We start from the raw sequence: 253,022 nt of genomic DNA, 5'->3' as shown, positions 1-253,022 counted from the left end.
TCATTCTTAACTCCAGATCATTCATGAGTTTGTTGCATGGCAAAAGGACACACCACACATGCCCATATCCATCCCTTGGGGGGGGGGGGAGATGTGGTGGTATGCTTTCCATTCCTATTTCAAATCTAAACATCTCCAAATGACAAATTGTCATTTCTCAACTTCACACCAGGTGGTGGTGTTCAACCTTTCTCCACTTGAAACTAAGAGAAGGGTTGGAGAATGTTTTGCCTGCTGTCTCCCTTCCTGCTTGTGACACCACAGACAAGAAAAGGGAAATAAGGTTTTTTTGGGTTTGGTTTTGGTTTTTGGAAAAAAGATGCATTTTGTGCAGTTGTGCTACATTTGCAAAGGAGGGGAGGGTGACTTCTCCCTGAGAAAATGCTGTGATAGGTCTCAGTTCCTTTGGGAGCTCCTCTTTGTGTAAGACGCTAGTGTGTTTGGACCAAAAAATCTGATAGTGGGACCCACACACCTCAATCTATGTGCTTCCAGTCCAGCCCACAGGTTCCTGTTCACAGGATCCCAAGCATTGCTACTCTGCAGTGCTACCCTGATGAAAGAAGACTAGCTAGGTTAATATAACAGCCGTCCTCCAGGTTGGCTTGCCAGTCTGAGCAATTTGGCAGTCAGAAGAGCTGACTAATGATGCATGAAGCTCTGCCCTTATTCTCTGCATTTAGATGATTTGCCATATTTTTTTGCTCTATAAGACGCACCTAGTTTTTAGGGAAGGAAAACAAGAAATAAGAAGCCTCCTGAGCGAAGAGGGAGCGCTCCTCCCTCTTTGCTCAGGAGGCTTTGTGGGGCTATCCCTGAAGCCAGGAGAGCAAGCGGGATTGGTGCACACCAATCCCGCTTGCTCTCCTGGCTTCAGCGAAAGCAAGCCTCCTGGCTTTTCCCCGACCTCCCACAAGAGCCACACGCTCTTTAAAGGGAGCGCGGCTCTTGGGGACTTTTGTGGGAGGTGGGAGAAGGGACAGAGCCACGCGCTCTGTCCCTTCCCCCACCTCCCACAAAAGCCAGGGATAGCTGCGTGAAGCCTCTGCAGAACAGCGGGATGAAGGCTCCCTGCTGCCCTGCAGAGACTTCACGCGGCTAAGCCAGAAGCTAGAACAGCGAGAGGGAGCGCTGCGCAGTGCTTCCTCTCGCTGTTCTGGCTTCTGGGATAGCCCGTGAAGCCTGCATTTGCTCCATAAGATGCACACACATGTCCCCTTACTTTTTAGGAGGGGAAAAGTGCGTCTTGTAGAGCAAAAAATACAGTATATACCATTCTTTGCGCAACCCACAGCGTGGTTTACAACAGATTAAAAAAGAAAAACCCCACCATCCTTTAAAACACAGAACACCATCCTTTAAAACACAGAACTAAAGGACAATTACTAAATAGCAGCAGCAGCTTTTATTTCCCAGCATTGCTGCCTTTCCAAACCTTGCTGCCTACCTGTAAAATTTTATGTCACCTGCCTCTGGGCCTTTGCTTGCTTCCTTTGGAGCTTCACTTCATGCTTGTCCCGGGGCCCCTTTTATGCCCTAAGTCTTCTCTTCAACTTGGACTCACACCCAGCACCCCTAGACACACCTTGAAAATGGACCACTTGGGACCTGGCCCTGCTGGGCCTTCACAATTTGGTTGTAGTTCATACTCTGATTATGTCAGCAGCCCAGACCATTAAAGTGTAGCTAAAGCCCTTCCCTCAGCTACCGTACTGAGGTGCCCAGGGAGGCATGTTCTTCTTCTGCTGCTGCTGCACCCCCATAATGCCTGATCTACTTGTACAATTTTAAATAAACAGATTCATACAAAGAAACCTTTATCAGTGTCATCCTATACATGTCTATTCAGAAGTAAGCTTCCTGGAATCTTCTCCCATGAACGTATGCCCAGGGCTGCAGCCTAAGCCTACAGACCTCTTTTCAAAGGTCTTCCCAACAGTATTATATGATGTGAATTTCAGTAGCTTTACTATATGCTTTGGGACCTGCCTCTAATATCTTTGTGTGTACACTAATCTCTGAGCAGTGAGAGACTCCAGGAGTGCCAGCACTTGCCCAGGGTTCACTTTCTTTGGAATGAAGGTCATTGGGGGCTGCAGTGTCTTTAGGATATATGGTTTTACTTAGACATCTATACAACCTGAGCAAAAGATAGAAAGGCTCACAGTATTAACACTCCAACAGATCTCACTTCCCCATTAGGTTTCTAGGAGGGTCCCAAACTCATAGCTTTTGATTCAGCACAGAGAACAAGTCAAATCTCTGTCTCTTTTCAGCTCCCAGCTTCAAACCAGACTAACGCAAAACAAAAACCTAGCTCCTTAATGTTTCTCCACCCATAAGATGATATGACATCCAGCCAGGTGAGGAGCTTACCCACTCCTGAAAGAGCATCAAAGGAAGCTTTGATTTTGCTTCCGATTCAGTGACAACTCTAGAGATGATTTGCTGTATGCTGTTGGTAATGTTACAGGGAGCTAGCAATTGCTGTGTTTTACTCACATGCCTTGAGTCTCACCTTCCTGGAACCCAAGAGGAAATTCCATTCTGGAATCCTGCAGGACGATAACAACCTATTTCCAAAAACCCTTTCTGCCAACAGCAGCCCCATCATGTTCCATCTTGTTCTCCATGTCAGACAAAATGAAATAATGCATATTGACCTTGTGACACAATTATGGGAACAACAAGTATGTAAGACAGATTGCCCATTTGCAGCACAACCAGACTCTCTAGGTCTGGTGAAGAAAAATACAATTTCTAGCTTTCTGAAAGCCTTGCAGGACAGCATTTTTGAGCCATACATCATCTTATTTGCAGTGTTGGTGAAAATAAAATGATATACTATGAGCTCAGTCACTCGAAACCTCACATGACCCTTGTGGTCCCTTCCAACTCTACAATTCTATGATTCTATGAAACTATTAACTATTGCATTGTATTTTTCCACATTAGGAAAAAATACAATGCAACAAATGCTTATGGGTTAGCAGAACCTAGATCAAATGCCTAGAACATATGCATAGGAAAATTAGATAGCTGACATTTTACAGCCCTGCATGCTAGCATACCCTACTTTTATAGAATTCAATTATCCAAATCAGTGAATATAAAATTATTTATTGCATGTTAATGCCCCTTCTACTGATAAGCAGAAATTGCTATGAGTCTACACATACTACACATACCTACACATACCTTGGGTGTTGCCCGTCTTTCGAGGAAAATATGATTGCTGACTTTCAAAACTCCACATGCCACTGTCACTTGTCCACACTGGAGAAAAAGGCGAATAAACCTGATTTAACTAGCTTTCCTCAAGCTTCCTGTGGCATCAAGTACAGTATTGTGGGCAGGCTTCTAAATAAATGGTGAAGCAGGTGTTTGTCAGTTGCGAACATTAAAGATCCTTAGCAACACTCTTTAAATCTAAAGAGAAACAGATGTCAACAGACTGCTTTAGATGTGGAATAAATTGAGTCAGAAGTAAAATGCACCACTTATAGTTACCGTACTTTGCCAGTCACTATGTTCCAAGCATGTAAAGAAGGATCTTTGCTTAGGTATGTAGCTTTCTGGATGGCATTAAAAGAGTGTGGCACATGTAAATCGCCAACCAAAATGAACAGCCAAAAAAGAAAGCTGGAATTCTTGGAGTCAGTAATATTAGAGAGGGAGGCTGGCTCTGGTTTCCCTAGACTGCAGGCAGCTTCCATTAAAGGACAATGTGTGAGCAGTTGTTATTTTTATATTTGCACACATCTGGACTGAGGCCAGTGATTTCAGCCACATGTTCTGCAGCTGAAGAGCTGATCCTAGTCACCTTTTAAACATTAAAGCTGCATGAATAGATCTACATTTTGCTGGTAGGTGGAGCTGAAAGAATTGAGCTTACATGCATATAAGTCTGTATTAGATCGGGGTGTTATTTAGAATCACAGAATTGTATTGCCAACAAAAGTTGGAACGGACCCCAGGGGTCATCTAGTCCAACCCCCTGCAATGCAGGAATCTTGACTCACACATTCATGGCAGATGGCCATCCAATCTCCAACGAAAGAAAGTCCATCATTTTTGGGATAGCAAGTCACCTTAGCAGCAGTGAAACTTATTACAGAATAAACCTGGTTAGGAATATGCTGCCAGCCTAAGAATATTTATTGCATGTTAATGTGTCTGAAATCAATAGGATGAACTACTAAGAAAATTTACATAAGGCCATACAGCTAAAGTTTGAAACGTGCTTTCAAAGTTCCAAAGCAATAAATGGAACTGAAGCCAGAACTACTTGCTATCTGTCAATCTTGTGTACTAAACAAAGGACATAATTGTAGACTGGCTTGGTTAGACTGGAGGTGTCAGTCCTCACCTTCCATATACCGTAAGCAGTAGCAACCAATTCCTTTTTGCTATGCTGAAAAAACCCACCAAGTTTCCCCTCCCAATCTGAGTGATGACTGAGACCTTTTTAGTTCCATATAGTAGTTCCCTAGGAGAAGGTGGAAAGGCCTTTGATCAGTGCAGCCTTGGGGCAGATCAGTTCCTCCTCACTGGGCTCACACTCAAGAGATGATCTTGTAAATATAAATATGCAAGAGTACCAGGGTGGGACTGCTGAACTTGTTTTGCAAGATCTAAGAGTGCTTTCTTGTAGCATTGATGGATCCGTGCTCACTCCACAGTGAAAATGAGCAACCAGAACCTTTGCCAAACTCACCAAGAAATCATCACATCATTGAATTGTAGAGTTGGAAGCGACCCCAACTGTCACCTAGCCCAACTCCCTGCAATGCAGAAATGTCAAGCTGATGTTACTTTCAGAAAGTATAGTCAGGATGGTACCCTCTAGATGTAGACTACAACTCCCATAATTCCCAACCATCATCAATGTTGGATGGGGCTGATGGATTTGTATTCTAGCAACACCTGGAGGGAACGACTGTATATTGGCTATTCCTGACCTACAATATTTAGAGGATGCAGGTGGCTAAAGTTAGCACAGTACATTGAATACCATATTTTTCCGTCTATAAGACGCCCCCATGTATAAGATGCCCCCTATTTTGGGGAACTCAGATTTAAGAAAATGGGGAGAGATGTATCCGTGTATAAGCCCCCCCCCCCTAATTTTTGACATTATTTTTTAGGAAAAAACCCTAGTTTTATACACAGGAAAATATGGTAATTCTCGTGCAGAAGTCACAATTTTGGAATGAATACCTGGGCAGGTGTGTGTGTGTGTGTGTGTGTGTGTGTGTGTGTATAGATATATATATATTCGTGTTTGGCATTCATGTGCATTACGTTTTGTCTGCAGCTGCTTGTATCTCCTCAAATAACAATGTAATCATTCTGCCATTTCTGGTTTTACAGTTTCATTCTCTTTTGCTAGTTTGGTCCTCTTTAAAGACACATTGTATGAACTGAAAGAGCTTTTAATGTTTCTGTTGCTTTTATTTCAACAGCTTCCTTTAAGGAAACCTCTAATTTATGTTGCCAAACTGACAAGAGTGAGCCAACTCTCTTTCTGTTGTAACTTGTACTACGGAGATGTGGGAGTCTTTCTGCAAAGCAATACTCACCTCTGCCTCACTGGGCAGGGCCTCTAAGCACACCATTGGCTCTCGGTGTGACTGATTAAGAAAACCAACTTGCAGCCAACAGTAGGAAGCACTTGGGAGTTGAGTACAATACTTGAGCCTGTTTGCTGCTCAGAGTGCTCCGTTGAAGGACTTTGCAGGTTACATTTTCATCAAATCGAAGGACAATACAAAGTCAAGAGCCTGCTAATCCACGAAGGAGCAGAGGATTCCAGCCAGAATCCCAATATACAAAAAAGCCATGGGGATATTATACTCACAGGTATGTAAGGCGTTTCCTAGTCTGCTAGAATACAACAGAAGTCTAGCAGGTCTGTTTCAAAGGATTTATAAAATCTTATTTAAGTGCTTCCTCAAGTGTAACTTTAAAAGTGACCTGAGGGTCTAAGGCATAATCATAGTAAATGTAATAACCAGTTTTTCGTACAGTGAATTAGATTACAGATATCAAGGGTAGGTATTTGAAGGAATATTGAGGTTTATGGCAGCTAAACAGCATGAACTGGGCATTCTTTCCCAGAGTCCTCAACATGGATATTTCTGTAGATGTTTGTTAATGAGAGGGGCAAAAAATGGTGAAAAGCAATGCTTTATCCTCATGTGCACCTCACATTAGACCCATCCTGTAGCTTAGTTCAAGTCCTGGCCTGTGAACCTTAATGAAACAAGCCACACACAAAAAAAATATTTGCCCTTATTTAAAAAGAGAAGAAAAAACTGTAATAAATTATAGTTATTTTATTTTATAAAATGTATAGAATGCTTGATTAGGAGGGGGGAATTCGGTGTGTGGTGTTTTTTTTAAAAAAAACCCCAAACTATATATTTGAACAATTGTGTAATTTTGCATCAACTATCTGTATACATTTGTAAAAATGTTTCCCCCTATTAATGAACTTAGACAGTTGAGTGCTGATAGACAGGGTGTCATTAAGAAACAGCAGATGGTGTATTAGCATTCTTTGGAGAACCCCAAAATATGCAGAGACATTAAATGTTTAAAACAAAAATCAGAGGAGGGAAACCCTCCCAAACAGTAAACTCAGTGACAGGGATTGAGTAAGCTCAGTGACGTCCAGGAGCCCTGGAATGTTGAGTATCATTTGGAAAAGAAAACCAGAAAACTGTGGAGCAGCAGCAATGAATGGGCTTGCTTGAACCTCTTTCGGCTTGTAATATCCTGGAGGAGAGCATGCCTGTCTGCCTGGGACCCTGAACCGAAGCATTCCTGTTAGAGGGTGTGAGATTTAGAGGAAAACTTTTTGGTGTTTGTGATTTTGGGGTGTAGCACTACTGCACTGCTCAAGAAAAACCTGTTTCTATGTTTTAAAGGATCATTATCTAAATGTACAGCATGTGGAGAAAATGTGAATACTTGTTAAATGGGAATGGGAAGAAGACATTTCTGATGTACACACAGATGAGCCAGTTGTCATGTCTGGTTGGATAGCATTCCATTTCAGGGAATGATCTGGGTCTTTTTAATCTAGCCTCTGTGTTCTTTGTCTTACTCACACATTTTATTGCAATGCAAAAGGCAGAGGGCCAGGTTTGTTTGCTTTTGCTGGAGGTGCATAACGCATGCATTCCTGTATAAGGCATTACTGCCTTATTTCCTTGTGGGTCACAACTGCCTTCAGAACCCCAGCGTGTGCCTCTTATGTTCAGGACCACCTGGTGAGGTTAGAGCTCTTCTGATCAGTAGATCCACTCTTATTGTTTGTTTAGACTCCTGCTCCCAACTTTACAAACCTCCTTCTTCCCATATCTGTTTCCTCCCGCTTTGATAATGCTTGCCAGTGGCGTAGCGTGGGGGGGTGCAGGGGGGGCCGGCCGCACCGGGTGCAACATCTGGGGGTTAGGGCAAATCCACCGGTTAGGGGGCGCAAATCCATGGGTTAGGGGGCGCAAATTACTTGCCTTGCCCCGGGTGCTGACAACCCACGCTTCGCCACTGATGCTTGCCCTTCACTTTTATTCAGCTACAATCTTGCCCCTCTTAACATTGCAGCTGATGGTATTTCTTCTTCTTCATGCTTTTAGTCAATGCCTTGGGCCTGTCTCTTGTTAATTTTGTAGGGTTGTTGTTGTTGTTGTTGCTGCTGCTGCTGCTGCTGCTGTTGTTTTGCCTCTGCTTGTCACCCCACCTTCTCCATTTCACACTCATTCATACATACACATTCCCTTTCTTTCCTCCATTCCCCCACTTTTGCACTCTTGTATTCATTCTCTCCTTCATGTCAGACTCCCATTCTACCCAGAGACATACCTAGGGATTGGTAAAATTGGTCCCTGCTAGGGACACAGGCCCAGCAAGGGTGCAAAAATCACCCCAGAAATCTGTCTCCAGTTGTCTGTGCAAGGTTGTGAGTTTAGACAAGAGCTGGGAGCTAAGCAGTAAGTGAAATGGCAAGGTAGACCACTGGAGACTATGGAGTGTTTGACATTTCGGAGTTTGGTGATGTGCTGCCACTGTTGCAGTGAGATCAAACACAATAGAAGCTTCCCATCCTTCTTGCACCATGGCCCAAAGGCATGTGAATGTTTTCACTCTTCCTCTTTGCCTGTCTCTCACTCTGGATGCCTTGAGTACTTGGACCATGTAAAATGTAGGAATTTCTAATGTGACTATCGTGGTGAAGTGATTTTTTGCCCCTGGGGGACTGTGCCAATACAGTTGCTTGCCAAGGGTGCAAGGGACCCTATATATGCCTCTGACCCTACCTTTGCACTAGGGATGTGAGAAGGCCGCAGTTTCCATTCTGACCTGTATTTGTCACAATCAGCACTGTCTCCTTTCTACTGCAGTTCAGCTTCCACAAAATACTACATTATTCATCTCACAGTGTGCATGGAGTGTTAGGGGAGGGGTAGTACCTCTGATGGGGGGCATGTCCTGCTCCTTCTTAGGTATTTTGTCCACCTTTGGTTCCCACTCTGAACTCAGCTCTCACCTGTGACTCCTAGACATCTGAAGGCAACCCTATCAGGAAGTTTTAAATGTTTGATGCTTTAGTATGTTTTATATATTCTGTACGCCACCCAGAGTGGCTGGGGAAACCCAGTCAGATGGGCAGGGTATAAATAATAAAATTATTTGTTGTTGTTGTTGTTGTTGTTGTTGTTGTTGTTGTTGTTGTTGTTGTTATTGAAGCTGTCAGCATGCGACAGCATCTACTCCCTAGGAAACTGCTTTGACTGCCCAGCTAAACCAGGTGAGGGTAGCCAATGGGTCTCAAACACTCAGTGAGTTAGAGACTTCCCCTGCATGCGAAGATAAGCTCTGGCAGATTGAGTGGCCAAGACTAACAACTAAGAAGGCAGTTTCTGCATGTGCTGGAGAGGGAAGTGATGGGCAGATGGGGCTCCTGAACCTGGGAAGGTAGCCCATCTAGGAGAAGGAAAGTTCTGATTCTAAATCTCTGCTGCCTTGCCAGATATCTTTGGGAGAAGAAAAAGCTGAGGAATAAAGCCTATACAAATGTTACGTACTGAGTTGACTAGGATCCAAATTGCAGCAGTCTGATTGGTCCTAGAACAAAAGGATTCAGAATGCAGGAGTTTGATTGGTCCGCAGGAGCCACCCAATCCAACTCCAGGTGGAAGTGAATCCGCAACCTGATTGGCCTACAGGAGAATCCCAGAATTAGCCAATCACATGGGGCCCATTGTGTAAATAATGTATATAAAGCAGACAGTTCAGGGGAAATCCCATTCCTCACTACTATGAGCTGAATAAAGAGCATGAAATCCACACTCGACTCCGAGTATATTTCAACAAATCTGGAGTAGAGTCCTAACAGAGTTGGATGGCACCTTCTACACTTCCATCTGGCGACTCCTGCAGCCAAACTGGTGCCTAATGTATTGCTCTGCTTTCCTTTGGACCACATCAGCAAGCCTGAGGGGGGGGGGTCTTGTCGTTTGGGAAGCCCAGGATCTCTACACATACTGCCCAGGCTTGTGTCACAGGGAGGCCACTTTGGTGCTGCTACATAACACAGTGGTTTGACTTCACCCCTGGAGGTACACTCCATTGTCTCTCGAGACAGACGGATGCCAGCAACAACATCTTGCCATCCGCTATTCAATGTAAGTTACATAACCTCTTACGTAACTTACCTTGATTTCAATGTAAAGGAAATGTCAAAACAGTGTGTAAAAGAATTACATCTCCTAAAAATAATTTGTTTGGCTGATTTCCATTCATGACCACAGATGAACATGCGAACTGCAGCAATTTCAGCTCCGTTTTCCATTTTCACCAGAATGGTCTGACTTCCCTACTTCATTCACATGCTGCCTTTTGCTTTTCTTCTCTCTCATGAGCTTCCATTCATCCTCATTCTTTCTGCTGCCGACTCTTTTGCTGACTCATCCTTGCCTGTATTTTGGTTCACCAGTTTCCCCTTTTCTTCCTTGGTAGTTGGGACCTACACCCATTGTGTTTTTCACCCCACTTTTCTTTTAATAAATAATTTTTATTTGATTTTACAAATTCATTCACACTCAAAATCAAAAATAATAAAAATTACACAAGATTCTTTCAAATCTCTAGACTTCCCTCTGCCCCTTTGTGGGTTCTTTAGTTAACTTTTTTCAACTGCATACTATAAGCCCTCCTAATTTTCCAGTCCTCCATTATGTCCAAAGTCTATGTAACATTACAAGAGTTATTTAAGACCTGCCAAAGAGTTCAAGTGTTTACAGTGGTCTGTCAAATATAATATAAATTTCTCCCATTCTTTGCTGAAGTTCTGGTCCTGGTTTCTGATTTTCCCAGTCATTCTTGCCATCTTGCATAATCCACCCCACCTTTATCCTTTATCAGGCTGAGTAGTGGCCCATCCCCAGTGCCCCACAATGTCACATTCAAATGGACTGCCAGCGCCACACTGCCATTTAGGGAAACCTCTGTAGGGGCATCCCCACATAAAGTGTTTAAATCATTACTATAGCATATAAAATAGTGACCATGACAAATGTTCATAAGAATGCCTTTTTGTATTTTAATCTTAAACCTATGCAAGAGCAGAATATTGAAGCTTGCTGGCAGCTAAATGATTCCAAGTGAGCTACACATCAGCTCTCATATCCTCCAACATTTTTTTCCAATGAAAATAGGTACATCCCATTCCATAGTAATAATAATTGTAATAATAATAATTTTATTATTTATACCCCATCTATCTGACTAGGTAGTCCCAGCCATTCTGGGTGGCTTCCAACATATATAAAAACATTTTATATATATAGTATACACACACACACACACACACACACACACACTTCCCCCAAACAGGACTGCCTTCAGATGTCTTCTAAAGGTTGTACAGTTACTTATCTCCTTGGCTCAGGGTTCGCATAGCCATATACCCTCCAACAATTCTCCAATGAAAATAGGGATGTCCCAAGAAAAAGTGGGACATTCCAGGATCAGTAAGAAACTGGGACGGTTTCTGTAAATCTGGGACTGTCCCTGGAAAAAGGGACACTTTGAGGGTCTGAGCTCTGACTAGTGTAATAAATATCCTTTAAAAATGCTCTTTTAGTAAATTCCCTTCAACTAAGATTGAAGACAGATGACTCCATAGTTTGTCAGTGACCAGCAGTGAAGCCTGTTGAGTTGCCTAAGGTCTTGTACTACTTTTGGTTCACTGGCCTTACTGCTTCTCTGATGCAACCCTGCTGCCCTTCCAGATTTGGACATGAGTGTAATATGTATTACACATGTGAGGAAAGAGGGTGTCCTGCTGCTGTTGCTGTTACTGAACAGCATGAACAGCACTGAACAGAGATGAGGGGTGATCGGGGAATCTGATCTTTGCAAATTCTGAAAGGAAGCCTCAGTCTCAGCTCCCAGCCCATTTGGAACATCTGGGATCTGCGAAAGCCAGTGTATAAATGACTTTCAGTTGATTCCAGTCTGGGACAGTGTAGTGCTCTGCTGCTGTCTTGGAACTTCAGCTCCCATCAACCCCAGCCGGAAGCCCCAATGATAAGACATGATGGGAGTTATAGTTCACTACATTTGGAGGGGCAGTACATTGGCTACCCTTGTCCCAGACTAATGTGCCAGGAGGTTCTGGACCCCACGAGGTTCTGGAATTCCCAAATGTCTCCCAAAGAGTTTTCATCTCAAAATTTCTTTTGAAATGCGTGTTTCAAAACTATCCTACAGCTATCCTATCTTTAAAAGACATCTGAAGGCAGCCTTGTTTAGGGACGTTTTTAATACTTAATGCTGTACTGTTTTTAACATTTGATTGGGAGCCACCCAGAGTGGCTGGGGAAACTCAGCCAGATGGACGGGGTATAAATAATATATTATTATTATTATTATTATTATTATTATTATTATTATTATTATTATTATTTATTATTATTTATTATTAAAAAAGACATTTGCAAATGGACAATGATTTAAATAAACACTTTAATGTATTTTTAAAAATATGTCACAGCTTAATACAGGGCATGGCAGAGGATAGATGTGAAAGCGAGAGAGACAAAAAATAGACTGATGGTACTTCAGCCCCCGTTCCCTGAGCTACTCTCAATTCTTCTTTCTCCAGACTTCCATATGTATGGTTCTTGTGCTTGCACGGTGAGCTCAGGTGGCTTTTGAATCCAGTCCATCTGAATACGTAGTATGCATTCTCTCACTACTTTCTCAGTCTTCTTACTGCTTGTGAAAGTTAATGATAAACTAGTTTGTCTGTAAGATGCCACAGCACTCCTCCTCTTCCTGCTGCTACATACAAAGGTCTGTTTCAGGTGCCACATGGGTGCCAGAATTCTTGTATGTGAGATGAACAAGGAAGCACGCGGGATGTTTTAGCGTCAGGTGTTTCAGCTGTGACTCTTGCACGTTTCCTTTGGATTGAGCCAATGGTGACTAATCTGCTAGCACCACTCGGTGGATTTAAGCTGTGACTGCAGTTTTGAATGCCATGTGACTCTTTCTTTAGCTTCTCCTCACTTAGAAACATTAGGCAGGGTGGGAGGCTTTTGCTTTATATTTTGCTTTATAGGAGTTGAGTATACAGTATCATCTGATTTCATGGCACTCAGAATATTCTGCACTCCCTCCATCAAAACTCAGGTGTAAATACATGTAAATGTGGAGTCTTTACGAAGTAAGCCATATTTCACAAAGACACCACAGATTCCTTCATGATAAGCAACAAGAACAAGGGGTTGGGGCTCCATATAAATATAACTGTGTACCTCATGTGGAATGCCCTCCCACCAGATGTCAAGGAGATAAAGAACTACATGACTTTTAGAAGACATCCGAAGGCACTCCTGTATTGGGACGTTTTTGATGCTTGGCGTTTTATTATGTTTTTATATATGAGGGAAGCTGCCCAGAGTGGCTGGGAAAAACCCAGCCAGATGGAGGGGGTATAAATAACAAAATAGTTGTTGTTGTTTATTACTATTAACTGTTGAGGATTATGCCTAAAGACCAGAGAATGTACAAAATCTGCTGATATATGCACATTCACTAGCACATGTGCTTTAAATGTACAGTGTACAGCCTTGGCAGACACAAAAAACAACAACAGAACTCTATTTGTTTTTGGGGTAGGCATTGCTGTTGAAACAGGAATTCAGAAGGAAGCAAGTCTGACACATATCCCCCAAATGAGACTATGTCAGTTTTCCTTTGAACGGAGGCTATAAAGAGTAATCTGCTAGCCCCATTCTGTGGATTTCAATTGCAACTGCAAGTTAAACTGTGTGGGCAGATCTAGCCCAAACATTTCTATCAAGAAGTGGTGGTAGTGGGGTTGCATTTGTGTTTTTGCTTTACTTGCATTGATTATGCAATCTAAGGTAGCAGTTTCTCATCTGGTTTTGCTCTCTACTCTGCTATATTTAAGTTTTCTTGCATTCCCAAAACTTGTGTGGTGGTAAGGGTGTATGCTCTGTAACAATTTTCTTTCATGTGGGGCAGTTCACACTGTGGCGCTGTGGTCTAAGCCACTGAGCATAGGGCTTGCCGATCAGAAGGTCGGCGGTTGGAATCCCCGTGACAAGGTGCGCTCCCGTTGCTCGGTCCCAGTTCCTGCTAACCTAGCAGTTCTAAAGTATGCCAGTGCAAGTAGACAAATAGGTATCACTGCAGCGGGAACGTAAACGGCATTTCCGTGCGCTCTGGCTTCCGTCAAGGTGTTCCATTGCACCAGAAGTCGTTAAGCTAGGCTGGCCACATGACCCAGAAAACTGTCTCCGGACAAACGCTGGCTCCCTTGGCTGAAAGCGAGCTGAGTGCTGCACCCTACAGTCACCTTTGACTGAACTTAACCACCCAGGGGTCTTTTACCTTTACCTTTTTTTATCACACTGTAGTGAAGGTGAGTTTCAGCTGCCAGTGAAGTGTTCATTTGTCTACTCTGCTGCACACCCAGACTCCTCTTAAGCTTGGCCATGTTGGAAATCTTACACAGCTACATTCATGGTGATGAACTCTCCTTCCTTGGATGTTTTTAAGAAGAGGTTGGATGATCATTTGTCATGTGTGATCTAGTTGAGATTCCTGCATTGCAGGGAGTTGGACTAGTTGACCCTCAGGGTTCCTTCCAACACTTCAATTCTATGAAGGATCTAGATGTGCGGTTTTGTAGTAATCTGGTTAGGGTAGATGGAAAGCTCTCTGCATGCTCATGTCTAGTCAGCAAAACACCACAAGTCTAAGTCTAAGTTTGTTAACCTAAGACACTTTGTTGAACTGTCTTCATTTCCCACCTCTTATTCTTCTGCAGCCCATTTGTCAGGCAGCTTATAATAATGACTTCAATCAACTGCAGCTCCTTCTGGAAGAAGACAGTAATTATTTGAATGTCCAGGACAGCTTTGGAGGAGACACACCATTGATTTGTGCCTGCAAAAAGGGGCACAACAGAATTGTCAGTTATCTTCTGAAAATGAATGCTGATGTAAACATAAAAAATAAGGCAAGTCTCAGCAAACGTATACCCAATGAGGTCTTCCTTTATGTTACTAAAGTCATAATGTGATCTATACTTTGAAGTGGAGGGGGTAAGTTTCTCACTCATTATTTGATTAGCTTAAAATCCTCAGATATACAAAAAAAGATAGATGCTGTTATTCACTTTTCCCATACATAAAAATTTTATGCTCAGACACAGCTTAGACATTTAGAAGGTATGTCTCAGCAAAATCTTTCCCACGTGCACAGTTCTTATTCACAGAATAAAATCAAACTATAAAACCACAAAATATAATCAAAATAATAACAACAACCCAATAACAACCCCCCCAAAGAGCCACATTTTAAAAGGGCATAGGATGTCAATCAAATCAACCAAAGGCCTGGCGCCTAAAGGTGTATAATGAAGGCGCCAGGCAAACTTCCCTGGGGAGAGCATTCCACAGATAAGGAGCCACTGCAGAGAAGGCCCATTCTTGTGTTGCCATCCTCTGGACCTCTCAAGTAGGAGGCACATGAAGAAGGGTCTCAGAAGACGACCTCAGAGTCCAGGTAGGTTCATATGGAAAGAGGCAGTCCTTGAAGTATTGCAGTCCTGAACCCTTTAAGGCTTTATAGGTCAAAACCAGCACATTGAATTGGGCCCGGAAACTAATTGGTAGCCAGTGCAGTCAGACCAGGATCCGTGTAATATGTTCAAACCATCTTGCTCTGCTGAGCAACCTGGCCTCTGAATTCTGCACTAGCTGAAGCTTCTGAACTGTCTTCAGAGGCAGTCCCACGTATAATGCATTGCAGTAATCTAACCTTGAGGTTACCAGAGCATAGACAACAGTATTTAGGCTATCCCAGGCCAGATAGGGGCGTAGCTGGGCTACCAGCTGAAGCTGATGGAAGGCACTCCAGGCCACTGAGGCCACCTGAGCCTCAAGTGACAGCAAAAGATCCAGGAGTAGCCCCAAGCTATGAACCTGCTCCTTCAGAGGAAGTGTAATCCCTTCAAGAGCAGGTGACCTCCCACCCAGCTTGTCTAGGAGACCACCCACTAACAGTGTCTCAGTCTTATCTGGATTGAGTTTCAGTTTGTTGGCTTTCATTCAGTCCATTACCGAGGCATATTTCTCATAGGCAATTTCTAATAGAGAAAAAGAAGGAAAATGTGCCCCAAATATGTCTAACATACTCTGTCTATTAAATGGAAGGGAATTGGAGCTATTTGCCTAATATAATGCGAGTTCTTCTGCTTCTCTCTAGAAAGAACGAACATGTTTACATTATGCTGTCAAAAAACGGTTCAGCTTCCTTGACTACCTGCTCATTATCATCTTAATGCCTGTTATGCTTCTTGGGTATCTGCTCATGGTAAGTTCCGCAATAGAATGAAAATAGCATCTTTATATACCAGCCTTCACAAAGCTTTACCAACCTGGTGACATTCAAACAGCATGGCCATCTTGTCTGGGATTGATGAGAGTTGTAGTCCAAAATATCTAGAGGACACCAGGTTGGTGAAAGCTGTAAGATATCAGCAGATCTAGGGGAGCATGACGGGTTTGGTCGCACCAGGCACCAGAAGCAGGATGCTGGATTTTGGCATTGCACATGGTGCCACTGAAACTTGAGGTGCCAAGGTTCCTCACTGGCCCCACACCCCATTTTCTGGACATATTTTCTCTCACAACATACTTTATGGGCCCAACTATTACTTGTGCTCCCTTGCTCTAAAAGGTAAATCAACTCAACTGGGTAATCCCATTGTCTCACTCTCAGAACAGAAAGAAAGTATACATATATTGATTTGTAGCCATTAGATATCAACCTTGGCTTGTGTGCCAAAGATATCAACCTTGACCTAAGTGACCCTCATCCTTGGCATACCAGGGCCCCTTCAAATATTTCCAAAAGCCAGTGTGCACCCATAGGCCTTGAGTGATTGTCACATGTGACAATATAACTTGTTTTCTATGGTTGACTATGCATACTAGAAAGCCACAAAGCCAATTACAGCATCCTAGCAAATAGGCATGCAGATGACTTTTAAAAAAAGAAAGAAATGTACATGCTTCACACAGAATTTCTGTGACATGATGTAGTGCATTCTTGTAACTGCAAGTACAATGCACAGAAATGAATGGAGCCCACTTCACAGTATACCTGCATTGATGGTGAGTTGTAGTCACCTGATGGTGACATGTGAATTTAGCGAATTTAGACTAATTTACATTGCATATTAAACTTGGATTGCTACAGATTGCATTCACTAAGTAACTGTTTATTTCAGTGGTGAAGGCTAGGGGAAAACAAACATTTTGATACAATCTTGCCGATAAAATGTTTGAAAAGTTCCACATCATGACTAGAAGTAAGTTTTCTTTGTTGTACAACCCAGTATGAGAGTTTTCTCATTGTGAATATAAACTGTCATTCTAACAATGCCCCATTGCCCATCTGTGGAACAGGTATCCAGAAGTAAGCAGAATGAAAATCTTATCAAGATGCTACTTAGAGCTGGTGTCGATGTTAATGTTACAGATGATGTAAGTGGACATATATATCCTTGGAGGGTTCTAGGACAATGATATAGTGGGATCCCCAGCTCTTTGCATTGGGAGTGATCAAAAAGTCATCTTCTTTTTTGGCAATCACTTGTAGCCGAGTAAGATTGTCTTCCATGGATATGGTCTTAACGGTGTGTCTGTAAGCAACTGTGGAGGCCAAAAGTATAACCATACCCAAAGAAGAGAGGGGTGTGTGTGGAAATATCCAGAGCAGGAAAAAACACATGTGGGGCATCCTCTGCAAATGTGTAGTTTGGACTCACAGAGGCCGTTAATTTAAATCATTTGTTTTCTATAGCACTTGTGGCACCCTACTCTGTTTCAGCAGCCCTCACTTACTAGTTGTGACATGCATTCCTAATCATCACCACTGTTCCATCAAGGTGCAAGTTGTTTTACCAAGTGTAAGAGGACAGGTCCACGTCCTAAGAAAGCTGAAGGTTAAACTTTGATACAGGGAAAACTGCAGAGGTTGGAGTAAACCATTAGGGGTTTATTGGTTTTTTTGGGGGGGAGACCAAATCATAGAATCATAGAATCATAGAGTTGGAAGAGACCACAAGGGCCATTGAGTCCAACCCCCTGCCAAGCAGGAAACAAATCATTAGAAGCATAACACAGCTACAAAGTTACAAGGCTCACAGCTCTCCTTTCCTCTAGAAATAAAGGATGCATTAACAGAGAAGCATTAGGACATGACTGAAACGTCTGCTTCTATAATTCCAGTTACAGATAGGTAGCCGTGTTGGTCTGCCATAGTAAAAAAAAAAAAATTTCCTTCCAGTAGCACCTTAAAGACCAACTAAGTTAGTTCTTGGTATGAGCTTTCGTGTGCATGCACACTTCTTCAGTGCTCATACCAAGAACTAACTTAGTTGGTCTTTAAGGTGCTACTGGAAGGAAAAAAATTTTTTGCTTCTATAATAATGCATATCTTTCCAAGGGTAATTGTTTGGTTCTTTTCAGTCAGGAAGGACAGCTCTCCACTATGCCTGTGAAATGAAGAACCCATCCATCGTTCCTCTACTTGTAGGAGCAGGTTCTGATCTCTCTATAAAGGACAAGGTAAGAAAGTCAGAGCTTAATACAGCTATAGTTTTTACTGACTTTGAATAGGCTTCTGGTTCATCCTCTCTTCTGGATGGTACCAACTATCGTTGAGGGAGAACCTGCTGTCCCAAGTAGTTGTCCATTTCTAGAATGAAGGCCAGCACTGCTTTGTCCCTCTGGAAGACCCAGGCTGTTCATCATTTGTTTCTCATGTAATTGATTGAGGGAGGCCTTGATGTTTGTATAGTTCCCCATATATCAGGTATGGGGAACTACGGCCTGTCACTAGTTGTTGGACTCCCAACACCTCTGAGTCCTATCTATTGGCTATGCAGCTTGAAGTCTAACAATATCTGGAGAGCTTTATGTTTCTCATCCCTGATTTACATCTTGCAAACAATCTCAACCCTTGGGCATTCTAATTTAATTTTTACCATCTAAAAACATTCCACTGTAAACTGAAATGTGCAGCTGATTATGGGAGAGATGTAAGAGCTGGACCATGCAGGATTATACTATTCATTTTGAATGGATTTCTTTTCACACACTGTATCTGCTCTCAAGAGCACCTGCACCAGCTGAATTGGAGCCCTCAGAAATCCTTTTGTAAATTCACATAAAAATGACCATTCTCTCTTGGCCATGAATAATCTCAAATCCTCTGCAAGGTGAGCAACATTGCATTGCAGAATGAAGACACCAAATATTCTTTTTCCATGTTCAGAGACCCACAATACTAAGCTGTGCCTTTGTTGAGGAAAAGCATTTGACTTATTTCCTTTTTGTGTGTGTTGTTTCTGTCATTAGCTTTTGTAAAATCAGAAGTATTTTATTCCTTTGCACAAAGAATTAAGTGTTCATATTAGCAAGACTGGGAATATTTTGATCAAAATTGCTTCCTCCAGTGGCAATTCTTTTGTACTGATCTCAAAATGGATAAACAATTGGGAGTTATTAAGAGAAATCCCACTAATTTCAGTGGAGAAATTCTCCCTCACTCTAGAAACCACAGGTGGCGACAGCTGGCACAATCTGAAGTAGGAATAGGGAAGAAGATTGATTCTGTTCATTATTAAAGGTTAATCTATCCAATCTGCACTTTCTGAAAAAATGTGAGAGCTGAAATACAGCCACCCTTCAAAATTCTCACTAATCCATCTTTCATTATTTCATTCTCCATTATTTACAGAGATGCATATATTAGTGGAAAGTGTATCTAAAAGTGTACCTAAAAGTTAATACAAGTGAAAGTAACATACAAAAATGAATTATATTAGGAGAAATTGCTGGCAAAAATATGCATATTAAGTCAAAGCTGCATACAAACAAGAAGAAGAAGAAGAAGAGTTTGGATTTGATATCCTGCCTTTCACTCCCCTTCAGGAGTCTCAAAGCGGCTAACAATCTCCTTTCCCTTCCTCCTCCACAACAAACACTCTGTGAGGTGAGTGGGGCTGAGAGACTTAAGAGAAGTGAGACTGGCCCAAGGTCACCCAGCAGCTGCATGTGGAAGAGCGGAGAGGCGAACCCGGTTCCCCAGATTTCGAATCTACCGCTCTTAACCACTACACCACACTGGCTTATGAGGAGAGATTCGTACTGAAATGCTGGTGGATTTCCATGAAGATTTTCCAAATAAATGTACAAATTGCCAAGCAATGTGGAGAACTGAATACAAGACTCAAAAACTTGAGGGAACTGAAATGGGGAAATCTTTCCATCCCTAATCTGAAGGAATTGCATTTCACACAAGAAGCCATATTCAAAGATTAGCCCTGTTGCCCAGCAATATCTATTAATACACACACACACACACACACACACAGAGAGAGAGAGAGAGAGAGAGAGAGAGAGGTACTAGGGTCTTGAATTATTTTTATCATTGCTTATTTTATCTCTTTTTTTTTCAGGAAGGAGAGACTCCGCTTGACATAGCAAGAAGATTAATGTTCACCAACATAGAAAACATGTTAAGGAAGGATACTTAGGCCATAATATGATGTTGTCAAGCCTGAGTCAGGGGAGGAATCTATGAGGGCAATAATAAGTCCCACAGCACGGACATGTTATAGTAACCTCATGTTTACAGCAGCTACCAAGTTTATACAGCATAGATGGACTGTGTTAAAATCTGCCGCTCCGTATGAATAGCTGATGTGGCTTAACCAGAAGCACACGGTTAACATTCTGAACATTAAGAGCTATTCATTATTTTCATTCCCCCTGTACCAAAGTATGTTTGTAAAGAGTATGAGCAATACTATTTATTTGATGTATACTATCTGTAACAGTTGCAACTGGAAACAGATTAATCAGTAAAGATCTATTTTGTATTATTATTTTTTTACACAAGGTGTACATTCTCAACTACATAGAATTAGAAAGAGCTGCCAATTTATGACATGGGCATCATAAATGGCAGAACAAAGGGCTGTGTGGGCATGCCTTGGCAGGAGCAGAAAGCTTGGGAAGCTGAATATCTCTGTCTCTTATACATTGTGCTGTTCCCACTCCCAGTAGAAGCAAAACCGCACTAAGTACCTGGGAAGTAGGGTGATAAAGGAAGAGGGAATTCAGACAGGGTGGTTGACAGGTTGAAAGTAGACAGAAGACTGAACAGCAGAGATCTACAAAATGATAATAGGAGCTACCATTTTCTTTTCAATATTTATTAAAAGATAATCTGGGAAGTATTTGCTGCTAGCTGTGTTGACAGGCCATTCTTTTCTTCGGAAGACTGAAGGAGCCAATAAGCGAGCAATTTTAGATGCCCAGAAATTATTTAGATTGTGCTGTTTGGATTTTTCTCTCTCTCCCTGTGCATTTCAAATGTCAAACAGATACATTTTCCCATCTAGAGCTGTACTACAACTCCCATTATCCCTAGCTAGCAGAACCAGTAGTCAGGGATGAGGGGAACTGTAGTCCAAAAAACAGCAGGCAACCCAAGTGTTTGAGAAGAAACCCAGGTAACATCTAATTAAGTTTGTTTTCTTCTCTGACCAACAATACAATAGTAAAGTAGAAAGCAGTGGGTTCCCCTCTTGGGGGTACTCAAGGGTATGTAGTACCAGAACCTTTTTTCTAGAAGAAAAGCACTAATAAAAAGAAATCCCAAGATTATTTATGTCAGTGTTTCCCAAACTTGGGTCTCCAGCTGTTTTGGACTACAACTCCCATCATCCCTAGCTAGCAGAACCCAGTGGTCAGGGATGAGGGGAACTGTAGTCCAAAAAACAGCAGGCAACCGAAGTTTGGGAAGCACTGTGCTGTTTTGCCATATATGTAACTTGTTACAACAACATAGTTGCATCAAGGGAAAACTAACTAAATATCTCTCAGCTCACACCTTATTAAACGCTTGCAAATTACAAAGGTATTGCAAAGAAAAGAGGTTGCGAAAGAGGGATTAATATCTTCATCTCCAAAGCGGCATTGAGTGTAGTATATAGATTTTTCTTCATCATCATCATCTCAGTTATTTCTATGTACAGTTGCATCAAAGATTATGGATATCCTCTGAACAAGAATATGAATATTCTCAGTGGTCAACTCAATTACAGCAGTTCTAATTGCTTTATCCATGATCTCTGTGTACATGTCCCCCTTCCCTAAGACTTCCAAACATCAGTGATCAGCACTATGGATACTTCTTCATTATCTCTATGATCTCCCTATACATGCGCTCAGTTGCATCAATTCCCCAGATAAAATCTAGGTGGTTCCATTCGGGAATATGCTTTTCATAAATGAGGTTAGTAATCCGTGGGCGTAATAGTTTTACATCACTTGGGTGTGCAAACAAGTCTTGCCCTCCAGTCCATATTGCGATCGGTATTTGAATATCTTCTATCCTGTATACAGGAGGCGTTGTCTGAGGATAAAACAACAACAGTAATGACCACTAAAAACTTCCTTCCAAGCAGATGATGTAAAAAACAAGGCAACCTATAAAACAAAATAGGACTATACACAGGTTGCTCGTAACTTCCCTCTGGCCAGGAATCTTGAAGCAATATAGCAGAGGTCAGCAAACTTTTGCAACAGGGGGCCCGGTCTACTGTCCCTCAGACCTTTTTTGGGGGGTGGACTATATTTTGGGGGGGAAATAATGAACGAATTCCTATGCCCCACAAATAACCAAGAGATGCATTTTAAATAAAAGGACATATTCTACTCATGTAAAAACACGCTGATTCCCGGACTGTCCGTGGGTCAGATTGATAAGGTGATTGGGCCTGATCTGGCCCCTGGGCCTTAGTTTGCCTACCCATGCAATATAGTAAAATATATCCAGAGGCAAGATTATTGGGGTATTATATATGTAACTGAACCATTTTCACAACCAAAATCCATTTGTCAGTAGCATATAAACTGTATCTCAGCACACTGTATTTCTGAAAACATATATAGTTTTTCATAATCTACCTCTCAATTATTACACTTGTAAATTACAATTCCAGCCAGACGTTATTCCACATTATGTATAGTAATGTAAAAACTAGGAAAATGAAACCTATTTTAAACTACATTTAAAAACATTCATAGAATCATAGAATCATAGAGTTGGAAGAGACCACAAGGGCCATCGAGTCCAACCCCCTGCCAAGCAGGAAACACCATCAGAGCACTCCTGACATATGGTTGTCAAGCCTCTGCTTAAAGACCTTCAAAGAAGGAGACTCCACCACACTCCTTGGCAGCAAATTCCACTGTCGAACAGCTCTTACTGTCAGGAAGTTCTTCCTAATGTTTAGGTGGAATCTTCTTTCTTGTAGTTTGGAACCATTGCTTCGTGTCCGCTTCTCTGGAGCAGCAGAAAACAACCTTTCTCCCTCCTCTATGTGACATCCTTTTATATATTTGAACATGGCTATCATATCACCCCTTAACCTCCTCTTCTCCAGGCTAAACATGCCCAGCTCCCTTAGCCGTTCCTCATAAGGCATTGTTTCCAGGCCTTTGACCACTTTGGTTGCCCTCCTCTGGACACGTTCCAGTTTGTCAGTGTCCTTCTTGAACTGTGGTGCCCAGAACAGGACACAGTACTCCAGGTGAGGTCTGACCAGAGCAGAATACTGTGGCACTATTACTTCCCTTGATCTAGATGCTATACTCCTATTGATGCAGCCCAGAATTGCATTGGCTTTTTTAGCTGCCACGTCACACTGTTGGCTCATGTCAAGTTTGTGGTCAACCAAGACTCCTAGATCCTTTTCACATGTACTGCTCTCAAGCCAGGTGTCACTCATCTTGTATTTGTGCCTCTCATTTTTTTTTGCCCAAGTGCAATACTTTACATTTCTCCCTGTTAAAATTCATCTTGTTTGTTTTGGCCCAGTTCTCTAATCTGTCAAGGTCGTTTTGAAGTGTGATCCTGTCCTCTGGGGTGCTAGCCACCCCTCCCAGTTTGGTGTCATCTGCAAATTTGATCAGGATGCCCTTGAGTCCATCATCCAAGTCGTTGATAAAGATGTTGAATAAGACCGGGCCCAAGACAGAACCCTGTGGCACCCCACTAGTCACTCTTCTCCAGGATGAAGAGGAACCATTGAACACCCTTTGGGTTCGGTCAGTCAGCCAGTTACAAATCCACTGAGTGGTAGCATAGTCAAGACCGCATTTTACCAGATTCTTTACAAGAATATCATGGGGCACCTTGTCAAATGCCTTGCTGAAATCAAGGTAGGCTACATCCACTGCTTCCCTTCATCTACCAGGCTTGTAATTCTGTCAAAAAACGAGATCAGGTTAGTCTGACATGACTTATTTTTCAGAAATCCATGCTGACTATTGGTGATCACAGCATTCCTTTCTAGGTGCTCACAGACTGTTTGCTTAATGATCTGCTCCAGAATCTTCCCTGGTATTGATGTCAGACTGACTGGGCGGTAATTATTTGGGTCCTCTCTTTCCCCCTTTTTGAAAATAGGGACAACATTTGCCCTCCTCCGGTCTGCCGGGACTTCGCCTGTTCTCCAGGAATTCTCAAAGATGACTGCCAGTGGTTCTGAGATCACATCTGCCAGTTCTTTTAATACTCTTGGGTGCAGTTCATCTGGCCCTGGAGACTTGAATACATCTAAACTAGCCAAGTATTCTTGTACTATCTCCTTAGTTATTCTGGGCTGTGTTTCCTCTGCTGAATCATTTGCTCCAAATTCTTCAGGTCGGGCATTGTTTTCTTTATCGGAGAAGACTGAGGCAAAGAAGGCATTGAGGAGTTCAGCCCTTTCTGTGTCCCCTGTTTGCATTTCACCATCTTCTCCTCTGAGTGACCCCACTGTTTCTTTGTTCTTCCTTTTGCTACGAACATACCCATAAAAGCCTTTTTTGTTGCTTTTAACCTCTCTAGCAAGCCTGAGTTCATTCTGTGCTTTAGCTTTTCTGACTTTGTGTCTACACGTGCTGGCTATTTGTTTGAATTCGTCTTTGGTGGTTTCCCCCCTTTTCCATTTTTTGTACACATCCTTTTTTAATCTTAACTCAGTTAAAAGTTCTTTAGATAGCCACCCTGGCTTCTTTAGGCACCTTCCATGTTTCCGTCTCATTGGTATTGCCTGAAGTTGTGCTTTTACTATCTCCCTCTTAACAAACTCCCAGCCATCATGAACTCCCTTTCCTTTTAGTATTACTGTCCATGGGATCTCACCCAGCACTTCCCTAAGTTTTATGAAGCCGGCTTTCTTAAAGACAAGAAATTGAGTCCTAGTATGCTTGGCCGCTCCTTTCCGCTGTATAGTAAACTTCAGAAGAGCATGATCACTCGCGCCTAATGATTCTTCCACTTCTACCCCACTAACCAGGTCATCAACATTGATTAGGACCAGATCTAAAATGGCTGTTCCTCTTGTTGCTTCTCCCACTTTCTGGACAATGAAGTTGTCTGCAAGGCCAGTGAGGAATCTGTTTGACCTTATGCTCTTGGCTGAGTTTGACATCCAACAAATATCCGGGTAATTGAAGTCCCCCATTACTACTATCTCCCTTCCTTTTGCATGCTTGGTCATCTGTTCCAGGAAGGCATCATCTATGTCCTCCGTTTGGCTTGGGGATCTATAGTAAACTCCCACAATGAGGTCACTGTTATTCTTCTCTCCCTTAATTTTGACCCAAATGCTCTCACTTTGGCTTTGAGGTTCTAAATCTTGGATCTCTTCACAGGTATACACATCCCTGACATATAACGCCACTCCTCCTCCTTTCTTGTCTGGTCTGTTTCTCTGAAATAGATTGTATCCCTCCATTATTACATTCCAATCGTGGGACTTATCCCACCAGGTTTCAGTGATGCCTATTATGTCATATTTAGTTTGCTGTACCAAGAGCTCAAGCTCATCTTGCTTATTTCCCATGCTTTGCGCATTAGTGTACAGACATTGAAGTCCATTAATCATTCCCCCGTGTCTCTTATTTAAGGATTTTTTCCTCCCACCACTAGGTCTGCGTGCTGTTTGCTCCATTTGGTCTATGACATTTGGATGATCATTTCATCAATTGATAGACTCCTACCTTCAGGAGCACTGTCTCCCTCCCCCACATTAGTCAGTTTAAAGCCCTCCTGATGAGGTTTCTGAGATTTTTGGCAAAAACATTCCTCCCAACCGTTGTGAGGTGCAGCCCATCGCTTGCCAGAAGTCCATCTTCAAGAAACTGCAGTCCGTGATCTAAGAATCCAAACCGTTCCTGTTTACACCATTTGCGAAGCCAGCTGTTCACTTCCACTATTTTTCCCTCTCTCCCTGGGCCACGTCGTTCAACTGGGAGGACAGATGAGATGACAATTTGTGCATTTAATTGCTTCAATTTCCTGCCCAGAGCCTCGTAGTCTCTTTTGATCTTCTGGAGGCTATTGCTTGCAGTGTCATTGGTTCCCACATGAACCAAGAGGAAGGGGTATTTGTCAGTGGGTTTTATGATTCCTTGCAGTCGTTCAGTTACATCTTGGATCTTAGCCCCGGGGAGACAGCACACTTCCCGAGACATCTTGTCAGGCCCACAGATCACTGCTTCTGTTCCCCTCAGTAGGGAATCCCCTATCGCCACTACACGCCTCCTCTTATGTTTGGTCAGGGTTCTTCCGTGAGCTGTCCGTTCCAAGGTCGCCTGCACATTCCCTGAGGACTGACTTTGCTGCTCGTCTTCATATACCTGATCGACTGTAATGAGGGAGAGATCCTCAAATGGAGTCTGCTCTTCATCTTCCATGCTAGGGGAGAGGACCTCAAAGTGATTGTGTATTTCTAAACAATCAGAGCAAACCCTGGGCCTCCTACTTCTTTGAGTCACGTTTCTCCATATATCTGGCTCCTGTGTTGGTGAACTAGCCTCCTTCTCAGGGGAGTCCCCGTCTCCTCCTTGGTGGAGACGGTGTGCTCTGTTGCTTCCAAGAAGAGCTCCAGCTCTCTAATTCTTTGGAGCGTAGCTACACGTTCCTCCAGTTGCTGGACTTTGTCTTCTAAGAGGGCAATCAACATGCAATTGCTGCAGGTAAAGCTGCCTGCAACCTTTGGCAAGATGGCAAACATTGCGCAGGAACCGCAGGCGACTGCAGCTGTTCCCTCACCCTCCATCTTGAGAACGTGTCGTTGGGGGTGGCTACAGCGGTCCTCCATCATAAGAAGCGTGAAGACAGGACAAATAACTCCCCCCCAAAAAAACCTAGGTCTCCCCCAACAAACGTTTGAGACTAGCTCCCCTAAATCTAAAAGATGGATCAAAAGATGGATCAAACTGGCGCGCGCCGCTGCCCTGCAAGCTCTGATAAGCTCCTCCCACAGCTAATCACCTGCCTCTGACCTTTGCACAGGGAGAGCAGCTAATCAGCCACAAAGAAACACACACACGAGAAAACCCTTTTTGCTCCTTCTTCAGCTGCTGGCCTGCAGTCAACTAGCAAGCAAACTACAAAAAACCCTGTAAAATACCTCCAAATTGCACACAACAGAATGTTTACTAAAATAGTGTGTAAATTTGAACACACCCAAGATAATAAAATGGACTTTAGATAACAGCAAAAAATATGTGAGGATGGGGGCTGAGCTTAGCTCCCTGACATAGGCATGCCTTTGAACATAAATCTAATGTGGTCCCCCTCTAATCTGTATTAAGTGGGAAATAGTATCAAAAAAGTTTCCATGTGCAATATATCTATCAGAGATGTTATTCTGATTTCAAACACTGCCCTACCTGATTGTACTTCTCCATATTCTTTTCCTCTGAACCATGGTCATATCCTTCAAATTGTTTTCTCAGATGCATCTAGAAATAAATTGTGCATTTTTGTAAAATGTATAATTTCCAAAGATGCAAAAAGTGTCATATGTAGGATTTCAGCAATCTTGACAACACCCCTGTAAGATAGGCTGCTGTTATTTATCCCTGTTCTTTGGATAGATTGCTATAATGGTCTCATTATGAATATCCGTCTATAATCATTTAATAGTTCCAGAAAACATTTTTTAAATCAACTACAGTGGTACCTCGGGTTACGTACACCTCAGGTTACATACGCTTCAGGTTACAGACTCCGCTAACCCAGAAATATTACCTTGGGTTAAGAACTTTGCTTCAGGATGAGTACAGAAATCGTGCAGCAGCGGTGCAGCGGCAGCAGGAGGCCCCATTAGCTAAAGTGGTGCTTCAGGTTAAGAACAGTTTCAGGTTAAGAACAAACGTCCAGAATGAACTAAGTTCTTAACCCGAGGTACCACTGTATGGATTAATACACTGCTTCTTTAAAATGTTGCTTTATTTCCACATGAGTACATGGATGGAATCCCATTGCATTCTTTTCTGGGAAGTACTAGATAGAGTCAGATTTCATGTGCCACATGATCCTTTCCCTGATTCCAAACATCGGAGGAAGCTGCTTCCAGCCATTCTGTAGATAGCTACAAAATCTGCAGACACAAATAATAAACATCCTGCTGTGACAGAAGAGCTAGAATGATTGGCAGCAGGGAAGTGGAATAGGATGTTCGGCACAGTTTAAAGCAAGTAGAAAGCATGGGTTGAAAAATGACAGAGATAAGAGACTCTAGTTTTGTGTGGGAAAGTCAGAGCCCAAGGGAAAGTGAGATGGGAGAAATACAGAAAGTGAATGGGGAAGAGTTGGGTTAACTGTTTCAAAACATAGAATAGAAAAGTTAGATAAGAAAACCAGACTTCAAAGAACTGACCTGCCAAATTAGCTACCAGGCTAAGTTCAAGGTGCTGGTTTGGTGCATAAGACCCTACACAGCCTTCTCCAAAATGTTACAAAAGACAATCAGATAAAGAAAATGCCATGGTGGGAGGAGGGGATCTGGACTTGGCTGATTCAGAGCTGCAGGGCTAGAATCTCAGCAACACTCTCCAGTTGCAGGGCTCACACTGTTTCTTAGAAAAAGTTGGTCTAGCCTCTGTTTTGTCCAGCCTTTGATTTCTCTCTCTCCTCCCCCATTCCCAATTAATCCCAGATTCCTGTGTCTGTGTGTATGTGAAGTTTGATGTGTGTGTCTTATGGTTACATAGGTGGTGTCACACTTCCCTTACGACTATCCCTCATTTTGGTCCTACATTTTAAGGTAAGGCTTATTTATAGCTGCATTCTGCTTCATGTACCGTACTTCTCCTTATTAGTACTTCTATCTTGTATGCATGCATGTGCAGCAGTGTAGCTAGCCGCTTGGGTGCCTGGTGAGGGGTGTGTGTCCTGCAGCTGGGGGTGGGGCGATCCACCCATAAGGGCAGGGCGAGCCTCTCCGCCGCATGGAGCCTCTCCGCCGCCTCCCCCTCAGCTGTAGGGCAGCTGAGGGAGAGGCGGTAGGCAAAAGCAAGTCCCACGCTGCCATTTCAGGCAGCGTGGAACCTGCAGGCACCTAAGCCACTATGTCACTCCTAAAAAGTTTTGTGAGGCCATTTTTAAAAACAAAAAAGTGCTCATTTTGACAACCCCCCCCTCAGTAATGACACCCGGGGTGGTGTGCACACATCCCACACCCCCTTCCTCCACCACTGTGCATGTGTGAGTAAGTCTTGTGAGCAAACTGCACACAGTCCAATACATATACAGAACAGAACAGGGGTGCAGGTGGCACTGTGATCTAAACCACTGTGCCTCCTTGGGCTTGCCAATCAGAAGGTTGGTGGTTCAAATCTCCGCAACGGAGTGAGCTCCTGTTGCTCTGTCCCAGCTCCTGCCAACCTAGCAGTTTGAAAGCACATCAAAGTGCAAGTAGATAAATGGGTACTGCTGCAGCGGGAAGCTAAACGGCCTTTCCGTGCCCTCTGGCTTCCATCACGGTGTCCTGTTGTGCTAGAAGCAGTTTAGTCATGCTGACCACATGACTCGGAAAACTGTCTGTGGATAAATGCCGGCTCCCTTGGCCTGGAAGCAAGATGAGTGCTGCAACCCCATAGTTGTGTGTGTGTGTGTGTGCGCACGCTTCAGTCATTAAAAATATATATAATCTTTTTTTGGGGGGGAAAGGGAATTGTAAAGCTGGCTAGCACGAAAGTCCTTGCATGGAGCTACCTTTCTGAAATTTCAATTACACATGGGGAGGAAACCCCCAAACAGGGGTATTTCCCCCCTGCATGCCTCCCCCTTCCTCTCAAGTTGGCTCAGGGTGTGTGTGTGTGTGTGTGTGTGTGTCAAGAGGACCCATGGAAGAGCTTGGGGGGGGGAGGAGAGTGGGGATCATTTTGTCTGGTAAACCAAAATGCTTGTCTTGCCAGATCAATTGACATAGCACTATGATGAATTTCTTCCATGGCATTTTAATAAATATTGAATAAACATAATATTTGAAAATGCAATATACCTGTTTCCAATGAAACACATTTTGCACAGATGTTCCAGCAGGAGAATGGCTTGCATACACGTCCATTCGGCTCTGAAATAGAACAGTCTACATGGCTTACGCTGCTATGATGCTCTGTTCTGGAAGCCTCACCTGATATTTACACTTTTCCCTTTTCAACAGCATGCAAAGACCTTTCTTTTTCCCAGAGAAATGAATATACAACAGTCATGATGTCTGAAGATGAGGTACAGATAGAGTCCAACAACAACTAGAGGACCACAGGTTTGCCAGCCCAGTCTGACTGTAGGACTAGAATTCAAAGGGAATCTGTGGTTCAGACATGCTTCAGGAAGCTCACAGTCCATTAGGGCTTCCTGCCTATCCATTTCAGCTTCTCATCCATAGTGCAAGAGTGCATGTGTACCTACAGGAAGCCTTTTGGATTGACAGGGGTCAACAAAATTGCCATGCTGGATTAGATGCATTTGCATGACTTCCCCATGAATGCATAGCAATACATAACAATACTTTGTGCACAGAATTAGAGGGAAAGTGATGCAGATCTGTGTTCCTTCCTGAGAACTTGTGTGATGAAACAAATGTTCATCATAAAGGTGGAATGGGAATTCTTTGCTACCCCTAGACAGAGGAGAGAAATGGTAATCCATTTCCACATTTCAATAATTTCAACCTGGAAGCTTTTACATAACAAAGCTTAAGCACTCATTAAGCTTAGATGTAATATATCCTCAACTCCAGCAACCCCAAACAATCTATATGTCATAGATGTTTTTAATTATTTACAATATGCTTTTAATCTATTTTAAATTCTATTGTTCTACCATTGATGTGCTCCCTCTAGGGAGGAAGGATGAGGTAGGAAATTTTTATTTATTTATTCGTTGCTGTTGTTGTTTCTAATCCAACAACAGGAAGTACCTCAAAGTCACATGTGCCCAAGCTTAAGCCTATGCATGTTTGCTCATCATAAACTCACCTGGGATTGCAGGGCTAGTTTTCAAGAGAAAGAATCACCCTTCAGGGGCAGAAGGTCTTGCCCTGCCCTTGCCACTTGGAATGCAACTCACTTCAGGGGATTGGGTGTGTAACATATAAGCAATGACAACAATATAGTGACTGTGCATAAAGCTCCAGAACCAGGTCCATGTTGTCTGTCTGGTATCTACCCAGCTCACTGAGAACCCATTTTAGTGGTTAGTGGGTGGTAGTGCCACGTTTGAATGGGAGCCAAGCTTTGCCCCCACCCCCAGTGGCCACCTGCCATTTTGATTTACCTAAAATTTAATTCCCATAAATCTATGAAATTGCTTTGTGTGTGTTCTGGGGACCATCAATAACACTGAGCCAAGAGCACCCTGAAATCTGGTGCTGTCCCTGCCCGCAACTCTTTTGTTGTTGTTTTTGGTATGTGTCATGGTTCCAGCTTGACTTCCAGGGTCATCAGTCTCTTTCCCTTATACCTAACCTACTTAAACACAAGCTCCCCTAAAATTTCCATTAAGTGTTACAAAGACAAGAATATAACTTACCAGGTTGAAATTGGGGGTGTTATATCCAGCCACAAAGGAAAGAACTTTGGCACAATATTTAGGCTGATAAGTGCAAAACCTAGAGACTGGCGTTTTCCAATGTATAGCGTAATCAAAAATATTTTTCTGGCCAAATATTGCCTGAAAAATAATATATTTGAAATTAGCTACCACTAAACCAAATAAAGATCAACACCCTATTCCCACAGAGTCCCACTGTTGTGGAATGTGTATGGAGGCAGGAGGGAAGGAAGTCTATAGTGGTTTCTCAGGCTGCTACTGGGTTGCCAGTAGATGCCCATTTTGCAACTGGCACTGCCAGGATGTGGAAGAGGAGTCAGCTAAGCCGCATCATTCCATAGCACTTAAGTGCCTTTCCTGCTTCCTATGTCATTATGTAGCATAGCTCATTTCCTATTTTCTATTAGCATCATTTTCAAATAGACAGAGGGCTGCTTAAAGTCCTGATGCCACAAGTCCAGCCCTGCTGCCAATGAGCAGAGGGAGGGAGGGAGGGAGGGAGGCAGCTCCAAAGCTCTCGAAGGAGAGCCCAGATGTGCTTCAAGCACCTCCTGCTCTCCAGCTCAGGTTCCTCTCAGGGCATTTCCGCTGCTTCCAGATGACACCTCAGCTGGAGCTGCTTCACAATTCCCTCAGTGGTACTGTGCTTGGGAGGAAGAGCATTTGCTATGCAAACTTTCCTGCCCACACTGGATAGGGGAGAGCTCCCAACCTGCAACACAAACCAGGCTGCATGCCTTTTCCTTCATTGCAAATGTCAATGAGACTGCAGTAGGACCAGCAAATATGGCAGGTTGGGTTGGACAGGAGAATAACTGCTGTGGCTGGGGATAGTGGCCAGAGTGCTGAAGGGGCCCAAGAGATCCCTCATTCCTGACAGTGCCACTTCCTGCTTTGCCCCCCCCCATAGATCTAATGGGACACTCTTTAGTAAATTATAAGAAACTGTTACAGCACTCTTAGGGCCTTAGGGAAGAATAGCGGGGCACGCTGAGTTTGGCAAACAAATGAGAGGAGGGCGATGGCACTAGCATATACGTGTGTGTGTGTGTGCGCGCGCACACACACACATATGGACTATGAATATAGATCTTTACTCAACTCTGTGCCTAATCTGTGCTCATATAAATAGTGCCCAGAAAGACTTACGCGCATGATCATCTCAGGAATACGCGCTAGGTTTGTGAGTGGGGTTGTGCAAAATGTCACTGTGGCTACAGGTGCCAAAGCAAAGAATACTTTGATTCTTTCAGCCAGTTTTGGCCAAGTAGAGAATCCTATGAAACCTGAGAAAATAAAATTTATCCTAAATCAGCAAGCTGTCAATTTCTTCACCTTTCTAGAATACTTATAGTCCTTGCAGTTGATAAAAATGTAATTGTCTTCCTTCATGTTGAGTGCCTTTAGCTTTATATTCCATTCCTGTTGGGCCTTTTAATGGCTAGTTGGTGTCTTGGGGGGTTGGAATGGTCATGTTAGTTTATGCTGGTTTTCATAATATTTTGTACTGTCTAAAATGAAATTCAATGCCTGTTTTTAATCTGGTTTTTAAAATGTATTATGATTTATTTGTGTTCATTTTTGTAAGTCACTTTGGGAAGCATTTTGATTGAAAAGCAAAATATAAATCTTTTAAATAAAGAAGGGGAGCCTTGCTGAATGCAAGGGGGTGGATAGCTCAGTTCCACTTGCTGCTCTGCCCTTTTTAACTAGGATGATGCACATTGGTCCATGTGAGGGCTGTCTGAGATACCTGTCCAAGAATGTGGAGAGAAGCTCCTATCCAGTGTAGATTGGGGATAGGGAACCTGTTGCCTTCCAGAACATGTTGGACCCCCAGCCTGGATGACTAATGGTCAAGTATAATGGGAGTGACAGTGTAACAACAAACATTATGAGGGCCACAAGTTCTCCATCCCTGGTGTGAACAGTACTGAGCTATGTGCATCCATGGTTTGTATCAGGCAATTTCCTACTGAACCAGGGGTGGGAAAGTGGATTCTGCTGACAAGTTAGAGACTCAACATTCTCACTCCCCGATACAGCACATTTGATGCCAGTGATGTCGAGTTGAAACCTGCAGCTGCAAAGGAAGAATCAGGAGCACAGATTTTCCCTTTCTTCCTCTACAGCCCTGCATTTAAACCAAGCCATGGCTGTAGGGGAAGATTCTCTCTTTGCAGCCACAATTTGAAATCAAGTTGTGGCTCTGGCTTCAAAGAACAAACTGGGAGTTCCTTCCAAGCGCAGTGGTTCTTCCATCGCAGGACTGCGCTTTTTGAATCTGGCACCTTTTTGGCCTCAGAAAAAGGCACCCAATTCAAAAAACAAACAAACACCCAAATCATAGCAGAAGCTGGCTGTATGCTGTGCTTCCCCCTGACAGCTTTGTTTCTTTCTAGACCTGGTTTGTCTCAGTGTGTCATTGGAACAATATCTACACATCCCATTGTGATGCTCATGTGAAAACAGCCTGCATTCTGTAACATACCACTTGTGGAGCCTTCAGAATGGCCTATGTAATATAGTTGTTCCTGCCCGGTTTTATTCAGAATGAAGTGTATAACAGCTGGAAGGTCATAGTATCCCATCTCATGAAAACTAGAGAGAGAAATGCACACAATAATGCATGAGCAAGCATTGGTGATGTATTAGCATTAGTAATGGATAAACAAGAGGCAAGGATTAGCACAAACCAAAGAAAAATATCTACATGGATAATGTGATGACATAATCCATCATCTTTGTTTTCTTACCTAAACTCCCAGAATTTCTTTTCATTTCTTCTCATTGTTTTATGATTTGAAGACCAAAGATTTCCTCTGCTGTTTCCAAGCCAAACATCATACCCAGTGTCTGCCAATATGAAACCCAAACTGTTGCTGGGCAAGTTCGAAATCCAGTGGGTAGCATCTCCAAGCAAAGCATGTTGCAAAAACACACTGGGCCATGGACCTGTAAAATAGTAAGAGATGCTTTGTTAATGGCCTGTTATATTCTATATAAGGGACTCCAATTTTCAGTGTGGGAAGGAAACAATTTGATGTATTCTTCTTATTAACTGATTTATTTATACCCCACCTTTTCCCATGATGGGTCTCAAGGCAACTTACAGATAAAACCAAGAACTGCTTAAAACATAGAAAAATCAACCATTACTATACAATTAAATATTGATAGAATTATAAACTATATACATATATAAAATCTGTTTAAAATATACCAGCAATTACAAGAAAAACGGCATGGCACCAGCCTTTCATTAAAAGCAGCCAATTCCCAATTGCCTGTTGGAACAAGATTAACTTCACCGGCTGGCAGAAGGACAGCAAGGATGGAGCCAGTCTAGCTTCCCTAGGGAGTTCCGAGTCTGGGAGCAGTCACCAAGAAGGCCCTCTCCCAGGTCACCACCAAACATGCCTGTCAGGGTGGTGGGATGGAGAGAAAGTCCTCTCCAAAAAATTTCAAAACCTGGGCATGTTAATATGAGGGAATACCATTTTTTTCAGATAGCTTGGACCTAAGCTGTGTAGGGCTTTATAGGTCATTGCATTGCTGTCCTTCTGCTAGCGTGTGTCACTGAGGCCAAATCAGACATCTCAAGGAATGGGCACACTTGGCACACTAGCTTTAACTGTGCAAATGCACTCCTGGCCACCACAGAGACCTGAGCATCCATGCTTCCAGGAGCATTCCCAAATTGCAAATCTGTGTCTTCACAGGTTGAATCCCTATTCCCTGTTCTGCCTTCTGACTGACTAAAAGTACCCCTGTTTTGTCTGGATTAAGTTTCAGTTTGTTCACCCTCATCTATTACTGATGACAGACACTGGTTTAGAACCAAGATTGCTTCCTTGGATTTAGGTGGAAAGTCAAAACAGAGCTGGGTGTCATCAACACACTGGTAACACTGAGCCCCCAAATGCCGGACACCCTCTCCTGGCAGTTTCATGTAAATGTTTCAATAACATGGGGGACAGAAGAAAACCCTGAGGGACACTGAAGGCCAATGGCCATCGTGTCAAACAGGAGTCCCCAGACCATCTCTTGGGTTTGCCCCTTCAGGAAGGAACAGAGCCATTGTAAAACATTGCCTCCCAATCTCATCCTTGCAAAGCAAACCAGAAGGATATCATGGTCAATGGGACTGAAAGGCACTGAGAGGTCCAGCAGAACCAACAGGGACACACTACCTTTGTCCAGTTCCTGATGTAAGTCATCCACTAAGATGACCAAAGCTGTTTTTGTCCCATAACCAGATTGAAACTGAAACCAGATTGAAATGGAATTGGATCATCCAATTAACTGTCAATGGAAGTTAGTCCAATTCACATCTTTACTTGTTCTGCCCAAGACACTTCATTTGAAATGTGTAGATCACAATGTTCAAGAGGCTTTGCTTCACATATGGCACGACAATGCATTTTTCCTGTGTTGCCCTTGCATACCAATGTCCGTTATTAACTTGTTTGCAAATGTCAACATTACTCTAGCATTGAACTGCAAACCTTCACTTACCAGATAATCAATGAAGGGACTAATTAATGGACTCAACACTTAATTCCTATTTAATTAAACAGTGCTTAATTACACACAGTTGGGATTAGGATTATAGCCAAAATTTGCAAAACTGAGGGCGGTATGGGGTAGGGCTTGTCAGTGTTATGGTGTTACCCTTTCCCACGGCATTATCTTTGTCTGCATCACAGTATCTTCCACAAGGTATTCTGTTGATTGTAAGTATATATCCGTCCTCTGTCTCAACATGGTGTTCCTCACTTGGGTATCCATGATAATGGATAATCTCACTCTGGGGAGAAAACAGAATGGGTTTGCTTGAAGGCATCTCCTTTGTACTTAAGTGCCGTGCATCCTTCCTTCTGCCCACCTGTCTCTGTTAGCAAGTAGGTGCACCATCAGTAGGGAAATTCACCATAGCTGAGTTTCCCGCTTCACCCAAGCAGATAGAAAGCAGCTACAAGGAGCTCTGCCATAAGCTAGAGGGAGCCCTGGCCGGCAAAGCATCAAGGGAAGTTTATATACTAATTGTAGCATCTTGAACTTGGCCCAGTAGCAAATTGGTGACCAGTGCAGATTTCTGAGCACAGGTGTTATATGCTGATATAGCCTCACTCCTGCCAGCAATCGTGTTGCAGCTTCTAGGTCAAGCACAAGGCAAGCCCCACTTAGCATGCATTGCAGTAATCCAGTATTGAAGTAACCATTGCATGAACCACTGTGGCAAGGCTTTCCCAGCCCAGGAATGGCCACAGCTGTTAAACCAGTTGCAGCTGGGAAAAGCAGTTCTAGCCACTGAGGCTACCTGAGCCTCCAGTGACAGAGCTGGATCCAGAAGCATCCCCAAACAGTGAACCCGCTCCTTCAGGGTGAGTGCAGCCTCATTCACAGTAGGCAACTGGTTAAATTTTCAGACATGGGAGCTTCTTACCCATGGTGCCTCCTTCTTGTCAGGATTCAAGTTCAGCTTGTTTTTTTCTCATCCATGTCACCTCTCCCAATGGCTTCATGTAGATAGCCACCAGCGGGCTGAAAGGCCCTCTCCCAATGCTACTGTCTGGACTTGGTCATGAAGGTAGGATTGGAACCACTGTAATGCAGTGCCCCAAATTTGAGTTCCTTGGAGCTGGTCCACGAGTATACCATAATCAATGTTATCAAGTGCCAACAAGAGATCAAAAAGGAGCAAGGTCACATTCCTCCATCCCACTCTCTGCAAAGGTCATCCATCAGGGTGACCAAGGCCAGTCCTGAACTCACCTGTGTCCTCCAAGAATGTCTTCAGTTGCTCCACCACTTTCCCCCAAAAGGGGATATTGACCACTGACTGGTAGCTGTTCTAATCCAAAGCATCTAGACCATTTCTCCTTAGGAGAAGTCACACTACTACCTCTTTCAATGCAGCAAGGACCTCCCTCTCATGCTGTGAAGCATTAACCACACTCTCGACCCAACCAACCAATTAGCCCCCCTCTGCTAGATTTAGGAGGGACAGGGGGCAAGGGGGCATGTGGTTGGATGCAAGTGCCCTGAGATCTAAGAAACTGATCCCACAAAACAGGAGTTGCAACAAGTGCCGAGTCAACATTACTCTGGAGTTGAGAAACCTGATGCTCAAAGTGCACAAGCCAGTTGATCACAGTGGGTCTTTGAGGGCTCCAGAGGTCCCTCCCTCACACTGGGTCTCAGTAAGCCCCAGATCATACAACATAACTCCAATACGAGGGTGCAAAATGAGCATTTTCGCTGCCTGTATTGCCACATAGTAGGCAGGATTATGTGTTCTTTTTGGCAGCAGAGCAAGAATTGTGCTACTTTAGTTTCTGCCTGGCTAGTTTCATATCTTGGAGCTCCTCGGAGTACTAAGGAGCTGCTCGGGCTCTAAACTGCTGGAGAGGACACTCAGGAGCCTAACCTGTCAACTGCCTGTTTTATCTCCTGGTTCCATAGGAAGATCAGGGCTTCAAAGCTGGATCACCAGCTTTTTCCCTGGAAAGTATCCCACAGCATCCAGGAACATTTCAGGTTCCACTCACTCTCTGACAGCAGGTCATCTGAGCTGAAGATTTCTGAGTATGCATGTTAAACATTTTTTTTCATGGGTTTAACTGAAAAGCAAATAAGCAACCAAGCAAATATAACGAAGTGGCTGGGAGCTGAGTAATTTACCAAAGGGTGGTTGACAAATTTACAAAAACAAAAAAACAAGGTTTCCTTTTCATTGGAAAAATATGAGAATAGCAGTTTTGGGGCAGAAGTTCAACTGTAACTTCTAATGATCCATTGCTGTGCTGCTAGAGATTCTGGAAGCTGTGATGGGACTGTGGGGAGTTACTGTACAGAAGCAGGAGGAAAAAGGATTTTGAGATTACTGTAGTAGATTGTGTGCATGTGTGGCAGACCAGCTGAGGATTTGGCAACCAAAAAGGCAACCTGGGCTACTCTCCTCACCCCCATTTTAAAAACTTGGACATAAGTCTATACTGCAGCAATCTAGGCACCGATTGCATAATTTTGGCAGCTCCCTAAGGGGCATTATGTACCCAACAGAGGCATTATCTTAAATCCTTGACAAATTTCCTTGTTGCTTGGCAGAAAATCCTACTGCTTAAGACAGAACTAGTCATTTCCCCCAAAATCTCAGTATGTGTATTCTCCCAGCACAGAATCATCTCCTATCCAAAAACCTCTCCTTTGACATGGATTTGGTGAGAAGAAAGTGTATTTAAGAGCTGAGTTTTAGACAGAAAGATGGTGTTCCAACCAGGTACCTATGCTCCTAATGATTCAAGTCTGGATTTGGACCACAGGCCTGAAGGGGGTTTCTGTTGCTTCAGGGTAAAAGCAGGTATTGCCTTCCTGCTTTTTGGTCAGAGTTCCTTTACAGATGCAGCTGTATTTCTCACACCACTCTTGGAGAGTCTCATGATCTACTGACTGAGCCATCCCTTATTTGATGCCCAATACCCCTGGACCTGTGTCCCCAAAGCCTTTCCTCAGAACCTACCTAGGTTAATCCCCTAATTTCTATGCAATACCTTTGTAGGTCAGTCTGTAAACAAGCCTGTAACAAGTATCTATTACTACCCATAGATACTTACTAGTAGTATCTGAAATAGCCCCTAGTACTTTGGCACAAGCACTGGTGATTCCTTTTTATCTCTCTTAGTTTAATGACAAAGAAATAGCAGTCAAAAGTATGTCTTACTTACAACATTCATAAAACACTCAGGATCCACTGTATCTGCAGTCACAGGTTTTTCTGAAGCTTTGAATTCTTCTGAACTGTAAATTCCTTGGCACAAACATGCTACTATAATAAAGCCCCACATCTTCAACCTGTATGGAACAATGCTGTTGCATAACAATAACAACAACAGTAGTAGTAGTAGTAGTAGTAGTAGTAGTAGTAGTAGTATCATATGTGGTTCCTGCAGATTTAAAGCAGGAATGATGTGCCCAAAACTTTTGGTTAACGTGAAAGAAAATTCTGAAACCAATGTAATTCCCTGGTGGATCCTTTTTGACATAAAAGAGGAGATGTAAGAATGTGTTGGGAATGGGTGCGGGGATGTAAAACAGATAGGAAAACTATGACCTTGGATAACATGTGATCAGAGCATCATTTTAAGCATTTCTCTCTCTCTGAGATTCATGCTGAAATAATTAAAAAAAAAATCAGTTGGACTCTTATGTTGTTTCCCAGCATTTTCTTTCCTTGCTCAAATTTGGGAACAATCGGGAAAACCACACCAGTTCCTGGTAGCTTTATCTGTGGTTAGGGGGATGTGTTGAGGGACTGGTAAAGTTTTGGATCCTTCAGATCCAAGTCTTCCTCTGGTTTGCCCTCAGCATGTTGCAAATCTCTCACCAGGCACCAGCTCCCTCTTCTTTTAAGGTCCTTCTGATACTACAGCTCCAAAATTTGTAGTCCAAGGGCCATGGAAGTTTCTGTGGTGGTGTGTAGGGGAGCTACAGCATCTGATCTCGCTCTTCTAGATCAACTATCTCTATCTCTCTCTGCTCTTGGGGAGGGAGATCCAGTGATTCCTAAGTCCCCTGGGATTTCAGGGATGTAGCACTACAAGTCTCTGTTTTCAAGACCTGTGTGGTTCCACTCACAAAACTTCCCAGTCATCTTCATGCATTGTATGCATACAGTGGTTCTGTAAAATACACCCCCCAATGGGGGAGAATTCTTCTGTTCACCATTCCCAGAGCACTGCCTCATCATCTAAAATATTTCAAAAGCCTGAACTATTATTTTTGTTGATCAGAGAAGCTTCCTTTCTCCAAACCTAGAACTATATTTCCCGGAGTTAACATCCCCCCCCCCCAATGGAAGGAAATCTATATATACAAACAAACTACTCACCTAAAGCAGGATTCTCACACTTCTTTGTTACAGTTGCAATTTTTTATTTTGGGCTAGAGTTCCTAAAGTGCAATTGCTAACGTTATTTGGAGAGCTTAAGTTATTACGCGAGTTTGTCGTCCTCTCTCAAAAGAAGTGCAGAGACCCGACTGAGCTTCACAGAAGCGTTTATGAAACGGGAGTGTGCTAAAAGTTCTGGATGAAGAGCAGTCCTCCAGAAGGTACATCGGAGCGTCGCCGCCCACTCTCCTGTTCCCCGGATTGGGCGTGACTCGGGAGCGGAGCTGCAAGCAGGCACGCTCCTTCTGGCGCGGAGCCCGGCTCAGTTGAAGGAGCCTGCTGTGACGCCACCACAAAATTGCGGCCGGGGCCACGCCACCCCCGCTATCATCGCAGCCTTTTGAAGAGACCAAAAGCAGTTCTTCAAATCCCAGCTAGCGACTCATTATTACCTCCTTCATTACTGTTTGTAAAGAGTTCGGTACAGCCCACAGAGACTGCGTGAGAATGTCGATACATGGCTGAGAGAGCCTTAAGTGGATTTCATGATGTCCGTCTAAAAATACAACATGCGTTTGATCGCAGCCGGCAAGCAGGACAAAGCGAAGCAAATGGAACGGCTGCCTCTCCCCTTTGCACCTCACGAGGCTAATATCACTTGAAACTGTTGAATGACGTAAACTATCTCTTCCGCTTTGTGTTGGCATCCATCTGCCTCCGGGGGTTAAGTCAAGCCACTGCGTTAGCAGCACCGAAGTAAGGCGCAGGCCTGGAGAATGTGTGTGGAAGCCCTGGGCTGCCCAGACCACAAGACCCAACTCTCAGTCTCTCACGGATGTGGCCCAAAGGAAAGCAGAGCAACCCAACCCATTAGACACCAACTTGGCTGCAGGTGTTGCCAGATGGAAGTGTAGAAGGTGCCATCCAACCACCTTAGGGACTGCACTCTTGTGTAGGGTTTGCTCTTTAGCCCTTTCTTCTCCCAAAGAAATCTTGCAAGGCAGCAGAGCTTTAGGACCAGAGTTTTCCTTCTCCTAGATGGGGGGCAGATGGGGCTCTGGCTGGTGAGCCCCATCTGCCCCTCTTTTCCCTCTACAGCACATACAGCAGTCGAGAGGCTTCGGAGATCCCTTTCTGTACTTCCTAGAATTGACCTGTTCTCCCTGCCCCATCCCCACCCCCCACCCCTCACTAGCAGGCTTGAGATCTGTCAGGCTCGACAAGAACCTTCACAGAAGTGACGCAAATCAGTGCGGCCTTTTCAGAATGCTGAGGGAGCTATTCTGTAAAGGATGTGGCTTTAGATTCATGCTCATTATTCAATAATAATTAATTCTGCGGAGGAATTGAGGACACCTGGTAGCAGATTTGTTTGCGATGACTCAAAAATAAATTGAGTCAATGCTGACACATTTGGGCACTGGGTTAAGCATGTTGCTTCATCAGATTAAAGATTTCATTATACATCCATTGACGTGGATCCAAGCCCCAGACGAAATCCAGATGAGACCACCCGGGAATGAATTGGGGAGAAACAAGGTTCTTGGTTTGGCTGTCAGGTCTGAGAGCAGGTTTTTTCCTCCAGACCAAACTGCAGTTGGCACAGACATATCTTCCACTTTATATAAAGGAGGGATAAACTAGAATGTGGAGGAAGGTGAATGAACTGGCTCCCCTCTGTCATCCCATTTCAGTGACAGAAAGTGGTGTCTTGCCTAACAAGAGACCCTAAAAGAATTATGCCTTTCATAGTTCTGTTGTGTGTCAAAATTTTGTTGTTGCCAAAATTGGTGAAGTAGTTCAGAAAACACATTTAGTAGTTCTTTCCTGCATACTTTTAATGGACAAACAAACAAACCCCAGTGTTGCAAAATATGACTCAGCAATATCGAAAGCAACACGATGGCCAGAAACAATTACAGTACAGAAAACTTTATGGAATAATGCAGAACATCAAAACTATCAAACTGAAGTCTCTGAAAGTCCTTGATTAAGTCACGGTGCCAGACTTTACCCGGTGGAGATCAAGCTTGTAAAGATTTGTATAATCAGCAAATGTTCAATTCTGATGTCCAACTCTGAACTCTGCTGAACAGTGTTTCCGGATAGCAACTACTGTTTTATTCAGTTCTTCATCAGTCAATTAGCAGTGACTGCATAATCTCATGAGCACTATTCCAGAGCATTTTTCATTCTCATGTATATTATATCAATTCAAAAAAAGAATGGTTAATGAAGAAATTACACATCTTTCTACTTACGAGTGTTTGTTGAACTAATTGGCTGATGAAGAACTGAATGAAACAGTAGTTGGACTTTCAGAGACTTTCCTGCATTTTCAGGCATACTGTAGATCCACTCCTTCCTGTTTCTGCATTAATCTGTCACTTTTTCCAAAACCCTCACCATAATTTGCATTTAAATCTGAACTCTCCTCTCAAAAATACATATTTCTAATTGCATTTTGTCTCAGAATGCAATTTAATTGCATATACCTTTCAGCCACAAACTGTGTTGAAACATCCTGGAATAGTGAAAAACATTAGTTCTGGGCTGTAGATGAGTCTTGAAGGCACAGATTTGGTTATAATCTATTAAAATTCACAAAAAACAGTTTTGCAGGTGAACAATGAAGCAAGTGGAATGACTGAGTTTTGCCCATGCACATGATCTTTCTTAATTTCTTAAACTTCTTCATATACATGAAAAATGTATATGAAAAAATGGCTATTTTTTTTCCTTTTCATATGAGAAAGAATAATAAAAAGACATGCCAGAACTACAGTCTTAAATCTTATTATCAACTTTTTGGATGGCACTTGCCATATTTATATTTTCTGTACTATATCCACTGAAAAAGAAGAAGACATTTCCACAAACGCTATTAAAGAGTCTCCAGCTACAGAAGGTACTAACTACCCATTCCAGGCAAGAAATTGCCTTTTGTCAAGTATACCCTGTAAAATACACCAAGAATGGTCTGTTGAAATATTTGACTTTTGGCTTATTAATGTCTTCTCCAAGTTCTGTAGCCATACTGATGAAGCAGATCACAGTCCTTTACATAGAGTACTTTCCCCTACATTACCTCAGTAACCTTTAAGTGCCCTGTGTCACAGCCAGTCAGATGTCTACATCTGTACTCTGTACAGCTCACAGAGATTAGCAAGCTTTATTTATGATCCAGGGGATGAGCAGGTACTGGAAAGAAGAGACAAGACATACCATGAGGAGTCTTTCTGGAAGGCGAAGCAATTTTATTGCAGGGCTTTTGGAATACTTAATTCTAGTCACAGGAGCTAAGGCAAAAACCTTTTGATCTTTTGAGCCAACTCTGGCATTGTCAAAAATGCTACAAAGGCTGAGAGAAATCAAAGAAACAAAGTCAATGACAAATAGAGGTTAAAGAAAGTCAGTGGTATAGAACAGAAGTCTCATCTGCCTATAAACTAGGGTGAATCCTAAATCCTGAACCAGGCATAGGCAAACTCAGCCCTCCAGATGTTTTGGGACTACAACTCCCATCATCCTTAGCTAACAGGACCAGTGGTCAGGGATGATGGGAGTTGTAGTCCCAAAACATCTGGAGGGCCGAGGTTGAGGAAGCCTGACCTGATTCAGATTGACCTGGGATTTGGCTGGATTGGGTGGAGTCAGCTGCATATGCCCACAGTTGAGATGGGGTTCACCTCGAGTGAACCCAGACTGGCAAAAGTGAGGCAGTCTGGCCAGGTTTGGCCAAGCCATGAGGTAAGATGAGGTGCTGCCTCAGGTGGTAAGATGAGGTAAGATGACCTGCTGGCTCAGGTGGCAGAACCCACAAAGGCAGCAGATTCAGCTTCCAATGATTTTTTTCCTGCTGTTGGTCTTTTGAGTTCAGCATGACCTGCTCTTAGGTAAGAATGTATAAGATTGCAGCCTAAATATTGGCCACATTCCTTATAACTAGTTCAGCTTGCTGGTAGGCACATTTGCAACACAACACACTTTCTCTAAAATGCCATCTTCCTCCTTGATACTCACTATCAGCTTTCTTTTCTCATTCTGCATCCTGTCGACACCAGATTTGGCTCTCCAATAGTTTCATGAATAAGTGAGCACTGCATAGAATCTTATCATTCTGGAAACTTTTTATTTCTAAAAAAAAAAAACACCAAAAAAACATATCTTATAAAAGTCCTCTTTGCTCCCACTATTAGCTTAAGGTTTTTCAAATTAATAGCCTTTTTTATTACCCCCACCCAAATATCTAAAGCGCCTTTGTTGACTGTCCAACATAATCCTCAAAATTTACTCTTTTTTTGGGGGGGGAGTGGGTTGTCCAGCACACTAATCTGTGTTTATTAGTTCAACACACAGGTCATTTATTTTTTTTTGCATGTAAAACTTATTCAAAGCCCTGCAAAGTGCATATTGATATGGGTCACAAAAATGGCTTTGTTATATATGAGTCCTTAACCCAAGTAACATACCAGCTGCAGCACCCTGCGAATAGCCAACATAATACAACTGCTGTTGTCCAGTTTTATTCAGAATGAAGTTGAGCACAGCTAGAAGATCATATTTGGCCATCTCATCAAAACTAGAATGGGGAAAAAGTCAAGTGCACAGAATGATCACAACATACAAAGTGGCAACATACAATACTGTTCATTGCCACCCAGGGCATGTGTGTGTGCATGTGCACATGCCAGGCATAGATGGAGCATGCTTGCTCAACCATTGCTGCCACAGGGCAGGGTGCAGAGGGTGCTGTTCACTGTCTGCTCTCACCAAGCCCACGCTGCCAGAGCCAGGCAGGGTGTGGGGATCTCTACTGGGGGCGGGGCATTCCTGGTTCATGCCCCCCAAGAGTTTACACCCAGGGCCATGCCTCCCCAGCCCCCTATGCTATGCCACTGCTTTATATCCCAAATAAAACTGAGTAGTGTCTTTTTTATTATTGAATTTATAGTTGTTTAGTGTCTTAAAAAAAATAGCAAAAACTAAGAGTCAGGGTCCAGGAAAGCTTGGGTAAACATATACTTTTAGAGATGTATTTAAAGATCATTCTTGTGTTTGCCTCATAAATGACCCGAGAGAGGGCTTTCTTGATGGTGGGTGCAAAAGTAGATTTAGAAATTTATGGGGTTTATGTAAGCAAGTGAAATTTTTGAGGCACAGTGGCAGCATCTGTTTTTGATCTATCTATCTATCATCTATCTATCTATCACTCACAAATTAAGCAGCTGAGAGCTTGAGTCAGTGGCCAGATGGGGTGCAATGTTCTCCCAGAAAGCCATCTTTAGAGAGACAGGTGTATTGTCACAGATGGGAATATGGTGGTCCCCTCACAGAGAGATTCCTCCTGTTTGCCCCTCCCTCCTCCACATACACAGGCATATACCAGGTGCAACAGCAGTTGTCGTATATGGAGGTGAGTGGCAGAAAGGAGTTCTCCTCTGGCTCAGATTACAATCCAAGCCAGGTGAGAACTATCAGGTCTCACATTCAGAAGTACCAAATTCACATTCTGAATTACGTAATTACCAGGATTTGGTAGCCTTACCGCTTTCCATCAGATGCGAAATCTTTTAACTATCAACTTGGAAGAAGTTCAACGGGTCTTTCTTCCTGGGAAAACATAGTGAACCTCCGTAAGATTATGATGAAGGTTGGTACATAAAACTAATAAATAAAAATAATAAATAATAGTCACCTTCAGCCTATACAGATAAAGGGTGTACCTCTGCCCCCCACAAATTGTGGCGCTGGTGATATTTTGACAGATGTCATAGACTGGCTGGATTATTTTTTAAATTGACCTATAAGCTACTCTGAGAACCTTTCTATCTGAAAAGTTGGGTAAATAGGCTTTAAACACACACACGCACACCTGAAAGACCCCCCTTTTTTTTTTGTCTGACAGTCAGATTTTGGTGCCTTGTGGACCGTGTGCTTCCTCTGCTGTTTCCAATCCAAGCATCATAGCTAGCTTCCACAACGATGAAGCCCAGACTGTTGTGGGCAAAATGAGTGACCCAGTTGCTTCCATCTCCCAACAAAACATGCTGGTGAAACACCACAGGTTTCAAAACTAGAGAAGGAACAGAATGCTTTTCTTAGTCATTAAGCATTAAGCATTAAGCATAACATGTTGTAATAATATGCTACAGCTAGAATTATTTGTAGTCTAGGAGAAGCATAATGAAGGGGTTAAGTAGCACCCGTCCCTTTGAAGCAGTAGCACTGCAGTGGAAATGGAGCGAGCTAAGGAGGCAGCAAGCTTGGGGAAATGTGGGTTAGTGGCAGCCTGTAGGTGCACATGCAGTTGCTGGGATACTGCCATCACCAAGCCAAGTGGATTTCACCATTGCTTTGTCCTGGTTTAACTCAGCAATTACAGCAACACCATTCCTGGGAGGGTGGTTTTAATCTACCCTGTTTCTACACCACTGCTGGTGTACTCTACAGACAGGGGGATCTCAACCAAAATCCTTCAGATTTTGAGAATTTTATTTAAAAATATATGTAATAACTCCACTCCCTCCTACCACAACATGGTTGTGTAACATTATTCAAATTAATGTAATAAAATGTGGGTTTCACCACTAACACATCCTTAAAACAAGCATCAAATGTCATTATGAAATCTGCCTCATATTTCGAGTCTTCCTCCTTGATGAGGCATTGAAATACATTATTCAGTTTGAAGCAGGCAGCAAATCAGTATTTCATTCGGAACTGAAGTAAAACTAAAAATTCTGGGCTATCCAGACTCTTGCACTTAAAGAAATGAAGCTTTATGGTGCGATTCGAACCATGTCTCCTCAGAAGAAAGTCCCACTCAGTTCAGTGTGATTTACTCCCAGATAAGTGGGATTAGGATGCAGCCTGAAACACTTCAATTTGACAGGAGTGTGCCTTTTGATTTTGCATATGGAAAGAGTACTTATTGATATAAAATGTTTTGCAGTTTGAAAGTGCAGTGCATTTTGGATTTATGTGACAAGTCCTCCCACCCAGGATCATGTATTGAACTGGCCAGCTGACCTCCCTTCAGAGAAAAGTTATTATTCCAGCACTCTCAAGAACACGGTGAAGTTAGAATTGCATTTAGGGTTTCATTTCATCTCTGTTATGCAACCCACCATGGTGAAATTCATCTGGGTATTTAAATATGCCCCAATTTGGCAGTTCACGGCATGTTCACAACACCTGGAGCTCATCTTCACAATTCAGCTGACAGATAAGGATGCCAACCAATAAAATCCTGGTTGAAGGCCATCAAGTCTTGCACTTTCCCATCAACTCCCTTCTCTGTTTTCTCCTTGGGAAAGCTTAAAATGCACCACGCAGCTGGATGTCTCAAGCAAATGTCACGCTAGCTTTTCTTAGTGATTGAGAGAGGAGGTGAGAAGGCGGAAATAAGAGTAGGAGAGAGAAGGGAGTGGGTGGAAAGAAAATGGAGTGGGTGGAAAGAAAATGGAGTGGGTGGAAAGAAAATGGAGTGTCCTTTGTTACACACCCTGCTAGATTGGTGGGGTGAGCAGCAGTGGGTGGCTATTTACATTTCCTGGAATGCCTTGCAGCAGAATAGAAGAAGAATCAATTTTAAATAGGCTGGTGTTTCCAACCTGATCAAACCTTGCTTGCATCAAGCACCCACTTATATCAAAGTTGCTAGTATAACTCTTGCTTCTCATCAAGATTAAGGAGGGAGTCAGGAATTTAGTAGGAAGCTTGCTATAGAGATTTGCATCCTTGGCGGTAAAAATATATTTAGATTACTGTGGGAAATTTTAAGGGTGGATCAAATCAATATTGATCAGGTCAGGTGTAAGCATTGGAAGGCCTTGCCTAGTAATTGCCCAAGAGTGTCAAGTGTTGGCATTGCCCTAGAAAGTGCCAAAGGTGTTTGGTTTCAACCAGCATTAGATTTGCTGGCATGCTGGTTTATCAATTCAGTTGTGACTGCAGACTTGCAATGTGGCTGAAGAAGGTGCATTGAATTCACTTTTTACATTACAACTGACGTTTCCCATATTCCACAGCATACAAATTAATCATACCTGAATTCCGCTGACTCTCAATGCCAGATGGTATTCTGTTTATGTTCAGAATATAGCCATCTTCTGTCACCTTCTGTAGCCTTTGTGGATGATAAGTTCATTCTTCAAGGGACAAGATGTGAGTGGGATTTTAGCCCCTCCTTGAAGGATTTATATTGTAACGCATCTTATCTGGATTTCTGAAGTGATATCTTCCTTTTCAAGTTGGACTGGGTAGATAAATAAACTAGACTAGAGCCAGGGATGGGGAGAAGCATGAGTTAAAGAAGACAGGGGAAAGCAGGGTACATCTTTCAGGAATTTATTTAATATCCTTTGATTTTTAAAGGCAGATCCTTGTACACTCTGGCCAGGTTTTCAACTTGCTCATGAGATGGATAGTTGGTAGTTAGTTTGGATGTCCTAGGACATGGGTCGTCAAACTAAGGCCCGTGGGCTGAATCAGGCCTAATTACCTTCTAGATCCGGCCCGCAGATGGTCCGGGAATCTCCGCATGGATCGCCAGCGCATGTGTTCTTTCCCTCTCCCATCGATGGCGGTAGTCGGCTCACCTGCCTGCCCACTTCAGCAAGGTGGTGCTGTGAAGGGGGCGTGTGACACTGGCTGCTGCTGCATTTTTCTCCTGCTCCTCCCCCCTCTGCCTTAGTCTGCCCTTCCTTCCTTCTCGGCACCCCTTTTCCGAGCCGCTTTCTCGTGTGCTTTCTTCACTGCCATCTGCCTGCCTGCCTCCCTCCCTCCTTCATTCCTCCCATAGCATTCAGGCAGGTTGTTGCGGTGGCCACGGCCACTGCTTGCAGGTTGGCGGGCGGCTCTGTCTTCTCCGCAGTGCCTCTCGGGAAGCAGCACCAGCAGCAGGTGGTGGATAAAAACTCCAGCAATGCCCCAGTTCCCCTACCTCCGTCCGTGGCTCCTCTGCCGGGGCTGCTGCTTCTGTCTTCGCTGGCCAACGCAGCCTCCTACCCCACCACAGTGCCTGGCTGGCTGGAGAAGCCCAACTGCGGCTATTGGGAAGACAACTGGGACAGGTAAAGCGAAGCATCTTCAGGCCTCTTTGCAGGCAGGCAAAAATTGTTCATTCCCCCACCTTCAAAATATAGTCTGGCCCCCCACAAGGTCTGAGGGACAGTGGACCGGATGTAGTTTCTGTTTTGCCACTGAGCAGCTGCTTTGAGTCACAAGGCTCTGTTTACATTCCAGAGACAGTCCAGGCTGCTGGAAGTCTCACAGGAGACGGGAGACGGATGTGACATTAGTGGTTTCCTGTTCCTTTGTTCCTTTGTTGTTCAGTTGCTCTCTGCTTTCATAGAGAAAGGATGTATTTTTCTTTGCTGTCTGCGTAGCGAGAAATAAAACTCTTTAGCCATGTAGCCATAAATCTCATCACTTCCGCATGCTGCTTTGATTCTCTGCTGGATGGGAATGTGCCTGAGGCCTCATCAAAGGCTCAGGTTGTTAATTATCGTCAGGGGCGATTCCGGAGGAAAATGAGCTTTATCAGCTTGGCCGAGCGGAGATCTCGACACCGGCTCCCTGCTGAAAAAGTTTGCTGATCCCCAGTCTAGGAGATAGAATGAATGTAGAAGGGGACTTTAAAAGGATGGTTTTTGTGTTTTTTTATTTGAAGAAGTATGCTAGTGACAATGATGATGTATCCTATTAATTGTGAACAATTATCACTAGGCAACTTACAGTATTCATGAATGCTTCAGGATCCACAGCTTTCTTTTTTCTCACTTGTTCTTTTGAATGTGCAAGTCCTTGGGACAGGCATATAAAAACGATAAATGGCCACATCCTGCTCCTAGGTAACAATAAGAGCATAGATTCATGAATAGTGGTGCTCTCTATTAGTCAGTTAGTACTGAGAAGAATGATTCTAGTGGGTACAGAAATCCTTTTAAAGGCCCTGTGAATGAAAGACACATTGGAGGAAATGCAAATAGCACCTACTGGTATAGTCACTATGCTTGTCTCCCTGTAATATACTCAGATCTGAGTATGGGCTTTTGCATTTATTTATTTAAAATATGTATAAATTGGTGTTCCTCCAAAGGATCCCACAGATGACTTGTTCTCAAAACAGAATTGCAAGTTAATACTGATGTCCATACCTGTGGCAATGAACCCATAAAATAGTAAACTTCTTGCCACAGTACAGAAATCCAAGCTATTCAGTCATGCTTTGATTTCAGTGGACCTAAAAAGTGACTTTTTTCCTGTAGATCCAACTTATAAATACACACCTTAGAATAGATTTCTATGCTCAAGCTATACATAAACACACATCACATTCTGTTCTAAGCTGTTATTAAGGTTATTCTGAATCCAAAGCACATGCCATTCTGAAGCCCTTCTCATTCTTTTCTCACATTACTTTAAAGATGAATAAGGGGGGGGAGGAGGAAACAAGTTATAACATTTCTCAATTTGTTCATCTCAGTTTGTTCATCTTGAAACTTCACACAAGCATTCATCTCCACATGTGGCTCCATGCAGCTCTAAAACAAATAAAATAAAGTTGTGACACTAACCTTTCACAGAAGTCACTTGCTCTGCTGAAAAGTTCAAATACTTTGATGATGGACATTCTTGGCTCCTCTTTTATACTAGAAACATAAGGTAAAGATGATAGATAAGTGACGCCAGTCACATACGACCTTTTCCTTGTAATCATTAGCTGCATGGGCAGTGAACATCCCCTTAGCTACCACTTACCTGTAACCTGAGGAATGTCTTTTGCTTGACAGTTATCTCTGCTATTGTACATTACAAGGGAAATAGTCTGTGTCATAAGACTCGTAGCATGTAATCCAGAGATATAGGATCATTGCTAAAAGATCTGAAAGGCCCAAAGGATTCTGTTGTCGGAAGGCATCTGAAACACATTCCCATTTATGTTTGGAGTCAAAGAAAGGCTGTATTTCAGTTTTGATAATTTGGCTAAGATGCCCTGATGAGTTTCAGGGAAATATATCAATTCTCACGATTGCTTGGCTAGCATATAAGGACACAGAAAGAGCTTGCTGGACCAGGCTGCTGGTCCTTCTACTCTAGCATCCTGTTCTCACAGTGGCCATCCAGAAGCTTGTCAGAAGCCTGCAAACAGGACATAGGCACAACTGTACTCTGCCCACCTGAGATTTCCAGTTACCGAAGGCACTTTTTATCATATGTGGTGGACATGTAAAGTAGTAAAAGAATTTTGGGAAATGATATCTAACGAATTGAAAAAAAAATGTTTAAAATAGGGGTCGGCAAACTACAGCCATGGGCTGGATCAGGACCCCCACCTGGGTCCTAAATCTGGCTTGTTCCACAAAGTCGGAACTCGCCGCAAAGCTGGGATGGCGACAGGAGAAAGAGGCCGAGCAGCGGTGGTTCTGCCAATCAAATGCTGCATTGATGGATTATGCCAAATTGTCAAAAAATGACCAGAAGAATCAGAAATCAGGAAGACCAAAATTTTAATAAGGAATGGGGAAAATACATAATTTAACTTAAAAACAATTGTAAACAGCTAGAATCATTAGTAGGATTGGAATAACACCTGTAGTTTATTGTTGAATTTGCATATAATGGAGATGATAGTTGCTGATAGCTTTCAAATGCAAAGCAAAAGGGGGGAGAATCTAAGCTCACTCTATGGATTAAAGCAAACTACAGTTCAATAATCTTTATGAATTGAGAAAGTCTCTTTATCTTTAAGAAATGACTTGAATGTTTCAAGGAATTTAGCTTGAAATGTGATGTATCCAAATGCCTTGGCTCCCAAAGAGGTGCAGGTTCAAGCCAGTTTTGTTCTCTCTAGGGAATATGAATTCTAATGCCAAAGAATACATCGTTAAAAGAAATAGATAAGTCTATATAGATATGTCTACAGGCATATTATTCTCACTTAGACCTGGAACATTCCCTCTTGGAAGTAGTTTGCCCTGACAAGCCTCCATTGTCTTCTAAGGCTTGAATTAAGCTCTCCTTGAATTTCTCACTGACACAACCCCCCCCCCCAATTCCTATTGCAATTTCTTTATGAAGAACAAGCAACTCTAGTGACAGGGTTGTGCTTGACTCATGATAGTTTTATTTTATAGTGTGTCAATGAATCTTGATTGCTGCTTTTAGCATTGAAACTTTTGGATAAGACATGGAAAATTGGAATGTTCGCTGATATCACCTGACCTTTGCCAAACAAACGACACTTGTACCTCAGAAGTTGAACAGGATCTGTTCCAGAAGTCCTTTCGACTTCCAAAATGTTTGGAAACTAAGGCGCGACTTCCAATTGGAATGTCCATGTTGGACATTCAGGTTACAAAGAATGTTTGCAAACTGGAACACTCACTTTTGCGGCGTTCGGGAGCCAAAATGTTTGAGTTGCAAGGAGTTCGACTTCCAATCTGTTTTGCTATTATCTTTCGTACCTCATATGATGTTTTGTTTTGAAATCTTTAAGATATGCTTCAGTTTTCCTGTTGATTACATTGCTTTGAATGTATACTTTTTGTTCGATTTTCTTCAGTAATGTTTTATTATGGATGTTTTTGTTTGATGTTTTAATGTGTTGCAAATGGCTTTGAGATTTTTTTCCTGAAAAATATAAAGTGGTATAGAAATGAAATGAAAATTTAAAAAGAATTATATGAAAGAAATAAAATACTTAAGCTTCTTAATGAAAAGGTAGTCATCACAATTTGTTGGCTCCTAAGGTGTATTCCTGAACAAATACCTGAGTCATCAGTCGAAGGGCAAGAGAATAAACTTCTAGTAAGATTTTTAAAAACACTTTGGACCAAAATAAGAGGCAAACTTCAGTGCTATTTTTGTTCATTTAGAAAAATGAAAGACAGGAGAATGACTTAAAGAAGCTGGTTTTTGTGATCTTTAGTCCTGAAAAATGCCTGTCAGGATTGAGACTGTGTTGTATTTTGGGGGAGAATTAGAACTGTATGGGTTTCAGTTGTTACCCCACTTAGAGTAACAGTTGTGATGGCCTATGACATAGATCAATTACTGGCTGGCCCTTGCTTGCTTGTTATACAGTATTTGTCTTTTTCAGCCATCCTCCATTTTCTCCTCCCCCCCCCCCACTTTTGAAAGTAGGGTTGCCATATTTTAGAAAGTGAAAATCCAGACATGAAAGTTGTTGAGCTCCCACCCACCCCCGAGATGGGTTGCCATACCTCCAGAGTTTCCCATACATCTCAGGGATTTATGCCCAGACACTATTTCCGATGGCCAAATCCCAGCTATGTCCAGGACCTATGGCAACCCTATGAAAATAAATATTTTATTATTGGTCACAGAAATTGCTGGTGTGCCTAGAAGGTTAGAACCAATCTGTATTCAGTTGAAGCAAACTCTCACTATGAGTCACAGTATGGCAGCTTGTATTCTTCTGGCCCATCAGGCTTCAGTGAGACTTCCTCCAGCACTCATGCTTTATATGGTCATAGTTCCAGACATAGCTGACGAACACATTGGCAGTTATCATCTTTTCTTCACATCAATGTACTTCTTGACAAATCTGTTATAGTCTCCCCAGACACATATAACAAGCCCAACTGGGGTGCCATCTCGCATTGCTAACCAGGTTGGCAACTGTCCCACTTTTATATCCAGCAGCCTCATATCTTTTACTGCAACAGGCTGGTTTGCCATCTTGAAGCTGCCGGTATCCCTCTCCCTCATTTTCTTTTCAATCATTAGTGAGTTGAAGGTTCGTTGTTGCAGATGGTCCTCAAAATGTGTAATATCACTCTTCAAAGCTCACCAAAGCACACTGAAATGTCCAGAATACTATGTTGTACTGTTGAAGCACTCAAAGTAAACAACTGTTGACCATTTGCGCTAAACTAGATTTCAAACGAGTCCATCAGAGGGTGTGGGTGGGTGCACGGAGCCTTTAAAATGTATGTTTTAAAGAAAAGAAAAGTAAGTAAAAACCTCCAGCTATAATATTTCTCTCAGAATTTGATGCAGGTATGTTTATCCCTTTGAGGACATGAAAGCTGCCAAATGTCAGAAATATATATTTAATGGGAAATAGAAATCACCCTAGGGTGGGTTTTTTTGGGGGGGGGGTGATCTTGAAGACTGGGGACACTGGAGTGAGGTGCCCATGGGTAATACGCCTGCCAATGTTCAGACAACGTTCAGTCCAGGAGCTATTGTAGTATGTAATTTTATTTTGTTATAAAAATAGAAAGATAGAAAGTCGCAGTTTTTTCTTCACTGCCCCTCTGTTCCTGGATGCTGTGGGTAATGTGACCAATTTTGTAGATGTGCTAATAGATAAAACTCCCCTTGTTATCCCTAGGAGAGCTCTAGAATCAACTATTTGTAGTAGTGATGGTCAAGACAGCAACAAGGTTTGTATTTCTGTGAAGGCTGCCCAGTGCCTACTCATTCCCTACCCTGAAGTTCAAAGTATAAGGAGTCACTTCTGGAACAAAATTCAATGTTTATTTAATTACATTCTCTGAAGGTTTAAAGCATGATGATTTCAACTGTGAGACACAAAACTAAAGTTTAAGACATAACCTTTTTGCAGATAATTTTACGCTCTTTTCTAAACCGAGTCTCAGGGAGACTTTACTCACCTAGAATGGCTGTCACTGTTCCTTACCAGAAACACCCACTCAATATCTTCTATTTAGTTTACTCTCAGGGAATCAAAACTGAATTGCCCCGCCTAGTGCATCCCACTCAGATAGCCCAGGCCTTAACTGCCCACCCTGGCAGCCACATTCATTCAGCACCATACATTTTAAACACTCTGGAAGTGTAGTATGCAGGGAATCAGTTGTGTGGTGAGGTGGTAATTCTTTTATCACATTTGTATCCTGGCCTTTTTCCTGGGGTTTGATGCAGCAAGGCAATTCTTATATTCTTAATCATGTGGTTAAGGATACACAAACCAGTGGTGAGGAAACTGATACACTTAAAATAAAATAAAAAGCACTCCTAAAACACTAAGTCATGAATTACTCCAAATAATTCTGGGAACTGTAGTTTATTAAGGATGCAGAGAGCTGTTAGAAGACCACTATTCCCTTCAGAGAGCTATAAGTAGAGGGACAATTGTTAAACCACTCTGAAATTGTAGCTCTGTGAGTTCCCAGGAAGCCATGACTGTTAAAGTGGTATAAGAGTGCTTTAAACGTATGTCAATGGACTTTTAAATACTGTGGATTTCAGTGGCCTACATGGCTGTCAATGCAAGTATAGTGTTTGTTGTGACTGGTGTAAAAGGAAAGAAATGAAATTTATCATAGGAATGTATTGCTTTACAGAGACATTCTCATGGAATCATAGAATTGTAGAGCTGGAATGCAGGAATCTTAGCTAAAGCAACCATGACTCAGCTAAGGCATCCCATCTCAGCTAAAGCATCTCATCAACTTAATGATTTTGTAGTACATGAGCTCGGGGGCACTGAGGCCCCAGATGAAATCCCAGTGGTTCCAGTATGTCATATTTTTGTGGTAAACTAGGTTAGTGATACGAGGAAGTAAGACGGCTACATCTCTGGGGTTTGCAATCAGATCATTCCCGCCAGTCCACACTGCAGTTGGCACAGTCATGTCCTCTATTTTATACAAAGGGGGAAAGCTCTGGAAAGTAAATGACAATGAATCATTATTTTTTAAAAAAAATGTTAGTGACAGCATCTTTACACAATTCAGACCAACTGTGGACAGTCCACAGGCTTGTATAGATGGGTGATTTTTCCTTCTTTCTACCTAGAACACTTATAGTCTGCTAACATGTTTTAAATATGGTTGGGTGGATCCTCTGCGGTTCTCCACAGATTTGCTCCTGGTTTTTCAAAGTTTTGCACTACAAGCCCAGGAACTGTAGGCACTGATTTATTGCTTTCTGGAGTTTGTATTTTTTTGTATTCTATCTTATTTCTTTTTAGCTTGTTGTACACTACTTTGATGGCCTCAGCCCATGAAGTGGCCTACACATTTACAAAACAAACAAACAATGGAGCAGGGGGCAGGGAGAACCCAAGGCAACCTGACTGACAATTGAAAGCTTCCCTGAAAGAGCTACACTCTCTGTAATTCATCACACAGATAACATGATGATGTGGGAAGAAGATGGGAGTTCTCCCCACATTTCTTTGCTGCCAATGCCATTGTTCCTGCAAGGAAAGTGGGGAGTGGTTTGGGTGGTGGGAATGGCTTTGAGGACCCTCCAACTATTTGCTGCTTGGTCTGAGGAAAAGGAGATTGGGAGTCAGGAGATTCACACCACATTTAAGGAGGTGGAAAAGAACCTGCTTTGAATGCAGAAGGTCCCATATTAAATCCCTGGCAGGGGTACGAGAAATCCCTGGAGACAAACTGGACACATCTAGGCTCCTCCTCCAGACTTTGTCAAATGTGTGGTCTGAGGTTGGATCTAATTTACATAGCCATGCTCCACCCACCCACCACACATTCTCTGAACATGTGGAGGCAAACACTTGATGAGATCACATTGACATTAACTGTGAACTAGTGTGGTATACTGGTTAGATTGTTAATTAGTACTTGGAGATCCATGTTTACATTCCCCCTTAACCATGAAGTTCATTGACTGACCCTGGATCAATCATAATCATTCTAGACTACCTCACAGGGTTGTTATGTGGATAAAATGAGGGGACAATGACCCATTCCAGCTTGAACTGCATGGATGAATGGTGGGAGGTATATAGGGCTACCATACATCCCGGAATTGGACTGTCAAAATGGGGTCTGGGCAAATTTTCACCGAATTGGCAAAATGTCTGGAAAACCTAGATGTATGCCAACTAGGGCATTTTTTTAAAGAAAAACATGTTTTAAAAATCCAATTCCCCCCACCCCCCAAAAAAACTCAACAACTTTGACAAAAAACAAAACAAAACCCAACTTTGTCCTGATTTGGAAATATGTCGATCGATATATATAGATAGATAGATAGATAGATAGATAGATAGATAGATAGATATAGATATAGATATAGATATAGATATAGATATAGATATAGATATATGTCAATATATATATATATGAGCTTGTGTCACCAAATCACTTTTGCAAATCCATGTTAAGAACATCAGAAAATTAGGTGAATTCTTAACTCTTATATTGACACTGATGAGAACTCCAAGCAGTTAATATCATCTGGGTTGTGCTGATAGTCAGAACCATTGTAAATGCATGTCCTTGATGCAGATTTCTATTTTCACCATATTTACTGAACAAAAATTGTTTGCTCTTACCTGGTTATATCTTGCCTGATTCTCATTCCCGTAGTCAAAGTATCTGAATAATCCTGAATCTCTTATCTATCAAAATAATAGGAAAGCCATAGCATTGGATATTAGCATTAGATATTATGTGATACATATTACAAATAATAAAAGTACTGGTTTTGATCCAACCTATTCTTTTCTGTAAAATCCTTGTTTGACTAATTATGAACATTGCCTGTTCCTTTTGGAATTTATCTCTATGGCAGTAAATATCCCTTGGGGTAAAATATATTGTATGTGAGGAATCCCTTTCTGAAATGAAGGGATTTGCAGAATGCTTGGTGTTCATGTGCCCATTTTTTCATAAGACAAAAAGAGCTCCCTACACTGCCTAAATAAACAAAACTAGCTTTTAACTGTGTCAGTTAAGAAAGCTCATATTAGAACAATAGCACCAACTTAAATTGGCTTAAAAAATTGTCCAGAAACACCTTAGAGACCAACTAAGTTTGTTCTGGGTATAAGCTTCCGTGTGCATGCATACTTCTTCAGATACACTGAAACAGAAGTATCTGAAGAAGTGTGCATGCCCCCGAAAGCTTATACCCAGAACAAACTTAGTTGGTCTCTAAGGTGCTACTGGACAGGTTTTTTATTTATTTTGACTGTGTCAGACCAATACGGCTACCTACCTGAATCTTAAATTGGCTTAATTATTGTAGTGGCTTCCCAGGGAAAGTTAAGTACACTAATAGTTGCAGGATTCTTTGCTGTAGGCTCAGAAAGTTTGTAATTTTTGAGTGAGCATATAAGCATGGAACTCTCTTGACCACCACAGCTGCTAAAAGGTATACAACACTCTACCTGTTTCCAGTGTACAATAGATTTAGCTGATGTTCCATCCATAAAGCGAGTTGCATACACATCCATTCGACTCTGCAGGAAAAGTTTGGAAAATATACAACAATCTGAAAAATCAGTGAAATTAAAACAAAAAACAAAAAAACCCAGAAACTCCCTTACAAGTAAAGGCTATTTTGTTTAGAAAAGGGATGAGGAAAATACTATACAATTGTAAATGGGATGAAAAGAGTGCATTTGTATGTGTGTGTGTGTGTGTGTGTGTGTGTGAGAGAGAGAGAGAGAGAGAGATTTCTCCCCTTTGCATCAAATGAACCTGAGGCCACCAAAGCTGGCAGATTCGGGAAAGTTCAAGCAAATAATTTTGTCACACAGGGTATATAGCTCAGCTGGGGAATTCACTTTTGCAAGATGTGATAATGGCTTTGAAGTGGGTTGAGACAAATTCATAGATGATAGCTCCATCAGTGGCTATTAGTCATGAAGGCTCTGCAGTACCTCCAGTATCAGAGACAATATATTTCTGAATAGCAGTTGCTGGGAGACAGGAATGGGTTAACTGAGTTTGTGCTCAGGCTCCGCTTGTGTATTTCCTATAAGAATCTGATTGGCCACTATGAAAACAGGATGCTGGGCTCCATGGGACTTTGATTTCCAATGTTTCTTGAACATGGGTCCCCAGCTGTGGTCGGACTACAACTCCCATCATCCCTGGCCACTGGTCCTGCTATCTAGGGATAATGGCAGTTGTAGTCCAGCAACAGGAGGGGACCCAAATATGAGAAACCCAGGGCTTTTCTTATGTTGCTAAATTCCAGCTTTTTAGTAGCAACAATTGTTAAGGCAACAAGGTGCATTAAAGTTGATTCACCCTTTGAGATGAATCCTGCTTATTGCTCGGCAGGCATTAGGCAGTGCATACATTCTGTCTTTAAGGTCATAGGCTGGACAGAACCAAAATTCTAATGGTCATTTTTCTTCAGGAGACATGTCTCCGATGCCAGCTGCACCCTAACTTTAAAGCAGTATCACATCACTTAAAAGAGGCATGGCTTCCCCCAAAGAATCCTGGGGGCTGTAGTTTGATAGGGTTGCTGAAAGTTGTTTGGTGACTCCTATAATTCCCCTCACAGACTCTTATTATTTCCCCCACACTGATTGTTAACCACTCTGAGGGAAGCCATGACTGTTTAAAGTGGTAAGTTGCTGTATAGTGCAGATGGAGACTCACTTTCTGGCACCTAAACCCATTTTCCCTGGAGTAAGTCCCATTAAACTCTATGAGAATTGTTTCTGACTAGACATATATAGGATTGTGCTGTTATAGTGCAACCATAGGCCTATCTACTCACAAGTAAGCCATATTCTGTTTAATGAGACTTATTTAAAGTTTGTACAAGATTCCCATCTTATTCTGAGTCTTCATTTTTTTGCAGGGCTTTTTGCACCCTTTGGGTGCCCAGCTTTTGCTGCAAAAACGAAGTTTTGTGAAGATTCAGAGCATGTAGCAAACCAATCATAGTATCAAACTACTATGTTTTCTTTACACATCTACATACCATATTTAGATTTGTTGCATTAAATCCGCCTGTTGAGAATATGAGTTGAGCACAGAATTGCTCCATCAATGTAACGCTGCACAATTTCCTGAAAAAGTCTGTCACGGGTTTGCGAAACAGTACAAATTCTCCTCTGACAAAGATGCTCTGGGAAGATACAAAAGGTGTTACAATTTAACCTTAAAAAAATATTTGCAGGATTAGCTATGTTCCTCTAGAATTCTTTTGTGGCTGGTTGCAGCTTCTTAAAGCAGGCTTCCTCAACCTTGGCCCTCCAGATGTTTTTGGCCTACAACTCCCATGATCCCTAGCTAGCACTACCAGTGGTCAGGGATGATGGGAATTGTAGTCTCAAAACATTTGGAGGGCCGAGTTTGAGGAAGCCTGTCTTAAAGGTTTTAGTTGGAGAGTGGGAACAGAGACCCATATGCTGATCATACCCTCAATGCAGGTGCCAGGTGTACCTGGTTCACCTTCGCATGGAAAGGTCCGAAAGGGATTTAGAAGGGCATCCAACTGGTCATACTTACAAGCCTCTTCTCAATCAGAAACAATGATAACACCCGGTTCCAATTAGAGGGAGGCTTGTAACCATGTTCCACCAAATCTATTCATAAGACCCCTTCAGATCTTCCAACTCAGGTGGAATCTCGACACATATAAATGTGTCTCTGAAAATGCTTTAGAAATATATTGAATCTGCCATAAGCTCAACATCACCACTTAGTGTCACAGCTGTATAATGCACTTAAAATGATATATTTGCAGCTGGATAGCTGAGTCCTCAGTGCAGGAAGGTTGGAGTGCGAATTAGTGAATCTGTTGATTCTATTTCTCTCAGTTTTTCATATTCCACTCTTAAGTTCAATTCTCCACATTTCTAAATCGGTTTGCATTTTTTTAAAGCAAAAGTCCACTTGAAATTTCTTCAGTGTGAATTTTTTCTAATATATACATTTTTGGTACACTTTTGCCTAGCACACACATTTTTTGCAAATAAATTTCCCCTAATATAACCATTTTTGTCTGCTATTTTTGCTAACATGTGGATTGATATACACATTTTACCCTAGTATATGCATTTTTTGAATTCATAACCTGCCTGGAGAACCAAATTTTAGAGATGAGTCACTTTTGAATGGCAGCTGAGCTTCTTTTTTTGTGTGTATTGTGCAAATGAGGTAGGTTCTCCTACAATGCAAACTGATTTTTTTTAAAAGAAACAAAACAACCTATTCCTAGTTGGATGTGGACCAAAAACACAAAGTACACATGCATTTCTCCCCTAGATTGAAATATTTAATCCTTAGGGCTTTTTTCTTGGTTTATTCTCTTTATGTTGATCAGCACTGTAAGAGCAATCCACAGCTCACTGAAATGTAAAGCCTGTGTTGGTTCTTCAAAACTTTTTTTTTAAAAAAAACACCAAAATTTCACTATGCATAGCAACTGAAACAAATTTAGGTTGTATTTCTTATATTTCTAAACAGCCCTTCATCCAGTATGCTCTCAGAGCAACACTACAGTTATGTAAAATGTGAACCTGTAATATAGAATCATACAGTTTATAGACTTTTTCTTTTATAGCATAGAGTAATCTCTGTGAGGGTGACAGGTACAATTGTCTATCTTACTTATGAAATTAAGGGAAAGGTTACTCTTAAATTCCTGCTGGCCTAGTATTCTTTGATAATAAAATAGAGATTAATGTGTACCTTGGATGAGTAGTCAGGAAGTAGGACGGAAACTTTGGAAGCAGGGCTTGTCACATGCTTAAGAGAAATCACAGGAGCCAAGGCGGTAAATAGTTTGATTTTTTGAGACAGCTCTGGTATGGCTGAAAATGCTATGAAGCCTAAGGAGAAAAACACAGTGAGCATTTAGGACTGCTCATAGTACGAAATTCATTTGCCAATTTACCAGAGGTCTAAAATGAATCTAAACAGGGGAAACCCTGGATCACAGCTGTGTGTAAAGCAAGGCTGAACTCTTATGATAGATCATGGGGCACATGGTATGGTTTTATTCTGTAACGCCAAAGCCTCTTTTTCTCCCCAATGAGCAGCTGCTGATTGGAGGTGGGCAGAGGACCAGTTGAAAGTTGTCATGGGGTGCATCTGGCCCAAGGGCTGGCAATTTCTGGCCCATGGGCTGGTCAACAGGACACCTTACCACTTTCTCTACCCTTACACCTATCTTCTCATTTTTTCCCTGAAAACCTGTGTGCCCTCATAGGGACATAGCATAGTCACAAAGGGAATGCAAGCCCATAGATACTGACTGGTTCACAATTCAGCACCAGTGTTGGGGCAAGGCTGACTCCCAACACAAAGGGATGAGCAGTATAAAGTCAAACTGGAATCTTTACAGCTGGCTCTAGGATCCAGAATAGCAGAACATAAACCCTTTTTTTCTCTTAGAAAGAGAGAGAGAGAGAACAAGAGAGTAAAAAAACATGGGTTAGCCCACTTTAGCATACCAATGGTTGTGCCTTGAGAGTAGCCTACGTAATACAGTTGCTTCTGCCCAGTTTTCTTCAGAATGAAGTTGATCATTGCTGGAAGGTCATACAGAGCCATTTCATGGAAACTGAAGGAAATATTTAAATGTTATGGCAAAATTAGTGAAACCTTTTCATCTGAACTCCTAGATGTTCACCCAGAGTTGCCTTCTGGAAGCTTTTGCTTGAAATGTGGGTGCAGAAACAGGTGATGGAGCCACCATCTCTATTCTCCACTTTAATTTTGCAGCGATGGCTTCCAGCAACAGAACATCACTAAACATCTCTCTCTCTCTCTCTCTCTCTCTCTCTCTCACACACACACACACACACACACTTTTTCATTTCATACATGAATCTCATGAAGAACCATCACACATAAAAGCAGGCTGTAGGATGTGAAGATGCTCAGTGTGTGGACTTCTACTTCTTTCCACACATTCTGGAATTGTGCAGGTCACAGTACATATGTGGAAATCCAACATGCATAGAGATCTATAGCTTTTAGTTACCGTCCTGCTCAGTGTAACCATTCAGTGTATGACGAGGGAAGGGGGGGGATTTGATTCAGTTTGCATTGAAACCTAAATTTTTCAAATTCGCACTTTCTAAAACGAAATGACAACTGAAACACAGTCGTCCTTCGAAATTCATATTAATTCATATGTTGTGATGCCATCCTCCAACCAATCAAGAGTTTACAAAAATACATATATTATGCAAACTGCAATAAAAATTTGTGAAAATGACATGATAAAATGTGCACACCAAAATATATCAAGAGAAATTTGTACTAAAGTATGGAGGAATTTCCATGAAGACTTGTCAAACAAAAATTTTTCAAATTGATGCAGATATGTGGAGAACCAGATTTAAGTTTGGGGGGAAATGACAGACTGTGAGAACCAAAACCGACAGATCCTTCCATCCCTAACTAGGAGTAATAGGTTCACCCAGCCACAATGGTCCCCCCACATATGAATCAGGGGAAGGGGCACTGTGAGGAATAAAAATGTTGCCTTTTCAAAAGGCCACAAGGCTATAACAGCTAGATGACCGCAGACAGCAGAAACTTGCTTACACATATCTTGTGGTTAGGAGGCTTATAGATAGGACTGTTTGCAGCCGTTATGCGATTTATCTGTACTCAGTTACACCCACTAGTGGTTGGGATGTGGCTTTATTGCTTGAGTCAATGTGTAAAAACATAAGAAACATGGACCAAATAAGGAGAAAGGTAAACAGGAGTAGTGGTCGTTGGAACTAGAGTAATGGGAGATGTCAACAAAGGTGGGGATTTTAGTATGTTAACTAGGTGGTCATGATAGGCCCTTGCATGTATCCAGCCAATGAGGAAACAAGGGAAACCTGTGCTTCAGGTATAAAGAATATAAACTTGTGCCTTGCCAATTTGGGGTGTGCCTACTTTGGACAGCCACTCTTGCAAGAATGTATTGTACTCAATAAACTCTTTGCTGCTTCACTAATTTTGTTCAGAATTTATTTTGAGGGTCTTAGGATCCATGTTTTACTTCTAACAAGCATCAGACATAGAAAATCACACATAGGGCTATAGGATGCAAAAAACCCGTGCGTGTAGACTTCTGCTTTTTCTCACACATTCTGGAATTGTGCAGGGATCCAAAATTTTGTAGTACCTATTTCAAAGGGTTATGTTTCTATAGTTCATTTCTTAGGATAGCTACATGCATAGAAGCCTATAGATTGTAGCCATAGTCTTGCTCAGTGCAAATCTATTGACATAAAGGGATATGAATAGGGATAGGGAGAAATTCAATTCAGTCTACATTTAAAGCTGAATTTATCAAATTTGTTGATATGAGAACCAAAACTCAGCCATCCTTAAAATTTTTGAGTGATTAAGTTCGGCAACCACTCAGTGTTTACAAAAATGTGTATATTTGGTAAAATTGTGCATAAAATGTATATTATTAGTGAAAATAACATTTAAAATGTACCATATTGGGAGATACTACTTGCAAAAATGTGTACATTAGTCAAAACTGCATACAAAAATGTGCTGATCTGGAGAAATTTGCACTAAAATGCTGAAGATCAGCAGAGTTAATGTGTGAAATAATATTGTTTATTGCTGTTTATTTCACAGTTCAAAATACCTGAAATCCCAAAATTCATCTTGGTCAGTTGACAAATTCTGGTGTCTCCGAGACCAACTTGATCCTCTGTTGTTCCCCAGCCAAACATCATAGCCAGCATCCGCTAATATAAATCCAAAACTGTTGTTTGCCAGATTTTCGACCCAGAAGCTAGCTTCTGCAAATATCCCATGCTGCAGCAACACAACAGGCCTGGGACCTGGTTTAAAAAACAAATCATTATAACAAAGCAGGTGAGAATCTCTGTGCCATGATAACAAATATGTTTTTGACAAATATCCCTTGTATTATTAGATTATAGTTTATATTACAGTACATTATCTCAGTATGTTTGTTAGGCTCTAGTCCCGGGGTCGGCAAGGTTTATCTTGCCTGGGTTGGATCGGTCCCATAGAGATCCCTTCGTGGGCTGGATCTCTCTCTCACGTGAGCACATGCGCCTGTGATTTCCGGTATCTGCGCATGCGCAGATGCGATTTCCAGCACCACGGAAGCGAGTCCCCGTGCTGCGCTGCACTGGTTTAGCGCAGCATGTGAGCAGGTGGCACGTGGGCCGGTCAAACGATCTCCGCGGGCCCCTTCCAGCCCATGGGCCTTAGGTTGGTGACCCCTGCTCTAGTCTCATTCTGTGGCATGGATCTGAACTTTGACTGTAGAGGAGGCTTGTCAACAAAGCCCTATTCAAGAATTCAGAAAAATCTGTGGGCACTGAAACTGGGGAAGGGGAATAGGCAGGCACATGCCAAACCATGCTCCCAAGGCCCTGATATGAAGTGGACTTGTCCATCCCATCATTGACCTTCCTGGGAGGTCAGAAGGGAATTTATAAGGATGCTTTCTCAAGACATTTCCATGTGCTTCCATGAGGACATCTCCATGTGATCCTGATAAGGCCGGGCTCTCATTTGAGGAGAGACTTTTTAGGGTGTTTCTTTCTGACCTTCCTGCTCAATACAAGACAGTTGAGGAATGAAGCTGTTGTACCTGTCCCTTCACCCATCCAGTTTAAGGCTGTATGTGCTCTTCTGAACACTTCAATGGGGCTCCAGAGGGTCATGCAACAACCTTCTGGGCCGAGTCACTTTGGGTCTTGACTGAGGGTCTGATATCTTTATGTAAATCTCTAGTAATTACATAATTCTGCACTGTATTAAGGCTTTTAATATACAACTGTGATAGGCCAACAATTTGTTTTGAACAATAAATAAGGAAAAAATTATTTTCAGATACCTCCAGGGGTAAGATTTTCTCTTCCAAAGGGAATTCGGTTTACTGTCAAATAATAGCCATCATCTGTTAAGACTTCATACTCTTCACTCGGGTATCCTTTGTAGCGAATCACCTCGCTCTAAAAGAAGAAGAAATAAACTCCTGAGATGTTTGAATTCAGAATGTTTTAATCTGTCACAGAGGAGCTAACAACTGTACATTGATAGTGTCAGTATATAGGTCAGTCACTATATGGCAATGGAAGCAGTTGTTTCTATGTGAAGTGAGGCCCTTCCTGTGTCTGCTCTGTATTTGTTTAAAAGACACCATAAACAGATATCACCACAAGTGTACATTCCATATATTTGCATACACCAATAGTTGAGCAGCACAATCATAGTGTTATTCACATGTAATGTTCAACAAGTTTACAACCTGAGTACAAAGCAGTTGAGCTGTGTAGACACTTTCAACAAGTGTAGACTCTGTCACACAAGACCCTTTCACTCTTTGCTTTAAAATTAGTTTGCAATAAGCTCCTGTTCAGTATGAAATGAAGCTGTACCAACACATCACCACCACCATCTAATTTCATTGCATTTGTATACTGTCTTTCTGCAAAGGCACCCAAAACAGTTTACTGTTTTAAAGTACTAAGACAAATGATAAAACATCTAAAAGCAGGGAGGAAGTCTGACTGGAGAAGGTTGTGATGTTGTCTGTGCCTGCCTCCTTCATACTCACTCAACCTACACTCAGAATTGAGAAATGTTCCTGAACTGCTTTCAGTATTATGGAACACAAGTCCTGGCTCTCACTCTTGGACACCATACTCAGATTCTCAGCCAGATTGTTACCAAACATTTCATCCCACAATTCACCACATAGATTATGTTACAATGAGTCCATTGTACAATGAGTCCATTAATGCTGAGCTCCAAGGAGCATGGAGTAGGTGTAAGCAGGGCTTTCTTTCAGCTGGAACTCACCAGAACTCAGTTCCGGCACCTCTCAGGTGGGCTCCATTGCCATTCTAAGGGAATGAGGGAGGTGTTTGTGCTGGTGTCCCATCCTTAGAGAAGGAGGCTCACTGTCTGATTCAGACTCAGGCACATCCCCAGAGATGGGGAGTGTTTTGCTGGCAGAAGGAGACACCTGGGTCAAATCAGGCAGCCCTCCCTTGGTGCTTGGGACATCCAATAGTACTGAGGTGGGGATTTCTCCCGCCAACCAGCATCCAGCACAGCACCTCACAGGCCACTGAGTCCCTCCCCAGGATCAAACTCCCCATTCTCATCCCATTCCTCCTCCCCGCTCTGGCCAGCTCTGCCAAGAAGTCTTTACATAATCTATGTGGTGGATTGTGGGATTAACAATCTGGCTGAGAATCTGAGTACCTCTGATTACGTACTTAATTTGTTCTGGAGGTCCGTTCTTAACCTGAAACTGTTGTTAACTGGAAGCACCACTTTAGCTAATGGGGCCTCCTGCTGCCACCGCACCGCCAGAGCACAATTTCTGTTCTCATCCTGAAGCAAAGTTCTTAACCCCAGGTACTATTTCTGGGTTAGCTGAGTCTGTAACCTGAAGCGTATGTAACCTGAAGCGTATGTAACCCGAGGTACCACTGTATTGGGTTCACTACACTAAGAGGCAGTGCTTTTTTCTGGGGGGGATGTGGGGGGACACATACATCTAAACTTTCTGTGAATCTAAGTTTTGCCACATTGAGGGGCAGTATTTCAATATGAGTAGGAAAATGAGAGTACCACTAAACATTTGTAAAGAAAAAAAGCACTGCTAAGAGGGAAACAGAAAGTGCTGTTGTTCGTCTTTCCTTGCTGTTCTACATACTCCTCTGCATCACCAGAAATAAGTTTTGCATTTCCCCATGGCTTGTTTGTCATCACTCCCAATTGCATATCCCCACCCCATTAACAAATAGTTATGCTTTTGATGTTCCAGACCTGGGATTGCCAACACGGCACCCCTGCAGATGTTATTGGGCTAGAACTCCCATTAGGTAAAGTAAAGGGACCCCTGACCATTAGGTCCAGTCATGGCCGACTCAGGGGTTGCGGTGCTCATCTCGCTTTATTGGCCGAGGGAGCCGGCGCACAGCTTCTGGGTCATGTGGTCAGCATGACTAAGCCGCTTCTGGCGAAACCAGAGCAGCGCACGGAAACACTGTTTACCTTCCCGCCGGAACGGTACCTATTTATCTACTTGCACTTTGATGTGCTTTTGAACTGCTAGGTGGGCAGGAGCTGGGACCGAGCAACAGGAGCTCACCCCGTCACGGGGATTTGAACTGCCGACCTTCTGATCGGCAAGTCCTAGGCTTTGTGGTTTAACCCACAGCGCCACCCGCGTCCCTTGGGCTAGAACTCCCATTAGGCCCTGATAAATGGTCATGCAGTCTGGGGCTCATGGGAACTGGAGAAGCACAACAGCAGCTTGAGGGCACCTTGTTGGCTACCCCTGTTCTAGACTGGAGGAAGGAAGACAGAAGGAACAAGAGCTGCTCTTCAGCTCCCTCAGATTTGAATTCTAGGCCCATCTCAGGCCTGCCACTGCCATAAGATTTATAAAGGAGTACATAGCTTACAACATTCATGTGAACTTCAGGATTTGAACCTCTGCTCCCACTCAGTTCTTCTGCGCTCCCAGTTGCTTGTATTAGACAAGCGATGGCAAGAAACCACCACATCTTCTTTCTATATATGAATTTTTTTAAAAAGAAAAAAGTGGGGTGGAAGAGGAGGAGGGGAAAAGTGGGGTATCCTACATCAATTACTTCATAAGCAATGCAGACAAAGTATATACATTTTAATCAAATATTCCAGAATGTCTGAAATCCAAATTCAATACATGAGTAGCATACAAAAATAAACTATCAAACCTAATAGAAAACATAAAATTGTGTTAAATGCATGAAGTCCAAGCTGCATAAACCAAGTAAACTAACTGGGGAAGAAAAGAAGAGTTTTCAACCATGCCAGGGCTTGCTTTCCTTCTAGGAGATGAGAATATCAGGGAACTGAGGCTGCATGCCAAAAACACCTGCTTGAGTCACAGCATGTTATACTCACAGGGGCAGATGAAAAAAAATCTTTCTCTACAAATCTTCATTCTGTTCTGTTTTTAAAATTCTGTTTTAAAAATTCCAGGCTACACTGTACCTTGCCTTCCCCCTTATTTTTTGCTTATTAATACCCCATGCCCCTCAAAATGCAGACAAATATATACAAAAAAGCCCAGAGTAAATGAAAATATTACCACTCAGAGTCCTCTTGCTGTGTTTAGGCAGGAACAGAATTTCCAAATGATGCCTCCTCCAACATTGCCAGCATTATCTATTACCAGAGAAATTCCTTTTCCATGTTTCACAAGACATTTGTTTTTACAATTGCCAGTTCCTTCTAATCGGTTTTCTTTCTTCTTGATATCAAAGTATCTGCAGCATAGCAGTAATACTGTGGGCGGCTTCTTTAGTTATATGACTTGAATGGCACAACATTCTTGGTTAGTTCCATCGGGAACACCTAATTAAAACTGGTGACCGGTGTAAAGGAAATAAATGCACGTGACTGATGATCTGTAGCAGTGCACTTGACCTGACCACTCACAATCACAGCAGAACAAATGCACAGCTCTGTTTTGGAAATTGGGGCATTTTTTGCCCTGAGAATCTATTCTCCCCTAAATTACTAACAAGGGATATGATGCACAAATATGCAGAAAGAGTGGAATCAAGGTTATGGAAATGAATCCTGAATAGGCGACCCATGACTAAAGTGATGTACTTAATAAACCTTTTATTTTCATGCCTATGCCATTCATTTTAAAGCCACCCTACATTTTAGTGCACAGTTCCTTTTGCATTCCTGCATGTAGGCATATGACATAAGATACCTGTGCTTCCTCCTAGGCTCCTATTTAATATAATAGGTGTATGGTACATTCATAGAGACAGCATCAATTAAATCAATTACATCCTACCTGTACGAATGACTTTCTGGCAGCACCGCTGTCATATCCGCGAATGCCCAGGTCTGTAGGTGTAGCGCTGACCAGGAAAGATGTTATACTCAAATATTTTGGTTACTCCACCACTGCAGAGGCAACAAGGCCATTTTTTCTCCATTGTAAATACACACCCTGCGACATTCTACAATTACCGGTATATCCAGTGCCGTACTTTCCATACTGTGTTCTCCTTCTGACTCCTCCTACGTACACACAGTAAAACATATACCACTCTCTGTGTTCGCCTTCTCACCTCTTAACTGTCATTACATATCACGGGAGGCTTTTCTTCATTTATAAACTCTTGCAAAAACTGTTCTAACTGGTTTCTGAACAAGATGTTTCAGTAGATTGACAAGATCCATGTGAGCAAGGGTGTCTGTGTATGAGTGCCATTCAAAAGAATCTCATCCTAGATTCAGTTTAATCTCCCTTATTTGTGAGCAATGCAATCACTTTTGGATGGAGCCCCTCAGGGACCCAAGCCTCTTCTATTTCTACATAGTTCATTCATCAAATCCATTGGTTTTCATTTCATCACCAGCCGTATCCTGGTGACACCCAGCTTTACTTTTCTACCCTGGAGATCTTTATCTCCATCCAGTCTTGCGACTCCCGCTGCCTGCAGGAACATTCCTGCTTGGATGGTCACCATTTAAAACTCAGCACAACAGAGAGCAAACTTCTCATCTCTCCTTCCAAATCCTCACCTCCTCATAGATGATGTGCTAACACAGAGATGGACTTTTTCACTGCTGGTGCCAGTGTTGTGGAATGCCCTCCCTGCTAAAATACAAGACGTCCAATCTGTGTTGGCTTTCTGCTGGCTTCTGAAAACACACCTGTTTAGGCAAGCATTCTCCTGTGCTGAACTCCTGGTGTGTTATTGTTTTTGTTTGTGTGCTTTTAATTATATATTTATTACTGTGCATTATAATTAAGGGTGCCTCAATGTCCCAGTGGACTGTTTGTTTTAATTATGCATTGATTTTACAATTGCAAACCACCTAGGAGCCACTTGCTAAATAAATAAATAAACCGCTGCCCATTTTCATTCATAGACAAGAGTCCCAATGTAACTTGTTGATAAGGCTCAAAGTCTGAATATTTTGATGGATCTTGCCTTCTTCTTCTTTTTTTTGGTTTCCATATTTCATCCATTACCAAATTGTGTGACAACTCTGCTTTTGTGTGCACGTGAGCACAATCATTTACTTTTGACTACAGTAACCCCTTTCTCCTCTGCCCCCTTTCTCATTCCTTAGGTCTCTTCCTTGAATTTTATGACTAAAACCATCTGTGTCACATGACTCAGAGACTGTGACAGCCATTCTTTGTTCCTTACATGAACTTCCTGTTTGCTCATATTCCTGAGCCCTTTCCAGGCATTCCTATGACACATGAGACAGAGGTGCCCCCAACATTGCCACAAGAGCAGATGCTACAGGGCAAGAGGACAGGTAATATAGGAGCAAGAGTGAGGCAGATGGAAGCTCACAAGTGAGAGGGAACATAGCTCATCCCAATCCTGGCTGGGCACATATCAGGATCCATATTGCCTCAGAAAAAAATCCTGAGCCATAAAGGATTCTTTTATACTGCTATAGATTTGTTATTGTTTGAGCACATGCCAGGGGCCAAATTGAATAAGATAGAACAAACCTGAGCCCCAAAAGTGGACCTTACTGCCCATCTACAAATATCCCCTTTGGGGGCAAAGTGCTTGAGGCAGGGATGGCTGTGTAGCTTCAGCTGTATAATGGAACCTTGGTTCTTGAACTTAATCCATTCTGGAAGTCCATTAAACTCCGAAACAATTTGAAAACCAAGGCATGGCTTCCAGTTGACTGCAGGAGCTTCTTGCACTCAAGGAGAAGCCACATCGGACATTCGGCTTCCAAAAAACATTCAAAAACCAGAACACTTACTTCCGGGTTTTCGTTGTTCGGGAGCTGATTTGTTCGTCAACTAAGCTGTTCTAAACCAAGGTTCCACTGTACTTGCATGAGACAGACTACAGTGTTTCCCTGGTTTATGAACTTAATCTGTTCCTGAAGTCCATTCTTAAAACAAATCTGTTCTTAAACCGATGAACGCTTTCCCTAATGAGGCCTCCCACCAGTGCCCTTCCACCGTTAGGCTTCCATTTGTAGACTGAGGTAAAGTTCGCAAACTGGAACACTACTTCCAGTTTTGCGGATTTCATAAACTGAATAGTTTGTTAACAGGGCTGTTCGTAAACTGAGGTACCACTGTATCTTGACCCATTTCTAATTGACTTCACATCTGATTTTGGTGTGAAAGCAGATTTGGCGTAATGAAAAGTAGCATCAATAAATTTAATGAGCTTAAATCCATCATGGCAAAATATTGATTTATAGAGAATTCCCCATCAACTCCACAATTTTGGGGCTAACCAGTGCCATTTTTCTAAAAGAAGAGGGGCCGGAACTTACCATGAACGTCTCCCTTGTTATCTTAGAATGGCAATGTCTCCCACCTGAATGGTGCCAGAACTGAGTTCCGGAAAGTTCTAGCTGGAAAAAAGCCCTGGGGCTAATCCACGTAGCCCTGTTCATCGTCCATACATTCTCTGAGTTTATGGAAGCAAACACCAGGTGGTCTCTCTCCACCCCACAATAGGCAGAATGCACACTCTGAGCTGTTTAACCCTGTAAGCTCAGGTTCTCCTCACAGGGGTCACATTCACTTTAACTGGTAATGCAGGTAAGTCTGAATTCTCAAGTGCAGGAAGACTTTTTAGAGCATTCAACTGAATGTACTTAGAAGCCCTCTTCTGACCTTCTTGCTCAACACAAGACAGTTGAGGAGTGGAGCAGATGTGCTGCCCCTTCACCCATCCAGTTTAAACCCATATTTGTTATTCTTAATGCTGTAATGGGGCTCTAGGTGTCAACCAATAACCTTCTGGGACCAGTCGCTTCAAGCATGTATATAACTCTGAGCTGGCATAGCTGTCAAGGCTGTTATTATACCAACTTGACAGGCTAGGGATTTGTTTTGGACTTATTTTTAAAAAGAAATTATGAGAAACCATCAACTGCAATATTTTTTCTTCCAGAGGGTATTTTGTTTATTGTCAAATAATAACCATCATCTGTTAACACTTCATACTCTTCACTGGGGTGTCCTTTGTAGCAAATCACCTCACTCTGAAAGAACAAAAAACAGATTTTTTAATTCATAACATTTTAATCTATCTGCTGGAGAGTAGACCTTTAAGCAGCCACTTTTAACAGTATGTTGGTAAGGTCATTATATGGTTTAGTCACTAGACGGCCCTGGAGATAGTTTTATCTGGGTGAAGTCAGGAATTTCTTGTGCCTCCTATGTTCTTGTTTAAAAGTCACAATAAGTTTTATCACTGGTGTACCATCTAAGCCATTTATGAAAAATGGCTCTTATCTTGTTATTTCTTTCCTTTAATAATTGGTTTGTAAAGGTAAAGGTAAAGGGACCCCTGTCTATTAGGTCCAGTCGTGACCGATTCTGGGGTTGCGGCGCTCATCTTGCTTTATTGGCTGAGGGAACCGCCGTACAGCTTCCAGGTCATGTGGCCAGCATGACTAAGCCGCTTCTGGTGAACCAGAGCAGTGCACGGAAATGTTGTTTACCTTCCCGCTGGAGCAGTACCTATTTCTCTACTTGCACTTTGATGTGCTTTCAAACTGCTAGGTTGGCAGGAGCAGGGACCGAGCAACGGGAGCTCACCCCACCGTGGGGATTTGAACCGCCGGAGACAGCTGAACAGTGGATTATTTACACTAGTACAAATAGGAACTGGCTTTCTGTAGAAGGTTCTGAATGAGTAGGTCATGCATTTATAAAGACCATGACACAAGGTGAAAATTCTCCCATGAAAGAAAACAGCAGGCCATATTTTACGTGTTTGTAACCTGCCTGGGAACCATATGGTGATAACTAGGCTATAAATGCATACAAATATAGTAATAGTCATTTCCCTCAAGATCACATGTCAAACCAGTTAGACCTTGTTAGCATATGCATAGTACTAATTATGTTGCAAACTATACGATATAGACAATGCCTGCATCTATTTTTTACGTTGTTAAAAAACAACTCTGAAAATTCCAGTCCTCCACAGGATTCTCATCTTCATAAAGGTAAAGGTACCCCTGCCCGTAAGGGCCAGTCTTGACAGACTCTAGGGTTGTGCGCTCATCTCACTCTATAGGCCAGGAGCCAGCGCTGTCCATAGACACTTCCGGGTCACGTGGCCAGCGTGACAAAGCTGCTCTGGCGAACCGGCACCAGAGCAGCACACGGAAACGATGTTTACCTTCCCGCTATAAAGTGGTACCTATTTATCTACTTGCACTTAAGGGTGCTTTTGAACTGCTAGGTGGGCAGGAGCTGGGACCGAACGACGGGAGCTCACCCCGCCGTGGGGAATCGAACCGCCGACCATGCGATCGGCAAGTCCTAGGCACTGAGGTTTTACCCACAGAGCCACCCGCGTCCCCTCTCATCTTCATAGTTCCTTACAAAACATAAAGATATATGGAAGACTGTGGAAGCAGACAAGAAGTGTGAATAGACGAAGCACAACTCACACTATTTGCATTGTTTCTAGTTTCTAGAGCTATCTTCACCTTAAGTCAGAGATGGTTAAGTGTTAGCTCTCCACTGCTGGTTCCCACTGGTTCCCACCATTGCTGGTTCCCACCATTGGCCATGCTGGCTGGGGCTGATGGGAGCCAGAATCCAACAATATCCAGATGACCACAGGTTGCCCACTGCTTTAAGAGATTATATATATATATATATATATATATATATATATATATATATATATATATGTATGTATGTATTTAAATGCTAGCCACAGCATATTTTACTTGTCTTCTATTACTTTCTGAGCTCTGAGCACAGTACAGAGAAGCCAAGTCAACATAGCCTTCCTGCATTCCATTTAATTCTGTCTCCTTTGGGAATAGCAAGGAAAGACCAACATCAAACATATTAACTGTTTCTTGGAACTGATGAATAATTCCTTTACTGTCAAGGCTATGAACATCTTTGATGAGAGCCTAATATATTGAAGACAAGAGTTTTGCTTACTGATATCCTGCACCCCTATAACATAGAATAAGTAAATATATTACCTTCCAGAGTCGTCTTGCTCTGTTTAGACAGGAGCAGGATCTTCAAATGATGCCTCTGTAAACAACGCCACCACTACCAATTGCCACAGAGATTCCTTTTGTGTGTTTCACAAGAGACTATTTGATTCTGCGATTGTTTTGTTTATTGTAAAGACTGGCGTAGCACTAATATTGTAGGCAGCTTCTTGATTCATAGGTCTTGAATGGAACTTGGTTTATCGGTCTTGAGTGGCTTCGGAAACCCAGCCAGATGGGAGGAGTATAATTAATAAATAATTATTAAAAATTATTATGTTATAATAAGTTCCACGGGAAACACCCAGTGAATACAGACAATGCACCCACAGGGCTTTTTGGAAAATTGTGATCATTCCATCCCATGGGAAAGTGTGCAATTTGCTTTTTCTTCCCTGAAAAGGACTTGATGCACATCTATGTTCTCCCAATTTACTAATGAGGGATATTATGCACAAATATTCAGAAACAGTGGAGTTAATGTTATGGAAATGAATCCTGAATAGACGATCCATGACCTTAAAGTGATTTGCTTAATAAACTTTATTATGCAATGCCTATGCCAATAGTTTTTAAGCCACCCTTCATTTTACTGTGCAGTTCCTTTTAACATTCCTGCAACAATATATATAAAAAATAAGCTATAATATAAAAAATACAAAATATTTTTAAAATGAAAACCATACCTACAAAGCCTAAAAACTATTAAAACCATTCAAACGGGTGTAAATTAATGTACTTTTTATTGGGCTTTGGGTGGAAAATGGCCACTTATGTGGACAGCGCTTGTGGCCCTGTGAAAAAGCCCCTCCCTTCCTCCCCCAAGAGGGTGAAATGACTTCACCATGGCAGCTGGCCACTGGAACATCTTCCTGACTGGCCACCATCGTGAAGTTTGAAATTACTGTATTTTTTGCACCATAACACTCACTTTTTTCCTCCTAAAAAGTAAGGGGAAATGTCTGTGCGTGTTATGGAGGGAATGCCTACGGGTGGCATGCCTACGGATTTTCCTCCTCTAAAAACTACATGCGTGTTATGGTCGAGTGCGTGTTATAGAGCGAAAAATACGGTACCCTATCAGGATCAAGCTGAGGGGTGGAGCCAGGATGGGGATAAAGTCCAACTGCACCCAAGTTGGGCACCACAGTCAGCTGGAGGGCAATGAAGATAAAAGTAGTGGTGGGAGTCAAGCAGAGAAGACTCAAAAGCAGCATATGGGAAGGGAGAAGTCCAGCAGCAGAGAGTGGAGTGGTGAGAGTTAACTTTGCAGCACACGGAGACAAAAGCATAAAAAAAGAGAGAAGCTGGAATCCTTGCAGGAGCTAATCTGAGGAGAGCCTCAGAGGATTCACTACCCCTAGCTAAAGCCTCTTAGCGAACCACGAGTCTTCTAGTTAAAAAGAAGGGGGAAAACACCCTCCATATAAGCCTGTGAATAGCCCCTAGATGGTCTAAATTGTGTCAAGGTGCTGTCGTTAAGAACAATGTGTAGTATTCCCCCCTCCAAAAAAAATATGATTCACTGTCTTTTATTTTCTAGGAATTTCTTCCTTCATATAAACTATGACGTTACATGTAATGCTCATAAAACACTTACCATCCCACCCTTTTTGTTTTAAATTTTGTTATTTTAAAAGTTTAAGTTTTAAAATTAAGATGTGTTTTTAACGGAACTTGGTTGCACCCATCACTGTGCAGCCTGCATTCCTGAGGGAGTGATTTGCCATTCCCCCCTTCTTCCTGTGAACCCTCAAAATCTCCACCCAACCTTCTACAGCAGATTTGTAGGGTACATAGGTTGGGGCTGCAGGAAAGATGATATTTCCTGGGTCCTGCTCAGTAATATTCAAAAGTGACTAGCCGGCCTCAAACTGCCTTCATCACCCTCCATTCCTACCTATTTGCCCTCTCACCTTGTGGCATCTGCTCTTGTGGCAATGACAGGGGCACATCTGATTCATGCTTCATAGGAATGCCTGAAAAGGGCTTAGGAGTATGAGCAAACAGGAAGTTCACATTAGGATCTAAGGGTGTCTGTCACATTCTCTGATGAACATGGCATTGATGGTTTTAATGGCCGTAGTCAGGATAGAGGCCTGAGCCATAACAGAAGGACAGGAAAGAGAGGTTGCTGTAGTCAAAGTCGTAAGATGACTACTAGGCTCTCCTGTGCAGAAACATGTGAACCAGAGTTACCAAACAATTTGTTTCAGGATAAAATATGGCAAGAAAAAGAGAAGGAAGGATGCATCACAATGCTCCTACTTCAATAAGGTGGATGGAGACACTGTCCATGAATGAAAATGAGCAATATTTTATTTGTTTATTTAGCAAATAGTTTCTAAGTGGTTTGCAATTGCAAAATCAATGCATAATTAAATGAAACAATGGGCAATCCATTGGGGCATTAAGTCACCCTTAATTATATACACACACACACACAATTAACAGCATAAAACTAATGCAATAAAATCAGGAGTTCATTTCAGGAGAATGCCTGCCTTGGATTTACATGATCCAATGGAATACCAACTCAGATTGGGCCTCTTGTATTTTAGCCAGGAGGGAATTCCACAACACTGGCACCAGCAGTGAAAAAAGCCCATTTCTGTGTTACAATGTCTTCTGTGAGGAGGCAAAGACTTGGAAGGATAGATGAGAAGTTTGCTTTATGTTGTGCTGAGTTTTAAATGGTGATGAAACATCCAAGCCGAATGTTGCTGCAGGCAGCAGGAGCTGCAAGACCGGATGGAGATGAAGATTTCTGAAGAGAGAGCTGGGTGCCACCAGGATATGGATCCTGCTGAAATGGAAACTAGTGAGAGAGGCTTGGAAATGGATCCCTGAGGAACTCCATCCAAAAGTGATGGTGTTGCTCATAAGTGAGATTAAACCAAACCTAGGATGAGATTCATTTGAGTGTCGTTCATACACAGACACTCTCACATACATGTTGTTATTGTTTAGTCGTTTAGTCGTGTCCGACTCTTCGTGACCCCATGGAGCAGAGCACGCCAGGCACTCCTGTCTTCCACTGCCTCCCGCAGTTTGGTCAAACTCATGCTGGTAGCTTCGAGAACACTGTCCAACCATCTCGTCCTCTGTCGTCCCCTTCTCCTTGTGCCCTCCATCTTTCCCAACATCAGGGTCTTTTCCAGGGAGTCTTCTCTTCTCATGAGGTGGCCAAATTATTGGAGCCTCAGCTTCACGATTTGTCCTTCCAGTGAGCACTCAGGGCTGATTTCCTTCAGAATGGATAGGTTTGATCTTCTTGCAGTCCATGGGACTCTCAAGAGTCTCCTCCAGCACCATAATTCAAAAGCATCAATTCTTCGGTCCAGCTCTCACTTCCATACATCACTACTGGGAAAACCATGGCTATAATTATACGGACTTATAGAACTTCTCAATTTACTAAAACACCTTGCTTGAGAAACCAGTTAGGACAGGTTTTGCAAGTGTGCATGAATGCAAGAAAGCTTTAACATATCCGCCAACATTTCTCCAATGAAATGCTATTCCATGATAATTATAATAATAATTTTATTATTTATACCCCACCCATCTGATTGCGTTGCCCCAGGCACTCTGGGCATCTTCCAACATATATAAAAACATAATAACACATTAAACTTTCCCTGGGAAGAGGGATTGATTGTTAAACTACTCTGACAACTGTAGCTCTGTGAGAGGAACAGGGCTTTCTTAGCAACTCTCAGCAGCCTTAACAAACTACACTTCCCAGCATTCTTTGGGGAAATGATAACTGCTAAAATGATATCATAGTGCTTCAAATGTATGGGGCAAATGTGACCAAAACAATGGACATGATCCAGGAAAAAAATGAAACACCTTTAAATACTAGAAAGGCTTTCCACACCAGCGTAGCTTACTGCACAGGGTTTCTTGTGACAGGTGTTAAAGAAAGATGTGTCAATAAAGGAAATGAAGTTAAAGCCATCTTAGCAAAGTATTTATTTACAGAGACTTCCCCATCAACTCTATGATTTTGCTGTACAGGAGCCTGGGGGCACTGAGGCCCCAGAGAAAATCCCAGTGGTTCCAGTGTGATATATTTTCATAGTAAATCAGGTTAGTGATACGAGGAAGTAAGAAGTCTATATCTCCTGGGGTTGCAATTATGTCATCCCCACCAAACCACACTGCAGTTGGCACAGTCATTTCCTCTATTTTATATTCAGGAGGAAAGCTCTGGAAAGTAAAAGACAGAGGATCATTAAACACCCATAAACACACAAGTGGTCTTAGTGACAGCATCTCGACACAATTCAGACTGCCTGTGGGCTGTCCACAGGCTTATATGAAGGATGGGTTTTTCTTGATTCTGACTGGAACACTCAAGGTTTTCTAACATGCTTTGAATAGGGTTGGAGCTCACATATTTCTAAGCTTCTAATTCATGTGAGAGAAACCACAAGCACACAACTACACACATCCAGGCCCTCCCTTCAGACTTTGGCCAAATGTGTGGTCTGAGGTTGGATCCAGCAGAAGGGTGGGTTTGAAGGAGGGGCTAATACACACATCCCTGTGCCCACCATGCTCTCAGCTTGTGGAGGAAAACACCTTTAGGGATCATATTCACATTAACTCAGAGCTATTGCATTATTGTGGTTAGATTGTTCAACTAGAACTTGGAGACCAAAGTTTACATCCCCACTCATTCATGAAGTTCATGGAGTGACCCTGGATCAGTCACAATCACTCCAGGCTTCCCCATAGGGTGGTTATCAAGAAATAACGGGGAGGAGGAGAACCATGTGTGCTGCCTTGAACTCTGCCGAGAAAAGGTGGGATGTATATAAATAAATGAATAAAATAATTGAGCTTTCATCTGGGAAGAAATCTAAATGGTTAATATTATCTGGGTTGTGCTGGTACGCAACAAGTCTCATTTCAGACCCAATCTAAATAAGTGTCCTTGATGCAGAGTTCTATTTTCATTGTAAAAAAAATAATTGTTCTCTCTTACCTGGTTATATATTGCCTGATTCTCATCCGCGTAGTCAAAACACCTGAATATTCCCGATTCTCTTACCTATCAAAATAATAGGAAAACCATAGATATTATATGATACGTATTACTGAGGATTGTGAAAACCCTGCCGTTGAGAAAACTAAATCTACAATATTGTGGAAATGTAAAGGCAGCTTACAAAGAGGTTTACAGGGATATATATATATATATATATCCTCATTAGCAAAGACCTGTCAGCTCTGTCTACATAAAGAAAACCAGAATTTAAACTCCTATTAGAACAACAGTACAAACATAAAATGGCTTAATTTTTGTAGTGACTTCCCAGGGAATGTTAAGTGTACTAACTCTTCCGTAATTCTTAGGTGTGAGCTTTGAAAGTTTTGTGTTATATAAAGCCTATATGAATTTGTGATTTTGAGGGTACATGCAAGCATAGAACTCTATTCTTCAAAGTGTACAACTCTCTACCTGTTTCCAGTGTACAATGTTTTTAGATGATGTTCGATCTGGAAAGTGAGCTGCATATACATCCAGTCGACTCTGCAAGTAAAGTTTGAAAAACAACACATTTTTTTTTAAGAAAAGAAAAGAAAACAGAAAAGCTAGTGGAAAGAAGAAGAAAAACATCAGTTACCCTACAAATTAGTGCTACAACAATTGCTGGGGCAGCTTAGTTGAGAAAAAGGGTGAGCTAGAAAGTATACAATTATGCATAGTTTGCAAAGAATGGAGAGAAGAGGGACATTATGCTCCCCCTTGCATTACAAGAACAAGATTGGCTTTAAAAGGGGTTAATACAAATTCATGGGTGACAAAACTACATGGCTATGTAATGTCTCTAGTGACAGAGGCAATATACCTCTGAGTAGCAGTTGCTGGGGAAAAGGACTAGGGAGATTGAGGCCCTGCTTGTGGATTTCCTATAGGAATCAGGTTGGCCTCTATGAAAACAGGATGCAGGCATGCCAACTCCATGAGGAATCCCAAAGTAAGTAGAACAAAATTGGGGTGAAACACACCAGACATGCATGGCTTCAAATGTATGCGATGACTCCATGTTTGTTTTCTTTGCAGTTGTTGGCATCTGTTTGTCTTGAGAAGTGGGTAGAGTGCACCTCCGCAGTGCGTTAGCTACTGCTAAAGTCACCTCCTTGGCGTGCAAGTCTGGGCAATGTGCATAGAGGCTGCCCAAATAACAAGACCCCTCTCTCAGCTTTGCTGATGTGGTCCAAAGGAAAGCAGAGCAATACATTTGGCAACAGTTTGGCTGCAGGAGTTGCCAGAAGGAGGTGTACAAGGCACCATCCAAACAGTCTTTGGATTTGTGTAGGGCTTACTCAGCCTTTTCTTCTTCTGAAGATATCCCACATGGCAACAGAAGTTTAGGATCAGAGTCTTCCTTTTATTAGAGGAGCTACTTTCCCAAGTTGATGAGCCCCATCTGCCCCTCACTTCTCTCTAGAGCATGTGCAAAAAAACACCTTCTTGACTGTTGGACCCACTATTGGTCTGCTCACATGCAGGGGAAGCCCCTAACTCACTGAGAGTTTGAGACCCATCAACTACCCTCACCTGGTTTAACCAGCCAGTCGAAGCTGTTCCTGGAGTGTGGCCACTGGCAAAGCTGACAGCTTCTAGGAGCCACAAGTAAAAGCTGAGTGCAGGGTGGGGGGACAAAGGTGGACAAACTACCCCAGAAGGAACATGACATGTCCCCCATCAAAGGTACTACCCCTCCCTATACACCCCACACACCCCTCTTTGCAGTACAGAACATTTCTACTTTTATTTATGCTAATTTCCCGGGTCTTGTTTCACAGGAAATATCAGTTGGCAGCTGCTCCATCTACTTCTCTCGCATGCCAAAGACAGAAATAAGCACCTGGGATACCACCTTGTGGTGGTAATAGGGAACTAGGAAGATACATCTGATTGAAAAAGGGACCAGAATAAGAACTTGAGCCGTTTTACAAAGTGAAATTTGGGCAAGCGATTCCAGAAAACATTGGAAGTATAGTAGAAATGAAGGCATATTTGTTTTGGTTGGTTGGTTGGGTTGTTTTTTTAAAAAAAAACACTTTCTGATCTGAAATCAGATCATATCAGGGCTCCAGACATGTGCATCCCCAACCCCCAAACCAGTAAAAGTCAGTGGCTGCAATGCTACACCCATTTCCATGACAATAAATCCCATTGAACTGAATGAGACTTGCATCTGAATAGACATGTGTAGGACTGTGCTGTAAAAGGGCAATGCTAGGCACATCTACTCAGAAGTAAGTTCTCTTCTGCTCAGTGAGACTTGCTTTCCATGCATCCCTGACGTCAGTCTTCCTCTAAGTGAGCTTTCAATTTTCCATGGGGCTTTTCACCCCGGAAAAATGGAACCTCATGAAAATTCAGCAAACCAGTAATTAGCTACTGTGACTTCTTCACACGTCTACATACCATATTTATATTTGTAAAATTGATTCCACCCGAAAGGAAAATGGTATATGCACAGCCTGTATGCAGTAGTGAAACACTGCATATTGTGTTGATGAAGTATTTCCAAGCCTTGTAAGGCAGATAAAATTCTCCTCTGACAAGCAGCCCCTGCAAAGATATAAAAGGTGTTACTTATATTGAACTTCAATTGTTTTTGTCCGACTGCCCTGCGCATCCTCAGCCCCTGTAGGGTATGAGAGGGATCCCTTCCAAGGGCTAAGCCAAGGTTCCTACATCTGAAATTCAATAATGTTGTGGCCTAATTTTAAACCCATACACTGTTGTCATGTCTCATTTTTTTTTGGGGGGGGGTAGGCTCCAGGGACAGGGTTTAGCACGTGGGCTCGCAAAATATGTTGCTTATATTGAACTTCAATTGTTTTTGGTTGCAGAATTAGCTGTGTCTCTAGAGACTTCCTTGTTGCTGTTTGCACCTCTTAAAAGGTTAAAATTGGAGAGTGGGAGGGGGCACCTATATTGTGACCCCAATGTCCCTGCATGCACCAGGGGCACCTATTCCATCTCCAACCCTGCTACATTCAGTGAGAAAGCTGAAAGGGGATTGTAAGACCATTCAGCTGAACATGCCTGGTTCTAATTGCAGGGAAGCTTGCAAGGATAATCTGACTGATCTACTTAGCACTACTGCTACTTAGCACTACCAAGAAGGCCCTCTGCCTGGTTCCCTGTAACTTGGCTTCGTGCAGAGAGGGAACCACCAGAAGGCCCTCGGCGCTGGACCTCAGTGTATGGGCAGAACAATGGGGGTGGAGACGCTCCTTCAGATATACTGGACTGAGGCCATTTAGGGCTTTAAAGGTCAGCACCAATACTTTGAATTGTGCTCGGAAACGTGTGGATGGATGAATCTGACAATTACATTTCTCTCAGTTTCTCATTTTCCCACACTTAACTTCTGTTTTTCACATTTCCACATTAGTTTGCAATTTTTATTTTTAAAAAGTCCACATGAAAATTGTCATTGTCCATTTCCCAGATACACACATTTTTGTACGTAATTTTGCCTAGTACACACAATTTTTATATAGCATTTCTCCCTTTATAATGCATTCCAGAAGCTATTTTAATTAATGTACGCATTTATTTGCACATTTTACTTCAGATTAGGAATTTCTGAGAAATGAGCAATTGCGTGCCAAGGCACCTGAGCCACAAAGTGCCCAGGAGAACAATAAAGCACACTGAAGCAACATATATTGGTTTATGGGTTCAAATAGGTCACAACTTAATTGGTTACAGATGTGAGTGGTTTGGCTTAGGGCCTGGGGTGAAACCAGGCTATATCTTGACTCCTGCCCACCTGCAGGGAGTCCACTTAAGGGTAAACCACCATTAGGGGCATCGCGAGGGCAGGGGCATCGCAAGGTGGGTGCAGTGGGTGTCACCACTGAGGGGGGTTACAAACTGGCGTGCAGGGTCTCTGAGATGCGTGGCTCAGCACGCTGCAGGCCCCGCAGTGAGTGCCACCCACCAGTTTGTCACCCCCCTCAGTGGAAAAAGACTGGGAGAGACCCTGTGGCTTGGGCGCCTGCAGGCTCTGCACTGCCCCAAACCGCCCGCTCGTCACCTCCCCTCTCAGCTGTAGGGTGGCTGAGGGGGAGGATGTAGGCAGACTCCTTGGAGGCCCCACAGAGTGTCCTGCCCCTGCTGGCCCCGCCCCCACACGAGCCACCCCAGGCACCCAATCAGCTTGCTCTGCTGCTGCCCGAGGGGTCCCTGTAAGGGCTGTGACATGGCCCTAGCCCACACCCAGGCTTTGAACAGGATTCACACCCTGGATCCCTTTAACATGATAACCTTACTGAGATGGACAGGCGAAGTCTACAACCTCCCTTCCATCCAAACAAATGCTCACCCAATGCCTAACCTCAGAAAACCTGTGACAATTGCCACTAGGTGGGCGAAAACCAATTGGCTGGTGCCAACTTGCCAAGTGAAAAAATTCCTACCCAGCCCCAACAATATAGCAACCGACAATTGTCCATCGCAAGGTCATATCTGAGCATAGCATGAAAAGAGGGTGAGTGGGTCAGGTGATCCAGCGATGGGGCGAGAGACAGGGTAACGGATGGCTGCGCCGTGGTTAACTCGCCCACGGCCACACTCATACTGCAACAACAATGCAGCCGGCATGATGTAGGTAAGAGGTGGCAACCTTCCACCCCCTAAGCGACTGTTGTGACCCGGGATGCTGAATTTGATTGTATATTGTTTTTGAAAGTGCATATTTGGTACATTTGCTTATAAATGCAAATTGTATTAAATTTCTCCTCCATCCCTTTCTGGGTGTGCAGCAGACACACCTGACAGATGCATATCCCCCCCAAGAACTGATCTATTTAAACTTTAGTTTCTTTGTATTTTAGTTTACTTTCTTCGTTTCACTGAAAGTGCAATCGACAGCTCACTGAAATTAATAGTAAAGCCAATTGATGTGATTGGTTCTCAAACACATTTTTTGTAGATGAAATTTTGCAGTGCATGAATTGCATGTGAACCAAATTTACCTTTTATCTAGCATATTTCTAACTTGCCCTGCATAATCTCAGGAGAATAATCTCAGGAGAACACAACATTTCTCCAAAAATTGTAGTCTGTTATATTCTTCTATAGATACATGCAGTTTATAGAATCTTTCTTTTCTTGCACACAGTAACCTAGATTAGTAACTAGAAATATTTGTCACAGATTTATGGTAGAAGTGACTTTTAGGGACCCATTAGCTTTGCATTTCTTGATTTCATCAGTCATGAAATAGTGATTGACCAGTACCTTGGATGAATATTCAGGAAGGAAGACACCAAGTTCGAAAGGAAGACTTGTTGCATACCTAAGAGAAATCACAGGAGCCAGGGCAAAGAATGTTTTGATTTTTTGAGACAGCTCTGGTATGGCTGAAAATGCTATGAGGCCTAAGGAGAAAGAGGGAGGGAGAAAAAGCACAGCATTTAGAATCATGTTAAGTGATTCTCCAGTTAACCAAAAGGGTATTACTTGACCTGAAAGCAGAGATGCAGAGCCTGTGGCTGGCCTGATATTATTGACTGGGGCTGATGGAAGTTGGAGTCTGACAGCAATCTGGAGGGCTACAGATTCCCCATATGTATTCTAAATGATCACTGGAGCTGCTGGGAGGAAATTGAGGGATAGCAATAGATCTACCAAGGATGGAGAAACCCGAGTGCTACCTCTACCACTGCAACTTTGAAGCCACTTGCCAGGAAAGAAAGGCAGTGGATGTGATTATTCTGTTCTCGAAATAAGTTTCCCTCTTAATTATATGCTCATCAGATGAATGAGCAGATGAACTCTGCCCCTTGAGCTACCAAAAACTACATAGTCGTAGCCGTTCTAGACTCTGCACTCAGATCCTGTAGGTCTTTCTTGATTTAAGAACTGGCACCACTGTACCGCAATGGAAGGATAGTCTAAGGTAAATGGTGCAAGCACATTGTTACCGAAAAGCCTTTAAATCAATCTCACTCTGAGAAATTGTGAACTCTAGGTGTACGTAAGCAGCAGGGCCAGAGCTCTTATGGTAGATGATGGGGCACGTTTTAAGGTTCCGTCACCTAACTTCAGAACCTCTTTCCTCCCCTCTTTTGAAGCTGATGGGTGGTGGAGACAAGAGGACTAGTTGAAGACAGGTCATTGGATGTATCTTACGTTCAGGCTGGTGATTTTTGTCCCCTATCTATATCTACCATCTCTATCTATCTATCAATCTATCATCTATCTATCTATCATCTATCTATCTATCTATCTATCTATCTATCTATCTATCTATCATCTATCTATCTATCTATATTTAAAAAGCTGTCTTCTCACTTTTCCTGAAAAGCCCTATGTACTCCATAGTGGAGTCAAGCAAGGTCACAAAGGGAATGCAGACACAACAGTGCCAGGGTTGGCGCAAGATTGACTCCCAACACAGAAAAAGGGGATGAGCAGCTTATAGTGGAACAGCTGCCTCTAGAATCCAAAACAGCAAAACACAGGACAAAGTGAGCAACAGAGAGAGGGGGGAGAGAAGGGAGAAAGAGAGAAAGAGATGGGATTGTTCAATTTTAACATACCAATGGTAGCACCTTCAGAGTAGCCTACATAATACAGTTGCTTCTGCCCAGTTTTCTTCAAAATAAAGTTGATCACTGCTGGAAGGTCATACATGCCCATTTCATGGAAACTGAAATAGTAATTGGGAAATAAGATTGGGCTTTTAAAATTTTATTGCAAAATTAGTGACTCCTATGAGCTCACAAATATTTCACATTTGGGCCGGTCCACTCATGAAGTGAGGTGAAGCAGCTGCCTCAGGTGGTGGAAGCCCCTGAGGCAGCAGCCTTGCAAGTACCCCTCACACCTTGCCACCTCCACCACTGGTGGAGAAGTGGTGTCAGCATTGGCACCCATTTATGGTGAGATCTCATGGAGCATGAGAGATCAGGTGAGATTTCAGTGAGATCTGGCGAGATTGCACCATAAACCAGTGCCAATGCCGCTTCTCCTCCAGTGGCGAAGAGAGTGTGGAGGGTGGGCAGAGGTGGTGCCAGTGGAAGGGGGCGCATGGTGGTGGTGCCAATGGAAGTGGGTACATAGTGGGGCACCACTTCCCATTTCAAGTGGTGAAATGGGATGCACCACCCCTGTTTTCCCTAGAGTTGCCTTCTGGGAAGTTTTGTTTGAAATGTGTGTGTGGAATGAGATGATGGAGCCACCATCTCTACTCTCCGCTTTAATTTTTTTAGCTATGGGTTCCAGCAACAGAACATCACTAAAAATCACACACACACACACACACACACACGAAAATCTCATGAAGGGGAATCACACATAGAAAAAGGCTGTAGAGTGTGAAGATCCCCAGTGACTGCCAGTCAGTGTAGACAATACTCAGGTAAATGAACCATGTTTGCTTGAACCATGAACCATGCCATCAGAATAAATACATTTCAACAACGTAATCCATTCCAGAAGCCTGTTCGGCTTCCTAAATGTTTTACAACCGAGGCGCGGCTTCTGATTGACTGCAGGAGCTTCTTGCACTCAAGCAGAAGCCGCGTCGGATGTTTGGCTTATGAAAAAGTTCAAAAACCAGAACACTTACTTTCAGGTTTTCGGTGTTCAGGAGCCAAAATGTTCCAAAACGGAGGTGTTTGGAAATCGAGATTTGACTATGCTTGGAAATTTCATTAATATTACCTACCTTCATAATTGGGGTGTGGGTGGCGCTGTGGTCTAAACCACAGAGCCTAGGGCTTGCCGATCAGAAGGCGGCAGTTCAAATCCCTGCGACAGGGTGAGCTCCTGTGTTCAGTCCCAGCTCCTGCCAACCTAGCAGCTCAAAAGCACGTCAAAGTGCAAGTAGATAAATAGGTACCGCCCCGGCGGGAAGGAAAATTGTGTTTCCGTGCGCTGCTCTGGTTTGCCAGAAGTGGCTTAGTCATGCTGGCCGCATGACCCAGAACCTGTCTGCGGACAAACGGCAGCTCCCTCGGCCTATAGAACAAGATGAGTGCACAACCCCAGAGTCGTTCGCGACTGGACCTAACGGTCAGGGGTACCTTTACCTTTTTACCTTCATAATTTGGTATTGTATCACAGCTGATTGGCTAATAACTTATGTCCCAACAGTGACGAATAGGTTGACGTGGGAGATAACATTGTCAATGGCTGTAAAGCTGTTCCTTTTTTGTTCAAACTACCTGAAATCCCAAAATTCATCCTGGTCAGTTGACAAATGTTGGTGTCTCCGAGACCAGCTTGACCCTCTGCTGTTCCCCAGCCAAACATCATAGCCAGCATCCGCTAATATGAATCCCAAGCTGTTGTTGGCCAAATTTTCAACCCAGTAGCTAGCTTCTGTAATCAATCCATGTTGCAACAACACAACAGCCTTGGGACCTGTTTTGAAAACAAAGTCTTTGTTTTAACAAAGCAGACAAGAATTTCTGTGCCCTGGTAACAAAGATGTTTTTGATGAATCTCCCATATTCCTAAAACATTCTTTATATTACAGTACATTACATCCATAAATTGGTTAGGCTGTGGTCTCATCCAATGGCATGGATTTGAGCCTTGATTGTAGAGGAGGCTTGTTAGCAAAGTGCTATTCAAGCATTCAAAATATTTGTGAGGGATTAAAATGGGAATGGGAGATAGGCAGGCACCCACCAGCTGTGCTCCCAAGGCCCCAGTCAACACTGGATGTGTCTGCCCTCTCACTGTCTTTCCCGGAAAGTCTCATGGGAGCTTGGAAGCATGCCCTGCTCAATGTGCTTCCATGGGGCTGCCTCCATGTGGGCCTGGAAAGTCAGGGTTCTCACTTATGGGGAGGACTATATGGTAAGTATGTTCAGCTGATAGACTACGGATTTTGTTGTTGTTGCTGCTGTTGTTGTTAAACACACATAACAGGATACCTCCCACTGGAAGATTTTTTTGCCCAAAGGGTATCCTGTTAATTGTCAAATAATAGCCATCATCCGTTAACACTTCGTACTCTTCACTGGGGTATCCATTGTAGGAAATCACCTCACTCTGAAAAGAAAAAAAATAAAATAAAATGCTGAGAGCTTTTGATTCGGAATGGTTTAATCTATCTGCCAGGAAGGAGACATTTAAGCAGTATGTGAACAGTGTCATTATACGGTTTAGTCACCAGATGGCACAGGAGATGGTTGAGTTTCTGCTGTTTGTTCTCTTCTTGTTTAAGAGCTACATATATCTTCATACACTACATTCAACAAGTGTACCATCTGTGCATTTTTGTACACAAATTGTTGAGTTGTACATAGTGATATTCACATGTAAATTTCATCAAAGTTGTGCCTTTGTTTACAGCAGTTGAGTTGTGCAACTGTTGTTGACTCCTCAGAGACAGATATGGGTTGATGCTGCTAATTTTGGTTTACTGTCAGATTTAGACTCAGGTCTTAGCCACACTTCTTCTTGTCCCACCTGTTCTCCCTGTGGAAAACAGCTCTTTAGCACTCAATAAGAGCAGACGGCAATTCAGATTTAATCCAGATTGACGTTTGCTCCAATTTAGGGCTAAAGTTGTTTTTCCATGGGAAAGGAGTGAGGCAAGGAGAAAATCCATTGGACCCATTCCTAGAAGGTTAGGGCCAAGCAGAAAACCACTCAGACCCATGTTTTCAAGGCACAGGACAAGCAGAAGTGTGGATGAGCCCTCAGGCATGACCTCAGAGGCAGGTAGTGCTTCGCTGGCAGGAGGCAGCGCTGAGGCCAAGTCAGACAGCTCTTCTTTGGCATTTGGGATGTCTTGTCAGGACAGAGGCAGGACAGAGGCTTGGGCCTTCCCTCATTCCAGGCCTCACAGGCAGTGGCGTATCAAGGACAGGTGGTACCCGGTGCGGAAAATTATTTGTCACCCCCCCCCACAAAGGACTTCCTCCCAAATTTTGGGTTCCTTCAAGCCCACTGACATCTCCCTCTTTATGCATGGATGGTACTGTTTTAGCTACAATAAGAATCACCACTCAGCTAACAAGTATAGAACAGGGGTGGCCAACTCTCAAGACACTGTGATCTACTCATAGTTATCATTTATACCCCAGCCATTGTGGGCAGCTTCCAGCAAAATATTAAAATACAATAGTCTGCTAAACATTAAAAGCTTCCCTAAACAGGGCTGCCTTCAGATGTCTTCTAAAAGTCTGGTAGTTGTTTTTCTCTTTGACATCTGGTAGGACGGTGTTCCACAGGATGAGTGCCACTACCGAGAAGGCCCTCTGCCTGGTTCCCTGTTACTTTGCTTCTCGCAGCGAGGGAACCGCCAAAAGGCCCTCGGTGCTGGACCTCAGTGTCCAGGCAGAACGATGGGGGTGGAGACGTTCCTTCAGGCATACTGGACCGAGACCATTTAGGGCTTTAAAGGACAGCACCTTTAAAGGTGCTTCAGAGGAAGTAGTCATAAAATCAGTGGACCATGCTTATTTGTCTTACATTTTCTGCTATTTTTATTCAGGTTTGACAGAATATAAATACACTGTATAAATACATAAGCCAGGGCATATGAACTATATAAGTCTTGGTACAAATGTGGGTGGTACGGGATGTGGGTGGCGCTGTGATCTAAACCACTGAGCCCAGGGCTTGCCGATCGGAAGGTCAGCGGTTCGAATCCCTGCAACGGGGTAAGCTCCCAAAAAGTGCCAAAAAGTGCAAGTAGATCAACAGGTACCGCTCCAGTGGGAAGGTAAATGGTGCTTCCGTGTACTGCTCTGGTGTTGGTGTTCCATTGTGCCAGAAGCAGCTTTGTCATGCTGGTCACATGACCTGGAAAAACTGTTTGCGGAGTGGACAAACGCCGGCTCCCTTGGCCTGTAAAGTGAGATGAGCGCCGAAACCCCAGAGTCATTCACAACTGGACTTAACTGTCAGGGGTCCCTTTACCTTTACCTTTACCTGAACTACTTTAAACATGCAGTTTATGTACTTATGCATGCGTGTTTACCTTGTGCAATTATCAACATTTATTATGTATTTGAGACCCTAGAATTCCTGTAACAATATGAAACACACAAAATATCTCATGAGGGGCAAGGTGAAGTGTCAGAGCAAACACACCACAACTAAAAGCAAAAGCTGGAAATACCATATGGGAAGCCTCCAACTTGGGGACATTCTTCTCACATTGTATTATGTGTATGCATCCCTTTATTCTGGCTTTGGAAAAACACTGCTGATGCAGTCTAAGTAACAGTATGCAGCTTTCTGTCTCTGATGAAGCTCCTGCATTTTTAGAGAACTTTATGACTAGCTGAAATTCAGCAAATGACACTTTTCTCTACCTTGCATCTTCATGCTGGTATGTAGACAACGCTGATCAAGTGGTGCCATTTTTGTTCAACAGCGTGTTTTCTCTCTACTAGCTGTGTGCTATTGAATTTTCCAAAATACATCCATGCTTCCCTTGGGCAGAGGTAAGGTGTAGGAGTTGATGACTAATAAGGGTATTATAGATAAGAACCGATTCACTTTATTTGGTTAAAAAAAAGGAACAACATTGTGTCAGCAGTGCAAATATCCTCTCATCAAATGACGCAATATAATTTGATTAGTTAAATAAATAACCAGCTATGTCCAGACATATAGGTCACCTACTTACAAATTAGATTACTCTGCTTACTTACAGGCAGCACATTGATTAGTTCCTTTTCCTTTCCTTTTCTGTATCTTCTATCCTGCCTGGCTATTAAGGCAAAACTTCTAATTTTTAGAAGTTTAACATTTGTAAAGGTAAAGGTAAAGGACCTTTGACAGTTAAATCCAGTGGCGAACAACTCTGGGGTTGCGGCACTCATCTCGCTTTATTGGCCGAGGAAGCCGGCATTTGTCCACAGACAGTTTTTCCGGGTCATGTGGCCAGCATGACTAAGCCTCTTCTGGTGAAACCAGAGCAGCGCACAGAATCGCTGTTTACCTTCCCACCGGAGCGGTACCTATTTATCTACTTGCACTTTGACGTGCTTTCGAACTGTTAGGTTGGCAGGAGCAGGGACCGAGCAACGGGAGCTCACCCCGTCGTGGGAATTCGAACCGCCAACCTTTTGATCGGCAAGCTCAAGGCTCAGTGGCTTAGACCACAACGCCACCCGCAACCCAAAAACAATTTTTGCTCTCCTAAAGACTCTAAATATTTCCTCTGCCTCCTTAATCCCCCTTGCCTGAGAACAGGTAGGCAGAGAGCAATCAGGGGAAGTTATTGAAGGGATTCCTCTCCTAGATCTATGAACCTCCTTTGTATTAATTGTCATTGTTTGCCCAGATGCTCTGCATTGAGTGGTATGGGCATAGCCAGGATTTATGTTGGGGGGTCAGAACTGAGTTGTCTGCAATGCAATTGGTTGGTTTGTTAAGTATTTATATTTATTTACTTGATTGCGGGGGGCAGCTACACCCCCTGGCTACGCCCATGGTGAGTGGGGAGAAAATCCTTTGTATCCTTGCAGAACGCTGGTGCAAGTCAGGCAGAAGGTTTCCTCCCCACAGCAGAGAGTCGGAATGGGGGTGGGAGGGGGCACGCCCCCCCAACATAAAGGCTAGCCCCCCCCCAAATAAAGCCTGGCTACGCCCATGGAAGGGGGGGAGTGTCTCTGAATGCAAAGATAAGGAGGGGAGGGGTGAAAAGCTGTGCAATCTTCATCCATCATAGAACAGGGAAAGAAGGGAGGAGGGAAAGGATTTTGGGGGGGGTGACAGAATGAAGGGAAAGCAGGAAGAGTCTTCCCCCCACCCCATCCTACCTTCTCACTCACAAGGAGCTGCAGTGAGAGCTGCTCTGCCTGAAGCCCATACAGTCAAATGACTGGCAGGTTAGTGATACCTGGATGTTGTAACCAGTGGAGGAGGAAGGGGGGCAGCGTTGTAGAGAAGCACCTTAGCAAAAATAAAAATAAAAAAAATCCTGGGGGCCCGATCCTGTCTTCCCTTGCTTTTCTGCTCCCTGATCTCCAGGGAGGTAAGATTTTTTGGGGGGGCTCTCCAAGTGGGGAGGGGTCATCCGATCTCCGTGGGTCTCCACGTGCCAGAGATAACCAGGGAGCTCTGCGAAGTTGGCCAGGAAGTTGGTGGCGAGGAGGAGGAGTTCTGAAGAAGAGGGGACTGAGTGATCGGAAAGCTGCCTGCTTCTGAGACTGCAAGCTATTCTCCTTTTCAGTGTCTGCTTTGGAGAAGAGAGGTCCTTCACAGAACATGATTTCCCTAAACCTTTCTGTTCAGTTTGAGCTGACGTCACAGTTGTTCTCTCTGCATCTGCATTCGTTCTCTTTTCTTCCCCTTCTCCTTCCTTTCGTTAAAAAAAACTTTCTCACGGATCACTCACTACGCTGGCATTTTGCTGGTCTCCCACCCCTGCCTTATTCCTTGATTGGAGGGACGGAGGAAATTTTATGTCACATCGCTTGATGAATTGAGGAAGAACAGGAAGAGCTGTTTGACAGTGGAACGGTAGCTGGGGGGGGGGGCACGCTTGCCATGGCTTGAGTGGGAAAGGCAAAGCCGGGCGGGGATAGAGGCTGACGAGGGAGCAAGCACTTGGAGAGGTAAGGGAGCCGGGAGAGAGAGAGAGAGAGGCGGGCGGGCAGGTGGGACACAGCTGGCAAGGCGGTTGCCTGCGAGAGGAGCGCTTCCCGACTGAGGGTGGTGCATGGACAGGCAGGGAGAGCAGGGCCTGGTCAACTTGCGCATGCACCCGGCCACAGAGGTGGGAAGGGGACGCATCAGCATCACGATGAAACTCAACCCCACTCGGTTCCACTATACAGGCAGCATCGAGTTTAGCTGGCATTTTGTCACCCCCCTCATGATGGCACCTGGTGCAATCCGCCCCCCACCCCTTCCTCCACCACTGCTCACAGGCCACTGGCCCAGGATCAAACCCCCCCCCCCCCGTTATCCCTCCCTCCTCCCTCCTGGCCAGCCCTGTCAAGAAGTCTCCACAAGGCTCATGATACTAGAAAGGAAAATGGAAGCACTGTTGGTACTCTTTGCTTCCTGTTTTCCAGGCTCATCGGTATCATTTCAAGGAATAGTTTTGCATTACCCTTTAGCTTGTATGTCATCACTCCCAATTGCATCTCCCCACCCCATGATGTTCTTGACCTGGGATTGCCAACACGCTGCCCTGTGGATGTTGTTGGACTAGAACTCCCATTAAGCCCTGACCATTGGTCCTGCAGGCTGAGGTTCATGGGAATTGGAGCCACATAACAGTTGCTTGAGGGGACCTTGTTGGCTACCCCTGTTCTAGACTGGGGGAGGAAAGACAGAAGGAACAAATGCTGCTCTTCTGCATTTCAGGCCCATCTCAGGTCTGCCTCTAATAAGATTAATAAAAGATTACGTAGCTTACGACATTCATGTGAACTTCAGGATTTGCAACTCTTCCTCTCCTACTCAAGTCTTCTAGGATACCAAATAGGCAAGCAAGTGCAAGAAACCACAACTTCTTTCCATAAATCTATTTTATAAATGGGGTGGAAGAGGAGACAACAAAGTAAGGGGGGGAGGATCTTACATCAATCAATTATGCTAGCAAAATATATACACTTTATTCATATATTCCAAAATGTATAAACTGCTCTACATTCAAAGAATACCTGAGTAGCATACAAAAATACACTATATAGATGGTCATTTTAAACCTAGTACAAATCATGAAACAACCTTAAAAGCATGATGCCAAAGCTGCAAAAACCAAGGAGGCTAATTTGGGAAGAAAAGTTTTCAACCAACATCAAAATATAGAACTTGCTTCCCTTTCTAGGGCAGGAAATTCCAGCGAACTGGAGCAGCAGTGCTTAAGAACACATACTCAAGTTACAACATGCTCTATGAACAGGTGCATGTGTCACCATGAACAAATCTTTATCCGCAGATCTCAGTGACTGAGGTAGGCTGCACTGGGAGAGACGGCTTCCCGGACCTCTTAGTCCATAAATGTCTACGAGTTTATACAAAAGTAGTCAAACCTTGAATCTAGCTAAGTAGTAAACTGGCAGCCAGTGCAATGCTTTCAAGCAAAGGTTTTCCTAAATAACTTTTTTTTTTACTAGTCGCAGCCGCATATAAAGCACATTACAGAAATCAAGGTTAGAAGTTATTCTGTGGCTCACTGTTGGCAAGCTCTCTCTATCAAGGAACAGTAGCAGCTGGCATTTCAGTCAAAGATGGGAAAGGGACTCCTACATAGACCAGTGGGTCATTCGCACATGCACCAATAGTACCTGACCATTGGTTGGGAGTGATGGAAACTGGAGTCCAACAACATCTGGATGGTCACAGCTTCCACACTCCTGCTTTAAAGCGTCTTCTTTAAAAAAGTTGCTAGCTACACCATACGTTGTCTGACCACTGTTGCCTTTTAAACTCTGACCCCAATAAGCCCACTTGCTGTTCTCACTTTCCATTTAAGTCTGTCTCCTTTGAGAGCACTAAGGAAGGACCAACATCAAACTTCTTAGCCATTTATAGGAGATGCTGACTGTCAAAGCTATGAACATCTTTGATGAGAGCCAAACATAGTAAGAAATAAAGATTTGCCAGACATAGAATAAGTGACCATATTACCATTCTGAGTCCTCTTGCTGTGCTTTGACAGGAGCAGGATTTTCAAATAATGCTTCCTTCTACAGCACCAACGTTAGTAACCACTAGAAATACGCCTTCTTCATGTTGCACAAGAAGGGATTTATCTGCTAACCAGTTTTTCAGCATCCATTCTCAGCCTTCGCAACATGGCAGTAATGCTGTGGTAACTATTTTAGCTATTAGATATCTTCATGGGAAACAATGGCTCAATGTTCTTAGTAGAGAATTACATACCTCTTAACTCCCAATTCATACACACCTCAGAAATTCCACTAATGAGGTCAAGTGGGCGGCAAGGGAGGATGCTTTGTGTGGATCCCCATGGTTTCTTTTGATACTTATTTGTAATGTTGTGACATTTTAAAATGTTGTTATTTGCTTGTCAGTAGTCACTGCCACGTAAAGGTCATGGCCTCTTCTCAGCTGGTGGGGCAAGGCCACGGTTGAGGTCCAACACAGATTCCCGTGGTGGGCACAGATCCGGCTTGTGTGTGATCATGGAAGGCTGGCCACTTTGCAGCCATAGCGGGTGACCTTGTAGACATGGCTTGGGGGGTGGACTGGAAAGAAGACTGAGGGTGGAGGTTGTTCCTCTGGTCCACTCCCGGGCATAAAAGCCAGCTGCACGCAGGCCCCAACCTGGACTCTGATGAAGACAGGCGTTGCTGGAGGCTCTTGAAAAAGCTGAAAAGCTTTGAAGATCCTGGGCCATGGAAGCAGATGAAACGGAGATTAAAAGGGCCTCTGAAATGGCCAAAGAGAGCTACTGAAGAGCAGCAGCGGCAGGTCATGGTGGCAAGCAGAGACCAGGCACTGGAGTGAGGGCTGTAGACATGGGTTCTACCCTTCTTCCCTCCTTTTTTTTTTTGGCCTGTGCTGAACCTTTTATTTGTCCTAGCTAGAGGCCTTTCTGTATCAGGCTTATGCTATACCCAGTTCTAAACCTCTTTCACATATATTGCATATATTGCTTCACCAAATCACACGGCTTTAATTTCAACAGCACCCAAATCCAGCTTTACCTCTTGCACTCTGATCAATTTTTTAAAAAACTGTTTTATTATGCTTCTAATTATTTTCTGGTGTAGCTTAATTAAGGATTATTTAATGCCCTAATGGATTTGCTATTCTATGTGCACATGCCAGGGTTCTAATTTGGATCAGAGAGAATAAACCTGAGCCAGAAAAAGACTTTACTGCCCAGTCACAAATATCCTATTTGGGTGCAAGGTTCTTGTGGCAGTGATGGTTGTGTAGCATCAGCTGCACTTTCATGAAACAGACTATCTAGACTCATGGTTCCCAACATGGGGCACACGCCCCACAGAGGGGCAATTTGATTTTTAAGGGGGGAGTTGGAGAATGAGTTATTAATAGTTAGTGGCCCTTTAGGCTTCCTCCACATAAATAGTTCACTTTTTGAATAATAAGAATTGTATGTCACGGGGGGGGGGGATCAGGATTTTAGAGCTGCTTAGGTGGGGCATGGCCAAAAAAAGCTTGGGACCCACTGATCTGGATGCATTTCCATTTGACTTCAGAATGGATTTTGGTGCCAAAGCAGCTTTGGTCACCCAGATCAAAGACCTGTATTGGGAGGACGGGGAAGTGTAATCCTTAATCCCTTAAAGGCTTTTGATACAGTGGTACCTCGGGTTAAGAACTTAATTCATTCCGGAGGTCCATTCTTAACCTGAAACTGTTCTTAACCTGAAGCACCACTTTAGCTAATGGGGCCTCCCGCTGCTGTTCTCATCCTGAAGCAAAGTTCTTAACCCGAGGTACTATTTCTGAGTTAGCGGAAACTGTAACCTGAAGCGTCTGTAACCTGAAGTGCCTGTAACCCGAGGTACCACTGTACTATTGGTTATAGTATGCTCCTGGACCAGTTCTGCAAGGTGGGTGTGGGACACACTCAAGTGCTGCAGTGCTTCCACACCTACTTGAAGGACTGGTTCCAGAAAACAGCAGTGGGAGTCTTGTGTTTGGCCGCATGGCGGTTATGCTGTGATGTACCTTAGGTTTCCCATGCTTTATAATATCTCTATGAAGCTATTGCTAAGTTGAAATCTGGGGTTACAGGGTAATGTGTCATCAATACACAGATGATACCCAACCCTATTTCTCTATGTTACTAGAAGTTGGTCAAGTTGTGCAAATGTTGGAGTGATTTCTAGGGTTGCAATGCATTGAATGATGGCTTAATCAGAATCTTGACAAGACATACTTTATGATTGCATAACCACATCAGATGCAACTTATTCCAATCTAAAGGAGGCTTCACTATCCCTTATCACACATGGTGGGGCAGAGCCACCCTCCCAACCAGCTGCTTTCTTGGACCAGGCTGGGGTGAGGTAGCAGTGAGGTTTGGGCCCAAGCGCCAGCCTAGTATAAGTAAGCAGCAGTGATATCAGTATTAGCTGGGTGGTTCCACAGTTCAGCTCCACCACATGCAACACCACTACTGATCACTTCTGTGCATTTGTAAGAGGAATTTATTTTATTTTCTCAGGAAGGAGGAGGAGAGATTCATAGGGACAGGAGGGGAATCTTAAATTTGTGACCTATTTTTGATAATGCAGTAGGGGAGGGAAAGTATGTTTTATGAGCAATCCTTGCAAAAACTATATTTTTAATTAAAAACAAACAAACTCTTGCGATCTTGCTAAGCACTTGCAAGGAATGTTTGCAATACCCAGCTGAGTTTTGGGGAGGCAGGATGGTGCTTAACCATTAATACTCTCCTATACACCTCTTTCTGCATCTTCTTATAAATTGCACCAAAGAGAATGTCTTGTTATGGAAATATGGCAAGCAACTGGATTTCATTCATCATTACCCCAATCATAAGTTACCATATTTGAGTTGAGGGCAGTTCCATGTTGAAGCAATGGAGGAACCACGCTTCTAGTCCCACTCCAGCATCACATCTCCTTACCCAACATCAATGCATCTTTCTTAAGAAGTATTTATTGAGTTTTCAAAACAATGTGCGTACAAGATAAAGAATGAAGAAACATAGAATAAGAACTGTGTGGAGCATGTTATTGCAATTAGGATGAAATAGACAACAGTACACTGTTGCAGATATCATGATGAAATAGATCCTGCAAAGGGACACTTTGTAAATAAGAGTGACATAACAATAAGTTAGCTTCGCCACATAGAGGACACTGACGACACATGCAGTGTATAAAGCATATAAATGGAGACCATACAACATCTAACACATCAACATCTTGTTTCATAACCCCTCTTAGAACAGAGCAGCAAATGCCAAAAACTGCCCCTAGCAGTTGCAGGGCTCTGTGGGAGTCCTCATAAGGAAGCTGTGCTTGGAGGAAGAACTGTGAGGGGAGAGACTTTGTCAGGCAAGGCCTTCTTCCACCTGCCTTGCTCCACCCTCTAGTCTCTGCTTCTCAATTTGTATTGTATTATTTTATGTACTGTGGCTTGCCCTTGTTTTAGTGATTATAGTTTAGAAATTATTTATTGTAACTGTTGAGTGGATTTCTGTTTAACTTTAATATGTTGATATCATTCTTGTTTTATACCATTCTAATGATTGTTGAATGTTACTTTTATGATGTAAGTTGCTTGTTTTAAAGTTTTGTTTTGTTTTCACATTTTTGTACTGCATTAGATTGTTATAAGATGTACATTTCTTCAGCTTGTAAACCGCCTTGAGTATTGTAATCTAGAAAGACGGTATATAAATTAAAAATGATGATGTTGATGATATGGTCCTTAAGTGTCTCGTTGCTCAGCCCTGGTGCCACTAAACTCTTCTGGTGAAAATTCGCAATTTGTTTTTTCTCTGTTTAGAAAAAAATATTGCAGGATAGGCCTCAGCTCTTTCTTTGGGGTGTGCAGGTTCCTTGTCCTCCCTTCTCCAACCCTCCTTGTCTCAGTTGCCAAATAGGGTTTCTAGATGGTCTGTTTTAGAATCATTCCAGGCCTTTGATTGGTCTGGTCAGTCTGAAAGCCCTGACAATGAAAGGGAGGTGTCTGCTGAGCAAAGTCAAAAGATCTTACTAAATCAGTGTGATTTCTCTGGACTAGTTCACTCACTGGATATCCTCTGCCTCTCATGCTATGTTGCTATGTCCTTACAGTGATAATTCAATGGCAGTTGTCTCTGTTTAGCGAAATGTCACAAGACAGGCCCCAGCTCCCATTCACCTCAGTTATGTGGGCAGAGGGATTGATTCTCTGTGTAATAATTTTATTAGTTTTCAATTACAATAACCCAATAAAAGCCTCATTGTCAATACCAAATTATAATACCAAATTATAATACAATTATTAATGCCAAATGTTCAGATGCCAAATTATATTATTTTGTTGGCTCCCTGCATGCCAGAATTGATGATTTGATAATTTACTTAAACTCTGCATTCCAAAAACTTATAAATTCCAATGACACACCAGTCATAATAACAAACCCTTATACCGCAGCTGCAATTTTAATGACTTCCATTTGCATTAACACATCAAATAATTTACAGTCCTTCAGGTGAAGCCTTCAAATTCTCTTTTTGCTCTTCTTGTGTGTGGCTATTATTCTGTCCTTGTACTTTATTATGTCTATCTTTTGTCATTTGTTGCTGTTATCCATCATACCTTGGGCGGAGCTAGTATTCCATTTCTGTTTCTTAAGTTCTCCATTGCACAGTTCCAAGCTTCATTGTTTTGCAACTCAAGCAAACTGTGGGTTTCAGTGGCCTAGAAGGGCTCTCCATGTTAGCAGGGCACAGGGTTTGTTGTGACAGGTGTAAAAGAAAGAATGGTTAATAAAAGATAGTGAATTAAATCTATTATAGCAAAATATCGATTTACAGAGACTTCCCCATCCACTCTATGATTTTGCAGTACACCAGTTTGGGGGCATTGAGGCCCCAGATGAAATCCCAGTGGTTCCAGTATGATATATTTTTGTAGTAAACTAGGTTGGAGATGCGAGAAACTAAGATGGCTGTATCTCCTGGGCTTGCAATGATGTCATTCCCACCAGACCACACTGCAGTTGGGACACTCATGTCTTCTACTTTATACAAAGGCGGAACACTCTGGAGAGTAAAAGACAGAGGATCAATAAACACCCATAAACACACAAGTGTTCTTTGTGACAGCACCTTGACACAATTCAGACTACCTATGGGCTGTTCACAGGTTTATATGGACGATAGATTTTCCTTCTTCCTGACTAGAACACTCATGGACTGCTAGCATGATTTAAATTGGGATAAGTGAATCCACTGAGGCTCTCCTCGGATCAGCTGCTCTCTCCCCCCCCCCATTTTGCAACCAAAACCCATATAAAAATACAGTAATTGTACCTCTGTCCTCTGTAGAAATGATTTAAACCGCTTTTAGAATTTGTGGTTTATAAAATTGCAAAAAACTGAATTTAAAAAACCCCCAAACCAATGGTGGGGGGAAACCCTGAGGCAATCTGAGTGGCAGTACAAGCTCCCCTGAAGAGCTACCCCTGTGGTCTGTGGCCCATCATGCAGCTAGAATGATGATGAGAGGAGAAAGAGGAGAGTTCTCCTCATTTCTTTGCTGCCAGCACCATGTCCCCTTCATGGGAATGGCAGAGTGTTTGAGGTGATGGAAATGGCTCTGGGACCCCCTCCAAGCACGCGGAGCTTGATCTGAGTGAGGAAAAGGAGTTTGGGAGTTGGGAGATTCACCCCACATTTTGAGGAGGTGGTAGAGTGCCTGCTTTGCATGCATAAACCCCTGTCTGAAATCATGGAGAGCTGCTGCCTTGGTGTGACACAACTCTGAGCTAGATGGACCAGCGGTCTGAATCACTGTAAGGCCACTTCCTCTGGGGGCCTCTCTTACTGCAGTTTCTGTTAATTGGTTCTCATGGGAAACTTACAGATTCTGGCTTCGCACAATTAACTCAAGGCAGTGTCAATTTACTCTTGGCAGAAAGCCCAGGTCTGCTTGACCTAGAAACTACTTACTCTGATTGGTTAACGACCAGCACTCAACTCTGTTATCTAGGGATTGCTAGCACAGTGTGATGTTAGGGGTGTGTTAGGAGTTAGGAGTAGGAGTGCTGTGTATGGTTAAGAGAGAGAGAGAGAGAGAAAGGATTTATTTTGCTTTGTTTTGTATGCAGAAACTCTGCTGGTTTTATTTTTCCTTTTAATAAATCCTGTAAATAGTTATTCTGAGTCTAGCTGACTAGTCATTTCCACCTCAACTAGCTTCTTCGCTGTGCAGGAAAACTCTGCTACGTTTGGGCTAAAGCCATTAGAGCTATGCCTGACACTTCAAAGTTCCATGAGGTTATGGGTATTGTGCTGCCAGCCTGAGTTGTGGTGGTGTCAGCATCAACGGCGTTGGTTCCAGTAGTTCCAGAAGTTGTTGTTCCTGTTGGTGCAGCAGATGGACACTGGCTGGTTCCTGACTATGGTGAGCTGGTGACGCAGTGGACACAAGGACAACAGCTGCAGCGTGTGAGTGCTGGGTGCTGTGGTTCCTGTTTTCTCTCTCGGTGGTCGTGAGTAGCTGGTTCCAGGTTCCAGGGACATTGCTCTCAAGATGGCCTCACAACCAGTTCAGATGGCTTTTGAGCGTCTGAATGACTCCAATTACTTGCTGTGGTCGGAACGCATGCAGGCAGTGCTGCAGAGGGATCGTCTCTGGCAAGTGGTGAGTAAGTTTCCTGCGAAGCCTGATGATGAAGACCTCGATAAAGACCAAAGAGCAAGGGCCACAATTGTCTTGGGGCTGGAAGATTCCCAGTTGCCGTATGTGAGGGGAATCAAGACAGCTAGAGGTGTGTGGCAAGCACTTAAAGAACTCCGTGTGCGTGAGACAGCGGTTTCCAAGCTGTTCATTCGCAAGGCATTGTACAAGGCAATGTTACAGCCTGGGGTTACAATGCAGGAACACCTACACAGTTTACAGTTAAAGTTTGCTGCGCTACAGGAAAGAGACTGTGCATTAGATCAGCAGGAGAAGGTGGCTATTATTTTGAGTTCTCTCCCGGAAAGCTGGGATAATTTAGTTTTGTCTCTAGAAGGCATACAGGAGCGTGATTTATCAATCAGTTACGTTACTGGGCGTTTGATTGAAGAGTGGCAGAAGAGGCAAGAAAGGTCGTTGGCTGCAGAGGCTTCTACAGGCGGGCGGTTTGGAAGGAGTTCTCATGCCGTGCCAGGGGTGAAGCAAGAGCAGCGTGCCGGTGAGGAGTCTGCGTTTGCTGTTAGGCGTTGTTTTCGATGTGGGTCTTCAGCGCATCTGAAACGACAATGTCCTGAGTTGGTCAAGTCTCAGTTGCCGGTGCAGGAGCAGAGACGAGATCATCATCAGCAGCAGCAGCAGCGGAAAAAGAAGTTCTTCAAACAAAAACAGTCAGCTCAACTGGTGACTGCCAAGGTCAAGATTGCTGATGAGAAGCAAGCGGTCTGGGTGGTCGATTCAGGAGCATCTCGCCACATCGTAAATTCAGATGAGTTGTTTGTTTCCAAGAACTCAGCACAGCACAGCCAGGTGGCTCTAGCAGACGGAAGTACTTCCGAAGTGATTTCGGGGGGTGCAGTTTTTGTTCCTTGTCTTCGTGAATGCCTGCAAAATGTACTTTGTGTGCCGTCATTAAGGAGCAATCTGATGTCTGTAGATTGTTTGCTAAAAGCTGGGTTTAAAGTGCATTTTGAAGGAGACAGTTGCATTATTAAGAAGGCTGGTGAGATTTTAGGCACTGCTAAGTCAGAGGGAGGCTTGCTTTGGCTTAAAGCAGGATCTCAAGTTGCAGCAGTAGTCAGTAAATCTCAGCCTGCAGTGAATAACAAAGCTATACATGACAACTGTGTGCACTTATTGCATAGGAAAATGGGGCATGCTGGCTGGAAAAGTGTACTAAAAATGTCTGAATTGGCTGATGGGTGTAATTTAAAGAGTTGTAACAAGTACCTTGATTGCAATGTTTGTAAAAAGGTTAAAACCCACAGAGTCTCTTACCCCAGAAGTGACAGAGTTAGTGAGTCACCGCTACAGCTGGTTCACATGGACGTAATTGGTCCATTTGCTGTAAGCAGGGGTGGATCGCGCTTTTCACTAACAATTGTGGATGACGCCACGCATTACTCTTGGGTTTTTCCCATGAAGAATAAGGGTGATGTGTTCACTAAGTTTAAAGGCTGGGTGGCATCTGTGGAAAGATTTCTGTCCACTAAACTCAAAAGGATTCAGACGGACAGAGGTGGCGAATTTATGTCAAATGCTTTTAGAGATTGGTTACAAAAGCGTGGCATTGGGCATAGAAAAACGAACGCTTTTTCCCCAGAGGAGAATGGCGTTGCAGAGCGAAAAAACAGATCTTTACAAGACATGATGTTTGCCATGCTTGATGATGCTGATTTGCCCATGTCTTATTGGGGGGAGAGCATGCTCACCGCGTGTTATCTCCAAAATAGTCTCTTTCATCAAACAATAGGTACAACCCCGTACTTTAAATTGTTTCAGAAAAAACCCAAAATTGACCATTTGCATGTGTTTGGATCAAAAGCCTGGGTGTTAATTCCAAAACAAATGAGGAAGAAGGGAGATCCTAAGACCAAACAGTTAGTGTTTGTGGGTTACCAGGAGCTGGGAAAAGGTTTCCGCTTTGCTGAAGGGACAAATGGCATTGTGATCTCCAGGAATGCCAGTTTTTGTGAACATAGTGGCTGGGAGAGACTACATGCCAATACTGAGGTTTGGTTTGAACCTTCCCAGGAGCTTCATGACTCTGAAGGTAAACATAGAGAATCAGAGTCTGAGGGGGAGGAAAGTTCAGATAAGAGCTCTCAAGAAAGTGGAGTTGCCCAAAGACCAGTTGTTAAGCAACAAAAGAGAGGTCATAGTTCTGAGGAGGAAAGTGGGTCAGAAGAAAAATTTTCTCCCAGAAGATCTAAAAGACAAAACAAAGGAGTGCCTCCAGTGCGTTTTTCTCCAGATACTGCAAATGTGTTTAGTGTGATTGCAGAGCCCAAGAGTTTTCAGGAGGTGTTAAAGTTACCAAAAGAGGAGGCAGAGCTCTGGAAACAGGCAATGGAGGAAGAGATGTCCTCTCTGAATGAGCACAAGGTCTTTACACCAGTAGCAGCGCCTGAGGGGGCAAAGATTGTAGGCTGCAGGTGGGTGTACAAATTTAAACCTCTGGTGACAGGAAAGTACAAATACAAAGCTCGTTTAGTGGCTCAAGGATACTCTCAGAGGCCTGGAAAAGATTATGACGAGACTTTCCCCCCTACTGCTAAGGGGGACAGTGTAAGGCTGATTTTAACGCTTGGAGCAAAGAGAAAACTCCTGTTAAACCATTTTGATATCCAGACTGCGTATTTACATGCATCAATATCAGAAGACCTGTATCTAGCCGAACCGCCTGGTTATGAGACAGGTTCCAATAGAGTGTTGAAATTAAACAAAGCTCTGTATGGTCTCAAACAGGCTGCAAGATCTTGGAACAAATGTTTCCATGAGGCCTTAGTGTCATTTGGTTTCAAGCAGAGTACAGCTGACAATTGTGTTTATGTACGTGGTATAGGCAGTGATCAAGAGTTTTGTCTGATTTATGTAGATGATGTATTGTATGCCTGCAAAACAGATAAAGAAACTAAAAGGTTTGCCAAGCAATTGTCCAGTAAGTTCAAAATGAAAGACTTAGGCCCGGTTAGGACATATCTAGGGTTGGAAGTGTGCTGGGCCCAAGATGGCAGCTGCCTAATTAGTCAGCAGAACAAAGTTAAACAACTACTGACTACATACAGGATGCAGGATTGCAAAGGGGCAGTGGTGCCTATGGATCCAGGTTTCATAAAAACACTTCATATAGATGAGAGTCCTGAATTTGAACATCCTGATGTACCGTATTTTTCGCTCTATAACAAGCACCAGACCATAACACGCACGTAGTTTTTAGAGGAGGAAAACAAGAAAAAAAATATTCTAAACGAAATAGTGGATATATGATTTTTGTGGTTCATGCTGTGGCCACAGACATGTGATCTGACAGTGAGTTTGGAGTAGCCCAATGCAAAAATCCTGAGGATCCATGTGGATCCATGCTTTGTAACCATGTTTTTGACCACTGCGGCCCCAGGCAACAGTGGGTGCATGATTTTTTTGGTGCAAGATGTAGCCATGGGCATGCTATGTGATCTAATGGGGAATTTGGGGTGACCCAGTGCAAAAATCCTGAGGATCCATGTGGATCCGTGCTTTGTAACCACCGAGGAGGGAAGGAAGGGGAACCATGGATCCTCTGCTCACGACTGCAGCAGATCCCCCCCGCCACCCGCAGGCATTCGCTCCATAACACGCACAGACATTTCCCCTTACTTTCTAGGAGGAAAAAAGTGAGTGTTATGGTGCAAAAAATACGGTATATCATTCTGTAATCGGAAGTTTATTGTATCTAGCACAGTGGTCCAGACCTGATATTAGCTACGCAGTAGGCATATTAAGTAGATTGGTCTCAAAACCCACACTAAATGCCTGGAAAGGGGTAAAACAAGTTCTGAGATACCTCAAACAGACAATTGGCTATATGTTACAATTAAATTCTTCAGAGGATGAAATGTTGAGTTGCTACTGTGATAGTGACTGGGGAAATTTGCCAGATAGAAAATCTGTCACAGGACTAGTCATAATGGTCGGTGGAGCTTTAATCAGCTGGCGGTCACGCAAGCAAGACGTAAGTGTGTCATCAACGGAATCTGAGTACGCCGCATTGAGTGAATTGTGCAACGAGGTGATTTATTTCAAGCATTTGTTAACAGATTTAAATGTAAATTGTGGAGAACCAGTACAAGTTTACATTGATAATCAAGCTTGTATAACCTTAAGTAAAACAGAGGGTTTCAAATCGCGTTCCAAACATATCTCTGTAAAATACCAAAATGTGCGTTGCTGTGTACAAGACAATGTAATCACCTGTACTTATGTATCAAGTGAAGAAAATGTAGCAGATGTGTTAACTAAACCATTGGCAAAGGTAAAGAACAAGCGAATGTGCAAGGGTTTAGGTTTGCTGGAAAAATAATCTCCTACATAGGTGTATTTGATGTTAATTGTCCAGCAGAATCTGTGAGGGGGTGTTCAGTTTCTGTTAATTGGTTCTCATGGGAAACTTACAGATTCTGGCTTCGCACAATTAACTCAAGGCAGTGTCAATTTACTCTTGGCAGAAAGCCCAGGTCTGCTTGACCTAGAAACTACTTACTCTGATTGGTTAACGACCAGCACTCAACTCTGTTATCTAGGGATTGCTAGCACAGTGTGATGTTAGGGGTGTGTTAGGAGTTAGGAGTAGGAGTGCTGTGTATGGTTAAGAGAGAGAGAGAGAGAGAAAGGATTTATTTTGCTTTGTTTTGTATGCAGAAACTCTGCTGGTTTTATTTTTCATTTTAATAAATCCTGTAAATAGTTATTCTGAGTCTAGCTGACTAGTCATTTCCACCTCAACTAGCTTCTTCGCTGTGCAGGAAAACTCTGCTACGTTTGGGCTAAAGCCATTAGAGCTATGCCTGACACTTCAAAGTTCCATGAGTTTCCAAGCCAGGCATCTGCATCACCCCTGCTTATATTAAAAATAAAAATAGAACTCAGGATCGGAACTGTCGTATTTGGACTAACTAAGAGAATTGGAGCTGAACGAAATAAGAATATCATTCCCTGAAATCTAGAGCACGGATTGTTTTATTTGGTATTGGATAATTGGCTTTTTTAATTGTATTATAATTTGGTATTGTATTAATGTGGCTTGTATTGGATTGTTATAAATGAAAATTAATTAAAAATTGTTTTGTTTTGTTTTTAAAAAAGAACATATTGTGGAATGTGGCGTAATTAATTTCTAGTCTATGGTAAGTGATACTGAGTTTGCACTCTTCTTTAAAGGATTAAGAACTTGTCTTCCACATCACATTCATTTAGTCTAGGATTCTTGACCCCACAATGGCCAACTGGTTATCCCCACAAACTGTAATGATCACCGGCTGCTGTGGTCTCTCCATAGTAACTATGTAATCAGAGATATTCTGCTTCTGCTTACATGGAGAGTTGTAGACAAGCTAGTCCTAATCTGAGTAAACCTATTGAAGCTATACATGGCTAACTCAAGTTCGTCCATTTCAATGGGTCTACGCTGAATAGATCTAAGTTGGATACAACCCATTTGAGGGTTGTTATGAGAATATGACAGGGAGGAGGAGAACCACGTATGAGCTCTGTGGAGGAAAAATGGAATACATATAAATTAGTGAAAAAACTTATTTTTTCACCTAAAAATTGCTCTCTCTTACCTGGTTATATCTTGCCTCATTCTTGTTCCCATAGTCAAAATACCTGAATAACCCCGAATCTTTTATCTATCAAAATAATAGGAGAGCCATAGAATTAGATAATGCATTATACATATTACTGAACATTGTGAAAACTCTGCCACTGCTGGTATTATCAGCAGACAGCTTGAAGCAGAACAATAGTACCAACTTAAAATGGTTTAATTGTGGTTAGAGGCTTCCCAGGGAATGTTAAGCACACTAACAATTCCAGTACTCTTTGGTGGAAGCTCTAACAGTTAAGTGTTATATTGGGTCCTCCCTTAAAGAGGGCACGTATTGCAGTGAGACCTGGACAATCGACTCCCTGTGTTGTGGGTAGGTATGATTGGTCAGCCACAACACCCTATTGGTAGGTCCCTCATAGCTGGGTGCAATCTGGCCAATGGGACGCAGTCCAAACGGTTCAAGGGACCTATTTATACCCATGCAAGCTTCCCCTTTCAGCGCGTTCATTCGGAACACCAGTCCACCTCTCCCTACTTTTAGGGCTTTGTGCTTGACCTTGCTATGCTGTCGTGTGTCGTCTGTCGTTGGGATAGGGGCATGGCAGGAGTTTTTCCCACTTGGCTGATTGGCTGTTGCCATTTGGGTTTCGCCTGCCACTTAGCAAATCGTCACAATTTGTAAGGTTGCAGATAGGCTCTGGTTCAAGTGATAGGGATGGGAGAACGCTCTCGCCATCCCTATGTAAGGGTATTCCGTTAAAGGAATCCAGGGACTCAATGGTTTGGTCAGCCCCTGAGAGGGGGTTGTGCCTGTGCCTGATTCCAGTGGGACATTTGGGTGGTGGAGATAGCTTGTTCCCAGCTTTCCGCTTATCCAGGTTTTCACCCTTGGCTGACCTATACTGGAACCCTGGGTCAGTGCTAATAGTGCTAAACAACTATTTTACTTTTAAAAGACAACTGAAGGCAGCCCTCTTTAGGGAAGTTTTAAATGTCTGATGCTGTACCGTTTTTAATATTCAGTTGGATGCTTCCCAGAGTGGCTGGGGAAACCCAGCCAGATGGGCGAGGTATAAATAATAAATTATTATTATTATTATTATTATTATTATTATTATTATTATTATTATTATTATTCCTGCACGGCAGGGAGCTAGTTGAACCAGAACCTATGCAAACATTCACTTTCTGTAATCAATAAAGTTGTGGCCTAAATTCTGCCAAAAACCAAAACCAAAATTTGAGGCCAGTGTGAATTTATTTAGGGGGGAGGTTTCTGGGTCTGAACACACAAATGCAGTCAATATGAGTTTGCAATTTTTGACAGACCATAGAACGATAGAACCCTCTTGACCACCACATCTGCTTAAAAGCTCTGATTGCACTAAATAATGATCTTAGGGCCAGTTGCAAGAAATAGCAAGCAGGAAGTAGGAAGGAATGAGATAGGTTTTAGGTTATGTTATGCCTTTAAATAGGTTATGTTATATTCTGGATTATGTTATGTTTTATAGATTATGTCTGAATAGGATGAGAATGTTGGAGATACGTGCAAATGTGTATGTGAACCCGGTCTTTGGGTGGGTGTTTGATTTTCGTTGTTGTGTATACTGTGTATATATGGACAATGACAATAAATTTATCTTATCTTATCTTAAAAGTGCACAACTCTACCTGTTTCCAGTGTAGAAAGTTTTTAGATGATGTTGCATCTGGAAAATGAGCTGCATACACATCTGTACGGCTCTGTGAGAAACATTTGATTTGAAAAGCAAACACATTTTTAAAATTTATTTTTAAAAATAATAATCTGAGGAACAGGCAAAGGAAACTACATCTGTAACTAGTCTAGAAATAAGGTGAGTAGGATAGCATACAACATGGGTAGGCAAACTAAAGCCCAGGGGCCGGATCCGGCCCAATCGCCTTCTAAATCCAACCTGCAGACGGTCCAGGAATCAGCATGTTTTTACATGAGTACAATGTGTCCTTTTATTTAAAATGCACCACTGGGTTATATGTGGGGCCTGCCTGGTGTTTTTACATGAGCAGAATGTGTGCTTTTATTTAAAATGCATCTCTGGGTTATTTGTGGGCATAGGAATTCGTTCATTTCCAACCCCCCCCCCCAAAATAGTCCGGCCCCCCACAAGGTCTGAGGGACAGTGAATCGGCCCCCTGCTGAAAACGTTTGCTGACCCTTGGCATATAATTATGCATGGTGCAGAGGGAGAGGGTTTGGGATTTCACCCTCTTGTATTTCAATAACCTGAAGCCACCCAGTGAAGCTTTTGGTTGGCAGATTCAGGACAGACAAAACAAACGATCTTTGCCACCCAGTGCATAGCTCAGCTGGGAATTGGCTTCTGCAAGATGCAATGCTGGCTTTGAAAGGCGTCGAGAAAAAATCATAGAAGACAGATCAGTCAGTGGCTGCTTGTCAAGGTAATGTCCAACCCCAATGCTGTGCTTTTGAAAGTAATAAAAGCAGTGCCATTTTTTCTAGAAAAAGAGGTCCCCTCCCTCTTTTTCTTAGAATGGCAACAGTGCCCACCTAAGAGGTGCCGGTGAGTTCCAGCTGAAAAAAGGCCCTGACTTAAAGTATTTCAAAAGCCCAGTCATACTGCTACTCCTTTGATTATATCTGAATTTCTTGTTGTATGGTATTTTGTGTTTGCATAGTACTAAGGGGATTGGTTTACATGAAATGCTAAGCTAAAAACCTTGGCTTAGTTCCAAGTGTGAAGATTCCTGGAAAGGAGTTTGCTTCATTCCTCTCGGGGTCCTCCTGCTCTTGCACTGCTGTGAGCTAAGCCATGGTTTGTTTCCAGTCTAGACAAACCCTGAGCTGTAAACCCAGGAACTCTAATCTCTCTGGGATCCCATTTGCTCACCTTTCATGTTTAGCAATGGTCACCCGAGCTGCTCCACATCTGCCTCTCTCAGGTTTCCAAGACTGAGATAGCACCACCTTGTGGTGGTAGTGGGGAATAGAGGGGACACATTGCAATGAGAAAAGGACTGGAGCAGGAAGCTATGCAGTTTCAGTGAGAATGAGGAATTTGGGCAAACACCAGTTTTCAGAAAACGTTTGAAGTGTAGTAGAAATGACTGGCTGACAGCTGTGTGTTTTTTCCCATCAGAGCCTTTTTGTGCAGATAAGGGAGGGAATATGGGAGTAATTAGCCTCCCCAAAACTCCTCCAGGGTTGCAGAGGAGGCAGATTCAGCCGCAGTTGCCCAATATCTGACACCCATCCCGAGGGATTGTGGGGGCAGAGGGCATTGAGTGGAAAACACACACGCCTAGGTAACTCTCCGAATGTTGTCGTCATGAGCAGAGGGCTCCTGCTTATTTTTAAAGATAATAATAATAATTTTTATTTATATCCCGCCCTCCCCAGCCAAAGCTGGGCTCAGGGCGGCTAACAACCATCAAAATAATCCAACATTCTAAAAACATTCATTATAAAATTAATTAAAATCAAATTGATGGCAACCATTAAGCAAAATTCTGTGCAGATTGCCAGAGGAGGGGGTCAGGCTGCGCCCTGACCAAAGGCCTGGTGGAACAGCTCTGTCTTGCAGGCCCTGCGGAAAGATGTCAGGTCCCGCAGGGCCCTAGTCTCTTGTGACAGAGCGTTCCACCAGATTGGAGCCATGGCCGAGAAAGCCCTGGCTCTAGTTGAGGCCAGCCTAACTCTCTGTGGCCTGGGATCTTCAGGATGTTTTTATTTGCAGACCGTAAATTTCTCTGTGGGACATACCAGGAGAGGCGGTCCCGTAGGTACGAGGGTCCTAGGCCGTATAGGGCTTTAAAGGTTAAAACCAGCACCTTAAACCTGATCCTGTACTCCACCGGGAGCCAGTGCAGCTGGCATAGTACCGGATGAATATGATCTCGCAGCGAAGACCCCATAAGGAGTCTTGCCGCGGCATTCTGCACCCGCTGGAGTTTCTGGGTCAGTCTCAAGGGCAGCCCCACGTAGAGCGAGTTACAATAATCCAGTCTGGAGGTGACCGTCACGTGGATCACAGTGGCTAGGTCAGGGCGAGAGAGATAAGGAGCCAACTGCTTACCCACTCTGGAAGAATGGCAGATGAAGGTGATTGACTACATGGGCCTGGCAGAAATGACGAGCAGAATCCGAAACCAGGGAAGAGAAGCAGCGGAAGAAGAATGGAAAAAATTTAAGGACTATTTAAAGAAATATTACAAAATTAATGAAAGTTAGAATGATGTTGGACTAGAAAGTAAACGGTTACTATTAGTAACGGTTAAGACAAGGAGAATAAGGAAGATTAAATTAAATTAAAATAAGGGAAGATTTGCTGAATAATTGATTAGAATCTGGAATACAGAAAAGGGAGGCATGAGGAAGTCGGGGAAGAAAGGTATAAGAAATTAAGATATGAAATTGTACTTGTTTCTTTTGTTTTCGTTTTTGTTTGTTTATGTATTTGTTGTGTTTATTGTATTGTTATGTTATGTTTCTGTGGTTATAAAAAATTCTCTAATAAAAATATTATAAAAAAAAAAAGGAGCCAACTGCTTAGCTTGGCGGAGATGAAAAAATGCCACCTTTGTTATAGCTGTAATCTGCGCCACCTAAGCAGGGTGGGGGTGGAAAATCAATCCTGGCTTTCAGAGCGTAGTGATCAGACCATGGCACCTTCATCGAAGGAGACATGATCACATCTATACCGGCGCCAAAGATCAAATCCAGCGTGTGGCCTGCTTGATGTGTGGGGCCCAAAACAAACTGGGAGAGCCCTAGTGTCGCCATGGAAGACACCAGGTCCAGAGCCTGTGAGGAGGGAGTGGCATCAGCATGGATGTTGAAGTCCCCCAATACCAATAGGTTAGGGAACTCCAAGGCCCAGCCGGCCACCGCATCCAGCAGGCCTGACAGGGTGGCTGCTGGTGCGCTAGGTGGCCGGTACACCAGACAGACAGCCAAGCTCACCTCGGAGCCCCACACTAGGCCAACACATTCAATGCCGGGGATCGATGGCGATGGTAGAGCCCTGAAAGAACAATTTTCCCGGATTAATAATGCCACCCCTCCCCCGGCCCACAGTCCGCGACTGGTGGAGGATGGAGAAACCCGGGGGCACCATCTCTCATAGGGTAACTGTTTCCCCTTCGCGCACCCAGGTCTCCGTCACACAAGCCAGGTCGACCCCCTGCGAGGTAAAGAAATCTCGCAGAGTGGCGGTTTTCTTGTCTATAGACCTGGCATTGCACAACACCAGTGACGGAGGTGAGTAATCCTTGCTCACCCTACCTTCGTCCCTCGGGATGGGGCGCAGATTGGAAGGGGTACGAGCATATCCATATCTCGATCCCCTTCACCTATGACATCTGCCCCCACCGCCATACCTCCCTCGCCCCACTACGGTAGCAATCCCAAGCCTCAAACCAACCTCCATTTACAAAATAGAAAAACAAATCAAACCAAAAACAATTGTACCAACAAAACAAATCCCCACCCCCTCACTATCCAACCCCAAACCAACATAAAACGGAACAAAATAAAAATACATGTATACAGACCACCGTTCATGGTGGTACAACAAAGTAAAAAGTAAAAACCCCTTTAAAACACTTTAAAATATATAAAAACATTTTTAACATTTGCTGCAGCAACACCAGTGTCCTTAAAACTGTAGCAGTAGCGAGTGTGGGCCCCGCCCCCTAGGCCTGGTGGAGTGGGCCTACAGGAGGGAGCGGCCTTCCTCAACCCCCACGGTGCAGCAGCAGTAGCAGTGTCCCAGTGCCTCATGAGGCCTCTTAAGCTGTGGCGGTGGTGAGTCAGTCTGGGCCCCGCCCCCTGGGCCAGGTGGAATCAGCCTGAGGAGGGAGCAGCCTTCCCCAACTCACAGTGCAGCAGCAATAAAATTTGGACTTCTTTAGCAGGCTTACTTTGAACTAGCGGAGAGAAAATAACTTGCAAATTTAACCACCCACTGAGAAGGATTAGATCTGGAGAAAGACTTTTGCTACAACTTAAGACGCTGCTTGGGATATGTGAGTAGACTTTAAACCTAACAAATGAAAAGGATGGTGTGGAATCTGGACTATGAGTTAATTAAGAGGAGGATGAAAGGACACCCCGGTTTGATTTATTGTATCAGCGTAGAAGCAACATTTCATTAACAGCTGGAGAGATGCCAAAGAACTTTGGATGTTTGCCTGAGATTTATGGCAGAGTGGAGTGATGCAGTTTAAAATCTGCAAGCAGCCACAGAGAACTGAAAGTAACTTTGCTAAGTCTGACCAGCTTGTTGAATCAACATACATTACCGGTAATTATATAGTCCCAGGGGGAGGTAAGCCTTTAATGTTCTATTTCTTGATATCTGTATTCCCAGTTATATTTGGTATAACCTCCCCCAGAAAGGCTACTACTTAAAAAACCAGCTGTTTTGGAAAAGCATTTGGTAGCCGCTTTGATTTGTTCATACATGGTCTGAGTGTGGACTTGGCAGCTACCTTCAGTGGGAAAAATCCTGGACTGAGTTGTTAAGATCTGGCAGAAATATCAGCTTGCAAAGAGATGCTGCGAACGTGCAGAGGGGAACCCAGGAGAGTTGCCAAGGGTTGCTGGCGTCTCTTTGTTTGAGACTTGGAATATTACGGCCCTTGAGAGCAGAAATATAATATGGATTTCAACAAGGAAGATTCCACACAGATTTATAAAAGCGAAAGTTGAACAGACCAGTGGCTGAAGGAATAAAAATAAATAAAAGACAGAAGGATTAACATCGAGTGGTTCACTGAAGAATTATGAAATGCAATGCGACATTGGTTGATCAGCACTCCGCGAACTTCAGAGCATGGGAAGACACTCAAAAAGATAGATAATTCAGCATTTGTATTTGGCTTTTTTATGATTAATTGTAATTTGGAATGTTTTAATGGGGTTTTAATTGGTTTAAAATGGAAAATTTAATAAATATTATTTCCAAGAAGAAGAAAAAGAAGAAGAACAAAAAATGTGCACAGATTTGTTTCATGAAAACACATTCTGATCTGAAATCATATCATGTGCAATCTGGACATATGCAAACATGCCAACCCACGAAGGCTGCAATGCTGTACACGTTTTCCAGAAAGTAAGTTCCATTGAAGTCAGTGAGACTTGCTTCTGAGTAGGCCTGCATAGGATTGTGGTGTAATGGTGCAATTCTAGGCGTATGTACTCAGGAGTAAGCCCTCTTATGTTTCCAAGCACAATTCAAAGTGTTGGTGCTGATCTTTAAATCTCTAAATGGCCTCAGGCCAGTATACCTGAAAGAACGTCTCCACCACAATCGTTCTGCCTGGACATTGAGATCCAGCACCGAGGGCATTCTGGCGGTTCCCTCACTGCAAGAAGGGTAATTGCAGGGAACCAGGCAGAGGGCCTTCTCAGTAGTGGCGCCCGCCCTGTGGAACGCCCTCCCATCAGATGTCAAGGAAATAAACAACTATCTGACTTTTAGAAGACAGCTGGTCAGCCTTGTTTAGGGAAGTTTTTAATGTTTGGTGTTTTATTGTGTTTTTAATATCCTGTTGGAAGCCACCCAGAGTGGCTGGGGAGGCCCAGCCAGTTGGGCGGGGTATAAGTAATAAATTATTATTATTATTATTATTATTATTATTATTATTATTATTATTATTATTTCTGTTCAACAGGACTTTTCCAGTGTGTAAAGCATTTTCATCTGACTCTAACCAAGATTTCAATTAGCAATGGAATTTTTGCTCCCTTTGGAAGCTTTTTGCCTCAAAAACGAAAGCTTGTGAAAAGTAGAACATATAGCTAAACCAGTAATCAACTACTATGCCTTCTTCACACATCTACATACCAAATTTAGATTTGTTGCATTGAATCCACCCGTAATAGTGAACATGAGGTGCGCACATAATTTCTGCATAAAAGAAGCGCGGCATAATTTCTGCATAAAGTCTCTCGCAGGCTTGCGAGACAAAACAAATTCTCCTCTGGCAAGCATGCTCTGTAAAGATATAAAGACCGTACATATAATGAAGCTTTCATAAAGTGGCAAAATAAGCTACATGCCTCTAGGGAATTCCTTCTCCCTGGCTGCACCTCCTAAAAGGTTTAAATCGGAGACCAGGAGGAGGAAACCATGTGGTGACCATGTGCCCTCAGTGTGCCTGCATGTGCCAGCTGCACCTGCTCCATCTCCAACCTTCCCACATTCGCTGATAACACCCAGATCCAGTTACAGGGAGGGTTGTATGCCTGTCCAACCAAATCTGCTTAAAAGTCCCCTTCAGACCTTCCAGTTCAATGCAGGAAGGTTGGGGGTGTGGACAGTGACAAAGCTGCATGCTCCGGCACCAGGGATAGAGAGTAGGTGGGGGAGTGGCTGGCACGCATCCCAGGGGCATGGCACGTCACTTGTGGGGGCATGGTGTGAGCCCCGTGGGGGCGTGGCATGAGCCCGGGGTGTGTGATGCACCTCCCGCAGGGGCATGGTGCGCGTCCAGTGGGCTTGACGCATTGCTCACAGGGGCGTAGGCCCTGGCATGGTGGGGGGTGCGTGGCATGTGTCCGGGGGTGGCCATGATTGTAGCCCCCTCCTCGATGGTGCCTGGGCTGGTGCGCTCTCCCCACGCCCCCTTCCTCCGCCAGTGGGTGTGGATAGGCTCATCAGTCTATTTCATTTTTCTCTGTTTCTCATTCTCCCGTGCTTAAGCTCAGTTCTGCATAATTCCCACATCAAGTTTGTGATTAAAAAAACAAACAAACAAACAAGTCTGCATGAAAATTTCTGAGCAATGCACATTTTTGTATGCAATGTTGCCGAGCACACATATTTTTTGCAGAGCAATTTTCCCTATTATAATGCATTTTGTATGTTATTTTCACTATTTACTGTATATGAATATTTTACCCTGGTTTATGCATTTTTTTGTACATATTACTTGGCCGGAGAACCATAATTTGGAGATGAGCAAATTTTGAAAGGGGGGTTGAGTTTCCATTTGCAAATTCTTGATTTCCGCGGTCATAAAATAGTGATTGACGGGTACCTTGGATGAGTATTCAGGAAACATGGGGCTTATTTTCAACATAGGGCTTGTTGCATGCTGAAGAGAAATCACAGGAGCCAGGGCAAAAAACATGTTGACTTTCTGAGACAGTTCTGGTATGACTGAAAATGCGATGAAACCTGAAAGGGAGAGGAGGGCGAACAAGAAAAACACAGTGGGCATTTGGAGCTGCTGATAACCATGTTAAGAAATTCATTCACCAGTTTAAAGGGTACTTCCTGCAGAGGCAGACTTTGGGTAGCACAACCGGCTTGGTCACACTAGGTGCAGATGCTTGGGGGCTCTGCTACTATAATTGAAGGCATTGAATTTTGGCGTTTCACAGGGCACCACTGAAATGTGAGACCCCAAGATCCACCTCTGCTCCCTGGCCCTATAGCAAAGGAGAACCTGTGGTCCCCCTGATGTTGCTGCAACACAACTCCCATCATTCCTGGCTGGAGCTGATGGGAGTTGGAGTCCAACATCGTCTAGAGGGCCACGGGTTCCCTATATCTGCCTTATATGGACACTGGAGCTGCTGTTAGGAAATTGAGGGGCAGTGAAGAGTGGAAAAACCCAACCATCACCCCTCCTCGCTTTAGGTTGAAGCCAGTTGCCAGTAAAGTAATGTAGGTGATTCTTTAAAAGTTTCTCTTTTACAGATATACTCATTAGGTGAATGAACAGATTTACAATGAACTCTGCCCCTGGAACTACCCAAAACTACATAACAACATCCTTATATCCAGTGATATTTTTCTGGGGGGAAAGGCACCAGAACTCACCATGAGTTCTCTTATAATGGCAATGGCGCCCACCTGAGAGGTGCTGGAACTGAGTTCTGGTACGTTCTGGCTGAGAAAAGAGCCCTGCTGGTACCTATTCTAGACTTCACCTTCAGGTCATATAGGCATTTTTTGAAAGGTATCACTACACAGCAACTGTAATATAATCTAAGGTATATGGGACAAGCACTGAGCTCTGTTTCCCTTGTTACTGTAAAGCCCTAAAATGGACCTCACACTGTAAAGGTATGGACCATAGCTGTGTGCGCAACAGGGTCAGGGTTGTCACGATAACTATGGGACTTATTGTAAGGTTTTATTCTGTAAGATCAAAGGTTATTTTCATTCCCACTGAATAGCTGATGGTTGCAGGGCGGGGGGACCCAGAAGGTCAATTGAAAACTGGATCTGGGATGCATCTAGCCCGGGGGGTGGTTATTTCTGATCCCTGGTCTACTAGAAACCATATCCACCCGATATTCCCTGGAGAGTCCAATGTAACCTATAGGTGAGTCAAGAAAGATCGTGAAGGCAAATCAGGCAGGCAAATCAGTGCTGACAGATTCACAAAATCATTGCCAGTGTTGGGGGCAAGACTTGAATCCTTACAGCTGGCTCCGGGATCCAGAAGGGCAGAACATAGGACATTTTTTTTGAAAGAGAGAGAACAAGAGAAAGAGACAAAAATGGACCAGTCCACTTTAGCATACCAATGGTAGTGCCTTGAGAGTAGCCTACGTAATACAGTTGCTTCTGCCCAGTTTTCTTCAGAATGAAGTTGATCATTGCTGGAAGATCATACAGAGCCATTTCATGGAAACTGAAGAAAAGGTTTAAATGTTATGGCAAAATTAGTGACACATCTTCATCTGAACTCCTAGACGTTCACCTAGAGTTGCCTTCTGGAAGGTTTTGCTTGAAATGTGGGTGCAGAACCAGGTGATGGCGCCATCATCCCTATTCTCCACTTTAATTTTGCAGCGGTGGCTTCCAGCAACAGAACATCACTAAACATCACACCCACACACCGTTTTTTCATTTCATACATGAATCTCATGAAGAACCATCATACATAAAAGCAGGCTGTAGGATGTGAAGATGCTCAGTGTGTAGACTTCTACTTCTTTCCACACATTCTGGAATCGTGCAGGTCACAGTACGTATGTGGAAATCCAACATGCATGGAGATCTATAGCTTTTAGTTACTGTCCTGCTCAGTGTAACCCTATTGAAATTAAGGGTATGATGAGGGAAGGGGGAGGGATTTGATTCAGATTGCATTGAAACCTGAATTTTTCAAATTCACACTTTCTAAGACAATATGACAACTGAAACACGGCCGTTTTTCAAAATTCATATTTATACATATATTGTGATGCCATCCTCCAACCAATCAAAAGTTTGCAAAAATACACATATTATGCAAAACTGTGAATAAAAATTAGTGAAAATGACATGATAAAATGTGCACACCAAAATACATCAAGAGAAATCTGCACTAAAGCACTGAAGAATTTTCCTGAAGACTTGTTAAAAAATAAAAATTTCAAATTGCTGCAGGTATGTGGAGAACCAAATTTAAGTTTGGGAAAAAAATGACAAACTGTGAGAACCAAAACCGACAGATCCTTCCATCCCTAACTAGGAATAACAGGTTCACCCAGCCACAATGGTGCCCTCACATATGAATCAGGGGAAAGGGGCATTGTGAGGAATAAAAATGTTGCCTTTTCAAAAGGCCACAAGGCTGCAACAGTTAGATGACCGCAGACAGCAGAAACTTGCTTACATGTATTTTTAGAACAGCTTGTGGTTAGGAGGCTTATAGATAGGGCTGTACGTTTCAACTAATATGGGACTCGGTTACACCCACTAGTGGTTGGGGTGTGGATTTATTGCTTGAGTCAATGTGTAAAAACATAAGAAACATGGACCAAATAAAGAGAAAGGTAAACAGGAGTAGCAGTCATTGGAACTAGAGTAATGGGAGATGTCAACAAAGGCAGGGATTTTAGTATTTTAACTAGGCAGTCATGATAGGCTGTAAACCTTGCATGTACCCAGCCAATGGGGAAACAAGGGAGGGAACCTGTGCTTTGGGTATAAAGAATATAAACTTGTGCCTTGCCAATTTGGGCTGTTCCTACTTTGGACACCTGCTCTTGCATGAACGCATTGTACTCAATAAACTCTTTGCTGCTTCACCAATTTTGTTCAGAGTTTATTTTGAGGGTCTTGGGATCCACGTTTTACTTCTAACGGGCATCACACATAGAAAATCACACATAGATCTGTAGGATGTGAAAAACCTCCAGCTTGTAGACTTCTACAGACAGATCCTTCCATCCCTAACGAGGACTAACTATTATTATCATCAACAGCACTCTGATTTTGCTGGATATAAGTCTATGTTGTGCAGATCTCCCCTGCTAAAGCCCATGTCTAACATGTAGATGCTGCTGATAGGGATGAGAAGAGAGAAGAGTTCCATGATTTTGCGGTCAAAAAGTCTTTCAAAAAGGCAGAGAATATCTTAATTGTTTCAGCAAAATTATATCATTGCACTGGTTAATACCCACCACCACCCCAACACACACAAAATTCTTCTCACACACTGAGCATTACTTCTGGTATGTATCCTACCTACCAGCTTCTCTTTAGAGAAGATGATAGGTGCATAATCTGAAAGTTCATGGAATGTTTATCATCAGTTTGTGTATATCTGAATAACTGATGGCATGGGGCCAGTAGTGCAATAGTAGGAGTCCATTATTTACATGGATAAGGTCCCTAGTTTGATCTCTGACATCAGCCCTGGAGAGGCACTGCCAATCACTGTTGACATTACTCAGGTAGATGAGCCATGCTTGCTTTTGTAATGTGAATAATCTGAGTGAATAATAGGTGTTTGCAAATTTCATGAATATTTATATTATCTTCATAATTTAATAGTTAATGTGCAAGATAATACCGTCGATTGCTATGATATTGTTACTTTTTTCTATCCAAACTACCTGAAATCCCAAAATTCATCTTGGTCAGTTGACAGATTCTGGTGTCTCTGAGACCAGCTCGTTCCTCTGCTGTTCCCCAGCCAAACATCATAGCCGGCGTCTGCTAATATGAATCCGAAGCTGTTGTTGGCCATGTTTTCGACCCAGAAGCTAGCTTCTGCAAGTATTCCATGTTGCAGTAACACAACAGGCTTGGGACCTAGTTTAAAAAAGAAAAATTTAAAACAAAGCAGATGAGAATTTCCGTGCCATGATAACAAAGATGATTTTAAGAAATATCCCTCATCTTCGGAAACCATCATTTATATTTCAGTCCATTATGTCAATAACTTTGTTAGGCACATAAATTGGAGCCTTGACTGTAGAAGAGGCTTCTTAGCAAAGCCCTATTCAAGCATTCAAAAGAACATGTGAACACTGAAACAGGCGTGTGTGCAGCCAACAGCCCTGCTCCCAAAGCCCCACATGCACTAGGCATGCGCACCCCACCACTGACTTTCCTGGGAGGTTTGAAGCAACCTTGAAAGCATGCTCTGCTCAATACCTTTCCATGTGCTTCTATGGGGATGCTTCCATGTGATTCTTACCAAGCAGGCTGCTTCTCACTTACAGAGAGGCTTGAAACTGCATTCAGCTGAAAGCACTTATAAGCCCCCTTCCTGCTCAACATAGGACAGTTGCAGTGGCAGATTTTGGACTTCTAAATTTCAGTGGTGCCTCCCGCCTTTCTCTTTCTGTTGTTCACTTTCTGGAGAAGTTGCGTGTGGCTAAAGAGGAAGAGGGATGGATCCCGCTCACTGTCTTCGCATCTTTGCTCTTTGGGGCTGGGGGGGATAATTTCCCCCCCTTTATTTCCCCCCCTAAAAACTAGGTACGCCCTATGGTCTGGTGCGCCCTATGGAGCGAAAAATACAGTACCAGATACCTCTGACTGTAAGATTTTTTCTTCCAAAAGGTATTCTGTTTATTGTCAAATAATAGCCATCATCTGTTAAGACTTCATACTCTTCACTGGGGTATCCTCTGTAACAGATCAGCTCACTCTGAAAAAGAAATAAAATAAATTGCTGAGATGTTTTAATTCATAATGTTTTAATCTGTCTGCCAGAGAGGAGACCACCTTGGGTGAATCATGGTAGACCTACTCCATACCCCTCAAGTGTCCCAATTTAACTGGGACATCCTGGATTGACAGAAGCCGCCCTAGGAATCGACAAAGGCATTTCTGCAGCCGCCTCCTTGAGCTATGGAACTGGGCTAGCAAGCGGGCTGGGTCCGCTCACACTGCTTCAGCCACATCACATCCTGTCTAATTAAGACTCAGGCACATCCCCAGAAGCGAGAAGTGCTTCAGTAGCAGGAAGCCAAGTCAGACAGCTCTTCTTGGGCACTGACAGCACTGAAGCAGGGCGTTCTCATGACTACCCACTCAGCCCTTCTCCAGCATCCAGCTCAGCACCTCCATACCCTCCAATGTTTCTCTGATGGAAATAGGGACATCTTATTCCATACCCTCCAACATTTCTCCAATGGAAACAGGGATGTCCTAAGCAAAAGCGGGGCATTCTGGGATCAAATCAGAAATTGGGACAGGTTCTGTAAATCCAGGACTGTTTCTGAAAAATAGGGACACTTGAAGGATCTGCACCTCTCCTCCACCCTTTGAGCCACTCTGCCAAGAAGTCTGCACAGAGTTCATGACAGCAGGAGGTAAACTGGAAGCAGAATTGCTTCATGTTTCCCAGGCTCCTCAGTTTCACTTCAAGGAAAAGTTCCGCATTCCCCATTGGGTTGTTTGTCATTGCTCCTAATTGCATATCCCCACCCCATTAATCAATAGTTATGCTTTTGATGTTCTAGATCTGGGATTTCCAACACCGTGCCCTGCAGATGTTGTTGGACTAAAACTCCCATTAGGCCCTGACCTTTGGCCATGCAGGCTGAGGCTCATGGGAACTGTAGCGCCACAACAGCAGCTTGAGGCACCTTGTTGACTATCCCTGTTCTAGACTGGGAGAAGGAAGAGAGAAGGAACAAGTGCTGCTTTTCGGCTCCCTTAGATCTGCATTCCAGGCCTATCTCAGGCCTGCATCTGTGATAATATTTATAAAAAGATTATGTAGCTTACGACATTCATGTGAACCTCAGGATTTGCATCTCTTCTCCTCCTACTCAATTCTTCTGAGCCTCCAGTTGCTTGTATTAGGCAAGCAATGGCAACAAGCCACCACATCTTCTGTCTATGTATTGTTTGTAAAGCTGGTGTGGAAGAGGAGGAAACAAGACGGGGTGAGGAAAACTCACAGCTATCACTTCACAAGTAATGCTGACAAAATATATACACTTTAATAATTTATTCCAAAAATATATGAACTGCTCTACATTCAAAGAATACCTTAGTACCATACAAAAAACCCAAAAAACATTTTAAACCTTGTGCAAATGATAAAACAGTATTAAAAACACGAAACCAACATTGCAGAACCTGAGCAGACTAATTTGGGGATAAAAGTTTTCAGCCAATGTCTAAATATATAGAAATGTTGAAGCATGTTTCCTTTCAAGGAGAAGATGATTCCAGGGATCTGAAGCCACAGTGCCTAAAGGCACCAGTTTACTAAGGATATCACCTTACGCCACATGTGCCTACTTGACCACTTCACATAATATCCACACATCTGTAAGAACTCGATCTTTCCGTGTGGCAGCACCAACACTTTGGAATTCCCTGCCTTCAATGTGTTCCTTTCAGCGCCTGCTGAATACATTCTTCTTTAGACAAGCCTACCCAGATTTTTAGAAAATTTGTACGAGTTTCAGTTTATTTCACTGTAGTTTTTACTTTCTATATGTTTTAAATTATGGTGTAATTTTGGGGGGATAATTTTATTTTTAAAAATCTTTTTTTGCAAACCGTTTTGAAGTTTTTCTATACAAACAAGCGGTACTTAGATTTTATGAAGTAACTAAATAAAACACATGCCTGAGTCGCAGCATGTTCTACCTACAGGGACTGGACAGAGGCAGCGGTGTAGTTAGCTGCTCGGGTGCCCGGGGTGGCACGCGCACCCTGTAGTTGGGGGCAGAGCAAGCCACTCATGGGGGCAGGGCAAGCTGCCCATGGGGGCGGTGTGAGCCAAGATCCAGCGCCGAGGGCCTTCTGGCAGTTCCTTCATTGCGAGAAGTGAGGTTACAGGGAAGTTACAGAGGTTACCTCTGTCTGAGGTTACAGACAGAGGGCCTTCTCGGTAGCAGCACCCGCCCTGTGGAACGCCCTTCCATCAGATGTGAAGGAAATAAGCAGCTATCTTATCTTTAGAAGACATCTGAAGGCAGCCCTGTTTAGGGAAGTTTTTAATATTTAATGCTTTATTGTTTTTAACACTTGATTGGGAGCCGCCCAGAGTGGCTGGGGAAACTCAGCCACATGGGCAGGGTATAAATAATTTATTATTATTATTATTATTATTATTATTATTATTATTATTATTCCTGCGTGGAGCCTCTCCGCAGCCTCCCCCTCAGCTGTAGGCTGGCTGAGGCGGTGGGCAGACTCAAGCCCCCTGCTGCTTGAAAAAGCTGTGCAGAGCTTGAAGGCAGTCCGCCTGCCACTTCCCCCTCAGGAGAGACGCGTGGTGCCCAGTGCCCCCTGCCTCACCTAGCTATGCCTCTGGATTAGGCAGATTCATGGTGGAGAGCTTGGCGAAGGCTACTAGCCATAAAGGCTGTGCTCTCCCTGCAGAGTTGGAGGCAGCAATGCTTCTGATTTCTGGAAATCACTCGAGGGGAGAGTGCTCCTGCAGTGGTGTAGGAAGGGGTGTGTGTTGAATGGTCTCTTTAAATTTGAAGGTTCATTATTGTTCCACAAGATATGTATGTCTATAAGGGCCAGAGCAAATAACATGACCTAGTTTTACAGCTGTGAAGCAGTGTAGCAGATGCTGTTAAGTTGTGTTAATTAAGCTGTGTCAGCAATTGGGTATAGTATATAAAGAGCAGCACCTAGCTTTCTCAGTACCCTGGTGGTTGGGTTGGTCATGCTTATTGATATATTTAGTGTAAAGGAGTTTTTGTTTTTGTTACTAAAACCTAGCTAAAGTTATTTTGCATTCCTTGTAATGTGTGGTCCCCCCAGCAAGCTCTCTGCAGCGCTACTAGTCTGCAAATAGCCAACATCTTTGGTTATGGGCCCAGCTGCTGAGTGGATGACTGCACATTTTTGGACTTTGAGAAAAGTTTGAAAACTCCTTCTCCTGTTGGTGTGGTACTGTGGGTCTGGAAGTGTTCCAGAATGGTTGACCGGGTTCCAGAAGCTGAGAAAGCTCTGACCTTCCCACAGATGACAAATGAGAACTACAGTTTATGGTCGTTTTGGGTGGAGGCACGTTTGACCTCTGGGGAAGTGTGGACCTATGTAACTGATGACCCTCCTGACCCTGTAACTAATGCTTGGTTGAAAGGAGATGCGAAAGCCAGGGCAATAATTAATTTGGGAGTCAGCTACCAGCAAGTAGTCTGTATAAGGAATAAGAAAACTGCCAAAGAAATGTGGGACAGTCTTGCAGCAGTACATATTAGAAAAGAGTCCCTTAATGAGGACTTTGATGGTGTAGCTAGCCAGATATCTGCCGTTCCACCAGCACAATTAACTGTGGAAGGGGTAACGGCAAGATTAATGGGCGAGTTGGAAAGAATGGAGGCTTGCACGATAAGCACTCCTATTTCCAGAAATAATGAGGAACACCATATGAGGGACTTCTGGGGAAGATGGCGCCGGGTCAAGTCTCAACTGAGTCTCTGTTGCGTGAGTAGGAGCTCTAATGATCAAATTACCCTGATAAAAAGGCTCAACCTTTGAAAATATCTGCCAACTTTTATTAGTAAAGGACTCCGGGAGCTGTCGGGTGGACTTTTAAACCTCCCCTCCCTTTTAAAGCTACTTAAATCAACTTTAAACCACCGCCCTTGAAAAGCCCATAAAGCTGTGGGTTGGATAAAACAGCCCCATTTATTTCTGAGTACGAAGATGGTACTTACAAGACAATGTTGCAAAGAACTGGGGATTTCACCTTTACAACCTGTAACAACTCCTCCAAAGAAAAAACAAGCCAAAATTTCGACCTACTTCCATCCCAAGGCTGCTGAAGCAAACAATCCAGGAAACCTCCATTCTCATGAGTGGTCTATTGACCACACCTGGACTGGAAGGGAGGAAAAAACTAACTCCGGGGGTGAGGGTGTGGACCTGGCAACAGAACTAAAACAAGCTGAGCTAGCCAAAGCAAGTATAGAACAGGAGCTATTCCTGGAAAACCTAGAAGCCATGGCAAATGAGCCTCCCCCTCCCCCCCATCAGGAGAGAAATTAAGGTGCCCTTCCCCGATTGAGCTGACTGAAACAGACAAATGGCCAAACAGCTTAAGGCTACAGTACCCGGACAACTTTATCTTCTACCTGTCAGGGATGTTCGAAGAGTTACTCAAAACTCATTTCACACAGATAAGCAAAGAACTTGAGCCAATTAAAAATTTCCTTTTGGAAAGCTTGAACCTGCTTACCACCCTAACTGAATTGATTAAGAATCATGAGGTCGCTGTCCCCCACATGACATCTGGGACTAGGACTAATGGAGGTGAAACCAAACTGGGACTTGATTACAAAAAAAACAAACAGAAACAATTCAATGCAGGAGGGAGGGTCCCTTGCTTCCAAGAAACCGACCTTAAAGAGAAAATGCTCAGCACAAAAAATGAAGACCAAAAACATCAAATTGAGAGGCCAAAAGGGAACGCCGACCTGCCGGACTAAAAAAATGAATTTCCAGAAGCTCTTTAAGCTGCTGGAGAATACAACAACAAAGAACTCTGCTCCTACAACCCAAAAGAAAATCACAAACTCATGCATGCCAATAAAGCACTCTGAGGAAAAGCCCCACACCCCAGTGGATCACACACCACCCTCTAGTGGGGAAATAGGAAAACCAAAGGAAATTCCAGCTCCCATGCAACCAACCCTTCTCTTGACATTGCAAAGAAATCCCGTGTACCCTAACATAACAAGAAAGGATCAAGATAAAACAACACAGACTTGCTGGAAGCTAACGTTAAATAATCACAAACTTGCCTTCACAATACTTTCCACAAATAGAGGACACCCATCATATGCTCAAAGAAAAGTAAATATTCCCGAAAAAATTGGAATAGTCACCAGGGGCCTTGTGACAGCAGAAAATATCATCAAGGTAAAATTCCTCCCTCATGATACGGCCCAAAATAGGGCTATGGTGACTTTTAAGGATGGGCTCTCAACTAAACAGACCCTTTCAAATAAAGACAATTTCCTGAGGGCTGGCTTGCTTGTGCACCGTTTCTTCGAAAACATCGAAGATCCTTCACCACTTCTAGGAGTACATAGGCCAGTTAGACCAAAAACCAAAACCAGCACTGCAGAATCCAACAGCGCCGGAAACGGTAAGCCGCTCTACCCAGAGGCTGGCAATCTTAAATATTCTGGCAGGCTGTACAAAATCCCACCCTCATCAAATAAGCTAGAAAAGGATTTCTCCTCAAAGGATGAACAACTCCTAACAACCTACCTCGAGCAGATCCTACTTTCCCTGGATGCACTAATTGAAAGACTTTTGACCATAAGGAAGTCACTTCCACCTCTAGTCCCGCCTCCTCCCATGGAATTTAATTACATCAATTGCAAATCAAAGCCTTTAACCAATGAGGAATGGACAACATGTTGATATCTGTGTCCAGAAGAAACGGGCTCTCCTACACCCCCTCCAATAGCCCAATCCAAATCGCAAAAAGTTGAACTAGTAGTGCCAGCGTGGGAATTGGCTCAATCTTCATGGACTGCCTGGGAATCCTAGAAGCTATTCATGCTGAGGAATGAAATAAGGTCTCAGAGGGTGTCTGCCTGGACAGACAAATTAATACCCCCAAATTAGTCTCCCCCTTAAAAGGCAACCTGAAGCTAGTAGTTTACTTAGTCCCATTAAGTCTGAGGAGTCTGACTCTCCTTCCGGACTGAGACGTTCAGATAGAGACAGAAGCCACAACGTTTTGCAGATGAACATTTTAATACTGTGTATGCCAATAAAGTGATTTTTGAGCCAAAAAGCTACAATGATGTTCGGAATTTACCTAAGCACCAAGCTGTAAATTGATATAAAGCTATGAACTCTGAGATAGCTTCTTTAAAAGAGCATAACACTTGGTCTCTTGTACCACAAACCCCAGATATGAGACTTGTTGATTCAAAATGGGTTTATAGAGTTAAAATGAATGACAAAAATGAAATTGTAAGGTACAAGACTAGATTAGTTGCTAGGGGTTTTCAACAAATTCCAGGCGAAGATTATGATTTGTGTTATTCACCAAGTGTAAAATATGAAACAGTTAAGCTTTTGTTAAAAGATGCATCACAACATGGACATTCTATTCATCATTTAGATATAAAAACTGCATATTTGTTTGCAGATTTAAAAGAACACATTTTTGTGCATGTTCCTGAAGGCATAGACGCCGCTGAAGGTTTGGTATGCAAATTAAATAAATCCCTTTATGGTCTGCACCAAAGTGGAAGGAATTGGCACCAAACTTTAGCAAAACAATTGCTGGATATTGGTTTTTCTCAAGGAAAGGCAGACAATTGTGTGTTTATAAAGGAAAGGGCAAACTCTGTAACAAAAATATGTGCATATGTAGATGACGTGTTAATTTCTACAAAAACTAAACAGGAATATGAACAGGTAGTATCACAGTTACAGAACAAATTTGATGTGGTGGAATTAGGCATAGCTAATTTATCCATGCAAATTGAGAAAGGCAAAAATGGATCTTTTCTGGTTCATCAAACTGCAAAAATTGATGATCTAGTTGAAATGTTATGTTTAGAAAATGCGAATGGGAAGGAAACGCCTATGGTGTGTGGTTTCACCTTTACAGGTGAAGATAAGCCATTGCCTAACAAAACTTTGTATTGTTCTGCGATAGGCAAGCTAAATTTCATTCAAAGAATCTCGAGACCAGATATTCTTTGGTCCCCCCAGCAAGCTCTCTGCAGCGTAACTAGTCTGCAAACAGCCAACAGGGTGCAGTGGGTGCGGGAGTCATTTTTTCAAAAACACATATTTTTGCCATTTTGTCACCTCCCTCAGTGATGACACCTGGGGCAGACCACACCCACCGCACCCCCTTCTTATGCCACTGGGCAGAGGAGGAATAGTGGAGACCACCTCCCCAGCCTGACCCTTCCAGAGGAACACAGTTTAGATTTACAACATGGGTTTGAGGGAGGTCACAGCTCAGAAGCAGATGAGGGGAAAAGTTGGGAAATAATGGAAGAGGAAGAGGCTGAGCCGGAGCAGCTGGATGACACATGATCACTAGAAAGCATTCCAGACCCACCATCTCCCAGAACCCGACGAGCCTTGAAAATAGGAGAGCAAAGAGCTCCAAGACAGAGGGGACTTCTTAGCACCCGTAGGAGAGATGTTGAGCTTGATGAATGAGGAAGCGGGCGAGATGGTGGGGTGGAGATTCACTCGGGACAGCGCCATTATCCAAGAGGATGGGTTTTAGAGCCTCGCTCTGTAAATACTGAATAAAAACGGACGGTAAGAACATTCCTTGTCTTTGTACGTTCCTGGGCAACCGGCCGTGGGAGTTGCTGGTAGCAGCTTGACAGGTAGATGGTACCATGAACAAATTTAACAGACTGGGGGAGGCTGCAGGAGGAGAGGCTGTTTCTCAGATACCCTAGTCCAGAACTATTTAGGGCTTTATAATAGTGTATAATCGTGAATCTAGCCTAGCAGTAAACTGGCAGCCAATGCAATGCTTTCAGCAAAGGAATCACTTGTTGCCAATAGGCTGCCTCAAAGAGCAACCATGCACTTATACTGTCTTGCAGCTTCTGCTCCAAAGTGAAGGGCAGCATCAGGTAAAGCACGCTGAAGAAATTAAAACTGGAAGTTATCAATCTGTGGCTCACTGTTGCCAACCTATCTCTCTCGAAGAGCAGCCACAGCTGGCATACTAGTCAAAGGTGGCAAAAGGGACTCCTAGACACTGGAGAAAACTGGCAGTGCATCATTCATACATGCATAAGTACTAATTTTGTGTGGCTGGTTCTGAATAATTGGGTCATATTTATAAAGACCGTGGCACAAGGTGAAAATTCTCTGGTGGAAGGGAAACAGCAGGGCAACATTTTCCCACGTGAAGCCACACAGTGACAGGCTACAAATTCATATAAGCAAATTAATATTCATTTTCCTAAACATTGCATATTAAACCAGTTAGCTCTTGTTTATGTATGCATAGTAAGAATTGTGTTGCAAATTATACAATATAGTTAACAACTGCCAGCCCTACTGCATCCAGTTTTTGTTTTCATTTCTAGTTTCCATAGCTGCTTACAAAACATGAAAACATATGGGATTCTCTGCAAGATACAAGAAGTGAGAACAGAGTCAGCACAGCTCACATTCTCTATGTGCACTTGTTTGTAATCTTTGGAGCTGCCTTTGTTTTAAGTTGGGATGCTTAACTTCTGCCTCTCTAGACAGTTCCCATCCTTGCTGACCATTGACCTTGGGTGGCCATGAGTTCCCCATACCTGCTTAAACTTTCTTTCAAAAAATATTAACTACACCATACCTTGCAATTCCTTACAGAAACCCTTGAAATGGAGCCAAACAAAAAGCAAAAATAGAGTCAAGGAACATATTACCAACCAGAGTCCTCTTGCTGTGTTCAACAGGAGCAGGATTTTTGAATAAGTAGCACAGCATATAATATCGTCAGCGCCTTCTTAGCGATAAGACTTGACTGGCAGAGGCTTCTATATTTTGCTGGGAACACCCAACTACTACTTGCATCAGAGGTTAAGGAAATAAATGCACATGACAGGTGATGTGTAGTAATGCACTTGGCAACTCACAGTCATGGCAGAGGGAATGCATCCACAAGGCAGCTTTGGAATCTTGGGCCACTCCATTTCATGGAGGATAGCGAGCAATGGGATCTTGTGCCTTGAAAACGACATGATGCAAATCTATGCTTCCCCGAATTACTAATATTCTGCACAAATGTGCATAAAGTGTAGAGCCGATGTTTTGGAAATGAATTCTGAAGAGACAACCCATGCCATTAAAGTGATCTGCTTAATAAACGATTTCTTGTCATGCCTCTGCCATTAGCCTTTTAGCAACCCTTAAGTTTTATGCCACAATTCCTTTGTCATTACCACATGTACACATGTCATTACTACACGTACCACATGTCGGATACATATGCTTCAGCCAGGGGCAAACTTTGGTCTTTTAAATTTCACTGGCATCCTGTGTGAGACCAAAATTTGGTACCCCCTCACCTTCCGTTCTCTGTGTGTTCTACATCATAGTTGTGGCACCCTGCGGCACCCCTCTTTGCTCAGCACCCAGTTTGGGGGGAATTGGTCATGCTTCCCTAAATCTGCCTCTGCTTCAGCCTAAGCTCATGTTTAATGTGCCATATTTATGGTACATTCATGACAACAGCATCATTTATTTGACAGCCAATTCTCTTTGCAAATCAAATCCCTGCAAGTTAAGTTGAATGCATCATACCTACATCTTCGCACTTTCCGGCACCACCATTGTCACATGTGCGTGCACCCATGTCTGCAGGCATAGCGCTGGTGTCAGGAGTGAACAGGTAATAAATCACACCATGGAAGTTTGTTAGCAAAACACTCCTCACAGACTTACTGCAGTATCAGGCCTAATTAACACAGCAACCCGGTAGGTCTTGCCTCCATGAAGCAGTTGCTGAGGCTGAAGGTCCCCTCCTCTCCAAGGCTTTACCCAAGCAATCAGAGACTGTATCTACATGGGGCAAATCTCTCCTCCACCCTTTTCATGCCTCTTCTGATTCTGGGAGACCGGGGGGAGGGGGGCTTATGCAACAGGAGGAGGGGACACCCATGACTCTTCACCAGTCTCTGCCTCTTGGCCTCCCTCTTCCCTTGCATCAGCTTCTGCCTCTGATTCTGGACTTTTCTCTCCCCAGACTATTCCAGCTCACTAAGCCCTGTTACCCCTTATGACACCACCTCATCCCAGTCTTCTCCCTCTGACCACTCATCGTTGTCCCACCATCCCTCCTCAAGCTCTGAGCTTTCTTTCCTTGGTGGTTCCCCAGCTGGTTCCTCCCACCATTCTTCTGTATCTCACCAGTCCGGGACAGCTGGCCAGGTAAGGAGTTAGCTCAAATACTTCGGTTACTCCAACGGTGCAGAAGCAGCAAGGCTATTTTTTCCCCGTTGCTAATTTCACACCATGTAACATTCCACAATTATAAACAAGAACACTGTTGTGCATGCACAAAACTGCAAAGATTACTCTCTGTGCTCCCTTTTTGACCTCTTAACAGTCATTTGTTGTTGTTGTTTAGTCGTTTAGTCGTGTCCGACTCTTCGTGACCCCATGGACCAGAGCACGCCAGGCACCTCTGTCCTCCACTACTTCCCGCAGTTTGGTCAAACTCATGCTGGTAACCTCGAAAACACTATCCAACCATCTCGTCCTCTGTCGTCCCCTTCTCCTTGTGCCCTCCATCTTTCCCAGCATCAGTGTCTTCTCCAGGGAGTCTTCTCTTCTCATGAGGTGGCCAAAGTACTGGAGCCTCAGCTTCACGATCTGTCCTTTCAGTGAGCACTCAGGGCTGATTTCCTTAAGAATGCAAGCGTTTGATCTTCTTGCAGTCCATGGGACTCTCAAGAGTCTTCTCCAGCACCATAATTCAAAAGAATCAATTCTTCGGCGATCAGCCTTCTTTATGGTCCAGCTCTCACTTCCATACATCACTACTGGGAAAACCATGGCTTTAACTATATGGACCTTTGTTGGCAAGGTGACGTCTCTACTTCTCAAGATGCTGTCTAGGCCTGTCATTGCCCTTCTCGCAAGAAGCAGGCGTCTTTTAATTTCGTGGCTGCTGTCACCATCTGCAGTGATCATGGAGCCCAAGAAAGTAAAATCTCTCACTGTCTCCATTTCTTCCCCTTCTATTTGCCAGGAGGTGATGGGACCAGTGGCCATGATCTTCGTTTTTTTGATGTTTTTTTGATGTTTTTTTGATGTTTTTTTGATGTTTTTTTGATGTTTTTTTTAACAGTCATTACATATCACTTAAGGCCTTTCCCCATTCATGAACTCTTGTAGAACCTGTCCTAACTGGTTTCTGAAGTAGGGTGTTTTAGTAAAATGAAGATCTCTGTGTGTTTGTGTATGAATGTCATGCAAAAGAATCTCATCCTAGATTGGCGCCCGCCCTGTGGAATGCCCTCCCATCAGATGTCAAGGAAATAATCAACTATCTGACTTTTAGAAGACATCTGAAAGCAGCCCTGTTTAGGGAAGTTTTTAATGTTTTATGGTTTATTGTGTTTTTAATATCCTGTTGGAAGCTGCCCAGAGTGGCTGGGAAAACCTAGCCAGATGGGCGGGGTATAAATTATTATTATTATTATTATTATTATTATTATTATTATTATTATTATTAGTGAGCAGCACAATCACTTTTGGATGGAGTTCCTCCAGGATCCATTTCCAAGTCCTTTCTATTTCTATATTGATCACTTCAACACATCTGATGGTTTTCATTTCAACACCCTCATATATTGGTAACACCCAGCTTTACCAAAACATCCCTTCTCCATTCTGTCCTGTGGCTCCTGCTGCTTGCAGCAACAGTACTGCTTGGATGTTTCACCTGGTTGCACAGGTGAGCCTGGTCATTTACTACTTAAACTACAGAAACCTGTTCCTCCCTTCTGCTGTCATGCCTCAGGGTTCTATCTTGAATGCTACCACTAAAATCACCAGCGTCAGAGCATCTGAGAGCCATCCTTAGATTCTTATCTGAGCTTCCTGTTTGCTCATACGCCTTAGCCCTTTCAGTCATTCCTCCTGCACGTGTGAGTCAAAAGTGCATGTTTTGGCCCTGCCCCCAACATTGCCACAAGACCATAATACTAACCGTAAGATAAAGGTAAAGGGACCCCTGACTATTAGGTCCAGTCATGACCGACTCTGGGGTTGCAGTGCTCATCTCGCTTTATTGGCCGATGGAGCCGGCGTACAGCTTCCGGGTCATGTGGCCAGCATGACTAAGCTGCTTCTGGCGAACCAGAGCAGCGCACGGAAACGCCGTTTACCTTCCCTCTGGGGTGGTACCTATTTATCTACTTGCACTTTGACGTGCTTTCGAACTGCTAGATTGGCAGGAGCAGGGACCGAGCAACGGGAGCTCACCCTGTCGTGGGGATTTGAACCGCCGACCTTCTGATCGGCAAGTCCTAGGCTCTGTGGTTTAACCCAGAGTGCCACCCGCATCCCAATAATAACCATGTTGACCAGCAAAACTTAACTATCACCATCCAGTAAACAGGAACTAAGCCTCACACATAACAATAAAATCTCCATCAAGCTGCATTTATTATCCTTGTAGTACTAAGATAAAGATGTGGTCTTCCCCAAATGAAGGTTGTGTATTCTTTACTTCAAACGTACCTTACGAAACTGAATAGTAAACCAGAAGAAACAGACATTATCTGGGTCAACAAACAAGTCCTTTTCACCATGCCATATAGTTGTTGGTATGCACATTTTTTTCTATGTCATACGAGGGAGGCTAAGTCTTAAAAAGGGGAAAGGAAATGGAGTATTTCCAAAGCAGACCCACTGAAATGAGTGACTATGGCTAAGTTAGGGGCATTCAATGGTCTACTGCGAGCAAAATTTACTTGAATACAACCCCATGGAGAAATAGCATGGCCAGAAGACTTTGGGCACATGAAGAGGGAAGATGCCTCACATTATTAGTAAAAAATATTTGAAGCAGTGGAAATATTTGCATGGTGGGTGACCTCACATGTGCTGTGCATTTCTGTACGCCTTGTCCTTGGTTTGCTGCAGGCACAGGCACTTTGATTTCAGTCATACCTTGACTATGCAGTTGTACCTTGGCTTTCGAACAGCTTAGCTCACAAACAACTTAGAACTCGAACACCCCAAACCTGGAAGTAGATGTTCTAGTTTGCGAACTTTGCCTCAGAAGCCGAACATCTGGCATGGCTTCCGTGGCTTCCTGCAACCAATCGGAAGCTGCGCCTTGGTTTCTGAACATTTTGGAAGGTGAACGGACTTCCAGAACACATTCTGTTCGAAAACCAAGGTAGGATTGTAGTTCAGTGGTAGAGCACTTATTTTGAGGGCAGAGAGTCCCAGGTTCAGCCCTTAACCCTGATCGGTAAGACTGGGCCCAAAAAAGTCCCCTATTACTGCTAGTCAGTGTAGACCTGCAGTCTTCAACCTTTTCAGACCCAGGACCCATTTGTAACCCAAACATGAATTTGAGGACTCATTTCTTTAACCATATATTGGCATGGTGGTAGTGTTCCCCTTGCGACCTACCTTGGACCAGGCCACCAGTTGAAGACCAGGGGTGCAGACAATACTGAGCTAGGGGTGAGTTAATTTGGTTTCTCTCAGTTTCTCATTTTTACAAACTTCAGTTCAGTTCTCCACATTTCCACATCTGGTTTTGATTTTTTTAAAGGCCCTTGTGAAAATTCACCAGCATCTTAGTGCTCATTTCTCCTAATGTATGCTTTTAAAATATACAGTGTAATACAACATTTTTGCAAAGTAATTTTCCCTAATAGAATGTGCTTGTACACTATTTTCATTAACGGATGCATTATTTTTTTTACACATTACTTGACTGGATTAATGTGCAAATTGGAATTTAGCTACCTGTCAGCTTTTAAAATGACACCTCCTTGTTCTCTCGTAATGGCAATAGCGCCCACTTGATGTTCTTCTTATTTTCTTATGTTTCTGGAAACCCCAAGACACCTTTTTTGTAAGCATGGAATGGAGGGGGAGCGGCCTACCATGCATCTAACCACTGTTATTTTTAAGAAAATAAGAAGAGCCTTGCTGGACTCAGCCAAGGGCACATCTAGTTTAGAAGTAGAGAGTGACAAAGAAACAGATGGAAGTTATTTTAAATAAAATAACAATGAGCTGTATTTCAAAATCTGCATCTCCTACTTCTTGGTCCCGTTTTTTTTCTTCTTCTTCAGAATATACAGCCCATGACTCACGCTGGCAAACACGATCTGTGGCGTTCGTTCGGAGCCCCCAGTCGTCTCACGGACTATTGACCCGTACACCACTAATCCGCTGCCACCAACCAGGTCCTCCCTGGTAAAATCACTTCAGTCTCAGTCAGCTTTTCAATTCATAAAGAAGAGTGTATTTTATTTCAGACTTAAAACAAAACTATTACAGCATTCCAAACAGTGTTCCTCTTTACTTTCTTAGTCTGGCGCAGAAATGGAAACAGGAAGAAATGCCCACGAGAGAAGAATGGAGAATGAAATTGATGGAATACGCAGAAATGGATAGACTAACGGGAAGAATCAGGAATCGAAGAGACCAGAGATTCACCGAGGACTGGAAGAAATTTACAGAGTATATCAAAAATGTTTGTGATGATCAATTAATAGTTGTTGGATTTCAAGAAGCTCTGTGAAAAATAGTGATAGAAATATTGCTTAAAAAGATAAGATTTGACTAAGATTGTTAAAGTGCAATATAAAATTATGAAATGTGAGATGAAGAGATAATACTGAGAATTGTCAGACAAGCTGAAGGAAGTCTAAAAGAATGACTAAATGACTAAGAAATGGATGTTTAATTTGGTATAAATTTATGTTGGAAAATTAATTTTATATATATATGTATATATATATATATATATATATGTATATATATATATATATATATATATAAAAAGAAATTGACCCCTGTGCATGGCTCCATCGAGCTTTCATGAGTGTATGTGTGGTACCACTGGGCACACATGAGCAGAGACACATATCAGCAGAGACTGTCAGTGCCAATCAGATGTGAGCAGGGCGGTACTGATTTGTGACACATCCTCAGCTCAAAGGAGATAAACAATCACCTTATGCAACCTTTCTCAACCTGTGGGTCCCCAGATGTTGTTGAACTACAACTCCCATCACCCCTAGTTAGCAAGGCCAGAGCTCAGGGATGATGGGAGTTGTAGTCCAACAACATCTGGGGACCCACAGGTTGAGAATCGCAGCCTTAAAGTGACAACTTTGTTTTGTGGTAGTTCTTCACTGACCGAGTTCTTCTTCCCTATCATAAAGGCAATGAGCGAGTAACAAGCAATAACCAAATTGCTTTGACTGCTCATATTTGATTAACTGTATTTTCACAAGTATCATTGTAAGCAAATGTAAGAAAGACAGTAGCTGCTGCCATTTTACAGAAGATCCAGTGCTAAAACACAGCAGACATGATTTCTTTTGTTGTTGCAGCACTGTAATAATGGGGGGAAACTGTTGAATTTCAGCCTAGAACAAAGTAGGTAATGGCAGAAGATAATGCTTTAGTTGATATTCCCAACATTGCAGGAGGTTTGGACCAGGTTCTCTTCCAATTCTACAATTCTATGATTCTGATATCAAGAAACAAATATGGAGTGATGAAATCAGATTCAAAGCCATCATCCATCACCATCATCAACAACAAAAGGAATCAACCATTGATGTTTAAGTTTTGAAATGCTGAGGAACCATTGATTAAACTCTACCTGGCAGCAGTGGGCTACTGATTTTACAGAAGAAAAATAAGGAGAGATTATGAAAAATACATCTGCTTGACTGTGGGAAAAACAATAGGTAAAAAAACCTATCAGACAAAAACAGAATAGATACCAATTCCATCCTGTTTCCCTCAGTAGGTCTACTGCCACCTGGTGACAAATTACATTCTGAAATGAAGGTGAATCTGTCCAGGGCATTTGTGTTTGTGTACTGGGTCTGCCCAGTCTCTGCTACCACTGGAGCGACACCAGCCCCGAGCGGCAAGGCTGTTGCACCCTCCTTGCCCCCCCATCTCAACCTTGCAAGGCTGCTTGGGGAAAGGTGGTGTGGGAACCCGGCAGCCATGCACCCCTCGATCCCAGCCTCGCCCAAACAATTTAGAGAATTAGGATTCTATTCAATATGAGAATACAGTAGCTAAACAACAAGCCCTAAATCCAGAGTACATTTCAGTTTGCAGTTAATTTTTTTATTGCATTTTACAGGGGGCAGGGAAATCTCAGATAGGGAGTTCCATGATTCATTGCAGAGCAGAAGCAAGTTTATTCTATAAGGCATCATTACACAATATAAAATAAAATGCATATTATAATAAGTAGTACTAGAGGCTGTATCCCTACTTGATGTTACACTTTTACCGTCAATTTTCTTATGCGGTTTTCTTCTTCATATCTCTTTATTATTGTAAGCCAGCTTCAATATTGTTTGTGACAGAAAGGAAGAATATAAATACAGAAATCAACCGATGTAAGATTCCTTTAAAATAAATGTGCACATTAATATCAGATATATAGTTTGCCCCTCATATTAAAACTTTATTTGTACTTTTGCATCAGACAAAGCACATCCTTATACAACCTCTCTGGTGCATCAAGACCCCAGATAAAATCCACATGCTGCCAATCAGGAATATGCTTGTAGAAAACTAAATTAGTGATTCGAGGAAGCAACATTTCAACATTTCTTTTGCTTGCAATAGTGTCACGTCCAGCACTCCACACAGCTGTTGGCACAATAGAATCCTCTACTTTATAAAATGGGGGTGAACTCTGTTGATGAAGAGATCAGAAATATGAAAATGAGGTTCACATTTACATTTCTTCTCATTGTTAAGATGACTTTTGGATCTTCAGATGTATTGGATGTCTAACATCTGTCCCTTGAAAATCATTCTTTATCTGTCTATTCAGAATCAAATTCTCTACACTGGACCAGTAAGAATAGCAAAATGTATTAAAGGGGAATCTCCACTTACATAGGGGCTCCTTTCCTGACCACCACAGGTGTCACTGGAACACACACTAGTCTGTTCTGCCCCATTCCACCTGCACCACATCCCACCCTGCTGCCAATCTAGATAGACAATGTTGAACCACATGGACCAATTGTCTGATTTGATATATGGCATCTTTCTATGCTCCCCCTTGTTAAATGGCTGCATTTTCATAGACAAACCCATAATTTCAACCAGTTCTATGTCTTTGATGTTATCAGTTATGCAAGAACTCAGAAGTCACAACACTGTTCACACTGAATGTTTAACCTGCAAGCCAAATCACTCATTAGAATCCAAATCACTTACCATGTTGTAGATACCCCCGTTCTTTGGTCCATAATCAAAATATTTAAATTGGTTTGATTTAGCAACCTAAAAAGATGAAAAAGACTTATGCACAATTTGAAATTTGGTGCATGCTCAAAATACTAAATCTTCTGAAAGATGGATAGTCGAAAGAAAATTCAAAATGTAGGGATCTTGGTTTTCAGAATCTCCACCCATCCACCCTGGCCAATAAAAGGACCAAAAGCTCTGGTTAAAACAGTGGTGTCTCTAGAAAGTCAGGTAGAAGATTATTAATGTATCTATCAACCTCGTTTGTGAGAAAACTCTGGGAGATACTATAGTCTGAAACCCTGGAAAGCTGCTTTCAGTCAGGGTAGACAATTTTGAACTGAAAGGACCAATGGTTCAATTCAGTATAGGGGAGCTTCCTGTATTCTTCCTGTGAGATGCTAACAGGAAGTATTCTAGAAGCATCTAGAATATAATTTCAGGGGTGGGGAGTAATTTTGAAAATGACACTTTCATAAAATGAAATGGGAACCTTATTACAAGAACAAGAATATGTGAAACTGAACATTCAGGTAAATATGTTCAACTTTTGACTCCTGAATTTTGAAAAGCTGAGAAGGTTTTTTATTATACCGTACCTGACCCCAATGTACCACTGTTTTTACAGAAGTATAATCGGGGGAAATTCCAACATACACATCTGCTCGACTCTGGAAGAATGATAGGAAAGAAAATGCTTTTTAAAATCACATTCTTGAAGAGTTTTCAAGCAATACCCGCATTCACAAGGTCATGGCATTCAAGGCAGTACAGCATACAGACACTTTCATGCTGCACAAGGAAGCAGCTTTCTGATGAAGAGGTGTCTGGGTACCTAGATGTGTATCCCCCACCCATAGTGAATCCAGCTGATAAAGAGCCATAAGAAGGAAGAACAGGCCCTGAAGTTGCCTCTCAACAGTGAGCACCTGGACAGCACCTGGAGCAGGCAGAGAGTTCACCTCGTCACAGTCCGCCCCACTATAGGAATTCTTTCTGTCTTTGATCTGGAATTTAGCATAAGCAATTAAAATAAGCCACTCTTTGATATTTGGAGTCTGGTGCATTTCCTCCTCTATGGCGACGCATAAGTGACCAACTACCTACTAGACGTGAAGTTAATTTTGAAAATACAGTGGTACCTCGGGTTACATACACTTCAGGTTACAGACTCTGCTAACCCAGAAATAGTGCTTCAGGTTAAGAACTTTGCTTCAGGATGAGAACAGAAATTGTGCTCCAGCGGCACGGCAACAGCAGGAGGCCCCATTAGCTAAAGTGCTGCTTCAGGTTAAGAACAGTTTCAGGTTAAGTACCGACCTCTGGAATGAATTAAGTACTTAACCCGAGGTACCACTGTACATTTTAAATGATGATTGGTTAACATCTATTGAAAGAGGTCTCAAGAATTTCACTATGGAATAATTGTGCTAAGGAAATCAGAATTATGGCAAGTAATAGATTGTTTGATTGCTTTTCTTTCGTTGTTATGTTTATGTACATAACTAGTTCTTTAAAAAAAGAAGTAAATGCATAAACAATATATAATAAATCTGCCTACCACATTTAGGTTTTTCTCATTGCGTCCTAGAAGGAAGAAAATGCTTTCGAGACAAAGTCTGTCAATCACTGGATTGCTGCATATCTTCGCTTTGATAGCTTTTAATTTGTTACTGATAAGGCAGAATTCTTTATTTCCAAATATAAGCTGTAAAATAAAAAAAAATCTCTAAATTTCTAATTAATAGTCCTTTCTTGGAAGGAAACATTAAGCCTCCAGCTAGGAATAGATCCCCTTTAGGTTACAGTCATATACCACCTTTCTCCAGCACAATCAAGGTGATATACCTAGCCTTTCTAGGCAATTTTGCCTTCAGATTCCAATGCAGGCCTGGCTCTGCATGGCTTCAGCAAGATTTCTGGGGCACGCGCACTTGAAGGACTACCTTACTCCCAAAGAACCTCTCAGGTGGTAAGTTAGTGGAATGAAGGTGGGGGCCCCCTAGGGGTATTTTTTTGTTTTAATGGGGATGGTGTTTTTATCTTGGGGGTATAAAATACAGGGTGGGTGTTGTTTTATCTGAAAATGTACTTGGGAAGAGAGGAGCTGGGGAGTGCAATGGGGGGCAATTACAGTAGTTCAGAGTAGGGGTAGGTGTGGTGTGGGAAGTGGGGCAACCAAGGTAAGGGGCACACAATGCAGCCAGTTGGTGACTATGCCATGTGCCAGCCCTTCATCCAACCTAGGGAACTGTGGTTGTCTTATCAACCAACCCTTGGGTCTGTGGATGCTGTTGCTGAATGCAGGTCAGCTCGGAGTGAGACCTCCCTCAGCCATGACTTGATTGTGAATGAGGAGGCTGATCTGGACCTCATCACTGAGACCTGAGAGGATGAGCAGGGTGGAGTTCTTCTCATTCAGCTATGCCCACTTGGGTGCCGCATCAGGGCAGACTTGAGGGTTGGGGAGGGGGAGTCGGGTGTGGTCGCCAGTTCTCTGTCCAGAAAGGTCTTTCTCAAGCTCACACTCAATGTTGAGTTAAAGAAACAGAGTGGACTGCAGGAAGGTAACTCTCTGTTAAGACTCATAAGAAAAATAGATATTAAATATACGGATCTGCAAATGCTTGAGTCATACCTACTCTTTTCAATACATCAGGAAAGCGTAGAAGAAATGAAAATAGCCCTCTGGTGTCTACCAATATGTAGATAGGAGCAAAGGCCATGAAGAGTTTCACCTTTTTAGCAAGCTGTGGCATGGTTGAAAAGGCAATTAAACCTGGAGAAAAGAAAGTTTTTTAAAAAACATTGCACCTGCAAACAAAGAAACAAATCAGGGATAAGAAACCTGTGGCTCTCCAGTTGCTGCTGGACTACAACTCCCATCAGCCATACTTGCTGCTGCTGATGGGAACTGGGGTCCAAAAGCATCCAGAGTGTCAAAGGTTTCCCATCTCTCTTCTTTTGAAATGTCTGTCATTCCACAAATTCAGGTTCTTAAATTAGGCACTGGAGCTTTGAAGAGAATCCATCACATATAAGTTATGAGCAGGATCCTGTTCTTTCATGCCTGCTGGTCTCTCTCTCAGATTTTGCTCCCTTGCCCCAGAAATGGCAATTCTTCACAACTGCGGAACTGATGAGAGCTGTATATTCTGCACAGCCAAAACTATAGGCAGGCAGACGTAGAGAGTCCAGGATGTAATTGTAGCTCTCTGTCCCAGTCAGCCACTCTGACCCTGACCTGTTTCTTGGGACAGCTTGGCCTTTTTACAGCTGGAGGCATTCAAATGAGCCTAAGGCTGCACCTGCACACAGCACAGCCATTTCTGCCAGCTGCACCTGCCACTAGGAGCACAAGTGGAGCCCTGCTGGACCAGACCAAAGGCCTAGCTAGTTCAATACTCTGTTCCTTGCAGTGCCTAACACGATTCTTATGGGAAAACAGGACATGAAGGAAATGTTTCCCTTAGTGAATAGCATTCAGAGATATGGTGTCTCCAACCATGGCAGCAGTATATAACCATCATGACTAGTAGTCATTAATAGCTTTAACTTTCATGGATTTTTATAATCCCACTTTGCAAGCATTTTGCAAACATTTACATTTGTAGCCCATCACCAAGTTTAGTGGTAGTGAATTTCATAGTAATACAATGCACCATGTGACTAAGTACTTTCTTTTCTTTCCCATAATCTCCCAGCACTGAGCGACATTGGAAGACCTGTCTTCTAAGAAGTACATCAGGAGGCAGATGAAAGTGGTGTTGTGCTCCATGCACAGGTGGGTTTGTTCAGGTAGGTGGCTGATCAAGGCAACAGGGATGACCACCACTTTCTTTTTTTTTAAATTATGTTTATTAAATTTTTCAAAAAAGAATACAAAGGAAAACAGAAAAGAGAAAAAGAAAAAAAGAAAAAAGAAAAGAAAAAGAAGAACAGCAATTTAAAAAGTTTACCATAATTATATTCCATACCCAATTTCCTTGACTTCCCCACACCTACCCTTCTTGTATTCCAATTCCAATTTTTAGCTCAGCAATTTTTATCCCCCCCACTTTACCTTATTTCCTCTAATTCAATTATCTTAAACAAATTTTAACTTCTAAACCTCTATCTTTATATTTCAAAACTTATTCTTAACATACTTTCCCTAAATTCCTCCATCAATTTAATTAACCTATTTAAACTTAAAAATCCCAATCTTTATACACGAAACACTTATTTTTGATAATCTTTTGCTAAGGTCGGCCCCAAATCTCTCCCCAAATTCCCCATTTTTATGTTAGTGGCAAAAGCCAACTTAATTAAAACAGAATCATATTTTTACACCCTTTAAATTCCCGAAGCCCTCCCACCCCCTTTCCCGGTTTCGATCCCCAACCAAAGTCCATCAGTCCATCCAAAATCAGCCTGGCGATCTCACATCCGAGGCACTTAACCCTCTCTCAATTTCTCTCTGCCGGTTTTCTTGATGGTCCTTTATTTTAAATTCCGAATCTCGAAGAGGCTCTGTTCCAGTAAAATCCATATTTCTTCCAGCCAGACCTCCATATTTAACAATGGAGCCAAAATCTTGTTTCTTGCTTCTCATAAGTTCAAATGTCCCAAAGACTCCAGACTCTGTACTGTCCATATTTATATTCCATATGTCTTCAGATCCCCATAAGAGGAGATCTCTCCAGATTCCATTCTTCACTTCCAGCCAAACTTTCATTGTCATGTTCTTATTTTCAATTGTTTCCAACTTGACAGGCCTCTGGCTCTCTTTAGCCATCTGCAACATCCCAGCGCCTCCTTCTTTCTCATATTCTTTAAATGGCATCTTAAATGACTCAGACTCTTTCTCCTATTTGGCTATAAGGATTTTTGTATCAGCAACAACACTTCCCTGTTCATCTGCAGGAGCTTGAATCATATCCTTTCCAGGTTCAGCAATTTTGTTTACTGTTCCCTTCATTGTTATTACACTCATAGTCAAAACATCTGTCTGCTTCTGTAGATTTCCCAAAAGACGAAAGGTCTTTTCCAGTTCAGCCAGTATTTTTCCACTTACAGCCATTTTTGTAATGTTCTGAACCCCCTCTAGAGGGATTCTAGTTACTTAATGACAAATTAACCTTTTCTTCTTTGTTTTTAACAATTTGTTACCAAATTGTATCAAATGTAACCAGCAAAGACAGCAAAGACACAGTTCTCCTTTTTTTTCCAGCTTTGACAGCTAATTTGACAGCTGTCAAAGTCTATAAACCTCTTCCACAGGCTCTCTGCCCGATCGCTCCCGGGTTTTGGGGGAGGGGTGAATTCCATTCTCTTATCCTCCAGCACAGTCACTTAAATTGGCCCAATATAAAGTTAATTGCGCTTTTCCACAAAAAAAAAGACATTCACACAACCTTAGTAATAAAATCCTTGCTTTACGATGTTTACAAGGCGGGCAGGTTGACTTCCTTTTTAGCACCTTACCCGATCTTGCCGAATTCCCAGAAGTAATTTTCCCTTTTAAGTCCAATTACCGTGTTACTCACGGGTCGTTACTTTTGATCCAAAAGTTCAAAAGAAGAAGTTAACGCTCTCCGTCCATGGCATGCGGCTTCACTCAGCAGGGGAAGCAGTCGAACTCTCAGCACCACACCTCCCTCCGTCCCCCGTTCCGAAGCCTTTAAAAAGGCTTCTTTGCGGGTCGGGGGGGCGCGCAAATGGTGCCCACCGAGTCACCAGGTCCACAGGCTTCAGCGCCTGTGGTTTCTAAGGGTCCCCGCGTCGTCGCCGCGGCAGAACCCGACCCCTGTTGAGCAGATTCCCTCCGGAGCTCGGAGGGAATCCGCCATTAGACGATGGCGCCAACCCGGAAGTGGGATGACCACCACTTTCATGCCTAGTTGTTAAGCTTCCAGATACATTCTGGGACACAGAATAATAAAGAGGGTGGATCTTATTGTGATCTAATAAGCCAAAGCTTGTGTTCTCATGCTCTTAAAGCTATAGCGAGTAGTGAGAAAGCTGTAGCCCTCCAGATATTGTTGGATTTCCATAATCACTGACTACAAATCATGCTTCTAGGGCTACTGCGAGTTGGAGTCCAAATCTGGAGTGCCAAATATTCCTCATCCATGTCTTAACGTCACCAAATCCCTGTTCATGAAACAGCGGCAGTCCTCTCCTGATCACATTCTGAGCCCTTGCTTGACTACTGAAGTCCTGATCCTGAAAAGACTTTCTCTTGGAACATATGTAAACTCTGTACAGGGAAGTTTTTAATATTTGATATCTTGCTGTGTTTTAATTTGTTGAAAGCTCCACAGTCAGATGGGTGGCATATTATTATTATTATTATTATTATTATTATTATTATTATTAAGCAGCAGTTATACTTTAACCTGTCTTATACTTTTCTTAACTAGTCTTTCGAATAGCCCTGAGATTGCACCACATCTCCAGTAAGTCCCTGATAATTCAAGAAAGCAAGAGAAATGAGAGACATTCCATTCTTTTCTTCTTAACTTACCCATTGAACCTCCCTGGGAAAAGCCCATATAATACAGGCTTTTTTGCTCAGTTTTCTGCAATATAAAGTTTATGGCTGCTGGAATATCATAGATTGCCGTTTCATGAAAACTGAAAGACATAGATAGAATATCAGTGAAATTTTGACCATCTGCATTTGCATACAATTGTGTACATTAATGTATCAATATAAAAAATACAATACATTAGACATGGTAACCCTGACATTTGGAGGATAACCTTGCAAGTTGTCCAGTGGGAATAGTACAGAAAGAAAGAGTAAATATATATTTATGATTTATTTAAATATTTCTATTTCACTTAAACTAGCCCAGTTAGGTTCTCAGATTCAGAGAAATTAAATCAAATTTAGGGATTTGAATTACTAGACAGCAAGTGGACAATATATACATTGTCCACCTGCTGTCTAGCAATTCAAATCCCTAATTTTTCAGGGCTTTATATGTCAGTAGTAGTCAGGGCAGGCCCAGGACATTTTGGTACCTGAGTCAAATCCCAAAATTGTGCCATGTCCCACCAGGGGAAGGTGAAACCTGCGACGCAAGGAAAATTCCTTCCCAGTCCCAAATTCGGCAACCGTCAAAAGACCACAGCAAAGCCCTCCTAGCTGAAGAAGAAATGGTTAGAGAAATAGCAACTATGTTATAGGGAGGGGCAAAGTGGGTGATGCTCCCGGCCGACTGGAATGCAGCACACAGGGTCGGCCAGGCTAAATAGTTGGCAGGCGGACCTGAGTGAAGCCTGCTTCCCTCAGGTCTGCTCGCCAAGCCACGCACCCCCAGATGGCTGGGGACTGGCTCGTTTGAATCTCCAGGTTTGGCGGAAACCCATGAGGTACCACAGCAGCCAAGAGGGATGCAGAAAATGGCACTGCACAGTGGAGTGAGCTGAGGGAGGCGCTGGGCCGCAATTGTTGCTCACCAGGAGGAAAAGCCAGTAAGCGGCTATTCCTTGGAGGCTGGATCTGCTACCCCTTTGGAGCCTGCCACCTCACCTTGCCTCATGTATGACAGGCCCTCGTAGTAGTGGTTATGATGCACACATTCCTCTCTGGAATGTATATCAATTTGTTTTTCATTCAGCTTTCAGTGTATGCAATGTGCACTTTAAACACACCTTTCCTTCTGCAGATCAAGTCTACCCCTCTTCTAATTTTCTAGCAAAGGAAACATTTCCTGCAGTATTTGGTGATTCCAGTGATGCCATTCCACTCTTACTTAAGATAGTTTAGGCTTGTCCTGCTACAAGGCAGGGCAAAGTATAATGCTCAAGCACTCAAGTTAGATGGTTACAGTCTGGGACAAGCTTTTTCTTTACCAGTCTAGCTGAGTCCTGGGAAAGTTCTCAGGAAAAGCATCCCTTCCACCCAAACAACAATAGTCCCTTGTACTTACCTGAAATTCCAAAATTCTTTTTGAAATATAGAAAAGTGCTTGTGTCTTCTAGACCAGGTGGTCCCCCTGTTGTTTAGTATCCAGACATCATAACCTGCATCTGCTAGGACAAATGCCAAACTATTGCCGGGAAGATTTGCAATCCAGCTCCTACCTTCCAAAATAATGTCAACTATCAATAACGCAACTGGCCTAGGCCCTGTAAAACAAAGAGAATATTAGATCAAATACTCCAAATATGCTCACTCACAGAGCATCAACATTCTCCTATGGTATCTGACTCAGGGCCAGGAGACAGGGTGCATTCACCTGCTCAAGGTCAAAAGTGTGGCTTGGGAGCCAAAGGAGGGGAGCTAGAATGTTCCTTTTAAAGGGCTTAATCAATGTTGCAAATGCTCCAAATGGGTGTTCCTGATTTAGAGAAGCCATCCCGGTTTCTTATTCTATCCCGGAATGTCCCGCTTTTCCTTAGGATGTCCCTATTTTCATTGGAGAAATGTTGGAGCATATGGAGTTATCCAGCTCCTGAGCCGTCTGAAGGCAATCCTGTATAGGGAATTTCTTTAATGTTTAATAAGTATGTGACCTGGCGGGTAGCACTTTTTGCAACTGCTGCTAGGAAAATTAGAGCAAATTATATAGCCAAGGTAGCCATTAACTGTAAAGGTGATGAATTTATTTGATCCTATCTATCTATCTCAGGCTATGCTCTATCTTTGTCACCACACTCTGAGTATAAATTGCACACTGTATTAATTGATATTGTTTTTAACATTAGTGACCATGTGATGATTTTAGCTTATGAATTTTATTGTTTAATGTTTTTATTTATACATTGGGGTATTTTTATAGCTTTGTTTAGAGTACGTAATGTTTTAATAATATAAATGTTTTAAGTCTTTTTTTAATCAATTCAGTATATTTTCTTTTAATTGTCAAATAATTCTGTGTACATTGCGGCAGCCTTTGGCTATGTGCAATAAAACTGACTGACTGACTTAATGTTTAATTTTTTATTATGTTTTTATATATGTTGGAAGCTGCCCAGAGTGGCTGGGGCAACCCAGTAATATGCGTGGGGTATAAATAGTAAAATTATCATTATGGAATGGGATGTCCTTATTTTCATTGGAGAGGTGTTGGAGAGTATGATGTTGTACTCTTCTTGGAAGGGGCTGCCTGATGTCTGCCCGAAGAGCGGGGCGCTCTGCTTCAGCGCGCCCCGCGCTCCGTGCAGCAGGCTACGGATGTCTTCCCGAAGCGCCGGGCGCTCTGCTTTCAGCGCGCCCCACGCTCCGAGAAGCAGGCTGCTATCCGCAGCCTAGGGAGCCCTGCGGGAACTCCCGCGGGGCTCCCTAGGCTGCGGATGACTTCCCGAAGTGCCAGGCGCTCTGCTTCCAGCGCGCCCCGCGCTCCAGGAAGCAGGCAGCTCTGCCCAACCCTCGGGAGCCCAGCGCGGGCTCCGGAGGGTTGCGCGGAGCTTCCTGAAGCCTGGAGAGCAAGAGGGGTCAGTGCGCACCAACCCCTCTTGCTCTCCAGGCTTCAGCGAAAGCCTGTATCCACCCCATAGGATGCACACACATTCCCCCTTCATTTTTGGAGGGGAAAAAGTGCGTCTTATAGGGCGAAAAATACGGTATTTACTTCAGATTTATTAGTCTATAAAAAAGCCCCAATTGGAGCTCAGCTCTTTCAGTCCTCACTCAATGAATGAGTTGCCAGGACTGAGCTCCTCCCCCTTCCTTTCCCCCAACAGGAAACCCCCCACTTCCTCTTTCTCCCAGTCCTGCGTTTCTCGACCAATCTTATGAGCCTATGAGTTCGGGGGATTCTACTCCCCCTAATTCTTCTTCTGAGTAATTCTCAGAGCTTGTCAGCTGCCTGCCTGTGTTTTGTGTCTTCCTGTCTTCCTCTCTGTGTACAGGGGTCAAATTCCTGCTGCTAACTGCTGTTCCCCTCTCTTTTAGGAATTATCTTCCTTCCTCAGCTTTGTCTGCCTCTTCCCTGACTGTTAGCACGTCCATTTCTATGACACATGTTGAATGTGCAAAGCCTTTTGCAGCTCACTTGGCTAGAATTAAATTAGCACTGGAATATCTTATAGAACTAAATTTGCTGGCCAAAACAAGAAATGAAGTCCATGGAATTTATGATGACATCTTTTCCCTATCTGTTAATGTCAGCCAGGTGGTACAAAATATTACCTGCCATAGATATTTGCAACAAGGTCATCCCAGCTAGAGATACCACACTGGAAACTGAAGTAGCAAACATAGACGTTCTCCTCATGGAGCTGACAAACTTTGAAACAACTGGAAATGCTTGTGAATGAAGCCAAACTGGTTGCATCAAACCTAAATATAGAAATAGGCTGGGCTTTTTTTCAGACAGAACTCAGTTCCGGCACCTCTCAGGCATTTTAAGAGAAAGAGGGATGTGTTCATGGTGAGTTCCGGCACCTCTTTTTCTAGAAAAACAGCACTGGATATAGATGCGATGGAGTTAGGTGCAAGAGGGTAAGGCCACATGATGACAGCACACTTGACACTAATTTGGAAGAAACTTGGCATAGATGATATTCGAGAAGAGATATTTGTGGATATATCCCACCATATCCAAAAGTGATGTGGAGAGAAAAGCTTTATTTTTATCAAATAGATAGCCTACTGACTCTAATGGTGACAATTTTGAAAAAAGAAATGCAACATTTACCCCCTAATACATAAAGCAAATTTTGAAAATGCACAGTTAAAGCCATTAGATCTGTGGAACCTGTTAACAGAGGTCACACTTGGTGAAATTTCCGTGCTGTTATTCAATATTTTTCACAGAAAGGGAATGAACAGCACTTCAAACAACCATACGAAACACCATTCCAAAAATACCTGTCTTCCCAGAACAGTTTCTTCCATGTGGAATTCTGTTTGCCTGCAGGTAATAGCCATCCTCTGTCAGGATTGTATACTCTTCACTGGGGTATCCCCAGTACTGGATGATTTCAGGCTGTGAGTGGAGAGGGATGGAAATTGAAAAGCTTGATTAAAAAAAAATATTCTGGGACAATTCTCAGAGCCAGGATCATTCTTCAATGACTTTACTAGCCCTACACCAGGAATGAGAAGCCTGTGGCTATAGCTGGGCTCCAGCTCCTGTTAGTCCCAGGCAACATGGCCAAGGGTCAAGGATGATGGGAATTGTAGTCCAACAACATCTGAAGGGCCTTAGGGCCCCATCCCTCCCCTAAACTCTTATAATGTACACATGATTGTATGCAAGTTTGCCCAAAACACACCTTTCTGCAAGCCAATTTTGCCAGACAAAATGCATTTTTTGTACGTTGTTTTCACTCATATATGCATTTTAGAACACACTTTACCCTGGCATATGTGCTTCTATTTCCATTACTTGATTGGAGAACAGCATTGCAAAATTTGGGAAATGCCAATTTTGAATGATTTTTTAAAAATAATTGTTTCAAAAAATGCAAATTAGGTGGATTCAGTTTGAAATGTGAACAGAATCAAATTTCTCCCCAAGGGAGGAGAATTGTTTAAAACACTTTCAGATGAATTTGCAGTGTGAGATATCATGGAACTTTGAAGTGTCAGGCATAGCTCTAATGGCTTTAGCCCAAACGTAGCAGAGTTTTCCTGCACAGCGAAGAAGCTAGTTGAGGTGGAAATGACTAGTCAGCTAGACTCAGAATAACTATTTACAGGATTTATTAAAAGGAAAAATAAAACCAGCAGAGGTTCTGCATACAAAACAAAGCAAAATAAATCCTTTCTTTCTCTCTCTCTCTCTCTTAACCATACACAGCACTCCTACTCCTAACACACCCCACATCACACTGTGCTAGCAATCCCTAGATAACAGAGTTGAGTGCTGGTCGTTAACCAATCAGAGTAAGTAGTTTCTAGGTCAAGCTGACCTTGGCTTTCTGCCAAGAGTAAATTGACACTGCCTTGAGTTAATTGTGTGAAGCCAGAATCTGTAAGTTTCCCATGAGAACCAATTAACAGAAACTCAACACCCCCTCACAGATTCTGCTGGACAATTAACATCAAATACACCTATGTAGGAGATTATTTTTCCAGCAAACCTAAACCCTTACACATTCGTTTGTTCTTTACCTTTGCCAATGGTTTAGTTAACACATCTGCTACATTTTCTTCACTTGATACATAAGTACAGGTGATTACATTGTCTTGTACACAGCAACGCACATTGTGGTATTTTACAGAGATATGTTTGGAACGCGATTTGAAACCCTCTGTTTTACTTAAGGTTATACAAGCTTGATTATCAATGTAAACTTGTACTGGTTCTCCACAATTTACTTTTAAATCTGTTAACAAATGCTTGAAATAAATCACCTCGTTGCACAATTCACTCAATGCGGCGTACTCTGATTCCGTTGATGACACACTTACAACGTCTTGCTTGCGTGACCGCCAGCTGATTAAAGCTCCACCGACCATTATGACCAGTCCTGTGACAGATTTTCTATCTGGCAAATTTCCCCAGTCACTATCACAGTAGCAACTCAACATTTCATCCTCTGAAGAATTTAATTGTAACATATAACCAATTGTCTGTTTGAGGTATCTCAGAACTTGTTTTACCCCTTTCCAGGCATTTAGTGTGGGTTTTGAGACCAATCTACTTAATATGCCTACTGCATAGCTAATATCAGGTCTGGACCACTGTGCTAGATACAATAAACTTCCAATTACAGAATGATATACATCAGGATGTTCAAATTCAGGACTCTCATCTATATGAAGTGTTTTTATGAAACCTGGATCCATAGGCACCACTGCCCCTTTGCAATCCTGCATCCTGTATGTAGTCAGTAGTTGTTTAACTTTGTTCTGCTGACTAATTAGGCAGCTGCCATCTTGGGCCCAGCACACTTCCAACCCTAGATATGTCCTAACCGGGCCTAAGTCTTTCACTTTGAACTTACTGGACAATTGCTTGGCAAACCTTTTAGTTTGTTTATCTGTTTTGCAAGCATACAATACATCATCTACATAAATCAGACAAAACTCTTGATCACTGCCTGTACCACGTACATAAACACAATTGTCAGCTGTACTCTGCTTGAAACCAAATGACACTAAGGCCTCTGAGAGTATCCTTGAGCCACTAAACGAGCTTTGTATTTGTACTCTCCTGTCACCAGAGGTTTAAGTTTGTACACCCACCTGCAGCCTACAATCTTTGCCCCCTCAGGCGCTGCTACTGGTGTAAAAACCTTGTGCTCATTCAGAGAGGACATCTCTTCCTCCATTGCCTGCTTCCAGAGCTCTGCCTCCTCTTTTGGTAACTTTAACACCTCCTGAAAACTCTTGGGTTCTGCAATCACACTAAACACATTTGCAGTATCTGGAGAAAAACGCACTGGAGGCACTCCTTTGTTTTGTCTTTTAGATCTTCTGGGAGAAAATTTTTCTTCTGACCCACTTTCCTCCTCAGAACTACGACCTCTCTTTTGTTGCTTAGCAACTGGTCTCTGGCTAATTCCACTTTCTTGAGAGCTCTTATCTGAACTTTCCTCCCCCTCAGACTCTGATTCTCTATGTTTACCTTCAGAGTCATGAAGCTCCTGGGAAGGTTCAAACCAAACCTCAGTATTGGCATGTAGTCTCTCCCAGCCACTATGTTCACAAAAACTGGCGTTCCTGGAGATCACAATGCCATTTGTCCCTTCAGCAAAGCGGAAACCTTTTCCCAGCTCCTGGTAACCCACAAACACTAACTGTTTGGTCTTAGGATCTCCCTTCTTCCTCATTTGTTTTGGAATTAACACCCAGGCTTTTGATCCAAACACATGCAAATGGTCAATTTTGGGTTTTTTCTGAAACAATTTAAAGTACGGGGTTGTACCTATTGTTTGATGAAAGAGCCTATTTTGGAGATAACACGCGGTGAGCATGCTCTCCCCCCAATAAGACATGGGCAAATCAGCATCATCAAGCATGGCAAACATCATGTCTTGTAAAGATCTGTTTTTTCGCTCTGCAACGCCGTTCTCCTCTGGGGAAAAAGCGTTCGTTTTTCTATGCCCAATGCCACGCTTTTGTAACCAATCTCTAAAAGCATTTGACATAAATTCGCCACCTCTGTCCGTCTGAATCCTTCTGAGTTTAATGGACAGAAATCTTTCCACAGATGCCACCCAGCCTTTAAACTTAGTGAACACGTCACCCTTATTCTTCATGGGAAAAACCCAAGAATAACGTGTGGCGTCATCCACAATTGTTAGTGAAAAACGCGATCCACCCCTGCTTACAGCAAATGGACCAATTACGTCCATGTGAACCAGCTGTAGCGGTGACTCACTAACTCTGTCACTTCTGGGGTAAGAGACTCTGTGGGTTTTAACCTTTTTACAAACGTTGCAATCAAGGTACTTGTTACAACTCTTTAAATCACCCCCATCAGCCAATTCAGACATTTTTAGTACACTTTTCCAGCAAGCATGCCCCATTTTCCTATGCAATAAGTGCACACAGTTGTCATGTATAGCTTTGTTATTCACTGCAGGCTGAGATTTACTGACTACTGCTGCAACTTGAGATCCTGCTTTAAGCCAAAACAAGCCTCCCTCTGACTTAGCAGTGCCTAAAATCTCACCAGCCTTCTTAATAATGCAACTGTCTCCTTCAAAATACACTTTAAACCCAGCTTTTAGCAAACAATCTACAGACATCAGATTGCTCCTTAATGAAGGCACATAAAGTACATTTTGCAGGCATTCACGAAGAGAAGGAACAAAAACTGTACCCCCCGAAATCACTTCGGAAGTACTTCCGTCTGCTAGAGCCACCTGGCTGCGCTGTGCTGAGTTCTTGGAAACAAACAATTCATCTGAATTTACGATGTGGCGAGATGCTCCCGAATCGACCACCCAGACCGCTTGCTTCTCATCAGCAATCTTGACCTCGGCGGTCACCAGTTGAGCCGACTGTTTTCGTTTGAAGAATTTCTTTTTACGCTGCTGCTGCTGCTGATCTCGTCTCTGCTCCTGCACCGGCCACTGAGACTTGACCAACTCAGGACATTGTCGTTTTAGATGCGCTGAAGACCCACATCGGAAACAACGCCTAACAGCAAACGCTGACTCCTCACCGGTACGCTGCTTTTGCTTCACCTCTGGCACGGCATGAGAACTCCTTCCAAACTGCCCGCCTGTAGAAGCCTCTGCAGCAAACGACCTTTCTTGCCTCTTCTGCCATTCTTCAATCAAACGCCCAGTAACGTAACTGATTGATAAATCACGCTCCTGTATGCCTTCTAGAGACAAAACTAAATTATCCCAGCTTTCCGGGAGAGAACTCAAAATAATAGCCACCTTCTCCTGCTGGTCTAATGCACAGTCTCTTTCCTGTAGCGCAGCAAACTTTAACTGTAAACTGTGTAGGTGTTCCTGCATTGTAACCCCAGGCTGTAACATTGCCTTGTACAATGCCTTGCGAATGAACAGCTTGGAAACCGCTGTCTCACGCACATGGAGTTCTTTAAGTGCTTGCCACACACCTCTAGCTGTCTTGATTCCCCTCACATACGGCAACTGGGAATCTTCCAGCCCCAAGACAATTGTGGCCCTTGCTCTTTGGTCTTTATCGAGGTCTTCATCATCAGGCTTCACAGAAAACTTACTCACCACTTGCCAGAGACGATCCCTCTGCAGCACTGCCTGCATGCGTTCCGACCACAGCAAGTAATTGGAGTCATTCAGACGCTCAAAAGCCATCTGAACTGGTTGTGAGGCCATCTTGAGAGCGATGTCCCTGGAACCCGGAACCAGCTACTCACAACCACCGAGAGAGAAAACAGGAACCACAGCACCCAGCACTCACACGCTGCAGCTGTTGTCCTTGTGTCCACTGCGTCACCAGCTCACCACAGTCAGGAACCAGCCAGTGTCCATCTGCTGCACCAACAGGAACAACAACTTCTGGAACTACTGGAACCAACACCGTTGATGCTGACACCACCACAACTCAGGCTGGCAGCACAATACCCATAACCTCATGGAACTTTGAAGTGTCAGGCATAGCTCTAATGGCTTTAGCCCAAACGTAGCAGAGTTTTCCTGCACAGCGAAGAAGCTAGTTGAGGTGGAAATGACTAGTCAGCTAGACTCAGAATAACTATTTACAGGATTTATTAAAAGGAAAAATAAAACCAGCAGAGTTTCTGCATACAAAACAAAGCAAAATAAATCCTTTCTTTCTCTCTCTCTCTTAACCATACACAGCACTCCTACTCCTAACACACCCCACATCACACTGTGCTAGCAATCCCTAGATAACAGAGTTGAGTGCTGGTCGTTAACCAATCAGAGTAAGTAGTTTCTAGGTCAAGCTGACCTTGGCTTTCTGCCAAGAGTAAATTGACACTGCCTTGAGTTAATTGTGTGAAGCCAGAATCTGTAAGTTTCCCATGAGAACCAATTAACAGAAACTCAACAAGATAACCCTGTCAAGTCTGGAGAATCTGCTTGGGAATGCATGCACTCTTGAAAACTGTTTAAAAGGGAAGCTATAAGGATCACAGTCTACTGTTTTCAAGGGCACCTGAATCATCAACTTACAATTTTCATGAATTCTTGAGGATTCAAATGTTTTCCGCTGCTGAATTCTTCAGATGTCAGAGCCTGTTGGACTAAGCAGGCCACTCCCCAAAACAGCCACATCTTGGACCTGTGTATAAAACAGAATTACAGTATCTCCTTAATGAGAAAGGTTTCAGGGAAAACACTGAATTGAAGAAAGGTCTTGAGGAGACCTGATGGTTAAAGGGTGTGATGCAACAGTAATTAATGTATTAATGCTAAATGCTACCTTGATGGTCCTTGATATCAGTAGGGTCTGAGGTTGAGAAGAACAAATGAATATCAAATGATGTGTCGATAAATGTGTGTTCATTTCTCAGAATGTTTTTAATGGGTCAAAAAAAAACAAAAAAAATCAGTTTATTTATGCAAACCCCTTCACAATTGTTGAGTGCTCCCTCAACAATAAAACAATGAAATAAATACCAAGTGGTTTTTCCTATTTATGCCGCTGTAATTAAGGGCAGTTAATGAGATTTTTTCTTTCCTGATGCACTCAGCAACTCACATAAGTGCTGATCTGGAGCATGAAAGTAAAAGACTTCAAAAGGTTAAACTCTGTGACCCAAAATAGCATCTGTATGAAGAAACCCAACTTGCCTGAAAATAATTGCTCTTTCTTGGTGACAACTGCTCATTATATATCATTATACACACACTGTGATCACAAAAGCATGCCATGTAATTTGCAATGCAATTTGTCCACATCATGAACACTTGTCTCTCAGATCTGAAACTTGCCAGGTATGTTGGGGTTGTTGTGAAGGTGGCCCAAGGCAAATGTGTTTGCTTAGAAAAATTGAGGACTGAGAACATGCCAGAGATCAAGCTGTGTTCCAAGATGGATGGCAGCCTGAGGCCCATCTGAACAGAGCAAAATAAGGCCAGTTATAATTATTTCACATTGCTGGCAAAGCTTCTATAAGTTCTACAGAAATTGTTCTTCAAAAGAAAAAGTTTGATGTTACCCGCTGGCACGGAGTGTGAGGCTCTGGCATGGGTATTCTCCAGAAAGGACTAGAACAATGTAGCATATCCTTCTACTGTGCCGAAAATGCCAGGACCATCATGAAAACCGTTGGGGAATCATTGGTTTTTACTTTGTCAGAGAGTTCTGATTTAAGGTAATGTTAAAGGGGCACTGGGTTTGCAGCGAGCTTGCGGTTTTAGTGTAGCTGCAATTTTGCCCATGGCCCCCTTTAAGAATAGCTTGGCTCCCTGTCTTCAGCCCCATCCATGGATGCCCTATGCAGAGGAGAAGAATGGGGGGAGGGGCGCAAACATCAGCAGTGGAGGTCATATGTGAGTGAAGATGTTTTTGGAGCCTGCAGAACCTGGCAGAGGAGGAGAGGAGCGGGGAGAGAATGCTTACAAAATACGTGTCTCCTCTGCTGTGAGGTTGGAAGTGCCCTTGCCCTCTCCTCTTCCTTTCCTATGCACTCTCTCACTCTGTCTCTCATCCTTCCCATTTGGCAGAGGTTTTCACTACATATTCTCTTCTTTCCTCCTTTTCCAAAAATGTCCTTCTGTTCAATTTCCGTTCCTTTTCTCTTGCTTTCCCTCTCATTTCTTCCTCTCCCGCTTCACTTTCTCCCTACTTTCCCTCCCTTCCTTTTCGGCTTTCCCCAGTCCTCCTTTCCTTTTCTTCTTCTCCCGCTTCACTTTCCTTCTCTCCCCATCTCTTTACTCTTTCTTTCTTCCAATTCCCCTCTCTTCCTCTCTTCTTCATTTCCCCCTTCCTTCCTTCCTTTCTCTCTTTCTCTCTTTCTCTCTCCCACTTTCCCTTTCCTGTTTTTTCTTTCTTCTCTCTGTCCTTCCTTCGTTCTTTCTCTCCTTTCCTGATTCTTCCTTTCTTTCTTCCCTTTCTAATTACAGCAACTGTTTTCAATTAAATTACATTTCATAGGCAAGGCAAAATATATCACAGCATTTCTGTCTATCTAGATCTTACACATTTCCTAATCAGTGCAGAGACTTTACCCCTATGTACACTTTCACATGAGTAAAGGCCCTGGAACTCAACTGGGACTTCCTAAATCAAGGCTCAGAGACCATGAATTCCAGCCCACAAGCTTCACTCCTTTGGAAGCTGGGGCTCCCAGGTAACTGGGTAAAGACTGTGCAGTTGTACTCTGCAATCCTAAGCATTGTTACTTAGATGTAAGTCCAACTGAAATCAATAGGCTTTACTCTCTGGTATGTTCCTGATCATTCTCACAGTTTCTATCATTATCATTATCATTATCATTATCATTATCATATCAAATCTTTTTCCCTGACAGGGACTCAAGGCAGCTTATAGCTAAAATGTTATTTCATTTATCAATTGAAGGTGTATCTTATCGGAATCAACACATTTTTTTTCTTTACAAAAATCCTGTGAGGCTAAGAGGCTGTAAGTGGGTCTAGGTGACAATTGTATATGAATATATGATGCATACGTGTGCGGCGATATCAAACAAGGGAGAAGCTTTGTGATGTAGAATAGAACGTTCCCATTTTCATTTGAAGAATATTAGAGGGTATCATATCTGCAATGCTGGAGCCAGACCCAACAGCGCCAAGCAAGTCGTGACACCAAATAGCATGCCCTGCTAACCCCAGTGCTTCGTAAAAGTTTTGCTGCACCCTTCAGACACTGACTTCTGCCTGGAAAACAGAGCTCTAATTGTCTCCTTGTTTAACAGATTCAGTTTGGAGATGCTGGGAATTCTTGTTCCCAGGCCCATTGGCTCAGAAGAGTCTGTTGCTGACTGGGATAGTGGGAAATACTGGGCTGCAACAGCTCATGACTCAGTCCATTATACGGTGTGGACTTAGCTAACATTTTTGTATTTTTAAAAATGGTAAGATATGCTTTAAACTTGCATTTGTAAGGAGTGCAACTTGCTATTATTCACAATGGGGTGCGGGTATACTTACTTTTTAATTGATTACTGGATTGTACTTTATGACAGTAATGTCTAATGTTGTTAAATGTACAACTTGAGAATGCAAGCTATTAATATGCAAGACCAAAGACATGTCACCCCAAAATAAATTTAAAAGAAACATGGAAGAAAATGTTTTTTCTTACCTGTTCCTGTTCATCAGTAGCAACAAGAGCTCAAATAGACACTGCAGAAGACCTAGGTTGTAACAAACTGCAGAGAAGATCTGTTTGATCGTGCACTATATAATGGTGCATCAAGTGCCCTTGCGGGTACATTTTAAATATTAGAACAGATGCACAGCAAGCAAAATGGTTAATATCATCATATTCCCATCATATGCCTAGTGGCATAGGCAAGTCTGTACAAAACATTGACATGTATATTACACTTCCCTGTATTTTTTTAATGTAACTCAGATATTTATTATTATATAAGGTGACAAATTATATATAATAAATTTCTAAGATGTGGTTTACAATCATTTAGTTCAATTCATTAAATAGCTACATAGCATCCAAAGAATCACACAAAACCAGTCTTTTATATTCTATTGGTTTTTCCTTTGCTGCTGGTTTGATGCTGTTTTTAGAATTCTGTGGATTCAATTTTGTTTATCATTACTGAAACTTTTTCTTAATTAGGTGGCGTGGTGGCACTGTGGTCTAAGCTGCAGAGCCTAGGGCTTGCCAATCAGAAGGTTGGCAGTTCAAATCCCCATGACGGGGTGAGCTCCCGTTGCTCGCTCCCTGCTCCTGCCAACCTAGCAGTTCAAAAGCATGTAAAAGTGCAAGTAGATAAATAGGTACCACTCCAGTGGGAAAGTAAATGGCGTTTCCATGCGCTGCTCTGGTTCGCCAGAAGCAGCTTAGTCATGCTAGCTACATGACCCAGAAAAACTGTCTGTGGAAGCGGACAAACACCGGCTCTCTCAGCCTGAAAGCAAGATGAGCATTGCAACCCCAGAGTCGTCCGCGACTGGACATAATGGTCAGGGGTCCCTTTACCTTTACCTTTTACACTGTATAAATCGTATCATCCTCACAAAGAATTAATACCAACATTGCTTTCTTGCAATTTCTTCTCTGGGTTTCATATAAATCTAATCCAGACAAGTTCCTTTTTTCTGAATGAGCTCCATTTTATGCCTGCAGTGGAAAAAAGAGGCAGGGTGATTGGGAGTGGGGAGATGTGGCAGTGGATGAAAGCCACTATAAATTGCTGGGTTATAATTTTGTTACGCCAGAGTGACACCAGACCTGAGCTGCTTTACGAGGCTGGGATAGAAAAGTGCATGGCTGTTGCGTTCTTCACACACACTTTGCCCAGGACCCATTGACCTGGTAGCCCACCCCCATTCTATCAACCTATGCTGAGTAGCTCAGCCTGTGAGAGTAGAAACATTAGCCTTATCTCTCCAGTCTGACTGCTGAGAGGTAGTTCAGCTCACATAGTCTGCAAATCATGAGGTGGTAATTTATGTATGTATGAATGTATGTATGTATGTCTCCCCAGCCACTCTGGGCAGCTCCCAACAGAATATTAAAAGCACAATAAAACATCAAACAATAAAAACTTCCCTCAACAGTGCTGACGTCAGATGTCTTCTAAAAGTCAGATAGTTGTTTATTTCCTTGACATCTGATGGGAGGGCATTCCACAAGATGGGTGCCACTACCAAGAAGGCCCTCTGCCTGGTTCCCGGCAACCAGTGCCGGATTTATGTATAGGCTAAGTAGGCTGAAGCCTAGGGCCTCTAAATCTAGGGGGCCTCGCCAGCCTGCCCACTCTCCAGCAGGCAACCTCCCCTCTCCCAAAATTGCAAACCCAAGACTTCATGCGAGGGCAGGGCAATTCAGGCCCAGCAACTATGAGACTCAGGGCTAGCCAGTGGGGCCCAATTTGAAGTAGTGGGGCGCAACTTGAATTTTTTTTTTGTAGGGCCCCAGTTCACAGCCAAAGTCTGCAAAATCTTAGAAATAAAATCCATCTAGATTGCCCTGGTGAGGGCCCCCCACCCTAGGAGCAGAACATGGGGCCCTATTTGGCCAAATTGCTCCTTAAGGTCAGTCCTGATGAGACTGTGCAGGGGTTGGGCTGACAAGCCCTGCACCTTCTAGGTCCCTGGTGTCACTGTTCAGAGTACAGACTCAGGGACTTGCTATGGAAATAAAAGGGGGGCACTTATTAGAAATCAGTTTTCTCACCTCCCCCCCAACCCTGAGACAATGAGCCCAGCCACCTTTTATTCACAGTTGCATAAGCACTACACTACAGCATGGCCATAAACCTATATATTCAACCACTGAAATATACACCCAATACGTAGCAATGGAGATTTATGTTACAGCTTTATGAATGAACACTGTTTTTTATGAGTGGACTCTGTATTTTGTGAATTACTAAGATCCAGCAATATCAAGTTATAGGAAAACTGGTGCTATTAACAGTAATCCTTCAAGTTGGTTAATTGGTTTGGCAACTTCCATGCACATGACATGTGATGCTAATTATTTCCCCAAAGAGTTAAATGATAACTCATCAGAGGCAGCAACAGTTGCAAATGACAACAAAATATCAGGGAAATGAAGAGGAACAGGTTTGCTCAACAGGTTTGTTGCAGGTAGAAATATTGATTATAATGAAGTGAGAGCAGTAGTTACCTTGCTCGAATTAACAAATAAGAAAGTTTTGAGAATTTAAATTCTAGTTTAAAATTGATTACTTAATTGAGAAGGGGATTGTAACAAAAACACTGAGGCCTAATTTGAATAGCAGAGTGCTTGATATCTGGTGGGCAATCTCATCCTTTATTTCCACACTGTGGTTGCAGACCAAATCACCTGTCAGGAGAGTTATGAGATTTAAGTGAGGGTCAGGTGCCTTGTCAATCCCAGCAGGTATATAAGAGGACAACCGCCTGGCCAGGCTGCCTTTGCGGGGGTTTTTAAGAATAACATTACAACCTCATTTTCCTTAAAAATAATGCTTATTTCACAAAAGGTTTACAAAGTTCAGTTGTGGTTCGAGGACCCGATCCCCGTGTAGTGGAATGAAAAACACACGGACACGTGATATAAGGTTAATGGGCAAGAAAAGGCCACAACTTTATTGATTACAGCAAATGAAAAGGTATTGGCTTAGGCATTGGATCACGTCAGTTGACTCCACTCACTCGGAGAGGGGTGAGTCTAAAAGGAGGGCTTATTCACCAGTAGGTGGAGCCTGTTGATGCTAATCCAACTATAAGCTCCCCCCTGATGTCACCGAGGGTCGTGCCATGGCTCCCCGCCACACAGGCATCAGACAGAATACACGACCGCCGGATTCCTTTAACGAAATACCAAAAAATTGAAGGCGTAGGTGATGGCCACACCTAGCCCTTCCACACACCACAAACACATTATTCCAATGCCTAACCGCCACCCGAGCCCAAAAGGCTCGCCGCCAATACCCTCACAGCTGTAACCAACCCCTAATGCTGCTGCTGCTGCTACCTAACCAAATATCATTCCCTTGGTCTGAAAGGTGAACCCCATCATTCCGGTACAAGGCCGGATTGCCAATCCGGATACGGTCATGAGTAATGACTTGGCCATTCATAAAGCGCACCCAGCGGGCTATTGCACGATTCAAGAGTTTCCTGGACTTTTCTATGGCCATACTGTTCTGTGCACCGTGCCAAACAATTCTCTTCAGAAAGGAGGACCAGAACACTGTTGTTCCGGGACACAAGGCAGCAAGCTCATCTGAGTCTCTTTTTATGTTCCATAACAAGTCTGCACCTCTTCTGCTAACAAGGTCATTCTCCCCCAAGCTGAAGGATAAGAATGTCGGGGGGGCCAAACACGGCAACTTTATCTCTCAGCAATGGCATGAGTTCCTCCCAACGCATGCCTCGCCTTGCAAACCAGGAAACTCGCATTCCAGAAGGCAACCCGAGATTAGGGGTGAGGGTGCAGCTTGCTGCCCGTACGCGGGCCCAATGAACTATGCTGTGGCCACAGATCCAAACACTTTTTCTGAGGACGGCTAAGGATAAAGGAAAGAGAGAAGACAGGTAAGTAAAGGTAATGCAGCGAAAAGCATGCTAACAAATGTATCCTTTATACGCATCGGATTTCCAGCGGCCCATTTCTTTTATCCTATCTGCCAGCAGGCCCAAGCACACAGCTGTTGTGGCGGTGCCAATCCTGAACGAGTGTGCTGCGTAGTCCTGAGAAAATAAACCACAGGCGTCTATAGCCTTGTGGAGTACCTTTGTGAATTGGTGCCTCATCAATCATGACCCGTCCTCATGAACCAGGAGCGGGCCAGGACCAGGCGGTCTGAGGTAAAGGTCCCGCCTGGTGTCCTTGACTGGGCATGGGCCCTGCTGTGCTGAGGCTGTAAGTTTAACAAGGGTACCCTTACCCGGCTGATCAGTTTTGGATTGACGTATCCGCACCGTCATGCTAGCTTCGGACAACTGCACGTCCTCCATGAGGAGGCCGCGCGTTGAGCCGCTTGCGGTAACCTCGGCTACTACCTCACCAACCCTAAACGCGCCAAAAAAGGCAATAGCATATGCTGCAGAAAAGAGGCAGGCCTCAAACTTGGTCCAGCAGATCGACCTAAGCTTTATGCGTATTTGAGAGAGCAACCCGTACGAAATTGGCTTACGGCCCTCGGTTCTAGGGGGTTGTAGCCTACCCCAGCCTTCAATAGCTCTGTGGATCAAGAAGTCACTGCACGGGTCGGAGGAAAACATGGCTTTACAAAAGAAGTTGATGGCGGCTACGTGTATCTTTAACGTTTTGGGGGCCCGTCCCAAATCGTCAAGGTGGGAAAGGTATTGTAGAACGTCATCAGTGGTGGGTGGAACGTTAGCCAAAAGCCCCGATATCCCTGACCTGAAACCCACACTTTCTTGTAAGATCTGAGGGTGGAGGGTGCGACAGACGCTAATACTCCCTTAATCACTTTGTGTCTCCAAGGTTCCACAGGTGCTCCGGAAAGGGTTCGGGCAACGGTTGAGCTCCAGGTGCTAGCAACCGGAAGCGAGGTATCTGGAAACGAGACAAGGCATCCGCTATATCGTTATTGACCCCCGGTATAAATTTGGCCAAAAAAATTATGTTATACTCAAGGCACCGGAGGACAAACGACCGTAGCAGGGACGACACCCTCTCAGAATGAGATGACTGCCTAGCCAGTATGTTCACCACCGCCTGGTTATCAGTTCTGAAACACACCCGGCGATTCCGGAACTCCTCCGTCCAGATATGCACGGCCACTACTATGGGAAAAAACCTCAAGAAAAGTGAGATCCCTAGTGATAGCCTAGCCTTGCCACCCCGCAGGCCATTGCTGAGCGCACCACCGTCCCCTGAAGTACAAGCCAAAGCCCAGGGACCCTGCTGCATCTGATTGTACCTGGGAATCTGAGGTCAAGTTAAGGACCTCCTGCCATAAGGATACTCTATTGTAGAGGTTCAAAAATGTAATCCAGATCTCTAGGTCAGCCTTAACCGACTTGGGAAGTCTGACCCTGTGGTGTGGATGCTTGAGACCGGCTGAAAGCCTTGCGACGGGACAGCGAAAAGTGAGGCCTCATGGCTGGCGCGGCAGCAAGTTGAGCTGCCGTCCACGCTCCTTCCAAGGCACCTGGTTGGGCGCTTGCCCGTGGGCGTGGTGCACCAGCCAGGTGAGTGGGTAGCAGGGGGCTAACATCCCCTGCTTGAGGCGGAGCTCGGCTCCCGCCCACAACCCCTCCCCTCTTTGCATGAGGAGAGTCTTTACTGCAAAAGCTTTTCAGTGTTAATTTTATGCATTTTTAAAAATCACTGTGGTATTTAACAATAACATCTTCTGTCCTTTAGAGGAGAAATTGTGAATTGCAGACTTTTAAATACCCGTCATCATCCTTGGCTTCGCTCAGTTTTGTTTATAACACTGTGTCATTTTCTTCTAGTTGTGAGGGGGGGATGGGGAGGGCCTCACAAGTGGAGTAGCCTAGGACCTCTCTTCATCTAAATCCGGCCCTGCCTGCAACCTCAGTTCTCACAGTGAGGGAACCACCATAAGGCCCTCAGAGCTGGACCTCAGTGTTTGGGCTGAACGATGGGGTGAAGACGCTACTTCGGCTAATGTAGTTGCAGGACTGGTTCAAAGCGACCAACGCTGACAAGAACTCTTAATTAAAGCTGAGTCCCTAGGTGAAAGAGGCCACCAGTTGTGAAAATAAAGCGATGTCACAGCAAACAAGCTTGGGGGGGGGGCTGAGATGGCTATGAAGAAAATGGAAGGTTTGTGCTGTATGGTATGAACTGGACAGCCTCGCCATAAAAAATGGGGAATTTATAGGGAGTATATCTCACAGAATTTGCTAGCACTTTCTTTGATTATGAAACGTAGTGTTGTAAAGAAAAAGCAGAGTGGATCTCAACAGGAGAAACAACCACATCCCCCTCAGCAAATAAAAACATGAAAGATAAGCCAATGCGGAATTTTTAAGAGTTTCCCAGAGTTATTGGCTTTCTAGATGAAAAACAGCAGCAACATAAAATTAAAATGAAGATATTAGGTAGAGGTGCAGAAATTACACTCACATTTTTTTCCTCCAAAATTTGATTTTTTTTGTTTGTTTAAATATCTATATATTGCTGCATCATTTAAAACAAATGGTCACAGCAGTTTGCATCGATATAAAAACATACAACCAGTATCATGAAAAGTTAAAAACAAGTTAAAAGGAAAAAGAAATTAAAAATGAACATCAGTAGACCATTGCGGGAGATGTACTATTAATTCCCAGCATATGCTTGGTGGAATAGAGGCATTTAAAAGTTGCCATAGAAGGTGCCCCCTGAATCTCTATTGGCAGGACTTGAGCAATGACACCAATGACACAGTTTCGTGTTGTTGCCAAACCAGCCTCACCAAATACTCATGAAGGATAAAGCAAGCTAATTTAAGTTCAAGTGAGTATGTCAGTTATACAACCTTCCTTACACGTCTGAATGCAGCCCCTGATTGGTTAGCCTTTAATATTCAATGTATTGTGTGCTCTCTTATCTTCTGTTGGAAACTGCCCAGAGTGGCTGGAGCAACCCAGTCAGATGGGCGGGGTATTAGTAAGTCATTAAGATTTTATTTGTACTTTTGCATCAGACATAGCACATCTTTATACAACTTCTCTGGTGCATCAAGACCCCAGATAAAATCTGTATGTTGCCATTCAGGAATATTCTTATAGAAAACTAAATGAGGGATTCGAGGGAGCAGCCGTTCAGCATCCTCTGTGGTAACAACAATTTTGTGTCCACCACTCCACACAGCAGTTAGCACAGTAATATCTTCTATCTTATAAAATGGGGTATACTCTGTTGAGGAAAAGATCAGAAACATGAAAATGAGGTTCACCTTTCACTTTTACATTTTTCTCATTTTTAAGACCTCTTTTGGATTTCAAATGCATTGCATGCCAAACATCTGTACCTTGAAAAATCATTCTTTAACCATCTGTTCAGTATTTAATTCTGTACTCTGGAGCAATAAGTGTAGGGAAATGAATAATATTAAAGATTTAAGTTGGAATCCTATACTCACTAACTCCTGTGGGGCTTACTTTTTAGTAGGGCTGGGTTAATCTGACATTTAAGGTTTCTCCCAGTTTTTCATTTTTTTTTCCAGTTTGCACCATTTCTGCAATAATTTGCAATTATTTAAAATCTTCATGAAAATGTATATGCATTTGCCTGCATGTGTCTCCTTTGTTGCTATTTAGTCGTTTAGTCGTGTCCGACTCGTCGTGACCCCATGGACCAGAGCACGCCAGGCACTTCTGTCTTCCACTGCCTCCTGCAGTTTGGTCAGACTCATGTTTGTGGCTTCGAGAACACTGTCCAACCATCTCGTCCTCTGTCATCACCTTCTCCTTGTGCCCTCCATCTTTCCCAATATCAGGGTCTTTTCCAGGGAGTCTTGTCTTCTCATGAGGTGGCCAAAGTATTGGAGCCTCAGCTTCAGGATCTGTCCTTCCAGTGAGCACTCAGGGCTGATTTCCTTAAGAATGGATAGGTTTGATCTTCTTGCAGTCCATGGGACTCTCAAGAGTCCCCTCCAGCACCATAATTCAAAAGCATCAATTCTTTGGCAATCAGCCTTCTTTATGGTCCAGCTCTCACTTCCATACTGGGAAAACCAACCCTTCATGGATCACTGCCTTGCCATGGCAAAGGGGCTTGAATAACTCAGAGAAGCTATGTACTATGTCGTGCAGGGCACCCAAGATGGGCAGGTCATAGTGGAGAGTTTTGACCAAACGTGATCCACCTGGAGCAGGAACTGGCAAGCCACTCCAATATTCCTGCCAAGAAAACTCCATGGACAAAGACAATAGGCATATGTCTCCTAATCTATGTATTTTTGAACACAATTTTATGTAACACAGATTTCTGTGCTCAAATTTGCTAGCAATATACATATTTTTGCAAGCAGTTTTGGTAATATTATGCAGTTTTGTATTTATTTTTACAGTTTTACTGAGAAACAAATTTGTAGTTGTTCTTTAATATTTTCATTAATTTGGTTGTAGAACTGCATTACAGAATTCAGAGATGTGTGACTTTCAACATGAAGGATAGCTGTCCTTTGTTTTAAATATTGGTTCTGAAAGTGCCAGATTTAACTGCACATCAGACAAATATACTGTGCCAAAACCACAAGCTTCAATAATTCCACACTAAAAATCTAGCAGGTTCTTTACAATGTTCTACATGAAACAAAGTGGGAATACAAATTGCTGGAATAGGATTTGTGTACAAATAGTCCCATAAATGTTCACTATAAAAAACACTTTTGAGATCCCACATGTTAAAATTTGAATTTTTAGATTTAAACATTTTATATTTTATAATATTTGCTTTGATTTAGTTAATGTATTCAGATGCTTTAATAAATTTGTAATGCACATAAATCGCCATCATAAGACTGTTGCACCTCTCCTAAAAATACTAAATTTCAAGCACAGTATTTGTAGCAGAGGTGCAGCAGTCTCATGATGGTGATCTACGTGCACTACAGAAATTTATGTTATGAATTTTGCTTCTCAGTACTAAATATCAGAGTCCATTAAACTGATTTATTAAAGCATTCCAGGTCGGGCTTGGAATGACAGCAGCTGCCAATCAGTATGGACAGTGTTGAACTAGATGGGTTTCTAAATGCCACCATTTTACTAGACAAACCCATAACTTCAACCAGTTCTGTGTCTTTGGCTGCATCTAGATATAAAAAAACCCTGTGAAAATGCTTTAAAAAAAGTTTTAAAATATATATGGAATTTTGTCATCACTCATCAGCCCTATCTAGTGCCACACAGTACAACACACTTAATACGTTACATTTGCTGCTGTAGGGCAGAGTCTCTAGATGTTATCCAACTCTTTCAAAAAGGAAGTATGTAAGAACTCAGAAATCACAATACTGTTCACATTGAATGATTAACCTGCAAGCAAAATCACTCATAAGAATCCAAATCACTTACCATGTTGTAGACAGCTTTGTTATTTGATCCATAATCAAAATATTTAAATTGGTGTGATTTAGTAACCTTGAAAGAAGGAAAAGACTTATACACAATTTGAAATCTGGTGCATGTTCAAAATGCAAAATCCTCTAAAAGATGAATAGTCAAATGAAAATTCAAAATGTAGGGATCTTGGTTGTGGATCGAGGGCCCGACCCCCGCTATGTGAAATAAACACACAAGGACACATGATATAAGGTTAATGGGCAAGAAAAGGCCACAACTTTATTGATTACAGCAGTGAAAAGGTATTGGCTTAGGCATTGGATGACTATAGGAGGTGGGTTTATTCAACAGTAGGTGGAGCCTGTTGATGCTAATCCAACTATAGGCTCACCCCTGATGTCACCGAGGGTCGTGCCATGGCCTCCCGCCAAGCAGGCATCGGACGGAATACACGACCGCCAGATTCCTTTAACGGAATAACCCACGGTAGATAGCATAGGCAACATTCTCCTGGGGGTGGGGAGTTAAAACCTTTTAAAGTAAAAAATAAGTAAAAAAACTAAGCATCTGTAACCACCATAAAAAAAAAAAAACATTAAGGAAGGTGACTGAGTCTGGAGATGTGGGAATTCCTGTTTCTGATGCTGGGAAATAGGGACTGCAACAGCTCGTGATTCCATCCATTAAACTTTGTGGGCTTAGCTAAACTGTTTCCAATACATTTTAAAATGGCACAATGCAATTTAAACTTGCATTGGCAAGGTGCACTATTATTTACAATGGGATGGCAGTCTGCTTAAGTTTTACAGGATTGTGCTTCATTACAGTAACGTATAACGTTGTTAAATGTAAAACTTAAGAATGCAAGCTATTAAAATACATAACTGAAGACCGGTCACCCCCCCCCCCAAAAATAATTTAAAAGATACATGGAAGAAAATATCTTTAACTTAACTGTTCCTGTTCATCAGTGGTGACCAGATCTCAACTACACACTGCCTATATATACCTATATAGGTTATTATAGGTTATAATAAACTTCAGATAATAAGATATGTTTCATCATACACTGTATAATTATGCATCATGTATCTTTATAGACGCATTTTAAATATTGGAACACATATAGAGCAAGTAAAATGGTTAAGAAATAATAAGAATTACACACCCAGCATATGCCTAATGGCAAGGCAGGTCTGTACAAAGAATTACATTGTATATTGCACTTCATTCCGTTAAAAAGATTTGTAACCCAAGGTTTATTGTTATATTAAGTGGTATAGAAATTGACCGCATATGGGATAACTGCACACCTGGCATTACAGGCAGCACAGCTTAGTAGTTAGAGCAGAGTACTAACTTCCCTGTATATTCCTGCATTGTAGGGGGGTGGACTAGAATGGTCTTTGGGATCCCCTTCAACTATAAAATATGCTGGGAGATTGGGCTAGATGACCAGGGGCTTCTCTCGACTTTAACTATATTCTTTAGGAAAGTACAGAGAGTCAATCACTACGTTTGCGGTGTGTTTACATGGGTGGACATGGGTGTATGTGTATGTGCATGTGTGTGCTTACATGTGTGCAGGTGTGTATGTATAGTGTTGGTTATGCGAGTTTGCTTCGAATTTATTATGCAGGTTTCTGTGCCTTTTGAGGTTGGGCTAGATGACCCAGGGCCCCTTCCAACCTCAACGTGGTAATATTACAAGAGGATACTGATTTCTTTCTTTTTTAAAAATAATATTTATTACTTTTAAACCTTACAAAAAAGAAAAAAGGGGGGAAAGCAAAAAAAAAGCAAAAGAAAGAGAAAAACAATCCAATAAACAATACCCAACACAGCATTAACACATTAAACTAAACAAGACAGAGCAAAAACAATTTAAAAACACACATCATATCATTTCAATACCCTATCTTTCATTCCCTTATTTCATCGACCTCCTCTCACCTCCCTTTTTGTATTCCACTTCTATTAATTGTTTCAGCAATTCCTTTCCATCTTTCTCTGTTTTCTGTCATATAATTATCTTAACATATTTTAACCTTATTTTCCATTAATACTATAATACTTATTTATGCTTAATTCCTTATAACATTTCTACTAAAGCCATATAATTTCATTCCAACATTTTTCTAACACTCATTAATTTTACAGTATTTCTATAGATAGTCTTTAAACTTTTTCCAATCTTCTTCCACCGTCTCTTCTCCCTGGTCTCGGATTCTGCCAGATCTTCTGTCCGAGGCTCTTAACTCTTTTCCAAGTCCCTTCTGCAAGTCTTCTTCATATTTATACATGCACTTTACTTTGTCTTCTACTGATCTTGTTCTTATTTTCCTTCCTTTGATGCTGAAGAGTAGATCTCGGGGGAACTCCCACCTAGCAATGTTTTTATTCCTTCTCGACAGGTCAGCCAAATCTCCATAGTTAAAACTAGGTCCAAAAGATATTTCAGGACGTGTTTCAAAATTTCTCCAAATCTAAAGGTCCCCACAACTCCAATCTCATCCTGACCCAAGTCCAGGTCCCAAAGATCAGTAAATCCCTGCATGAGCGGATCTATCCAACTTTCCTTCTCCAGTCCAAGCAGGGCTCCAATCCTCAAAATCTGCCTTTCTCTAAATTCAATCATAAAAGGCATCAACTTATAGTCAACAAATTGCATCTGAAAGGCTGGGGCTCTCTCCCTCTCCACTTGTGTTACTTTAGGTTCAACAACAACAACTTTCTCCCTCGCCTTCTCCACAATTTGCCATGTCGAAGTAGGTTCCTGTATCGATTCCTGAATAGTTTCTATATTAATGTTCACTTTTTGTCCCAAATTGGTCACTTTTTGTCCCAAGTTATCAATTTTGATAGTCATCACATCCGTCTTCTTGTGGAGCTGTTCCAGTAAGTCATTTATCTTACATAATGCAACTACTAAGGCTTCTTCTGTCAACATTCTTAACCAATCCAAGGTCAATCTCAGATTCTCACAGTTTTTTATCTTGCAGCTGGAAATTCCCCCAGCTCAGCTCTTGTAACAGTTTCAAAGGCTTCCTCTAGAGGGGGACAGTTTCTATTTGTATCAGTCCTTTTAAGCACAGTTCAAGCAATAAAGTTAGCTTCAATTTTCAGTTACTTTTACTCCTTTTTAAACGCAGAAGGAGACAATGGAAACAATGTATTTCTCTTGTTTAACTAGCTGTCAACGAACGTTCTATTCACAGTCAATGAACATTTCCAAAACGTCAGTCTTATTAGCAGCCCGTTTCCAGGTTCAGAGTGGTGGTAATTTAACTTTCTTCACTCTCTCCTGCAGGCTTACACGATCCAAAATTTCCCCCCTCTTCTCCTGCTTCCAAGGGGGGTTTAATGATTTTAACCGATGGAAGTTTAATCCTTTACGGAAGGCTTTCCAAGACTTTAGCTTGCAGCCTCTTAGCTTCAGTCTATTTACAAAAGGGGAAGGCGGACTTCCTGTTTGAAACCTCCCTGTTTTGGTGCCAAATTAAGACGTTTAAAAATCCAATTTTCCGTTCTACTCACGGGTAGTTGTTTTAAGATCAAATTATCCACAGGAAAAAGTCAGCGCACCCCGGCAACAGCAATGCGGCTTCACTCCGTGAAAGAAGCAGTCAATTCGAAGCACTGCGCCACTCACCCCACGTCGCTCCGGATCCCCGAAACTGGGTTTCCCCGCGAGTAGGGGAGACGCAAAAGGTGCCAGCCGAATCCCACGTTCACAGGCTTCTCCTGCCTGTGATTTTTAGTGGGTCTCCGCCTTCGCTGTGGCGGCCAGACCCTGATTTCCACGAAGCAAATCCCTCCCGATCAGAGGAATTCAGCCATTGCCAGAGGCGCCAACCCGGAAGTCTGAGGCTACTGATTTCTTAAGCTGTTTCTATACATAGGGATATAGCCATGCACACACATGCGGGTACACATATGTATTGTTTAGTTGTGTTACTTATGCTGAAGGCATGGGAATTATGGTACACTTGTATCATATATGTGGATGTATGTGTATACATATTCTCATATATGTTTTCCGTATTCATACACACACACACGCACACGTGATTTTGGAATAGCAATACTGTTGTGTAAGCACATGCATGGAATTTTTTGAATAATATAGTTAATATGTTTTCCTCCTCAACTAATGAGCTGCTTAATTTTCAGGGGCTGCACAGTCAATTGTGGACAAAGTGTGGCCTGTTGGTATTCCCTTTGTATACTATGTCCTAGTTCAGTGGTGGTGAACCTATGGCAAGCATGCCAGTACGTGCGCCATTGCCCCATCAGGGCCATAGCTTCCATGCTGGGGGTGGGGGAGGAGGAGGAGGAGAGGAGGGCTCACGTGCAAGCAGGCAGGGAGGCGGGGATCTCTCAGAAGTGGAGTGGAGGCTTCATGCCAAGAGATCCCTGCCTCCACTCCTGCTTGCACGCAAGTAGGAGCGGGATTGGGCAGCTCAGTTGTTGAGTGCCTGGCTACCTTCTTGTGGTGCAGGGGCTCTCAGATGCAGCTTCCGGGCTGCCTCCACCTTCCCCAACCCCAGCAACTATTCAGCCTGACTGCCTTCAGGTGGTGCAGGGGCTCTGATGTGGAGGTGGGGGCTCCCTTAAACTTCTTCCTTGAGTGGAGTGCAGCCGCGAACCCCTCAGTGGAAAGTGTGATACAGCCTGCACCTCCCCAGCTGAGCAGCCCCAATCCAGCTCCTGTCCCCGGGCAAGCAGCAACGCTGCCTAGCGGAGCAGCTCGATCCTGCTCTTACTTGCCTGCAAGCAGGAGCAGGCTGGGGGGGCAACATCCCTTGCCTGCCCGCTTGCCCCCCCAGCCTTCCCTCACTCAGTTCTGGGGCTGTCAGAGCTGGAGGAGGGGGTGGTTGCTGTGGCAGAAGCACCCAGCACTGGAGGGCGGCAGTGCTCACTAGGAAAACGGAAGTGTGGCACTCAAAACGGAAGTTATGCTCAGAACAGAGCACATTCGGCTTCCAAAAACAGTTCCAAAACCGGAAAACTCCTTTCTGGGTTTGAAGTGTTCAGGTTCCAAGTAGTTTGAAAACTAAGCTATTTGAAAACTGAGGTACCACTGTATTTATTTTTCCCAATTTGAACTGTATTTATCCCCCCCCCACTTGGTCAGGAGGTCCTACACACGAGTAGGAGTCTGGCAGGGACACATACCCGACTGGCAATGTTCTCTCCTTTCTGGTGAGTTGTTCAGGAGATTCAAAATCTTTCTCCATCCCAAACATCACAGCGACTGATACCTCAGAGGCATCAGCACACTTTAAGATCAGCAGAGTATAGGCAGTCAGTGTACAGACTCAGTAGTGCAGCATTTGGCTAAACTATGTTTATTTACATATACATACTTGGAGCATCGTAACTCAGCTCCTTCCTCTTCAACATCAGACAGCAAAGAGAAAGAACAAAGGACAAATGTCCTACCTCACGGAAACACAGTAATACAAACATCCTGTCTCCTTCACTTCCCACAATGTGGAATGAAAACATACACCATCATGTGATAAAAACAATCCCATGACTGCAATACGGGAAAAGAATCCTAACACACACCTCTGGTGGTGATTTTGAGTCAAAATGAGAGTACCCCTAAACATTTTTTAAGAAAAAAAGCACTGAGTTATACCATAAAATTATATATCAGTGGAAAGATAATTAAATGAAGAATGTAATGCAATAACGTTTATGAAGGATTATTTATTACAACAGCAGTCATAAAGAAGAAATGTGAAACACACAGAAAAAAAATGAGATATATAGGTTAAATTGCCGTGTTGGCACTTTGCGATAAATAAGTGGGTTTAGGGTTGCAGTTTGGGCACCCGGTCTCCAGAAGGTTCACCATCACTGCCCTAGTTGGTTTTGTTCCACAGTTTGTGATCTCATCTCTTCTAGCACACGCCTGTACTTCAGTCCAGTATAAAGATCCAATTACAGTAGTACCTCTAGATACGCACACCTCTAGTTGTGCATATTTCAGGATGTGAACACAGCAAACTCGGAAGTATTTTTCCGAGTTTCACTTTGCGTGCATGCGCAGAAGCGCTCTATACACCACGCTCGTGCGTAGAAGCATTAAACTGCGCCGCGCACATGCGCAGAATTCCAGTTGCAAATTCCTTGGGAAGCGGCCAGAGCTCTGGAATGGATCCCGTTCACAACCAGAGGTACCACTGTATATGGAGAACCTCTGCTTCTTAATGGTGGCTTTGGAGGGTTATCGGCAGGCCTCCCTGCCTCCCCCCCCCCCCGGTCATTCCATGCTGGAGCAAGAGCCAGGTACCGAGACAAACTGCAAATAACTGGACCTCAAAACTGGACCAACAAACTTGCCCCAGATCAGCCGCAAAGTCTCAACAGTAATAGGCTCCCTTGTGTCTGGCAAAGCCAGGTGTACACAATGCCAGCCAGCGATTAGCTTCTTTTACGTGGAAGGTATTACAGGGGTCAAGCAGTTGAAAACATTTGCTAAAATAAGAGACAGCCGCCCTATGGAGGCTCATGGTCTTGATAGCCAAACCTGAGCAATGTGTGACATTTCCCTCACTGACCTCTGGTTGCGTGGGTTAGTCGGAATTGGAGTACCTTCCGCTGGAATACAAAAAGTTATTCCAAGCTGCATATTCTTTGGCCTTTTGGGGGTCCCTTCGTATTGGCAAAGAATTCCATGATTCATTGAAGAACAGAAGCAAGTTTATTCTATAATGCATGGTTACACAATATAATATGAATATATATTATAATAATAAGTAGTACTAGAGGCTGTGCCCCTGCATGTTGTTACATTTTTACTATCAATTTTGTTGTGTGTTTTTCTTCCGTAGATCCTTTTGTTATTGCTAGCCAACCTTTAATATTATTTGCGACAGAAAAGAAGAACATCAGTACAGAAAACAATAAATGTAAATTTTTTAAAAAATGTGTCTGCATTAATATCAGATATATAGTTTGCCCCTCATATTAAGACATTATTTGAACTTTTGCATCAGAGAAAGCACATCCTTAAACAACTTGTCTGGTGCATCAAGACCCCAGATAAAATCCGAATGTTGCCATTCAGGAATATTCTTATAGAAAACTAAATGAGGGATTCGAGGGAGCAGCTGTTCAACAGCCTTTTTGGTTACAACAATGTCATTCCCACCACTCCACACAGCTGTTGGCACAGTAATGTCTTCTATCTTATAAAATGGGGGTGTACTCTGTTGAGAAAAAGAACAGAAAGATGAAAATTAGGTTCACTTTTATTTATTTTCCTCTTTTTAAAGACATCTTTTGGATCTTCAGATCCATTGAAGGTCTAACATCTGTCCCTTGAAAATCATTCTTTAACTATCTATTAAGTATCCAACTCCTTACTCTGGAGCAGTAAGAATAGCAAAAGGAATAAGAGTCCTCATGGCTCATGAGGAGGACGTGCTCTTCAGGACAGAGGGAGGGTCTCCTTGTGAGCCTGAGGCGCAGTAGGGCTTTGATGATGTTGCTCAGCCTCCCCCCCCCAACAGCTGAAAGGTGAAGTAACATAGCAGAGGCAGCCACTTCTGCACATATCAGCAGACTAGTCTCAGCTAAGCCCTGCTGCCCATCTGGCCTGGAAGGAGGCTCTCAATGGATCCCAAAAGGCAAAATCTAGAGGGGAGTGGTAGCTCACTGGTAGAGCATCTGGTTTGTGTGTAGAAGGTCATAGGTCCCTCAGGTTTTCTAGTAGGGCTTAGAATCAGAGCTGCTGCAAACAGTATGGACAGATAGGTGGATCAACAGTCTGACTTGGGATAAGGAAGTTTTCTATGCCTTACTCATTAAATGCATGCACTTTCATAGATAAACACATAATTACAACCAGTTCTTTGGTGTCTTTGGTGTTATCTCACCCAAAGGAATTATATAAGAACTCAGAAATCGCAACATGGTTCACATTAACATTTAACCTACCGCCAAAATCTCTCATTAGAATCCAAAACACTTACCATGTTGTAGACAGCTTTGTTCTTTGATCCATAATCAAAATACTTAAGTTGGTTGGTTTTATCAACCTAAAAAGATGGAAAAGACTTATACACAATTTGAAATTTGGTGCACGTTCAAAAAACAAAATCCTCTCGAAAGATGGAGGGCCACAAGAAAATTCAAGCTCTAGAGATCTTGGTTACAGTCAAACTTCGGTTGTCGAACTCAAAGAGAAGCCACGTCGGATGTTCAGTTTCATAAAAGCATTCAAAAATGGGAACTTTTACTTCCAGGTTTTTGGCATTCAGGAGCCAAGGTGTTCGAAAATGGAGCTGTTCAGGAACCGAGGTTTGACAGTATCAGAATTCCCACCATCCACCCTGGCCAATGATAGGACCATAAGCTCTGCTTAAAACAGTGGTGTCTCTAGAAAGTCAGGTAGAAGGTTATTAACATATCTATCACCCTCATTTCTGAGAAAATAGTAAAAAACTGAGCCCGGCCACTCAAGATTGAGGGGGTTCAGCCCCATTTGGGCATATGTTGGGAGGGAGGAGCTATCCTCACCCCATAGAATTGGTGCCTGTGCCCACAATATTGACCTCTTCTTTTGCCCAGCCTTCACTAATCTTCAGCTGCCAAGACCACTGCAATATGTTTCACCTTCTGCGTAATGTGAGGATTCCTGGCACCAGTGGATGTTAGTGCACTCGGGTGCATGGGGCAGTACCCCACCAACCTCCATCTTCCCTCCTCCACCCACCCCCTGCCTGCCTGTCAGCTTCCTACTCCTTAGTCTCATTGTTTCCCTTGTAGAACTCAGCAGCAAGGAGAATAAGCAATGGCGAAAGAACATAAGGAAGAATTATAATGTCAAAATTAAATATTCAGAAAGAGCCATAGATCAGTGATAGAGTCTCTGCCTTGAACTCAGAGGGTTCCGGATTTAATTCCTTGCAACTCCAGGTGGGGCTGGGAGATACTACAGTTTGCAACCCTGGACAGCTGCTCCCAGTGAGAGGAGACAATACTGAACTGAAAGAAGCAATGGGCAGATTCAGTAAAGGGCAGCTTCCTGTGTTCTTCCCATGAGATCCAAAGAGTTGTTACAGCTCATGTCTGAATATTGAAGTATCTAGAATATAACTTTTGAGTGGTCCGGTAATCTGGAAAACTACACTTTTATAAAATGAAATGGAAACCTTAGTACTAAAACAGAAACATGAGAAACTAAACAGGCAAGTCGAAATGTCAGACTTTTGACTCCCATTTTTTTGAGATGCTGAGAAGGTATTTGTTAGAATGTACCTGACTCCAGTGTGCAATAGTTTTTGCAGAAGTAAAATCAGGGTAAATTCCAAGATACACATCTGCTCGACTCTGGAAGAATAATAGAAAAGAAAATGCTTTTTATATTCACATTCTTGAAAAATTTTCAAGGAACATATTTATTTACAAAGCAATTGGTCATGGCAATCAAGGTAGTGCAGCATACAGACACTTTCATGCAGCACAAGGAAGCAGCTTTCTGATGAAGAGGTGTCTGGGTACCTAGATGTGTATCCCCCACCCATAGTGAATCCAGCTGATAAAGAGCCATAAGAAGGAAGAACAGGGGCCTTGAAGTTGCCTCACAATAGTGAGCACCTGGACAGCACATGGAGCAGGCAGAGAGGTCACCTGGTCACAGCCTGCCCTACAGCAGTAATTCCTTCTAAATTTGCATCTGGAAATTACCATAAGCAGTTAAAATTAGTCACTCTGAAACTTCTTTGGTTTTTGTAGTGCTGTGCATTTCCTCTTCTATGGCTACGCGTAAATGACCAACTACCAACTAGACGTGAAGATAATTTTGAAAATAAATTTTAAAAGATAGATCAACATTTATTAAAAGAGGCCTCTAGAATTTCACCATGGAAGAACTGTGTAAAGGAACTCAAAATTATGGCAAATACTCTATTTTGTTTGTTTGATTTTCTTTTGTTGTTTTGTATATGTACACAGCAAGTTCTTTCAAAAAGAAATAAATGAATAAATGATAGAGAATAAAACTACCTACCACATTTAGGTTTTTCTCATTGCGTCCTTGGAATAAGGACATGATTTGGAGACAAAGTTTGTCAATCCCTGGATAGCTGCACCACTTGGCATTGTTGGCTTTTAGTTTGTTATAGAAAAAGCAGAGTTCATTACTGCCGCACATAATCTGTAAAAATAAAATTTAAAAAATCTGAGGCATTACTAAATAATTGTCCTTTCTTGGAAGGAAACATTGAGGCTCCTGTTAGGAACAGATCTCCTTTATGTTACAGTTATATACCACTTTTCTTCAAGCATGCTCAAGGTGATATGCCTAGGCATTCTAGGCAATTTTGCTGCCAGTTTCTGATGTGGCCTGGCTCTAGATAGCTGAGGAGAGATTTCTAAGGGGGTGCTCTCCAACAACTTGAACAACCACCTTCTTCCCACACAACCTCTCAGGTGTTAAGATTGGCAGATGGGGCCTTCTTGATAGTTCCTTAAAAGTTTGGGAGTGGGGTCCTGGAAAAGGGAATTCTCAATAGTGGACAGTAAGATGAATAACAGAGTATTTGGCAGAAGCTGAACAGCAGCAGAATTCAAATGGTGCTGGTTGTGTCGCATGCAGGTTGGAATGTCAATCATTCCTTTCTAGCATCCCTGACTGTGACAGAGTCTTCATCCTGTCTGGGAGCAGCCACCAAAAAGCATTGTGGAAGGATGTGTGGATCTAGAATTGGCCTCCACAGTCACTTAGGGACTCACTGTTAAGACCGTGTTCTTGGAAGACAATCTTACTTGGCTACGAGTAATCGCCAAAGAAGAAGAAGAATTTCCATTAACCATTTCTCTTTTCTTGGAAAGACTTCCAGTGTTGAGATCCATAAGGGTATATTCACGTATAACTTATGTTTATATATATTCCAGATTCTCAATATAATATGTCTGATGAAATTGTTTCTAAAGTCCACGGTGACTCTGACCTTATCATGCTACAAATGTTCATGTGATCCAAACCTTCTAATTCTTCAAGCTCACACTCAACATAAAGAAATGAAGCGGATGGCAGGAAGACTAACTCTCCATAAAGATGCAGAAGAAAAATATATATTAGAATTATGGGCCTTGAATAATACCTACTCTTATCAATTCTTGAGGAAGGCGTAGAATTAAGGAAAAGACTCCTTTCATGCCGTCCAATGTGTAGGCAGGAGCCAGGCCCATGAAGAGTTTAACCTTTTGAGCAAGCTGTGGCATGGTTGAAAAGGCAATAAAACCTGGAAAAAAGAAACAATTCTAAACATAGCACTTGCAAACAAACAAACAAACAAACAAACAAATAAGAGATTTTAAAAAACCTGTGGCTCTCCAGGTGTTGCAGGAGCTGGAGCCCATCAGCCATGCTTGATAATGCAAAAGGCAAGAAAATAAAAGGTATTTCATTCTTTTCTTATTAACTTACCCGTTGTACCTCCCTGGGAATGGCCAATATAATACAAGCTTTTTTGCTTAGTTTTCTGCAGAATAAAGTCTATGGCTGCTGGATTATCATAAATTGCCATTTCATGAAAGCTGAAAGACAAACACAGAATATAGGTGAAATTCTGCCTGTCTGCAATTGCATACAGTTGTGGACTTTAATGTATAAATACCAACAGTACCATACATTACATATGATACCCTTACATTTGGAGGATAACGTTGTAAGTTTATTGTCCTATCAAAAGAGTAAGGAGAGAAAGAGTAAATATATATTTATGATTTATTTAAATATTTATATCACCCTTAAACTTGCCCAATAGGTTCTCAGATATGTACATTGTCCACATGTTAAAGGATAATTTTAAAGAATTATATTAAATTATATAAAATCGCTCAACTGCGTTAAATTTAGTTCAGAAGTCCCTTTACACAGTCTAAAAGGTGTACATCCTGGAATGTCTGGGCAAAATGGTGTGTCTTCACAATATGCCTGGAGGAACTAACAGATCTGTACAATAGCAGACCCTTTATCAGGTAATCTAAATGCCAAATTGTTCATGGTCTTATATGCTAGTTGAATTAGGACTGGCCTAAGATATTCTGGCACTGGAGGTGAACCACAAAATTGGACCACTTCCCTCCAGGGAGGAAGCAGTGAGTGAAGATCTACACCAGGGACAAAGTGGCAATAAATGTCTTCATTACAACCAAGTGGAGAATGAAGATCTACATCAGGAACGATGTGCAGAATCACACTGATGATGCTTTCCATATGGAAGATGGAAGGGCATTCCACAGTGCAGGGGCAAGAGCAGGAAATGCCTTTTGGGGGGTCACTACCCTCTGATATTATGTGGAGTGTGGTGCCATGCTTAAAATTCCCCAAAATTAAATTAAAATTCTGCTCTGGGTGGCTGAACTGATATTACCCTTGCTGGTACCTTTCCCAGGAAAATCAAAGGCTCACTATGTCAGGTTCCTACTGGAAGACCGGAAAAACGCTAGAACATTAGCAGTGGCACAGTTTTTATTGGTGGTTGCAAGAAACAATGATCCCTATCCTTAAGTCTGAACAAAAGAATAATAGTAATAATAATAATGATAATTTATTATTTATACCCTGACCATCTGGCTGGGCTTCCCCAGTCACTCTGGGCGGCTTCCAACCAAATATTAAAATACAAGAATACATCAAACATTAAATGCTTCCCTAAATAGGGCTGCCTTCAGATGTCGTCTAAAAGTTTGGTAGTTGTTGTTCTCTTTGACATCTGGTGGGAGGGCGTTCCACAGGGCGGGCACCACTACCGAGAAGGCCTTCCGCCTGGTTCCCTGTAACTTGGCTTCTCGCAGTGAGGGAACTGTCAGAAGGCCCTGGGCGCTGGACCTCAGTATCCGGGTAGAACGATGGGGGTGGAGATGCTCCTGTTTAACCTGGAGGTAGGCTGTCTGAATTGTGTATTGCTTTGTAATGATTTGTTGGGTCTCGACCATAATAAAGATTGATGATGATGATGATGATGATGATGATGATGATAAAAATAAATACATCTATGAAGCATCTCAGTTAAACGCATTGTAAAATAATATAGGGAAATCCAGTTGAGAAAGACAGAACTCCACAGTGCCATCTGGTTTCATAGTGTTATATTGCCTATACAATGCATCTAAAATGCTTTTTCTTTACTAATCTAGCTGAGTCCTGGGAAAGTTCTCAGGAAAAGCATCCCTTCCATCCAAGCAACAATAGCCCCTTGTACTTACCTGAAATTCCAAAATTCTTCTTGGTCTACTGAGAAGTGCTGATGTCTTCTAGACCAGGTGGTCCCCCTGTTATTTAATATCCAGACATCATAATCAGCATCTGCTAGAACAAATCCCAGACTATTGCTGGGAAGATTTGAAATCCAGCTCCTGCCTTCACAAAGGTTACCAGGTACCAATAACACAACTGACTTAGGCCCTGGAAAACAAAGACAACATTAGATAGAGAATGGGCACTCACAGAGCACCAACATTTCCCACTGGTATCTAGCCTAAGGCCAAGCAGAGTAGGGTGCAGGGGGTACAAAGGAGGTGAGCCAGACATTTCCTAGGACCTCAGAAAATGTTTCCATAGATTGTGTGAAGACTAGCAACGATGTTTTGTGTAAGCCTACATAAAACGCCATGATACTTCTTTCCCTGCCCACTTTCTCTTCTGCCAACATGTCCCCGCCTACTTTTCCCAAGCAATCCAGAGATGCAGTGCTGAAGCATTGGCAAAAGGTAGCAGAAGTAGGTGAGGCGAGAAGGTGGGTGGACCTTGCCTCTCCTGTGGGTGAAATGCTGTGTCTCTGAGGTGATTGCTGCCTGACGCTGAAGAGGGGCCACAACTGCTGCGGCTGTTTCTAAACAACTCTGCTAAGAATCAGGAGATAGTTAATATTTGCACTGATTTTTGAAAAGGCATAAAAAAGCCACTCAACCAAACCCAACACCACTTAAGATATTTCATAGTGTTCTGCTATGAATGGACAATTATTCCAACTGTTGATAATTTGGAATTATTGATTAATCTGGGAAACCTTGTTGCTCAGATATAATGAACAAGGAATCATCAAGTGGGTTTACAACTGAGCACAACTCAAGTGATTTCAGCCAACTTGCAACAATTTCTTGAATGAAAGGGGAAAAAATAGTGAAGTCTCGGTAGCATTTTTAAAGTTGAACATAGGGATATCAGGCATGGCATGTGGCATTTTAATGCATTTACTGCTAAATTTCAAAATTACCTGTCTTCCCAGAACTATGTCTTCCATGTGGAATTCTGTTTGCCTGCAGGTAATAGCCATCCCCTGTCAGGATTGTATACTCTTCACTGGGGTATCCCCAGTACTGGATAACTTCGGGCTGTGAGTGGAGAAGGATGGAAATAGAAATGCTAGATTAAAAAATAAATAAATCTGATCATTCGATTTCTGGGACAATGGCTTGAATATCTCAAAGAACAAAAACTTCCGAGGGCCAAGATTATTGTGAAGTGACTTTACTAGCCCTACACCAGGCATGGGAAATCTGTGGCTATAGCTGGACTCCAGCTCCTATCAGTCCCAGCCAGCATGGCCAAGGGTCAAGGATTATGGGAGTTGTAGTCCAACAACACCTGGAGGGCCTTAGGTTCCCTATCCCTCCCCTAAGCTCTCATGATGTACACATGACTGTATGCAAGTTTGCCCAAAACACACCCTTTTTTTGCCTAATAAAATGATTTTTTTGTATTCTATTTTCACTTGTATATGCATTCTTAAAAACATGTTACCCTGGTATATGCATTTATATTGGTATTAAAGGTAAAGGTACCCCTGCCCATACGGGCCAGTCTTGACAGACTCCGGGGTTGTGCGCCCATCTCACTCAAGAGGCCGGGGGCCAGCGCTGTCCGGAGACACTTCCGGGTCACGTGGCCAGCGTGACAAAGCTGCATCTGGCGAGCCAGCGCAGCACACGGAACAGCGTTTACCTTCCCGTCCCTATTTATCTACTTGCACCCGGGGGTGCTTTCGAACTGCTAGGTTGGCAGGCACTGGGACCGAGCAGCGGGAGCGCACCCCGCCGTGGGGATTCAAACTGCCGACCTTTCGGTCAGCAAGCCCTAGGCCCTTGGTATTACTTGGCTGGAAAACAGCACACAAAAATTGGAGACGTGCCAATTTTGAAGGATGGCTTTGTTCCGGTTTGTGTATTGTTCCAGAAAATGCAAATCGTGTAGATTTAACTTGAAATGCGAACTGAATCAAATTTATTCCCCCTTTCCCCCATCTGGGTATATTTGTGTGAAGTGTACATAACCACAGATTGATTGTGGTTTTCTCCATTCCACAACAAAAAGACAAAAAGGAAATCTATACTGATATGATGCAGAACACCAAATCTGTATGGTAAGCAACTACAAAGAAATGTCTCACCATGAGAAATATAATGAATCTGCTGCCTAAGGCTTCAGCTAATGCATGTGCAGCAAATGTCAACATTTACATTGAGGAGCCAGGCTCCTAAAACTCTGCTCCGAGAAGGAGTTATCAAAGCTAACTGTGTCTTCTAGATCAGTTTATCTAGCCAAGAGAGTATTGTTTCAAACACAATCAGATTAACTTGCAATTTGAAATAACTCCTGCCAAGCATGGAGTTTCTTCCTGGAAATGCATGTGCTCTTGAAAACTGTTTTAAAAATGAAATTATAAGGATCATGGTCCACTGTTTTCAAGGCCATCTGAATTATTAACTTACAATAGTCATAAATTCTTGAGGATTCAGATGTCTTCTACTGCTGAATTCTTCAGATGTCAGAGCCTGTTGGACTAAGCAGGCCACTCCCCAAAATAGCCACATCTTGGACCTGTGTATAAAACAGAACTACAGGATCTCTAGTCTGAAAACATGAGTCCTTAATGAAAAAGATTTCAGGGGGGAAACTCAATATATTGAAGAATGATCTTGAGGAGACATGATGGGTGTTGAAAGGTGAGATAAAAGGGCTAGATGAACCTTTGGCCTGATCCAGCAGTGTTCTCTCTCCCTCTGGAAGGAACGGAGCTGGAAGTCCTATCTCCACACAGAGCCAGGTGGGGCTGAGGTGGGGCCAGCCTACCACTTCCATTCCTTCTCATCTTCCTCCAGTATCTGCCATGCTAGAGCTAGACCCAACAGTGCCAAGTGAGTCATGACACCAAACAACATTCCCTCCTAACCCCAGTACTTTTTAAAAGTCTTACTGCACCCTTCAGACACCAATTCTAGCTGGAAAATAGAGTTGTCTCCCAGTTTAAAATATTGAGGCTGGAGGTGCTGAGAATTCCTCTTCCCAGGACCACTGGCTCAGAACGTGCAGTTGCTGACTGGGATACTGGGAAATGGGGTCTGCAACACCTCATGACTCAATCCATTAAACTCAATCCATTAAACTTAGCTAACATGTTTGCTTTGGTAATTTGTAGAACAAACCATTATTTACAATGGGATGCAAGTCTGCTAAAAAATTATTGATTGTACTTCAGCAGTGTATAACATTGTTAGATGAACAACTTAAGAATGCAAGCTATTAAAATGCAAGACCAAAGCTATGTCACTGAAAAATACCGGTAAATAAAAAAGAGACATGGAAGAAAGTAATTTTGCTTACCTGTAGTTGTGCATCAGTAGCAGCCAGATCTCAAATAGACACAGCAGAAGTCCTTTGTGTCAGGGAGTGAGCAGAGGAGTGGTGGAGACTGCCTCCACCTCCTGACCTTTCCAGGGAGGAGGAAGTGGAAGATAGTATCGATTTACAACAGGGGTTTGAGGGAGGTAGCAGCTCAGAGGCAGGTGAGGGGGAAAATTGGGAAATAATGGGAGAGGAGGAGCAACACCTTGCTGACCTGTTATTAGAAAACATTCCAGACCTTCCATTTCCCAGAACCCAGCGAGCCTTAAAAGTAGGAGAGAAAGAACTCAAAGACAGAGGGCACTTAGCACCCCCCGTACAGCAGGTGATGATGACGACGAATGAGGAAGTGGGAGAGAAGGGGGTGCAGATTAACAGAGGACAACACCATTATCCAAGAGGCTGGGTTCTAGAGCCTCTCTGTGTTCGAAATGAAAAAGGACTGCAAGAAACTTTTCCTTGTCTTTATACTTTCCAGGGCAACCAGCCAGAAGCTTCTGGAAACTATGAAAACAGTTGAGAAAGAAAGCACCATCACACACCCAACATTTGCCTAATGATAAGTCTGTACAAAGCATTATAATGTATATTGTTGTTTCTCCTTTTTCCTTGTTGTTGTAATGTAACCCACTTAGAGGTTTATTTTTATATTAATTGGTATATAAATTGTATATCAACATTTTAAAATGTGGTTTTAACTGAGAATGTGGTTTTCAGTGATCAATAGGGCTGCCATAAACCCAGGAAATCCTGGCCATCTGGGGGGATTTTTTTTCATTTTGAACCAAAAGTCAAAAGGAATAGGCAACTTATCCTGTCCCTGGACACAGGGCCACGTACCCCTATTGGTCAGTTGGTCCCCTGCCCAAGGGAATGCCTGAGACCTCGTGCCTCCATAGGTCAATATGTGGCAGGCAGATGATCTGGCCTGCCATTCGCTGGTTACCTAGGGTGGCTCAGAGCCCATCTGCAAAACCGCCTGCCTAGGAGGGCAGATGGACCTCTCAAACTTAAAACTTATTTTCTATGAAATGCAGGGGGAGAGGGAGGTATTCATACGAAGACCATAGACCACCTAAATAAAGCTCATAGACCACAGGTTGAGAGAATCCTTGCCAAGGGGATAGATTGTTTTCATTTTCTCATTTTTAAAAGTCTCAGTTTCAGTTCTTCACATTTGTTTGCATTAAAAAAAATGTTCCTGAACATTCTTCAGTGATTTAGTGTCAATTTGACCCGACATGTTTCTATGCAATTTTGCCTAACTAGGGGGCTCTGCCCCCCCTGCTCGCCCTACTCACTCTAGTCACCAGCCACCTCCCCTCACATTAACCTCCTAGAACTTCTTTTTAGCACCCTGTGCAACTTCTAAGCTCACACCTGGTCTTCCCAACATGGTTTTTTTTTTTTAAGCCACTGGTGTCTTCTATTCTGCACCCATTTTCACCTACACACACCGGTCCTACATCCCCGCCTTTTGTACAATCCCCTTACACACAGAACTCCTGCATGGCGACCTGGTGATAGCAGAATACATGATGTAAAGAGGGAGCTACAGCCCAAGATAGGTAAAGAGGTAGTAAGGGAACAGCTAGCTTCTTTGTTGTTGTTTAGTTGTTTAGTTGTGTCCAACTCTTCATGATTCTCCATGGACAATAACATAGCTACTTTAAATAAATTCAAATCTTCAGGGCCTGATGAACTGATTCCAAGGGTACACAATAAGATTTGGATGTAATCTCAGAGTTGCTGGAGGAAATTGTGTGCCACCTCCCACCCCTAGCCTCATTATCTCCTTGTCAGGACAATGATTCACAGCAGGGGTTCTTGACCATGGACCCCTAGGCCCTGGTCCCCTAGGCTTCCATGCATGAACTTTAGGGGCCCCATCAACCAGGCACCAAAAATTATTCCCCCTTCCTTTATTTCCTTCTTGTGCCTTAGAAAATTGTCTTTGTGAAAAGAATTCTGCAAAGGGGCTCCACTGCTTTCATCAGATTCTAAAAAGGGCCTATGAGCACTGTGCTCAAAGGTTAAGAACCACTGATCTACAAGGAACAACAAGAAACATCTATGCTGTGGCTAAAAGATGAGGCCCTTGCAGAGAGCAGTATACTTTTGCAATGCAAGGTCAATGAATTCCACTACCAATTGTATCAATGCCAAAAGGTAGATTTTATTAGATGACGAGCAATAGGTAATAGAAACAAAAAGCAGTTAAGAAATTGACCATAAATACAAGTCATACAGACCCAATGCAATGTCTACAATCGCAGGGAATATAAGCAGTTAGTGACTTTCATAACATTTTATTTGTACTTCTGCATAAGATAGAATATATCAGGGTATAGTTTCTTTGGAGGATCCAGACCCCATAAAAAATCGCCATGCTGCCATTCAGGAATATACTTATGGAAAACTAAATTAGAGATTCGAGGAAGCAACAGCTGGATGTCCTTTCTGTTTATTACAATATCATGTCCACCATACCACACAGCAGTTGGCACAACCATGTCTTCGATTTGATAGAATGGAGGAGTGGTCTGTGGATGAAAATATCAGAATGATTAAAACGGTCTTCATCTGCCAATCTTAGATTTTACCTGTTTTCTTAGCCGTCTGATGGTTCATATGCAGGACCATCAAAACTCTGGTATGTGTGATCTATGTATCTGGAAAATGCTTCCTTGAGCATTAGTATCAGATTTTCTTCTCCATTGTATTAATGAATCTGTCACGCATTAATTGTTTACTGTGCATCCTTGATTTATGTGTAGGACAACTGCTTGACTGGATTGAGCATAGGATATACCAACATTGTGGGATGTACAATGACACTGAGGATCTGTATCAGGATTAATGTGCATGTCTGCTAAAGTGAGCAATAGTTCAGCTTGGCACATTTAGGCTCTGGACTTAATCGTCTTTCAGGTAGCAGTGAGCAGGCTTTAGAAAGCTGCCCATATGACTTCAGTTTTGAAGTTCTCCGAATATCTCTTTCCTACTGCCATTGCATGGCTTCACAGCTGCTTCTACAAACAAGATAACTGTTTTGAAGCTATATATATACATACACAAACACACACATGCTGAACATGTGCAGCTTTATATATTTAAAGCATTTCAAACGTAGCACCACCATGACTATAGGAATAAAACTGCGTTTGCTTCTGCTGCTCTGAGGTTAAACACTTCTCCTTGGGAATAAGCAACATTCTGATGTAAGAAAAGGATAATATGATTTCAAAGTAAAAGAAAAGAAAAGAAGATCTCTAACCACATAAATGCTAGGGTGGTCACCCCTGACTATAAAATCTTATAAATTTAATAAGCAAGGGGAAATGCTGTGGGAACCAGCATCAGCTTTGTTGGAATACTGCATGCTGGCCGAGGTGCTGGAGTCCGGTTGGTCTGCCACTGCCAGCGCTATCTGGTGCTCTTTAGGTGATCATTTGGGCTGTGGAATCCGGGACCTCAGCCATGTGTCCAGGCATGGCTGGACAAGGAATAGTGGGAAGCATCAAGGGTTTTCCAGGAAAGGGATGGGATCTAGGTTTACAGTGTTGGTATCCATCCGTCTTGGGAGAGAATGGAGTGCGTTTCCAGTGGTAAAGTCCAACCACTGCATTACCAGCACCAAAGTGACCTCCTTGAGGCGCAGGCCTGGGCAGTGGGTATGGGGGTCCTGGGCTGCCCAGACAATAAGACCACCATCTCGGCTGCACTGATGTGGTCCAAAGGAAGTAGAGCAATGCATTTGGCACCAGCTTGGCTGCAGAAGGTGCTGGAAGGAGGCATACAAGGCCCCACCCAACTGTCTCCGAATTTGTGCCTGGTTTACTCCTGAAACTTTACTTTTCTTTAACTCTTTACCGTATTGTATATAGCTTTGTTCTTACTGCCATAGTCAAAATATTTCAGTTCTCTTGATTTAGAAACCTATAAAGTAAAGGGGAAAGTACAGAATTTTCAAATTTTTAATGCAGGCATCTTTATAACATACAGAAAGAACCCTGTCCCTAATCCCTGCAAAAATTGTGAAAACTTTTCTTTAAATAGATAGATGTGAACTTTTATTCTTGTGATTACTGTATTTTGGCTGTGATTATATTGGTTGTATTTCATGGATATAGATAGTCATCCTAGGCTCCTACAAGAGGAAGGATAATAATAATAATATTGTATTATATGGTATAATATGATTATATAGTCAACAAAGATCTTGCTATAAGTTTCGAGCAAGTTTGCTACAAGTTTCATAAATTTGTGTGTGGTTTCGTAAAAATATATGATTATTTTATCTTGAAACGTTTTCATATTTTTCAGTTTTTTTCAAATATAATCTGTTTTCACCAGTATTTTGCATACTTTGCAAATTAATAAGTAAATGATATTGGAACCCTTATACAATCATTTCAAAAATCAATCCTTGATGTTCGCTATCCTAGTAATGGCCAAACTGTGTAAGCTAATGAGAAACTGCAATGTGCACATTAAAACTTAACTATCACTTCAGATATAATGAATAAAAAATCACTTGATGTTTGAAGTTTAAAAGCTACTCTTTAGGCAACAAAATTGAAAAGTTTCTCTTTATTTCTTCTTTTGCATGACCCTATTTAAGAATATTTTCTTTTGGTTTCATTGGCATATTATGATTGTCAGTTTCTATACCTGTAGACACATATCACATGTAACCGGGCAACTACACCAGCAGTAACTCAGAGCGACAAAGATCCTGTGAATGGCAGCTTGTCATATACCATTTATTGCTATATTGTTTTTCATTTACTGTAACTTTCCTACCACCTTCTGAAAATTAAAAAAAATATCCACACAGGTTAAACATTCATTTGAACATCAAATGGCCTCTAAATTTTGAAATAAGGAAAAATATGCATTAAAACTCACCTGGGCCAAGTGGATTATGTTTTTTACAGAACCATAATCAGGAATAATTCCAAAATACGCATCTATTCGGGTCTGTGGGGGGAAATAAGTATGGAAATGTTTTTAAGAATTGAACTAGCAAAAAGATCACAAGCATTAGAGCAATACAATATCCAAATACCTTGAGAAATTGAAATGGATATTACATAGGAAAACATACATCTCAGGAAAGATGTGGTTGTGAGTCTCATACCGATTTGCATTTTTAAAAAAATATTTATACTATTTTAAGCATCATTCTGTGATCAATAAGCACAGGAAACCTTTGCCCAGCAGCGCTGTGGCCCACAGATTGCGGAAAAACTTTTCCCAGTATCTTGTTTGTGTAGTGGGCTCATGGGGGAAAACTGTCCCATGAGCCCTTGCAAAGAAGAGTGGAAAGCCTATATAAGGCTGCTGCCTATGATACTCAAGGCCATTTTGCCATGAAAGCTTCCCACCCACCCACACTGGGGTTAGAGCATTCACTGAGTAATTTGGGTCACTGGTTGAGAGGGCAAGGAAATAACCTTAAATAACCTGATTGGCACTTGCTTTACCTCTGTGAAATTATGGCCTTCCTTTGTTAGGTGAAGAATGTTGTTTGTATGAGGGCATGAATGTCACTGGGGACCTGAGGTTATGATTGATCATGGCACCCACAAGCTTAGTGTTGGGGAATCTGCCCAGTAGGAATCTGCACCCTGGTCGCCCAGAGAGACCTTACTTGCCTACAGTGGCGTAGCGTGGGTTGTCAGCACCCGGGGCAAGGCAAGTAATTTGCACCCCCTAACCCGTGTATTTGCGCCCCCTAACCCTAACCCCCAGATGTTGCGCCCGGTGCGGCCGCCCCCCCCCTGCACCCCCATGCTACGCCACTGCTTGCCTAGCTTGCACCTCAGGAAGAATCTGAACCACACTGGCTGACTCTCATGTAACAGGTTTGGGGTGGTCCAAACGCAGCAGATCCATTCTATCAACACGGGTCTTGTGGAATATCCTGGGATCCAATGCCATGCCAACCCTTACCCTGTCTGCTGCTGTCTGATTTTATCCCATCACCATTGTACAATCTTGTTATTTTGCTGCTATCTATGGGTCACATAGTTCAGAAATTATTTTTTGTTGTTGCTTGAGACCCATCTTGTGAATTTCTTGAAATTAAAAGATGGGCTATAAAGATTACAAATAAATAACAAGTTAAGTTGTAATGTCCTATTTTTCATCTGTTACAATTAAAGCTACAAGATCAGGAAAGAAGATTCCACCTAAACATTAGGAAGAACTTCCTGACAGTAAGAGCTGTTCGACAGTGGAATTTGCTGCCAAGGAGTGTGGTGGAGTCTCCTTCTTTGGAGGTCTTTAAGCAGAGGCTTGACAACCATATGTCAGGAGTGCTCTGATGGTGTTTCCTGCTTGGCAGGGGGTTGGACTCGATGGCCCTTGTGGTCTCTTCCAACTCTATGATTCTATGATTCTATGATCACTGTGTTCTGATGTATAGGGAGTGGCTGCTCTGTACAGCTCCAAACACTGCTAGATGTCAGGCACAGAATGTCCTCCCCTCCCTTCAGGAACTTCACAGATAATAATTTATGAGCAGTTGATAGGTTTATAGTCCTTTAATTACAACATCATGTTGCAAGAACAAATATACAGCTCTCCGCAAGGAGGGCAGTTGACTACTCTGAATCCTCCTTCCAACTTCCACAGCATTCAAGGCACCAATGGGAAGTTCCTCCCCCTCTCTGCCTCCTTTGCTCTCTGATACATTCAGACCTCCGAGTCCATGGGGGGGGGGGTCCCCCACACTCTCAATTGACGTCTTGACTAGCTGTCCCCTCCCTTCTGGTTCCCTTGTCATTATTTCATAACTGGGTAACTCCTCCCTAAGCTGTTCAGCTTCTGTATCTCTCTCTCTGCTTCTGAACACACCGTGGACAAGGGGAGTGACTCTTCCCCCTCCAGCTCTCCATCAGAGAAAAGCTGGTCTGTCATAGAATGCATCCCACAGTCCTCGTCTTCAGACCATTCCCTGACTCTAGACTACAAGAGCAACTTGCCGCCATGTTCTGCCTCCATGGACAGAGGCAATAAAGCTTCTGAATGCAAGTTGCTCTTGAGCTCAGGTCCTGCTTGAGGGTTTCTCCATCTGACTGGCAACTGTGAGAACAGGGCACTGGACTAGCTGGGCCATTGACCTGATCCAGCAGGTTCTTCTTAGGCTCTTAACTGCCCTCATCCCTGACCCTTCGACAGGCAAACTGAGATGAATGGGAGTTGGAATCTGACACCATCTGAAGGGCCACCAGTTTTCTACCCCGTGAGATATCAACAGATAAAGAAAACAACAAAAGCCATATAGTTTATCCCTTCTGTAATATACCAGGGTCTCTTCCACAAAGATTCTTCTCCATTCTGGTTCAAACATGTACAGACATGGTCACTCAGTTACACATTTAGGTCTCCAATGCTATACATGCATAACTTGAAGCATGTACTATTGAACTCCATCATGTTAGTTACTCAATATGCAATCCAAAGCATGGTTAATTTATCTTTAAATATTAGAATAAAATATATTGCTGTTGTGGGGACTGGAGTATGGTATTTTGCCAATATGTTTAGCAAAATAAAGAGTCAACATACCACATTTAAGTTATTTGGATTGCGTCCGGAGCCAAGGAACATAAATTGGATGCAAATCTCGTCCATTACTGGATAGCTACAAAACTTGGCCATCAGTCTTTTCAATTTGTTACTTAAAAAGACAAATTCTTTCTTCCCCCATATCAGCTGTAAAATTAAACACACAGAGAGATCTTGGTGATTCTCTTTAGAATTAATTTCCAAGCATTTAGAAATTAAATCATCTTAATTAAACCAGGTATAGCATGACCCCCCCCACCAATGTATAAGCTTGAGGGTTGAACTGCCCATATCACTAAATTGATTATGCTAGAAGACTGCATTAACACACTCAGGGGTGCCCAACTTCGGCACGCACTACACTAATGATGCCTCTGCCCCCTGTCTCAATGCATCACCCCAGCCCCCTCTGGGCACCACCCAATACGGCCGCTTCCACAGTCTCCATGCGCCACATCCTGTTGGCTCCGCACTTCACCCACGACTGGACCAGGCCTGAACTCCAGAGGAAAGGCAGTGGGTGGGATAATGGAGCCAGTCACAACTGCAGCAGGCCCTGTGGGGCCTTTGAGACAGTGCATGGGCCTCCCAGGAGCCCCGTGGTGCCTGCTACAACTGTGTCGGACTGCTTCATGCCATCCCACTGCTGCAGGCCAAGGCAGGCAGCACGCAGAGGTGGCTAACCACCACAGTGGGCAGAGGTGGTCTCAGAGGCTGTGGGTGGCAGTGAGGACCCCAGGGGCCCATGGGTTTGGCACCTATGAAGACACTACAAAAACCTATGAGAAATACCTACTTTCATTAATCCATCAGGAAGACTGAGAATTAGCACTGCAGGTCCACTGGTGCCCACAAATGTGTAGATAGGAGCCAAAGTCATGAAGAGCTTGACTTTCTGAGCAAGCTGTGGCCTGAGTGAAAAGGCAATTAAACCTGCCAAAGAGAAAGAATTCCAGAATTCAGCAGCTATTCCAGATAAACCAGAGTCAATATGCACACTCAGTCTTTGGGTCTCTCATACTGGGGAATGGTCTTATCCTAGTGGAAGAGCGCATTCATATGTGTTCAACCCAGGTGTCTCAAGGTAGAGCTGGGAAAGACCCAGGAAAGCTGATGCCAGTCAGTGTTGACAATGTTGAGCTACAGGAACCACCTGTTTGACTTGGTACCACAGCTCTCTATCTTCCTATATGCTTATCTGCAACCAGTTTGCAGAGGCCTCAAAACCAATACCAAAAACAGCATTTCTGTCCCTGCTTGTTGTTCCTTCAATCTGAATTATTAGATTGGAACTATACCTGTGATGCGAATTTTGGATTGTAAGAAGGTTTTAAAATTAAGGGCTCAGGCAGTAAATGGATTCCATTCATTTCATATTACTTACCAAGTGTCCCACCCTGAGAGTAGCTGATAAAATACAATCCTTCTTGCTTAGTTTTCCGCAGGATAAAATTTATTGTTGCTGGAATATCACATATCGCAATTTCATGGAAGCTATAGAACATTACAGAAACAAAATGCAGGTGAAGTTTTCTCCCCTTAGCCTCATGTTGCATTAGTAGGGCACACTATTAGAGGTGTGTATGGACTCTGCCCCAAATAATGAGGTGAATTGGGATTATTTGGGCTGTGATCTCCCATTCCTAAAAGGGTTTGTGCCTTTAAAAAGAATGTTAAGAGAGTTAAACGTGTGGCTGTCCACCCACCGCTGCCCCATTGACATCTTTGTATTGCTCTAGGTGAACCCGACCCAGGCAATCTAGAGCTTCATCTACACATTCCCAGCAAATACCAGATTGGCCTGATTGAGTTCAGGATCTAGGATTCATCCAGAGTGAATGCACAGTCCTAGTTATGATCCTTATCTATATTTCAGAGCTCCACAAATTCAGCCTGCATATAGAGAATATAGAGAAAGTCATGAATTTTGTCATGTTGATGTAGGCTCTAAAAATAACAAGAAAGGGAACCATAGTCCACCATTTCCCATTTTTTTGAAGTCTTTCCAGGACTGAAGCACTTCTGACACAACAGAAGGAAAAAAGATATGTTGGTATCAGTTATAATTCAGAGAGAGTAATTATTACAATTATCTCAACTATCCAAGCTACAAGTTGTGCTTTATACCTGAAATTCCAAAATGCTTCTTGGTCAATTGACAGAGTCTTGTGTCTTCTAGACCAGCTGTTCCCTCTAGTATTTATTATCCAAACATCATAGCCAGCATCTGCTAGAGCAAATCCCAGGCTATTCTTGGGAGGATTTATAATCCAGGTCCTACCTTCACCCAAAACACCATGTACCAGTAAAACAACTGGCCTGGGACCTGGTGGGAGGGGAACAGAAACAAAATGGGCATTAGATAATATTGTTCTCAGTAGGAGTTTTTGTTAGCCACTTAATATAATAATACATATACTGCTTAATAGATCTCTAAGTAGTTTACAAAATGCAGAAACCCAATACACATATAAGCATCCATCATTAAAATATCCAGCAAAACAATTCATTAAAATAATGCAGCAAGTAAAATAGGAAACTCAGATCAAGAACTCACAGTAATGCCTGTGTAGGCAAGTCATTCCTTTGATTTTCAAGAAAGATTCCAGAGCTTGCAAAGGGCTGTTAGAAAAGGAACTAATTCTAGATCAAGTTGAACATGACCAAAAAGGAACTAATTCCAGTTCACATTTGTCCACTTACAAAATGAACTGTTTCATGTTCAGTTCAGATTTTAGTTCAAATTATCCCCGACAATTTTTTATCAGCATTCAGAATGTTACAAGCTGCTGTGCTGATGTATAAAATATAGGCAAATAATCATTAAAACACACGCAGTTGGATGTGACTTATTTTCTGCAACAATTAGGAACTTTAAGTTTAAGAACTTCTAGGCTATGCTGAATCCTTTCAGTACACTTCCTTAAAAAACACACCAACCAGTTACATTCCAAAATTACCTGTCTTCCCAGAATTCTGCATTCCATAAGGAATTCTGTTTGCTTGCAAGTAGTAGCCATCCTCTGTCAAAATCTCATGCTCTTCACTGGGGTATCCCCAATATTGAATGATTTCATTCTGCAAGAATAAAGAAAGGCTCGGCAGACTGAGACTTCTATTCTAAATCTAGATGTGCTACAGGGGATTTTAGTTACAACGGTGCTGAGGAGAAGAGAAAAAAGTTCCAGATTCTGCCTTTGTCCCCTGCTGGCTGTAATGAACAAAAGCAGAGGAGGCGCAATCAATACACTATGTATTAATCATTAAACAAAATATGTCATTTGGCCTTGGAGTCAGCTAAATCCATCTATTGCAATCTATCAAGCCCTCTTTGGAGTAACTCAGGCAGGCTTGGAAATGCTTCTGTGAAAAGCAAATGCTTTGGAATATCACTTAAAAGAAATATGTACAAATTATTTTGTCCTAGCAATAGCCTGTTGTTTTCAAATGCGTCTGAACAAGCAACTCACAATAGTCATGAATTCTTGGGGATTCAAGTGCCGTTTCCTTAGGAATTCTTCTGACTTGATTGTCTGTTGGATTAAACACGCCACTGCCAAAAACAGCCACATCGCTGGCCTGTGTAAAACAATATCTGTTGTTTCAAATTCATTAGCAAAGATGGGAAGTGCTTTTTAGAATGGTTCTAGACATGTTGAGGGCAGGGAGCGTGATTACAGTTCCAGCGGTGCTGTGCAGGGAAGAAATAATGTATCTCTCATCTGAAAATATTAGTCACTGAGATGGATGCTTTGTGGAGAAACACTGAAAAAAGGTCTGTCCCATGAGGAAAAGTCATGACTATCTCTGAAACAAGGGTAAGCATGCTGGATTCTGAGGGAAGCAGCTTCCTGGTCACTGGGAAAATAGTATCCATTTTTGCTGGACATGGCATTCTTGAGGTGGTTCGGACAGGTAATGGCCCCAGTTTGCGCCTCATGAATAAGAATTTTACCACTGTATGTGAATTTCTTCATATCACTTCAAGCTCCAGAACTTGCTTCAGAGCATGATTAAGGTACTGGCTGTAAATTATAGGGCATCTCCCACTGAATATGGAGAATCTCTTGCTGAGCTTTTGTTTGGTGGAAGGATTACTTGAACAAAGTTGCCCAACTTACTGGAGGCTGAAGGAGCAACACAGTCTGAATAACACTTCCAGAAAGACTCCATGAAATGCAAACAAAATGCTTACTACAACCAGTGCTCTTTTCTGGTCGGAGCACACTGGAATGTGGTTCTAGCACGTCTCAGATAAGAACTTACTGTCACAACTTCATGGTGAGTTCTGACACTTTTTTTGGGGGGGGAGCAATATGGCAAAGGCTCACAGAACTTAAACCTATTAAGGTGAAATGGCTAGCCCCTCACCTGAAAGGCTGAGTCCCAAACTGAAGGAGAGCAGCAATTGTGCAAATGAAGCAATGTCACAGCAAACCAGCTCAGATGGAAAATGAGATGGCTATGAAGAAAATGAAAATTTGGGCTGTATGGTATCAACTGGACACCTAAACCAAAGATAATGGGGATTTATTGGAAATATGCCCCACAGAACTTGTTGGGACTTGCTTTGAATAAGCAGGCATGGAAGCAGACAATCAATCAGATGAGGAATTAATGACACCAAATAGCATGCTGGGAAATTGTTATGTACTGAAGTTCTCACCCTGGGCCAGCAGGGGGATACTGTAGATAGTTTTCACTCAGGTCCACATATGCAAATAAGGGATTGAAAGTGACGTTCAGTGATTGGATAGTTACAGAAAGTGTTACAGTTGCATTGTAATGGAGCTCTATATAAGCAGGCTGGCTGAACCCTTCAGTTCAGTTCTGTTCTGGCCTGTGAATAAACAAGAGCTGTTTGAAGAATCGCTGTGTCGTCTGATATGTTCACCCACAACTTAACAAAAAATAGAGTTCTCATTGGAGTCTGAAGATGCTGGGAATTCCTGTTCCCTGGACTATTGTCACAGACGAGTCTGTTGCTGCTGGGATACTGGGAAATGGGGTCTGCAGCACTCCACGACTCAATCAATTAAACTGTGTGGGCCTGGCTAACATGTTTGCAATTTATTTTAAAATGGTAAAATACACTTTAAACTTGCATTGGTAGTGTGTAAAACCTACTTTTATATACAATGGGATGCAAGTCTGTTCATTTTTTACTTCATTTTACTTCAATACTGTAATGCAGAACCCTGTTAAATGTACAACTTAAGACTGCAAGCCAATAAAATGCAAGACAAAAGTTATGTCAGCAAAATATAAATTTAAAAGAGACATGGAAGAAAGTATTTTTGCTTACCTGTTCCTGTTCATCAGTAGCGACCAGGTCTCAAACAGACACTGCAGAAGGCCTAGGTTGTAATCAGCTACAGAGAACAATATCTGTTTCATCATACCCTATTGGAGCAGATGCAGAGCAACAGAAAAGGTTTCAAAAAAATATCATCATACACTGAGCATTTGCCTAGTGATAAGGCAGGACTGTACAAAGCACTGAAATGCATATTGCAATTCCTTGTTTTATTTAAAAAAATGTAGCCCACTTAGATACTTATTTTTAGATTAAGTCATATTTATATTTATATTTATATTGTAGAGGAATTGCAATAAATTTGGGTTGCCGAAGAAAGGAGTGGTTAGAAGGATATAAACTTGATCTCATATTCTTATTGTTCAATTTAGGTAATAGTGCAAGTTTAACTATGATTCACTTGCATGGGGCATTAATAGAGAGCTCTGCTCAAAATACAAGCTATGCTTAAATACAGTATTTAAAAGTTGCTGCAACAGGAAAACATACACCACCGAAAGCCAACTGAAGGTTTTGGCTTACCTGCTCCTCTCCAACAGAGTCTCAATTTCAGCTGGATGCTGCAGAAGTGTTGAAGGGAATTTAGCTGCATATGTTTTGTGAATAATTATGGTGGCATGCAGTACCCTGGACACCATTACACATTCAACCTCTGAAATATGTAGGTTAAACACCTGATCTATGAGACCTACGTTTATTTTGTAATCGATTGATTGTGGGTGTACTCCTACACACATTTACCTGGTAATAAGCCACCCTAATCCACTTGATCCTACTTTGGGGTTGGCATTCATATGATCGTTGTGTGTGTGTGTGTGTGTGCTTTAATTCACCCTTGTTCCTTTCTAGATTAAAATTAAATGAGACCTAGAGGGACAAAGGCCTTGTAAGTTAGAAAGTTTTGAAGAATTGTAGATTCTACACAGCATGAGTATCCACTTGGCTAGACCAAGCAGAGCATTTCCCCCAATAACTCAAAGTGTGAGAGGAAATTCTCCCTTCCAGCTTTCATGAATTTTCCCCCACTGACTCAATCTCCAGGCCCCCATGAAACACGCTTTTAATCCTACTTGACTCAAGTTTACATTTAGGGAAAACAAAATGCAGTTATAGATACTGTTTTGTTTTCCTGTAGACCAGGCATCCCCAAACTTGGCCCTCCAGATGTTTTGGGACTACAATTCCCATCATCCCTGACCACTGGTCCTGTTAGCTAGGGATGATGGGGGTTGTAGTCCCAAAACGTCTGGACGGCCAAGTTTGGGGATGCCTGCTGTAGACTATGTGATTTAGAATTTGCTGTCCTTTTTAAAGCACATTTTTAAAAGGGCAACTCCATGAGGAATTTAAAGGGGGCTGTGACAGCACCATGTCCCCAATCTCCCCAGTGGGTACCGGGGCTGCGTAGAGAGCCCAAGCCAGAAAGAGAGCCTCTCCCTATTGTGAGTGGTACCACCGTAGGGCGACATTCAAGATGGGTAGAAGGAACCATGTAGAGACTCCATTTCTGATTCCTCAGGAGTAGCCATGCCAGGACAACCCATTTAAAATGGTAAACAACAAGCAGCAAAACAAATCTGTATACTGGCTTTAAATTACTTTGCCAAGTAACATCTTGCCACATTGAGTAATAAGGGGATGGCGAATGACGCAGGAAGGTTTACTCCAGAACAACTGGTAAGACAATCTCAACCTCAATATCCTTTGTGGATTAAAATTATACCGAAAGGTACTTGACTATTAAAATGGATTGTATGCTGATTTAAGAGATTTTTTTTCTGTGAGGGGGACTTTGGTTTGCTGAAGAAAGGAGTAGATAGAGAAATATGCAATAGAAGGACATAAATTAATAATTCAATAAAGGACTGTTTCTACCACAATTATTTTCCATTTATAGTTGTAGCCAATGGACTCTGTTGGATACAATATAAATACTTCAATTTGGTGCAATGAGCCCCCAGGGATCCTTTGCTGAGTTCCAAAGGTTTGAGGATTGGGACTATGGCAAAAGAGCATACTGGAATGTAAACAGGTATACACTTTAAGAAAATACCATCTTGTGGCAAAATAAGGTCATGACAAGAGAAGATAGGTGTGGAAAGCAATAAAGATATTTTTGAAGGTATACTACCAACTGTTGGAGGAAAAGGGATATGACAGATGGTGAAGGCTCGTGGCAGACAAGCGTCACTGCCAGCTGAAGGTGATTTCAGTGAGATTTTGATGTGAATTCGTTTATCTGTAGAACAAAATTCTTTAGCATTGGCTGAGTTATTGAAGAACATTAAGGATTGTACCAGTGACATTAAAAATTTGGCTAAAGGGACAACACCATTGGAAGGGTCAGTTTAAAAACTTTCTGAAGGGAGCCAAGATACCAAAAAAGAAGAAGAAGTGTATAGTAGAAGTTCAAGGTCAGGTGTCAGCTCTGCAAGCTGAGAAATAAACCTTAGAGGACAAGATTGCAGTCTCGGAGATATATATATATATTTATTTTTTTGAGATTTAGAGGTATACTGGAGCTTTGGGAGGAAGATTTAAAAAAAATTGGCAAAGGAATTGGCATCTTTTTTACAACTAAAACCAGAGATAATGGAGAATTCAATAGACAGAGCTTATATAATTACTGGTCAATCATCATATCTGAAAGCTAAGAAACTCCCAGGGGACTTTGATGCAATTTTCTTCAAGAGCAATGAGAGATTAAAAAATTGCAAACTCATTTTCAAAACAATCTAAGCATAGAAGATCAAAGGATCATAATTCTTAAGGAAATCCCAAATAAAAGAAAGAAATACAGATTTTTGGTTGAGACATTATAGAAACAGAAGATGCCATTTAGATGGGAATACCCAGAGGGACTGAGTTCCACTTACAAAGTTGAAAGTCATAGATGTACAGATCTGCAAAGAGTACAAGATTTCTGGGAGGGGAAAAAAGTGGAGGTAATAGAAGTATAACAACAAGACGAGTTGGAGGAATAACAGTGAGACACAAAGGAATCACACAGTTATATGAGAAACGGACTTTAGAAGGATTATAAATGAATCTGATCCGGAACAATTATGAGGTTGTGTAGAGTAAGATTAAGCAAGACAAAGAAAGATGGGATAGGATGAGACTCTCCTTTCTGAGCAGTGGTATAGATGAATATTTCAGACAATTCCGGTGAGCTGCTTTAAACAATGGCAAAGAGAGATAGTTATATTTATCTGGCAGGGGAAAGGCCAAGGATTAAATATAAAAATTTAATAGATGTAAAAGATAGAGGTGGATTCCCACTGCCAGATCTAAAATTATACTATGAAACACTTGTATTAGTTGGTTAAAGAAATGGATATTACTAAAGAATGCAAAAGTGTTGGATTTAGAAGGATAAGGGAATAGTTTTGGGTGGCGTGCTTACCTATGGTATGACAAGGGATTTTCTGAATCATTGCGTAAGGAGAAGTTTATATGGTGTTTTGAGCTATGAAGCTTCTTGACATGTTTTGGGAGCACGGAAGTAAGATGGCCCCTACTGAAGGCTTGGTTGCCAAGGTAGCTGGGGTTAAAGTGGGATAGTTGAGACCAAATGTCTTGGGGCACCCCAAGGAAATTGATACCAGTGGGGAATCATGCATCTTTACATACTATGACCTATAACCTTTCTTGCTGTATATAGAAGGATGTTTTTAAGTTTTATGTCTCTTTGTGTGCTGTGTTTGAAACTGCTATATAAGCTTTGTTCTAATGTGACTTGTGGCAGTCTTTTCTAACTAGCACGTCTGCTGGTTAGTGAGGTTGTCCTGTTGCATTAGCTTTAATAAACTGGGTTCCTGCTGGATCTGTTGATCTTGCTGTTGGTGATAACAATTATTTCCAATTTTTCAAGAGCTTTTGGGGGTTTTTAAGGTAAATGCCATATACAGGTAATAAGAGTGCTGCAGCTGATTCTTCTTCTGAAACATCCTAAGGAACAGATACTTAATACTTTCTATGTTATAACATAGACAGTCCTATGCCTTGGTTTCTGAATCTTAATCAGAGAAGGTCTGCAACCTGTGCTAATTGTTCCTAGACCACATTTCCTGTGATCCCTGACAGTTGGCCATGCTGGCTGGGGCTGATGTCCAACAAGTGGTGGGAAACAGGTTGCTCATCCCTGGACGTGTCCTGGGATGAGCTCACTTGAAAACAGCAACAAAAGAAAATCAGAAAATGGGATGGCTCCTGTAAATTCCTGGAAAATAGGAATTGGAGGGTCTGAGACATAGTTTACAGCATGGCCCAGGCTTCCCAACCCTTTGTAAGTATTAAGAAGCATTTAATCTCAAACAATCAGCAAATGTGATTTCTAGAAATGCAACTGTTTTGTGGTTTCAAATAGAACTACCTCGTTGGTTTTTATCTGCAGTAATTGACAAATTGTACTCCATGTGCTTTTTTAGTTTAGTTGGTGTTTGATTTTTAATTTAGAGTTAGAGGTCTGCTGCCCAATCACTTTAGAGAATTAGGATCCTGTTCAATATGAGAATACAGCAGCTAAACATCAACCACTAAATTCAGAGTATATTTCAATCTGCAGTTAATTTTTTGATTGCATTTTAAAGGGGGTGGGGGGATTTCAGATAGGGAGTTCCATAATTCTATACAGAAGAGAAGCAAGTTTATTCTATAAAGCTTGATTGCAAAATATAAAATGAAATATAATAATAAGTAGTACTAGAGGCTGCACTCCTGCTTGTTACATTTTTACCATCCATTTTGTTATGTATTTTTCTTCTTTAGATCCTTTTGCTATTGATAGCCACCTTCAATATTTTTGCAACAGAAAGGAAGAACATAAATAAATACGTTGATATTTGTAAGATTTCTTTAAAATAAGAGTCTGCATTAATATCAGATATATAGTTTGGACCTTACATTAAGACTCTATTGGAACTTTTGCATCAGACAAAGCATATCCTTATACAATCGCTTTGGTGCATCAAGACCCCAGATAAAATCCGTATGTTGCCATTCAGGAATATTCTTATAGAAAACTAAATGAGGGATTCGAAGGAGCAGCCGTTCAATAGCCTCGGTGCTTACAATAATGTCATGTCCACCACTCCACACAGCAGTTGGCACAGTAATGTCCTCTATCTTATAAAATGGGGGTGTACTCTGTTGAGGAAAAGATCAGAAACATGAAAATGAAAATGAGGTTCACCTTTCACATCTTTTTCTCATTTTTAAGACATCATTTGGGTCTTCAAATGTGTTGAATGTCTAACATTTGTCCCTTGTAAATCATTCTTTAACTGTCTGTTCAGTATCTAATTCTGTTCTCTGGACCAGCAAAATTATTTTTTAAAAAAAATTACGTTGGAATCATATAGTCATTTACATAGCACTAAATCCTGGTAGGCTTACTTTTCAGTAGAGCTGGATTAATCTGTCATTTATGGTTTCTCCTAGTTTTTCATTTTTCCAGTTTGCACCATTTCTGCAACAGTTTGCATTGGTTTTTTTGTATACATTTGCCTGCATATGTCATCTATTACGTGTATTGCTGCATGCAATTTTGCCCAATACATATTTCTGTTCTTCAGTTGCAAGTAATATACATATTTCTGCAAACATATTTTTTTTGTAATATAATACAGGCAGCTCCCCACTTACACAGCAGTTATATTCCAGGCTTCTGCATGCATAAGGGAAATGCCCATAAGTGGGGAGCACCTTCAAAAGTTTTTCTAGCTCATGAGGATGACATGATCTTCAGGCTCTGGGATGGGTAGCACTGGAGAGGCAACCACTTCCTCATTTATCAGCAAAGCGCTGCTTTGCCCTTAGCAAAGCGCTGCTGCACATCCAGCTCTGGGGAAAGTCTCCTCACAAGCAGGAGACTTGTTGAGGCTGCTCAGCCAATATGCAGAAGAGTTCCCTCATGCATTAGCTGAACAAGCTCAACAAAGTCCCGCTGCACATGTGTCTCAGATAGAGACCTTCAACTGAGCCCCAAAGCCAAAATCTAGAGGGGAATGGTAGCTCACTGGTAGAGCATCTGGTTTGTGTGAAGGTCCTAGGTCTCCCAGGTTCTCCAAATAGGGCTTGGAATCAGAGCTGCTGCCAATCAGTATAGACAGAGTTGAAATAGATGGATCAATAGTCTGCCTTGGCATAAGGCAGTTTTCTATGTTCCTACTCATTAAATACCTGTACTTTCATAGACAAAACCATAATTTCACCCAGTTCTGTGTCTTTGGTATTATCCCACTCTATCCCAAAGGAGAAATCAGAAATCATAACACGGTTCACATTGAATGTCTAACCTGCAACCAAAATGTCTCATTTGAATCCAAACCACTTACCATGTTGTAGACAGCTTTGTTCTTTGATCCATAATCAAAATACTTAAATTGGTTGGTTTTAGCAAACTAAAAATATGGAAAAGACAATATGAAATTTGGTTTGTGTTTAAAACACAAAATCCTCTAAAAAAAATGGAGAGTCACAAGAAAATTCAAGCACTAGGTATATTGGTTATCAGAATTCCCACCCATCTACCGCGGCCAATAAAAGCAGCAAAAGGTCAGATTCAGTAAACGGCAGCTTCCTGAGTTCTTTCCACAAGATCCAAAGAACTGTTACAGCTCATGTTTGAATATTGAAGTATTTAAAACAGTGGTGGGCAAACTTGGCCCTCCAGCTGTTTTGGGACTACAACTCCCATCATCCCTAGCTAACAGAACCAGTGGTCAGGGATGATGGGAACTGTAGTCCCAAAATAGCTGAAGGGCCAAGGTCAGCCATCACTGATCTAGAATATAACTTTTGAGTGGTCTGGTAATCTTGAAAACTATACTTTTATAAAATGAAATGGAAACCTTAGTACCAAAACACAAACATGAGAAACTAAACAGGCAAGTCGAAACGTCAGACTTTTGACTCCTGAATTTTGAAATGCAGAGAAGATATTTGTTAGAACATACCTGACTCCAGTGTGCAATATTTTTTACAGAAGTAAAATCAGGGGAAATTCCAAGATACACATCTACTCGACTCTGGTTGAATGATAGGAAAGAAAATTCTTTTTATAATCACATTCTTGAAGAGTTTTCAAGGAACACCCACATTCACAAGGTCATGGCATTCAAGGCAGTACTCGTTAAAGAAATTGGAGTTCTTGTTGGAAATACACTAAAAAGGATATACCAAGAGCTCAGGCCACAAGTTTCAATATAAGGAATAATTCCTACTCGAGAGTTGAAAAGAAAAACGTGTATATTCTGCTAAGAATAACAGTTTGAAGCTAATAGTAAATTTAAACACAACGTGTAAGCACGATAGTTTTAAGGTAAAACGTTTAAGTACAGAAATAATGTAGTTTCAAATATGCAGTGATATAGTATAAAGGTACATAAAATACCAGTACACAACAATTATTTTGTACAAGTCTCAATGGCAGTCAAAAGGAGTCCATATTATATAGAATCAGAATAAAGAATAAAGAATCAAATAGGGCCGAAAAGGAGTATCCCGAGTGTGAATCAGATGTACGACTCAGTAGTGGTGACCAGGACAGGGCCTAAGACATGCGTCTTAGATAATGGAATGCTCCCAAGTTTTCTTGCATTTCTTGCGTTTTCTTGCACAGAGAAACGCAAAAAAACTTGGGAGCATTCCATTATCTAAGACGCATGTCGAAAAAGAAACATAAAAGAATTAAATGATACAGACTTAGAACAGATTTATAGTCCTCAAAAAACCGAAGAAGGCGTTTACTCCGAAACAGGGCCCTGTCCTTGCTTTAATCTGTCTTTTTCTTTTCTGAACTTCCCAATAGTCCTGAGACTGAACCATATCCTCAGTAAGTCCCTGATAATACAAGAAGGCGAGAAAATAAAAGGCATTTCATTTTCTTCTTCTTAACTTACCCGTCGTACTTCCCTGGGAATGGCCAATATAATACAAGCTTTTTTGCTTAGTTTTCTGAAGAATAAAGTTTATGGTTGCTGGAATATCATAAATTGCCATTTCATGAAAGCTGAAAGACAAACACAGAATATAGCTGAAATTTTGCCTGTCTGCAATTGCATACAATTGTGGACATTAATGTATAAATACATAAAATATAATACATCAGGTATGATAACCTGACATCTGGAGAATTATGTTGTAAGTTTATTCTCCCATGGAAGGAGTAAGGAAAGAAAAAGTACATATATATTTATGATTTATTTAAAGGTTTTGAAATTGAGGCGCACATTAGATTTGATGATGCATTAGAGTCACGTAAATACAGTAAGTCTTCACAGGGAGGAAGCACTGAGTGAAGATCTATGCCAGGAACAAGGTGGGCAGAGACGGAGCAAGGTAGGTGTGGTGGGTGCGGTCCACCCTGGGTACCATCCCTGAGGGGGATGTGACAAAATCTGGTGGGCCCGATCGCGGTCATACCAGAGCACACTCCCCAGCCAGGCCACTGCACCAGATCGCGCACCCCCCCCGACCTGGCTGCCGGGCCAGATTGCACCCCCTGGCCTGGCTGCCATGCTCCCCATCCCATCCCTCCCTATGGGAAGTTCACTACACCCATATGGGTGGTTCGTGCCACCCCAGGTGCCAGAGAGGCTTCCTCCGCCACTGAAGGTGGGAAGAAATATTGTCATTAGGAACAAGTGGGGATGGAAGATCTACACCAGGAACAATGTGGGGAATCAATTTGATTACCCTTTACATATGGCAGAGGGAAGGGCATTCCACAGTGCAGGGGCAAGAGCAGAAAATGGATGTTTTGTTGTCACTACTCTCTAATATTCTGTACAGTGTGTTTCGAAGCTGAATCTGCTAACCCTGTGGGGCCTGTCACAGAAGGTGGTTGCCTCACCTTCCCTCAAAGATGGGACTGATCTTGACGTATTAGAGTAATGATGCATAGGTTCGTCTCTGAAACACATTCCAATATGTTTTCTCTTTTACTCAGCTTTCAGTGCATGCAATCTGCCCTTTAAACATGCCCTTTCTACTGCAGGTCAAGCCTACCTCTCTTCTAATTCTCTAGGAAAAGAAATATTTCCTTGAAGTATTTTGTGGTTCTTGTGATACCGTTGTTCTCTTATTTAAGCTGGTTTAGGCTCTAACCGTTCTGCTTCAAGGCAGGGGAAAGTAAAATGATTAAGGACTCAAGGTAGATGCTTACTTAGGCCCTGGAAAACAAAGAGAATATTAGATGGAGAATGGGCACTCACAGAGCACCAACATTTCCCACTGGTATCTAGCCCAAGGCCAAGCAGAGAAGGGTGCAGGGGGTACAAAGGAGATGAGCCAGACATTTCCTAGGACCTCAGAAAATGTTTCCATAGATTGTGTGAAGACTAGCAACAATGTTTTGTGCAAGCCTACATAAAATGTCGTGACACTTCTTTCCCCGCCCGCTTTCTCTTCTGCCAACATGTCCCTGCCTACGTTCACAAGTAATCCAGAGAGGCAGTGCTGAAGCATTGGCAAAAGGTCGCAGAAGTAGGTGAGGCGAGAAGGTGGGCAGGTCTTTCCTCTCCTGTGGGTGAAACGCTGTGTCTCTGAGGTGACTGCCATCTGCCGCTGAAGTTATCCGCCACACACTTTCATCAGAGGAGGGTGAAGCAGCTCATTACCACCATTATCAACATGAACCCATGAAGAACTGGCTACATCTGATAAAATTATCATTGTGGGGCTATTTGCAACGCTCTCCCTGCCACAATGTGAAGGTGATCCCATGACAGGAGAAGGATCTGGGATAAGAGTTCACCACCACTTTATTGATTTCAGATGTAGGTGGACTTTGGTTCTGGCATTGGGTATTTATTCATTCTGGCCTCCAGCTGGAGGGCTGATATTTTAAACAGGTTCGTTCTACCAAGGTGGCCCTTCCAAAACCACTGCTGGAAGCTCTATGAATTCTCTGCCCCACACTTGCTTTCTGGACAGAGATTTCCACCTAGATCCCTCCAATGGGGTACCCTATAAGTGCTAGGCACAGTCAGCTTTTATCCTTAGCTGGCGGACCAGAACGAGATCTTCCAGGCTGCCCAAGTTTGGGGAGTTTAAATTTCTAGACTTGGGAGGCTATCCTGTACTGCCGTGTAGTCAGCTTGGGAATTTACAACAGCCAGATGCTGGGAGGGCAGCTCATGAGGGGCCACAACAGCTGCCCACCCAGTGGCCATTTCCAAACAACTCTCCTAAGAATAAGGAGATAGTTAATATCTGCATTGATTCAATTAATTTCTGAAAAGGCCTTAAAAAAACCCATTCGACTAATCCCTGCACCACTTAAGATGTTTCATAGTGTCCCACTTTATAATTACTCTGAATAGAAGACTGGATAATTATGCATCCCTGTGTATTCTAATGGTCGATAATTTGGGATTATTGTTGCTTGTTGCTCAGATATAATGAACAACTGAGCACAACTCAAGCAATTTTAGCCACCTTGCAACAATTTCTACCTTTATAATATTGCTTCCACATAAAGTTGAATGAAAGAAAAAATGGTGAAGCATGGATAACATTTTAAAAGTTGAACACAGGAATATCAGTTATGGCATGTGGCATTTAACAACATTTACTGCTAAATTTCAAAATTACCTGTCTTCCCAGAACTATGTCTTCCATGTGGAATTCTGTAATATTCTGATGGTAATAGCCATCCTCTGTCAGGATTGTATACTCTTCACTGGGGTATCCCCAGTACTGGATAACTTCGGGCTTTGAGTGGAGAAGGATGGAAATAGAAATGCTAGATTAAAAAATAAATACATCTGATCATTCGATTTCTGGGACAATTGCTTGAATATCTCAAAGAACAAAAACTTCTGAGGGCCAAGATGATTGTGAAGTGACTTTACTAGCCCTACACCAGGCATGGGAAATCTGTGGCTATAGCTGGACTCCAGCTCCTATCAGTCCCAGCCAGCATGGCCAAGGGTCAAGGATTATGGGAGTTGTAGTCCAACAACACCTGGAGGGCCTTAGGTTCCCTATCCCTCCCCTAAACTCTCATAATGTACACATGATTGTATGTGATTTTGCCAAACAGACCCCTTTCTGCACACCCTTTTTTTTTGCCTAATAAAATGATTTTTTTTGTATGCTATTTTCACTTGTATATGCATTCTTAAAAGCATGTTACCCTGGTATATGTATTTATATTGGTATTACTTGGCTGGAAAACAGCACACAAAAATTGGAGATGTGCCAATTTTGAAGGATGGCTTTGTTCCGGTTTGTGTATTGTTCCAGAAAATGCAAATCGTGTAGATTCAACTTGAAATGCGAACTGAATCAAATTTATTCCCCCTTTCCCCCATCTGGGTATATTTGTGTGAAGTGTACATAACCACAGATTGATTGTGGTTTTCTCCATTCCACAACAAAAAGACAAAAAGGAAATCTATACTGATATGATGCAGAACACCAAATCTGTATTGTAAGCAACTACAAAGAAATCTCTCACCATGAGAAATATAATGAATCTGCTGCCTAAGGCTTCAGCTAATGCATGTGCAGCAAATGTCAACATTTACATTGAGGAGCCAGGCTCCTAAAACTCTGCTCCGAGAAGGAGTTATCAAAGCTAACTGTGTCTTCTAGATCAGATAATCTAGCCAAGAGAGTATTGTTTCAAACACGATCATATTAACTTGCAGTTTGAAATAACTCCTGCCAAGCATGGAGTTTCTTTCTGGAAATGCATGTGCTCTTGAAAACTGTTTTAAAAATGAAATTATAAGGAACATGGTCCACTGTTTTCAAGGCCATCTGAATTATTAACTTACAATAGTCATAAATTCTTGAGGATTCAGATGTCTTCTATTACTGAATTCTTCAGATGTCAGAGCCTGTTGGACTAAGCAGGCCACTCCCCAAAACAGCCACATCTTGGACCTGTGTATAAAACAGAACTACAGGATCTCTAGTCTGAAAACATGAGTCCTTAATGAAAAAGATTTCTTCTTGAGGATTCAGATGTCTTCTATTACTGAATTCTTCCGATGTCAGAGCCTGTTGGACTAAGCAGGCCACTCCCCAAAACAGCCACATCTTGGACCTGTGTATAAAACAGAACTACAGGATCTCTAGTCTGAAAACATGAGTCCTTAATGAAAAAGATTTCAGAGGGGAAACTCAATATATTGAAGAATGATCTTGAGGAGACATGATGGGCGTTGAAAGGTGAGATAAAAGGGCTAGATGAACCTTTGGCCTGATCCAGCAGTGTTCTTCTTATACTAGCAGCAGGGAGGACTGCTGTAGAGAACCTGTGGCATTACCCTAGAACAACACTGGTTGTTGTTGCTCAATATGCTCCAATTGCTTCCCAGGGGATTTTGATCCTTGAAGCTGAGCCCAAATGCCCTGGCCCCCATCCCAAAACATGTCCTCAGATTCTCTTTCTTGTATGTAAGGAAATGGTACAGACTCGGCACAAGGAAAAGAGCTATTTCAGTCTCAAAGTCCCACAGGACAAAGGGTTGACTGGGATGGGTCTGATCTATGAAGAGTGGCCAAGGTGCCTGGGTTCAGTTTCCATTACATTAACCTCAAGACTGCTGAGAAGTTGTTTCAACCACTTCTCCATGCCCACTCATCCAGCTAAAAGCCATCATGAGTGCAGCCCTTACTCATGAGAGTCTCTGTTCTGTTGGGATACTGCCAGGGAGACAAGAGCTATTTCAGTGTTAGAGTCCCACAGGACAAAGGGTTGACTGGGATGGGGCTGATCTATGAAGAGTGGCCAAGGCGCCTGGGTTCAGAGTCCATTCATTAAGCTCAAGACTGCTGAGTAGTTGTTTCAACCACTTCTCCATGCCCACTCATCCAGCTAAAAGCCATCATGAGTGCAGTCCTTACTCATGAGAGTCTCTGTTTCTGACTGAACCTGCAGGCATATACTGTGTCTAAGCAGGCATAAATTGTCCCTTCTTCTGGTGTTCTAAGAGAGAGTGCTGTACCCACCTCCTCCCTACTCAGCCTGCTTTGCCGCCCCAAGTTCTGACAATACTCTCTCCCCCTCTGGAAGGAACGGAGCTGGAAGTCCTATCTCCACACAGAGCCAGGTGGGGTTGAGGTGGGGCCAGCCTACCCCTTCCATTCCTTCTCATCTTCCTCCAGTATCTGCCATGCTAGAGCTAGACCCAACAGTGCCAAGTGAGTCATGACACCAGACAGCATGCCCTCCTAACCCCAGTACTTTTTAAAAGTCTTACTGCACCTTTCAGACACCAATTCTAGCTGGGAAGAGACTATTATTTTTAGCAAGTCTGCTAAAAAATTATTGATTGTACTTCAGCAGGGTATAACACTGTTAAAGGAACAACTTAAGAATGCAAGCTATTAAAATGCAAGACCACAGCTATGTCACTGAAAAATAAATTAAAAAGAGACATGGAAGAAAGTGTTTTTGCTTACCTGTTGTTGTGCATCAGTAGCAACCAGATCTCAAATAGACACAGCAGAAGACCTTTGTGTCAGGGAGTGAGCAGAGGAGTGGTGGAGACCGCCCCGCCTCCTGACCTGATGGGAGAGGCGGAGCAACACCTTGCTGACCTGTTCTTAGAAAACATTCCAGACCTTCCATTTCCCAGAACCCAGCGAGCTTTAAAAGTAGGAGAGAAAGAACTCAAAGACAGAGGGCACTTAGCAGCCCCCGTACAGCAGAACCAAAAGTCAAAAGGAAGAGGTAATTTATCCTGTCCCTGGACACAGGGCCAAGTTCCCCCATTGGTCAGTTGGTCCCCTGCCCAAGGGAATGCCCGAGACCTCCTGCCTCCATAGGCCAATATGTGGCAGGCAGATGATCTGGCCTGCCATTCGCTGGTTACCTAGAGCGGCTCAGAGCCCATCTGCAAAACCGCCTGCCTAGGAGGACAAATGGACCTCTCAAACTTTATTTTCTATGAAATGCAGGGGGAGAGGGAGGTATTCGTACAAAGACCATAGATCGTTTATCCTCCCCAGCTTTGGTACCAGAAATGTAAAGCATTAATGTAATGTAAAACATTAAAATTTTAATTTTATAAAATAAAAATAAAATAAAATGTATTTTAATATTTTGTTGGAAGCCACCCAGAGTGGCTGGGGAAGTCCAGCCAGATGGGTGAGTTATAAATAATAAATTATTATTATTATTATTAAGACTTCCCTAAACAGGGCTGTCTTCAGATGACCACAAGTGACCACAAGAAACACCCAGCAAATAAAAACATGACAGGTAAGCCACTGAGGATTTTTTATGAGTTCCCCAGATTATTGGCTTTCTATCTGAAAACAACAGCAACATAAAATTAAGCTAGAGATAAAGAATCACACTAACCTGTGGAAAGCCCTCCCATCAGATGTCAAGGAAATAAACAACTATCTAGCTATTAGAAAACATCTAAAGGCAACTCACTGTCCACATTATTCACTGGGGAACTGCACTGCAACCTTTTAAGAAGTGTGAATTTCAAATGATGGCTGCGATTGTTTTCATATACTGTTTTGGGAAGTGCAATGTGTATCAAGTCACATTTAAACATGAACTAAATTGAAGTGCTACCCCATATTTGGGGGAGGGACATAATGACAATGTTGGTAGGGAAGGATTTTCAGTAAGAGAGATGTTTCCATAGGAAACTACATTTCAGTACATGAATATCAAAGCTAGGCTGTGACAGTCTCTAAGGCCAAATTCTAACCATTTCCATGGCTATTGTCCTTTGAGATAAGGGAACATATTGTTCTTTCGAAGCAGTATTACTCACTGCATGAAGTGAGATTTTCCCACACTATACTTGACATAAGGAACTACTTTGTCTGGTCAAAGGCAAAAGCAAGGCCAGTCCTTCATTATGTTAGCTTCACTGTGTGTTCCTGGGCTTGATTCAACCTTGGTATCGCTCTGTAAACTGTCCAAACTTGCTAGAATGCTTGGCATGCAGAAGATGATAAAACACACTTTAACTTGGTCCACATGAGGTTGGATTGCAGGAAAGAACTGAAAGCGATACAGCCAGAAATGAAAGAGCCGGCTTCACCAACTCTGATCTCTGAAAACCACAGATAACATCTAGGCTGTGGTTGAAAGATGAGGCCTTTGCAGAGAGAAATGTGCTCTTTGCAATGCAAGGTCAATTAATTATACTATCAGTTGTGTCAGTGCAGGCAGGTAGTTTTAATTTGACAATGAGCAAGAGGTAATAATAATAATAATAATAATAATAATAATAATAATAAATAATAAAATAAAAAACTCAGATAATTGATCATAAATACAAGTCATACAGACCCAATGCAGTGTCTACACAGTCACTGTATAGGGTTCCCATATTCCCAAAAGTGAACATCCAGACAAAGTTATTGGGCTTCTTGGGGATTTTTAAAGCATTTTATTTATTTTTTTAAATCGCCCTAGTTGCCATACAGCTGGGTTTTCCCAGACATTTTGCCAATTCAGTGAAAATCCACCTGGACTCCATTTTGACAGTCCGATTCCCGGATGTATCGAGAAAACTCCATCGAGCATCGAGACTCCATAAAAATCTGAATGCTGACACTCATGAATATACTTGTGGAAAACTTAATCGGAGATCTGAGGAAGGAGCAGCACCATGTCCTTTATGTTTTGTATGCTATCCTGCCCACCATACCACAAAGTGGTTGGCATAACCATGTCTTCAATTTTATATAATGGAGGAGTGGTCTCTTGATGAGAAGACTAGAATGATAAAAATGGGTTTCCTCTACCAGTCTTAAATTTTTACATGTTTTCTTAGCCTTCTGATGGTTCATATTTGTCACAACTGCTTCTATATTCCTGCTTCTATAAACAAAATAAAAATTTTGAAACTATATATATATATATATATATATATATATATATATATCACATTCTCAAACACACTGATGCTGAGCACATGTGGTTTCATATTTAAAATGCCCTTAACACATGGAGCCATCATGACTAGAAGAAGAAGAGTTTGGAGCCCCGCAGGACTTGGGGAATCCCAGGATTCATTAGCATTCATCATTCACCGCGCCAGCCAATCGGCTGGTGGCGGGGGCGGGACCAGTAGGGGGCATTTAAGGTCGGGGCAGCCCATGCTCGCCCCCTTTCTTTTCCTTCAGCAGCTGCGGTTTGGATCCTAGTCTGCGGGCTCGTTCTTTTGCCATGGCTGCTTTTACTCCTTCTTTTAGGCTTTTTCCTGGTTCTCGGTAAAACCCCCACAGTACAGCAAGCGAACCGCTCGTTGTTGAAATCCGTGGGGGGTTACCGCTTTGAGAGCTGCACGTGTGCCTGCAGCTTGCCCTCTCATCTGCCGCCGCCGTCGCCGGTCCTATCTCGGCAGGTCAGCGCGCATCTTTGTACCGCTTTTCCGAACAGCCCCGGGCAGCCGGGCGGCGGATAACCGCTTCTTGCGCAGCCTTCCCTGCCCGACCATCGCTTGGAGTACAGATCGCGGAAGTTCCTGGCTATCCCTGTGGTTCGTCGGAGCGCGTCGTCGCCAAGCCACCGCTGCGGCTTCCTTCTTCCTGCCCCCGAAGCGGATCTTTCAGCGTGAGCCACTACAGCGCTCACACAAGGTTTGACTCCAGTTGGTGGGAGCAGGTTCTGGGGGGTTTCGGGGGTCTGTTTAGTACGGTGGAAGACGTTGGAAGATAAGCCTCTTTGCCACGCTCGCTTCCGCACCACTTTGAGCCTTGTAATTTAACTCCGCAAAAGGGTACGTTTGGACTGGGAGGAGGATTGGGGCGCAAACGGGTGTCGCTAGCCCGATTTGGTTGCTTTAGGGTCCTCGCTAGCCTCGTATTCTGAAATCAGTTCATCGCTTTTTCAGGGATTAGAGTTGTGAGTAGCTGACCTTACCGGGGCTTCCACGGTTGCCCTGACTACAAAAGGGAAGCAGTCGCCATCTTGTGGGGACCACATGGTCCCAGCAGTCGCCATCTTGGGTGAGGCATCCCTGTGTCTGCAGGCTTCCCGCAGCCTTTCCTCAGCCCTAAAGGGGCTTCTATACAAAGTTACTTTTTGGTCCTGTTTTATTGCATTCTCACTGGCAAGCTTGTATTTTAAACCTCATTGTGCCGCAGGTGGCAACGCTGTATCGTTAACTTTTCTGCTTCAGCTCCGCATGCCTAGAATCTCGTGCAGTGGCTTTTGACTGCTGGCTATTCCTTAAGTAACACTTTTAAGATTTCGCGGCTTTCATAGTAGCATTAAATAAGGCAGTTAAAGGGCTTGCTGAATTAATATCCGATTGGGCTGGTGGGTTGCAAGGGAGCTCTGCTTCCCGGCCATACCATTATTCATTGTGCTGCTGGATTCATTATATCCTTTGTGCTGCCTGATACATCCATAATTCATTGCACCTCCAGGCACTATTAACGCATTTTGCTGCTCTATATCAATTATTCATCCAAGGTTATTGCCGAAGGGGCTATCTTCTGATTTTAAATAATTCATAGGTTTTGCTTAAAGTTGTTGTATAATTCATTGGAAGCTCCTGGCTTAATTCATAGGGTGAAATTCGTCACTTGGTTTTAAGAGGCTTGCCTTTCAACTGCATTGCGTTGCTTTAAACAGCTGGTTGGTTACATGCTACGGTTATCTATTGCTTACTAATTACAGCGGTAGTATTAATAAGAAGGAACATTTGGTAGTGAATTAATAAATAGATAATCATTAATAATCGAATAAATTTTAAGTAAACAAATAAATAGTATATATTAACAACAAATAATAATAAATAAATAATAATATCAATAATAATTTTAAAAAATAAATAAATTAAATTTAAATATATATATATTAATTAAAAAATAAATAAGGAAAGAATATAAATTAATTAATTAATTAATTTAAAAAAATTATTACATAGAAGGAATACAAGGAACCTAATAGGCTATCACTTACATACATAGACACATCCATACATAACTTGGTTGGTAGTATGGCAAACAGGGGCAATGCTCAAACACCCCAGGCGGGGGGTGCTCTAGTGCCCGTTGCGCCCTGTAACCCTCAAGCTTTAGCTCAATTCTTTTCAGCGATCCAAACCTTTTACGCGCAATGCAGGCTTCCGGTTGCCACGACTTCTACCAGAGTGGAGGTTTCTCAGGATTGCATACCTGACACCCCCCTTAGCCAACAGGGCCAGGCAGGACCCTCTTCAGCTTCGTCTAGCATGACGCAGCAAGGCATGGAGCTGCCCAATCGGCCCCAAACATGTTTACAAACCGCACGTGCACAGAAGCCCAAGTCTAGTGCGCAGAAGACCAAGTCCGCTGTGCAGAAGTCCAAGGCTGGCACACAGAAGTCCAAACCAACACGGGCCGCCCCCTCCACTGTAAGCCAGCAGGTAATTGGTGTTCCAAGTGTTTTTCAGGATCCTCCAGCTCAGCATAGTCCATCTGAGGGGTCCTCCTCGGATGAGGAGATACCTCCCCAGCAGGCAGATTCCTCTTCCAATGACCCAGCCGCACAGGACAGCAGTACCCGCGGAGGGAAGTGGAGAGGAAGCACGTGTCCAAGAAGAGCAGGAGAAGAGACCCATCTGACTCCGAGGATGAGACAGGTACTTCTTCATCAGAGGGTGATAGTGATGCTCCCATGGAGACTTACTGGGGGGAAGGTGAACAGACTGGTGCTCCCTTGTGGATGCACAAGAGGCGGGCCAATTCTCACCGGAAAACCTTTAACGGTACTCTAGAATGGAAAGATGGTGCGTTAGTGGAAGATGTTAAAATCTCAACTAACTTGTCTACTAATTTTATCTTGGGTAATCACCTTTCAAAGAGAAAAAGGGATAAGATACTGAATGGGGATTTCATAGATATGTTCTCGTTGCTACCTCCAGCACAAATGAAAGGAAAAGGGGAGAAAAAGAGGTATTATGGAAAGAAAAGGTACAGGTCGCCTCGGGCGGAGCGCACCTTCGAGAACTGGCTCAATGGCTACCAGGTATTCATGGGGGTTGTTTTAGGCTGGTATCCAAAACGCGGGTTGCACCTTGCATCTTATCTGGCACATGTTAGAAGGGCTCACGAATTAGCGGGGGATGTGGCTGCCCTGCTGTATGATGAGGACTTTCGGAGAAATGCCTCGCTGTTGCCGTCCACGCGCTGGGACCTGAGGGACAATAACTACTGGATTGAGCATGTGGGTCCTTACTCCAAAAGAGAGCGCATGACCAGGCTAAATCCGGTAAGACGGACACAAAATGTCGCAAGCTATGCTGGGATTTCAATAAAGGGGCATGCCAGCGCACTTCATGTAAGTACCTACACGAATTCGAGATGTGTTTAGGTAACCACCTGGCAACGACCTGCTACAAGAATAAGCAGCAGCCCTTTCGGGGCGGCAGGGGTCACTTCCACCAAGGAAACCGGGGTGCCTCCTCAGGTGTGCCAGGACCCTCCCGCGGCGCAGCAGGGAATCGCTACTAATTTGTCTCTCGACCTAGCTCACTCTCCTATTAATCTCCATCCCTTAAAAACACTGCTAAATCTATATCCCAATAGGCAAGCCGCCCTTCTTCTGTGGGAAGGGTTTCCCCAAGGGTTCAGAATTCCAGTCGCCTTCACCCCCAATTCCAGTAGCCCCCCCCCAATCAAAAGTCAGTTTTGGAGAGACCAGACATTGCCATGAAAAAGATTCAGAAGGAAATTTTGGGCGGTAGGGTAGCGGGTCCATTTGCAGAACCTCCCATTGATCAGCTGCATATTTCACTGCTCGACATTGTCCCCAAGAAGGCCCTGGGAGAATTCTGGATGATTCATAACCTTTCTTACCCCAAGGGTGCTTCAGTTCATGATGCTATCCCCCAGGAGCTGTGCACGGTGAAGTATGCATCTTTTGATCAAGCAGTGAAGTTGGTCCGGGGTTTCGGTAGGGGAGCTTTCCTGGCCAAATGCGAAATCGAATCCTCATTTTGGCTTCCCCCAGTCCACCCTGAGGACTATCATTGGTTAGGCTTTAAATTCCAGGGTGCTTATTTCATTGATAAAGCGATGCCCATGGGGTGTTCAATTGCCTGCGCTGCTTTCGAGACTTTCAGCACCTTCTTGGACTGGGCGCTGAAGTTCAAAACTGGTTCTGAAGGGGTGGGGCATTACTTGGATGACTTTATTCTGGTCGCAAGTAATGCAAATGACTGTTTGGCCTTGCTGCAGGCCTTCAAATCTATGGCTGAGGAGCTGGGCGTCCTTTTAGCAAACGAAAAGACCGAGGGCCCAGTCACTACGATGACTTACCTGGGCATTGAGCTTGACACAATTGCCCAAACATCTCGCCTACCTACTGAGAAATTGGTTGCCCTAAAGGAGCTTATTTCACAGCTATTGCCCTTAAGGAAGGTTACTCTCAAGCAAATTCAATCACTCTTGGGTCACCTTAACTTTGCGTGCCGAGTGGTTTCCCCTGGTCGTCCCTTTTGTGGACGACTGGCCAAATTGTCAGCAGGCTTACGGTCGCCACATCATAGGGTGTGTCTTTCGAAGGCAGTAAAATCGGATCTCGGGGTGTGGCTGGAATTCTTAGATGACTATAACGGTATATCACTTTGGCAAGATAGCATGGCTCTGCAATCTGATTTCCAGGTGCATTCAGACGCAGCAGGTTCTCTGGGTTTCGGCGTCTACTTTAGAGGTCAGTGGTGTGCACAGCGTTGGCCCTCTTCATGGCAGGGAAAACCCATACTACGCGATTTAACATTCTTAGAATTCTTCCCTATAGTAGTCGCAATTCATCTATGGGCCGAGCAATTTAAAGACCACAGGGTCTGCTTTTGGACAGACAACCAGGCAGTGGTGTCTGTTTTAAATAAGCAATCTTCTCGTTCGCCTAGGGTAGCGTCACTTTTACGGTATTTTGTCCTTTCCTGCCTTCAGCTAAACTTATATGCTTCAGCCAAATTCGTACCGGGTATTGATAACAACATTGCAGATGCTCTGTCTCGTTTCCAGATGGATCGCTTTTGCTCATTGGCACCGGATGTGCAGCAGCTGCCTCAGCCATTTCCGGAGCACCTCTGGAGTATTGGCAACGAGAAGTGATAAAGGGAGTATTGTCAGCAGTTGCTCCCTCAACCCTAAGATCCTATAATAAGGCGTGGTCAGATTTCACATCATTTCGCCAGAAGAAAGGGCTATTTAAGCCAGGCAGGCCCCCGGCTAAGTCGGAGGTTTTAGAATATCTAGTGCACCTCCGTGACTTAGGGCGGGCTCCCAAAACCCTCAATATTCATTCCGCAGCGATATCGTTCTTCTCTAAATCTCTGTTCTCAGTCGACCCCTGTGCACACTTTGTGGTGCGGAAACTTTTGGAGGGCTGGCGTAGGTCACAACCTCCTAGCTCCGATAGCAGAAGAGACATAACTTATGACATACTCATACAAATACGTAAGAAGCTCAGGGTCATCTGCTGGTCTAGGTATGAGGCCAGGTTATTTTCCACAGCCTTTTCATTTGCCTTCTTTGGCGCCTTGCGCATAGGCGAGATGGTCTGTGAGGACCAACCATATAAAAATAATAGGGGGCTCCTCTTGGAGGACGTGACCTTGTCTAGTGCAGAGGTAATCCTGAAAATTCGCAGCTCTAAGACCGATCAACTCAGTAGAGGGGCCCTAATCCGCCTGCAGGCTACTCAGAAGGCCGGCCCTTGCCCTGTAAAGGACGCAAGAAAGTTCCTGTGTTTAAGACCTAAAGCCAGTGGCCCTATCTTCATACACACAGATGGCTCTCGCCTGTCAAAGCACCAGTTCACGAGGGTTATGCGCAAGGCAATCGCTGCCATTGGGCTCCCATCTGAGGAGTACGCTGCACATTCTTTCCGCATCGGGGCTGCGATCACCGCCGTGCACATGGGTTTACCGGCGGAGAGGATAATGGACATGGGACGGTGGAAGTCAAATGCTTACAAGGGATACACCCAGAAGACATGCTAACGCTCCTTCCCCCATCGGCCCCCCTGACCCAGTTCTCTTGCTCTTTTATTTTCAGGTGTTGGGACGGTGCGCCTGTGGATCATTGGCCACAGCATTGTTCACTGGGCAAGAGTGTGCGCGGTTACCAGGGGCTGGTGCGAACTGCAGCTTCCAAACAATGTTGAAGTTTCCTGGATCACGCGTCGTGGAATGCGTTGGGAGGAATTCTTCCCAGCACTTACAAAAAGAATACCTTTCGAAGGCCCACCAGAGGCGGTGGTCATCCAACTGGGCGAGAACGACCTAGCTTACAGGAAGGGGGTGGACTTAATGTGCCATATTTTCAATGACTTGGGGAAGTTGCAGGCCTCCTATCTGAATCTAACAATTATCTGGTCATCTTTGCTTGAGAGGCGCATGTGGAGGGATTCCAAAAACCCTGTGGCTGTGAATAGAGCCAGGAGGATCCTTGAGCGCTCAGTGGCACGTAGAGTGGCTGCGATGGGTGGGTGGGTCATTGAGCACCCTGGCATCCATTTTAGAGAGGAGGCCCTCTACCGCGGGGATGGCGTGCATCTCTCCAATGCTGGTAACGATATTTGGCTTGCTGACATTTTCCAGGGGATCAGGGATTGGTTACAGGTCTGAGGGTATTGGCGGCGAGCCTGGCTCGTGTGGCGGTTAGGCATTGGCAGGGGTATTATTATGCAAATGAGTTGGGGGGGAGGAACGCCATCGCCTCCCCCGAATGTTGAAGGGTAGTTAGTTAAAGGACTCCGGGGGGGGGGCGTTGCCTCGTCTGAAACCTATGGAGGCTAGGGCCTAAAGTGCGCTCCCGAGCGGTAACCCCTCAGGGAGCGCCTAGGGATGTGCATCTCGGGGGCTCCCCCTGTTGGTGCTTAACCCTTCCCGGTTATACCGGTTAGTCTGATAGGGCCAATGCCTAAAGCCAATACCGCTCTTACCTGCAATCAATAAAGTTGTGGCCATTTTTCGCCCATTAACCTAAATTCTGGTGTCCTGTGTCTTTATTTATTCCATCTGTGGGAGGGGGCGAGAATCGCCACGCAATGGTCTTTGGGATCCCCTTCAACTATAAAATATGCTGGGAGATTGGGCTAGATGACCAGGGGCTTCTCTCAACGTTAACTATATTCTTTAGGAAAGTACAGAGAGTCAATCACTACGTTTGCGGTGTGTTTACATGGGTGGACATGGGTGTATGTGCATGTGTGTGCTTACATGTGTGCAGGTGTGTATGTATAGTGTTGGTTATGCGAGTTTGCTTCGAATTTATTATGCAGGTTTCTGTGCCTTTTGAGGTTGGGCTAGATGACCCAGGGCCCCTTCCAACCTCAACGTGGTAATATTACAAGAGGATACTGATTTCTTAAGCTGTTTCTATACATAGGGATATAACCATGCACACACATGCGGGTACACATATGTATTGTTTAGTTGTGTTACTTATGCTGAAGGCATGGGAATTATGGTACACTTGTATCATATATCTGGATGCATGTATATACATATTGCGTGGCGAGTTCCCGCCTCCCCCCTCAGAAATAAAGACACGAGACACAAGAATTCGGGATAATGGGTCAAATTAGGCCACAACTTTATTGATTACAGGAATTGAGCGGTATTGGCTTAGGCATTGGTACTAACAACTAACTGGCTTCCGCCCGCTGGCTTGAAGACCGGTAAGGGTTAACCACCAGTAGGGCGAGTCCTGCTGAGGCACGTCAACTAGGAACTCCCCCTGGAGTTACCGCTTGGGGGCATGCCGTGGGCCCACACCTCCATAGGCTTAGGACAAGGCCACGCCCCCCGGAATCCTTTCTCGGACTACCCTTTTGTTTTGGGGGAAGGTGATGGCGCTTCCTTCCCCCCTTCATCTGCATAACAATAGAACAATACCTCTAACAAAGCCTAACCGCCATTCGAGCCCAAGCTCGCTGCCAATACCCTCAAACCTGTAACCAATCCCTAATCCCTGACATAATATAATTCAACCAAACATCATTTCCAGCATCAGAAAGATGCACGGCACCATCCCTGTAGAGGGCCACCTTTGTGAGCTGGATATTGGGGTGGTCAATTACCCGTCCCCCTACTGCCGCCACTCTATGTGCCACAGTACGTTGCAAAACCTTTCTGCCTCTGTTCAGTGCAATAGGGCAGCGAGAATCCCTCCAGATACACCTTTCCAGCAGTGATGACCACTAAATGCTCAGTCTGGGATAGGAGGTAAGTAGCTCATCAAAGTCCCTAAACATGTTCCATTGTAAGTCTATGGCTTTACGGTAAGCTAAGTCGTTTCCCCCCAGCTGGATAATTAAGGCATCTGGTGGGCCTTCGATTGTGACTCTGGACCTCACGACCGGCATCAGCTCGGCCCAGCGCATCCCCCTCTTAGCAAACCATGAAACGTGCACATCTGAAGGTAAGTTCAGCCCTCACCCCAAGCCAGCCGCGACAGCCCACTTCGCTGCCCAATGAACGATACTGTGGCCCATGATCCAAATGCGAATTCTCGCGTCTCCGGGAAGGGAAATGAAATGACAAGAATTGATCAGGAATAGCACTTTTGGTTATTGGCTCTTTCTAAGATAACCTTTGTATGCGTCTGATTCCCACCGCCTCATGTCCTTAATCCTTTCTGCCGAGAGGCCCATGTGCACCGCAGTGGTGGCTGCCCCAATCCGAAAGGAATGAGCAGCAAATTGTGCTGCGGGGAGGCCGCAAGCCGCAATCGCTATCTACATCACCCGTATGAATTGATGCCTGGACAGAAGGGAGCCATCCTTATGAATTAGAAGGGAGCCAGATAAGTTAGGTCTCAAATATGGGAAATGCCTAGTGTCTTTTACCAGGCAGGGCCCTGCTTTTTTTGTTGCTAACAAACGAATCAAGGTGTCTTTTCCCTGCTGGTTGGTCTTAGAACTGCGCACATGCAATACCAGATTGGTGCGGAAAAGGGTCAGATCATTTTGCAGAATACTCCACTGGGTGATGGCCGGGCCACCCTCACATACCACTTCCCCAACCCGAAGAGCGCCAAAGAATGCAATAGAATAAGCTGTTGAGAATAGGTGGGCTTTGTATTTTGACCAGCATATAGTTCTCAATTTTTTGTGAATTTGGCAAAGAATGTCGAACGTTATGGGTTTCCTTTTGTCAACGCTACGGGGCTGTAGCCTACGCCATCCTTCTAAAGCTTTGCGCACGACAAAGTCGGTGCAAGGGTTTGTGGAATATGCCGCCTTGCAAAAGAAGGATATTGCAGCGGATTGGATGTTTAGGGTCTTTGCTGCTTTACCTAAATCCTTCAAGTGTACTAAGTATTTCAAGACTTCGGCCTTAGAGGGAGGGGATGTAATGCTAGCGTTGCATGTCCTATCCCAAAACTTTAGGAAATCCGACCACGCCTTTTTATATGATCACAGTTTGGATGGTGCCACCGAGGCCAATACTCCCTTCATAACTTCATGTTCCCAAGGCTCCAAAGGTGCTCCGGGAAAGCTTGCGGCAATTGTTCCGCCTCTGGCACTAACGAGCTGAAGCGGTCCATCTGAAAACGAGACAGAGCATCCACGATGTCATTAACGCCCGGCATGAACTTGGCTGAAAAATAGATGTTGTGTTCAAGGCACAAAAGGACAAAGGAACGGAGGAGGTTACCGACTCTTGGGGAGTGTGATGATTAAGTTGAGAGAACAGATACCACTGCCTGGTTGTCAGTCCAAAAGCACATCCTGTGGTTACTAAATACCTCACCCCATAAATGAACCGCCACCACGATGGGGAAGAATTCTAAGAAGGTAAGATCCTGTGTTATGGGCTTTCCCTGCCACACCGGGGGCCAGTGCTGGGGCCAGTACCACACCGGGGGTCAGTGCTGGGCACACCACTACCCTCTGAAATAGACCCCAAACCCCAAGGAACCCGCCGCATCTGATTGGACCTGAAAATCAGCATGGAGCAGCATGGTATCCTGCCACAGAGAAATGCCATTATATTTGTCTAGGAATTGCAGCCATACTTCCATGTTGGAGTTAACCGCCCTGGAAAGACGAACTCTGTGCTGGGGTGCCCGAAGGCCCGCTGACAATCTAGCCAACTGGGCACAGAAGGGGCGTCCTGGGGATACTACTCGGCACCCAAAATTTAGATGACCTAATAAAGACTGGATCTGCCTAAGGGTAACCTTTTTTAATGGAAGAAGCTGTTGAATTAAATCCTTGAGCACGACTAGTTTTTCGCTTGGTAACCTGGAGGCCTGGGCAATTGTGTCTAATTCAATGCCTAGATAAACCATGGTTGTGGCTGGGCCCTCAGTTTTATCTCTGCTAGGGAGATGAATGCTCTCAACAAGTCGGTGCACTGCTGTTCTGTGGCTGCAACGAGAATAAAGTCATCGAGGTAGTGTAAGACCCCGATGGAACCTGTTTTCAATTGCAGTGCCCAGTCCAGGAATGTACCAAAGGATTCGAAGGCCGCACATGCCACTGAGCAACCAATTGGCATTGCTTTGTCGATAAAGTAAGATGCTTCGAACCTGAAACCTAACCAGCGAAAATCTTCGGGGTGCACTGGCAGGAGGCGAAAGACCGATTCTATATCACATTTTGCCAGAAGCGCCCCTTTTCCGAATCTGCGTATCAGTTTTATGGCATGGTCAAAACAAGCATACTTTACCAAACAAAGCTCATGTGGTATGGCATCGTTGACCGAGCCACCCCTTGGGTAAGAAAGATTATGGATCATCCGGAATTCCCCGGGTGCTGTTTTAGGGACAATGCCCAGTGGGGAAATGTGCAAACCATTGATGGGGGGTTGCTTAAAGGGACCGGCCACCCTCCCAGCTGCAATTTCTTTCTGAATTTTCTTTCTCACAATCTCTGGCATTTCCCTTACTGATTTCTGATTAGGAGGATCACAAGGGTTTGGAGGGAAAGAAACCAGGATTCTAAAGCCTAATGAGAACCCCTCCCAAAGGTATCTGGCTGCTTTTTTATCAGGGTAACTATCCAGTAGAGTTTTTAAGGGATGTAATTTGACTGGAGTGAAGGCTAACCCTAGAGAGTTATTCCTGGCGGTTCCCAGCAGTCCCCTGAGGTTGTCCAGAAATACCTCTTGTGCCTTGATGTGAGTACCCCCTTCCGCTGCTTACCCTTAAAGCACGCAGAGGCCGGATGGCAGCCGAGGCACCTCTCACGTTCGTGAGCATACTTACACACCGACCGAGAACAGACCCCCTTGTTGAAGTCCCAGCATTTCCATCGCCACTTTGGCTCCAACTTCGCAGTCTTAGAGGAATCCTGCGATTTCTTATCAACATACGGGCCTACGTGCTCCATCCAATAGTTCTGGTCCCTCAGGTCCCAGCGAGTGGATGGTAAAAGAGAGCATTTCTACAGAAATCTTCATCATAAGATAAAGCAGCATTCTCCCTGGCTAGGGCAAATGCCCTTCTCACATACGCCATGTGTGCGATGAGATGCATCGCGCGTTTGGGATAAGCCGCCGAAACTACCCCCATAAATACCTGGTACCCATCCAACCAATTTTCAAAAGTGCGTTCCGCTCGGGGGGGTCCTATACCTCTGCTTCCCATACAAACCTTTCTTTTCTCCTTTCCCTGTCATCTTAGTCGGGGGGAGGAGAGTAAATATGTCAATGTAGTCCCCATTGAGAATCTTGGTTCTCTTCTTTTGGGATAAGTGGTTTCCTAATATGAAGTCGGTGGACACATTGGTGGATGTTTTTACATCTTCCACCAATGACGCCCCTTTCCATTCCAGGGACCCATTAAAGGACTTACGATGGGAATTGGCCCGCCTCTCGTGCACCCACAAGGGGAGCCTGGAAATTTCCTCGCCCAAACCCTAGTAATTCTCCATAGAGGCGTCACTATCTGAATCGGAAGAGGAGGTACCTGACTAATCCTCAGAATCTGATGTCTTGCTTTTCTTGCTATTCTTTGACGTGTGCTTCTTTTTGGCTTTTCTTTTTCCACCCTTTTCTTCACCGGTAACTGTGGACTGTGCAGCAACTGCAGGCGCATCCTGATGTCTCTGTTGATCATCCTCGGAAGAGGAAGCAGAATTCCCTTCCATTGTTGCAGGCAGTGGTGGTGATTCCTGAAAAATACTGGGCACATCTATGGCCTGCTGAGGGTTATTACCAGATGTCCCCTTGGGAGGCGCCCTACCGCCGAAAGGACCCAATTTAGACCTAAGGGAGCAAGAAGACTGGGAGCGGGTTAGGGGGCGGGTAACAGGTGATTACTGGTGGGGCAGAGCCTGAACCAGAAGCTGAGGTGCTGGGGCGCTCCTGATTACTGGGGAGGGTATCAGGTATGTAATCCTGTGATGCAGGTGGAGGAGCTGGGAGCGCCCTCACACCTGGCCTACACTGCATATAGAAGGTTTTGAAGGCTGAGAAAAATTGAACAAATGCTTGAGGGTCGCACGGCATGGCAGGCATTTGCATTCCGCCTTGTGCGCTAGCCCTGTTTCCATTACGAGATGATGCCTGTTGGTTTCTCCCAGATGCCATGGCAAATACAGGCGCACCAGCAATTTGTCTCAGAATCACTTACGCTGGTCGGTAATTATGTAACTGTGAGCCAGCTGTTCAGCAACTTAGTTCAGTATCAACTACACCAGCAAGTAAATTGTGTAACTGTGAGCCAGCTAGTTCAGTATTACCTGCACTGGGCAGCAAAGAACCCCCTATAAGCAAGCTAGTTCAGTGTTGCCTACACTGGGCAGTGGAATATGGACAATATGCACCAGCTAGCTCAGTATTGTCTACACTGGTAGAATAATTGCACTGCAATGCTCAATGCTCAGTACACAGTGTAGCCCCCACTTTTTATATATATATTTATGTTATTATACTTTTATTATTTATTTATTTAAACTTCTTGTGATATTTGTTATTTATTTATTTATTTAGTTTTTTGTAATTATTTATTTATTTTATTTATAAATTCAAAATGATAGGTTGCTTAAAAGCAATCAATTGCTCAAATAGCCTAATCAAGCTGAGTATCCCTTATTGAAATGGTTGCAAAAAACTGTTGAAATAGGCCTATAAACTCCTGTTATGCTGAATTGCCAGCACAATGCCCTTGGCCAAAATGGTGGATTCAGGTACACCAATTGCCCCAAACAATGCCCTCAGTCAAGATGGTGGACGCTGCTTCGCCACGTGTCTGCACAATGCCCTCACTCAAAATGGCGGATTTGGCTTAGCCATGTGGTGACCGTGAGCTAGCATTTACCCGTATAAAGCCCTTACTTAAAATGGCGCGTGCAGCCTCTCAGTATGGGCATAACTCGGCTTCAAGCGCCGTAACCCAGGCAACCACTATGCTTTTTGAACGCCCGCTATTAGACCCAGGAAGTAAAGCAGCAGCTAGGACAATAAAGAAAAGAAAAAACACTTAATGCTAGCCCCAAACCGTGGAATAGAAAAAGGGGGGCACTTAATTCCAGTGATAAGTTCACGAAAGAGCCGCAACGGTGATCGGCAAGCTAGTGGCAGAAAATTAAGGCAGGGGGACCAGCTATAAAGCTACACTTTGCCCAGTTAAATGAGGCAGCTCAGTAAAAGAGACGCTGAGGCCACGAATTATTATGGCAGAGCCACGCCGTGAAGCGGTAGGCTCGACAAAAAGCAAGGCACCCCCTCTGGCTTCTGATTCAAGACTCCGGCTTCTGATTCAAGCCTCCGGCTTCTGATTTAAGATGCTTTTTGAGACCTCACGGCGAGCAGACTACCGCCGCTAAAGCAACCCTCCGCCGAGGAAAATGGCTGTTCCGTGCTATGTGGTCCTCCCCGCTACCGGAAAGTAATACTGGGCAACCCTCAAACCTCTAGCGAGCGCTGAAGCAGCCCGCAAATGTTGCTGCTCCCGTCTGCACGGCTTTGCCTCAAAGAAGTGCCTGGGGGGGAGATCGAAGGAGGGTTTCAGGGAATCCCACGTTGTTGCAGAGAAGATGAGAGCGGCCGTAGGAAGGAGCCGAGCGGGGGGCTTTCAGGGAATCCCGCGTTGTTGCAAAGGAGATGAGAACGGCCATAGGAAGGAGCCGAGCGGTCATGGTTGAAGAAGCGACGGGCAGCTATCCGGGCGGGTGAACGGGGCTCCCAAAGCAAAGAAGTTTGTGGGCGAGGAATCACCCACTGTAAGGTAAGATCCGCTCCCAGCCCCTACTGCAAATCAGCGCGCTGCCCGACTTGAGCAACCTAGGGGGGAACAACTGAAGAGGAAAACAAAGCCTCGTTGCACAATTAAAATATATTCGGGGACCGCTCCTTGGCAAAGGTGCCAGATTCCTAAAGCCGCAGTAGTTCCGATAAAATCGCTCTCCTTTTTACCACTCAGCAGGCTAAGGACTATGTCCTAGTTCAATGGTGGGGAACCTATGGCATGCATGCCAGAGAGGGCACTCAGAGCCCTCTCTGTGGGCATGAGTGCCATCACCCCAGCAGGACCATAGCTTCCATGCTGGGGATGGGGGAGGAGGAGGAGAGGAGGGCTCACATGCAAGCAGGAGTGGAGGTGGGGATCTCTCAGAAGTTGAGCTGAGGCTTCATACCAAGAGATCCCCGCCTCCACTCCTGCTTGCACGCAAATAGGAGCGGGATCAGGCAGCTCAGTTGAGGAGTGCCTGGCTGCCTTCAGGTGGTGCAGGGGCTCTCAGATGCAGCTTCTGGGCTGCCTCCACCTTCCCCAACCCCAGCAACTATTCAGCCTGGCTGCCTTCAGGTGGTGCAGGGGCTCTGATGCGGAGGTGGGGGCTCCTTTAAACTTCCTTTAAACTTCCCCCTTGAGGGGAGTGCAGCCGCAAACCCCTGAATGGAAAGTGTGATGGAACCTGCACCTCCCCAGCTGAGCAGCCCCAATCCAGCTCCTGTTCCTGTGCGATCTGCGCCGTGCACAAGTACAGAATTCCAGTTGCAAATTCCTTGGGATGCTCTGGAATGGATCCTGTTCGCAACCAGAGGTACCACTGTATATGTAGAACATCTGCTTCTTAATGGTGGTGTTGGAGGGTTATCGGCAGGCCTCCCTGCCTCCCCCCCCCCCGCCATTCCATGCTGGAGCAAGAGCCAGGTACCAAGACAACTGCAAATAACTGGACCTCAAAACTGGAGCAACAAACACTGCCTAACTTGCCCCAGATCAGCCGCAAAGTCTCAACAGTAATAGGCTCCCTTGTGTCTGGCAAAGCCAGGTGTACACAATGCCAGCCAGCGATTAGCTCCTTTTACGTGGAAGGTATTACACGGGTCAAGCAGTTGAAAACATTTGCTAAAATAAGAGACAGCCGCCCTATGGAGGCTCATGGTCTTGATAGCCAAACCTGAGCAATGTGTGACATTTCCCTCACTGACCTCTGGTTGCGTGGGTTAGTCGGAATTGGAGTACCTTCCGCTGGAATACAAAAAGTTATTCCAAGCTGCATATTCTTCGGCCTTTTGGGGGTCCCTTCGTATTGGCAAGGAATTCCATGATTCATTGAAGAAAAGACGCAAGTTTATTCTATAATGCATGGTAACACAATATAATATGAATATATATTATAATAATAAGTAGTACTAGAGGATGTGCCCCTGCATGTTGTTACATTTTTACCATCAAATTTGTTGTGTGTTTTTCTTCCTTAGATCTTTTTGTCATTGCTAGCCAACCTTTAATATTATTTGCGACAGAAAAGAACATAAGTACAGAAAACAATCAATGTAAAACTTTTTAAAAATTTGTCTGCATTAATATCAGATATATAGTTTGCTCCTCATATTAAGACATTATTTGAACTTTTGCATCAGAGAAAGCATATCCTTAAACAACTGGTCTGGTGCATCAAGACCCCAGATAAAATCCATATGTTGCCAATCAGGAATATTCTTATAGAAAACTAAATGAGGGATTCGAGGGAGCAGCCGTTCAATAGCCTTTTTGGTTACAATAAGGTCATTCCCACTACTCCACACAGCTGTTGGCACAGTAATGTCTTCTATCTTATAAAATGGGGGTGTACTCTGTTGAGAAAAAGAACAGAAAGATGAAAATTAGGTTCACTTTTATTTATTTTCCTCTTTTTAAAGACATCTTTTGGATCTTCAGATCCATTGAAGGTCTAACATCTGTCCCTTGAAAATCATTCTTTAACTATCTATTAAGTACCCAACTCCTTACTCTGGAGCAGTAAGAATAGCAAAAGGAATAAGAGTCCTCATGGCTCATGAGGAGGACGTGCTCTTCAGGACAGAGGGAGGGTGTCCTTGTGAGCCTGAGGCGCAGTAGGGCTTTGATGATGTTGCTCAGCCTCCCCCCCCCCCCCAACAGCTGAAAGGTGGAGTAACATAGCAGAGGCAGCCACTTCCGCACATATCAGCAGACTAGTCTCAGCTAAGCCCCGCTGCCCATCTGGCCTGGAAGGAGGCTCTCAATGGATCCCAAAAGGCAAAATCTAGAGGGGAGTGGTAGCTCACTGGTAGAGCATCTGGTTTGTGTGTAGAAGGTCATATGTCCCTCAGGTTTTCTAGTAGGGCTTGGAATCAGAACTGCTGCCAATCAGTATAGACAGATAGGTGGATCAATAGTCTGACTTGGGATAAGGCAGTTTTCTATGCCCTTACTCACTAAATGCATGCACTTTCATAGATAAACACATAAATGCAACCAGTTCTTTGGTGTCTTTGGTGTTATCTCACCCAAAGGAATTATATAAGAACTCAGAAATCACAACACAGTTCACATTAAACATTTAACCTGCCGCAAAAATCTCTCATTAGAATCCCAAACACTTACCATGTTGTAGACAGCTTTGTTCTTTGATCCATAATCAAAATACTTAAATTGGTTGGTTTTAGCAACCTAAAAAGATGGAAAAGACTTATACACAATTTGAAATTGGGTGCATGTTCAAAAAACAAAATCCTCTTGAAAGATGGAGGGCCACAAGAAAATTCAAAATCTAGAGATCTTGGTTACAGTCAAACTTTGGTTGTTGAACTCAAAGAGAAGCCGCATTGGATGTTTGGCTTCATAAAAGCATTCAAAAATGGGAACTTTTACTTCCAGGTTTTTGGCATTCGGGAGCCAAGGCGTTCCAAAATGGAGCTGTTCGGAAACCGAGGTTTGACAGTATCAGAATTCCCACCCATCCATCCTGGCCAATGATAGGACCATAAGCTCTGCTTAAAAGAGTGGTGTCTCTGGAAAGTCAGGTAGAAGGCCCCTCAAGATTGAGGGTGTTCAGCCCCATTCCTGCATATGTTGGGAGGGAGGAGCTATCCTCACCCCATAGAATTGGTGCCTGTGCCCACAATAATGACCTCTTCTTTTGCCCAGCCTTCACTAATCTTCAGCTGCCAAGACCACTGCAATATGTTTCACCTTCTGCGTAATGTGAGGATTTAGTGGATGTTAGTGCACTCGGGTGCATGGGGCAGAACCCCACCAACCTCCATCTTCCCTCCTCCACCCACCCCCTGCCTGCCTGTCAGCTTTCTACTCCTTAGTCTCATTGTTTCCCTTGTAGAACTCAGCAGCAAGGAGAATAAGCAATGGCGAAAGAACATAAGGAAGAATTATAATGTCAAAATTAAATATTCAGGAAGAGCCATAGATCAGTGATAGAGTTTCTGCCTTGAACTCAGAGGGTTCCGGATTTAATTCCTTGCAACTCCAGGGGGGGCTGGGAGATACTACAGTTTGCAACCCTGGACAGCTGCTCCCAGTGAGAGGAGACAATACTGAACTGAAAGGAGCAATGGGCAGATTCAGTAAAGGGCAGCTTCCTGTGTTCTTCCCATGAGATCCAAAGAGTTGTTACAGCTCATGTCTGAATATTGAAGTATCTAGAATATAACTTTTGAGTGGTCTGGTAATCTGGAAAACTACACTTTTATAAAATGAAATGGAAACCTTAGTACCAAAACAGAAACATGAGAAACTAAACAGGCAAGTCGAAACTTCAGACTTTTGATTCCCGTTTTTTGAGAACTGAGAAGGTATTTGTTAGAATGTACCTGACTCCAGTGTGCAATATTTTTTACAGAAGTAAAATCAGGGTAAATTCCAAGATACACATCTGCTCGACTCTGGAAGAATAATAGAAAAGAAAATGCTTTTTATATTCACATTCTTGAAAAATTTTCAAGGAACACATTTATTTACAAAGCAATAGGTCATGGCAATCAAGGTAATGCAGCATACAGACACTTGCATATAGCACAAGGAAGCAGCTTTCTGATGAAGAGGTGTCTGGGTACCTAGATGTGTATCCCCCACCCATAGTGAATCCAGCTGATAAAGAGCCATAAGAAGGAAGAACAGGGGCCTTGAAGTTGCCTCACAATAGTGAGCACCTGGACAGCACATGGAGCAGGCAGAGAGGTCACCTGGTCACAGCCTGCCCTACAGTAGTAATTCCTTCTAAATTTGCATCTGGAAATTAGCATAAGCAGTTAAAATTAGTCACTCTGAAACTTCTTTGGTTTTTGTAGTGCTGTGCATTTCATCTTCTATGGCCACGCATAAATGACCAACTACCAACTAGACGAGAAGTTAATTTTGAAAATAAATTTTAAAAGATAGATCAACATTTATTAAAAGAGGCCTCTAGAATTTCAACATGGAAGAACTATGTAAAGGAACTCAAAATTATGGCAAATACTCTATTTTGTCTGATTGATTTTCTTTTGTTGTTTTGTATATGTACACAACAAGTTCTTTCAAAAAGAAATAAATGAATAAATGATAGAGAATAAAACTACCTACCACATTTAGGTTTTTCTCATTGCGTCCTTGGAATAAGGACATGATTTGGAGACAAAGTTTGTCAATCCCTGGATAGCTGCACCACTTGGCATTGTTGGCTTTTAGTTTGTAATAGAAAAAACAGAATTCTTTATTGCCGCATATAGGCTGTAAAGATAAAATTAAAAGAATCTGAAGCATTACTAAATAATTGTCCTTTCTTGGAAGGAAACATTGAGGCTCCTGTTAGGAACAGATCTCCTTTATGTTACAGTTATATACCACTTTTCTTCAAGCATGCTCAAGGTGATATGCCTAGGCATTCTAGGCAATTTTGCTGCCAGGTTCTGATGTGGCCTGGCTCTGGATAGCTGAGGAGAGATTTCTAAGGGGGTGCTCTCCAACAACCACCTTCTTCCCACACAACCTCTCAGGTGTTAAGATTGGCAGATGGGGCCTTCTTGATAGTTCCTTAAAAGTTTGGGAGTAGGGTCCTGGAAAAGGGCATTCTCAATAGTGGACAGTAAGATGAATAACAGAGTATTTTGCAGAAGCTAAACAGCAGCAGAATGCAAATGGTACTGGTTGTGTCGCATGCAGGTTGGAATGTCAACCATTCCTTTCTAGCATCCCTGACTGTGACAGAGTCTTCATCCTGTCTGGGAGCAGCCACCAAAAAGCATTGTGGAAGGACATGTGGATCCAGAATTGGCCTTCACAGTCACTTAGGGACTCACTGTTAAGACCGTGTTCTTGGAAGACAATCTTACTTGGCTACTTGGACCTTATCATGCTACAAATGTTCATGTGATCCAAACCTTCTAATTCTTCAAGCTCACACTCAACATAAGGAAATGAAGCAGATGGCAGGAAGACTAACTCTCCATAAAGGTGCGGAAGAAAAATATATATTAGAATTATGGGCCTTGAATAATACCTACTCTTATCAATTCTTGAGGAAGGCGTATAATTAAGGAAAGGAGTCCTTTGATGCCTTCGCATGTGTAGGCAGGAGCCAGGCCCATGAAGAGTTTAACCTTTTGAGCAAGCTGTGGCATGGTTGAAAAGGCAATAAAACCTGGAGAGAGAAAAACAATTCTAAACATAGCACTTGCAAACAAACAAATAAGAGATTTAAAAAAACCTGTGGCTCTCCAGGTGTTGCAGGAGCTGGAGCCCATCAGCCATGCTTGATGGGGATGATGGGAGCTCGAGTCCAAGATATCTGCAAGGTCAAAAGTTTCCCATCCCTCTTCTTTTGAAATGCCTGTCATTCAACAAATTTATTTGCACCACAGATGGACATTCTTCATGGCTGTGGAACTGATAACAGCTGTATACGCTGCCTGATCCTGTATACTGAAGTCCTGATCCTGAAAAGACTTTCTCATGGAACGTATGTGAACTCTGCTTTTTCTTTTCTTTTTTAAATGCTATGCTTTAATCTGTCTTTTTCTTTTCTGAACTAGTCTTCCCAATAGTCCTGAGACTGGACCACACCCCCAGCAAGTCCCTGATAATGCAAAAAGGCAAGAAAATAAAAGGTATTTCATTCTTTTCTTATTAACTTACCCGTTGTACCTCCCTGGGAATGGCCAATATAATACAAGCTTTTTTGCTTAGTTTTCTGCAGAATAAAGTCTATGGCTGCTGGATTATCATAAATTGCCATTTCATGAAAGCTTAAAGGAAAACACAGAATATAAGTGAAATTTTGCCTGTCTGCAATTGATACAGTTGTGGACATTAATGTCTAAATACAAAAGGTACCATACATTACATATGATACCCTTACTTTTGGAGGATAACGTTGTAAGCTTATTGTCCTATGGAAAGAGTAAGGAGAGAAAGAGTAAATATATATTTATGATTTATTTAAATATTTATATCACCCTTAAACTAGCCCAATAGGTTCTCAAATATGTACGTTGTCCACATGTTAAAGGATAATTTTAAAGAATTATATGAAATTATATGAAATCGCTCAACTGTGTTAAATTTAAATGGTAATTCAGAAGTCCCTTTATGCAGTCTAAAAGGTGTACATCCTGGAACGTCTGGGCAAAATGGTGTATCTTCACAATATGTCTGGAGTAACTAACAGATCTGTACAAGAGTGGGCCATTTATCAGGTAATCTAAATGCCAAATTGTTCATGGTCTTATATGCTAGTTGTATTAGGACTGGCCTAAGATATTCTGGCACTGGAGGCGAACCACAAAATTGGACCACTTCCCTCCAGGGAGGAAGCAGTGAGTGAAGATCTACACCCGGGACAAAGTGGCAATAAATGTCTTCATTACAACCAAGTGGAGAATGAAGATCTACATCAGGAACGATGTGCGGAATCACACTGATGATGCTTTAAATATGGAAGAGGAAAGGGCATTCCACAGTGCAGGGACAAGAGTAGGAAATGCTTTGGGGGGGTCACTACCCTCTGATATTATGTGGAGTGTGGTGCCATGATTAAAATTCCCAAAAATTAAATTAAAATTCTGCTCTGGGTGGCTGAACTGAAATTACCCTTGCCTGGGAAATTACCTTTCCTGGGAAAATCAGAGGCTCACTATGTCAGGTTCCTACTGGAAGACCGGACAAACGCTAGAACATTAGCAGTGGCGAAGTTTTTATCGGTGGTTGCAAGAACCAATGATCCCTATCCTTAAGTCTGAACAAAATAATAATAATAATTTGTTATTTATTATTTATAATGATTTATGATTTATACCCCACCCATCTGGCTGGGCTTCCCCAGCCACTCTGGGCGGCTTCCAGCCAAATATTAAAATACAGGAATACATCAAACATTAAAAGCTTCCCTAAACAGGGCTGCCTTCAGATGTCGTCTAAAAGTTTGGTGGTTGTTGTTCTCTTTGACGTCTGGTGAGAGGGCATTCCACAGGGTGGGTGCCACTACCGAGAAGGCCTTCTGCCTGGTTCCCTGTAACTTAGCTTCTTGCAGTGAGGGAACTGCCAGAAGGCCCTGTACGCTGGACCTCAGTGTCCGGGTAGAACAATGAGGGTGGAGACGCTACTGTTTAACCTGGAGGTAGACAGGAGTGCCTGGCATGCTCTGGTCAATGGGGTCACAAAGATTCAGAAACGACTAAACGACTAAACAACAACAACAACAGGCTGTCTGAATTGTGTATTGCTGTGTAATGATTTGTTGGGTCTCTTTACAGTAATAAAGATTGATGATGATGATGATGATGATGATGATGATGATGATGATAAAAATAAACACATCTATGAAGCATTTCAGTTAGACGCATTGTAAAATCATATAGGGAAATCCAGTTGGGAAAGACAGAACTCCACAGTGCCATTTGGTTTCACAGTGTTATATTGCCTATACAATGCATCTAAAACACTTTTTCTTTACTAATCTAGCTGAGTCCTGGGAAAGTTCTCAGGAAAAGCATCCCTTCCATCCAAGCAACAATAGCCCCTTGTACTTACCTGAAATTCCAAAATTCTTCTTGGTCTATTGAGAAGTGCTGATGTCTTCTAGACCAGGTGGTCCCCCTGTTATTTAATATCCAGACATCATAATCAGCATCTGCTAGAACAAATCCCAGACTATTGCTGGGAAGATTTGAAATCCAGCTCCTGCCTTCACAAAAGTTACCAGGTACCAATAACACAACTGACTTAGGCCCTGGAAAACAAAGACAACATTAGATAGAGAATGGGCACTCATAGAGCACCAACATTTCCCACTGGTATCTAGCCCAAGGCCAAGCAGAGTAGGGTGCAGGGGGTACAAAGGAGATGAGTCAGACGTTTCCTAGGACCTCAGAAAATGTTTTCATTGATTGCGTGAAGACTAGCAACGATGTTTTGTGTAAGCCTACATAAAATGCTGTGACACTTCTTTCCCCGCCCACTTTCTCTTCTGCCAACATGTCCCCACCTACTTTTCACAAGCAATCCAGAGAGGCAGTGCTGAAGTATTGGCAAAAGGTCGCAGAAGTAGGTGAGGTGAGAAGGTGGGCAGGTCTTGCCTCTCCTCTGGGTGAAATGCTGTGTCTCTGAGGTGATTGCTGCCTACCGCTGAAGAGAGACCACAACTGCTGTGGCTGTTTCTAAACAACTCTGCTAAGAATCAGGAGATAGTTAATATTTGCACTGATTTTTGAAAAGGCATAAAAAAGCCACTCAACCAAACCCCACGCCACTTAAGATATTTCATAGTGTTCTGCTATGAATAGAAGAATGGATAATTATTCTAACTGTTGATAATTTGGAATTATTGTTTAATCTGGGAAACCTTGTTGCTCAGATATAATGAAGAAGGAATCATCAAGTGTGTTTACAACTGTGCACAACTCAAGTGATTTCAGCCAACTTGCAACAATTTCTCCCTTTATTTATAATATTGCTTCCAAATAAAGTTGAGTGAAAGAAAAAATAGTGAAGTCTGGGTAACATTGAACATAGGGATATCAGGTGTGGCATGTGGCATTTTAATGCATTTACTGCTAAATTTCAAAATTACCTGTCTTCCCAGAACTATGTCTTCCATGTGGAATTCTGTTTGCCTGCAGGTAATAGCCATCCCCTGTCAGGATTGTATACTCTTCACTGGGGTATCCCCAGTACTGGATAACTTCGGGCTGTGAGTGGAGAAGGATGGAAATAGAAATGCTAGATTAAAAAATAAATAAATCTGATCATTTGATTTCTGGGACAATGGCTTGAATATCTCAAAGAACAAAAACTTCTGAGGGCCAAGATTATTGTGAAGTGACTTTACTAGCCCTACACCAGGAGTGGGAAATCTGTGGCTATAGCTGGACTCCAGCTCCTATCAGTCCCAGCCAGCATGGCCAAGGGTCAAGGATTATGGGAGTTGTAGTCCAACAACATCTGGAGGGCCTTAGGTTCCCTATCCCTCCCCTAAACACTCATGATGTACACATGACTGTATGCAAGTTTGCCCAAAACACACATTTTTTTGCCTAATAAAATGATTTTTTTTGGTATTCTATTTTCACTTGTATATGTATTTTTAAAAACACTTTACTCTGGTATATGCATTTCTTTTTCCATTACTTGGCTGGAGAACAGCACACAAAAATTGGAGACGTGCCAATTTTGAAGGATGGCTTTGTGTATTGTTCCAGAAAATGCAAAGCATGTAGATTCAGCTTGAAATGCGAACTGAATCAAATTTATTCCCCCTTTCCCCCATCTGGGTATATTTGTGTGAAGTGTACATAACCACAGAGAGATTGTGGTTTTCTCCATTCCACAACAAAAAGACAAAAAGGAAATCTATACTGATATGATGCAGAACACCAAATATGTATTGTAAGCAACTACAAAGAAATCTCTCACCATGAGAAATATAATGAATCTGCTGCCTAAGGCTTCAGCTAATGCCTGTGTAGCAAATGTCAACATTTACACTGAGGAGCCAGGCTCCTAAACCTCTGCTCCGAGAAGGAGTTATCAAAGCTAACTGTGTCTTCTAGATCAGTTAATCTAGCCAAGAGAGTATTGTTTCAAACACGATCATATTAACTTGCAGTTTGAAATAACTCCTGTCAAGCATGGAGTTTCTTCCTGGAAATGCATGTGCTCTTGAAAACTGTTTTAAAAATGAAATTATAAGGAACATGGTCCACTGTTTTCAAGGCCATCTGAATCATTAACTTACAATAGTCATAAATTCTTGAGGATTCAGATGTCTTCTACTGCTGAATTCTTCAGATGTCAGAGCCTGTTGGACTAAGCAGGCCACTCCCCAAAATAGCCACATCTTGGAGCTGTGTATAAAACAGAACTACAGGATCTCTAGTCTGAAAACATGAGTCCTTAATGAAAAAGATTTCAGGGGGGAAACTCAATATATTGAAGAATGATCTTGAGGAGACATGATGGGTGTTGAAAGGTGAGATAAAAGGGCTAGATGAACCTTTGGCCTGATCCAGCAGTGTTCTTCTTCTACTAGCAGCAGGGAGGACTGCTGCAGAGAACCTGTGGCATTACCCTAGAACAACACTGGTTGTTGTTGCTCAATATGCTCCAATTGCTTCCCAGGGGATTTTGATCCTTGAAGCCGAGCCCAAATGCCCTGGCCCCCATCCCAAAACATGTCCTCAGATTCTCTTTCTTGTATGTAAGGAAATGGTACAGACTCGGCACAAGGAAAAGAGCTATTTCAGTCTCAGAGTCCCACGGGACAAAGGGTTGACTGGGATGGGTCTGATCTATGAAGAGTGGCCAAGGTGCCTGGGTTCAGTTTCCATTACATTAACCTCAAGACTGCTGAGTAGTTGTTTCAACCACTTCTCCATGCCCACTCATCCAGCTAAAAGCCATCATGAGTGCAGCCCTTACTCATGAGAGTCTCTGTTCTGTTGGGATACTGCCAGGGAGACAAAGTCCATCATGCCGGATTTCAAGCCATTGCTCCTTTTTCTTAACATCCTCCCCCAAAAGAATCAATGCGTGTTGCAGCAAGCAAAGCGTGATCCAGAGAAGAAAACAAACAGTTGTTATACACATAACACTCCCCTGTTGTTTCAGTTCCACCCTTGGAACTCCCTGCCACTGGTTTCCCCAGTGTACCTCTCTGGTTGTCTGGTTTCCAAGGAATGAGTGCATCTGCATTACCTTGGCTAGCAACTCTCTGTTGTGTCTTTGTCTCTGACTTAGACATAGCTCCAACTTGTCCTCGGTTGTTTACAACAGCAACACATGCAACAGCTAAGTTAGCAAACTCTTTTGAGTACCTCTTGGGTGGTTGACCCTTTGTAACTCTCTCAGACCTACGTATGAGGTGCTGATCCTCTCTGCTCACTGGTCCAGTCTCAGGACTCTTTGGAGAACCAGTTCCAATGGTAAACAGTGGTTCATCCTTCAGTTGTGAAGGCCTATCCATTGTGTGAGACTTCCTCTCAATGACTGTGACAACTGAGCTCTCCGAGCTATCAGTGTCATCACTTTCAGTACAGCTGTAATCAGTAAAATCATCATCATCTGAATCGTCCTCAGTGGGAAATGTGTGTACTATCACTCTCTCCTGTTCAGGAGCACTCTCTAGAAATTTTGTGAGAATCACCTGACCAGATTCAGACAAAATTACTCTGTAGAGACCCTTTTCATACCCCACAAAAATGCCTCTGGCATTCTTTACTCCACCTGGAGCTTCTGTCCTCACATGAGACCCAAAAACCTTGATATGGGCAACAGAAGGTTTTCTGTGGAACAGTTTCTCAAAAGGAGAACTTCCCAACTCTTTTGAAACCTTTCTCATCTTCGTATAACAGAACGACATTAGAGACTCGGCCCAGTACTCATGTGGCAGATGTGAACTAAGCAATTGCGCATTCATCCCCTTTTGCAATTCTCTGTTCACCCGTACACAGACACCCCTGTTCCACGCTTCCGCTGAAACAGCAATCTTGTGTCTTATTCCCTTCTTCTGCAGGAACCTCTGGAAATCCTGTAAAAGAAAAATCTGCTTCTCGTCTGTGAATAGACAATCAATGTTAGCATCATGCATACTCTTAACTTTGTCACAAAACTCCTGAAACCTTTCCAAGGCTTCCTGTGGCTTTCTCAACACATAAACCCAGACAAAGTTAGAGAAATGATCCACACACACAAGATAATATCTTGCATTGCCTCTAGATGGTTCTAGAGGACCAATCACATCAGCATACACCCGCTGAAATGCTCTGTTGACCCCGGTCTTCTTCTTGCTCACACCTGCAAGAGAAACTAGGTTAGACACAGATGAATTACAGTCCATGTAATCACTTTGTGCAAAAGTCAACAAATATAGTCCATCTTTCTCTCTGGCCGAAAGATATAACTTTCCATCTTTGTAGATCTCGCAGCTCTCAGCATCGTAGGACAATCTCAGTCCTTTCTTTGCAATCTGCGAAACACTCAGCAGATTGAACTTCAATTCAGGAACCAAGTAAACATTGTTTATTGTCAAGTTCAGACTCTTAAGATAGACAGTCCCCACGCCGGCCGCTTCCAGCTCCTGACCATTGGCCTGTTTCACAGCGAAGCTTTGCTTCTTAAACGATGAAAAGAGTTCTCTGTGTGGGGACATATGAACCGTCGCTGCAGTGTCGATAATAAACGCGTTCCCAACATCTGGCGTGGTTCCTTTCGCCATCAAAGCCTTTGCAGGTTCCACCATAGGCTTGGTATGACCTTTGCCTGACGCCTCAGGCTTTGCTGAGCGGCCCTTCGCTCCTTTTGGCTGACGTGGCTTCTTACAGCTCCGCTGAAGATGCCCAGCCTGTCCACAATTGTAACACTGTACAACGTTCAAAGCTACAGCTTCCTTCCCAGTAGCTTCATCTGCGGGGGAATTAGAACTGCGTTCCTCCCTCCCCCTGTGCTTTTCTTCCAGTGCAGCATGCCGGCTGTGTTCATCTAGAACCACGGCACTCAGGGGAGGTGGACAAAGTAACGCTCCCCCCTTCTTGGCATCCATGCTGAACTCAAGTCTGTACTTTCTCTCTCAAGCCAGTAAACTCCAAAAGTCTCTCGGCTTGTTTACTGCTTTCACTGGCAGGCAAACCTTTGGGCTTATTTTCAAAACCCTTGCACAGCTGCGCAGATATCAAAACACTTCCCAGGCTCTTTTGAGCCATTCAGTAACTTTACAAGTGCTGGCGGACGTTGCCTAGCAACCTGCTCAGGACGGGATTCCTTATCTCACCACAGGAATTCCTGGTATGCAAGCCTTTCTTTCAGAGCTGTTTTTTTCCAAACGCAGCTCTTTCTTGTGAACAGAAAATTAAACCTTTCTGTTCACTCTCTCTATCCCGAAATGCAGCATACCTTTGAGCATACACTCCTCTCGGTGTCCAGCTGTCTGTTCTGTTCAGCTTCTGGCTGCAGGCAGACGCATTTCTTTATCTTCTTAGGTGCAGAGGATGGCAACGATTCATCGACCTCTCACCTCTCATGCAGATTCTCATGGATCTTTCAGCCATCGGCAATGCTACCAGATGTCGGATTTCAAGCCAGCAGAGCACAGTTTAGTCCAGAGGAATTTGGCCACCCTCCAGGTGCCCGGCTTGAATCCTTATGACCTCCTGTCTGCGACTCCCGGCAAGATCAAGGGAGGTCTCTTCGGCGATCCTTTTCAAACGTGAAAAGAACACACCACTCCTCCCCCTCCCATCTCCAGGGGGGGGGGAATGAGACAGACAGAAATATATTTACATGTCTTTATTCCTGTCTTTCAGCAGTACAGAGAAAACACGTCTGTACCCTCTGATTCCCAACTGCAGAGAGAGAATAACTCCACCCATGTACTTCCAGTACAGGGTCATGTGCCACTCTGAGCTAACATCCGGTGCTCAGAGCTCTGAACAGACTGTCCCTGGTTCCCACGGTACAATCCAATAACATCAGCTTCCTGTTTACCATTCCAGCCATCTGGAGCTAGCTTCTGCATTGCTCCTTTTTCCTAACAGCCCCCACACAGATGCCGGACGATCCATCGATCTCCCATAGAGTATCAGTCAATTAGCGACACGAAGCCTCAGAAATAGCATGCCACATTCCAAGGCTGGTGTACACTCTTTCAGCAGAGTTCACACAGCGAAAGATGCACTCAGAAGAGCATATTTACAAGTTTATTCAGCGTTGGTCAGAACAAAGAAAAAAACATGACTGCCTGCTTCAGTGTCTCAGGCACAGAGAGAGAAACGAAAGCATAGACAAAACATAAACTTCCTGTGAACAGGAAATACGCAGACTCTGTGACTCACAAAGCCTGCTCCCTTTTAAGGTGGAACGGAAATATCCTAACATGTTGCTGGGTGAACCTGCAGGCATATGCTGTGTCTAAGCAGGCATATATTGTCCCTTCTCATGGTGTTCTAGGAGAGAGTGCTGTACCCACCTCCTCCCTACCCAGCCTGCTTTGCCGCCCCAAGTTCTGACAATACTCTCTCCCCCCTCTGGAAGGAATGGAGCTGGAAGTCCTATCTCCACACAGAGCCAGGTGGGGTTGAGGTGGGGCCAGCCTACCCCTTCCTTTTTTTTTTTTTTGACATACAATCCTTAAAAGTGTTCAAACATCCTTACACTCAATCCCACAAATAATTCCTTTTCCCATCCACCACCCCTCACCCCTCACCCCACCTTTGTGTTAGACTTCCAATCTACTCAATTGCAATTTCTTTCCACTTCTATTACTTTCTTTCACACACCTGTAGCCTAATTTCACACTTCTTTTTCTATTACACATTGTTATCCATCTTATTCAGTATTTCAGTGTTTGAAACGGAACTTGTTTATTCTAATAGGAGTTCTGATTTTTCAATATGGTTTTGCAAGTATCTTTTAAACACCTTCCAGTCCCTATCTATCTTCTCTTTTGAGATGCTTCCAATTTCTTCCATTGTTTTGTATATATTGTAGTACTCCACTAATTTGGCAAGCCACTCTATTTTTGTCGGTACAATACCACATTTCCAGTTTTTCGCAATCAATAGCCTTGCGGCTACTGTTGCGTATAAATATAAGGTCTTCTCTTCTTACTTTAGGCTTCCTGGTACTATTCCCAATAGAAAACCTTCTGGTGTTTTCCTAAATGAATATCTGAACATTTTTTTCATTTCGTTATAAATTATTTCCCAAAATTGTTTGATATTTAAACAGTTCCACCAAATATGTATCATAGTCCCTTTTCCAGTGTTGCATCGCCAGCAGACATCACTACAATTTTTATTCATTTTTGCTATTCTTTCAGGTGTTAAATACCATCTATGTTGCATTTTGAGGCAATTTTCTTTCAATATATAACACATAGTGAATTTTATATCTTCTTTCCACAGTTTTCCCCATTGTTCAAACATAATATTTTTCCCAATATCTTGCGCCCATTTAATCATTGACGCTTTAACCAATTCATCCTTTGTTTCCCACTCTAAAATCAGATTGTACAATTTAGATATATTTTTTGATTTTTCTTGTATTAAGTATTTATCGAATTTTGATATTTCTTTTTCAAATCCTAACTTTTTTATATTTCGCTAATCTATACTTAATTTGAATATATTGGAACCAATCACTAATATGAGCTTTAATTTCTGTATAATCCTTTAATTCCAATTCTCCGTTTTTTTCCTTTAATAGAATTTTATAGGTAGCCCAATTTTCTTTCATATTTAATTTTTTCACTGCAACAATTTCTGCCGGCGATGCCCACCAGGGAGTTTTCGGTTCTAGGAGTCTTTTATATTTCTCCCATATTTTATATATAGGCTTTCTAACTATATGCCCTAGGAAGCCTTTATGTACTTTGACTTTTTCATCTATTAGATAGGCATGCCATCCGAATCTCGTCTCTACTCCCTCTAAATCCAATACATCCGAGTCATCTAATTTGATCCATTCTTTTAGCCAGGTCAGACCCACTGCATCAAGATATAACTCCATGTCAGGCAGACCAAATCCTCCTCTCTCCTTATCTATCATTATTTTGTGTTTTATTCTTGGCTTTTTCCCTGACCATACGAATTTGGCTAAATCTCTTTTCCAATTATTAAAACATTTATCTCCTCCTAGTATTTGAAATAAAAACATCATCCTTGGTAATATGTTCATCTTTATTACCGATATTTTCCCTAGTAAAGAAAGATTTAATTTCCCCCATACTTGCAAATCATTTTTTATTTCATTCCATGTTTTCCCATAGTTCTCATTACTTAAATCTATAGTGTTTCTTGTTAAATTTATTCCAAGATACCTTATTTTCTTTTTAATTTCCAATCCTGTAATTTCTTGTAATTTCACTTTATCTTTTTCTTCCATATTTTTCACTAATATTTTAGTTTTCCCATAGTTTAATTTGAATCCTGCTAATCTGCCATATTCGTTTATGCATTCCAATATTCTAGGTGTACATTGTAGGGAATTTTCTGTTGTGATCATAACATCGTCTGCAAAGGCTCTTAACTTGTATCTTTTTTCACCAACTACTATTCCTCTTATTTGGTTGTCCTGCCTTATTTTCTTTAATAGAACCTCTAATACTATTATAAATAACATTGGGGATAGGGGGCATCCTTGTCTTGTACCTTTAAAGATATTGATTTCTTCTCCAAACTCTCCATTAATAATAATTTTTGCTTTCTGTTGGTTATATATTGCATTTATACCTTTTTTGGAATTTTTCACCTAGACACAATTCTTTTAATAGTTTTTTCATAAATTCCCATGAGATTTTATCGAAAGCCTTCTCCGCATCGATTGAAATCAGGGCTGCTTGTTTATCTCTTCTTACTTGTAGATATTCCATTATGTCTATTATATTTCTAATATTATCCTTTATTTGTCTGCCTTCCACAAATCCAGCCTGATTTTTATGTACTATTTTTCCTATATTTTTTTTTTCAACCTGTTAGCCAATAATCCTGCATAAATTTTATAATCCAAATTTAACAATGAAATGGGTCTATAATTTGAGACAGATTCCAAGTCCGTACCTTGTTTTGGCAGGAGCGTTATATACGCTTGAGTCCAAGAGTCTGGAATATTCCCCTTCTCTACCGCTTCCTCTATTACTTCTTTTAGCGGGTTGATTAATTCATTTAACATTTCTTTGTAGTATTCTGCTGGTATGCCGTCTGGACCTGGGGATTTCCCTATTTTTAATTTTTGAATTGATTCCTTAATTTCTACGGTTGATATTGGTTCATTTAATAATTTATGGTCTTCTTCTGCTATCTCTATTAATTTCTTTTTCTTTATATAATAATAATAATAATAATAATAATAATAATAATAATAATAATAATAATTTATTTATACCCCGCCCATCTGGCTGAGTTTCCCCAGCCACTCTGGGCGGCTCCCAATGTGTTAAAAACAGTACAGCGTTACATATTAAAAACTTCCCTGAACAGGGCTGCCTTAAGATGTCTTCTGAATGTCAGGTAATTATTTATCTCTTTGACATCTGATGGGAGGGCGTTCCACAGGGCGGGCGCCACTACCGAGAAGGCCCTCTGTCTGGTTCCCTGTAGCCTCACTTCTCGCAATGAGGGAACCGCCAGAAGGCCCTCGGCGCTGGATCTCAGTGTCCGGGCTGAACGATGGGGGTGGAGACGCTCCTTCAGGTATACAGGACCGAGGCCGTTTAGGGCTTTAAAGGTCAGCACCAACACTTTGAATTGTGCTCGGAAACGTGCTGGGAGCCAATGCAGATCTCTCAGGACCGGTGTTATGTGGTCCCGGCGGCCACTCCCAGTCACCAGTCTAGCTGCCGCATTCTGGATTAATTGCAGTTTCTGGGTCACCTTCAAAGGTAGCCCCACGTAGAGCGCGTTGCAGTAGTCCAAGCGTGAGATAACTAGAGCATGCACCACTCTGGCGAGACAGTTCGCGGGCAGGTAGGGTCTTAGCCTGCGTACCAGGTGGAGCTGGTAGACAGCTGCCCTGGACACAGAGTTAACCTGCGCCTCCATGGACAGCTGTGAGTCCAAAATGACTCCCAAGCTGCGCACCTGGTCCTTCAGGGGCACAGTTACCCCATTCAAGACCAGGGAATCCCCCACACCAACCAGCTCCCTGTCCCCCAAAAACAGTACTTCTGTCTTGTCAGGATTCAACCTCAATCTGTTAGCCGCCATCCATCCTCCAACCGCCTCCAGGTACTCACACAGGACCTTCACCGCCTTCACTGGTTCTGATTTAAAGGAGAGGTAGAGGAGATATATTCCTCTATTTCTTCTATTGGCACTTCATCTTTTTGATATAATTTTTTGTAATATTTTTCAAATTCTTTTTTAATTTCTGTCATATCCCTTATTGTCCTCTCTTCTACTTTTATTTTATTTATTAATTTTTCATTTCTTTGTTTCTTTAATTGCCAGGCAAGGATCTTGCCTCGTTTATTTGCCCATTCAAAATTTTTATATTTCCTTGGGAAATTCTGGAACAAGAGGGAGACAGAATAAAACTGCAGAGTCTTGAAAAACTAAAAAACAAAGTGCGAGACTGGCTCCATTACTACCAAATAATGGAGGCATATAATTTGGATAAAAAACTTGGCTTCCAGGTGGAAAAATCAAAATTGGAAACAGAATTGTTAGACCCCAAAATTAAGAATTTATCAAGAATGTATAACTTCCTGTTGAAATGGAATACTCAGGATGAAACGGTGAAATCTGCTATGATTAAATGGGCACAAGATGTTGGACACAACATCATGATGGCTGACTGGGAACAGTTATGGACCACAGGAATGAAGTTTACGGCATGTAATGCCTTAAAAGAGAATTTAATGAAAATGATTTACAGGTGGTACGTGACACCAGTCAAGCTTGCAAAAATTTACCATCTGCCCAATAATAAATGTTGGAAATGTAATGAGACTGAAGGTACATTATTTCACCTTTGGTGGTCGTGCCCAAGGATTAAGTCATTCTGGAAGATGATCTATAATGAAATGAAAAAGGTATTTAAATATACCTTCCTGAGGAAACCAGAGGCCTTTCTCCTGGGCATGGTCGGCCAATTGGTGACAAAGAAGGATAGAACTTTCTTTATGTATGCTACAACAGCAGCAAGAATACTTATTGCAAAGTATTGGAAGACACAAGATTTACCCACCCGGGAAGAATGGCAGATGAAGTTGATGGACTATATGGAACTGGCAGAAATGACAGGCAGAATCCGAGACCAGGGAGAAGAGTCGGTGGAAGAAGATTGGAAAAAAATTAAAGACTATTTACAGAAACACTGTAAAATTAATGAATGTTAGAAGGATGCTGGAATGAAGTTATATGGCTTTAGCAGAAATGTTATAAAGAATTAAGTAAAAATAGACTGTTAATGGGCCAAAGGGGAAAAAATAAGGTTAGATTGTGTTAAGATAAATTATAGGACAAAAACTGAGAAAGATGGAAAGGATTTGCTGAAAAAGCTAATTGAACTAGAATACAAAGAAGGGAGGTGCGAGGAGGTTGTCGAAACAAGTAAATAAAAGATAAGATATGGAAATACTGGATGTGTTGTTAATTGTTTCTGTTTTTGCTTTTGTTTTTTGTTTTGTAAAGATAAGCAGTGGTTTTGGTTTTTTTGTTTTTCATGCATTGTATTGTTTTGCTTTGTTTAACTTTTTCTTTCTTCTTTTTGTAATCTTTAACTCTTAATAAATATTACTTTAAAAAATATATATATTTCCAAAATTTGATTTGTTGTTCTACCTCCTGTTCTATAATATTATTATATTCTACTCTCAGTAATTTAATTTCTTGATTTAATCTCTCTTTATTTTTGCTTGCATAGGCCAATTTTTCCTTCCTTTTAATTTCTTCTAAAAGTTCCCTTTTCTTTTTTTCTTTATTCTTATATGCTATTGAGTTTTGTTGTATGAAATATCCCCTAACAACTGCCTTCCCAGCATCCCACACTGTTTTAACATCTGTCCCTTTCCTCCAATTGTTTTCAAAATATTCCTTCATCAACTCTGGCTCCTTGCATTACTTTTTCATTTTTTAATAAGAAAACATTCATTCTCCACCTTTTTTCCCCTTTCTCCTCTTTTCCTTTAAGAGTTAATGATACTGGATTGTGATCTGTAAGTGTTTTTGGTAATATTTCAGCATTCTCTGCTTCAATTGTCATATCCTTAGTAATCCATATACTGTCGATTCGACTATACAAATTTTTGGTTCTGATAAATATGTGAACTCCTTTTCGACAGGATATTTATATCTCCATATATCCACTAAATCAAAAATCTTTACCATTTCCATAAAGGTTTTTGGCAACTTCCCTTCATTTCCCCCCCCCCCCTTCTTCTGCGATCTATCCAATTCTGGTTCCATTACTCCATTTAAATCGCCTAACACAATAATTCTCATATCTATATATTCCATTAATAATGATCTTACTTTAACATAGAATTCTGATTTTCTTTTATTTGATCCATAGATTCCCGCTACCACAATTGGTTCCCCTTCTAGTGATATTTTGACTATTACAATCCTCCCCTCTTTATCTTCATATAACAATTCTGGTTCATATTTCCTTTTAACATACATTACTTTTTTATATAAAATGTTTATCAAAGTTTTACAAAACATAACAAAACAAAAACAAAGACATCAGACAAAAAATACACACTTAACAAAAAAGAAAAAGAAAAAGAAAGGAAAATTCCACTTTTAGATTTCAAAATTCCATATCCCTCTTTCCTGACCTCCTCACATCTCCCTTTTTTGTATTCCTCTTTATTCCGTCAAATTCAGCAAATTCTAACCCTTTTTCAAACCTCATTTATAATTATATGTTTCCACTTATTATGTCTCTAATTTCCCTTATCTTGATCCTTTACTCCACCTTATATACTTTGACATAATATTATTCTAGTCATACCCCCTCCTTTTTAAAATTCTTCTTTTCATAACTCTTTTAACCATATCCCCAATACCATGTTACCCCTTTTAACATACATTACAACCCTCCTCTTTTTTCTTACATCAGATGCGATGAATTCTTCCCCTAACTTTGGTTTTACCAATAGTCTTTTATGCTTAGTATTGATGTGGGTTTCTTGTAAACAAACAAGGTCCCACTTCTGCCACTCTAAGATACGTTCTATTTTCTGCCTCTTCCTCCTATTATTTAAACCATTTACATTCCAAGATAACAATTTAAATTCCATTCTATATTAGTTGAAAAATTATAAAGTTAGTGGAAAGAGGTTAAATTATCTGCAGTGGTAAAGGAGAAGGGTTTTGTGATAGTTATTGGTCTGATTCTTTACCACTGGCGTAGTTCTTTATCCTTCCACCCTTTGCTGAGCTCTTTCTTCTTCTTCCGCCTCATCCGATAGCTCTCCCTTTCTTCCTTCCTCATTTCTTCCTTCTCTTTTCCCGCCTCCTAATTCTCCTCGATACTTCCTCCAAAACATATCTGCTTCCTCAAATGTCTCAAATCGTCTTCTTTTTCCTTTGAAGTTGAAGGAAATTCCCACTGGGTATTCCCATGTGAAGGATATTGATTTGGCCTTTAGTGCTTTTGTTAGAAATTGGAATTGCTGTCTCTTTTTTAACAGCCTAGGTGGGACTTCTTGTAAAATTATTATTTCCTTTCCATCTATGGTTAATTTGTTCTTACTCTTTACTTGGAGGATCTTATCTTTCATCCAGTTCGATGTGAATACAATGATGCAGTCTGCCGGCCATTTGTTCATTTTTGCTTTCCTTGAGTTCACTCTGAAGATTTTCTCTGTCTGTTCTATTATGTCTTTTTCCTGTAAATGTAGCCACTTTGCTAAAGTTTCAGTCATCTTCATCCAAATATCCTCCTTCTCCTCTTCTGGCACATTCCTGAATCTCAAGGTCTTCTCTTTAATCTGCATCTGTATCATTGCTAGCACATCCCCAGTAGCTTCCTGGATTGCTTTTTGTTCCTCCATCTCCTTTTTCAATTTGTCCATTTCTTTTCTTTGTTCCCTTTGTTCTTTGCTAATTTTCTTCACCATCTCATCCATTTGTTGATTCTTATTCTTAATTTCTTGTACTTTCTTATCTGTCTCTTTCATTCCTTCTAAGACTTCTGTTAATTTTTCCTTTATTTCTTCATTTTCTTTTTCATTTTTTTTCATTGTGTTTTCTAATTTTTCTAATTTCTCATCAATTGTATTGATTTTTTCTTCCAGCTCTCTTCTCAATCCTCCCACGTCCAGTTTCAAACTAATAATAAGCTCCCTCAAACCCATTTCTTCAAGGCCTGAGTTTCTTCTTAATTGTTGCTGTTGACTTCCAGTTCCAGTCTGTTTTTTAATTGCATGAGACATTTTGCATTCTCTTTTTCGACCACCAGATGTCCTTCTATTGTTCCAATTTTCCTTTTCCTACTTTGTCCGCTGGGTGTCACTGTGTTCTTATTTGCTCTGCTTGCTAGCTTCCACCCTCCTTTAATCTTCTCTTTCACTATTTTGTCTTCGTCACTTCCTCCTTCTTCCTCCTTCTTGATGATTACTCAGCGTCTTCAGACCTTCGACGCCATCTTATCTTATCTGTGAAATTCCCCTCCTTTTCCCCACAGCGTTCCTTATTCCTTTGTCCTTATCTTTCCTTCAAGGACATTCAGTTTCAAAGCAGCTGCTTTCCTCCGCCCAGCACCAACAACAGGCAGCCTGTACCGCTTTGCACTTTGTAGTAAGTCCGTTTCAGATAGTGTGCTTTTCAAATAGTTTAATTGCAATCTGAGTGATTTCTTTACACTCTCTCCATATTTTTTTCTGTTCTTCTGTCTTCCCTTTACTTTTGTGGTAGCATTACTTCTCCTCCGCTATTTTTACTCTTTATCTTGTTTTGGGTTGTTTTGGGTTTACTCGCTCCGTGAGGGATTCCCCCCCCCGAGTTCCTTTCTCCCCCTTGTCTAATTTCCTTTTAGGTTTTGTTACTGCTGCTACCACTTTACGTTTATTTTAATATAGAAATAGAGATTTTACCATCTTGTCGCTGCTTCAGTGATGTGAGGCTTTTCACCGGTCTGTTTGCTGTTCTTCTCTGTGCCTGGATTCCCCCCCTCAGCTGTTTTTTCTTCAGCGAGGGGTGCCGGGACTCTAAAAGGACACTGCCAAAGTTCCTTTGACTTGAGCTTCCTTCCAAGCATTTTCAGGGGTCGTTTAGCCTAACGTTGCCCCTCACAGTACCGGTGTATGCTCCGACCTGCTTACTGCAGTCAGAGCTCACACTGTTGCAGCTGTGGTAAAAGCGGAAGTCGAATGGGGGCCAGCCTACGACTTCCATTCCTTCTCATCTTCCTCCAGTATCTGCCATGCTAGAGCTAGACCCAACAGTGCCAAGTGAGTCGTGACAGCATTCCCTCCTAACCCCAGTACTTTTTAAAAGTCTTACTTGCTCCCGTCAGACACCAATTCTAGCTGGGAAGAGACCATTATTTTTAGCAAGTCTGCTAAAAAATTATTGATTGTACTTCAGCAGTGTATAACACTGTTAAATGAACAACTTAAGAATGCAAGCTATTAAAATGCAAGACCAAAGCTATGTCACCGAAAAATAAATTAAAAAGAGACATGGAAGAAAGTAATTTTGCTTACCTGTAGTTGTGCATCAGTAGCAACCAGATCTCAAATAGACACAGCAGAAGACCTTTGTGTCAGGGAGTGAGCAGAGGAGTGGTCACTCCTCCTGACCTTTCCAGGGAGGAGGAACTGGAAGACAGTATCGATTTACAACAGGGGTATGAGGGAGGTAGCAGCTCAGAGGCAGGTGAGGGGGAAAGTTGGGAAATAATGGAAGAGGAGGTACAACACCTTGCTGACCTGTTCTTAGAAAACATTCCAGACCTTCCATTTTCCAGAACCCAGCGAGCCTTAAAAGTAGGAGAGAAAGAACTCAAAGAGAGAGGGCACTTAGCACCCCCCGTATAGCAGGTGATGATGATGGCGAATGAGGAAGTGGGAGAGAAGGGGGTGCAGATTAACTGAGGACAACACCATTATCCAAGAGGCTGGGTTCTAGAGCCTCTCTGTGTTTGAAATGAAAAAGGGCTGCAAGAAACTTTTCCTTGTCTTTATACATTCCAGGGCAACCAGCCAGGAGCTTCTGGAAACTATGAAAACAGTTGAGAAAGAAAGCATCATCACACACCCAACATTTGCCTAATGATAAGTCTGTACAAAGCATTATAATGTATATTGTTGTTTCTCCTTTTTCCTTGTTGTTGTTTTAATGTAACCCACTTAGAGGTTTATTTTTATATTAATTGGTATATAAATTTTATATCAGCATTTTAAAATGTGGTTTTAACTGAGAATGTGGTTTTCAGTGATTAATAGGGCTGCCATACACCCAGGAAATCCTGACCATCTGGGGGGATTTTTTTCATTTTGAACCAAAAGTCAAAAGGAAGAGGCAATTTATCCTGTCCCTGAACACAGGACCAAGTTCCCCTATTGGTCAGTTGGTTCCCTGCCCAAGGGAATGCCTGAGACCTCCAGGCCAATATGTGGCAGGCAGATCATCTGGCCTGCCATTCGCTGGTTACCTAGAGCGGCTCAGAGCCCATCTGCAAAACCGCCTGCCTAGGAGGACAAATGGACCTCTCAAACTTAAAACCTATTTTCTATGAAATGCAGGGGGAGAGGGAGGTATTCATACAAAGACCCCAGCTTTGGTACCAGAAATGTAAAGCCTCTCAAAATCTGCATAAACCCCAGCACAGTAGGTCCTCAAAATTCCCAACCATGGACCGCTTGAAAATTGTTGAGGTTTCTGGTGGACCATTTAATTATCTTTTTCCTGCCTCTGACTGCAATTGTACTGTGCTGTGATAGTTGTTTGTTATATTTTGATGGCTTCGTTTATTCCTTATATTGCAGTTTCATGTATTACAGTTGCATGCCATAGAATTCTGTAGAAATCAATCGATAAAGTGTTCTAGTCTGCTGCAGATCACCTAAATAAAGCTCATAGACCACAGGTTGAGAGAATCCTTGCCAAGGGGATAGATTGTTTTCATTTTCTCATTTTTAAAAGTCTCAGTTTCAG

General features: G+C 42.8%; 10 protein-coding genes, 1 long non-coding RNA gene and 2 pseudogenes across 15 annotated transcripts; 1 reads left to right on the top strand and 12 right to left on the bottom strand.

Annotated features, from left to right (window-relative positions):
* Positions 1 to 5,562: 5,562 nt before the first annotated feature.
* On the top strand, positions 5,563 to 20,502 carry ANKRD22 (ankyrin repeat domain 22). Its single transcript, XM_053388652.1, has 6 exons — positions 5,563 to 5,862; positions 14,372 to 14,567; positions 15,818 to 15,921; positions 17,019 to 17,096; positions 18,084 to 18,182; positions 20,078 to 20,502. Exons 1-6 carry the CDS (start codon positions 5,842 to 5,844, stop codon positions 20,153 to 20,155), a joined length of 576 nt encoding a protein of 191 aa, XP_053244627.1. The 5' UTR covers positions 5,563 to 5,841; the 3' UTR covers positions 20,156 to 20,502.
* On the bottom strand, positions 20,475 to 40,645 carry LOC128414016 (lysosomal acid lipase/cholesteryl ester hydrolase-like). The gene is made up of 10 exons (XM_053388653.1): positions 40,421 to 40,645; positions 39,258 to 39,399; positions 36,202 to 36,337; positions 34,284 to 34,482; positions 34,019 to 34,128; positions 32,677 to 32,813; positions 31,507 to 31,647; positions 29,975 to 30,046; positions 27,357 to 27,428; positions 20,475 to 22,041 (listed from the first exon to the last, which is right to left on the bottom strand). The coding sequence occupies exons 2-10, from the start codon at positions 39,375 to 39,377 to the stop codon at positions 21,808 to 21,810; spliced, it is 1,221 nt and encodes a 406-aa protein (XP_053244628.1). The 5' UTR covers positions 39,378 to 39,399; positions 40,421 to 40,645; the 3' UTR covers positions 20,475 to 21,807.
* Positions 40,646 to 42,918: 2,273 nt separating this feature from the next.
* On the bottom strand, positions 42,919 to 51,059 carry LOC128413368 (lipase member M-like; annotated as a pseudogene).
* Positions 51,060 to 54,956: 3,897 nt separating this feature from the next.
* Positions 54,957 to 68,687, bottom strand: LOC128413417 (lipase member M-like). The gene is made up of 9 exons (XM_053387445.1): positions 68,577 to 68,687; positions 65,990 to 66,107; positions 64,760 to 64,958; positions 62,601 to 62,710; positions 61,837 to 61,976; positions 60,122 to 60,268; positions 58,566 to 58,637; positions 57,729 to 57,794; positions 54,957 to 56,085 (listed from the first exon to the last, which is right to left on the bottom strand). The coding sequence occupies exons 1-9, from the start codon at positions 68,676 to 68,678 to the stop codon at positions 55,852 to 55,854; spliced, it is 1,188 nt and encodes a 395-aa protein (XP_053243420.1). The 5' UTR covers positions 68,679 to 68,687; the 3' UTR covers positions 54,957 to 55,851.
* Positions 68,688 to 78,503: 9,816 nt separating this feature from the next.
* On the bottom strand, positions 78,504 to 95,819 carry LOC128414012 (lipase member M-like). Its single transcript, XM_053388651.1, has 10 exons — positions 95,768 to 95,819; positions 94,551 to 94,658; positions 89,095 to 89,212; positions 88,378 to 88,576; positions 86,749 to 86,858; positions 85,445 to 85,584; positions 82,613 to 82,759; positions 80,633 to 80,704; positions 80,156 to 80,221; positions 78,504 to 79,374 (listed from the first exon to the last, which is right to left on the bottom strand). The coding sequence occupies exons 1-10, from the start codon at positions 95,768 to 95,770 to the stop codon at positions 79,141 to 79,143; spliced, it is 1,197 nt and encodes a 398-aa protein (XP_053244626.1). The 5' UTR covers positions 95,771 to 95,819; the 3' UTR covers positions 78,504 to 79,140.
* A 4,149-nt stretch (positions 95,820 to 99,968) lies between these two features.
* LOC128414011 (lipase member M-like) lies at positions 99,969 to 130,766 on the bottom strand. 2 transcript variants are annotated; one of them, XM_053388650.1, is made up of 10 exons: positions 130,688 to 130,766; positions 123,065 to 123,176; positions 121,862 to 121,979; positions 120,937 to 121,135; positions 118,633 to 118,742; positions 117,135 to 117,274; positions 115,940 to 116,089; positions 109,761 to 109,832; positions 108,100 to 108,165; positions 99,969 to 100,860 (listed from the first exon to the last, which is right to left on the bottom strand). In XM_053388650.1, exons 2-10 carry the CDS (start codon positions 123,167 to 123,169, stop codon positions 100,627 to 100,629), a joined length of 1,194 nt encoding a protein of 397 aa, XP_053244625.1. In that variant the 5' UTR covers positions 123,170 to 123,176; positions 130,688 to 130,766; the 3' UTR covers positions 99,969 to 100,626. The 2 variants fall into 2 exon arrangements, with proteins under 2 accessions (XP_053244625.1, XP_053244624.1); XM_053388649.1 differs by having other exon boundaries at positions 123,065 to 123,195; positions 130,688 to 130,760.
* A 7,369-nt stretch (positions 130,767 to 138,135) lies between these two features.
* On the bottom strand, positions 138,136 to 140,319 carry LOC128413367 (lysosomal acid lipase/cholesteryl ester hydrolase-like). Its single transcript, XM_053387408.1, has 4 exons — positions 140,193 to 140,319; positions 139,852 to 139,949; positions 139,223 to 139,288; positions 138,136 to 138,689 (listed from the first exon to the last, which is right to left on the bottom strand). The coding sequence occupies exons 1-4, from the start codon at positions 140,317 to 140,319 to the stop codon at positions 138,456 to 138,458; spliced, it is 525 nt and encodes a 174-aa protein (XP_053243383.1). The 3' UTR covers positions 138,136 to 138,455.
* Positions 140,320 to 141,854: 1,535 nt separating this feature from the next.
* LOC128413366 (lipase member M-like) lies at positions 141,855 to 162,393 on the bottom strand. The gene is made up of 6 exons (XM_053387407.1): positions 162,233 to 162,393; positions 155,780 to 155,888; positions 150,060 to 150,177; positions 147,175 to 147,373; positions 145,761 to 145,870; positions 141,855 to 142,031 (listed from the first exon to the last, which is right to left on the bottom strand). Exons 1-6 carry the CDS (start codon positions 162,391 to 162,393, stop codon positions 141,856 to 141,858), a joined length of 873 nt encoding a protein of 290 aa, XP_053243382.1. The 3' UTR covers position 141,855.
* A 1,242-nt stretch (positions 162,394 to 163,635) lies between these two features.
* Positions 163,636 to 164,069, bottom strand: LOC128414010 (uncharacterized). Its single transcript, XR_008330560.1, has 2 exons — positions 163,876 to 164,069; positions 163,636 to 163,778 (listed from the first exon to the last, which is right to left on the bottom strand). It is a non-coding gene; the product is annotated as an uncharacterized LOC128414010 (long non-coding RNA).
* Positions 164,070 to 174,514: 10,445 nt separating this feature from the next.
* LOC128413998 (putative lysosomal acid lipase/cholesteryl ester hydrolase) lies at positions 174,515 to 185,077 on the bottom strand. 2 transcript variants are annotated; one of them, XM_053388633.1, is made up of 10 exons: positions 184,878 to 185,067; positions 183,986 to 184,094; positions 182,491 to 182,608; positions 181,481 to 181,679; positions 179,697 to 179,806; positions 179,375 to 179,511; positions 178,275 to 178,421; positions 177,524 to 177,595; positions 176,236 to 176,301; positions 174,515 to 175,470 (listed from the first exon to the last, which is right to left on the bottom strand). In XM_053388633.1, exons 1-10 carry the CDS (start codon positions 184,889 to 184,891, stop codon positions 175,237 to 175,239), a joined length of 1,206 nt encoding a protein of 401 aa, XP_053244608.1. In that variant the 5' UTR covers positions 184,892 to 185,067; the 3' UTR covers positions 174,515 to 175,236. The 2 variants fall into 2 exon arrangements, with proteins under 2 accessions (XP_053244608.1, XP_053244609.1); XM_053388634.1 differs by lacking the exons at positions 174,515 to 175,470; positions 176,236 to 176,301 and adding an exon at positions 176,309 to 176,641 and having other exon boundaries at positions 184,878 to 185,077.
* A 1,909-nt stretch (positions 185,078 to 186,986) lies between these two features.
* Positions 186,987 to 196,332, bottom strand: LOC128414009 (lipase member M-like). Its single transcript, XM_053388648.1, has 9 exons — positions 195,947 to 196,332; positions 195,437 to 195,554; positions 194,604 to 194,802; positions 193,861 to 193,970; positions 193,273 to 193,409; positions 192,477 to 192,623; positions 189,810 to 189,881; positions 188,772 to 188,837; positions 186,987 to 187,441 (listed from the first exon to the last, which is right to left on the bottom strand). Exons 1-9 carry the CDS (start codon positions 196,046 to 196,048, stop codon positions 187,208 to 187,210), a joined length of 1,185 nt encoding a protein of 394 aa, XP_053244623.1. The 5' UTR covers positions 196,049 to 196,332; the 3' UTR covers positions 186,987 to 187,207.
* Positions 196,333 to 202,707: 6,375 nt separating this feature from the next.
* On the bottom strand, positions 202,708 to 211,302 carry LOC128413365 (lysosomal acid lipase/cholesteryl ester hydrolase-like; annotated as a pseudogene).
* A 17,504-nt stretch (positions 211,303 to 228,806) lies between these two features.
* On the bottom strand, positions 228,807 to 251,625 carry LOC128413999 (lysosomal acid lipase/cholesteryl ester hydrolase-like). 3 transcript variants are annotated; one of them, XM_053388635.1, is made up of 10 exons: positions 251,570 to 251,625; positions 238,160 to 238,268; positions 236,996 to 237,113; positions 235,957 to 236,155; positions 234,064 to 234,173; positions 233,433 to 233,569; positions 232,513 to 232,659; positions 231,762 to 231,833; positions 230,539 to 230,604; positions 228,807 to 229,766 (listed from the first exon to the last, which is right to left on the bottom strand). In XM_053388635.1, exons 1-10 carry the CDS (start codon positions 251,581 to 251,583, stop codon positions 229,533 to 229,535), a joined length of 1,206 nt encoding a protein of 401 aa, XP_053244610.1. In that variant the 5' UTR covers positions 251,584 to 251,625; the 3' UTR covers positions 228,807 to 229,532. The 3 variants fall into 3 exon arrangements, 2 of the variants coding, with proteins under 2 accessions (XP_053244610.1, XP_053244611.1); XM_053388636.1 differs by lacking the exon at positions 251,570 to 251,625 and adding an exon at positions 238,843 to 238,887; XR_008330559.1 differs by having other exon boundaries at positions 229,715 to 229,766; positions 230,539 to 230,945.
* Between the last annotated feature and the right edge of the window lie 1,397 nt (positions 251,626 to 253,022).

Source organism: Podarcis raffonei, chromosome 5 (genome assembly GCF_027172205.1).
Source record: "Podarcis raffonei isolate rPodRaf1 chromosome 5, rPodRaf1.pri, whole genome shotgun sequence".
Lineage (NCBI taxonomy): Eukaryota > Metazoa > Chordata > Lepidosauria > Squamata > Lacertidae > Podarcis > Podarcis raffonei.
The sequence above is the reverse complement of the archived record's forward strand: the minus strand, read 5'-3'. Positions and strand labels throughout refer to the sequence as shown.

Coding starts and splice junctions, on each gene's coding strand:
- ANKRD22 (XM_053388652.1), top strand. CDS start 5,842: ATGGGGATATTATACTCACAG. Junction 5,863..14,371: donor TGGGGATATTATACTCACAG/GTATGTAAGGCG, acceptor ATTCTTCTGCAG/CCCATTTGTCAGGCAGCTTA. Junction 14,568..15,817: donor AAACATAAAAAATAAGGCAA/GTCTCAGCAAAC, acceptor CTCTCTAGAAAG/AACGAACATGTTTACATTAT.
- LOC128414016 (XM_053388653.1), bottom strand. CDS start 39,377: ATGTGGGGCTTTATTATAGTAGCATGTTTGTGCCAAGGAATTTACAGT. Junction 27,429..29,974: donor ATGTGTTTCATTGGAAACAG/GTATATTGCATT, acceptor ATTTATTTCTAG/ATGCATCTGAGAAAACAATT. Junction 22,042..27,356: donor ATATGGAGAAGTACAATCAG/GTAGGGCAGTGT, acceptor TTTTATCCTCAG/ACAACGCCTCCTGTATACAG.
- LOC128413417 (XM_053387445.1), bottom strand. CDS start 68,678: ATGTGGTGGTTTCTTGCCATCGCTTGTCTAATACAAGCAACTGGGAGC. Junction 62,711..64,759: donor GATGAATTTTGGGATTTCAG/GTATTTTGAACT, acceptor TATTTCCTTCAG/TTTCCATGAAATGGCTCTGT. Junction 61,977..62,600: donor CTCTCAAGGCACAACCATTG/GTATGCTAAAGT, acceptor TTTTCTCCTTAG/GCTTCATAGCATTTTCAGCC.
- LOC128414012 (XM_053388651.1), bottom strand. Junction 89,213..94,550: donor CTGAAGTTCACATGAATGTC/GTAAGCTACGTA, acceptor TTTTCTTTTCAG/AGTGAGGTGATTTCCTACAA. Junction 82,760..85,444: donor TTCCTGAATATTCATCCAAG/GTACTGGTCAAT, acceptor ATATCTTTGCAG/GGGCTGCTTGTCAGAGGAGA.
- LOC128414011 (XM_053388650.1), bottom strand. CDS start 123,169: ATGTGGTGGCTTGTTGCCATTGCTTGCCTAATACAAGCAACTGGAGGC. Junction 118,743..120,936: donor GATGAATTTTGGGATTTCAG/GTAGTTTGGATA, acceptor CCTTTTCTTCAG/TTTCCATGAAATGGCTCTGT. Junction 108,166..109,760: donor ACTTTCTACACTGGAAACAG/GTAGAGTTGTGC, acceptor TTATTTTGATAG/ATAAAAGATTCGGGGTTATT.
- LOC128413367 (XM_053387408.1), bottom strand. CDS start 140,319: ATGCACCAGACTCCAAATATCAAAGAGTGGCTTATTTTAATTGCTTAT. Junction 139,950..140,192: donor GAACTCTCTGCCTGCTCCAG/GTGCTGTCCAGG, acceptor GATTTTAAAAAG/CATTTTCTTTCCTATCATTC. Junction 139,289..139,851: donor CAGTGGTACATTGGGGTCAG/GTACGGTATAAT, acceptor TCATCTTTTTAG/GTTGCTAAATCAAACCAATT.
- LOC128413366 (XM_053387407.1), bottom strand. CDS start 162,393: ATGGCCATAGAAAAGTCCAGGAAACTCTTGAATCGTGCAATAGCCCGC. Junction 147,374..150,059: donor AAACTGTTCTGGGAAGACAG/GTATTTTTGGAA, acceptor TTTGTTTTACAG/GGCCTAGGCCAGTTGCGTTA. Junction 145,871..147,174: donor AAAGAATTTTGGAATTTCAG/GTAAGTACAAGG, acceptor TATGTCTTTCAG/TTTTCATGAAACGGCAATCT.
- LOC128413998 (XM_053388633.1), bottom strand. Junction 179,512..179,696: donor TTCCCAGGGAGGTACAACGG/GTAAGTTAATAA, acceptor TCTTTTTTCCAG/GTTTTATTGCCTTTTCAACC. Junction 176,302..177,523: donor CTATTGCACACTGGAGTCAG/GTACATTCTAAC, acceptor CCATCTTTTTAG/GTTGATAAAACCAACCAACT.
- LOC128414009 (XM_053388648.1), bottom strand. CDS start 196,048: ATGTGGCTGTTTTTGGCAGTGGCGTGTTTAATCCAACAGACAATCAAG. Junction 194,803..195,436: donor GCAGAATTCTGGGAAGACAG/GTAATTTTGGAA, acceptor CCCTCCCACCAG/GTCCCAGGCCAGTTGTTTTA. Junction 187,442..188,771: donor ACAAAGCTATATACAATACG/GTAAAGAGTTAA, acceptor TTTCATCCACAG/ACCACTCCTCCATTCTATCA.
- LOC128413999 (XM_053388635.1), bottom strand. Junction 236,156..236,995: donor ACATAGTTCTGGGAAGACAG/GTAATTTTGAAA, acceptor TTTGTTTTCCAG/GGCCTAAGTCAGTTGTGTTA. Junction 230,605..231,761: donor ATATTGCACACTGGAGTCAG/GTACATTCTAAC, acceptor CCATCTTTTTAG/GTTGCTAAAACCAACCAATT.